Here is a 276,982-nt window from a genome sequence, read left to right as displayed (position 1 = left end):
GAGGAATGTAACTATTGCATAAAAGATGTACAGTTAAAAGTTAGCCAGGGAGAATGTATCTGTGGTGTGTGTGTATGTTTGTGTATAAGTAATCAAGAAGCAACATAAATGGGAAAATGGCTAAAGATAATTTTAAAAAATAAAGAAAGAACGAGGAAGGAACTGATCAGATCCATGGAAGCTGAATTAAGCATTATGAGCTTTTAATGTACCTCTTTCTTCCAAAGTGCTAATTTATGAAATTATTCAATATCTCATGATTTAATTTCTTTTCAGATACAGACTTTGCTCTACTGAATTTCCAGTTAGGAGGCAGATGATGTATGCACCATGGAAATGCATTGGTGTGTCAACCCTGCTGACCTGTCAAAGGAGAAGCCATGTTTCTCCTTTCAGCTGCGTTTGTAAATCTCACCCTGTGCTGCTAGTGTCTTTAAGTTGGATATTTTTACTTAAGCCATTTAGATGCAACATTTTTCACTGGATTCATGTGCAGGTGCCTCATCAGTTAGACTTCTACAGACTACAGTCTACAAAATATGGAAATAATTTGGGAGCAGATAACTCTTGGGTAGAAACAAATCAATCATAAGTTGCATGTGCACAGACATGAACGTGTTAGAAACAACATTAGGAGACAAGAAGTGACTTGCCAGCAACTCACTCCTGTTGCTTCAGGAACAGAACATCTTCATGACATGTATTTCCAGTAGAATGTAGATGAAATGGGTGATTCCCAAATGTGGCCCTATGGAAAGAGGAGGTAAATTCTTTGAGTCTGAATACATTCTCAGACCCAAAGACAAGAACGCTTAGATGTTACTTACAGGCAATCAAAGAGAAAGAACTTGATTCATATCCCTCTGCATGGATGCCAACCAAAGTTTGGGCATTTTTTTTCCCTCCCAATCTGATAAAAATAAACATCCTTTTGATTCAATGATTCATTATAGTCCCAGTTGGAGGGATAATACCTATGGAATGTTAAGATCAACTGTTGTGTGAAGAGACACACAACCTTTCTAAGCTGTAGTTGTCTTAAAAAAGTGGAGATGGATTTCATTGAGTTTTTGGTGCAGATTAAATGAGATGATTTGGCACAGTGCCTGGCATGTAGTTATCACTTAGTACTCAGCAAATCAAATACCCAGATGAGAAATCCAAGAGAAGAGACAACTCTGCAAGTTACAAAAGGGAACAAAGATGTCTTTTCCTGCATTTCTCTTAAACCATATGCCAACCTGGCTTCTTAGTGCTCCATGACAGTGATGAAAGAATTAGAATATTAAGAGTCATGACAAGAGAAAAAGCAGGTGGTGGGAGGATAGGGAAGAGTATAGCTCTTTCCAAGAAGACATTGTCCCCACCGTTCTACCCTTCTCTCCATGGAATAAGGGCTAGACCACCCTAAGGTGGCTTCCCTAATGGTTCAGTTGGTAAAGAATCTGCCTGCAATACAAGAGACCTGGGTTCGATTCCTAGGTCAGGAAGATCCCCTGGAGAAGGAAATAGCAACCCACTCTAGTACTCTTGCCTGGAGAATTCCATGGACAGAGGAGCCAGGCAGGCTACAGTCCATGGGATGGAAAAGAATTGGACACAACTGTGCAACTAACTTTCACTTTTCACCCTAAAGTGAAACTTGACTGAGCCTCTGATTCACATCAAGCTTTTTCCTATTTATTGCTCTTCAATCATTTTCTAAATTTTTCCTGAAGCTTGGAAAGGTTAAGAAGGAGTTAAGGAGGAGTCTACTTAACCAGACTCCTCAGTGTTCTTCAGTGCTTGGCATTATCATCTTCAGCAGTCTCCTTTATTTTCCATAATTTCTTTCATTTCTTCCATAATATCCACTCCTATAATATGTTTGATATATGTCTTTAGAAGTGCAGATGTCCTTATACAGAGTGCCGCTTCATGAGTGTGACTGTTACGCAAACGGTGTCACCTAATAAACTCCTGTCTTTCTGCTTCTCAGGCTCCACACCGCTTTGGAAACCTCACCATGAAACCTCAGCCCTCTGCTTCTGAGGGCTACTGAGTACTCTAGTCTAGAGCATCCCTCGCACTTCACTCTCCCATTCCACTGGCAACAGGGCCACAACACAGCCCATTCCCAGGCACTACAGTGGACTTCTTTGCATGTGCCCTGAGGTCAATATCCAAAACCAGATTCCCAGTTTGGCTCCAGACATACAGAATCAAGGTCTTCTGAGGTGAGGGCCATGTGTAGCAACATTGGAGTCAAGATAAAAGTCCTGCCCTGCTCCAGCACTAAGTTGATATGATTCTGCAGAATTCAAGAATCATAAAGAATCTGAAAGGCTCTGTTGCAGCCCAGAGACTGGCTGTCTTTTGAAAGAAAAACTGAGCTTGCTTCCCCAACCAACTGAGAAGCCACCTGAAGTTTTCCTGATGGTGAAAGTTGTCAGATGTCAGAATGAGTCAATCCCACCTGGCCTTGGCATTTTGTGTCATCTGACCCTCTTGAAAGGCAAAAAGACAAGATAACTTCTCAAAAGCCCCTGGAATGCTAATATTTCTGATTTTCTGCCTTAAAAAAAATATCCCTAGAGATTAAAAAAGGCTTTCCTCCAAAACGTCTGTATGTCTGGAGAGTTCGGGGGTTTTGAGCACAAGCCACCCATTCTCCTTGCTTGGCCCTGCAATAAACTTTTCTCTGCTCCAAAAAAAAAAAATAAGTAAGTAAGTAAATAAATTCCTAGAGAGCTTGTGGATTTGCATAGATGGTTGCCTTCTAATTTTATTTCACATATGGAGTCTAAAGAAAAAGTAACTTACCAGCACAAATTCTACAGATTGTTCAAAGAGTCTCTGAGACTTTCAGATTGTTTGTGACTCTTGAATTCTATAGAATCATATGAACATGAATATAAAACTTAGTTTCTCAGTCTGGGTGGTGAATCACTAAGCAACACTGCCTAATTCATAAGTTAAAGAGTGTTCAGACCACTATGATTTCTCTACCAGTCTCACCCTCATTGGGACACTGGGACCTCATGACCACCACTACTAAAGTATCTTTCAATTTATATACTGGAAAGAATTCTTTTAAAGTAGATAGTCATAGTAAATGGTCAAGCATTTGAAATTTCCAGCTCTTAGCCTTACTAATCTTTTACAAAATAATAATAAGGTGGACTCTCTCCTCAGCAATTCTGTACTGCTGATTACCCTTGCTCCCATTTAGCCTACATTTGCACTGGCAGTAAGGGTGGTGAGGCCTTGGGATGCTAAGATACACTTCCACATACTCTTGCAGTCTTATTCCAGTGTTTCCTCACTGTGCTCAGACCAATGAATTGATGTCCTAAGCTCAGCACCAATCTATCAGAGTCCAAAACACTAATGTGAGAACCATAATAATACTATTTAACATTTTTTAGTATATATTGTGACCAAACAATGAGAGTTTTACATGCATTTGCCTCATTCAATTCTCACAACATTCTCTTATGGGCAAGGTAATGGTTTCCCCAGAAGCTGACACTGAGATGGAGATTTACAGGTGAGTGATTTATTTAGGAAGTGCCCTTAGGTTAGACCAACACTGGAGAGGAAGCAGGAATCTAAGATGCCAAGCAGAGGCCCGGATTCAGACATCCCACTCTCAGCCTGGTACACCCTGCAGTACAAAAAACACCTCAGAGTTGGCTTTCCTATTCCTGCACAGATCAGCTCAGTTCAGTTCAGTCACTCAGTCATGTCCGACTCTTTGCACCCCATGGACGGCAGCACGCCAGGCCTTCCTGACCATCACCAGCTCCCAGAGTTTACTCAAACTCATTTGCATTGAGTTGGTGATACCATCCAACCATCTCATCCTCTGTCGTCTCCTTCTCCTCCTGCCCTCAATCTTTCCCAGCATCAGGGTCTTTTCAAATGAATCAGCTCTTCACATCAGGTGGCCAAAGTAATAGAGTTTCAGCTTCAACATCAGTCCTTTCAATGAACACCCAGGACTGATCTCCTTTAGGATTGACTGGCTGGATCTCCTTGCAGTCCAAGGGACTCTCAAGTCTTCTCCAACACCATAGTTCAAAAGCATCAATTCTTTGGCGCTCAGCTTTCATTGTAGTCCAACTCTCACATCCATACATGACCACTGGAAAAACCATAGCTTTGACTAGACAGACCTTTGTCGGCAAAGTAATGTCTCTGCTTTTTAATATGCTGTCTAGGATGGTCATAATTTTTCTCCCAAGGGAAAGTGTCTTTTAATTTCACAGCTGCAGTCACAATCTGCAGTGATTTTGTAGCCCCCAAAAATAAAGTCTGACACTGCTTCCACTGTTTCCCCATCTATTTGCCATGAAGTGATGGGACCAGATGCCATGATCTGAATGTTGAACTTTAAACCAACTTTTTCACTCTCCTCTTTCACTTTTATCAAGAGGCTTTTTAATTCCTCTTCACTTTCAGCCATAAGGGTGGTGTCATCTGCATATCTGAGGTTATTGATTTTTCTCCCGGCAATCTTGATTCCAGCTTGTGCTTCTTCCAGCCCAGCGTTTCTCATGATGTACTCTGCATATAAGTTAAATAAGCAGGGTGACAATATACAGCCTTGATGTACTCCTTTTCCTATTTGGAACCAGTCTGTTGTTCCATGTCAGTTCTAACTGTTGCTTCCTGACCTGCATACAGATTCCTGCACAGATAGTCAAAAGCTAAGTGCTTGGCAGGGGAGGGAAGGTGATTAGTGTAAACTTTGGGGCATCACAAAATCTATGTTGGCTCCAATAGAATGTAGGAAATCCTCCAAGGGGACATATGGGTGTGAGCTCTTTAAGGTAAGCAGAAGAACACAAAAGTCAGGGAGGAGCACCCAGAAAACTGAAAAGGACCCAAGGGCATCAGGTTAATCTGTCTACTAACCTCTATTATGAAATTCTGAAAAACAAACTGGACTATGTGATTGGGGCACACTGATGGAAGTCTTGTGTGCTGAAGAAACATTGCATCCTCTTTTGCTTCAGTGTCAAAAAGCTTCTGAAATCACTGTGAGGAGCATCAAAAGATAAATTCACCTTGAATTGGCTTTTCAAAATTAGTGAATCTCAAACATAATTATCCTCCGTCAAAACATACAGAAGACCTTATTGGAAAGGGCATCATTGAATTTTCCCTCGATTGTGCAAAACAAATTTAATGACAGTTTACTTGAACCTAAACAAATTTCTGCCACATAGCATTTTCTAGATTTAGAGAAATTTCGGGAAAATGCCCAGGATGGCAATTCTGATTCTCCCTCAACACTCCTACAATTTCCCTACACACACCAAAATCAGTCCAGGAGAAAGGATAAAAACTGAAAGATTTTAACTCTTTCAAATTTTTATTTCAATACCAACTGCTTCATTTCCACAGCATTCACTGCTTAATTTTTACTGAGCTTACCATGACCTAAAGTCAAGTTACTGCTCAGAGCCTAGGCATTGGAATCTAGACCTAACTCTTAGTTTCAGGAAATTAACAGAGCATTCCTCCAACTGCTCAAAGGCTAAGCAGCCCTGCCAGCTGCAGCCACAGGTAGTGCCTTCCCATGGATCGTTTTTCTGGTTTCATTCAGACAATTCTGCGGGGAAGAGGATGGTTTCATCAGTGCACATATCTTCTTACAACTTGCTTCGGCAGGACTGGGGGGAGCAGTGCCTAAATATCTGAGCTCTTCCCAGTGGGGTATCCTTCTGTTTTCAGAGTTTGGGTAGTTTCTGACTGGTGGGTGTATTGGTGACAGAGGTGAGTGATGGCTCTCTGTGTGACGACCACCTTGGCTGAGACTCTTCCCAAACATGGTGTTCCTCTCTCATTTCCAATGCGGAAGTTCTTCTCAACTGTGTATGCCCTAAATCAGAGACGACTGCCTTCATGACCAATTAGGATGTATCTCCCCTAGCTTAAAAGGACTTGGCATGAGTGAGACACTCAGATGAAAACCATGAAAAGATGCTTCTTTTGAGTGTCTTGACCCAAAATCCACCCAGGAAGTCCGGGCCTTCCAGGTTGAATCTCATTCCAGATCTCATTTCTCCGAAACAGACCACCCATTCCCAACAAAATCTGTTAGCAGGGACTCCTTAATCCTCAAGTCTGAAACAATGCATTATAGCTGTCACTTTCCCATTCCACCCTCTCCCTCGCCCCAAGCCTGACCCTGCTTCTAGGTCTGGCCCTGTAGAAATACCATTTGACCAGCATCATACCGAACACATGATACAAATAAAGGTCTGGATACTTTGTGCCAGGATAGGTGAAAAAAGGTCCACTTTTCAAATTATACAGAGCTTCATACAAAATACATTGTAACCCAAAATCTCTGGAATCACAACTGACTTTCTTTTCTTTTATTTGACTGCAAGGTAAGCAGGATCTTAGTTCCTGAACAGAGACCAAAACTCTTTCCCCTGCAGTGGAAGCACACAGTCCTAACCACTGGACTGCCAGGGAAGTCCCAGAACTGACTTTCTCAGTTCAGTTCAGTCACTCAGTCACGTCCGACCCTTTGTGACCCCATGGACTGCAGCACACCAGGCCTCCCTGTCCATCACCAACTCCCAGAGTTTACTCAAACTCACATCCATTGAGCTGGAGATGCCATCTAACAATCTCATCCTCTGTCATCCGTGACTCCTCCTGCCCTCAATCTTTCCCAGCATCAGGGTCTTTTAAATGAGTCAGTTCTTCACATCAAGTGGCCAAAGTATTGGAGTTTCAGTTTCAGCATCAGTCCTTCCAATGAATTATTCAGGACTGATTTCCCTTAGGATTGACTGGTTGCATATCCTTGAAGTCTAAGGAACTCTCAAGAGTCGTCTCCAACATCACAGTTCAAAAGCATCAATTCTTTCGTGCCCAGCTTTCTTTATAGTCCAACTCTCACATACATACATGATCACTGGAAAAACCATAGCTTTGTTGGCAAAGTAATGTCTCTGCTTTTTAATATGCTGTCTGGGATGGTCATAACTTTTCTTCCAAGAGCAAGTGTCTTTTAATTTCATGGCTGCAGTCACCATCTGCAGTTATTTTGGAGCCCCCAAAAATAAAGTCTCTCACTGTTTCCATTATTTCCCCATCTATTTGCCATGAAGTGATGGGACCAGATGCCATCAATCTGAATGTTGAGTTTTAAGCCAACTTTTTCACCCTCCTCTTTCACTTTCATCAAGAGGCTCTTTAGTTCTTCTTTGCTTTCTGCCATAAGGGTGGTGTCATCTGCATATCTGAGGTTATCGATATTTCTCCCAACAATCTTGATTTCAGCTTGTACTTCATCCAGCCTGGCATTCCACATGATGTACTCTATATATAAATTAAATAAGCAGGGTGACAATATACAGCCTTGACGTACTCCTTTCCCAATTTGGAAACAGTCTGTTATTCCATATCCAGTTCTAACTGTTGCTTCTTGACCTGCATACATATTTCTCAGGAGCAGCTAGAGAAATGGTGGTCTGGTATTCCCATGTCTTGAAGAATTCTCCATAGTTTTTTGTGATCCACACGGTCAAAGTCTTTGGCATAGTCAATAAAACAGAAGTAGATGTTTTTCTGGAACTCTGGTGCTTTTTGATGATCCAGTGGATGTTGGCAATTTCATCTCTGGTTCCTCTGCCTTTTCTAAATCCAGCTTGAATATCTGGATGTTCACGGTTCATGTACTGTTGAAACCTGGCTTGGAGAATTTTGAGCATTACTTTACTAGCGTGTGAGATGAGTGCCATTGTGCAGTAGTTTGAACATTCTTTGTCATTGCCCTTCTTTGGGATTGGAATGAAAACAGAACTTTTCCAGCCCTGTGGCCACTGCTGAGTTTTCCAAATTTGCTGGCATATTGAGTGCAGCACGTTCATAGCATCATCTTTTAGGATTTGAAATAGCTCAACTGGAATTCCGTCACCTCCACTAGCTTTGTTTGTAATGATGCTACCTAAGGCCCACTTGACTTTGCATTCCAGGATGTCTGGCTCTAGGTCAGTGATCACACCATCGTGGTTATCTGGGCCACTGAGATCTTTTTTGTATAGTTCTTCTGTGTATTCTTGCCACCTCTTCTTAATATCTTGTGCTTCTGTTAGGTCCATACCATTCCTGTCCTTAATATCTTCAACTAATATGGTGCAAATCATCCACACCATATCTTGGAAAGCCTTGTGATTATATGTTGATTTAGTCCACCTTCTACCTTGCCAGCATACCACGCCTCCTAGGACTGTTGCAGTCAGTGTCACTGGCCCCGCGGAAGTCCACTGTCAACACACACCTCCACCGGAGACTCCCAGACACTGGCAGGAGAAAATGAGCACATGTCCTTCTACTCCACCATCTTGACGGCCTTGTCTGACTCAGTGAAATTATGAGCCATGCTGTGTAGGGCCACCCAAGATGGACTGGTCATGGTGTAGAATTCTGACAAAACGTGGACCACTGGAGAAGGGAAAGGCAAAGCACTTCAGCACTCTTGCCTTGAGAACCCCATGAACAGTATGAAAAGGCAAAAAGATAGGACAGTGAAAGATGAACTCTTAGGTGAGTAGGTGCCCAATATGCTACTGGAGAAGAACAGAGATATAGCTCCAGATAGAATGAAATGGCAGAACCAAAGCAGAAACAACAGCCAGTTATGGATGTGTCTGGTGGTGAAAGTAAAGACCCATGCTGTAAAGAACAATATCACACAGGAACCTGGAATGCAAGGTCCATGAGTGAAGGTAAATTGGAGTGGTTAAACAGGAGATAGCAAAAATGAACACTGATATTTTAGGAATCAGTGAGCTAAAATGGATGGGAATGGGTCAATTTAATTCAGATGACCATTATACCTACTACTATGAGCAAGAATCCCTTAGAAGAAATGGAGTAGCCCTCATAGTCAACAAAAGAGTTGACTCTTTTGTAAAACAAAAGAATACAGAATTCAGTACTTGAGTGTAATCTCAAAAATGACAGAATGATCTCAGTTTGCTTCCAAGGCAAACCACTCAACATCACAGTAATCAAAGGCTATGCCCCAGCCACTAATGCCAAAGAAGCTGAAGTTGAACAGTTTTATGAAGACCTACAAAAACTTCTGGAACTAACACCCCCAAAAGACGTCCTTTTCCTCATAGGGAACTGGAATGCAAAAGTAGGAAGTCAAGAGATCCCTGGAGTAACAGGCAAGTTTGGCCTTGGAGTACAAAATGAAGCAGGGCAAAGGCTAACAGTGTTTTGCCAAGAGAACGCACTGGTCATAGCAAACACCCTCTTCCAACAACACAAGAGATGATTCTGCACATGATATGACCAGATTGTCAATACCTAAACAAGATTGATTATATTCTTCTCAGCCAAAGATGGAGAAGCTCTATAGTCAGTGAAAACAAGACCGGGAGCAGACTGTGGCTCAGATCATGATCTCCTTATTGCCAAATTCAGACTTAAATTGAAGAAAGTAGGGAAAACCACTAGACCATTCAGGTATGACCTAAATCAAATCCCTTATGGTTATACAGTAGAAGTGACAAATAGATTCAAAGGATTATATCTGATAGAGAGAGTGCCTGAAGAACTATGGATAGAGGTTAGTAACATTGTACAGGAGGTGGTAATCAAGACCATCCCCAAGAAAAAGAAATGCAAAAAGGCAAAATGATTGTCTGAGGAGGACTTACAAATAGCTGAGAAAAGAAGAGAACTCAAAGGCAAAGGAGAAAAGGAAAGATATGCTCATCTGAATGCAGAGTTCCAAAGAATAGCAAGGAGAGATAATAAAACATTCCTAAGTGAACAATGCAAAGAAATTGAGAGAAACAATAGAATGGGAAAGACTAAAGATCTCTTCAAGAAAATTAGAGATACCAAGGGAACATTTCATGCAAAGATGAGCATGATAGAGGACAGAAATGGTATGGACCTAATAGAAGCAGAAGATATTAAGAAGAGGTGACAAGAATATGCAGAACTATACAAAAAGATTTCAGTGACCCAGATAAACATAATAGTGTGATCACTCACCTAGAGACAGACATCCTAGAGTGCGAAGTCAAGTGGGCCTAAGGAAGCATCACTATGAACAAAGCTAGTGAAAGTGACAGAATTCCAGCTGAGCTGTTTCAAATCCTAAAAGATGATGCTGTGAAAGTGCTGCATTCAATATGCCAGCAAATTTGTAAAACTCAGCAGTGGCCACAGGACTGGAAAAGGTCAGTTTTCATTACAATCCCAAAGAAGGAAGATGCCAAAGAAGGTTCAAACTACCACACAATTACACTCATTTTACATGCTAGCAAGGTCATGCTCAAAATTCTCCAAGTTAAACTTCAACAGTACATATGCCAAGAACTTCCATATGTACAAGCTGGATTTAGAAAACACAGAGGAACCAGAGATCAAATTTCTAACATCTGTCGGATCATAGAAAAAGCAAGAGAATTCCAGAAGAACATCCACTTCTTCTTCATTGACTATGCTAAAGCCTTTGACAGTGTGGATCACAAAAAACTGTGGAAAATTCTTAAAGAGATGGGAATACCAGACCACCTTAGCTGCCTCCTGAAAAAACTGTATGTAGGTCAAGAAGCAACAGTTAGACTTGGACACTGAACAACAGACTAGGTCAAAATTGAGATAGGAGTACATTAAAGCTGTATATTGTCACCCTGCTTACTTAACTTATACGCAGAGTGCTGTGCTGTGCTTAGTCACTCAGTTGTGTCTGACTCTTTGCAACCCTATGGACTGTAGCCTGCCAGGGTCCATCATGTGAAATGCTGGGCTGGATGAAGCACAAGCTAGAATTAAGATTGCCAGGAGAAATATCAATAACCTCAGATATGCAGATGATATCACCGTTATGGCAGAAAGTGAAGAACTTAAGAACCTCTTGATGAAAGTGAAAGAGGAAAGTGAAAAAGTTGGCTTCAAACTCAAAAAACTAAGTTCAAAAAACTAAGATCATGGCATCCAGTCTCATCACTTCATGGCAAATAGATGGGGAAACAATGGAGACAGTGAGAAACTTTATTTTCTTCGGCTCCAAAATCATTGAAGATGGTGACTGCAGCCATGAAATTAAAAGACACCTGCTCCTTGGAATAAAAGTTATGACCAACCTAGATAGCATATTAAAAAGCAGGCGCATTACTTTGCCAACAAAAATCCATATAGTCAAAAATATGCTTTTTCCAGCAGTCCTGTATGGATGTGAGAGTTGGACCATGAAGAAAGCTGAGCACTGAAGAATTGATGCTTTTGAACTGTGGTGCTGGAGAAGACTCTTGAGAGTCCCTGGGCCTGAAGGGAGATCACATCAGTCCATCCTAAAGGAAATCAGTCCTGAATATTCATTGGAAGGACTGATACTGAGGCTGAATCTCCAATACTTTGGCTACCTGATGCGAAGAGTTGACTCACTGGAAAAGACCCTGATGTTGGGAAAGATTGAAGGCAGGAGAAGAAGGGGATAACAGAGCATACGATGGTTGGATAGCATGACTGACTCAAAGGACATGGGTTTGAGCAAGCTCCAGGAGATGGTGAAAGACAGGGATACCTGGCGTGCTTCAGTCCATGGTATCACAAAGAGTTGGACATGACTGAGTGAACAACAGCTACCTTGCCAAAGCATTGATCTAAAACTTATCACAAATCAAGAACTTTTTGTACTTCTACCATGTACCAAAAATAGTATGAAACTATTAATCTACGACCCAGGGGAGCACCTAGTATCTGGTTGGACACACCCAAATAATAACAACAGTAAGAATAAACATGCCAAAATTTTACTTAGTAAGGCATGATTATGTTGTGAGTTACTCCACAGCATAATCTAGGCTCTAGGGCAAGGAGTGCTGGGATAGCTTAACATATCATGTCTGACATGATTCTGGAAGAATGAACTGGTGGTATAATTGTCAAGTTTTATTCATTTCACAAATAAGTATTGCACAGATATCCAATATGTGGATTTTTCCAAGAACCAATGGAAAAAAGAACCAACTCTCTTTTCCAAGAACCAATGTCTCTATCATTATGGAGTTTACATTCCAATATGGGAGGCATAGAAAATCAACCATATATATTTTTATCAGATAATTGCTATGAAGGAAAAAGAAAGAGAATAGAAAATAATAAAAAAAAAATACCATTTCAAACAAAGGTAGTGAGGGAAGTCCTCTCCAAGGAGGTATTATTGGAGTAGAGAGCCAAATTAAATGAATCAGAAATTCAAAGAGGCTACCACAGAGCAAGCTTATCTCTATTTCCCAATGTTTGGGCCATAACCAAGAATTGGAGGTTCAGTTCAGTTCAGCTCAGTCGCTCAGTCGTGTCCGACTTTTTGTGACCCCATGAATCGCAGCACGCCAGGCCTCCCTGTCCATCACCAACTCCTCATGCCCATCGAGTCGGTGATGCCATTCAGCCATCTCATCCTCTGTGTCCCCTTCTCCTCCTGCCCCCAATCCCTCCCAGCATCAGAGTCTTTTCAAATGAGTCAACTCTTCTCATGAGGTGGCCAAGGTATTGGAGTTTCAGCTTCAGCATCAGTCCTTCCAATGAACACCCAGGACTCATCTCCTTTAGGATGGACTGGTTGGATCTCCTTGCAGTCCAAGGAACTCTCAAGAGTCTTCTCCAACACCACAGTTCAAAAGCATCCATTTTTTGGCGCTCAGCTTTCTTCACAGTCCAACTCTCACATCCATACATGACCACTGGAAAAACCATAGTCTTGACCAGATGGACCTTTGTTGGCAAAGTAATGTCTCTGCTTTTTAATATGCTATCTAGGTTGGTGATAACTTTCCTTCCAAGGAGTAAGTGTCTTTTAATTTCATGGCTGCAATCACCATCTGCAGTGATTTTGGAGCCCCAAAAAATAAAGTCTGACAGTGTTTGCACTGTCTCCCCATCTATTTCCCATGAGGTGATGGGACCAGATGCCATGATCTTAGTTTTTTGAATGTTGAGTTTGAAGCCAACTTTTTCACTCTCCTCTTTCACTTTCATCAAGAGGCTTTTTAGTTCCTCTTCACTTTCTGCCATAAGGGTGGTGTCATCTGCATATCTGAGGTTATTGATATGGCTTGGGGTTGAAATCACCTAAAAGTGTCTATTCTCATGTATTTGGTGGTTAACCCTGGTTCTTGGAGGAGACCTCAGCCATCTGTTGACTACACCTCTATAGGGTCTCTCCATCTGGGCTCTCTGCACAGACCTATTTAAGCTTTCTTACAGAACAGCAGCTGGATTCTAAGACTGAGTGTCCCCAAAGAAAAAAGCAGAAGGACATGGTATACATATATATAGGTTTTTTGCTTTTTGTTTTATTTTTTCTTATTTTTTGTCCATTTCTCATGGCATGTTGGGTTTAGTTCTCTTAACCAGGGATGGAACCCACATCCCTTATACTGGGAGTCTTAACCACTGGACCACCAGGGAAGTCTCCCTGCATGGTATATTTTTTATCTAGTGTCAGGACTCATGTGGTATCACTTCTACTATACTCTATTGTTTGAGGCAGCCAAAAATATCCATACAAGCTCAAGAGGAGAGGACACAGATGCTACCACTCAATGGGAGAAGTGTCAAGGAAACTTGTAAGAAGAACATGAGGAATGCGAAGTACTGTTCTGTCTTCTGCCATGATAGCTTAGAGTTCACTGGTTTTCCAGAGCTGGCTTTTGATTGGAGGAGAGAGAAAACAGAGATGGAGAGACACGAAGGATATACAGAGGGAGAAAAGGACAGCCTTAGGTAAAGTCAGGGCTAAGAGCAAGGAAGAAAAGCTCTGCCACTGCTTGCTTTATTATTTCGCATCTTCTTTTGCTTGAAAAACCAATGCCTGGATCATTCTCTGAACTTTCTACTTAACTCACATTCACATAACCCACAAGAATTCCACTTGCCTCACCCAAGCTTTTGGTCATTCAGATGGTTACCTCCCCCAACATAGAGTTGCCATATGATTCACTAATCCCACTCTTGGGCATATATTCAGACAAAACTATAATTTAAAGAGATACTTGTACCCCTATGTTCATAGCAGCACTATTCACAACAGCCAAGACATGGAAACCACCTAGATGTCTGTCGACAGATGAACAGATAAAGAAACTGTGACATATTCCATTACATATATTGGCGCAAAATCCCATTATACACATATATAATGGAATAATACTCAGCCATAATAAAGAATGAAATAATGCCATTTGCAGCAACATGGATGCAACTAGAGATTATCATACTAAGCAAAGCAAATCAGAAAGACAAATACCATATGCTCTCACTTGTATGTGAAATCTAAAATACAATACAAATCAACACATCTGTGAAACAAAAACAGGCCCACAAATATAGAGAACAGATTTGAGGTTGCCAAAGGGGAGGGTTGGTAGGGGAGGAAAGGACTGGGAGCCCGGGATTAGCAGTTGCAAACCAGATATATAGGGCGTATAAATAATAAGGTCCTACTGTATAGTGCAGGGAACTATATTCAGTATTCTATGCCAAACCATAATGGGAAAGAATATGAAAAAGAATATATATATATTCATATATAAATGACAACCCACTTCTGTATTCTTGCCTGGGAAATCCCAAGGACAGAGGAGCCTGGCAGGCTACAGTCCATGGGGTCACAAAAGAGTTAGACATGACTGTGGCTAAAGAACAAAGTGTGTGTGTGCGTGTGTGCGTGGGTGCGTGCATGCATGAGCGCGTGCATGCGTGCGTGTGTGTGTGTGTGTGTGTGTCTGAGTCACTTTTCTGTACAAAAGAAATGAATACAACATTGTAAACCAACTATACTTCAATAAAACTTAAGGAAAAGAAAAAAAGATGGTTACCTCCCCAAGAGGAGCAGCTACTGTATTTCAGCAGCTTCAGCTGTCCTAGAATTATTGATCAAAAGGAGGCCCAGCTATTTTCCTATTGAATCTCCCAGGAAAGAACCAACCTCTTTGAAGGGCATGTCCTCTCATTATCCTCACACAAACTCTTCAGAAAGGGCCTGAACATCTTGAGCTGTGATCTTTGGTTCAGTAAAAGTTCAAAAAACAAATATTCCTTCATAAACAATAACAGCAACAATGATATTCTTATCAGTGGAGGAACCAAAGAGCCTAAAAGTCAATTCAGGGACTTCCCTGGTGGTCCATTGGTTAAGACTTCGCCTTCCAATGCAGGCAGTACAGGTTCCATCTCTGGTCAGGAAGCTCGGGTCCCACATGCCTGGCAGCCAAAGAACCGAAACATAAGAAACAGAAGCAATATTGTAACAAATTCAATAAAGACTTCAAAAACAGTCCACAACAAATCTAAAAAATAAGTAAGTAAAAGTCAATTCAAACTACCAAAACAACAGTACCAGAATATCTTGTTTTAAAGGCATCCTGGGAATTCTAATGTGCGTGGGGGTTGAGAACCACTATCCATCTGATATGTCCTGACTCCCTTCCTGCCTCTCCTCCCCTTGCCTATTGTGTTTCAGTGTAACATGCCTTCTTCTTTTTTAAAATTAATTTTTATTATAGTTTATTTACAATGTTTTGTTAGTTTTACATGTACATGTATCTACTCTTAACATTCTTTTCCCATATAGGTCATTACAGAGTATGGAGCAGAGTTGACTGTGATATACAGAAGGTTCTTAGTTTTCTGTTTTATATATATAGTCAAATAGGTCTTCTTAAGGAGACTTTACTAGGCTGTGCTCTTGTCCTATGGTCTTTGTACATGCTATCTCCTCAGCCATCAGATGCTCTTTCCCCAGTTACCTGCTCAACTCTTTCCTCAATTCAAGAACCTGCCCTAAAGGACCATAAAGCACCAAGAAGCAGCCCTCTTGCTCCTTTGAAGTCCTACCACATAAACCTCTTTGAGCTCCTATCCATTTGTATAATCATCTTCAAGGAGGCCCAACAGGCTCATTCAATAACTGGAAGCAACCACCTCAGCTTATGGTTGAAAAAGAATTCACCCTGGAAGTTCTGTGATTACACACATCATGGGTGGTCCAGTGGTTAAGACTCTGTGCTTCCACAGGGCACAGGTTTGGTCACTGGTAGGGAAACTAGGATCCTGTATAACACAGAGCAGAGCCAAAAAAAAAAAAAAACCCAAAAAACCCCAACAGGAGTGTTGGGAAAGAAAAATTCCCCCACCTCCTAGGGTAACCTTTCCAGAAACAGACATCCTGTTTTCTTCTATCAAAGTCACTAACTCATCACGTATTCTCGGGCATCTGGCACTATAAAGCTCCAGCTGTTCTGCCCTTGGCTTTCACAAACTTCAACAGGAACTGATGCTCATATCATTCAAGGTGGATGGACACAGAGAAAGGCATTGGGAAGGGTATTCATCCAACAGCTTTCCTGGAGCCACCCAACAACCAGACTTGCAAATACTTTGAGCCCAAGCTCTTCATAATAGTCTTAACTGTTCTTTTCATCACCCCAGGCACAACCATTTTTGTTTCAGCAGTCTTCACAGCCCTCTCCACACTGGGGATGGCCTGGAGCCAAAGTCCCAGAGCCTCTCTGTACCCCTGTGGCTCCTCCCTTACAGAGCAATGGCCAAAAGAATGGCTCTGTCTCTCTCTCCCTGGCCTCAAGGAAGTGCAGGAAGGGCCAGGACTCCGTTCACTGCCCCAACAGAACATCTGGGCCAGAACTTCAAGGGGAAACGGTGGAACCACCATTCGCTCAAGGGCCTTCTTTCTCTGGCAACAATGGATGTTTGAGCAGCTCCCGCCCTCCCTGAAGCCAGCACTCCCCATAGTCCGGGACAAAGCCTTGGGCTTGAGAAGCAGCAGGAAGCCCTGGATTAGTCTCCATTCCAACTTCACCAAGAAACCCTCAAATTCAGGATTATTGCATACTTGATACCATATAGCTAACAAATCATTGCCTTCTAGCTGCTCATTTCTTTTCTCCACTGGTTAGAACCTGCAGACAGGAAGAGATGACTAAATAATCCCCAAGCACACAACTACCTTTCCACCCGCTCCCTCTCCTCCACTGGCTAAGAGCAACAATTGTCCTCACAACAATTTATAGCACTCTGCAGAAACTTTCCTATTTGTTTTACAAATGGGAAAACAGACCAGAGAACTGGAATAATTCACCAAGTTTCCACATTTAGTACCAGAGCAGGAATTTTAACTCACTTCAGTACATCATCTGCACCCTTCATTTGTTCATGTCTGACTCTTTGCGACCCCATAGACTGTAGCCCACCAGACTCCTCTGTCCATGGAATTCTCCAGGCAAGAATACTGGAGTGGGTTGCCAGTCCCTTCTCCAAGGGATCTTCCTGACCCAGGGATCAAACCCAGGTCTTCTGTATTGCAGGCAGATTCTTTACCATCTGAGCCACCAAGGATGCCCCAAGAATCCTGAAGTGGGTAGCCATTTCCTTCTCCAAGGGATCTTCTAAACCCAAGGATCAAAGTCAGGTCTTCCCACATTTCATGCAAATTCTTTACCATGTGAACCACCAGGTAAGCCCACTTATTTACTAGAGCTAGATAAATTTATTCTAAAGTCCTTAGAGACAGGTAACAATAGCCATGTGCTATAGATTGCATGTTTATGTCCCACCCTTAAATTCATATGTTAAAACCTAACCCCTAGTGTGAAGGTACTAAGAAGCAGGGCATTTGGGAGGTGATAAGGTCATAAGGGTGGAACCCTCATGAGTGATATTAGTGCCCTTGTAAAAGGATATTCAGCGAGTTCCCTCCCTCCTTCTGTGAGGACACAGAGAAAAGACACCCACCTATGAACCAGGTAGTGGGCTCTCACCAGACATAGAATCTGCTGATGCCTTAGACTTTCCAGCCTACAGAACTGTGAAAAACAAATTTCTATTGTTTATAAGTCACCCAGTCTATGGCATTTTTCTTATAGCAACCCAAACAACTAAAACACCATGAAAGCTCTAAAAACAAGGAGGAAAAAATAGGAGATGGATAGCCCTATTTATATTAAAATGTCTAAGGGGGCTTTACGATGAACACAGTTAATGCCAACACAAGAACAGACATTAGAATAGAAAATCTAGAAATAAACACACGCAGAGCATATTTATCCTATGATTAAAGCTGTACTTCACAGGACTGGAAATTTTAATACATGGTATTGAGACACCTGGATAGGCACTTGCAAAGAAAAAATAAAAAGCACCCAAACTTCCACATCTTTTAACTTTAGATATCTCAATGTAAAAATAAAACAAATGTAACTAGAGAGAACTAATACAAAACTGTGGGTGGATTTCCTGAGAGTGAGATGACATTTTTGAGTCTGATTCAAATCTTTAGGAAATAAAAGAAACAACGATAGATTCAACTATATAAAATCAAAATTCTATCCATGGAGATCCTGAGAGCCAGACAATATGAGTGTTATAGACCTGGCCACAGCAAGTTAGTGTAAGCTCCTGAGTGCTCCAGGTTCTTTGGTCCCACCCTTGGGGATTTCCATATGCTGTCCACCCTGACTCCCTCCTACTGCTCATAACCCTCCTGTTTTCCACTGGAGGCCACCTCTGCAAATTGCCTTTCACACCTACAAAGCCCTCTTATCACTATGTGCACAGAACCTGGTGTTAGGTTCCAGGGTCCTTAGAATTCAATGTGCATCTCCTTTCCACCTTACTAGCTGGCTAAAGTTTAACCTGTGATGGGATCCTGAAGTCATCCAAAGTTCACCAGAGCTGTTATCTGCGGGTATAGATGGTATAGACAACAGATGAGCCCCAAGTCTGGCACACATGGGCTCTGTGGTTGTATCTTTGTGCTCTGGAGAGGCGGGAGGCCAGCTGACACAGTATTTCTCCAGTAACCTCTGTTTAGGAGACACCTTGTTAGGGGAATTAAGGATGACATTAAAAAAACCTCTTCTCTACCCTCAAGTTTCTTGGCAGAAAATTTGGCAATTAGGAGGATGGAAGGGACCTGTGAGGTCATATAAATGAATCAGTCTTTAAGGAGGCACCACTGTGAACCTAAGAGGCAATCCTAGGTCATCAACTCTGATGTGTAGAGCACAGAACATGCTGGAGATCAGAGAAGGTCCAGATCAGAGGCAGAAGGGCTGAGGTTTTGATGAAGAGATGGATGATTATAAAGAGTTTTACCCAGGTTCTATTCATGAGTTATCCCCACCTGAAGCCCTAAGCCCAAGCCTTCTGCCTGTAAACAGCCTTGCTATTCTAATCCTCCTTGCTCATAGCAGGCTCTGTAGCCTGGGGTTGTCACTTTGGGTTCGGACTCTGAAATGTTTCAGACTCCCCTTTACCACAGTCTCTTCCCACTTACAGCCAGCTTAGTTCTTTTGCTCTATTTTCTTTGCCCATTTCTGAGATCATTTTCTCTTTGGTCAGGCTGGGAAGAAAGAGGAGAGTTCCTCTCTGGAGAATCCCAATATACAAGCTTTACAGCAGGCCTGCAAGGTGCAGAGGAAGACTTGGGGAGAGAGGATGAGGGAGGAGGGCAGGGTTAGCGGAACCAGAGGAAGAGTCAAACCACAGCCAAGTGGTACTGGGTGATGGTCATTGGAAACACATGGTTCATATGGATGGCCAATAGGCACATTAAAAGATGCTCAATAGCTCTAATTATTAGAGAAATGCAAATCAAAACTATGATGAGGTACCATCTCATACCAGTTAGAATGGCTGTCGTTAAAAAGTCTACAAATAACAAATGCTAAAGAGGGTGTGGAGAAAAGGGAACCCTCCTACACTGTTGGTGGGAATGTATACTGATGCAGTCACTATGAAAAACAGCATGAAGCCTCCTCAGAAAACTAAAAATAGAGCTGCCATATGATCCAGCAATTCTGCTCTTGGGCATATATCTGGAGAAAACAATAATTTGTAAATATATAATCACTCCTATGTTCACAGCAGCACTATTTATTATAGCCAGGACTTGGAAGCAATCTAAGTGTCCATCAACAGATGAATAGACAAAAATGACGTGGTACATATACACAATGAAATATTACTCAGCCAGAAAAAGAATGAAATAATACCATTTGAAGCAACATGGATGAAACTAACTTACTTCATACTAAGTGAAGTAAGTCAGACAGAGAAGGACAAATATCATGATATCACTTATATTTGAAGTCTAGAAAAATGATACAAATGAACTGACTTACAGATACATAGGCATAGAAAACAAACATGGTTACCAAAGGAGAAAGAGGTAGGGGAGGAAGGGACAGACTAGGAGTTTAGGACTAGCAGATACACACTATTGCATATAAAACAGGTAAATAACAAGGTTCTACTGTATAGCACAAGGAACTATATTTAATATCTGTAACAAGCCATAATGGAAAGAATATGAAAAATAATATACGCATGTATAATTGAATCTCTGCTGTACAGCAGAAACAAACACAGCACTGTAAATCATCTATACTTCAACTTGAAAAACATCATGATTCAGAAGTATATTTGATGGCTGTTACTCTTCTGAAAAGGCTAGTAAAGGCTCTGCTCTAACTAACTTCCTTCCCAAAGCAATGATGCCTGGTGACTTACATACTTATCTTATGAGAATCATCCAGGGAACTTCAGAAAATTACAGATTTCCAGGCTCCATAACCTATCTACTAAATTGGAATCTCTGGAGGAAAGAGCAGCACCGGATTCTACATTTTTTAAGGCGCTCCATTAAATTCTGATGATTGGCTATTTTGCAGAAGCAGCTAAATTTAAACTGAGATTGAAGGATGATGATCTACGAGGTTAACTATTAGCACACGTGGGAAGGTCTCTCCTGAAATGGTGAGTTTGAAATGGTGAGTCTCTTGAAATTGTGCTGAGAGCCAGGAAAATATTGTGACGTGGGAATGAGGAGGAAGTAAGCCTGCCCCAGAGCTTTGATCTGATCCCCTATGGAAAGGGTGCCTCTTGCAGAAAGCTAGTGACTTCTCCCACAGTGCACTCTGACCACAAGAAGCAGGGGTTCTGAATGACAAAGACAAATGGAAACTTCCTTTCACAGTGTGGTGAAACTGTGTTTCACAGTGTGTTGACCTGCGCCTGTTAATTTCTCAGGAATTCCACAAGCCAGTTGCTAACAAGTTGGTAGCTTCCAATCTGTGAAAGTATTTATATCACAGAAAGTGGAAAATACTATAAATCAGAAACATTCTTTTTTTTCTTCTGGAGAACCTGTGGCTAAACATCTACCCAGGTCTCCTGCATTGCAGGCAGATTCTTTACCAGCTGAGCCACAAGGGAAGCCCAAGAATACTGGAGTGGGTAGTCTATCCCTTCTCCAGCCGATCTTCCCCACCCAGGAATCAAACCGGAGTCTCCTGCATTGCAGGCGATTCTTTACCAACCGAGCTATCAGGGAAGTCCCTGAGAAATATTCTTGTTTTTTTTTTCTGGAGAACCCACGACTAAACTTTTACTAGCACCCTGCTGCCTTCTTCTCCTTTGGGACTATAGTGCATTTGGTATATAAAGCATCTGGCAATCAACGGCATAGGTAGAGTGGAGCTGTGATGGGTGTAAAGGGCCTTCCTCAAGGAACTCACAGGCAGGTGATAGCAACAAGCAGGACGGGGATGTCTCTGGTTGTCCAGTGGCTAAGACTGCATGCTCCCAATGCAGAAGTTCTGGGTTGTATCCCTGGTCAGGGAACTAGATCCCACATAACTAAGAGTTCACAGGCTCCAACTGAAGATCCCAAATGCTGTAACTAAGACCCATGCAGCAAAATAAATAACTATTTCTAAAAAGCAAACCAATTCAAAAAATCATCAGAGGACTGATTTGAACATATGTGAAATACTTGGGAACTCCCAGTAATAACCCAGGAGACTTATATAAGTGGAGGAGACCTTTCAAATATCGTCTTAGAGGCTAATATCACTTTCTTTAAACCCACAAGCAAGGGTTTATAGTAGAAACTCTTTCTCCAGGCTTCCTAACAGATCCATGTGTGGCCTCTCCTTAAATAATTCTGAACACAGGGAGCTCACTGCTGTCTGCATTGGCCCATTCCCTCTTTGGGCAGTTCTGGTTGCTGGAAAGCTCTTTCTCCCACGAAGCTGAAGTTTGCTTCTCTATCATTTCCCCTGTGAGCCCATTTGGTCACTGGGATCTCCCAGAGCTGCTTCCAGTAGAAGTATTTCAGGGATGCTCCCCAATTCCTATGGAGGCAGCACGCTCTCTGTCAGTACAAGAGTGCCTTCATCCCAGTCACTCCTGGGGCTCTTCCTCTCGCCCATCATCTCATCGGGGAGGGGCTCTGCCCAGCTTCGTATGGACTCTTGAATGTTTTGTCTCCAACAAAACAGCACTTTTGCCAAACCATGTTTCTCCCTCCTGCCATTTAGTACAACCTGCATTATTCATGAACTCTTCCAATAGTCCTAATGCCAAAATCTTTGCTGCCAAAGGTGCAGAATTGATTTTGTGGAGTGGTTTGCACACTATACATAATATCTTCTCATTTATTTATGTGAAAGGATCCTACACTGGGCTAAGCATCCAGCTAGGCCAGGAAGGGCAGGGCATTGGGTTTCTGGGCCAAACTGGCTTGGAAATTCTGGGGTTTTGAGATGATGCCCAAGAGGGGCCCATCACAAATGGAGGCCTCTTTCTTAAGGGGCTCCCCCAGTCCTCCCCCATCCTGGGTAATGAGACTCCAAAGGCTACTGCCAAATTTCACTCTGGCCATCTCCCAGCTGTAGAAATATTCAAGTAGCATTTGTAAAAATGGATTCCAGGGAGGACATTAAACCTACTGAAAGAGCACGCCTCACTGGGCTTTATTTACTCTGAATAAAATCACGGCACAGTGGGAAGGGGATGGGCTTTGCAGTCAGACACATAAGTTCAAACATCAGCCCTGCCATCAGAGAAGGGACCCCTCTCTCTCAACTTGTTTCCTCATTTATAAATTGGGTGAGTATACAAATTAAATGCTAAAAAACCACAGAAACACCTATAACAGGGCTTGGCACATATAAATGCCCAATAATGAGAGGGCCCTCTGATTATCAAGAAGTTCTTACCAACCTCACCTCAGTACTGACACAGGTTTTCTTCATATACTTAGGAAACTGCAGCTGAATCTTTTTGGTCCTTGTTGTGGGCAAAATAATACTTCTCTCCCGAAAGATATCCTTGTGCCAATCCCCAGGACCTATGGACAGTATCTTACACGGTAAAAGAGATTTTACAGATGTGATTAAGTTAAGGATTGTGAGATGAAGAGGATGTGATCCTGGATTATCTAGGTGAGCCCAGTGTAATCACCAGGGTCCTTAAAGATGAAAGCAGAAGGCAGGGAAGTGAGAGAGAATGGAGAGGCTAAAACCAAAGCAAAGGAATGACGTGAGCAAGAACTGCAAATGCTAGGCTGCTGGCTTTGAGGCTTGAGGAAGGGGTCATGAGCCAAAGAAACCTCTAAAAGAGGGAAAAGGCAGAGACGAATTCTCTCCTAGAGCCTCCTGAGGGTACTTTGCTGTAAGGATACTTTGATTTTAGCCTGATGAAATTCATTTCAGCCTTCTGACCTCCAGAATTGTAGCATACTAAATTTTGTTTTTTTAAATTGTAAAACACTAGTGGTATTTACCATTTAGTGGTATTACCACTAAGTTGTGGTAATCTATTACAGTAGCAATGAAAAAGGAATACAGCCCCTAATCCCTCTCCACCATGGAAGATCTGTCAATCCCCTTCTCAAATGTTGGAACATCCCTGGAATCCTCCAGCTTTGTCCTGGCCTCAACTCAACTCTACTTGGTGAAGTAGAGAAGAAGTTAAGTCTGACTTTAAACAGAACCACCCCAACAATAGGTAACGTTAATCGAGTGCTTCTAAGTACATGCTGTGTATTAATTCATTTAATTCTCACCACATGTCTATAAGGTAAGTACTTTATATTCCCATTTTATAGATGGGAAGCTGAGACACAAATATGTTAAGTAATATCCAAGGCCCATACCACTGGTAAGTGACAGGATGCAGATCTAACCTCAAGAAGCCTTTCTTCAGAGTCCAATTTCTAAACCACTGCTCTATGCAGCCAAAAGTCCCCACATTTGAGAGTGAGGAGCTGGAAGCAGCATCTCAGGTTCTTCCCTTCCAGAGACTCACCCCATCAGTATGATCTGAGATTTTAAACAGCATTTTCCCCTCCCGCTAGAAGATGTCAAGTGGTTGGGGAGAGGGTGGAAACCAGTCTACCAACCCCATTTCTGGACTGCAGTCACTGGCAGAATCCAGAAAGTTTCTCATGATGCTCAGAAAAGACTAGTTTCAATAGAGCACTCCCTCACATACACACACACATCTCCCCGCTCTCACTGCTCTATGCTCCCTCATACACACACACACACACACACACACACACACACCTCCCCGCTCTCACTGCTCTATGCTCCCTCACACACACACACACACACACACACACACACACCTCCCCACTCTCACTGCTCTGTGCTGAGGCCCAGAGAGCCTCCAGGCAGCCCTGTGCTGGCAAGGCTGTCATGGGGGCTAAACAGGACGGGGCGCCTGCCACCCCCTGGGACACTACGGGGTGGCCCTGATATGGTTATCCAGGTGAGAGAAGAGTACAGTGGTGTGGCTGGTGGGTTCTCAGAAGAGCTAATTATTTGAAATATGTTCAGAATGCTGCCTAGTCCACAGTAAAGCTCTGCAGGAAGGCTATGCAAGCATGTGTTCAATGTATTCAGTTTCTTTCCCTGGACAGAAGGGTGCTGGGGGAGAGTCATGTGAGGCTGTCCATCCTTCTCAAGCTTTAATGTGCACACACATCACCCAGGAAGTTTGCTAAAATGCAGACTCTGATTTAGTAGGTCTGAGACGGAGTCCTTCTGTGTTTATAACAAGGTAACGCAGATCTCGCTGGGCCATGGGCCGAACTTTGAGTATGGACACTGTTACCTGGAAGCCAACTTCACCATGAGAAGAGGCGGTGAGGGCCCAGTGTGTCCCCTGACCACAGCTAGAAGTCTGGCCTTTCAAGCCTTTCTCCCTTTCGGGGCAAGCGACTCTGGGCAGGAGGCATGCCCCAGCCTGGCCAGGGTGATGACAGCCATCCACTTCCACTGAAGACCTGGCCATGCCTCAAGCATGAAGGAGGCACTTAACCAGGAAGTTGAGGAAGGAGTTGACCAGTAGAGAAATAAACCCTCAAAGCTTCTCCATTCCTTACAAGGTAAACACCAAGCTCCCTGAGATTCACACCAATGTCAATGAGATTCAAAACACTAAGCTGCTTTCTACCACACAGCTTCCCAAATACTACTGACCATGACAAGATGGCCTCTCAATCAAATCACTGACTGGGCTCAGTCAGTGAGGTGAAGTGCACCCTCTGGGCCCCTCAGAGGTCCTTGTTTGTCCCCTCTGCCTTCCAAACCCTCACTTCTCAAAGTGTGGATCATGGGCTAGCAGCATAGGTACTACCTGGGAGCTTGTAGACCTGCAGACCCTCGGGCCCCACCCAGACTGACTGGATCAGAAGTTGCGTTTTAACCAGATCCCGGGGGTGGCGGGGTGGCGGGGTGGCAGGGTATGGGGTCAGGGCAGGGCAGGGCGGATTTGCTTCCCTTGAAAGTCAGAGCAGAACTGGCCTAAGTCACTTCTCGTTCTCATGGTTCACACTCAGCCCAGATCTCAACTTCCCTCTCCTGAACAGGTCAGCCTGACCCAGACGCCAAGTGTAAATTTAGCCTTGTCTCTGGCTCACCTTGGTTACCTCTCCTTTCAGAAGCTCCCAGTCCATTCCTCATCTTCCTCTATCAGGGCCAGTTCTCTAGCGCTACCCCTTCCTTAAGGCAGTCCCAGAATGTGTCCACAGTCCTCATTTAAGAATCCTTGCAATAATTTTTTTTTCTTTGTAAATGAATTATTTGTTGGAAGACTTTAATCTCTGGCCAGTATAGCTGCTCTGCACAGGAAGGTGGCTGTGCTGTTCCCAGTCTGGCCCTGAGGCTGCCGGTGCCCCTGGAGAAGGAGGCAGCTTCAGTGGGACAAAGGGAGGTCATCACGTGGGGACAGCCTTGTGTGGAGTTCTTGGCCTTGTAGCACCTTGGATTGCAACAAGGACATAGCAGCTGCTATGTCTCACATGGCACTGAACGGCCAGGCTCACCCAGGTCATCCCGGGGCAGGTGGGGTTATCCTGAGGAATCAGTTTTAGAAATGAAGCAGCAGCGGGCTTGTTTAAGACTCTAGAGGCCTGAGGATAAATTTTGAATTTACTCTTGGAGTGATGAATGATCATGTCCCTCTTTTTATTCCCTGTGAGAACAGCCTCCACAACTTTCCAAGAAGGCTTCTTAGTTTGTGTTTTATTTTTTTTAATCCAGCCCATCAATTTCTCCCAGGACATAAAAATACATGCAGAAAATTTGTAATATAAATGCAGACACTTTTATCAAAGAAAATAAAAACTAGTTCACCAAGCAGAGATGATCAGATATGTGAATCTGTTTCCTTCCTTAGTCCTCTATGTCTAATATATACACATATTTATGTTTTACATCCTTACCTACATATGCACCAAGATATAGAACATCCTTTATAAAACAGTGATACCACAGAGTTTTATATACTGCTTTTTAACTTAACTATGTACTATCTCATGTCAATAAGCTTTCTTTGAAAACATAATTGTTCATATCATGAAATCTGGTCATGTGAGTCTGATCAAAATATATCTATTCACTTCTCTAATATTGAGTATTAATACTACTTTTGGTTTGATTTTTTGCTAATTTTAATTTTTGATACCTTTCCCATATGGTTTAATAAAAAGTGACTTAAACCTTTATTTACCAAATATTTGTTGAGCACCTACTCAATGCCAGATACTCTGCCAAATGGTAAGAATATAAAGATGAATTATTGAGGAACTCACAATCTTGTGAAGAGGCAGACAGAAAAGTAAATGATCAGAGCGCAGTAATACCTGTAATAAAGGGATGTACAGGGTAGGAAATGAGATTCTTAGTCATAAAGAGTAAGATTCTCCAGAGAGTCCTTAATGTGGAGGATAATCTCAGAGAGTACTGAGTAATGAGTCCCCTCCAAGATAAAAATCATTGTTGCTTGTGTATCTTCCACCACCTCTGTGTTTATGGCAGTAATGTATTTTCATGACATTTTCCATTTCTTTCTCATTTTCAATATCAACACAGCTTCCCAAATCTCTGGAGACACCAGAAATCCTCTGCAGTTCCTCACTCCATGTAACCACATTTTTCCCAATAGAAACCAGTGGCAGGATGACAAGGATAGGCTCCATCACCCTGGAGAGCAAGTTCCACAAAGGCTAGGTGGATGACCTGAGTTCCCACATCAAGGGCAGTTTCAAAGAAGTCTCCAGACCCAGCTGCCAGCACGTTCTAACATCTGTTATTGGGATGAATCATGTCCCTTCCAAAAGATCCTGAAGTCCTAACCCCAGTACCTGTGGACATGACCTTATTTGGAAACAGGTTGTTTGCAGATGATCCAGTTAAGATGAGGTCATTAGAGTTAGGCTTACTTCAATATAAATGGAGTTCGTATAAGAAGAGAAAATCTGGACACAGAGACAGACACATATAGAAAGAATGTCGTGTGAAGATGAAAACAGAGATATAGGGATCTACAAGTCAAGGAACATTAAAGATTGCCAGCAAACTACCAGAAGTTAGGAGAGAGGAATGATACATATTCTGCCTCAGAGCTTTCAGAAGAAACCAAACTTTCCCACATACTAATTTCAGACTTCTAGCCTCCAGAAAATAAATTTTGTTTAAGCCACTCCATTTGTAGCACTCTGTTACATACAACAGCCCTAACAAACTGATACATCATCATATAACCCCAAGTTGACATTGATCAACTGGACAATCATATATCAAATCTGCTAGTTAGACTAACTCCAAAGTGCACTTATTTTTGCAAATCACAAATTTTAGAGTCAAGTGTACTGTATATCATATCTTTAATAAGCAAACACATAATGAGAAAGAAGTCCAGGTAATAGCAGTCCCAAATTCTTAATGAGTCATTAGCTTCCATCATCGTTTGGAGATGAACACATGCAGAAAGGAAACGGCAGGGGAAACTTTGCTCCAAATCCTCAATGTTCTATTCTAATAAGCCATATTCATTACCAGAACTTCTTTTGTCCCTGTGGCCTGAGTCAACAAGCTCTGTGAAGGTAAGGACACTTCTTTATTACAACATCCTCAGTGCCTAGTAGGTGTGACTGTCAGTATTTTCTCAAGAAGTAGAATTTGGAATAAATGAAGGAGTGAATGAACAGCCTCTCTATTTGCTTTTAAGTTGACAACATATTCTTAGCCATTTTAGATCACTAGCAACCAAATTTGAGTGTGTACACCTAATACAAGTGTGTTTATTATGAATATACACTGCTCTTCAGGATAAAAGACAGACACATGGAAACATCCAAAAGATGGAGTGAAAAAATTAAACAGAAGTAGAGGTTCTATCACACGCCCCTAAAGCTGTGGCGGTGTTCTTATGCACCCAAAGCATCCTCAACCACCTCCACTTCTGCAGATCTTACCACTTAAAGATGACAAGGGCAAGAGCATGAAGATCCAAGGCAACGAAGTCTTCTTCCTCAGAGCCAGAGAAGCAACCCCCGCTCCTACACCGCCTTCCTATACCGCCCTGGTAGGAAGGGGCAGAATCAGAGAAGGAAAAGGCCTCTTGTTAAAGAGTAGAAGGTCATAGGTACCTCCCCAGTTCATATCCACAAAAAATGTAAATAATATGATCAAGTAATGTGTTAACAAGATTTACTACAGGACCTCCCAGAACTGTTCCTGTGCTAATACTATTGCTTTGGAAAGCCCCCACCCCACGCTCCAAGGAGGCTGGAGCTTGGTTCCCATGGAAAAGATTGAGAACCCTACCAACTGGGAATATGGGATTAAATGATCCAATTTGTCCAAACTATTCAGAAAAAGTATTCTTTTTGCTCACCATCCCCCTTAGTGCCTTCTCCCAACATATTTGACCATGGAACTCTTTTATTTTTTTCCATTTATTTTTATTAGTTGGAGGCTAATTACTTTACATCATTGCAGTAGTTTTTGTCATACATTGAAATGAATTAGCCATGGATTTACATGTATTCCCCATCCCGATCCCTGCTCCTACCTCCCTCTCCACCCGATCCCTCTGGGTCTTCCCAGTGCACCAGGCCCGAGCACTTGTCTCATGCACCCAACCTGGGCTGATGATCTGTTTCACCCTAGATAATATACATGTTTCGATGCTGTTCTCTTGAAACATCCCACCCTCGCCTTCTCCCAGAGTCCACAAGTCTGTTCTATACATCTGAGTCTCTTTTTCTGTTTTGCATATAGGGTTATCGTTACCATCTTTCTAAATTCCATATATATGTGTTAGTATACTGTAATGGTCTTTATCTTTCTGGCTTACTTCGCTCTGTATAATGGGCTCCAGTTTCATCCATCTCATTAGAACTGATTCAAATGAATTCTTTTTAATGGCTGAGTAATATTCCATGGTGTATATGTGCCACAGCTTCCTCATCCATTCGTCTGCTGATGGGCATCTGGGTTGCTTCCATGTCCTGGCTATTATAAACAGTGCTGCGATGAACAGTGGAGTGCACGTGTCTCTTTCAGATCTGGTTTCCTTGGTATGTATGCCCAGAAGTGGGATTGCTGGGTCATATGGCAGTTCTATTTCCAGCTTTTTAAGAAATCTCCACACTGTTTTCCATAGTGGCTGTACTAATTTGCATTCCCACCAACAGTGTAAGAGGGTTCCCTTTTCTCCACACCCTCTCCAGCATTTATTGCTTGTAGACTTTTGGATAGCAGCCATCCTGACTGGCGTATAATGGTACCTCATTGTGGTTTTGATTTGCATTTCTCTGATAATGAGTGATGTTGAGCATCTTTTCATGTGTTTGTTAGCCATCTGTATGTCTTCCTTGGAGAAATGTCTGTTTAGTTCTTTGGCCCATTTTTTGATTGGGTCATTTATTTTTCTGGAGTTGAGCTGGAGGAGTTGCTTGTATATTTTTGAGATTAATCCTTTGTCTGTTGCTTCGTTTGCTATTATTTTCTCCCAATCTGAGGGCTGTCTTTTCACCTTGCTTATAGTTTCCATGGAACTCTTTTCTTCAGTGAATCCTTATTAACATTTGAGAGAAATTAGTTTGAGATTGAGGTAACCAGAGAAAAGAGTTATCTAAAAGGTATTTAAATAAACTTCTTAAAAAACACTTTGTTTTTAATTCAAATATAACTAGAATTTTTTTCACTTAAGTTGGAAGTAAATTACTTTCTTCTAACAAATATTCAGAAACGTAATGGATTTGTCATCAATTAAATTTAGGTTCTCATTTTAAAGCCCTGAACACATAATGGACTTAAGAAAAAATAAATATAAGCAAAAACATTTAGCTCTGCTCATAATTAGAGGAACACACATTAAAAAATGGCCAATTGAATTATTAATAGGAAGGAAAAGAGAAAGATAAAATGCTCATAAGTATAATGAATGTGCTGGTTTGATCCATTGCAGCATTTTATTTCATTGGAACAATCCTTTTGTAAAGTAATTTAACAATACATATTCAGAGCCAAGAAAATGTCCTATACACTTTTACCCATTAATTCCATTTCTTAGAAATAACTGAAAATCTGGAACCAGGACAAGAGATGAAGGAGGGACATTCACTGCATTTTTTTAATGGAAAAAATCTAAATATTCCATCCTAGAGGAAAGAGTGAATTTTGGCACATCTCCTAGATATCACATAACCATTAAAATTTTAAATTAAAATGTGGAATATGTAGCAACATAAGAAAAAAAACTGATTTTATAGTAAGGAAAAAAAGAACATGATACAAAATTGCATAAAAATATGAAAACCATATGTCCACAAAGGATTATAAAAAGATGGGTTCTCGTAGCAGACTGGTAAGATTATAATCAAATTTTTTGTTTGTTTTTCTAAAACTTTGTAATGTTATTGTATTACTTTTACCTTTTAAAAATATTTTTAAGGATATAAAAACGGTTTGCTGCTAGCATACCAATATTTCACGAAAGAAATAACCATATGCATTTTTAAACCCAAATGAATTTCTGATAGGGTACACAGCACATTTTTCAAACATTCTCCTACTCTACTAAATTTTCAATGGTACAAATTATCTTTCCACTTGAAAGTTGTGCTAAGGCCCTTAGATAAATATAACCATTTCTGGTGCCCAACATGATTATTTTAAGTAATTTTACAAAATCTATTCCACTCTTGCTGCACCTGGTAATTAAGTTCAAACATCCTGAAGAAGGCCGCCTCATCTCCCTTAGGCCCAGAAAGAATTTCAATTGCCATTTAAAGCTTCCAATTAGTTCACAACATAAAATTACAATTCACTTTTGATGTTTTTCCCTCTGGGTCTTTTTTCTTTTTTTTTTTTTTTTTTTTTTTACCATTTTTGTAACCCATATTGTAATTATGCCTGCTCAATCTGATGCAAAACATCCCCTCTTTTCATGCTAGGCTTACAAAATACAATCTGGCTAGTTGGTCACTGTAAACATACCTGTTCCTGGGAATTCCCAGTGGTTGGGACTCTGTGCTTTCACTGTCAAAGGTGCTAAGGGCACAGGTTCAATCCCGGGTTGGGGAAAAATATCCCGCAAACTGCCAAAAAGAAAAAAGAAAAAAAACTCTGTTCCTGAAAACAAAATGTTACTCCATGCTTTGGAGAAATTCTCTCCCACTGACTGAAGACCTCTAGACCTAGGCCCCACCATACCTCTTGTCAGCTGACCCTTGAAACCCTATCACTCTCAGGCAGTAGGACTTGCAGGTTTTATCTTTAATATCTGTTACCGCTTCTATAACAAGATTTCCAGAATGGCCCCCATTGCAATTCAGGGGCTAATAGTTGAAACCTACCTTCCCACTAACCAGCTGGGAAGTAAATAGCCATGCCAGTCACTGGCAGGATAATTCATTGAGATAATTTCTGTTTGCTTTTCCTGTCTTCCCCTCTTCCTATTTTAAGCAGACAACCAGACCCTGCACAATCCCTTGCCCCAGGATTATCTCGTCTCCCTCAACACTCACCCAGAGGTCTGAGGTTAGCTGATATTAGTTTTTTTAGAAATACTTAACTCATTAGAGAGATTATACAAACAGTCGTTGAGAGAGAGGAGAAAATAGATTTTGAGAGCAGGGAGAGTGAGGGGGATGATGGCCTCTTGTCTTTCACAGCTCTCCTCACCTCCACCTCCTCCACACCCAATACTGAGGAGAACTATACCTAGGAAACTAAGCCCCAGGAACTCTGGAAAGCAACAGAATGGTGGGCAGTTCTTCCCAGAGACAAGAGGTACCCCTCTCCTGGGCCCCATGATTTAGAGGATCTCACTTAATCACAAACATACATATCATTTTGTTTATATTCATTAAGGAACATGCTAAAAATCCACTCTAGTGAATATCAACTTTTAGGTCCCAGGGAAATAATTCTCCCCATCTCTTTTTTAACAGTTATGCTTTTCATTTTTTTTAATTAATTAATTTTAATTGGAGGCTAATTACTTTACAATATTGTAGTGGTTTTTGCATACATTGACATGAATCAGTGTACATGTGTTCCCCGTCCTGAACCCCCTCCCTCCCATCCCACCCCTCAGGGTCATCCCAGTGCACCAGCCCTGAGCACCCTGTCTCACGCATCGAACCTGGACTGGGGATCTATTTCACACATGATAATATACATGTTTCAGTGCTATTCTCTCACATCACTTGTTCTATTTCCCCAAACCAACTGCATCTGAATGCCATGAAATTTTGTACGTTGTTCCACTGACAATGCCATAGATGGGAACGACTTGGAAGTGTAGAGGCATTTGAGAGGAGGAAGAGTTTAGGAAGAGAAAAGACAAATGAATTCATTTGTCAAATCCTTTCAACTGGCATGAATGCACTAAGTCTTGAAAATGAAATATTAATTCCCACAAATGCCAAAGATTCTTTTTCCTTCCATTCTTCATGTCCCAATTTATCATTACAAACAAGTCAACAGTCAGAGTGGTATTTGCAATATTTGCACAGGGTATCAAAGAAACATTTCATATTAAAAAAATCATTATTCAAGTATTTTACACATGGGTCTATATTATCACACACACAAATTAATCCTGACTTAATTCAGTGGCAACTAGAACACTGAACACTAGAATTGTGAATAGCTTTTTAAAATTTAATAAGATTAAATTAAAATTTCAAAATTAAAACAAGCTATATATCTTTGATTTATAATTTTTAATATAAATTAATATGTATTTTACTTTAATAGATAATGTTAAAATATTAAAAGTCAAATAGCTTTGTGAAGACATACACATATCATTACTTTTAAAAATTTACATTTACCTTAATTCTATATTTTTTTGTGAAAATATATTCAAATTAATTTGTTCAGTCATTACTGTCAAGAATTTTGATAATAAAATGGTGTTCTTTTGGCTGAAGCTTATGGAATAAATACATAATAATTTGTCATATATATGTTTGTGTGTGTGTTTATTTTATTACTTATCTAATCATCCCTGGTCCACTAACAGAATGTCCAATTATGCTCAGTAAAAATTTAATTTGTCTTTGAGTATTTGACAATTTTCAATCCTATAAAACCCATTATCTTACAAGTTTTGATTCTGTCATAATTCAATTCAGTTCAGTTGTTCAGTTGTGTCCGACTCTTTGCGACCCCATGAACTGCAGCACAACAGGCCTCCCTGTCCGTCACCAACTCCTGGAGCTTGCTCAAACTCAAGTCCATCGAGTCAGTGATACCATCCAACCATCTCATCCTCTCTCGTCCCCTTCTCCTCCCGCCTCCAATCTTTCCCAGCATCAGGGCCTTTTCAAATAAGTCAGTTCTTCGCATCAGGTGGCCAAAGTATTGGAGTTTCAGCTTCAGCATCAGTCCTTCTTCAAGACTGATTTCCTTTAGGATGGACTGGTTGGATCTCCTTTCCAAAGGACTCTCAAGAGTCTTCTCCAACACCACAGTTCAAAAGCATCAATTCTTCGGTGCTCAGCTTACTTCATAGTCCAACTCTCACATGCATACATGACTACTGGAAAAACCATAGCTTTGACTAGATGGACCTTTGTTGGTAAAGTAATGTCTCTGCTTTTTAATATGCTGTCTAGGTTGGTCATAACTTTTCTTCCAAGAAGCAAGCATCTTTTAATTTCATGGCTGTAGTCACCAACCTGCAGTGATTTTGGCACCCCAAAAAATAAAGTCTCTCACTGTTTCCATTGTCTTCGCATCTATTTGCCATGAAGTGATGGGACCGGATGCCATGATCTTCATTTTCTGAATGTTGAGTTTTAAGCCATACTTAAATCTGTCATAATTAAGGTCTATTTATCATGCAGGAAGGGCAGAATATCTTGTTAACCAGCTTGGTACCTTGATTTATAACTTCATCAACTTTAGACATGTGACATGACCTTCATCTGTGCCCTTGCCACAGTAGCTTTGCTGTTAGCTCTGCTTCCCAGCCCGCCAGCTTCCAGACAAAAGCCAGAACTGAGTCTCTCTGGCTCTGATTGGGTCACGTGACCCAGAACCCTGAATTGAATGCAAAATGCCACTGACCAGCCTAGAAAGACTTGCCCTTCTAGATTTTGGAATGGACTCAACTCCACTTGAGTATCATAAAGTGAGTGTGATAAGAAGGCAGATCAAGTTTTGTGAGTTCTAATACTTTTCCAATCAGGGGAGGGGGTAAGCTTTTTAAGAAAAAGAAGACAAAATTTAAAATTCAAAATTAGATATTAAAAGAAAATATTTCAAAGAAGGAGAAATTCCAAATTCCCCAAAACAAAGGAATGTCACCATTATCACAAAATCCTCCCTAGAATATCTGTTATTATTTTTTTCTATGAGTTTTGGCTGCATACCCTTCAATCACTTCTTCATACAACAATCACATCACAATACCATTTTTTAAAGGAGGCTGGAAAGATAATTCAGTCCTCTTCTACCATAGTTGAATATTATTTTTTTAATAACTGATAGCTTTAAAATGTACTTGCAACTTCACAATGTATTCATAATTTTCTGTATGTTTTATGGCAAAATATTATTATATTATTATCATTGCCAAATTAAGGACTTTTTTCAAGTTTCGCTTATGAATGAGCTGGATGATTTCAAGATATTTCAATTTTTCTTGACCAAGTTTGACTCATAAATACTCTTCAAATTGATATCACTCATTAACGAGCTTGCTGTCAGTGCCCTCTTGTCATACAAGATCAGTGACCATGGTAGCCAGCAGTGAGTATGGCTGGAAATCAGCAATCACACTAGAATGTCAGCAAGCACCAAACAATAATCAAGTGACTATGAGCCGTATAAATATATCCACTGAAGCACAAACTAAATGTATTCCCAACTCAACTTCCCCTTAGCTGGACTCAAAACTATTCCTTCAGCCCTGCTAATACTTCAAACACAAGGGGAAGTGTGAATGAGGAAGGTCAGGATGGCCAGATACAGTCATAAGTAAATAAGAGACTTAGAGAGTTAGGCTTCAGTAGCTTCATAGTATACCTACCTCTGGTGGTTCCCCAAATAAAATTCTGAAGCTGTTTCCTGAAGAATGGGGAATAGATTTTAGCAGGTCAAAATAGCAACTGTCCATTACTATCATGCTGGCTTTTATTCCATCGCTAAGTCCATTTTTCCCCATGAGTAAATATACATTCTACAAAAGATTTTTGCTGCCCTCAATTAAAATGACACTTTGTTTTTCCTTTTGCTTTTTTTCTCCCTAGAATATCCTATATCCTCTCTTTACTTGACCTAGTCATTCCCATCTTACAAGGCTTAAGGGCGGCTTTTTTTTTTTTAATCTGTGATCTCCCTATCCTAGGGTTTTCAAAATCTGTTCCTTTGAACACTAGCTCTTTGAAATGCTCTGTTTATTTTATTTTATTGTTTTTGAGATGCCCTGTTTAAAAAAAAAAAAAAGTATTCTATGATCAAACAGATTTAGGAAAAGTAGCATGATTTCTCTTTTTTTTTTCTCTCACAATTGAATTTTATTTTTTCTTGTTTTAAAAAAAATTGAAATATGGTTGGCTTACAACGTTGTGTACATCAAAGTGATCCAGGTATATTATATATATATATATATATATATATGTATGTATATATATTCTTTTTCAGATTCTTTTCCCTTACACCTTATTACAAAGTGCTGAGTTCAGTTCCCTCTGCTATAGAGTAGTAGGTCCTTGTTGATTATCTATTTTATATGCAGTAGTGTATATATGTTAATCCCAAACTCCTAACTTATCTCTCCTCCTTCCCATCCCCTTTGGTAACCATGTTTGTTTTCTATCATGTCTGTCAGTCTCTTTCTGCTTTTCTAAAAAGTTCATTTGTGTCATTTTTCTAGGTTCTACCTAAGTGATATTATATGATACTTGTCTTGGCCTGGCTCACTTCACTTAGTGTGATACTCTATGTCCATCCACGTTGCTGCAAAAGGCATTATTTTCTTCTTTTAATGGCTGAGTAATATTTCATTTTATGTATATGCTGTTGTTGTTCAGTTGCTCAGTCATGTCCAACTCTTTGTGACCCCATGGATTGCAGCACGCCAGGCTTCCCTGTCCTTCACCATCTCCCCGAGTTCGCTCAAACTCATGTCTATTGAGTTGGTGATGCTGTCCAACTGTCTCATCCTCTGTCATCCTCTTTTTCCTCCTACCTTCAATCTTTCCTAGCATCAGTATATACCACATCTTTTTTTACCTATTTATCTGTCAATATGCCTATTAGTACTTCCAGAGTTGGGAAGTTCTGCTGTATGAAAATAATCATTATTACACCAGGCTGTTTAATTGCTATATGTATCTTATATTTACCTTTGCTATAAACTTTACAGAATATATTGATTTTACAGATGAGGAAACTCTAGGTTAAATAATTCAATGAACATTTCACTATAGATAAGAGAGAGAGCCCAGTTTTGAGCTCAGACACTCTTACCTATCTAATTTTATTTAAACCAGAGCTTGCTAATATATTCCCAGGCCCAAGCCCCCTTTCTGCAAAACCATTATGAGTTCAGTTCAGTTCAATCGCTCAGTCATGTCCAACTCTTGGGTGACCCCATGGACTGCAGCATGCCAGACCTCCCTGTCCATCACCAACTCCCAGAGTTTACTCAAACTCATGTACATTGAGTCGGTGATGCCATCCAGTCATCTCATCCTCTGTCATCCCCTTCTCCTCCCATCTTCAATCTTTCCCAGCTTTCAAATGAGTCAGCTCTTCACATCAGGTGGCCAGCGTATTAGAGTTTCAGCTTCAGCATCAATCCTTCCAATGAATATTCAGGACTGATTTCCTTTAGGATGGACTGGTTGGATTTCCTTGCAGTCCAAGGGACTCTCAAGAGTTCTCCAACACCATAGCTCAAAAGCATCAATTCTTCGGTGCTCAGCTTTCTTTATAGTCCAACTCTCACATGCATACATGACTACTGGAAAAACCATAGCTTTGACTAGATGGACCTTTGTTGACAAAGTAATGTCTCTGCTTTTTAATATGCTGTCTAGGTTAGTCATAACTTTTCTTCCAAGAGCAAGTGTCTTTTAATTTCACGGCTGCAATCACCATCTGCAGTGATTTTGGAGCCCCAAAATATAAAGTCTCTCACTGTTTCCACTGTTTCCCCATCTATTTGCCATGCAGTGATGAGACCAGATGCCATGATCTTCGTTTTCTGAATGTCGAGTTTTAAGCCAACCTTTTCCCTCTCCTCTTTCACTTTCATCAGAGGCTCTTTAAGTTCTCCGCTTTCTGCCATAACGGTGATGTCATCTGCATAGCTGAGGTTATTGATATTTCTCCCAGCAACTTTGATTCCAGTTTGTGCTTCCTCCAATCCAGCGTTTCTCATGATGTACTCTGCATATAAGTTAAATAAGCAGGGTGACAATATACAGCCTTGATGTACTCCTTTGCCTATTTGGAACCAGTCTATTGTTCCATGTCCAGTTCTAACTGTTGCTTCTTGACCTGCATACAGATTTCTCAGGAGGCAGCTAAGGTGGTCTGGCATGCCCATATCTTGAAGAATTTTCCATAGTTTGTTGTGATCCACACAGTCAAAGGCTTTGGCATAGTCAATAAAACAGAAATAGATGTTTTTCTGGAACTCTCGTGCTGTTTCGATGATCCAGTGGATGTTGGCAATGTGATCTCTGGTTCCTCTGCCTTTTCTAAATCCAGCTTGAACATCTGGAAGTAAGTTCACAGTTCATGAACTGTTGAAGCCTGGCTTGGAGAATTTGGAGCATTACTTTGCTAGCGTGTGAGATGACTGCAATTGTGCAGTAGTTTGAACATTCTTTGTCATTGCATTTCTTTGGGATTGGAATGAAAACTGACCTTTTCCAGTCCTGTGGCCACTGCTGAGTTTTCCAAATTTGCTGGCATATTGAGTGCAGCACGTTCACAGCGTCATCTTTTAGGATTTGAAAGAGTTCCAGTGGAATTCCATCACCTCCACTAGCTTTGTTCATTGTGATGCTTCCTAAGGCCCAGTTGGCTTTGCATTACAGGATGTCTGACTCTAGGTGAGTGATCATACCAAATAATTATCTGGGTCATGAAGATCTTTTTTGTATAGTTCTTTTGTGTATTCTTGCCACCTTCTTCTTAATATCTTCTGCTTCTGTTAGGTTCATACCATTTCTGTCCTTTATTGTGCCCATCTTTGCATAAAAAGTTCCCTTGGTATCTCTGATTTTCTTGAAGAGATCTCTAGTCTTTCCCATTCTATTGTTTTCCTCTATTTCTTTGCATTGATCAAACTCTTATGAAATCACCCATAAAAACAGGCTACAAGCACTTCACCACTCCTGGGTCCTACTCCCTTCTGCCTCCTAGCACAGCCATTTGCGTAGCTCTATAATGTCTTGCAGTAGGTTGTAAACACCTCTAAAGGGACCTTTATCTTAGTCATCTTATCCCCCAAACCTGTCATGGTATCTGACACACAGTAAGTATTCAATACGTATTTGTCGACTTAATACCTATTGACAGCATTTTAAACTTCCCCAACTTGCATTTAGTTTCAAAAAGGAGAAATCAAATCCAATAAATTAAATGCCAGAAAGCGGAAACTAGGAGACTTTATACAACTTTTCCAAATTCTTTCATATTGCTCCACTTCAGCTGTTTACCAAGTGAATAAGGAAATTAAAAAGCAGCTACAAGCTGTTTTAATAGTCAGACTCAAATTCAATTTGGAATCAGGACAGAGATATATTATTTCTGAAGGTCCTTAACTGAAAAAGAATGGAAAATACGTTAAATAAAACTCAGAATCAATTGTAGCCTGATATGTGCAGCTTTGAAAGAGAAAACAAACAACAGCATTCTTAATAATGTCTAATAATTCCCACAGCGTAGGGACATAAAAAATATTCATTCTGATGGACAACATTTCAATTCAGGCTCTTGTCCTTCAACCTGGTAAGCCAAGAGCCCCCTCTGAATGTCCTATTTTTAAGAGTGAACTGTGCAGAAGGGATCTTAATTTCAGAGTATTCAAGTTCAAATCATGAGTCATCTTCTCCATTTCAATCACAATTCTGGTATACTTTTTGTTGGCTAAAATGAATATTTCTTACTGTAGGAAAAAAAAACAATCTAAGCAAATTGGCACACTTACTTTGAAAAACTTAAACCAAACACATTTTGGTACCAACATAAACAGGCCTTACTCAATTTTGCAGTGTCTTTCAAGACAACAAAATGGCTTTTCTTAAAACTTGCTTAACCATATTATGAATATATCACATATCACAAATCCATATACTACATTATTTTGATTGTAAGAAGCCAGTCAAAATATTTAATGTGGATAATTCTGAAGAGCAAAATGCAAAATTCTCTGCAGGGAGCAACAAGATGATCAGAGCTGCCTGCCAGGTAGGATCCCAGCTGTGAAACTAAATCCAATCCCCACATGACCTGCAAAATGTTCTTGCCCCTTTCAGCTTTTAGTTGTTCAGTGGCTCTCTAGTACCTTCAGAAGACAGACAGACCAACAAGCCCTTCCAAGGCCTGAATTCCTCTTTTCTTTCCATATTTATATTTATCTCTATATTTATCTCCATATAGAACTACTTCAAATTTACTGTATATATTTAACTCTATATTTATCTCCATATAGAACTACTTCAAATTTCCTGTATATGCCTTTTTATTTTATATTGGGTTGAGCAAAAAAATTAACTTTTCCTTGTGGAAAATCCTGAACCCAGTATCGCCATGGTTTTGGTCAAAATGCAAAATAGCCTCCCAATTCTCACCCATTCTTTCTCCCTCCTCTGACCCTCCCTGCCTCTTCAAAACAAGGTGTAGTCACACAATTCCACTCCCAAGTATACACACCTGAATGTTTATAGCAGCTTTATTCATAATAGCCAAAAAGTAAAAACAAACCATTTCTACATAGGTTGATAAATAGATCAACTATATGGGAAATGCCCATGCAATGGAATATTCAGTTCAGTTCAGTCACTCAGTCGTGTCTGACTCTTTGCGACCCCATGAATCACAGCACGCCAGGCCTCCCTGTCCATCACCAACTTCCGGAGTTTACTCAAACTCATGTCCATTGAGTCGTTGATGCCATCCAGCCATCTCATCCTCTGTCGTCCCCATCTTCTCCTGCCCCCAATCCCTCCCAGCATCAGGTTCTTTTCCAATGAGTCAGCTCTTCGCATGAGGTGGCCAAAGTACTGGAGTTTCAGCTTCAGCATCAGTCCTTCCAATGAACACCCAGGACTGATCTCCGTTAGGATGGACTTGGTACTAAAAAGGAATGAAATACTAACACATGCTACAAGATGGATGAATCTTGAAAACACTACACAAAGCAAAAGAAGCCAGATACAAATATTATAAGGTTTCATTTACATTAAATAGTCAGAATAGGCAAACCTATAGAGATAGAAAGCATATTAGTGACTACATAGGGATGGAAGAGTTGGGGGAAATGGGAAGTAACTGCTAATATTTACAGAATTAATTTGGGGTAAGGTAACAAAATATTCTAAAATTGATTGCAGTGATGGTTGCATATCTCAATGAGTATACTAAAAGCCATTGAATTGTGTAGTTTTAAATGAGTGAATTGTGTGGTATATAGATTGTCTCTCAATAAAGTTGTTATTGAAACAATGCTCACAGAAGGATAAATTAGGAGTTTGGAATTAACATTACACAGTGCTGTATAAAAAACAGATAATTAGCAAGAACTTACTGTATAGCACAGGGAACTCTACTCAATACTCTGTGATAACTTATATGGGAAAAGAATCTGAAAAAGAATAGATATGTGTATGTTGGTGGTGTTGTGGCTAAGTCATGTCCGACTGCGCCATGGATTGTAGCCCACCAAGCTCCTCTGTCCATGGAATTTTCCAGGCCAGGATACTGGAGTGAGTTGCCATTTTCCTTCTCCAGGGGATCTTCCCAACCCAGGGACGAACCCCTGCATCTCCTGCATTGGCAGGCAGATTCTTTACCACTGAGCCACCAGGAAAGCCCAGGTATATGGAGATGGATAATTAAATCACTTAGCTGTACCCCTGAAAATAACACAACATTGTAAATCAACTATCCACCCATATAAAATAAAACAATGTTCAAGGAAACTCCAACATTACCCTGAACAGTCTGTAACTCCATCCTCTGATTACCTCTATCCCTGGCACATGAATTTTTATCACTAATTTATAACAACTAAGAGCTGTCATTTTGCCAAGCAATTCACAGCCAATATCTTATTTAGTATTTCTAATAAATCCAAGATAAGTATATTATCATATGACTTTGCAATTAGACACATTTTTAAGTGCTATGTCATTCAGTAGAACTGTTTCTTAAAGACGGAAGCTGCACATATGTGTCTCACTATGATCAAGTGGGATTTTTTTTGTTTGGTCCAAAGTCGCAATGTTCTTAAAAAACTTTAAATTAGTTGATGACATTTTAAAAATCTGGGTATTTTATATAAAAATCCATTTTGCTAACCTATCTTCCAGAAATTCATAGAGCCTAATTATGAGATTTGACCAAAGCCTTTAAATCTGGAGACTCTTCTCCAACTTGACACAGTCTTTACCCTTCCTTATTGTCTCATATTTATCTCACTTTAATAATTAATGCTACCTGCATAAGGTATCATAATGAATTTATAAACAACAACTACCACTGGGCACAGACTTTGCATTCCTTCTGTTCATCTTTGCATTCCTGTGGTAACTGAACAGTACCTGATAAGTAGCATGGGCACAATAAATAACCCTGAATTGTTACCTCTCTAACATAAGTGAGTGGTGTTCTAGAGCATGTTTCTGCACCTCCTCCCCTCTTTTTTCTTCATTCTACCAGCTAATAAATTCTCAGAGCACCGCCTTGCATTGGACTCTTGGTTGAAATCAGTTCAACCTAGTTCAAATCCTAGCCTTCCAGGGAAACAAAGGGAAGTAAGATCTTACTCACAAAACCATCAGCAAATGGTACCAAACACCATTAACAAAATGCAAGCATGGTATACAGATTATAGAGATGGATTTCTCTGCCCCCATCCCAAATAGATTCAAGCTGAATACACTTTAGAAAAAGTACATATATATGAACTCTTAAGATCTTACTAACTTTGATTACCCAACGAAGACTGGAATGGTCCAGTCTGAAACTGATATATGAATTTTCTGGGAGGGTGTGTTTTGCCAAGTAGTTTAACAGCGTAAACAAAACTTATAGGAGCTTGTTCAACTTACTTATCAGGAAAGAAAAAAAGTTAAAGGCTTATAACGCTATTATTGCCTATATGCAAATTATACTGACTAAAACAAATCTTCAGTTACTTAAAATACTTCCAATAAGACCCCCCGAAGCATTTTATTAGCACCTAGTACTGACTACAGTGACAGTATACTGAACTCTGAGTCAAGCTTTCACTGGTTCACTGGTGGTGCAGAAAAGTAGCCCACACTTATATACAGAGTTATATTAATCACATACATATATTGAAGTACAATTAGTCATGTATGTATGTACTGTACATAAATATAAGCTAAATCTTTCATCTGCTAATAATGTAATAATGCTTTATTTATCTAATTTTTAAATATTCATACTCACAGAAAATTAGAAGAAAAAGTATTGAATTTTTAATAATGCCAACAACCCAAAGACTAATATTTAATATTTTAGTATCTTTCCTTATAGTCTTATTTTTGTTTATTTTTGCATAATTTTAATCATAAATTACATCACTTTTGCACATTGCTCTGATTCTAAATTATAACTCAAAATTTTTAATGGATGCTTAATACTTCATTGTGTGTATGTATCCAGATTTACAATAACTATTTCCTATTATTGAATGTTTGTTATATCTTATTTTTCAGATTTATTAAGAATGCTGCACTTATCATTCAATAAAAAATGTTTTTTCACATTTCAAGTTATGTCCTGAGACTAAATTCCCCCAAAGTAGAATTACATTGTTAGCGTCTTCATCTGTATTTACCTAAGTTCCATGAAGGTTGGCTTGATTTCTCTTCCTACCAGTTGTGTAGGTTCACCAATCCTTTCTTAGTGGACTATTTTCTTCTGGAGTCTTCTCAACTGTGATGGATAGGGCTGGCTGCAGACAATCTGCAGAAGTCAGAGAAGAATGTCCTTGGTGCCGCATCATTTGCTTTTCACCCCTGTTCATGCAGCCACCTTGATCCATCTCTGTGCCGTTCCCTGTATCCCCTTCCCCTTCAGGCCTATAGTGCCTCTGCTTCTCCACCTGATTTCCTGCTGGACCTGTGTACTCCAGTAGGGAGTTAACTGCTGGAGCCACTTTTTTGTTTTTTAAATCTAGAAGTACATACAAGGGAAGGCATGCTCATCTTAAAGAGGATCTGCACCTGCTACAAGGAGCTACAGGGCTGATGGAAGACCTCTGGGTAGCCAGGAATTTCCCGGGGCCCTTGAATCTGACCTTGCGGAGGCTGCTTGCCTGTTTTGAAAGAATTGTTTTGGAGGAAAAAGAAAGAAAGAAACAACTGCTTTAGTTTCAATGACCTTTATTTATTTGTCCTGGTTGTAAAAGTAATATGTGCTCCCTATTAAAAATCTGAAAAATACTATCTCCAAAAGAATTAAGAAAAAAACCCAAAAAAACAAAATCACCAGGATTGCATCACCAGCTCAGTGCATTTAGTTAGAAGCCTCTGTACCCTCATCTTGAGCCCCCATGGCATCAGCAGCCCAAGGGAGAAGCTAGGTCCTGCCTGTTCCTTTTTGATCAGCTCCCAGAAATTTGTACTTAACCAGGTCTCCAGAATTGGAACCAGAAATGGTGGTTTTATCTCATCTTAGCTCAGAGGGCTTTTGAAAGCCCAGACTAGCAGTTTCTCTCCCTTGTCACTTAGAGGATAGCATGCTTCCTGTCTGTGTTCCAAATCCAGTGGCATTTCCTGGAATTCAATTGCCTTCCTCTCTCTGCAGAGGAAGTGAACAGCTTAGAAACCTAGGCTGTCCAGAAAGGGAACTCAATTATTGGCATAAACATCTTTATACTGCTTCCCATGAGTGTAATTGTCAAATACCTTCCGTTTTGCTTCTTATTTTTAGTACTTCTTGTCAGACATTTGACTCAGGCTAACTTTCTGACCTTTCCTTTTCCTTTAATTTTTACTGGAGTATAGTTGTTTTACAATGTTGTGTTAGTTTCTGCTGTAAGCAAAATGAGTTGGTTACATACATACATGTGTCCACTCTTTTTAAGATTCATTTTCCATGTAGGTCATTGCAGAATACTGAGGAGCAGTCACCGTGCTACACAGTAGGGTCTCAGCAGTTATCCACTTTATATATACATTTTATATACAGCAGTGTGCAGATGTCAGTCTCAACCTTTCTGGCCTTTTCGTTTGTAACTTAGTTTTCCCTGGACTCAGCTTTCAAAGTGATTTGTCCTTGGGAGGCAACATGGTGCAGTGGTTAGTGGTGGGGGTCTAATGACAGCACACTGAGGGCCACCATGGTGAAACAGGCACTTGGTACATAGCTGGTGCGGATGGTAAGGGGTCCAAGCTCCATGGAAGGCATTTTGGCACTAGCTTCAAAGTTAAAAATGCATATAGCCTTCAATTCATTAATCCCACTTCTGGGAATGTATCCCACAGATAGATCTGCACACATGGGAAATTAATATGTGCCCAATCCTTATTGTATCACTTATATTATTATATTATTCATTATAATCATATAGTATAATGGCATATTTTAATTAATGATCATAATAGAATAATGTAAGTATATATTATTATACTCTTTTTATTGATACTATTATTATTATTGATATTTACAATAGTATTTATTTTATTATTTTGTTATAATTATATATGACTATGGTATATTATATTATGGTATGTTATATATAAGTATCTACTGGTATGTTATTATAAGTATAATTTAATTATATTATGATATGTTATATATAAGTATATGTTATTCTAGTCTATATTATTATTATTATTCTTACTATAGCAAAAGATTTAGAAATAACCAAATATCCATTTGTAAAAGACTGGTTAAATAATTACATCAACATAATGGAATATTATATAGATGTTTCACAAGTGAGAAAGTGCTCTATATACTGATATAGTAGATATTTAACATTATACAGAAGATACATAATTCATATTATATGAAAGAGAATGGATTTTTTATAATATGTGATCTATATTATATATTCATAATGCACCATATATAAGTGTTTTATACATACATACATACATACATACATACATATATATATACATACATACATACATATATATACATATACATATATATATATATATGTGGCAGCTTGGAGACAGATTAAGAGCACAGACTCTGGAGCCAGACTACCTAAGTCAGAACCTGTCTCCACCTCTTGCTATCTGTGTGATCTTGGGCAAGTCACTTAGCCTCTCTGTGTCTTGATATAATCATCTATCAGACAAAAATAATAACAGTACTTATCTCATAGAGTTGGTGAGAGTATTAAATGAGTTAATATGCACAAATGCTTAGAACTGGGCCTGGCACACAGCAGAGAAGAAACATATAAGGGTTAGTTACATTTATATTCCATTAAGTGAAAACAGCAAAGTTTGGAGGTGTATAAGATGCTACACTTAGCATATTATAAAGAAGTGAGAGCATATAAGAAGCCCTATTTGCATTTGCTTTTCTTTGCACAGAGCAGCATCAGAAAGATACTTATGGGAGGAAGGGCAGTGGTGTTAGACATAGATAGGGGAAACTTTTTAAGTGCAGATCTTTGAATGTCCTTCTGACTTTTTGAACCTCATGGATTCAATGCCTATTCAAAAAAAAATACAGTTAATTTTTTTTTTTAAAAAGGAGTATGAACCTCAGATTCATGAGAGTCTGAACTCTGGCTCCACCACTCACTAGCTCCAAAGCCTGGAACAAAATTACATAAGTTATGACTTCACCAAGGCTGAGATTTCTTTCTCCATGAGAATCATACCCATCAGTAATTGAGATATACCAGTAACATGTCTGATGTAAGGCAGGCCCATGACATGTTCAGGAAGTGTTAAAGTCCTCTGATTATACTTGCTCTTCACTTCCACTTTCTTCCAGGTGCCCCCAAAGACATTGATTCTTCTCCTCCAGCTGCTGGCATTCCAGAACTAGAGACCCAATTACATGAGGATGGAAGAGGAAGGCCAGACTCGGGGGTGAAATTAGAGCAGGGTTCAAATCCCAGCTAAGCAGATTATTACCAATAGCATGGACTTGAGCAAGTGGCCTCAGTTTCTTCACTTGTAAAACAGAGACCATAACAATGTCTCCATCTTGTAGGGCTGTTGGGAGAACTAAAAATGATATTTGTGAAGCACCCAGCTTAGCACAGAGGAGGCGCTGCATCCATGGGAGTGATTGTGAAGCGGAGGGCTGGAGAGGCTGGGAGAGATGGGGAATGGCTTTTATTCCCAGCTCCGGCTCTTCCAGCGTTGTCAGTGGCTTAACTATTGAAGGTCGTTTACTAAATCTTGCCCTCTTTAGCCTCCTGGGGAACCAAGAGCATCTGGGTTAAGTGGTCATATTATCATTCTCAGTGATGCAAACAAGGCAGATGAGGTCCCAGTTCTCAAAAAGTCTATCCTCTGGTGAACCACAAACAAGCAAGCACAGAGGATTAGGACCGTGTTTCTGGGGTAATGCCAGAGTGAGATGATTACAAAGGTAAATTGGGGAGCTCAGGTCATTGGTTTAGGGTTTGACTATGCTTTTTTCATACTGAAGATATCCTAGTATCCAGTTTTTTGAAAGATTGAGGACTTCAAGCATGATTTTCATCTAAGGAGGGAGAAGGAAGAGGTCAAGTTAGAAGGCCATTTAAATCCTGTCTCCAAAGAGACACATGAAAAGATGTTCAACATTGCTAATTATTACAGAAATGCAAATCAAAACTACAATGAGATATCACCTCACACTAGCCAGAATGGCTATCATCAAAAATTCACAAACAATAAATACTGGAGAGGGTGTGGAGAGAAGGGAACCCTCCTACACTGTTGGTAGGAATGTAAATTGGCGCAACCACCATGGAGAACAGCATGGAGTTTCCTTGAAAAAACTAACAACAGAACTTCCATATTGTGGGAAGTTGTGGGAAGTTCCATATTGCAGTGGGACTCTGCGATCCCACTCCTGGGCAAATATCCAGAGACAAACATGTTCCGAAAGGATACATGCACCCCAGTGCTCACTGCAACACTGTTTATGGTAGCCAAGACATGTAAGTAACCTAAATGCCCATCATCCATCTAAAGAGGAAGGGATAAAGAAGATGTGGTACATATATACAATGGAATGTTATTCAGCCATTAAAAAGAGTGAAATAATGCCACTTACAGCAACATGAATAAACCTAGAGACTGTCACACTAAGTGAAGTAAGACTGAGATGGAGAAATATTGCATGACATCCCTTCTGTGAGGAAATCTAAAAAGACGTGATAAAAATGAACTTACAAAACAGAAAGAGACTCACAGACTTAGAGAACAAACTTATGATTACCAGGGTGGATGGTGGGGGGAGGATGGAGAGAAAAGATAGTTAAGGAATTTAGGATGGACATGTACACAAAGGACCTTCTAAAGGGCACATGAAACTGCTCGATGTTACGTGGCAGCCCTGATGGGAGCGGAGTGTGGGGGAGAATGAATATAGGCATATGTGTGGCTGAGTCCTTTTGGCACTGTTCACCTAAAGCTACCATAACATTGTTTGTTAACAGCTATACCCTAATACAAAATAAAAGCTAATAATAAATAAACCCTGTCTCCACCTTCTGCCTGGGGCTGGTCTCTCAACTGATGGAGTAGCAACCGGGCTGCAAGGTGGCTACTTCCCAAAGTTCTGACACCGGGGTCCCACTGCTCAGTGTAACATTAACCATAACATTGATGTGATGTCACTACACAGTACGATTTTTATGTCTTTGTGAACTTTTTATTTTTTTACTTTTCCTCTTGCTGAGAGCCATGTGCAGCTCCATGTATCATGGAGTCAGGTTTTTACTATCCTCAACGTGAAAGGTCACAATTTTGGCAAGATGTGGATAAGCAAAACCCCATGTGTGTCTATAAAACTAAATAGTAATTCCAAAGTATCTCTTAGCATGAGCCTGGGATGTTTCCCAGGTTTTAAAATATATAATTTAAAATTCATGATCCTTTTGAGAAAAAATGCAGGAAAGTCAAATAAATCTTCTCTTTTATACACACATACCTCAGGGAAAACGGAATTTTATGTAAATAACTGCAGGTGGTGATGTAACAGTATTACAATAGCCCCTATAAATTCTGGAGTTTTCCAACTGTGCTCTGAGAAAGGCTCTGAGTTTCTGCAAATTCTGTTCCTTCTCCCTGGAGTACCCTTTCCCTTCCTCCCTACTTACACCTAATTCACCTGAAAATTTTCTAATTTTCTTTTAGTTATAAGTGAGATAATCCTTTCTCTGGGAAAAGGTCTTTCTGTAATCTCTCTAAGACTGGTTAGTTGCCCCTCCGCTGTGCTCTCTCAGCTACCTGAGTCTTTATGAAATGACTTAAATAATCTTTACCACACTATTTAAAGTTCTTTTATGCCCTTGACTTCATAGGCACAGAAATGGTTGAAAAATAATCCTTGGTTTGTAATGCATTATCATTGCTGGTTTATACTTAACCCTGTTTTATAATCATGTTCTTATTTATTTTATTTTTGGCCACACTGCGTAGTATATGAGATCTTCGCTCTTGGACCAGGGATCTAACTCATGCCCCCTGTAGTGGAAGCCCAGAGTCTCAATACTGGACCACCAGGGAAGTCCAATATGTGTTTTGTTTTATCTCTTTACTTATTTGTAACCATACCACCTAGTATAAATATAATGGAAGATACATATGCAGCTTAAAGTATTCTAGTAGCTCTATTTAAAAAAATATAAAGTAACAACTGAAATTAATTTTAATAACATATTTGTTTAACCTAATATAGCCGAGATTATCACTCCAACAAATAATCAATACAAACATTACTAATGAGATATTTACATTTGTTTTTTTTTCCATATGAAGCCTTCAAACCTTGATTCGTACCTTACATTTAGAGCATATATTAATTGTTTCTAGTCATATTTCAGATGATCAATAGTTATACATGGCCAGTGGCTACCATACTGGACAGCACAGATTTATAATGTAGCCAAATTCCATGCACACATGACCAAAACCAAGAACTAAAATATTGCCAATAACTTATGTCTACCTACAGATGCTTCCCTCATCTTGCCTTTTGTCAACTGCTCTGTTGACCCAGCTAGAGGTTAAGTTCATGGAGGACAGAATATGTACTAATATATTATATAGATATTTATGTTTCATGGTCTTCTCAAGGTGTGATCTCTAGACATGGAATTCCCGAGACACTTTCAGTTCAAAGTGTTTTTATAATAATATTAAGATGTCATTTGCCTTTTTCATAGGCTGATATTTGCACAGATCATGAAAGCAACGGTGTGTAAAACTGCTGGCACCTTAGCATAAATCAACATAGTAGCCCCATATAGTATAGTATTACCATACCATACTGGTAGTCCTTGTAATCATCAATACTGTTGGTTTTTTTAAAAAAAAGAAAAGTTTCACTTTAAATGTCCTTAAGCGTTAAAATGTATCTAATTCCATTAAATCTTGACACTTTAATGCTCATCTTTTTAATATTTTGTGTAAGTGATGATATGCATAAAGCACTTCTGCTGCACATCGACATGTAAGTGCTGTCCCAAAAAAGCATTTGTGCAATTATTTGAGCTGTGAACTGAGCTAGAGGCTTTTTTTTCATGTAACACCATTTTGACTTGAAAGAACAACTGACAAACCATGATCATTCAGAATTGAGACTTCAGTGGACATTTTCTCAAAATAAACAAAGTAAACCTGTCACTTCAGAGAAAACAATGGGCAATATTTATTGCCGTTAATTAAAATTTGAGTTTTCAAATGAAGACTCAGATTTTGGAAAATTTGTATCTACCACTGTGAACTTCACAGCTTCTCAATATCTAAACTTTTTACTCTTCAGAAGAAGTTAGGGGGGATATTAACAAATGTGAAAATTTTTTGGTTGTTATATAAAGAAGTGGCAACATTCAGAAGACAGGTATAGCTCAGGGTGCCAATACTTTACAAATGACCAGCATATTAATGTTAACAAAATCATGCATGGTATATGATAAACCAAAGTATACGATAAACCAGAATTTTAACCTAACAGAGAACAAAATGTTCATTGATGTGGTTTCAGGTCTTATCCCGCAAATACCTTTAAGAAATTATACTCACTGGGTTTTAGTACAGTATCAAAGATTATCCAAAATCAACTGAAAAGGCTACTAAGATACTCCTTCCTTTCCCAATTGTGTACATATGTTTTTCTTTTCCTTCATATACTTTAAGCAAAAAACATACTGTAATAAATTGAATCCATATTGCAAGCAGATATGAAAATTCAGCTGCTGTCTATTAAGCCAGACATTAAAGAGGTTTGCAAAAATGTGTGAGTAACATTCTATTCATTTTTATGCTTGGGAAAATATAGTTATTTTCATAAAATATATATTATTCATGTTTCTGTGTAACGGGTTCATTATTATTATTTTAAAATAATAAGTCATAATAATAATAACAATAATAATAAATGGGGAAAAAAAAGAAAGAGAACTTTATGCTGAGCAAAGTAAAAAAAAATAATAATAATAATAAGTCAATATTTTTAAATTTGTTTTAATTTCACTACAGTAAGTATTGATAGACATAATGGAAATAAACAAAAGCTCTTTGAGACCCTCAATAAATTTTAAGTGTAAACTATTTCTGAGATGAGACCAGAAGTTTAAGAACCACTAGCCTAGTACATTTCTTGTTATATTATACTATACTATATTTTGCTTACATATTATATTTCACTTAGATATTATACTTATATATTATATGTGTTAATATATATTTTATAGTTTTTATATTATGTTTACTATTATCTTAACAAGTGGTCAAAGTTAACACCACCAGTGATGGGACAAATCAACATCATGTGCTTTCCATGTAATGTACTGAGAAAGACACATCATTTCTATGGTATTCTTAACAAAAATGCACATCCTGAATCTAATCATAAAGTAACATCAGAAAAACCCAAACACTGACATTCTACCAAATATTTCACTTGTATTTTTAAAAAAATATGTCAATATAAAAAAACAAAACTAACAAAAACAAAGCAAAACCAAGAAACGGTTTTAGTTAAAATTAAGCTAAAGAGATATGACAACAGAATTCCACCTAAAACTGGGGGTAATATTAATGGCAATTGGAAAAACCTGAACAAAGTCTGTAGATAAGAAAATAATAGTCAATGTTAATTTCTTGATCTAGCTCATTGCAGAGTGATTATGTCAGAGAATGTTCTTGTTTTTAGGAAATACACAGTTAATGGGGGAAAGGTATCATTTCTGTTATTGACTCAGATGGTCCAGAAAACAATATGAGAGGGTATAGAAGAGAAAAGAGCGAATGTGGTAAAATATTAATATTTGGAATTTGGGAAAAGGAAGTTCAGAAATTCCTTGCCTATTTTTGTCATCTGGTGGCTCAGATGGTAAAGAATCTGCCTGCAACGTGGAAGACCCTGGTTCAATCCCTGGGTCAGGAAGATCTCCTAGAGAAGAAACTGGCAACCCACTCCAGTATTCTTGCCTGGAGAATCCCATGGACAGAGGAGCCTGGCGGGCTATATATAGTCCATGGGGTCGTAAAGAGTCAGACACAACTGAGCAACTCACACACACATGGTTGTCGTTCAGTCACTCAGTCGTGTCTGACTCTGCAACCACATGGACTACAGCATGCCAGGCTTCCCTGTCCTTCACCATCTCCAGCAGCTTGCTCAAACTCAAGTCCATTGAGTGGGTGATGCCATCCAACCATCCTCTCTTGGTTGTCCCCTTCTCCTCCTGCCTTCAATCTTTCACAGCATCAGGGTCTTTTCCAATGAGTCAGTTCTTCACATCAGGTGGCCAAAGTATTAGAGTTTCAACATCCTTCCAATGAATATTCAGGACTGATTTCCTTTAGGATTGACTGGTTTGATCTAAGGGACTCTCAAGAGTCTTCTCCAACACCACAGTTCTAAATCATCAGTTCTTTGGTGCTCAGCCTTCTTTATGGTCCAACATTAGTTCAGCTTTTCTATTAGTCCAAAATTATGTCAAAACAAGGAGTTACACGGAAAAGGTTTACTCAACAAATACACGAGTGGATCATTTTCCAGATACTCCACTTTCTTTAGTTTCTGGATTTAGATGTAAGAAGGATTAAATGGAGGAAAAATTAAAAATCTCTTACAGATAAAGAGAACAGTCTTGTGGTTGCCACAGGGGGTGGGAGTTAGGGGAGGGAGGGATTGGGAGTTTGGGATTAGCAGATGCAAACTAGTATATATAGGATGGATAAACAAAAAGGTCATACTGAATAGCATGGGAAACTATATTCAATATCCTGTGATAAACTGTAATGGAAATAATATGAAAATGAATATATATATATGTATATAACTGAGTCATTTTGCTATTTAGCAGAAATTAACACAACTTTGCAAATCGAATACATTCCATAAAAATTTTTAAAAAAACAACAAAAATCAAAAAGTCTGTTAATCATTACTATATCCTTAATTTGCTTTAACAATGTGTGCTAAAAGTACCTCCCAAATTTACCTCCTTTTGTTATTTTTTCTTAAAAGATCCTTTGGACCCCAGAAATTGAGGTTTTTCATTACATGAACTGCAAGTCATTTTGCTCCAACTTTGATGTGGAGGGAAAGAGGACCGTTTGCCAGCCTTTAACACAAAATGAAGAGGAAAGAGTAATTAGAGAATTCCTCTTGGAAGAAATCAGAAAGGCGCTTGAGTCCCATCTTAGCTTCAGCCATCAGGAGTCAGTACAGCTAGGAGGGAAGTGAATCCTCAGCAGCTCTCAGTTTCAGGAGGCTCCGGACAGCAGGGCCAGGGCGTGGGACGAGGGAATCTGTGAATCTTCGTTCCACTCCTCTGGTCTGAAAGTTCATCTCTTGAGGCTTGACTGCTTTGAGAGTGAAAAACGAGCCTAGGCCGTCTAGGATTGGCTGAAACGTGTGTGGTTAAGAGTCTAGCCCAGCAGATAATTAGAAGCAGATTCTGGGAATGAGCAGAGGATTTTTTTCTTTTTAAAACAATACACCCTCCGTCTTTTCTTAATTCAATTCTGCACCGGTTGCCTCGCCCGACTCCCTCTAGTGGCCCTGAGGAGGATAGTCACGGCCGGAGGAGCCTTGGTGTTTATGACCGTGGCTTCCCTGTTCAGGCAAGATTCAGAAGAATTGGTTTCTTGTTTTAAGAACAAGAGCCTTATAAATTAGTTAATCCAACCTGAGTAAAGGATGTTAAAATCTAGAGAGGTTAAAGAAATGTCCTGAGGGCACAGCAAATTAAAGGGGTAACCCAGAACAGGAACATTGGTCAGCTGACTGCAGTCCCTAGCCTGTCCCAGGACAACTTGAACAGGAGCCCCACTGGCTTCCCACATGCATGGAGAATCTCCAAAGCCACAGTTAGAAGAAAATACAGAGCCCTTATCTGCTTATCACCTAGGGCCTGCAGAGTCCTGCACGCCTGGCCCAGCTTCCTCTCTGCCCTTCTCCCAGGTTCCATGGGCTCCCACCAGTTAGCTGCTTTAGTGTAGAGCCAGCAGAACTTCAACATTAGACTGTACATCATAGTCTGTGTTCCGTGGTAGAATGTAACCTCTTCAAAGGCTGCTTTTTCCTTCTTGCTATTTCCCCAACACCAATCACAGGATATGTGTGTTAGATTCCCATGACTGACCTAACAAATCACCACAGCCTAAGGCAACAGAAAATTATTCTTTTACCTTTCTGGAGGCCAGAAGTCTACAATCAATTTCACTGAGGCAAAGTCAAGGTTTTGGCAAAGGCCACACGCCCTTCCAGGGCTGTATGGGAGAATCAGTTCTTTTTCTTGCAGTCTCTGGTGGGCTGGTGGCAGTTCTTAGCTTGCGACTCTATCATCCAGTCTTCAAGGCCATCTTTAAATCTCTCTCTGTCCTTCTCATAAGGATACTTGTGATGATATTCGGGACCCACCCAGATAATCCAGGTTAGGCAGCAAACTGAAGTTCCTGAAGACTTAAGTGATGGCCCTGGTCAGACAAGTAGGAATTGCAGACATAGGTTTGAACCCAGGCAGTCTGACTCCAGGGTCCCTCCACTACCCTATACAGGAGTCTGACGGCATTTGTGCTTTTATAGTTCCTGCTTTACAGTTAAGCCCAATTAACTATCCTAAGTCCTGTTCTAGACTGCGGGGATACAAGGAGATCTAGGGTCGATCTTTATTCCCCAGGATAAATCCATTTATGTGGAAAGAAAAGGCATAAAGTCAGAGAGTGGTTACCCTAGTGTGGCAAAGTGACTAAAAGAGCATTAAAGGGCCTCTGGGAGACTATAATGTCATTTCTTGCCCTGGTGCTGGCTACAATAGTCTGTGAAACAGTTTGGAAAAGTTCATCACTGTACACTTGCAATTTATGCACTTTTGTCAGTGTGTACTATATTTTGAAAAAGACCAAACGAAGGCATAAAGTCAGGGCTCTAGGAAATGTCAAGAGAGGCCATAAGGCAGTCTCTCCCACAGCGCTGGATGTCTAGGCCATTTCTTAGCCTTCTCACTAACTACCTGACTAATAAAGGGCTGTGAGGTATGAGGTAAGCAAGTGAGGATTTTCCAGGGTCTTTCCTATCAAAATTCCCAAGGTCAGCCCACCTCAAATTCAGTTTGGCTGTAAAGCAGACATGAACAGACATTTTAAAGTAGCATTTAAAATGTTGCTAATAAGGATTAACTCCCCTCCCCAAAGAAATCTGTTAATATTATGACATAAACTTTGAAAATCCTAGGCTAAACAAATTTTGATCCCTTTTTTGACTGCAGGACTTATCGGAGCCTTTAATATATTAACATGAAATGTAAGACTATCCCTGGGTCAAGAAGATCTCCTGGAGTAGAAAATGTCAACCCACTTGCCCGGAAAATTCCAGAGGGGTCTGGCAGGCTACAGTTCATGGTGTCACAAAGACTAGGATGTGACTGAGTACACATGCACACGCAAAGTTCAGTCACTCAGTCGTGTCCGACTCTTTATGACCCCATGGACTGCAGCACACCAGGCCTCCCTGTCCATCACCAACTCCCGGAGCTTGCTCTAACTCATGTCCATCATGTCAGTGATGCCATCCAGCCATCTCATCCTCTGTCATCCCCTTCTCCTCCCGTCGTCAATCTTTCCCAGCATCAGTCTTTTCCAATGAGTTAGTTCTTCACCTCAGGTGGCCAAAATGTTGGAGTTTCAGCTTCAGCATCAGTCCTTCCAATGAATATTCAGGATTGATTTCCTTTAGGATGGACTGGTTGGATCTCCTTGCAGTCCAAGGGACTCTCAAGAGTCTTCTCCAACACCACAGTTCAAAAGCATCAATTCTTCGGTGCTCAGCTTTCTTTATAGTTCAACTCTCACATCCATACATGACTACTGTAAAAACCATAGCTTTGACTAGATGGACCTTTGTTGGCAAAGTAATGTCTCTGCTTTTTAATATGCTGTCTAGGCTGGTCATAGCTATTCTTCCAAGGAGCAACTGTCTTTTAATTTCATGACTGCAGTTACCACCTGCAGTGATTTTGGAACCCAAGAAAATAAAGTCTGCCACTATTTCCATTGTTTCCCCATCTATTTGCCATGAAGTGATGGGACCAGATGCCATGATCTTAGTTTTTTGAATATTGAGTTTTAAGCCAAATTTTTCACTCTCCTTTTTCACTTTCATCAAGAGGATCTTTAGTCCCCTCTTTTGCACATACAAGAGGGAGATGTATTTTGCTTTTTTCACAGACTTATTTTACTATGGAATACTTTATATTCTTAACACTTTCATGATTAATGTTCTAAGGGACAAATTTTGGGAAGTGCTATTGTAGAATCCTAATTCATAGATCCAGTTCACCCAAAGATCGTGCAGACTGATGTTTCAAACTATTCCCTGAGGTCTGTCTAGGTTACTTTCACTGTCCCTCCACAAGCCATAAGTGTTGCTTCAATTGACCAAATAAAGTATCCCATAACCTAAATGTCTGGATAAATAATGGGGGGCAGAAGACAGCTAGAGAGCAGAGAAGGATTGGAGTGCAAAGATAAAGAATTACAATGACTTGAGCTCCAGATTATCCTGAAAAGTCATAAGAGTGTTTTGGTTGAACAAAATGATCATTTACTATGAAGATGCAGGGCATTCTCTCATTAAAAAAAAAAAAAAAAAAGAGTGGACTCTGGACTTGAGGACAAGATGGAACTGGACACCTGGATGCCACCAAGGCTTCCTCTCTGTCAGTGGTCCTCAGGATCCCCTTCATCATTCTCTGTCTATAGACTTCTGATTTTACTTCCTGGCTGGCAAGATGGAAAATATGGTGACCAACAGTTACAGGGTTTGTCTGTCACTGTCCAGTCATTAGGAAAGAGAGTCAATTGACTTAATCCCAAATTCCTAAGAAAGGGATATTGGTCAGGCTGCTAGCTACTGGTGAGAACACTTGGTGGGTCACAGAACATGCCAGTCACACCATGATTGTGGGGCATGAGGGTACAGTATGGATGCCCATGTACAGGTGGGGAGCTGGGCAGACCACCTGAAAGATGGCTGTTCAAATACAAGCTATGTTCTGTGTAAAGCTGGTTTTTAAAAGCACTTTCTCGCTTTCTATATAAATAAATAAACAGGATTTTTTTTTTTTAATGATTTTCAGTTCTTCAGAATCATGATCCAAAGCAGTGGCTCTCCTCCCCTGACCTGTAGATGTATCCTATGGAAGGGTTGCTACAGTCTGTGCTAGCCATTTCCGAAAATCATTTCACCCAAGAAACATGAAAGATTGCATTTTTTAAAAAGTGATTTGTTTCTTTCCTGTAAAATCTGAGTCCATGGAGGGAAATTTGGTTAATTAACAATATTTGTTTTGAGAAACTGGTTATTTAAAGCTTCACTGGGCGGAATTTCAGTTGTTTTCAACTATTACATCCTCCATATTTAATGCCATCGTTTCGAAAATGGATTGACTTCAGAAGTACTTTTCTCTTGCTTTGGAGATTTTGCACATTGGCCCAAATGGGTTTTTATTTTCCATTTTAATTTATACAGTATAAATACAATGTTGGACTTCTTTGGAGTTAACAGTTTCACTGTGCAGATGTTTCTTGAAAGCCTTTTCAATTCATAGTGTTGGTTTAAAAAAAATTTTTTTTTATTAGCCTGGCAGGCAGCCAGAAAAAAAGAAAATTCCATTTTGCATAGAACTGTAAGATTTTCTTCCTTGTTCTTTCCCCACCCCCAGCCAGCTACAGGATTATTAGGATTAAAGATGCCATAGTGACATCTTGTGGTCAACTGCCAGAGACACAGCAAAAAGCGGTGGGATGACAGAAGTGATCTAGTTCATTCTCCCACAAGTATTTCTTGATTTGTGTTATTTGCTTTTTATTTACCAGTTGGCTGAAATCACTCCAGGTTTTTTGCTCTACGGGAACTACCCAAATTTACCCCATAGAAAGGATAAACATGCTGTGTTCTGGAAAGGAAAAGAAGGACATAACTCTTACTTTGCCTTTTTGTTGGACTCTCATGCAAACAGTATTGCACAAGCTACTCAGTAATAACTCTGAAAAATACTCAAATCTTTTCCCTAAAAAGAGACAAGAAACAGTGCTTCTAAATGAGCTCTCATTCTTTATAATTCTAAGCTTTTAGCAACTAACAGATTGTTTACTTATATATTTAGATGAAATGTATAAATAATAACCCTCCAAACTTTATTTCTTCACGCAAACTAGTGTCAGTGGAGATTAAAAACCTGCTTGCGTAATTCTCGACTTTTAAAAGATAAATGTAGCAAATAATATGCAACAATAAAAAAAACTTATTGGAAGCTTTGTAAAATACACAAAAAAGATATGATATAGTGTTAAAAAAGCAAAACACCAAATTATATATCAGCTGTGATCCTACATGCACATCAGTGTGACGATCTATACAGTGTAGAAGTCTACACAAGTATGGATGCAAATGTCAATATCAAGGCCCATGTGGAGAAGGGTATAGACACAGAAATAAGCCCAGAAAAAACACATGTATTAATAAGCATTTTCTGTTTCATGATAATATTGTTGTTGTTGTTCAGTCGCTAAGTTGTGTCCAAATCTTTGAGGCCGTATAGACGGCAGCAAGACAGGGTTCTCTGTCCTCCACTAACTCCTGGAGTTTGTTCAAATTCATGTCCATTGAGCTCACATACTGCTGAAGCCTAGCTTGTAGGATTTTGAGCATTATCTTGCCAGCATGTGAAATGAGTACAATTGTACAGTAGTTTGAACATTCTTTGACATTGCCCTTCTCTAGGATTGGAACAAAAACTGACCTTTTCCAGTTCTGTGTGAGAAAAAAACAATTACCAAATTTCTTCCAAACCAGAAACAAAAGGATGTTTTAAAACTGTAGTAATAGTCTTCGTGGGGAGTCGCCACAGCTTCCTGCTTCAACAGTGCTTGAAGCGAACGGGCTGCAGGTCCCCCACCCCTCCGGCCACTCAGAGCCAGCCCTCCTCACCACCCGACAGGGCCGCCCGGGGTCCCCGCCGCCACTCCACGCCGCGCAGCCGCCGCCGGCCACCGCGCTTCTTCTCAGCCACCGCCCTGACGACCGCATCCCCCGCGCAGGTGCGCTGCGACTACCACCAGTGCTTGGAGGCCTCCATCAACCGCCAGATCAGCCTGGAGCTCTACGCCTCCTCTGTCTACCTGCCCACGTCATACTATTTTGACCACGATGACGTGGCTTTGAAGAACTTTGCCAAATACTTTCTTCACCAATCTCATGAGGAGAGGGAACATAACTGAGAAACCGCTGAAGCTGCAGAACCAACGAGGTGGCCAGAATCCTCCTTCAGGATATCAAGAAACGAGACCGCGATGACTGGGAGAATGGGCTGAATGCAATGGAATGTGCGCTATGCTTGGCAAGAAATGTGAATCAGTCACTACTGGAACTGCACAAAGTGGCCACTGAAAAAAATGACCCCTATCTGTGTGATTTCATTGAGACTCATTACCGGAATGAGCACATAGAAGCCATCAAAGAATTGGGTGACCACATGACCACATTGCGCAAGATGGGGGCCCCAGGATCTGGCATAGCAGATACCTCTTTGACAAGCACACCCTGCGACACAGTGAGCCCTAAGCCTCAGGCTGACTTCCCGTAGCCACAGGGGTGACTTTCCTGGGCACCAAGGCGGTGCATGCATATTTGGGTTACCTTCACCTTTTCTATAAGTTGTACCAAACCATCTATTTAAGTTCATTCTTTAGCACCATTCCTTCAAATAAAGTAATTTGGTACCCCAAAAAATAAATAAATAAAAAATAAAACTATAGTAATTAAAAATATATAGTGCTGATATATGAATAGATTGAGAGACCAATGAAAAAGAATAGAAAGTCCAGAAAGAGATCTAAGAACACATGGGAATTTAGTATGTGATAAATTTAATATAGCTTAAAGAACAATATCACAAATCCACAGAGAAAAGATAGGTTACTCAGTTAAAGACTTTAGGACTGCTAGATGGCCATCTAAAAAGAAAGTTGGATCCCATACCTCACACCTTACACCCAGAAAAATTCAAAGTGGTACAAAAATTTAAATATAGCAAAGAATAGTGTATTACAAGTGATGTAAGAAACCATGAGAGAACTATTTAATAATCTCAGAGTGCAGAATATCTTTGCATTTATGACACATATGAAACACAGAGGTCACAACATTGTGCAGAAAAAAAAAATCAAAGGCAAATGACAAAACTGGAAGGAAGAAATATTTGTAGTAGATATCAAGTTAATTTTTCTAAATATATAATGAATTTCTAAAAATCAATAAGGAACAAACCAATGACCCAATTGAAAAATAGGCATTGATTTGCAGCAACATGGAAGGACCTAGAGATTATCATATTAAGTGAAATAAGTCAGAAAGAGAAAGACAAATATCTTATGATGTCACTTATATGTGGAATTTTTTAAGTAATACAAATGAACTGATTTACAAAACAAAAATATACTCACAGACATAGAAAACCAACTTATGGTTACCAAAGGGGAAATGTGGCAAGGGATAAATTAGGAGTTTGTGATGAACAGATACACAATATTACATATAAAATAGAGAAGCAACAAGGACTTACCATATAGCAGAGAAAACTATATTCAATATCTTGTAATAACTTATAATGGAAAAGAATGTGAAAAAGAATGTGTATATATATATACATAACTGAATCACTTTGCTGTACATCAGAAACTAACACAACATTGTAAATCAACTGTACTTAAATAAAATTAATTTTAAAAATAGCCAAATGTACCTAGGGTGAAAGAGATCACCAGCCCAGGTTGGATGCATGAGACAAGTGCTTGGGCCTGGTGCACTGGGAAGACCCAGAGGGTTCGGGTAGAGAGGGAGGTGGGAGGGGGGATCGGAATGGGGAATACATATAAATCCATGGCTAATTCATGTCAATGTATGACAAAAACCACTACAATATTGTAAAGTAATTAGCCTCCAACTAATAAAAATAAATGAAAAAAAATAGACAAATGATATGAACCAACTCTACCCAGCAAAGAAAACCCAAGTAAGTCTTAAAACATGTGAAATGGAATTCAACATCACTCACAATGTCATTTTGCATTTAGCCCATTGGCAGAAATCAAACTTTGATAGGAGACTGTATTGGTGGGATGTGGGGATAAAGACTTTCTCCTACATCGCTGGTGGAAGTGGAAATTAGAACAATCCTTGTGAAGGACAATCTGTGAATGAATATATCCTCTGACATAGCTCTTCCACTCCCAGGAATTTATAGGACAAAAGATGCTCCCGTATGCAAAATGACTTATGTACATGGTTATTCACTGCAGCAATGTTTAAACAAAAAGTTTAAACAGCAATGTTTCAGCAAAGTGCTGAAAACATTAGCAGAATATTGGTTAAGGAAATTATAATACATCCACATAAAAGAATACTGTGCAGCTCTAAAAGAAGAAAAGGGTGACATTCTTTATGGATGGATGCAGATCATCTCTAAGATATATCATTAAAGTGAAATTCAGGGCTTAAAAATGTATGGACTGTGCTATCATTTATCTTACAAATCAAAAAAGAAATACACTGAATATACATATCTGCTGATGTTTACAAAATCTGTCACTTGAAGAAATCCTAACAATGTTTAGCTAAAAATCCAGAAGGAATGACCTCTGAACGTCCAGACTCACTGAGCATGCTGAGACCTTGGTTATGCTCAGGGCTGTATACTCTTCACTGGAAGGTCAGGGGAGACTAACAGCAGAGATGTGAAGGGAACCCTCAGGGATGCCTGAGAGCTGCCTAAAGGTGTCCTCCCAAAAGTGGGCGTTGTTTTCAAACCATGTGAATTCTCATTTTTTTCTTAATCAATTAATATAAATCTGACATTCTCATCAACAACATATTTACATCCGTTTTAAGATTACAATGATTTCTTTTCCCCCAAGGAAGATGCACTGTATTGGGCTGAGGTCTCAGACACCCACAGATACACAGTGGCCTTCATTCACCTTTGGCAGCAAGAGAGATTTACTTAGGATCATACTCACATCTTTAACTATCCAACTTATCATGCTTGATCTTTCCTCCAGAATTCCAAATAACAACAAAAATAACAGATTTGTTGCACACTTGGCATTCTATTTAAATGCTCACAGTAATCCTAGAATGTGAAGATGATTAATATCCTCATTTTAAAAATGCAAAAGCTGAGGCTCGGAGGGTTAAATGCCTTGTCCAGCATCACACAAGCTAAAAAGTAGAAAGGCTAACATTCTGCCACAAATGAATCAGACACCAGCATTATTTCTCTTTCTCTATATCAAGCAATTTCTAATTTCCTCTGCACTCTTCTTCAACACCCTCTTTATTTGGTTCTCTTTCTAGTGCACCTCCTTGATTTATTAAACATTATAATTTCCTCTGGTTTCAGAGTCTACAAATTGTAATGATTCTCAATCCTAGCTGCACATCGGACTCTCTTGAAGGGATTTAAAAATACACCTATGACCAGAGAATTCCTGGCGGTCCAGTGGTTAGGATTCAGCACGTTCACTGCTGTGGCCAGGGTTCTATTCCTGGCTGGGGAACTAAGATCCTGCAAGTCACCCAGTGAGATATATACACACACACACACGTATCTCCATACCTATGACCAGAGCTCACTCCTAGACAGTTTGTTTTCATTAGTCTGGGATGAGATCTAGGAAACAGTGTTTTCAACCACTTATTTCTACTCCTAGTGTCTAGTAGACATTCACTAAATATTTGTTACCTGAATGAACAAATGGATGATGAAAGAATAAATGAATGAATGAACTATTGAGAGTCCCTTGGACTGAAAGGAGATCAAACAAGTCAGTCCTAAAGGAATTGAATATTCATTGGAAAGACTGCTGCTGAAGCTGAAGCTCTAATACTTTGGCCACCTGATGCAAAGAGCTGATTCATTGGAAAAGACCCTGATGCTGGGAAAGACTGAATGCAAAAGAAGAAGCGAGTGGCAGAGGAGGAGATGGTTAGATAGCATTACCAACTTAATGGACATGAATTTGAGCAAACTCCAGGAGATAATGGAGGACAGAGAAGCCTGGCATGCAGCAGTCCATGGGGTCGCAAAGAAAGTGGACACAACTTAGCGATTGAACAACAAGATGCCAAAATTGTTTTTGATGATAAAGCAAGAGCAGTTTTAAAAGCCCTCGGCTAGGTGGTAAACACAGAATTGTTTTGATTTCCTTCTGGGACGCTGGGATAGAAGGAAGCTGCATCCCTGTAACCCATCCCATTTCCACACAAAGGAAAACTATAAATAGCAGCTCTGAATCACATGAGAGTTATGTAATACAAAGTTCACAGAGCAGGCTGCCTTTATCACCCAGGCTTAAGTTGCACTGAAATGGAAACTCAGCTGATGCCCTATGTATTAGTTTCTCCAAATGATGAAAGTCTGCGACACTTGTCCAAGACCATCTATTTCCATCTCCCAGGTTTGAGGCTAGTTGCCAGGACCCTTCTTGCCAAAGAATTTCTCTTGTCTTTCCAGATAACAAGTAGACAGTTTCAGCAGAATTATTTTTATTTGCAAAGATAAGACCAGAATTTCCCCTGATCAAATGAAAAGGCCATGAACATTAGCTCTGCAGACATTTGGGAACACTAGATCACAGCCTCCAGTGAGGAGGTAGATATGACACGCTTTTGATTATGGTTCCAGAGAGGTCACCCCTGCTTGTTTCTGTAGAGATTTACTGATCATCTGAAATCCTTTGATGAAACTCAAATCCACTGTGCACCATTTAGAAGGAGTTTGCCATCCTCTGTGAAACAATAGGGTTACCAGCCTACCCAGGGAAAGGATTCCACTACCTCTGAACACACAATTGACTCTCACTGGCTGATATGGGGGACTTTGGAATAAATGTTTCCATGAGTCAAAGGGCAAGTATTCAGTGGCAGAGATGGGTATGTCTTTTCTTTTTTAATGCCCAACTAGCCCGTATTTCCCAGCCTGGCTTGCAGTTTGCCGTGGCCATGTGACAGTATCCTAGCTGATGGAATATGAGAACTGAGGTGTACTATGTTCAGACCTCTCCAGACACTTTGCTCTGATTTTATCTGCCTTCTGGACAGTTGGTATGGAGATGCCTCCTAGGCAACTCTGGGAGCCATGGGTTGAAGATGCTAGAGCATCACCAGTCTGGAAATGGATAAGCTCAGAATTCTTGTGTGAAATTAGGTGAGGATGTTTGCAAGGGTCACCTGGCTTACCTTTACAAGGATGGGCAATTTTTCCAAATTTCATCTCAAAACACAGACACTATTACAAGCCAAGGCCTGAACTGGAGGAAAGGGATACTTCAAGTAAAAGTCACATCATACTATGGATGGGTCTCCAGAACAGTTGATCAAAATTGGAATTTTTATCAAACTGTAAGTCAAGAAGATAAAAAAGAATCTTTTAAGACCTTTCTGTAATTCAAATCATAATCCACATTCCCAACCTAAGTACTTTTTAAATATCACAGACTAGTAGTTCTTGCAGAATATGGAAAGAAGAAAATATTAATTGAACACTTAGATGAAAATGAAAAATAATCCTCAGCCTAGAAATCGACTATGGTACAGCCGAAAGGATTCCTGGGCAGAGAGCAGGCAGGGTGTTCAATGCATAGACAGTGAGTAAATAAGCAGAACTTGTTGGTGACATTGGTAGAATGCTCTGGAATTCTGTTAAAGAGACAGAATGATCATGATAGATGATGCTTTCTTGGCATCTATTGTCAAATGTATGTCTGGCAACAGAAGACAGGGGAACTCTGTCCACAGTCGATGCCCTCCCAACCCATATCAGGGGCAAGGAGTGAAGGGGGTTGATAAAGCATGGTGCTTTTTTGGGAAAATAAGTGAAAAGTCACTCTGAAGAAGAGCTCCAACATCAAATAAACATAAAAAGAATTCTTCAAGTATGAGGGGAGAAAGTAAGCTCTTAAAACTTAAGATCTTGGCAGGAAGGAAGGGCTTATTGAGCTAAGAAAAAATCTATCCTTCCTTTGTCTGTGTTAGAGAGAATTGGCACAGACTGAAGGACCTTACTCGAATTTTACCACTCACTCTAGAAACCTTGTATGAAGTCTCTCCTCAGCCATCAGGCCAAATCTGAACGCAATGACTTGAAAAAGCTTCCCAAATGAGCCTTTCAGCAGTTTTATATACTATTGAGAAAGGAGAGGGAGAGTAGCTACTATGGCCAGAGAACAAGGAAAACCAAATTCTTGACTGCCCACTCCATAGATAAAACACTATCGAGCATATGTATAGCTATGAATCAATAAAGTATATATGTGCACTACTGCATGTAATACTAACATATTAATGTTTTCTTCCTGCATTCTATATGGGTTGTCTTATATATGTTGGACACCACCACCTTTGATCTTAATACTTGAAGAGTATTAAGAGTGTTAAGTATCTTCATAAGAGTGGCTGTAGTATCAAAAAAAAGATGAAAAACAATTCTTGGCTTGGGCTTTAGCTAAGCGATACTTCTACAGAGCTGTCCCTTAGTCATGTCTAGATTGAAAGTACAGATTGTGTGTTATCTAATAATGCCGCACTCAAGTCTGTTGCCTGAGTAACCAGAAGAATCATGTGGAAATGGAGCTCCTTAAGGGTATAACTTGTGTTTTATTTATCTTGTCCTCCACTAGGGCTAGCAGGGTGCCCTAGGACACCAAGGACATGCTGGGTCCTCAGTGATGCTTGTTGAATTCAAACATGAGTGAGTAAATGATTGAACAATTAAATGAATGCATGACAGTATTTTTAAGCTACAGGAAAAACACAATATTTAAGGGTAACTCTGACTTGTCAGTGAAAAATCTCCATTGCTGGAGGAATGCACATTTTCTGCCTGGCCTACAGTCTGAAAATCCCATGACCGGAATTTAGCTAAAGTTCTTCCCAATTTCTCAACAGGAGCTCTTCTTCAAAGGCCTCTGAGGTCTAGGTAGGTACCACAGAGGCCAGAAGATGACCAAGTAAAGTAACAGGGAGAAGTGGTGGAAACTGGCAAAATGGAGGATGATACATAGGGCCTGATGAGGGTGACCATTTTTGCCTCCACTAGGCCAGCTGTTGTCTTCTCTGGGTGTCTGATGGTTTTGTGACTTGTCTCATCAACTACACTGTAAACCTAAAGAGGTCTGGGAACATGAGGTGTTTCTCCCTTCTTCTGTCCCCACCACGGTCTGGTGAGATAAGAACTAGACTTGGAGTCCAAACTTGCAAGTCTCCTACTCAATTAGCTAGACAGCCTTAGGTAAGAAATGTAACTCCCGTGACCCTCAGTTGCCTTATCCAGCCAATAAGAATAGTACTACCTCACTCAACAGCAGCTGTTCAAAGAGCAGATAAGACTTTTGCCAACTGTAATACTGTACACAAATGTAAGGATTACTATTAATTTTGTCATTAAAGTAGAGAATGAATACTTGTTGAAACCCATTGAACTGAATAGAGAGGTGATGCAATTCTATATACTTGGCAAAAAATCAATATCTGCCTCTACTCAACTCCTTTTGAAAACAACATGTATAGAGGGATAAAAAAATTTATGTAAAGGCAAGCTAATACATATATCAACACATCACATTATTGTTACCAAAAGGTTTGAAATAGTGAACACTTGTGATTTTATGGTAAATAAACAAGTATTGGGCTTCCCTGGTAGGAGTCCATCTTGCAATGCAGGGGATGCAGGTTCAAACCCTAGTCTGGGAAGATCCCATATGCCTTGAAGCAACTAAGCCAGACTGCCACAACTACTGAGCCTGCTCTCTAGAGCCCCAAGCCACAACTATTAAGTCCATGTGCTTCACTACTGAAGCCCGAGGATCTAGAGCCCATGCTCTGCAACAATAGAAGCCACCGCAATGAGAAGTCTGCACACCGCAACTAGAGAGTAGCCCCCGCTTGCTGCGACTAGAGAAAGCCCATGTATAGCAATGAAGACCCAGCACAGCCAAAAATAAAATAATTTTTTTAAGTATTGATAAATGCTTCCCCATTTTACAGTTTAAAATATATGTTAATTGTATATATGCTTTATTGGGACATGTACTATATCCATTATAAAATGTATCCTAAGCACTATAATTGTTATCACTTGAATATTTCTGTGTAGGAGAATTACTGTTAAATTTTATTTTCTTCTTTGTGCTTTTCTCTATTCTGCAAATTTTCTTTAATAAACACATCACACAACTTTTTTTCTGACTCTGAAATATTTAAAAAGAAAAAAATTGCCCAGTTTATTCCTGACTTACTTCTGTCTCGGATTGGTGGGTGACCACAGACTTTTGTAAGTACATTTTTAAACTATGGTAGAGATTAGGAAAAATTTATCAAAATAACAGTCGTTTACAGGAAAGATCTAATGAAATAAAATCTGATTTTAAAATTCTTTATCTAACGTCTCCAAGATCTGTGGTTTAAAAGAAAAATCTGTCTGTATATGCTATTTTTGTATAAAAATGGAGACGTATAAGAGCATATATTCACACCTGATTATTTGTATAAAGAAAACGTTAGTGGGGAGAGGTGGAGACTGGAGTGAAAGGTGGGAATTCGGATGCTAAGAACAAGAAAGAAACAGGACTTTGTGTACTTTTTGTTATATTGTTTGAATTTTTTAAATGTCATGTATCATTGTAAATCAACTATATTCCAATAAGATTAATTTTTAAAAATAAAATTAAAATAATAAAAACATCATGTGCAAGTAATAACAAGTCTAATAAGCAAATATTACAAGTGCTCCTGACCTTTGTTCTAGGGAGTCAGGCCTCACACTGGGTCTGGGCTAGACGCTGCCTTGGCCAGTGGAGAGATGATGTGTAGGCTTATGCGGCCAGGGAAGCACTAGGCCGGTCCTGGGCTCACTCTCCTCAGCCTGCTGTGTCATCCCCCTTAGATTTATCTGCTTCCTCTGGCAGCATGAAACCCTGGCTGCACACTGCCTATGTCCTCTGCTCCAATCCAGGAGGGTTCTTGGTTGCCAGTTGGTCACACTGAACATAAGCTGGTTGTTTCAGGGGCTCTCTGTGTTCAAGAAACTTTATAAACCAGGCTCAGTACAAACTGAAAACAACACATGCCCATTATAGTCTTGTGTTCAGTGGAGTCTGAGATACAGTTGGGAGAGAAAAGCCCAGAAGGTGTCCCCTAGTGCAACCAGGCCCACTCCATGCTCCCAGCTAGGATCTGCATCAAATGGAGCCTCAGACAATCTCTCTTGAGTCAATCCATTTATTCTAATGGAAAATGCTAACATATGGTTCCTTGATTAGCCAACTGCAAGCTGCCTCATGCACATGGTTCTGTGGAAGGGATCTGGGTTGCAGAAGTTTGTCAATACAGGTAGCCTAGTCGCATAACTTGGCTCACAACTGGCCTGATCTGATTAGCAATGTTCCATGTAGCTCAGGGAAATGTTAAAACTTCGTGAGAACTACCTTAAAATGAGAAACTTCAGTCCCTGAGAACATACTATTGAAAAAATGACAACACAAGGAATGGAAGCAGATATTTACCACACAAATAATCAACAAAGAATTAGTATGTATAACATAAGTAACTCCTATAAATCAATAAGAACCAACCAATCAGTAAATAAACAGGCAGCGTGCTCTGCAGTTCTGCAGATCTGTCTCTTCAACAGTATTTGAATTAGGATGGCACAGACCTAGAGACACCCCTTACTCCAACCTCCCACCATTCTCCCTTTTAACAGTTGAAAACTTCAGAATGAGCCACTGAGCTATCCCCAGCCACTGGGACAAGTCAACACCATTTTTTGAGTTAAACTCCTTAATAATGACCAACCATAAGCTCCCAGATCCATCAGAATTATTCCTGAGATGGAGGCTGTCATCAGCTGCCTGGTCAACATGCATCTGTGGGCTTCCTACACCTACCTCTTTCAGGGTGAGTGTATGTGTGTGCATGAGTGTCTATCTCCATTGTGAGGATGTGCCTCTGGAGGGGGTGAGCCACATTTTCCGCAAATGGGACCAGGAGAAGCAGGAAGGCTCCAAGTATCTCTTGAAATGCAAAACCAATGCTGCGGCTGAGCTCCTTTCAGGATGTGCAGAAACCATCTCAAGAATGAGTGGGGTAGGGACTTCCCTGACAGTCCAGTGGTTAAGAATCTGCCTTCCAATGCAGGGGGGCATGAGTTCAAACCCTGGTTTGGGAAACTAAGATCCCACATGCCACAGGACAACTAAGCCCAGTCTGCAACTACTGAGCCCCCTCACCACAACTAGAGAGAACCCCATGTGCCACAGTGAAATTCCTGCACCCCAGAGCTAAGACCTGATGCAACCCAAAATAAATAAATAAATATTTAGGGAGGAAAAAAAAAAGAATGAGTGGGGTAAAACCCAGAACGCTACGGAAGCTGCCATTCTCAAGGAGAACCTGAACCAGGCCTTTCGGATCTGCATGCTCTGGGTTCTGCCCACACAGACCCCCACCTCTGTGACTTCCAGGAGAGTCGCTTCCTAGACAAGCAGGTGAAACTCATCAAGAAGATGAGCAACCCCCAGACCAACCTCCACAGGCTGGCGGGTCCCCAGGCTGGGCTGAGTGAGCGTCTCTTCCAAAGGCTCACATGACCAGGCGCCTCGGCAGCCTGGTGGCCTTGGAGGTGCCCCTCTGGTGTCAGGGCAGACGCCCCTCTCTGCAGCCACCAGGAAGCTTTTTAGTCACCCTGGAATCCTTGCCCAAACCTTGGACCAAATGGAAACAATAAAGCTTTTTGAAGAAAAAATAAATAGGCAAATAATTTTATACCTCTTAGGTAGTTAGAGGTGGTGTTACCAAAACACAAGTCCATGTGCCTGATGCACACTGAGGCCAAACGATACCAAAACATCAGAGTTTGGAGCAGAGAAAGGTTTACTGAGGGCCATGCAAGGAGACAGGTAGCTCCTGCCTTAAAACCCCCAAACTCCCAAAAGCTCTCAGCAAAGCCCTGTTTTAGGAAAGGTGAGGGAGGGATGTGCTTAGTTGTCACAAACTTCTTGGTGTCAGATCCTTTGTTTCCGAGGTCAGGTCACGGGTCCTGTAAACCTCCACCAAAAAAAAAAAAAAAATGTTACTGTCTGTTCTGAGAAGAAACAGCAGGGTCCCGAGGCTCCACTTTCACCCTGCGAGGTCCAGGTCCTGGCTAAGAGGAGGCAGGTCTCAGCTGGAGGCTCCCTCAAGGCCAGGCCCCCAGGCCCTGCCCAGCTGTCATCGCTGAGGGAACCAGGAGCCCAGGGCCCAACTGGCCCTCAGGCTCCTCAGGCCGCCCAAATCGCGGAGGCTGGTTCAGCAAACTGTGTCCCAGGCAGACTGCTGCTGCCTTTGGGTCACAGAGGCAGGGACGGGGGAGAGCTTCACTGCTGCCTCAAGGCCTGGACCTGGCCAGAGGGCAGCCTTGGTGAGGGCTCTGGAACCCTGCAGGACACAGCCCCCAGCCTGCTCCCCTGGCCCCAGCCCAGCTCACCCACTGGCCAGAGGCTGGGTGAGCTGGAGGGTCCCAGGGAGAAAGCTCAGATCTGCCTCTGACCTCACCTCCACCTGAGGACCTCCATCCGCCAAGGGTTGGCCGCCTGACACACCCGCGGTCTCTCACTGACAGCTGGCTGCTTGGGGGAGGGGCCCACTGGAGCGCCAGCCAATGGCACAGCAGGACCACTAACGGTCTGGAGGTAATCTGCCTGGTAACCGGGCTGGAGGGTCACGGAGCGCGGGAACGCATACCAAGGGGTCGCGCAGAGCGGCCGCGTTGGTGTCTTGTGGGTTGAAAGAACTGAGAAGTAAACCGCAGACAGTGAGACAACCAATGACCGGCCGCTTCAGGAGCCCACTCCCCCCTGGTCTATAGAGACAGAAGAGTGAGGCTGTCAGGAGACCGGGAGTCAGTTGAAGGATCTGGGTAGAAGCTAGAACCAGGGCGGACCTGTGAGGTGGGAGTTGGAGGTGCAGAGGCAACATCGTCTGAGTGACAGAGAGATAGGCACTCTGACCTCTCTCTCCCCTCTTTCCTGCCAATGCCTCCCATTGGCTAAGCCCAGAAGCCAGACAGGGAGCGCAAGCATCTGGGAAATGCAACCTGAGATACAGAACAGAGCAGGGGAAGAACACGGACTGGCTCTGTCCCCACCCCCACTGCCCCAAAAAGCCCCTTTGCACGGGAGCAGATGGAGACATACATAACAAAACTATAGCACCACTGTTCAAACAGCAAGATAAGACAAACAGGTGTCAATAGGAAACGTGAATAAATTATAGCAGTCATACAATGGAATATTCTACTATGGTGAGAGCAAATGAACTATAGCTACATTTACCAACATGGATGAGTCTCACAAAGCCAAACAAAATAAATGTTAGAATTTTATATATTTATATAAAGCATAAAAGCATGCAATGATGATGATGATGAAAAGATAGATATAAAAGTACACAGAAAAATTGAAAGAAGTATAAAGGAATACATCTTCTGGAAAAAGAAAGGGAGATGTGAACAGAAAGCATGCCGAGAGCTTCAAATGTAGTAAAAATGATACTGGGTGATGGGTACACAGGACCACTGTATATTGCTATTGATAAGTTTATACAAAATTTTTTCATAGTATGCTAAACTTTACAAAGGAGCTTGAAGGACTGTGAGTCAGAGTGGCTATTCTAAATGTCAGGAAAAGACTCCATTCTTTGCCTAAAAACAGAACTTGATGCCGTCTGGCAAATGCAGACTGACCCAGGAAACCCCTCCCAGCTTCTCCCCCTTGGACCCAGTCCAATTAGGCAAACAACACTTGCTCCATGCAGATGGGTACCATCCCAGTGGCATTCTCCTGACTGTTCTGCAGATATGGTGGGTAGGAGCAATGCACCTGGTCAGTCGTCAATGTTAGTTTCTCAGGCCTCCAAGAGGCACTGGTTCTGTGTCTCTTCATGACAGGGAACACATTTCGAAGCTCTTCAAGGGTCCCTTTGAACCACTTCCCCACTAGACCTGGGTGAGTTAGGTCATAGCATTTCCAAAGCACAGCACAGTTTTCCGAAGATCACAATCCCCCAAATCTCTCTTCTCTAATGTAAGATTTTTTTACATTTATTTTTTTGGCTAAAGGATCTAAGCAGGACTAACTTCATAGGCATGTGGCCTGTCAGACAGGCCCCCACACTTGGAAAGGCCCTGCACCTGATTTAATGCTCTGTTGCTGTTGTCTGGAATTCAATACTTTAACAGAAGGTCCCATATTTTCATTTTGTACTGGGCCCTGGAAATTGTGTAGCTTATACTGGACCTAAGACTTGTGTGACAGGTTCTTAGAGTCATTTCCTTGTAAATCTGCATACCAGGTATGGAATTCTGAGAACTACTCTGACAACTATCTTAATGGCCAAAGTCAAAACAGTAAGAGTCCCTTCCTAATATCGCATTACATTTATTTGTTTGTAACCTGTCTTCCCAACAAGGGGTTGTAAAGTCCACCAAGATAAGATTATTTAGCTGAACACTGTCCTCATGACATAGTATCTGGCTTATAATACCTTTCAATAAATACTCATTGGAAGAACAAACATTTACAGAATCATTAAAACTGTGTTTGTCCAGACTTGTTTTCTAACAACTGTTTATATAGCATATACCATATTTTAGAGGATATGTTCTTAAAGAACATGCATAACTCAATACTGATTTTTCCACAGAATGGGACATGCTTCCTCAAAATCTACATCTATAGTACATTTTAGCTTTCATGCTGCTTTCTATTTTCTCAAGACTAACACTAACATTTTACTCTAACTAGAGATTTGCTCTAAAATGTGTCATGGGCACTGTCTGGCCTTCAAGACATTAAAGCCCATCTAAAGTTCATTTCAAAAATCAAAGTTTCAGTCTGTTTTTCAGCCCTAACATTGCCACCCCCATTTAATAAATGCTCAGATAAGATTGCCTCAGAATGTAAAAATATCTAAAATTATACAATGGTCAATGTGAGGGACCTCCCTGGTGGTCCAGTGGTTAAGAATCTGCCTTCCAATGCAGGGAATGCAGGTTCAATCCCCAGTCTAGGAACTAGGATCCCACTTGCCTTGGGGCAGCTGAGCGAGCCCTCACGCACAACTAAGGTACTGGGCACTGCAACTAAGACCCAATACAGTCAAAAATATAAAATTTTCTTTAAAAAAGACGAAGGAAACAACCTCCAAAAGTCTCATCCATTAACTAGTTATGTACAACTGCACAATCAAAATGCAACTGTATAAGGAAATACTATGCAGCCATTAAAAAACTGACGAGGTATATGTTGATGATATGGAATATATAATTAAGTTTAAAAAATGGTCAAGGTGAAAATAAGGAAAGTCCTCACCATAGGCACGTGCTTGCAGAAGCTCTAACTCAGGGAAGTCACAGCCTGGTTGACGCAACGCTGACAAAGGGCTGCAGGTCTTTGTTTTTCCTACCAAACTGCCCGACAGCAATGCATATACCAGTGCAGCAGTTCACACGGCTTGCCAACCTTAAAACGAATTTTCAAAATCTGGTGGTATTTCCATTACATCCAATTCTACATGTGAGCTTAAACACACTTATATTACCTGACATTTGCATAACTTAACTCCCACAAATGCCACCACTCCATGTGTCACTAGGTCACCTGTGCTTCAGTGCGTCTATAAACACACTGCTTTACACCAAACAGAGTAACTCGTGGACGGTGAAGCAAGAAAGCAATGCTGCAGCACCAGATGACCTGAAGTGGTTCTGGCAGCAAAATCAAACACAGGGATATTTTAATGCAATTTGCTCCACATGGCAAATGAGTGAGGAAGTGAAATATCTGACTAATACCTAATATTTAAATCCTAGACAAAACATTTCTGTGCAAATAGGGAAGTGCTTTATTTACTCTGATCCAAGTCAAAGGTAGCTGGATAATTAGTTTTCTTTAAACAACATTCAGCTTTGCTGACATCTCATTTTCCAAAAGCAGCTGTTAGCCAAATATAGTATTGTTTATTCGCTCCCTGGAAGGCTGTTTTTAAAAAGCACTTCTTCTGGTAAAAATATTGCATCACATAATTGGAGATAACAGGAAAAGTAGGAGTTGCTGTTTGTATTTAAATAAACATTTACTCAAAAGTCCAGTTTTCTGTTTGTGAATAACTCCTTTATTTTGTGCCATTAGGCACACTGAATTATTGCTGTTTATTCCCTGCTTTTCAGCCTTGCTAGGAGATATTCCAAACATGGTAACACACAAAGTATTTCTCTTAAAAAACGATAAGAGATAAGACTGAGTTCTTTGCCTTTTTCCTTTATACATGAGCCAGCTATTCCAGTGACAGACTTGTGAATATATAATATTAACATCAATGTTTATTATCTGATACATACTTAAATTGTAGTTGGATGAAGTTTACTTTTTTGGTTATTTTTCAGAATGTGACTATAAAATACCTGTAGATCTGAGTTAAACTCCCGATTACCCTCTGAGGGGAAGGGAAGAATGAAAATCACCATTGCTCTTCCAAAGAAAACACTCCACACATCTCACAATGTGCTTGGCTTGCATGTGCTGCATGCACTGTTGGCTATTACTGTTTTAATCTCTAGGAACTGAAAACCTATGCAGCATTCTCTGATCTGACTTCTATTTTCTCTTCACTGACCACTTGGGTTCTCTCTCCTATCAACATTTTATAGTTGGAGTAGTTTGCCATTTCCTCCATGGGGCTTCCCAACCCGGGGACAGAACCTGCGTCTCCCATATCTCCTACATTGTTCAGTTCAGTTTACTCGCTCAGTCGTGTCTGACTCTTTGCAACCCCATGGACTGCAGCACATCAGGCTTCCCTGTCCATCACCAACTCCCAGAGTTTACTCAAACTCATGTCCACTGAGTCGGTGATGCCATCCAACCATCTTTTTCTCTGTCGTCCCCTTCTCCTCCTGCCTTCAATCTTTCCCAGCATCAGGGTCTTTTCACGTCTTTGCATCAGGTGGCCAAAGTACTAAAGTTTCAACTTCAGCATCAATCCTTATAATAAATATTCAGGACTGATTTCCTTTAGGATTGACTGGTTTGATCTCCTTGCAATCCCTTGGAGGGACTTCTCCAACACCACAGTTCAAAAGCATCAATTCTTTGGCGTTCAGCTTTCGTTATGGTCCAAATCTTACATGCATACATGACTACTGGAAAAACCAAAACTTCGACTAGATGGACCTTTGTGGGTCATAATGAATGCCAAAATCTAGGATGAGGGAGGTGAGATGTTTGTCCTTTATGGTTATCCAAGCTGCTAGAACTTTCTGTTAGCATGGGTAAGAGCTCCCAACATATAAATAACATTGCATTTGTCATCCAGTCCCTGAGGCTTCAGATTGATGTTGGCTAGTCTAAAAAGTTTTGTGCTCACCTGGGAAATCACAAGCCTTTTATGTTCTGAATCATTTTCCATTAGTGCCTATGCATGAGAAGTAATTCAAACAAGAAGCCAAAAAGCATTTCTAGAACTATGTTCAAATTTTAGCAAGATTTAAGATAGAGCAAATGTTCAGCTTCCCATTTGGATCCTTGAAGCAGTGAACGCAGTTCATGAAGAATAGATTTATATTTTCCTGCACATAAATATGTTTTGTCATGATACCAGAACCATTGAGACAAATGGCTGTGTTCAGTTGGGAAATTTATCTTTTCTATCCTTATTATAAAGTATATATTGTGGTATAATTATTCTTGTGGTTTTATAGTTAAGGGCATTTTTATAGTAGAGGAAGCTTCGATTGAAATAGCATAGGCTACTTAGTTACTACAAAGCTCTTTACAAAAACTAACACTCATTAAGAAATATTATCCCCATTCTGCTTGTTACTCCATCATTTCCTTAACAGAAAATAGCATGGTTTTGAAATTGTATCTCAAGAGAAGAAACAACTGCCTGTGGAAGTTTTCTTTTTTACTTTACTTTACAGTTTACTTTACAGTGAAGTTTACTTTACAGATTTCTCCTCCTAACTGGTAAGAGTAGGTCCATATTCATAAACATTCCTCAAGTTTGTAGGTTCTTTGAAATGACAATACGGATACATTTCTATCAGTATCATTTTACACAACCAAAACTAGAAGCTGCAGTTAAAACAATGATTATGAACAATAGAGCTTTTAAAGGGAAGATATTTAATTATGTAAGGATTTATAACTGTAAGGGTGCTTAAGTTGGAGCTTCCTTTAAAATTAAACAATTGTTATTTTATGGATGGCTTTGACTCTTTGGGGTTGGAATGACAGAACCCCAACTCAAACCAAATTAAGCAAAAACAAACAAAAAACACGCAACTCCTACACCTACAAGGGATACTGAGTAGCTCCAAATGTTAAGGTAGCTCTGCCAGAACCAGGCTTGAGGACCAGAGTCCAGGGACATCAAACCCCCAAGAATCTTTCTCTATTCATCACTTTCTTGGCAGAATGGGGGAGATGCCTCAGGCTCCTAGCCCTGTCGTCCCAGTTAAGCAGTGTCAGCAGAAAGACTTCATTCTCTCAAGGTTTCCATAGCAAAATGGACCCTCATGGGTCTTATTTAGGTCATTTGCCCACCCCTTGAACCAATTACTGCTGCTGGGTTATGGCTTATCACTCTGATCCAATCTGGGTCATCTGTATGAAAAAGGAGCCAGGATTAAGAAGCTGAAGAGGACCACATACAGAGTAGTAAAAGTGGGACAGGAAAATGAACGTTGACTGAAAACTATCTCACCTTGGTCCTTTCAACCTTGAAGTAGAGGTCTCAGGAGCTTTGGGGCTCACAGGGAAGCCTGAGATCTGGGGGGCTGGTTTGGACCCCGAGCTGGGAGGGAACCCCTTGGCACCTGGGCTGCACTCGCTTTACTATTTGCCTGCCTTCTTGAGTTCTTTCTTCTTAAACTTTAGAAACTAAATACATGTTCTATCAGTTTATCTTGGAAACCAATACAATGCCATGAAAACAGAACATTGTGAAGTCAGAAAGTTCCCAAGTCCTTGCTCCTGCTTTTAACTAGCCTTGCAGCAACCTTTGGCAAATTACTTAAGCTCTATGAATCTTAGTTTCACCATCTCTAAGATGAAGATGCCCACTCCAAGACTGCTGGGAAAAACAGGAAGCGTCTGTGAAGCACAGTGGCCGCTCACCAGAGATGTTCAGTTGTTGTTGAACAGAAGGTAACATAACCTATGAGCAACCTTAAAGGCCTGGGATTAGTCTAGCACTTGAGGTTCTAGACAGAGGGCTGTGGGGATGAAAAAACAGGACATGGCCCCAGACCTCAGTAAGGGAGAAAATAAAAGTGCTATGAGTAATGTAAGAAAAAAGTGGGAGACTTCAAAGGAGAAAGGAACTACCATGTACCAGGAACTTTACCCATATTCCCCATCTAGTGTACCTTGTAATGCCATTCAACAGATTTAAGCACCAATTACTGTGACAGAAAAATAGCTAACTGCCCAATTTTTGCAATGTATTGAAGAGAACATGAGAGGATCCTGACAAAGAGACATGCATTATATATGTATGTGTATGTCTCTGTGTGTGTGCATGATGCCTGGCTGCCCTGTCTGCATCCCTCATAACAATTTTACAATCTTACTTATGTATTTATATAAATAAAGAGCATTTATTATCTCCATTGTACAGTTAAGGAAATTGATTCAGAGACTCTGAGTGACTTACCCAAAGCCACAGACAGAATTGGCAGAATTGAGAACCAAGCCCTAACATCTAACATGGCTCTAAAACTGGAATCTTTATATTATGCTGATCCAGATCCTAATTCAAGTTTGAAAACCAGACTTTTCAGTATTCTAAGGAATGCAGGTATTGTGATACCTTTTTCCCTTCTCAACAACCAAGTCTATGACTCTCAATACATTTCTTCTAAAGTTTTTAAGGCATCTTAGAAACTCAATATTCAAACTACAGTATGGGACTGAAAAGGTCTACTCTTGCTTACAATTATATTTAACTTCACTCCCTTCTCCAAAGATCAAATGTCACAATCCTTGTCAGTACCATTACTGTCCCACCTGAACCGTTTCCTAGATGCTCTTTTTAAGTCAGAACTTTCTCCCTCTTCAGGTACTTTCACACTTTATCCCTCCATCCTTTGCTTTCTCTTTAGTCATGCAATACTCTATCCATCTTGCCCCAGACCTAGTCAAACAATGCCCACTACTCTCTTGACTCTACAGCCCACATACATATCTAAATGTCTCTATTCTATCCACAAAATGCAAAATGATCCTCGGGTCCTAGGAATATGGCAACTATTTAAATAGGGATGGGGCTGAAGTTGACCTGTTATTAAGTACAGTTTGCTAGAAGCACTAATGTAGAAGTATATTTTGCCAAGAACTTTCAAGTTTCCTTTTACTAATTAAAAATTATTTTATTGTTAACCAAGTCCCCAAAAGACCTTTTGTTCACTCTAAAACACTATCATTTTTTTCAAACATTTAATTCACACAGGCCATGTCCACATATAAATTAATGATTTTATTATACATTATGTATTCACTTCTTTGCATCATTACTGCCTTTATATTTTATGTTTAAGAACAACAAATCCTTCTCTAAAGCCTACAGACAATAAGATACAGCATTAGTCACAATATATGGAAGTCTCCTATTGGTGATAAAACACACAAACCTCTCCCCTCACCAAAGAACTTTGTACAGCCTAAAACAGAAATAGAACAAGTTAGAGATAATGCAAGATAACAAAGTTTTCAGACAACTAAAACTAGATGTGGGTCCAATGTTGTTAAAGTCACCACCAACTGGTGATAACTGGCTGCATCACAATCATCTTGGGGCACTTTTAACTGTTCAGGGTAGGACGAGAGTTAGTCTCAGGTGTTTCTAGCACAGAACAGATTTAAGAGCTACTGACCCAGAGACAAGATCCACTTTAAAAATCAATCAGAAGCACCACAGCACAAGCCAATTTAAAACTATGCATGAGATGAGGACCCAATTCAGTGGCTTTTCGACTAGTCACTGAAGCCGACATAAACACTTTACTTAGGATTACACAGAGAGCTGGAGCAGAACAGAAAGTATGTCTCATTATAGCAACTGATGGCAGGCTTCTTCCATCTCATTGCTCTGGTCCACCAAGTCGGTTCTAAACTGATGAATTACTGACTTTTCAGACAATTAGACTGCACAGAACAATAGCAATGAGCATGCAGGCTGCTGCTACCAAATCCACAAGGCCCCAAACATTGGTGACACCAATGCATCTACATATTATTGAAACAGAAGGACCAAGAAATAATTATATAAGACACACTGATAGTTTTGTGGGGGCAGAGGGGTAGGGGTATCAGTTATCAATGCTGTCTACACCTCTAAAGGTCTGTAATGCACAATTGAAAAGTAGACCCATTTCAATACTTCATAGACAGTCTGCAGATACTCCATTTCACCATCTCAATTAACTCTTTTGTGTGACCTTTCACTTACCAAATTCCCACCATAAAATCTCTCAACAGTGTGACCTCAAACAACTTCCATCCCCAGTTGCATTCCCTTACTGAAGGCTGGCTTCCACCAAAAGACCTAGAAGAAGGCCACCAAACCTCTCACCTTATGCCCTGTTGCCAAAGAAAGTGACCCATACTTTCTCTTCAAGTGAAAAAACTAGAAGACAACAAGATTAGGTAGATCACCCATTACATACTCAATCAACTGGATCAGCCACACAAGAAGGCTCATTCCAGTCATGGGTAACCACCATGAAAAGCAGCGCATATGGGCAGCCAATGGATAGATGTACACTAAAAATGACAAAAATTATTTTTAGAGACATTTCTCTTGGCTATAACAAACAATCTAATATTAAGCAACTTACAGGTAAAAATCACAATAAGCAGCATTATTAAACAATTCCAAAAGCTAGTGATCTTGGCTAAGTAATTATACATTAGAACCTTCTAAGAAGGCTGCTAATAAACTAAACTATGTCAAAATTTGCAGAGTTTTAGTCCGACTTGAAAGCCAAGATAAGCAACTCCTTTGTATGGTTATTACCTCTGACCAAAGCACAAGAATTCACTCAGACAAATAACTTTCATAACCTACCTAAAAATAGGATAGCTCATAAATTTTCTAAACTGTTCTTTCCTGCTGTGGACAGCCCTTGATCTCTGACTGTAAAACTTAGCAAGCTTTGGCATACACTAATGTTAGTTTTACAAGTTACTAAAAACCTCTATAAATTAAGCATCGCCTCTCAAATCTAGATAGTTCTCTCACTCTGAACGCCTAAACATTTAGGTCACAAATTGAAATACCAGTAGAAAAATATTCATCTTTAGGCAGGTTGTATAGTTACCACATGGCAAGAAATTGACAAGAAAATTTAAACAGAGTATAAAAATACTTCAAAGCAACATGAACTTTGAACTTAGCACAGTTTCCTAAATTTTAGTATTTCCAACAAGAAAAGAAGACTGGGGTAACATTTTAGATGGTTTGAGTTAACTTACAAATTTCCTGATTCCTGACATCAATACTAGATTTATATAGTTTTATTATAGTAACAAACAGCTGTTACAGTGGGATCTACAAACATATACAGAATTATTATATTTAAATTCATATAGAACAATATTTACATTTTTAAGTTACTTTTGAAATCAGAAGATGAAGTACAGATTAACTTTTACAACAAAGAAAAGAAAAATGCACAAGACAGAAAACAGAGATGAACAGTAAAAATACAATTATCTGTTCTTGACACAACACAGGGTAACTGTCAGAAAGCTACATCTTCTTAATTTGACTGTCCAAATCATGAAAGTACGGATGATTCAGTGCCATTTTGCCAGAAATTCGCTTGGCAGGATCATAGATTAACATTTTCTGTGTGAGGAAAAGATTTTTTAAAAGGTTATTTATTTAAGGAAAAGAAAAAAAAATCACCCAAAAGTCTTACTTTTCTACCAATAAGCCACACACTAATAATTTTAAAGAAAAACTACTAAATGAACATTCACATTAGTTTAACACCAAACCACATAAATGTTTTACCTCACCCACTAGCTCTAAAATGATCTATTCTTTAAATCACAAATATCTTGATAACCCTTTTTCTATAAATTACATTTAAGACACAAGTACTCATGGATAACTTTAAAACCAAGGCATAAATTTAAGAATGATTATCTAGTTAATTATATTTACTTTGAGAATTAAAAGGCCCTCTGAGTTATTTAAAACATTCCTGAAATTGTGGTAATTAACTATAGAGGTTTCTAATGTAGCTTTCAGCAAGTTTCTAATAAAAACAAAACCAGCGTGCAATATGCTATAAACATAGCTAAAATGAGTCACTAAATGAACCATGGTCAGAAAACCTAATATTAAAGTTTATTTACACATCAGCAGAAAAGTTTGAATAAAGTTAAAATGTATCTGAAAGAAATCTTAAAACTAAATCAATAAGCAAACCTAGAGATACTTCTACCATCTTGTTACCATTTAAGCTCTTATTCTATAGCTAGCACTCTACTAAGTGCTTTGCTCATTTCATGTTACTTAATCCTGCCAACAAAAGGTATGAATTAGTCCCACTTTACAAATCAGAATACTGAGGCTCAAAGAGGTTAAGGAACTTGCCCAAGTTCATAGAGCTTACGAGTGAGAAAGATGATATTTGAAACCAAGACTAACAGGGTTTACAGCAGTGATTATCAACCTGGTGAGACTGCCCCTAACAGGGTATCTGGCAATGTGTAGATACATTTGGGGTTGTCACAACTAGGATGAAAATGTGTTAAGTCATCTACAGGACACAGAAATGGGATGCTGTTAAGTATCTTAATGATGTACAGGACTGCCTCCAGCAGCAAAACATGATCCAGTCCAAGATGTCAATACTGGCTAGACTAAGGAACCGTGATGACAAGATGATTTTCATTGGTGAACTCAAGCGGCATTTTTTGAAATGTTCAAGAATCCCAGACTGGGCCAGGAATACAGAGGGCCTTTTACACCACATCATCAATACTGACGCACAAAATATCTGAGTGGCAGTAAAGGACCCTGGACTGTACTGGAAGCACTTGGGAAATCTGAGCTGGAGTTGGAGGCATGGTTATAACCCATGAAAGAGGCCCAGAGGGCAATTAGAACATGTGTATGATGATACAGCAACAGATTTTTTTCCTTTGTTTAGTAACCTACCAGAATTTCTTTTTTGGAATTACATTACCTGAGATTCATAAGATTTAGTTCCTTCTAACGCCTCAGTATTTAAATACTGTTCTAAAATAAATTTCCTGAGGCAGGTCTAGGACAATTTATTTTATTCTAACAAATTATTTTTTGTCTTATTTTTAAAGAACACAGCTGTTTAGTTGGAACAGCAACGTAATAGAGGGGAAGGTTTTAAGAACTACATTCATACCTTTGCTAACCTATCTGATGTGGAAATGAAGCACAAGGTGAGAAATGGAAATTCATGCAACAAAGGCTTTAATAACCAACAATATGAAAAAATAAGGAAGACACCTATGTCTAAACTAAAAACCAGTAAATACCAAGACAAAAAAGCTGGAAAGGAGAGCCACTCCAAGTCAGTCACCTACAGCGTTATTATTAACCCTGTCCTCTCCTTCAGAGTATCTATAACTATCAGATCAAAAACAAATCAATAAGGACAACAAAAAAAATGCCAAATTTTCCTCTCAAAACCACTAGTGTTTTTCATATCTAAAATGGAATTAGTAATGTGCTTGCTTCAGTAGCACATATACTAAAATGGAGCTAGTAATATAATAAACATAACAGACATAACAGTTAAATGTCTAGCTCAAGAAATGTTGATTTTATTCCTATTTCCTAGGTAAAGATAGAATTAAGTACATTCAGAATTAATTATCCATGGTGTTAAAACCAATATAAAGGGTATTCCTTACCGAGAGCAGATCCAAGCCATTTTCATCCAAGTTTTTGACATGGGATGCTAAGCTTCCTGGTTTCCACTTGGGAAATGTATTCTTGTAGTCCTGTAAAGATTCTACTTCTGGCCACACTTCATTATTGGGAGTGCCCAAAGCTCTAAAAACCCAGAACAAAACAAAAACTTACAAGTTAAAGTATCAACATAATTCTTGTTATCTACATGTTAATTTTAAAGTTCTTAACAGCTCAAGCGTAAATGAAAAATACCTGAAAATTCTGAAGAGTTGATCAATTTCTGAATCCCCATGAAAAAGTGGTTTCTTAGTTGCTAATTCAGCAAATATGGTACCTATACTCCAAATGTCCACTGGAGTTGAGTAGCGAGCTGACCCCAGCAATACTTCTGGAGATCTATACCAGAGTGTCACTACCTATTACAAAAAAAATACCTTACTTGGAATAAATGTGGCACATTAAATTATCTAAATGTAAACACTTATATTAGGACTGTCCTTTAGAATGCTGCACAACTGTTTCTGATAGTGTTTAAAAGTCAATTAACTACACACAATACTAAATGTTAGATAAATACTTTGTAAGTTATATTCACAAGGAGGAAAAGATAAAAGCATACCAAGTCTTTTCAAATCAGTAAAACGCAAGGATCAAAACACTCAAGACAGCATTCACTTAAAAACAAAAGCACAATGATACTGGATTTAGGTTGACACTATCCTGTACAAGTGTATGCATCACTTACATGCTAAAATCACAACCAAGGCAAACAATAGCTTATTAGTGGTCTAGCACCAATCTTGGAGAAGGCAATGGCAACCCACTCCAGTGTTCTTGCCTGGAGAATCCCAGGGACGGCGGAGACTGGTGGGCTGTGTCTGTGGGGTCGCACAGAGTCGGACACGACTGAAGCGACTTAGCAGCAGCAGCACTACCAATCTACTATTTTAGCATATCTAATTTATCACAATGGAGGGCAACAGCATCTATTTAAAACCAGTGGAAACCAAATAATATACGTTTACAGATCCATGGGAAAAACTATAAAAATGAATGATTAAAAAGGAGCCAAGACATCTGACCAGAGGCACACTGTTACACGTTTTGAGCTAGAGGAAGTCTTTGAGCACAAGGGTAGACAACTCCACAGAAGACAAGGTTTCCCAATAATCCTTAACTGTGACTCAGCATTCTTTTTCCCTCCAGAAACAGCAAACAAAAAGCCAAGTCATCTGGTTATATTTACAAGCTTCTAAAAGCATCTGAAATAGTCATACTTAATCAACAAAATCTTTAACTAGTCTTTTTCAAGACAGGATCCAAACAAGAGACAGAAATCACATGTAATGTGAACAGGGGACGTTTACTAAGCAGGATTAATAACTGTAACAGAAAACTGACTTGGAAGAATAAACGACTCCTTCCTGCAATGCCTCTCTAGCGCCCCCTACTGTCGGAGCGTAACATACCCGCATCTGGCAAAGGAAAGACACAAGTCCCAGACCCATTCTCACACAGCAGACACCGAAGAGTTACTCTGGACTAGAGAGGAATAAACTGATACTGACAAAGCGATGAAATCCTTCTATTTTTTCTTGTCTTAAAGAACACATAAAACAATCCTTCAATCACACATAACAAAAGTACCAAAAAACATACCTCATGCGTATATACTCTAATAGGTATTCCAAAAGCTCTGGCAAGGCCAAAATCTGCCAGTTTAATTGTTCCTTTATCATCAATCAATAGATTTTGAGGTTTCAAGTCTCTGTGGAGAACTCTTCTAGAGTGACAAAACACAATCCCTTGTAGGATTTGGTACAAATAACTCTGGAAGAAGGAAATATAAATTAGAAACTTAACCATATGATGGAATGATTTTCTAAATAATCTTGGTAGGCTTCTTTCAAAGACATAAGAGATTGTAATGCAGAGAAATAAACAATTTACCAAAAAAGTTCTCAGGCCACTTGAGACTAACAGGAAGTATCTGGGGGGTGAGAAGCCCATTTATATCAAGTACTATGTTTGTACAACTAAGATAAAGATATTCACCTTATGGGCACATCTACAGGCACTCATTTCGTTTTCTTTTACTTATTCTGGTCCCTAATTCTTAAGTAATAAGGCAATTTTCTATACATAAAAAGTTTCTTAAACTTTTGTTTTATATACTTATAGCAACTCTAGTTCTGTCCCAAATAAGTTTAGTCTTTTCCATTTCTATCTTTTATCTTTATATATTCATTTCCTCTTTGGAAACACTGGTCACAAACTAAAAAAAGAAAGAAAAACCCAGAACATTATGACTGTATTTAAATAGATATAATTATGGCAAAACACTGTTTAGCAGTTCAGAGAAGTGTTTTGTAAGATACTTGTTGCCAACACAATGTAATTGACATTTGAAGCAACATGGGTATTATGGAAATATAAAATAATAGTATTGACTATAAAGTTCAATATTACAAAATACATAAAACCAATCAGTTGGAACAAATGGCTAGCCATTTGGAAAAAAAATTAAGAACCCTAGTTCCTACATCAAAAGAAACCTTTGATCCATCTAGAATTTAAGACACAACAAGGAATGGTAATCTACTGAAACCACTGGAAAAACACTGTCATGTACTGTTCTAATACATGTGATCTTTGCATGAGGAAGACAAATAAGACATAAAAATCTATAAAATTCATGTACCAATATGTACAAGTATGTTAAATTATAAAAATAACTAATGGTATATACACACCATTAACAAAAGACAAAAAAAAAAAAAGGAATAAAAGAACTATTATCAACACATTACCAATAAGAGGCTCTTAGAAACCAGTGAAAAAAGTATCCTAACAGAATCAACAGTGAAAAATATGTATAGTGTTTATAAAATGGCTAAGAAATGAAAAATGCTAAATGAAAGGCAAAATGATGTTAATGTATTTTTCACAACAGAATCAACAGTGAAAAATATGTATAGTGTTTATTAAATGGCTAAGAAATGAAAAATGTTAAATGAAAGGCAAAATGATGTTAATGTATTTTTCACATAGTATTGTTATCAAAAAGATTAATCAAAACAAGTTTTGACCGTGATGTGCTAAAAAAAATTACATTACACCATGATGTTGGTCTAATTTTTTAGAGGGTTAACTGGCACTATCAAGATTTTAAGTGTAAATAAACATCTTCAACCCACTGATTTCAATAGTGAGACTCCTATAAAGATACACAGGAAGATATGAAGATATTCCCTGCTGCACTGACCATAAGGACATGAGTCACCAAGCTGGAAAACAACTTCAGTGTCCGCCAGTGTGGAGCTGGTTTACGCAATTATATCAGACATCAGAAAGATGGGTTCATATACTAACACTTTACACAGTAAAAGGGAAAGTAACGCATATATACGTATATAAAATCCCATTTTTATTAAAAGTTTATGTATATACAAAGTTGGCATACAAGTATCTCTAAGATTACCAATAAAACAAAGGCTACCTCTGAGGAGTGGTTTGGTAGAGATGGTATAAGGATAATTATTTTAAATTTAAATGAAGTTTAATCTCTACAATAAATTAACCAAAATATATATTCAAATCCAAAATAAAATGAAACTGCCTGCCAGCATCACCCTGTCCCAGGCTTTTATTCTTTTGCTTTACACATATCTGACTGACAAAGAACAGAATATCCTAGTTTCCAACAATCAGGCAGTGCTTTTCACTTTACAACCAGAAACACTGTCTAGTAATAAAATGGGTAATTGTTAACAACCTAAACTATAGACTATGTGAGAAAAAACAAAATATTTTTTAATGAAACATTCTTTTCTTCCTTGTTCTACTTTCTAACACTTTTTCCAAGTATATTCTCATGAAACACAGGCACTTCTAAAGAGGAGACCCTTTACATTCACAGTGGACAAACACTAACAAAATTAGGCAAGATTCTTACCTTAACAAGTGAAGAATCCATGAACTGACCAGGAGGGATAGAATCCAAGTATTTCTTGAGATCCATGGAAAGGAATTCAAAGATGAGATATAACCTGGAATCCTGCATAAGCACATCTTGAAGACTGAAAAATAAAACAATTATAAACCTTAACATTTTTGATCTCTCACAAAATAAAATGGCTTCTATACACTTCATAGTTGCTATTGGAAAAAGCAGGCCACAAGAAATTTCTTCAGTAACAAATACATGCTATACTGTTTTGGGAAAGAGGTGGTACCTTCCCCAGTGAAAACAGTAGTATTAAACTAGAATTTGAGAAAGGAACCTCAGGGCAGCAACTGAAAATTAAATGACGTTACAGGTGCTAACTTGGTAAACAGCCTGTATTCCAGAAGAATATTTCTAGACTGACTGCTTCTTGCTTAGAGCTTGTCTTTCCATTGAGGCAAATTATAGAAATAAACTTTTTGAAGTATTACCTAAACTTACCAGTTGTTCACCATCTCAAGCCCCCCAAATGCAATTAAATCCTAACTTTCACCAGACCTAGCTACCTATCTCAGGTCGCTAATTAAGGAGTCCTTAAAGACCAGAGCTCCGAGTTGGAACAGTGACAAAGTTTTTTGAAAAAAGACTTCTTTGTCTCCCTTGACTAGTTTATCCTGATTTTCCAGCCCCCACTACTAATCTCTATCACCAAGCCCCTCCAACTCTGTTCCTGCTTTAAAAGCCTATGTTTTTCTGTGCCCAGCATTCTCAATGAACAAACTAGTAAGATTCTATTCTACTCAGAAAGGTTCGATCAGAAATTAAGCAACTGTAAAAATTTTCACAATGAAATTCACATGTGAAATAGCATGCGGAAAATGATTCAAATTCAGATATTATACCATACCTGACTATATTTGGATGACGAAGCTCTTTTAATAGAGATATTTCCCGAATTGCAGTGCTAGGAACCCCTTCCTCTTCACTTTCTAGTCTGATTTTCTTCATGGCTACCACTTGACCTGTAGTTTTGTGTCTACCCTTATACACAACTCCATAGGTACCTGAAATAGACAAAGTAAGTGTCTGCTATGTGACAACCTCCACAAACTAAATTTTTAAAAAGATGATTGAATTCCACAAGGTGTCACATGATAGAAACATCTACTGTGGCCACAAAGGAAGCATCTCATTCATAATTATACTCTCATCACTTCTGGAAGAAAAGAGGCTAATTACAACCTAACCTATCTGCAGTTTAGAAAATCCATATAGTCATCACAGGTTCCCCATACAATTCAAATTACCAGTAATTTTCCAGCACATTTTAGAGAAAAAGGATCATTTGCAAATTGGAGTGTATGTCCTGTCAAATATCCTACAGAAGGTAGGCAAAAAATAAATGCAGGAAGCCTCACATCCATTTGGAAGTTGAGAATATGGATTCTGATATATGGGCTTTAGATAATGAACAACAATTCCAATATAAGGGTTCCTGGAGTGGTTGGGTGCACCGAACAGAAAAGGCAATAAGGGAACTGGATTAGTCAGCTAAAAACAAGTTCATATGCATGATATGCTGAATCCCCCAGGTAAGTGATTTTTAAGCTGGGGTTGGACAATTTAAGGGAGGTCTTGACTTCCTTAATTACATGAAAATTTTCTTAAATAGCTTTACTATTTTTTCTATGACATCAGTGTAACTTCAAAAGCAATTAGGAGGGACTTATATCTAGGGAAGTCTATTTTACAGCTTTTTAAGAGTTTCTCCAAAACTAGTAGTATTTCAAAAAAGGCTAAGAACCACTAATAAATAAATGATTTACTTGTTTGATCAGAATATTAAGGATGGTTTGCTCAGTGACAAATTGAGGCTATATAAACTCTGTTCTATTTTTTTTTTAAATAGAGAAATTCTATCCAATTGTCCATGTCATGGTGTCATTTTAAAAACCTAAGTTGACATAAAATCCATTGTATATTATTTTGACTAAATCTGGAGTAATTGTGCTTTGGGTAGCCAGTTGATCTGGGAATCCCCTGGTGGTCTGGTGATCAGGACTCTGCACTTCACTGCTTAGTGCCTGGGTTCAGTCCCTGATTCAAGGAACTAAAATTCGACAAGTCGTGTTGTGAGGTCAAAAAATATAAAGGAGAACTGATATTTGATCTTCACCGCCATCCTTCATGGGTGGGCCTTCTGTACACTTAAAATCTGTACATTTTTCAGATGTAAATTATACTTGCATTAAATACAAAAGTAGGTAAGCCAGTAGCACCCTCACCCAGCACACTGTTAAGACAGACTCAGGAAGATCAGTCATTTGCATAATATAGTCAAATAAGAAGTTAATGACAAATTCAAACTTTTTTTTTTTTTAAGTATTCTTACCTCTCACTCAAGTGTACAACTTTCACCTGGTCCTAAAATTTACTCATAATAGACACTGATTAACTTATAGTGAACACTCAATATATACTGAATTGAGTTTTAGCCATCACAAGTGCTCTTCGTCTCTCCCGACTCTTTTTGAATCATTGCCACTTCTCACTGAACTACTGGAACGGTGCTCTAGTTAAACAGAGCATAGTCATTACACTGGTTGATTACCAAAAATCATTTGTGAGATGCAAAGCATGCACTTTGAAATGAACTAAGCATTATAAAATTTAAAAATCTTCAATATAGGCAAATTATGGAGACTGAACAATAAACAGAAAAATCATTAATCAACAAATGGTTATAGGCTGTCTGCTAAATGCCAACTAAGGTTCCACATCATGCATATAGTTATGTTCTCTATGATCTAAAAAGGCAGAAAGGTGTTCAAATTATTACCTGAGTTCAATGAATTATTTTTGTTAACTCAGAAGAAAACCACAGAACAACTCAGTAATAACTGAAATAAGAGTTGATATATTTAAGAAATGAACTGGGTAGTCAAAAATTCAATGTCAAGGGGGAAAAGACAAGAGAACTATTTTAATCAAAAGACATTATGAAGACATTAACTGCCAAATGAAATACATGACCCTGACTAGAACTTCAGAGAGTATATGCAGACGTACTTAAAACTAAAGCACATAATTTCACTGCCCTAACACTCTCCTCAACACACCTACAAAACAGCAATAGTGTTTTTTAAAAATATATAGATATACTGCTTTAAGTGTTTAGTATTAGAAGAATGTAAGATTATTGGAGGGGTGCTGTTAGGGAGACATGTCAGAATAATTTCAATTCTCTTGAAAGGTTAACTATTTTTTTTTGCTTATGCTATTATGTAGAGAACATATGTATTAATGCACTAATGTACTGTTAGATACTTTAAAAACTGAATTTGAATATTTACATATCTTTGTGTCAAAGATGTCAAATCATTAAATCATTTTTTAAAAATCCTTTTATATTATTAAAACCACTCACCTTCTCCAATTTTCTCTATTTTGGTATAGTCTTCCATACTTAATCAGTGGGAATGGTAGATCCTAAAATGAGAAGAAAAGCTTATTTGATTACATGCCACTAATACAAAGGGTGCTTTTAAGTTATTTTTGAGATATTACAAGTAAAGAATTTCCCATCGTGCCTAGAGCAGTATTAACTTTCCATAATAGGAAAGTCCCTCATGGATAGGAATCCATCTGCCAATGCAGGGAACACAGGTTCAATCCCTGGTCCAGGAAGATTCCACATGCCACAGGGCAACTAAACCCAAGCATCACAACTACTGAAGCCTATGCACCTAGCTGGTGCACTGCGACAGAGAGTAGCCACTTGCCTCAACTAGAGAAAGTCATTTGTGGCAATGAACATCCAGTGCAGCCAAATATAAATAAATTTTTAACAATTTTTCCATAATATTAGCTATTCTATTAAAACAATATTTTCAAGGGGAAGAACTCAAGACTCTCCCACCCTTCTTAGCTTCAGAAACATTGGAAATATTTGTATATCCTATACCTAGATAACTTTAGTGTACTAAGTCGCTTCAGTGTCTGACTCTGTGTGAGCCTATGGAGGCTGCCAGGCTCCTCTGCCATAGGATTCTCCAGCTGAGAATACTGGAGTGGATTGCCATGCCCTCCTCCAAGGTATCTTCCTGACCCAGGGATGGAACCCACTGTCTGTTGTTTTCTGCACTGGCAGGCAGGTTCTTTACCACTAGAGCCACCTAGGAGCTTCTTTCAAAGTTAACCTTCAAAATTCAGACATCAACTTATCTATCCATCCCAAACAAAACCCTGATGTTCTTTACATAAGACTTCTAAGGCTCATCAATGTATGCCAGTTATCCCCAAATATTTCAACAAAGAATGCTACTTGAATTTGTAGCTTCATGATACTTCTATGAAGTTAATAAACAATTTTTAAAGACATGAGTAGGGAGCTAAAATGTGGTCACACTGCTCAACTGTTAGAAAATATTTAAAGCAGCAAAAGTATATTCATTTCAACTTGCTCAAATGACAGTTTTAATCTTTCTCTTGTTGTCAGGAGTCACGTAACACAAACATGACAAAAAATTTTCAAGATACCTTTTATAAAGTAGGAAATATCACTAAGCACTCTAAAAGAAAATGGGCAATTCCACACATAAAGTCTATTTTAATTATACCCCATGCAATGTCAAGAACAAAGAATGTCCATATACTTGAATCACAAAAAAATGGTTAAAAAAAAAAGCTGAAATGACAACCAGATACTCAAGACTTCCTGGTAAGTTTGCCACGGAAACATTAACTTCAGAAGCCCAAACCTTCGTTTTATATCACTGATAAAATCATATATAAAGGTTACTGAACCATAAGTTATATTGACCCTTAAGTTTTATTTCTCACATTCTTTTTCAAAATCATTCCAGACATAAGCAGAGATAAACTTTTTTAAATAAACAAAACTGCACTACACTGGCCATCTTAAAAATGCTGAATTTTACAAATGGCAGTGGATTAGGATTAACTATCTTCTTCAGTATCCAGTTGTAATATGCCCAAGTCACAATGAAACCGTGGAGCTTACTTTAAACCAAATAACTGAAAACTAACTCAATTTCAAAGCTGGGTTCCATTACTCTTCCACCTTTTCCTGGTTGCAACTATTTTAAATTAAAGATGTGGCTTCGTAATGCCTTTTGAATGCCTCCTCTATTCCTAGTGGCAGGAATACCATCCGCCCAGACACCTCCAGGTCTTTAGAGGAAGCAAGACCTGCATGTTAAAACTGATTAAAGGATTTAAAAAGACACGTTTCTAACTCTCGGCGTTTCTTAGATTTCCAGTTTTTGCCAATTCCACTGTATGTAACAACCACCAAGCATAAAATAAAATCCAAAAAATCCAAGTTCTCTCGGGGTCTATGCCCAGGATAAGTGTTCTTAAAAGCTCCAGGTAGGCTAGGTTCATGGGAGCAGAAAAGCAAGCTGAGAAGGCCCATAAATTAGTTCTTCCGGTCGGTTTCCTGGAACCGTCTGGGATTAGAAGCAGGCCCGAGCACCTGGCCGAGTTGCGGTCTTGCTTTCCACTCCCGGAGGCGAGGTTAGGAGCTACAGGGCCGAGCCTGGCACCCCACAAGCGTTTGGCGTCGGCGAACGAAGGCACAAATCTGGCTTCCATAAAGCCCCGAAAGCCTCCTCAGCCGCCCGCGACCCCAGATTGCAATTCAGAAAGCAAAGCAATGCCAGCCCTGCCGAAGCAACCCTGCCCGGGCTGGGCTCCCGCAAGCCTCCCAGTGAAGCCGGGGTTGGCGTCGGTCCACTCGCAGGCTCGGGGCCTCGGGTTAAGGCCGGGCCCGGCGGTACGCAGAACCCCACTGCCCAGAGCCCAGCCTCCCAATTATCACCTGCTTCATTAATACTCCCCCTCCCAGGCCCGCGAGCCGGCCCTTCCCAGTCGACACCCTATAGACAAGACCCTGACCCCACCAACGCTACCCGGCTTATATCCCGCGGCGAAACCTGCGGCGGCAACCTCGTCTGCGACGCTCTCCCCTAACTTCCAAGCGCCAGCTTTGGAGCTGAGTGCGAGCAGTTTCAAACTCACCGCGCTAAAGGGTCCTGGATTCACCAATCAGATAGCCCGTAGACTTTTAAAGGAGCCAATCAGAGCCTAGCTGCCCTTAACTGGGCTTCCCGGGTGGCTAGAGCGCGAAAGGAGGAGGAAACGGCGGCTGGAGAAAAAGCAGAAGGGCGGGCGCCAACTGAGTCTGAGCGCATGCGCGTTCCAACATAGGGTCGTCCTATTGATTCTAGTCATAAGAAATCTATGGTTCTCCCTGGGTTGGTTTTTTTCTCTCCCAATATTGGCACAATAAAAATTTGAGGTATTCAAATAGTTCATCACAAGAGTGGTACTACACGTAATCCAGATCCCAATACTTTCATTTCTGATACTTAAAACTAGTGTATATTTATGCTTTTCTAAATTAATGAATCTCAGTCTGGGCCAAAGGAGCATGATTCTGCATGTCCCAAGGGGAAGATCCCGCAGGCTCAACTTAAGACTCAAGGCAGCCAAAAAACAAAATAAATAAACTTTGTTTTAATAGAAAGAGGTAACAGAAAACTAGGAAAGATGCCCTCAACAGGGTAAAGAAAAAAAAAAAAAAAATATATATATATATATATATAAGTTAGATACATTTTGGTCACATTTCACACACATGTGCTATGTTTTCACCTCACTTTTTAAATTTATGTAGCATTTTAATTAAAAATTAAAAAACAAAATTTTTCTTTTCTTAAATGTTAAAATATTCTAACATCAGAATTTTAAATGTTCGTGAAAGCAGAAAAATTCACACTTCTGTGGGAGAAGAAAAAGATCTAAATTACACTTTAAATAATTCAGTGTCCCCAAACTTTCATTGCCCTCCACCATATCCTAAAGAAATTTCTGCACTTGAACATCATTCTTAAGTCTTCAAGAAAATAAAAAAGTAAAATAGAACTGGGGATAGTAAGAGTCTTTCCACTGACTGTATTGGGATCTGAAACAAATTGATTACCATTCCCTCTACAGCTATGTATTTGATGATCCAGATTAGGATAAGGAATGGAATAAGTTTATCACATGGCCCCCTATATGTGGCACAAACACTCCAAACACAAACAACCTTAGCAATTTTGTGCTCCTGGGTGACAGAATATTTTGAATTCATAGTAGAAATAGGAGATTTGGGAAATCTTGGCCTGAACCTAATAACTTTTAAAACTTATTTTTAAAATCTCAAATTCACATTTTAAATGAAAACTGCCTTAAATTGCCTTAAATAAAATGAAAACTGTGTTCTAGAGAAGACTATTCTCTGCTAGTTTAGGGTACTAATTTTAAAGAATAAATATATATAGCTTTCTCTCTGAGAGGCATAGGCAAAGGATTTAATTTATATCATCTAAAAACAGCTAGTAATTCATTATATACATTTGACATTCAACATAAAGCTTCCACACTTAGATGCTAGATTTTCATTTAAATTCAACTCAGTTATCTTTCTCTATTTTTGCAGCTTGTGTTTGTTTGTTTTTAGCTATCTTTTCAAGTTCCAGGTGGGGTGAAGTGAAGTGAAGTTAAAGTCACTGTCATGTTCGACTCTTCGAGACCCCACGGACTGTATAGTTCATGGAATTCTCCAGGCCAGAATCCTGGAGTGGGTAGCCTTTCCCTTCTCCAGGGAATCTTCCCAACTCAGGGACTGAACCCAGATCTCCTGCACTGAGGGGGAGTCTTCACCAGCTGAGCCACAAGGGTTCAGGGGTTTTTCTAAATTTAGGCTCTCATCATGGCAAATACAATTTACTGTTCATTGGGTCAACTTCTATGCAGTGTGACAAAAATAAGTCAGGTATTTTCCTGCTTTAGATGTTGGGAGTGGGAGAACACAACCATTACTTGTAACTTGCTTCTGGCACTTACGCTGTAACTTATGCTCTAAGATGACATGAGAACATAGAGGAGGAAATTACTAATTCAAACAGAGGATGTGACATTTGAAGAAATATTGGATGTGACATTCTCCAGGAACCCTGGAGAAGGAATAGTGAGGCGGGCCTTCCAAGCAGAAGTTGTATGAGTAAAGTCCTGAAGTCTGCCCATATCAGTCAGGGTGCCTTGATCAGAGGGTAGAGGGCCTCTTAGGTGTTAAGCAGGGAAGGGAATTTGGAGTCAGAATCTAAAAGGGTCCTGAATGCTCTTCTGAGACGCTGCTCGGAAGAGGTTCAGCTTTGCAACAGTATTTTAGAACTAGGGTACTTTCTTGGTGGTTCAGTGGTTGACTCCTTGTTTCCACTGCAAGAGGCTCAGGTTTGATCCCTGGTTAGGGAACTAAGGTCCCACATGCTGCAGGGAGGGACCAAAAAAGTAAAAAATTTTAAATGTATATAAAGTGGCAAGAGAAAAAAAAAACTAAGAGAGGATAAGAAGGCATGTGCTCCCTAAACTTTCACATTCATATTTTGGTGACCTCCATTTAGAAGAGGGGGTATGCAGAGATCCATTGGCATTACACAGAAGTTTTGTTTGGCTTTGTTTCGAGATACAAGTGTTGCTATGGACTGAATTATGTTTCTCCTCACTCCCACCCCCTTCATCTGTGCATTGCAGACCTCTGGTGTTAACACACCTCTAAATATGGTGTTCAGAGAAGGCAATGGCACCCCACTCCAGTACTCTTGCCTGGAAAATCCCATGGACGGAGGAGCCTGGTGGGCTGCAGTCCAAGGGGTCGCGAAGAGTCGGACAAAACTGAGCGACTTCACTTTCATTTTCACTTTCATGCATTGGAGAAGGAAATGGCAACCCACTCCAGTGTTCTTGCCTGGAGAATCCCAGGGACGGCGGAGCCTGGTGGGCTGCCGTCTATGGGTCACATAGAGTCAGACACGACTGAAGTGACTTAGCAGCAAATATGGTGTTATTTAAAATGGGCCCTTGGGAGAGTAATTACATTTAAATAAGATCATGTGAGTGGAGAGCTCGCTGTGGAATGAGCATGCTTATAAGAAGGGACACCAAAGACCTCGATCACTCTGTTTCCTCTGCATGAGGACACAGAACAAAATACCATCTGCAAAGCAGAAAGACAGTTCTCACCAGATCCCACCCTGCCAGCACTGACCCAGCCTCCAGAACGGCGTGGAAGTAAATTCCTGCTGTTTATCCCACCCAGTCTGTGGTATTTTCTTATGGAAGCCCAAGCTAACACAAGTATTTTTTCAGATAAAAACATTTGCTTGCAAATAAATAAAATACTGGAAGGAGATGCAAGAAACTAATGCCAATGTGCCTGTGTGGAGTTGAAGAGTGCCTGGGGCACAGAGATGGGAGGAAGGCTTTGGACCTTTTGAATTTTGCACCATTTGGGTGTGTTACTTAGTCGAAAAATGGATAAATGGTAAATGGATAAATGGATGAATGTATGAAGAAATGCACATATGAGGAAATGAATATTGCCAAGGCCTCTTTTGCTATGGGATAAAATTCAGAGTAGTTTTTTAAAAATGTATCCAAAAGGAAAAGACTGTTCCTTTTCATTAATTCAGAAAGCAAAATAGTAGAAAAAGTAAGACACACAGTTTTGAAATCTTTTTTTTTTTTTTTTTTAATTTCTGGGCCACACTGCACAGCATGTGGGATCTTAATTCCCTGACCAGGGATTGAACCCATGCTCCCTGCACTGGAAGAATGGAGAGTTAACCACCAGGCCAGCAGGAAGTCCCCCACCACCCTTTTTTTTCCCCCCGAGAAAGATCCCAAGACCTTTTTTAATCATGACTGAAAACACTGAACTATCATGACTGTTTCTCAGTTAGGCATTTCTCTGATAACAAAAGTAATGTGCTTTTTTGGAAGTATTAGATACCACTCATCCTACTTGTATCTTCAATTTAGCATCTCCAGAGCTGAATCTCAACTGTGTTCATGGACAGGTCACTGAACAGGTGGGGAGGTGTGACTGACTGGGAATTAAAGTAGGAAAAACTAGCGGCCAGAACAAACTGTGTTTAAAATATCTTGTTATACATTTTACAAAGACAGGACCATGTGAACACCTCTCTCAGAGTCCAGAAGAGGCTGTGCAAACTGACACATAAGTTTCATGAGCTTCATGGAAAATTGAACTCTGAAAGTGGCAAGCATTTTCATACATATCTGGAGCCAGGAGAAACTATCAGGTCTGTAGTTTTAACTGAATATCTGAGATTCTTTTACTAATTTGAATGAATTAGTAATGTCTCTTAAATTTTATCACAATACCGTTAATACCTATTATAGGGCTTTCTGCCAGAGCTAAAAACTTATAGTGAGAAGTAATTCTTTAAATCATTCTTTTTGAAAAGAATAAACCAGGGCAGTGGATTGTAACTATCAGTAACTATCTAATCAGTAAGTTAAGGGATTAATGTAAAAGTCTTTTTTCTAGTGGTATTAACGAAATGAGGTTCTATTTTACCTAAATAAACAGTCATCTGGACTGATACAGACCTGCGATTTCATACCATGAAATATTCTGCTTCAAGCAAAATGTTTACTATAATTGGAAAGTTTCAAAGAGCAAAGTTAGAGTAATATCCTCTTACTGCTAAGATGTTACGAAACAGAATTTACTCTATCCTTCAAAATGAGATAGGCACTTGAGAGCCTTGTAGTGACCGAGGCTTTCCTCTCCACCATGAACATTAGTTGTTTGGTTCTTGACTGTACATCAGTTTATACCAGCGATGTGAGAGTGAAATATGACAACAAATCAAACTATCGGCTCCACTCACCAGATATTTGAGTTTCTTCAGTTTATCTTGCATTATTTGGTGGCAACCAAAGATCCAAAGATGAATTTGATATCTATTCTCATTGAACTTGACAGGAGAAGCCCAGATAAAAAAATGCAGCAAGTGATCATACTTCTTTTGTGCTAATTAATTAAATATCTTCCTTTAGCTGGTACCTGGAGACAAGTACTGAGAAAATACAAGGTAAAGTGATATTATTAATATATTCAGTTAAGACAAAGAGGCTGCACTCAATATGCCAGCAAATTTGCCAGCTTGTGGTCACAGGACTGGAAAAGGTCAGCTTTCATCCCAATCCCAAAGAAAGACAATGCCAAAGATGTTCAAACTACTGCACAATTGCACTCATCTCACACGCTAGCAAAGTAATGCTACAAATTCTCCAAGCCAGGCTTCAACAGTACATGAACCGAGAACTTCCAGATGTTCAAGCTGGATTTAGAAAAGGCAGAGGAACCAGAGATCAAATTGCCAACATCCACTGGAACATCAAGAAAGCAAGAAAGTTCCAGAAGAAAATCTACTTCCACTTTATTGACTACCCCAAAGCCGTTGACTGTGTAGATCACAGCAAAATGTGGAAAATTCTTAAAGAGATGGGAATACCAGAACATCTTACTTGCCTCCTGAGAAATCTGCATTTAGGTCAAGAAGCAACAGCAACCAGGAGACCCAGGTTCACTCCCTGGGTTGGGAAGATCCTCTGGAGAAGGAAATGGCAACCCACTCCAGTACTCTTGCCTGGAAAATCCCATGGACAGAGGAGTGTGGTAGGCTATAGTCCATGGGGTTGCAAAGAGTTGGACACGACTGAGAGACTTCACTGTCTTTCTTTTCTTTACTTATTTAACTTATATGCAGAGTACATCACGCAAAATCCCAGGCTGGATGAAGCACAAGCTGGAATCAAGATTGCTGGGAGAAATATCAATAACTTCAGATATGCAAATGGCACCGCCCTTATGGCAGAAAGTGAAGAAGAACTAAAGAGCCTCTTGATGAAAGTGAAAGAGGAGGTGAAAAAGTTGGCTTAAAACTCAACATTCAGAAAGTGAAAGAGGAGAGTGAAAAAGTTGGCTTAAAACTCAACATTCAAAAAACTAAGATCATGGCATCCAGTCCCATCACTTCATGGCAAATAGATGGGGAAACAGTGACAGACTTTATTTTGGCAGGGAGGCTCCAAAATCACTGCAGTTGGTGACTGCAGCCATGAAATTAAAAGATGCTTGCTCCTTGGAAGAAAAGTTATGACCAACCTAGACAGCATAGGTAAAGCAGAGACACTACTTTGTCAACAAGGTTTCCTCTAGTCAAAGCTATGGTTTTTCTACTAGTCATGTATGGGTATGAGAGTTGGACTGTAAACAAAGCTGAGCACCAAAGACTTGATACATTTGAACTGTGGTGTTGAAGAAGACTCTTGAGAGCCCCTTGGACTGCAAGGAGATCTAGCCAGTCCATCCTAAAGGAAATCAGTCCTGACTATTCATTGGAAGGACTGATGCTGAAGCTGAAACTCCAATACTTTGGCCACTTGATGTGAAGAATTGACTCACTGGAAAAGACCTTGATGCTGGGAAAGATTGAAGGCAGGAGGAGAAGTGGACAATAGAGGGTGAGATTGTTGGATGGCATCACCTACTCGATGGATATGAGTTTGAGCAAGCTCCAGGAGTTGGTGATGGACAGGGAAGCCTGGCATGCTGCAGCCCATGGGGTTGCAAAGAGTCGGACACAACTGAGAGACTGAACTGAACTGAAGACAAAGAGAAAAAGATACCTGCTGTTTCAATAATATTTGATAACTTTATGAAGCCTTTATAATGCCCCAAGCACTAGCTTAAATAATTGGCATACAAGCAAGAATCAAATGCATGCCCCCAAACGTCAGAGTCCAGATGGGGAAACATAAAATGAAAAAGAGGAAAGTAGAGCTTTTCATTCAACAAGAAAAGATAAATACCTTTTCCTACCCCAGAAATCATTTTTTATTTCTTCCCCAACCAACCCCAAACAGCACACTCAAATGAAAAGTAGGAGAAGACACTGTCCTGACAAAAAGCCCCTCTGGAATGGCTAGCTATGGCATCACAGTTAGAGCTCAGGGTCGCAATGTTCATAGCAGCACTATTTACAATAGCCAAGACATGCGAGCAACCTAAAAGTCCATCAATAGAGGAATGAATAAGGAAGATGGATACATATATACAGAGGAACATTACTCAGCCATAAAAAAGAATGAAATAGGGACTTCCCTGGTAGTCAGGTGGTTAAAACTCGGTGCTCCCAACGCAGAGGGCACAGGTTCAATCCCTGGTCAGGGAACTAAGATCCCACATGCCAAAAAAGAATGAAATAATGCCATTTACAGTAACATGGATGAACCTAAAGAGAATCATACTAAGTGAAGTAAGTTAGATGAAGACAAATACCATACTATATCACTTATATGTGGAATCTAAAAAATGATACAAATGAATTTATTTACAAAATAGAAATAGACTCACAGACAGAAAACAAACTTATGGTTACCAACAGGGATAGTAGGAAGGTAGTGGTAGGGGAATTGAGATAAATTCAGAACTGGGGATTAATATATACTCACTCATATACACAAAATAGGCAAATAATAAGGACCTACTGTATAGCCTAGGGAACTGTACTCAATATTTTGTAATAGCCTATAATGGAAAAGAATCTGAAAAAGAAAAAATATGTATGTATATGAATAACTGAATCACTTTGCTATACTTTTGAAACTAACACAACATTTTAAATTAACTATACTTCAATTAAAAAAAAAAAAAAACTTAAGGCCCAAAGATCACCCGGGCTCAAACCCTTGTAAGTCTTGTTTCTTGCCCTTAACTTCGCTGTGGCTTTGGGCAAGTCCCTTCAATTTTCTGCGCCTCATTTACTCAAATGACAATAGTATTAGCAACCAACTGTGTTGCTTTGAGCACGACATGAGGTAATCCATTAAATGTTTACTTAGATCAACGCCTCACCCCTAGTAAACACTTCACATGCAGGATTTTTCCTGATTGTATTGATTGCAAAAATAGTTCTGGTGGTAAATACTGAAACAGAGACTTGGGTGAATTGCTAAGGTCACAGAAGAGAAGCAAAAAAAATTGGGGGAGGCATGTCAGGTTTTATTAAACGACTTGACCCTGCGTTGGGTTGGGAAGGAAACCAATGTCAGTTTAAATGGGAATTGAAGGAGAGACACCTGAGGAGAACAACCAGGCAAAGAGAATAGCATACGTAACAGGTGGCATAGTGTCAGAGATGTATCTGGCTTGCATGAAATTGATGAAGGGAGCTTGATCACACTGAATGAAACTGCGCTTGAGGAACGTCCCTGGGTGGTCCAGTGGCTAAGACTCCACACTCCCAATGTAGGGGGCCCAGGGTCAATTCTTGGTCAGGGAACTAGATCCTACATGCTGCAACTAAGACCCAGAGAAGTCAAATAAATTTAAAAAAAATTTTTTAAAGTAAGTAGTGACATTTGAAAGAAGTCTTGAAATGTGAGCATAATTCTGGCAAATAGAGATGGAAGAAGGAAGTTGGTGGTTGACTCTAGTAGTCATCTCCAAGGTAAGCAGAAAGGGAAAGCATGGGCCAGAAGTGGAGAACATCCAGCAGTGGGATTTGGCTGGAAGGTGGGGTGTGACAGGAGGTAAGGGGGTAGAAGAGCAGAAAAGAGAGTTGGATTCTTATCGTAAAGAGTTTCGGAGGTCACGGTGGGGAAGGTTACCAGCAGCACTTCAGAAAGCCCAAAAGGAAGGACTGGAGGTTTTCTTTCTGTTGAGCAGGGGAGTGATAGGATCACATTTCCCCTTTAAACAGATTAGTCTGGCAGTGCTCCCCAGAAAGAATTAGTGTGGGAAGAGAGAGGAACAAGAAAGAAAGAAAGTGAAAGTGAAGTCATTCAGTTGTGTCCGACTCTTTGCAATCCCATGGACTGCAGCCTTCCAGGTTCCTCCGTCCATGGGGTTTTCCAGGCAAGAATACTGGAGTGGGTTGCCGTTTCCTTCTCCAGGAGATCTTCCCAACCCAGGGATTGAACCCAGATCTCCCGCACTATAGGCAGACACTTTACCTTCAGAGCCACCAGGAAGAAGAATAAGAATGCCAGTTAAAAGATAACTCCCTCCAGGCATTTCTCATATCCAAGGCTGGGGCCAACTCTATAAGACAGAAATTTATAAATCTCTACAGACACACACACACACACTCACACATACACACATGCTCTACACACACACATACAAGCGTGCACCTGTGTGTGTGTGTGTGTGTGTGTGTGTGTGTGTGTGTGTGTTAAATCTGGAGGCAATGCTGTAAGGCTATTATGATTACAGTTCCACTAGAGGGTAGCAGAGACAAATTCGTAAAGTAGATGAAGCTGTTATCATTTCTACTGATTACAAGCCAAGTATTTTTCTTCTTGTCTATATTTTGGAATAGTTGTAAGCTTGATTCAGTTATTCCATGGCTAAGAAAAATATGACAAGTACATTTGGTAGATTGTAGCTTTAGACAAACCTAGACAGCGTATTAAAAAACAGAGACATTACTTTGCCCACAAACGTCCATCTGGTCAAAGCTATGGTTTTTCCAGTAGTCATGTATGGATGTGCAAGTTGGACTATAAAGAAAGCTGAACACTGAAGAATTGATGCTTTTGAACTGTGGTGTTGGAGAAGACTCTTGAGAGTCACTTGGACTACAAGGAGAGCAAACCAGTCAATCCTAAAGGAGATCAGTCCTGAATATTCGTTGGAAGGACTGATGCGGAAGCTGAAACTCCAATACTTTGGCCAACTGATGCAAAGAATTGACTCATTGGAAAAGATCCTGATGCTGGGAAAGATTGAAGACAGGAGGAGAAGGAGACAACAGAGGGTGAGATGGTTCGATGGTTCACCGATGGTCCACTGATTCAGTGGACATGAGTTTGAGCAAGCTCCAGGAGACAGTGAAGGACAGGGAAGCCTGGTGTGCTGTAATTCATGGGGTCACAAAGAGTCAGACATGACTGAGTGACTGATCAACAACATCTTTAGACAAGGGAGTAAACTCAAGGTAACCATTTTTAAAAGGTGATCTAGCTGAGTTTGCAAGCCCAGAAAACTAGTCAGTATTTAGCTTCTTCACAATAACCAATATCTAATTATGGCCTTGAATGGAAAGTCTTTTTTAAAAAAAACTGAACCTAGAATATTACATCCAAGTCTCTTATTGATTATTGTGAAGGAAGAAGGAGAAAAAGAAAATGAAGAAGAAGAAAGAGGTGGTGGAGGAGAGAAGAAGAAAAGAAAAATTAATAAAAGTTAATTTTGGTGTGTTCTCTTGGTTAAATAATTTAAGTGGGAAGAAGTATATTTTTGGTATACTCATTATAGATAATATCCTAAAATACATGTTGCTGTGTTGTATTGTTGTATTTTATACACATACACACACCCTTTTGGAAAGTAATATAGCAGTGAAGAGCTAAAATAACCAGGCTGTTTTTTTGTTTCTGGAAACTTAGTATTTCCTCCAACATTATTTTATCATAAGGAAAAAATTTTACATGAATAAAAGTCATATATTTGGAAAAGCAGATTGCAACATTTTCTATAATAACAAAAAAATTACAAAAACAATTTAGAGCCAATTTAGAAGTCTAATAGGGAAATAGTTTCATCAGTAAATTATGACATCTCCCTTAATCAAATACCACAGACTCAGACACATACACTATGATAGCAAGTTTATAAAAGCATGAATTTATCCTAGAAAGAAATAGACACAGAATTGTTCTCTTAGTGTGATGCAAAGTGGGATCACTTAAAAGTATTTCCATCCAACTAGTTTTGTTGTTTTCACAATGCTGCCGCTGCTGTATAGTCATGTTCATCTCTTCAGCGACCCCATGGACTATATAGCCCACCAGGTTCTTCAGTCCATGGAATTCTCCAGGCAAGAATACTAGAGTGGGCTGCCATGCCCTTCTCAAGGGGATCTTCCCAACCCAAGGATCGAACCCATGTCTCCTGCTTGGCAAGTGGATTCTTTACCACTGAACCACCTGGGCAATGGCCACACTCTAAAAGGGAATGTACTGCTACTAAAATTTACTTGCAGTTTCAAGCTGCTGCCATTTAACTAACACATTCCAAGGCTTCACAGTGCAAAGATCACTATATATGAAAATTCATATCAAAACAACTCTCTTCAATGACCTTGTTTTTTTAATAAGAAAAAAAGAAAGGAAGGAAAGGAAGAAACCAAACTGAGACACCTAGAATGATTATGTCTACAATCAATACGTCTCTAGAGTAAAGTATTGTATTTGAAAAGATTTATAAATACCTTCCTCAGCAGTTTAAGGAAAGGAATGCAAAGAAATCAGAAGAGCAAACAGAAATTTCAAATGAAATATGGCACTAGTTCTGTGGTTCAGTTCAGTTCAGTTCAGTTCAGTCGCTCAGTCGTGTCTGACTCTTTGCGACCCCATGAATCGCAGCACGCCAGGCCTCCCTGTCCATCACCAACTCCCGGAGTTTACTCAAACTCATGCCCATCGAGTCGGTGATGCCATCCAGCCATCTCACCCTCTGTCGTCCCCTTCTCCTCCTGCCCCCAATCCCTCCCAGCATCAGGGTCTTTTCCAATCAGTCAACTTTTCGCATGAGGTGGCCAAGTATTGGAGTTTCAGCTTCAGCATCAGTCCTTCCAATGAACACCCAGGACTGATCTCCTTTAGGATGGACTGGTTGGATCTCCTTGCAGTCCAAGAGACTCTCAAGAGTCTTCTCCAACACCACAGTTCAAAAGCATCAATTTTTCAGCACTCAGTTTTCTTCACAGTCCAACTCTCACATCCATACTGTGGTTACTGAATATCAAAAATACATGTCCTAGGGTAGGAGTAGACTCTTTGTAAACTTGCCCGGTCATGAAAATGTCTGAGTTGACCACCCTCTTTCATCGTTAAAAACATAACTCCAAAACCAAAAATAAGCTTGCTTTCCATTCAATGCCTTCTGAGCATTTGCAAAGGCAACAATCATAGAATTTATAAGACAATAAAATGTTAAAGCTGATGGAGCCTTACAGATCACCTAATGAGAAAAAAAGAGAGTGTTAAGGAACTGAAGTTTTTACATTTCCCCTATTTTCAGAGCTCCTAGGACTTATTTGTATTGTTTAAGTTCCAGACAATAAACAGTGTAACTTTGTCAGTAAGCAAGAAACACATAAACATGTAGTACTACATGTATATGTGCACTGTGTATGCTAAGTCGCTTCAGTTGTGTCCAACTATATGTGACCCCAGGGACTGTAGCCCTCCAGGCTTTTCTGTCCATGGGATTCTCCAGGCAAGCAGGAATACTGGGATGGATGGCATGCCCTCCTCCAGGGGTTCTTCCTGACCCAGGGATTGAAACTGTGTCTCTTACATCTCTTGCACTGGCAGGTAAATTCTTTAACCACTAGTGCCACTTGGAAAGCCCATGTGCGTGTGGAAACACATAAGGCAGTTTAAAAGTTTCAGTATGAAAATATTAGCTACCTTCTTTATAACATTTAGACTTATGCCATGAACTGTGCTAAAAACTTTACATAGTCTTTCTTCAAAAATGCAATAGTTGAGCAGCGTTGGTGGTATAGTGGTGAGCATAGCTGCCTTCCAAAAATGCAATAGTTTTATCAGTACAGATTCAGCTTTAGAGGAGGAGAGTAAGATCTGGAGTGGGTAAATAACTTGCCCACTGTCAGGTAGTTGACAAGAGGTAGAATGGAGCCTTGAACCTAGAGTTTTCTGACTCCAAAGCTCAACTTCTCTACTACCATGCAATCTTCCACGTATGTGTGAAAAAAAGAAATATGACACTATAAGATGATAAATTATTGGAAATGGTGTTGACACTGATTTTGGTCAATAGGAATAATATGTTTAGCCCTCATACTGCATACTGCAAGGATAGTTTCATTCTCGTTGGTGTCTCCTTAAAGAACAGTAGAAGTATACCGTTTTCTTTAAGTAAGAATGTGATTAAACAAGGTTCAATCACTGGGTAATAATAGAGTATTTAAAATAGTTGTTCATTATTCTTGGACCACCACAATGATTAGTTTCAGAGGAAAGGGATAAAAAAATTCAGAGCTCATTCTCAAACAGCGGCAGGTCTGGCTTTTCTCTCCTTACTAGAATTTTCCACTCAAGATAGCTGATTATTCCTTAAAAATGCATTCCAGTATAGAATAGGTGCAGACAAATACTTTTTGACTCCACTTACATGAGATATTTTGAACAGTCAAACAAATAGAGCCGGAAAGTGTTAACACATGGGTGGATGCCAGAGGCTGGGGGTGGGGTGAGGAGGAGGGGGAATGGGGACCTAGTGTTTAATGGGGACAGAGTTGCAGTTTAGGAAAACCTGGAAGATGGATCATGGTGAGACTCGCACAACCACGTGACACTTAGTGCCACTGAAATGTACAGTTAAATGTGGTTAAGATAGTATGTTTTATATTATGTAATTTTTACCTTAATAAAAAGTTTTTAAAAAGATATCTGGTCATTTTCAGTGTTTTTCTGGGAGTGGTAATCCACAAGCAAGTGGATTAATGGTGCATGACACATCTTCATCATTGGTGCCCCTTCAGCCATCTTTATTCATATAATTATTAATTTACAGTAATAATGTAATAAGCACTCATGAAACCATAACCCAGTATCAAAACTGGGATCTTAACAATAGCTTACATGTGTGTGATCCTTTGTGTACCATCCTATTCCAACCTCGAGTGACTGCAATCCTGAGTCATCTTTTCTTGTATTTTTGTGTAGTCTCATCTGTACAATCTTAAAAGAGTGTACATATATGTTTCCCCTCAACTTTTTATTAAAATTTTTAAAATTTGCTTTATCTTAGGGTTTCCCAGGTGGTGCAGAGATTAAAGAATCTGCCTGCCAGCGTGGGAGACACGGATTCGATCCCCGGGGTCAGGAAAATCACTTCGAGGAGGAAATGGCAACCCTGTCCAGTATTCTTCCCTGGAAAATTCCATGGACAGAGCCTGGCAGGCTACACTCCGTGGGTTCACAAAAGAGTTAGACATGGCTGACTGATCGAGCACTTGTATCTTTTCTCTCTCCTTCTCTTCCTCCTTAGACTGTGTAACTGAGCCCAGGAAACGTCAGGGGAGGGTGGGGATGTGCTGGTCAAGAGTCATCCATCTGGGAATTCCCTGACAATCCAGTGGTTAAGACTCCAAGCTTCCCCTATAAGGAGGAAGTATGGGTTGGATCCTGGGTCGAGGAACTAGGATCCTGCTGCTGCTGCTGCTAAGTCGCTTCAGTCGTGTCTGACTCTGTGCGACCCCATAGAGTGCAGCCCACTCGGCTCCCCCGTCCCTGGGATTCTCCAGGCAAGAATACTGGAGTGGGTTGCCATTTCCTTCTCCAAGGATCCTGCATGCCCTGTGACAAAAATAAAATAAAAATAAAAACAAAAACGAAATACCCAGCTCTTCCATGCTGCCCTTTAGTCCAGCACTTTCCATGAGTCTCCTAGTGATTTACATACAGTTGTTTAGTTTAAGATGACAAGAATGCAAACTATGAGGCCCTGAAGACAGAGACAGGCTATCTCTGAATCCACAGGGATGGGACAGGGCTTAGCACATGGGAATGGTCCAGTAAATGGTTCTACAGTGAAACAGAGATAAGGGTAGGGCAAGAATGATATATTCATACTGATGACAAAGACATGTTGGCTATTTAAAAAGATTGAAGATAGAAGGCAAGCCTATAGAAGGAATTTGGCGGTGGCGGGGGGGAGTTCATTAGGTTATTTTACAGAAGTAAAAAGGGTGTGATTCATTATTCATACAGATACAAAAGTCAGACAGGAAATAAATTTGTATGACCTCTATGAGGTGTTCAATATTTTTGGCAATACTTTTTCTTTTGAAACTCTTTTAAAAACTACGTCTTTCAAAAAAATTTTTTTTAATTAAAAAAAGAAAAAGACATATCTTTCTCAATACCACAAGAAAACTCTCTTGTGGTTTTTTTACCACTGGTTTCTGCTTTCCAGTCTCCTTCACTGGCTAATTTCCTTTCTCTCCAGCATGGTTCCCAAGGTTCCACCTGGGCGTTCACTTCTCACTGTATTCTCTTTCCTTGCAGAGACAGTGTCATTGAACTCGAAGGTGACCAAGTGCATATTTCCAATCCTCACCTCTCTTCTGAGCTCCAAGCTCACTTCTACTGGACATTTCCACCTGGATTTCCCACTAGCATCTTAACCTCTAATATCTTTCTCAACCAGATATTGTTTCTCCATTTGACCCACTCTGAAAGTTGTGATGTTCTACTTTCCTCCCCAACCATATCGAATTTGACATGTTCAGTCTACCTTTTCTACCTTTTCTTTTCTTTCCATTCCTATTGCTACTCCCTCAGCTTATGTCCTTATCACTTCTTTTTAGTATTTACTTATTTGGCTCCAGGTCTCAGCTGCGGCATGCAGGATGCTCAATCTTCAGATCTTTAGTTGTGACATGCGAACTCTTAGTTGAAGCATGTGAGATCTAGTTCTTTGTTGTCATTAGTCACTAAGTCATCTCCAACTCTTTGCGACCCCATGTACTGTAGCCTGCCAGGCTCCTCTGTCCATGGGATTCTCCAGGTAAGAATATTGGAGCGGGTTGCCATTTCCTTCTCTGGGGGATCGTGCTGACCCAGGAGTCTAATCCAAGTCTCCTGTATTGCAGGCAGATTCTTTACCACTGAGCCACCTAGGGAATAGTTCTCTGACCAAGGATCCATTCCAGGCTCTCTGCATTCCAGGCTCAGAGCAACTGGACTACCAGGTAAGGCCCCCTGTCCTCACGCTTCTTGGTTATCATTTCAATAACTGCCTGGTTGTCCTCCCTCCAGTGTCCCCTCTATCTATACAGCCATGTTAGCACTTTCTTTAAAATTATTCAGTACCTCTTTGTCACAGAGATAATAGAGCCTAAACTGATTAGCCTGGCATTCTCCTTTCTTTACAATAAAATTCCAGTCTATCTATTATCACATCTTCTGATAGCCCTGATGCTTCATGCTATGCTACATCCCATAGCTTCAAACAACTTGGGATTCTTCAGTCACATCATATTGCAGTCTCTCTTTCTGGAAGGACTATCTGCTTTTAAAAAAAATATATACTTTTAAGATTTATTCATTTCTTTTCTTTTTGGCTGTGCTGAGTCTTCGTTGCTACTTGTGGGCTTTCTCTAGTCGTGGAGAGCAGGAGATACTCTCTTAGTTCTGGTGGGCAGGCTTCTCACAGCAGTGGCTTCTCCTGTTGCAGAGCATAGCTGTGGATGCACGGGCTTCAGGAGTTGCAACGCGTGGGTTTGGTTGCTCTGTGGCATGTGGGATCTTCCCACACCAGGAATCTAATCCATGTCTCCTGCTTCAGCAGATGGATTCTTAACCATTAGACCACCAAGGAAGTCCCTGGAATGACTATCTCTTATACCTATAATTCGTTGAATGAGAAAGGTCTATGATGTTCTGGCTAAGAGGAGGAGAAAGGCCTCAGTTTTAGTCGGTAGTAATGCAAAGAATGAATTCAGTAATTTCTTCTTCTTTTTTCTCTCTTATTTTTTAAAATTATTTTTTAAATTTTTGGCTGCACTGTACAATAGCATCTGAATCTTAGTTTACCAGTCAGGGATCGAATCGGAATCCCCTAGATTGGAAGCAGGAGTCTTAAACCACTGACCATCATGAAAGTTCTGAGCTCAGTCATTTCAAGAGAAACTGAAAGTCAGCCAGAACAGAGAAATAGCAGCCTTAAAAAGTTGAAGGCATGGAGAAGGAAATGGCAACCCACTCCAGTATTCTTGCCTGGAGAATCCCAGGGATGGGGGAGCCTGGTGGGCTGCCGTCTGTGGGGTCGCACAGAGTTGGACACGACTGACGCGACTTAGCAGCAGCAGTGTCTTGATGAGCTAGCCAGGTGGAGCATATTGACTGTGGGGTTGGGAGGCTCAGTAGTTTCTGGGGCCTTTCAGTCTCCTCCTGAGGCTTTTGGAGTTTCTGAGTGTGGTTTTGTTCTGGAGCTCCTAATGGAGTGTGAGGATGGGAGTGAAAGGGCAGCAACTGTTCTGACTCTACAAGTTCCCCCTCCTTCCCACAGCTCCAGGATCCAGAGCGTCTGGTAAGTACTTGGTTGGCTTGTGGAGGGCATGCTTGCCGTTTTCTTCTTTTTGTTTTTTTTCTTGTCTCCTTGGGAAAGAGAGATTCAAAATCTGTGTTCTCCGTCCTATTCTTAGGCCTGTGACAAATCATTGTAGAAGACAGTGTGGTGCTTGGAAGCTCCACCAAGAAGTTTGGTATGGAGAATTCTAGGGAGTCCAGAGGCACTCTGCCAAGTTGGAGTCAGAGGCTGGCTCCCTCAGATGCTCTAAAAAAAACCTCCTTAGATTTTGGAGTCATGATGGTGTTAAATTCATTGGCCCCCTTTTAAGGCCATGACTAAGTATTTAATCAGCAAGTACTGACTGGAGAGAGAGAAATCTGTGCCCCTGCTTTAGAACTTTGAAGGAAGGTGGGATTCAGAGTTCATTTCTGTTCTGTCCACTCTGGAAGGAGCTTGGCAGGCTTCCTGAGGCTCTGCTAGCTTCGCTTTGCACCCACCTTGGCTACTGAGAGCAAGGCCGAGTGATTGGCAGATTAGTATCACCTGAGAGCTCCTTCCACCTGCTCTCACACATCATCCAGGTGGTTATTCTGTCTCCTCAAGTTTGAGAAGCACTGGTATGTATGGTGTTAAGTTGTTTGACTCAGAAATGTAATTCGATCAGTGGCCAAACCTTTCTTCCTGATTTTATTTTGTATTTATACACTTATTAGTCTTAATAAATACTCAGTCCTTTGACATTTTGTTAATTTAAAAAAAAAAGTTGAAGGCAAACCAGTGAAAGGAAATAAAACAACTAGTTAAAGTTTCACTGTCCATTATCAGGTTCTGGTTGACCTTGGTGATAGCATCATGAATTTAGGGTAATTATATCATAATGAGAAAACATAATGAGAAAACATGCAAATAAAGCAGTCATTAGGGATCTTGGCCTAGTTAGCATTCTTTGGAAGAAAGTCAGGGGATAGTTTTGGGAGTGGTCTGTGCTTTAAACAAAGACTGAAGTTATGGAGAAGAAGAAAAGGGTGTATGTATATATAGGATTAACAAGCCCATGCTAGGGAGAGTGTTCTGGCTCCATACACCTGTGTTTTCCCTACTGTTTTTGCTCAGAGTTGCTGAAAACAAATAAAGCATGTGGTTATAAATATCTCTCAGAGTCTGTTCACATGTTTCTGTTTGGAAGGAAATCCTAGTAATCAAGAAGTTAGACTGGAGGAACTTCCCTGGTGGACTAGTGGTAAAGAGTCTGCCCTCCAAATGCAGGGGATCACAGGTTCAATCCCTGGTCAGGAAATAGAACTCACAGGCCACAAGGCATGCTCAAAAAGTAAAAAAAAAAAAAAAAAATATATACACACACACACACACACACACACACACAAAAGAACAGATTGGAAAAAATGGTGGACACATGCTGTCTCCCAGGAATTTGCAACAATCTCGGCAGCTTCCTGTGTTTCCCTGGGGGCTCAGATGGTAAAGAATCTGCCCACAATGCGGGAGACCTGGTTTGATCCCTGGGTCAAGAAGATCCCCTGGAGAAAGGAATGGCTACCCACTCCAATATTCTTGCCTGAAGAATTCCATGGACAGAGGAGCCTGGTGGCCTACAGTCGATGGAGTTACCGAGAATCAGATGCAACTGAGCGATGAACACTTTCCCATCTCTTTCAGGCAGTTTCTTAGATTGGGTTGCTCTTCCTGTCCTGTTATTACTAAGCCAGGAAGGGGTGGAGGGGTGTAGAGGGTAGGGTTAAATTCATCTAACCCTATCCTGGGGGTTAGAGCAGGGAGACAATCTGTGAGGAATGAATGATATCTCCACAAAGTGTAATCCTGAATTTTTTTTTTAAAGAGAAGGCTGAGAGGGAAGGGAAAAGAGAGTCAGTTTCTTATGTACCAAAATGGTATCATCTCCCATATACTGCTATATGAGAAAACAAGATGCAGAACATGAGTATGCAATGCTAGTTTTGGGGTAAGAAGTGGGAAAATAAGAATACATATGGAGCATTTGCTAATATTTGCATAACAATACTAAAAAGTTACATAATAACCTAATCAAAAAGATTTTCTATGATGGGAGAAACTGAGAAACTAGATGGAGACAGAGTGTTAGCAAGGTATCTTAATTATGATTTCTATATGGTTTTGCTATTTGAAATGTGCAAATGTTTTATCTACTGAACAAAGCAAATAAAGTAGTAAAATAAAATTTAACTGTTGATGAGTAATTACTCCCTTCTAGAAATGAATCAGAAAAATTATCAGATGATTATCAGACCATTGGCAGGAAGAGATGTTCATTACAGCATTGATTCTAATAGAACAAAGAAAAATAACTCTGACAGGCAATCAACTAGATACAATGTATGCAATTAAATAATGAATACATGGAACTGTAAAGAGTTAGGGTGTAACTACATAATTATTGAGAGTAATGGGAAAATATTATACCAAATAGTAAGCTTAATATGATCTCTATACAAGGAAATAAAAAACTGTGAAACAATGTGTATTAAAGTGTTCATTTGAGAATATATGTGATTTATGTTTAAATTTTCTTTTCCTTTTTTTTTTTTTTTAGGTAAGAACGGGTTTATTTAGAGAGAAACACACTCCACAGAGAGAATGTGGGTGAGGCCTAATCTTTGTTTTCTAAGTGGTTAAGTAATGAGTCAGTTTTTATGTATTAAAAAGAGGGGAGGAGAGACAAATTAAGAATTTGGAATTAATCCATACATACTACTTTATATAAAATAGATAAACAACAAGCACCTACTGTAATAGCACAGGAAACTATACTCAATATCTTAATCTAAGCTATAGAGGAAAATAATCTGAAAAAGAATTATACATACGTATGTGTAATTGAATCACTTTGCTGTAACTTGAAACTAACACAACATTGCAAATTAATGCATAGTGTTGACAAATTTTTAAAAATTAGTCATTAAATAAACAAAGTTTAAAAAATATCACCTCTCACTATCCCTGTCTCTACTCACTAAGTAGGACATTCTTTCATATTTTGTACTATTCAAGTAGTGGTTATAGAAGCACTGACATTTATTGAATGTTTCCCATGTCTAAGGCATTACTGCTAATTCCTTATTTAAAGCACTTACTATTATGTGCTTTATAAGGATTATAAGTTAATAATCAAAATAACATTATAAGGTTCTGAAATATTATATGAGTTATTAGATTTCCATTCTGCAGGTAAGGATCCTGAGGTTTGGCAAGGGTAAGTCTCTAGCCCAAGTAACCTTGATAATAATCAATGATCAGTAATCAATGGTGAGTGTCTTGAACTTAGTCTGACTCCAGAGCTTATGATCTCATCACTGTGCTGTCATATTATATGTACCTTTGTTGGGGTCTTATCTCACTTTGTTATAACAATCTTGGCACCCCTGGTGCTTTCTTTAGCAGTTTTTCAGTTCCTACAAAATAGTTCAGAGCTTGATTTTCAACACACAGCCAAGTGTTTGTTGGATATATGAATGTATTTTTTCTAAGCCATAGTAGAAGTTGTTCAACTTAACATGTCTCTGGATATCATGGAGTGCAGTGATTCCTTATCATATTGGTTGGTTGCCTTGCAGGAATACCTGTCATTCCAGACACATCTCTGTGAAGTCCATGTTTCTGATAGTCATGCATTCCTGTACTGTGCAGTTAAAGAGTATTTTTTTCATTCTATCACTAAGCCTATGGAGGAAAATTGATAAAATGTGTATTTGGTACTTATCAATAGTATGTAAGAGACTCTGTCCTGAGCACCAGATGTACAAGGCTTATAAAACCATCAGTTGTCAGACAGAGAAAGAAAAACATCATATGATATCACTTATACATGGAATCTAAAAAATGATACAAAAGAACTTATTCATAAAAACAGAATAGACTCACAGGCATAGAGAACAAACTTATTGATTACTAAAGGGGATAGCACCCATCCAGTGTTCTTGCCCGGAGAATCCCAGGGACGGGGGAGCCTGGTGGGCTGCCGTCTATGGGGTTGCACAGAGTCGGACACGACTGAAGCGACTCAGCAGCAGCGGCAGAGGGGATAGCTGGAGGAGGGGGGATAGGTTAGGAGTTCGGTGTTAACCTATACTCACTACAGTACATAAAGCAGGAAAACAGAAAGACATAGTGTACAGCACAGGAATTATACTCAATATCCTATAATAACCTCTTATGGAAAAGAATATATATATATACACATATACATATGTGTGTATGATTCAGTTATATGTACATATACGCTCTACCCTTGAAACTAATACAACATTATAAATCAACGATACTTCAATTTTAAAAAATGTCAGTTGTAAGCAGCTCATAGGCAGAGGCAGAAGGCAGGGGAGGGAGTCTTCCTGGTCATCACTCTTTTACAACAGAGAGAAAAGCACATGTACTCAGAGAGGCAGAGGATAAACACCTCCCTCTGCCTGGGACTGGAGCATCCCGGAAGACTTTCCAGAGTAGGTGGCAGTCACTGACTAAGTTTTCATGGACAAGTAGGAAGGAGGCTAACAGTAAGGGGTAGATGGATAATATTTTTAACAAGAGCTTGATGTCAAGACAAGTCCGTTCACAATTTTGAGAAAAGACTTCTCTGAGAAGAATCTTAATAATATATGTGGATGTGTCAATTAAAATAGAAAAGTGGAGATTTAGAAATTGTGTGCCAGGGAAAATAAAAAGAAATTGTGTGCACAGAGAAGTGTGTGTGTGTGTGTGTGTGTGTGTGCACACGTGCAAAGGTGAGCCTATGTGATTATGCAAGATCAGAGTGAAAAGGAAATTACATTTAGTAGAAAATCAGGTCTTATTGCAGATCACATCCCTTTTCTGACATTTTTAACAGTAATTGCAGTAATTGTGACCAGGCCAGACTCCTGAGCGTTGGCTTGGGCACATGAATTCCTTTCTGTGACTCCTATAGCCTGGTGCAGAGTCAGAGTGATTGCCTCATGATGACTCATTACTCAGTGACCAGGAAAAAATTAACAGGCTTCACAATAGGTCAATGTTTTATCCAGAGAAAAGTTTAACCCTTGTGGATTTATCAGACCAAATAAATATATGACCAAATATATTCATGACATTAGCAAAGAAATTTTGCTTATTAATAAGGCTCATAATTCATGGTCTCTAGAAGCTGAGGCCAAAGCAAAATTTCTCTAGGTGCTTCAGTAGGTAACCAGGTGGGGACCCAGGAAAAAATATCCTGAAAAAAGACTGATTTGGGATTTCCCCTGTGGTCCAGAGGCTTAGACTTCATGCTCCCAGTGCAGAGGGACTGGATTCTATTCCTGGTCAGTGAATTAGATTCCATATGCCGCGACTAAGAGTTCTCATGCTGCAATTAACGATCCCACATGCCTCAACTAAGACAGCTAAATAAATAATTTTTTTTAAGACTGAGCTCATCTAGTCAAATCACCCAATTAAAAAAAGACAACTGCTTTAATTTCAATTTACATACTGAAAACCATACCCCAAATTTCTTTATCTCAACCCCTTTGCTTGTGAAGTGGAGGAAGAAGTAGAAGAATTAATTAGAAGTTAATTAAACTTCAGGCAGTTTTAATTAATGGGTTAAAAAACAATTAATATAAACTTAGAAATGTTACCTAACTAATTAGAAGAGCAATAAAAATTAGCAAAGTCATCCAATAAACCTATATTTTACCTGCAAATTTTTACATCATCACTATCTAACTAAGTGGACAAAAAAATTGGGGGGTGGGGTAGGAAGGAATTATATTTAAGTATGAACAATTCAGGGGAAAGACACCAGAGTTGGGTGAAATCAGATTTTTATTTTTCTGTACCTTTAGTGAACTATATTCAAAACTCTCTTAATTTAACATCTGGTAGCCATGGGTGATTCTAGACAGAAAGTATTAATAGATAGATCTTTATGTTAAATACACAGTGCATCCTTGGAACACATTAAGTGCTAGTCTCTTGGATCTCTCATCACACAAGGTTATAGAGAAGTTCATTACAGGGCTTCTTTTATAATGACTAGCTTTTACCTTTGCTAGTTAAATGATGAGATGGTACTGGTGATTCAGAATCAGTGTAATTCATGTTTGATGTGCAGAGTGGTTGGTTAAATAGTACATTTCCCATCCCAAGGCTATATATACCCTTGTGTACCACTCCTTGCAAGGCTAGAATTGCTGACCTGAAGACAGCCATTGCCCACCCACTGGGAAAGAGCTAGGTGACTGGATTTTAGAGCACTAAGTTCCTTTAGACAGAGAAGATGGGGGCTGTCCATCTGACCTGTTTACTTGACACTACTTTGACTCTAGCCATCAAGTCTTCATCTGGTCAACAACAGCTCACCACTCCCAGTTCTCACAATCACTTATAGTTGGCCTCACTTTGACTTGGTAGAAATACTCTAAGATACAGTTTTGCCGCCTGCAAACATGAGGTTTTCACTAGGGAAGACTGATGCCTAAGATGTGACTGAGGTGGGCACGGTCAGGGCATCCTATCCAAGAGCAGTGTTTCCTGACCTCAGCACTATTGACCTCTGGAGCCAGATAATTTCTTGTGGAGGGCTGTCCTGTGCACTAGAGGTTGGTCAGCAGCATCCCCGGCCTTTCCTCATTACATGCCAACAGGAACCGTACAGCCTGTGACAATTAAAAATGTCTCCAGACATCACCACATATGCCCCGGGGAACAAATAGCCCCTAGTTGAGAATCGGGATCTTCGATCCATGTCCTGTTAGGTGGAAACTCCCAGGACCCTAGTGCTGTGTGTGTTTAGTCGCTCAGTCATGTCCGACTCTTTGCAACCCCATGGACTATAGCCCACCAGGATCCTCTGCCCATGGGGATTCTCCAGACAAGAATAGTGAAATGGCTTGCCATGCCCTCCTCTAGGGGATCTTCCCCACCCAGAGATCGAACCCCGGTCTCCCACATTGCAGGAGGATTGTTGACCATCTGAGCCACCGGGAAGCTCAAGAATACTGGCGTGGGTGGCCTATCCCTTCTCCAGGGGATCTTCCTGAAGAGGAATTGAACCAGGGTCCCCTGCATTGCAGCCAGATTCGTTACCAGCCGAGCTACTAGGGAAGCCCCCCAGGACCTTAGATCCATGTCCTAATAGGTGGAAGCCCCAAAGATCCTAGATCCATGTTCTAATAGGTGGAAGGTGGAATTCCTGCTCCCTGGTAAGTGTGAAGAATCTTAGTATCTTCTCTTGTGATGTAAGAAAAAAAAGGCATCCTCCCCTACTGCACTTCATAGCCCCCATGTAAGCTGAACTCAAGCCAACCTCCAACAGGAAGCTCCTAACTTGTTTTTTCACAAGTTTGATAAATCTCTGCTGATGTCACCCTGCAAGCAGTCAGGTTTTTAAAAATATTTATTTATATGGCTTCACCAGGTCTTAGTTGCAGAATGTGGGATCTAGTTCCCTGAATAGGGATCGAACCAGGACCCCCTGCATTCGTTGTTGCTGTTCAGACACTCAGTTGTGTCCCGACTCTTTTCGACCCCATGGACTGCAGTGTGCCAGGCTTCCCTGTCCTTCACTATCTCCTGGAGTTTGCTCAAACTCATGTCCAATAAGTCAATGATGTCAACCAACCATCTCATCCTCTGCCCACCCCTCTTCTTTTGCCTTCAATCTTTCCCAGAATGAGAGTCTTTTATGAGTCAGTTTTTCCCATCAGGTGGTCAAAGTATTGGAGCTTCAGCATCAGTCCTTCCACTGAAAATTCAGGGTTGTTTTCCTGTAGGATTGACTGGCTCTGATCTCCTTGCTATCCAAGGGACTCTCAAGAATCTTCTCCAGTACCACAGTTCAAAAGCATCAATTCTTTGGCACTGAGCCTTCTTTATGGTCCACTTGGAGTCTTAGCTACTGGACCACAGGGAAGTCCCTCAGTTTCTCTTGTAATGATTTTGCTGCTGGGACTCCATCTTCTTTTCCTTGCTCTTTTGTGAATTTTTTTTCAGGTCTCTAAGTTTACTGGGATGCAAGATTTTTTCCTATATATTCCATGTCTCCCTGTCACGTGGGTTGAAATTATTCTCTTTGCTGTTACCCAAAACCACACAGCCTTGAATCCTTCTGAATTCTCTCCATAGTATTGTCCACATGATTTTATCCTTTGTCGATTGCTTATCCTATGACGATTGCATATCCTATATCCTTGCAGTCATAGTCTAGACCAGAGCTCTCCATCCCAACGCACCCAAGAAGAAAACCCATAGATATAATCATGTCCATGGTCATTCTCAACTTGGGAAGCAAACCTTGATCTTGCCCTTTTCTCCTGCCCATCCACCCTCTTCACCTAGAGAAATCTGGCATTGACTTAAGGAATTGGTTCTCACCCTGGAGCTGACATCATCAGGGGCTGTTGATACAGATTGCTGGGCCCCAGTCTCAGACTTTGGATATGGTCAGGGATGAGGTGCAATGATGTGCAACTGTAGTAAGTTCCAGGTGATCTTGGCTTGAGCCCCAGACACCACACCTTGAGAACCACTGCCCTTAGGTGTGATGGGAGAGGGAAAAGCTCTCCCGGTGAATCTGGTTGGGTGGGGTGCCCAGTTAGTGCAGAATCACTGCTTAATTTTCCCTTTTCCCCCCAAAGATCAATGTTTCTTGACAAGTTCCAGATCACCAGCAATGCCAGCTGAGCTTGTAAGGAACTGTGAGAAAGCTTCCATACCTCAAGGAACAAAGGAAGTAGGCTCAAACAAAAGTACCCAGCATTTATATTTAAAATGGAGAGCCAACAAAGACCTTCTGTATAGCACAGGGAACTCTGCTCAATATTATGTAACAACCTCAATGGGAAAAGAATTTGAAAAAGAATATGTACATGTATATGTAGAACTGAACTACCTTGCTGTATACCCGAAGCTAACATAACAATGTCAATCAACTATAGTCCAATATAAAATAAAATGTTTTTTAAAAAAGGTACAAGCCTTCAGTTGTATAACAAATAAGCGACAAGAATGTAACATACAGCATAAGGAAGATTATGTTCAATAATATTGTAATAACTTTGTATGGGGACAGATGGTTACAGATGATTACTATTATGGTGATCATTTCACAAAGAATGCCAATGTCAAATACTATGTAGTATACCTGAAACTAACATAATACTGTGCATCAAATGTATTTCAATTAAAAATATATATCTAAAAAAATATAGCACTACAATACATATACACTTCAGTTTCTTCACCCACAGGTGGATTTCCAGCTGTGCTGGCTTTTCAAAAGGAGATGCTTTGCCATATTCTTTCCATGAAAGAGATAATATTTGCTAACATTGAAACTTATAGATATTTATTAGGCAATTATTTTTAGAAATAGGGGAGAGAGCAGGAACCTTGGAATGGGAGTACCTGGGCTCTAGTCTGGGTTGCCTCATGGCATTTTACAAATACTCAGTCTTCTCATCTATAAGGTGAGGGACCTACATCTCTTCTCAGAGGGCCCTTGCTAGAAACACTTTCTTAAAAAGGAAGGAAGAAAGGAAGCCTGTAGGATCTTATTGATTCAAACATTCCCAATTTGATGTGCCAAAGGTCTGGTCTTGATGAGCCTAGCTGGTCTCCCTCAAATGAGTCTGCAGCATCACTCAAAAATGAGGCCATTGATGGCACATTTTAACATATTCATTATGGTAGGCTGAATAATGCCCCCCGCCACCGAAATGTCCAGATGCTATTCCTGGAAAATGTGAATTTTATATGGTAATGGGAACTTTGCAGATATGATTAAGTTAAAGAATTCTGAGATGGGGAGATTAGCCTAGATTATCCGAGTGGGCCCTAAATGTAATTACAAGTGTCCTTGTAAGAGGGAAACAGAAATGCGATGACAGAAGAGGAGATGGCCGTGTGGTGGCAGAAGCTGGGGGAGAAAAGGTGACGTGATGTGAGGACGTGAACCAAGGAATCAGGACAGCCTCTAGAAGCTGGCAAAGGCAAGGAACAGATTCTCACCTGGAGCCTCCCCCTGACACTTGATACTTTTACCCTGCTGACACCTTGGTTTTCCTCCCTTAAGACTCATTTCAAACATCTGCCCTCCAGAACTGCAAGAGAAAAAAAAAAGTATGCTGTTTTGAGCCATCAAATGTGTGGTAATTTGTTTCACAGCCGTGAAAACACTAATATCTGTTTATGGAGCGCCTCCTATGGGACAGGTACTTTACACACAGTATCGCTAATTACTGCACTACCAAAGCAGTGTGGATATTATAATATCTTCTAATACATACATATGTTAACTGAGGCTCAGAGAGGCAAACTATTATAACCCAAACCATACACGTAATCAGTGATGGAACCCAGATTCAAGCCGAGGTCTGCCTGATGCCGAAGTCTTTGCCTTTTGTTATATGTTTCTGACCACAAGAAAAATGTACTGCAAGTACTTAGCACCATGTTTGGCATATGGTTAGATCTTGATTAATGTTAGCTTTTGTTATTGTCATTATATGTGTGTGTCTTTGACTACAGCTGCCAGCCCAAGTGTACATGGAGCATGATTAGCCTACAGCCAGGGTGGCCTAGGGCCCGGCAGATGGAAAGGGTCCTTTTGGCCTTCCCATAACGCACGTGCCTGGAGAGCTTCAAAGCCACAGAGATGCTCTTCTATTTCCACATATCCCTCCTTCCACATATCCCACTGTTTCTTTCTTTCTTTCTTTTTTGTTTTTAAGATTTTTTTGATGTGGGCCATTTTTAAAGTCTTTGTTGAATTTGTTTACAATATGGCTTCAGTTTTATGTTTCAGTTTTTTATCTGCAAGGCATGTGGGATTTTAGCTCCTTGAACAGGGATTGAATCTGCACTCCCTGCATTGGAAGGAGAAGTCTTAACCACTGGACCACCAGGGAAGTCCCTCCCACGGTTTCTAGAAATGAGAAAAGAAAAGGAGCTACAGCCTAAAGGAGAATGAGTGGGAAAATGTACAGAGAGAGGACCTCTTAGACTGAGCCTCTTTAAGCTGGTATCCTGCTAAACTGATTCCTTCTCTGCCTGTCTTTAAAGGTCCTCGGATAGACCTCTGTGCCTGCATTGACACTCTCCTGGAAACTCCACATCCTCATTTTCAGCCTCACACATATTGCTGTTTGAGAAGCAGAGGGACTGAAGAGCAGTGGGATACAGGCAGAAAGTGAGAGAACCCTCTCCTAAAAACAAATACCTCTTCTTGTTTTCTTCTTCCATCTCGGTACTGGAATACCTCAACATTAGTTTATATCAATATATCAAAAAGAATATATTTTCATGTGAAGAGACGTAAAATTTGAAGTGTGGCAAAATGTTCTTATCATGGTGTGGGAAAACAGGTCCCTAAGAGATCTGAGCAGATAAAGCAAGTGTGTGACATGCATGGTTCCTTTTCCCCATCGCTGACCTGTGGCAGGCATCACTAGTCGATCACAGCACTCTTCTCTACTGAAACCCAACCAATTAATTAGAGATGACACTATAAAGGCCACTTACTTGGGACTTCCCTGGTGACCCAGTGGTTAAGACTCTGAGCTTCCAGTGCAGGGGGTGCAGGTTTGATTCTTAGTCAGAGAACTAAGACCCCACGTGCCACATAGTGTAGTCCCAAAAAGAAAAAAAGGACACTTATATGGCATGCTTGCAATATGACATAACTTTGAAGATTAGAAACTCTGAAAACTCTTCCTCAGTTGCAATTCACTTATCAATTTTCTGAATTCTTTCTGAATTCTACCCCTCTATTAAAGTCCAGGTCTCCTCCTACCCACTCTGGGGAGCCTCCTCAATCACGCTCACGTTGAGCTTCCCTAAACTCCTCTCCTTAGCTTCTGATATATTCTGGAGAGGATCCAGATTTTGTGGGGACTGAAACTTGACAACAGCACTGTAATATTTTCTATAGAGAAACTGGAAAGACTATATATTATTTTCATTTTTAAGGAGACCTTTGAAGAATGGCACTTTGAGAGTTAAATCATTTCAGCAAGCCTGCTTATCTAAACAATAGAATTTTAGCCACATTAAGTTTGGGCTGTTGCTTTCAAGGGTATTATTCTTTAAGTGGAATGTATCATCATCTTCGGTCATTGAACTAACTGGCCAAACATAGTTGGTGTATATTGTTTTCCTCTGCTTGTGTCCTTGGGGTTATAAGTTAGGGATGTGAATGGAACAACACAAATCAAATACTTCCCTAACCAACTGCCATGATGTGTCTTATGGGAGATAACCTCAGCCAGTTCAGGGAAGTGGTTTAACTGTGAAGAAGAACATGGGATTTTTGTTGACAAGCACTCATTCAGCAGACACTTATAAATACCAATATTTGAGTCTTTACTATATGCCAAACACTACTGAATACTCTGAGGATATAGTGGTGAATAAGACAGAAAGATATTTCTGCTTCTATGGAACTTGTATTCTGGTAGGACGGATAGGCACTAAACAATAGCCTAGAAAATTCCTATAGAAATGAGAGCTATGCAGAGAAGAAAATGGTTGATGATAAGGCATAGACCAGTCAATTCTAAAGGAAATCAACTATGAATATTTTTTGGAAGTGCTGATGCTGAAACTGAAGCTCCAATATTTTGGTCACCTGATGGGAAGAACTGACTCATTGGAAAAGACCCTGATGCTGGGAAAGATTGAAGGCAGGAGAAGGGGATGACCGAGGAGAGGATGGTTGGATGGCATCACCCACTCAATGGACTTGAGTTTGAGCAAGCTCTGGGAGATGGTGAAGGATACGGGAGCCTGGTATGCTGCAGTCCATAGGGTCCCAAATGGCCAGACACAGCTTATTGACTGAACAACAACAACAACAAAAACAACAAAGCATAGATTGGATAATCAAGGAGGATTTCTGGGGGAAAATGATCTTGAGGCTAAGATAAGAAGGAAGCAACTGGGAAGACCTGGAGGAAGGGCAGAGAAAATGCTCCAGGCAGAGGAAGCATTGTATGCAGAGATCATAAGGGCATTAGGATCTGGGCATGTCTCAGAAATAGAACTGAGGCTGTTGAAGCTGGGACCTGCAGGGGAAAAGGGCAGAGATTGAGGTCAGTCAGGCAGGCAGCAGGGGACCATGTCAGGCTTTGCAGGCAGGATAAGAATTTGGTTTTAACTCCAAAGGCAATAGAAGCCACCGGAGGGTTTTAAGCAGGACAGTCATGGGATCTAATTTACATTTTGTTTTTTAAGCTGGGCCACTTGGCTTCTGAGATTTTAGCAGGGATCAAACCTGGGTCCATGGCAGTAGTGAAAGCACAGAGTCCTAACCACTGGGTTGGCAGGGAATTGCCTAGTTTACATTTTTAAAAGAACATTCTTGAGGCAGTGAGAAGAGTGAATTATAGGGAGGAGAGGGGGCAACAAGGAAACCTGGTTAGGATTGAAGGACAGTATTCTGGGTAAGAGACGGTGGCCTCAGAAGAAGGATGGGGCTATTGCACAGACAGACCAGGCTACTTGACACGTGAGCTAGGAGAAGTCACTCAAGTCAACTTCTATATGTGCTAAGTTGCTTCAGTTGTGTCCAACTCTTTACAACCCCATGTACTGCAGTCCACCAGGCTCCTCTGTCCATGGAATTTTCCAGGCAAGAATACTGGAGTGGGTTGCCACGTCCTCCTTCAGGGAATCTTCCCAACCCAGGGATCAAACCTATGTCTTTTAGGTTTCTTGTATTGGCAGGTGTGTTCTTTACCACTTTACCTGGGAAGAAGCTCCAAGTCAACTTGAAAGTGAAAGTGTGCTCAGTTGTGTCTGATTCTTGGTGACCCCTGTGGACTGTAGCCCACCAGGCTCCTCTGTCCATGGGGTTTTCCAGAAAAGAATACTGGAGTGGGTTGCCATTTCCTCCTCCAGGGGATCTTCCCAACCCAGGGACTGGACCTAGGTCTCCTGTGTTGCACACAAATTCTTTATTAACTGAACCACCACGGAAGACCAAGTCAACTTGGTAAAACCTAATTCCCTCAACAATAAAAAGTGGAGAATAATATGCATCTCAAAGATTTGTTTAGGGGTTAAATGAGATAAAACAGAGTGCCCAGTACTACGTGACAGTTCAGAAAACCAAAGGCTAGGGTGCTGGCAGTCTCCATCAGGAGTCAGCAGACTTGGGCTCCTCTGGCCCACCACTTGTTTTATTAACAAGTTTTTTTGAGCATTGCCATGTCCATGTGTTAGGTATGCTTCACGTCATGGAGCAACAGTAAAGTTGGGTAGTTGTAACACAAACCACATGGCCTGTAAAATCTCAAATAAGTATTCTCTGCCCTTTACAGAAAAGTTGATTGACCCCTAGATTAGAATGAAGAGTAAGCAGAATATGAGAGGCATGCTAATCTATACACTTGGCAGGCAGTGCATTTGGAGAAATTTTAGTGTCATGTCATAGATGGTATTTTTCAAGTTCTCTGCAAAAGTGCAAAAGAGAAGGCCCTTGCTGTAAAGAGGTGATTCATAAAGGGATGCAGCTGAAATGAACTTTAAATGTCATTGTTGCATAAATCAACCATGTAACATTTATATAGTGCCCCTGTATTTCCATTCTATTTATCAGTACTTTTATTAAAATAATCCACTCTGGATTTATAAACTTACTGTGAGACAGAATAAGCAATGGAAAAGATACATATCAATAAACTGGAAGAACCATAAACAGAATACTGAGCTCAGCCAGGCGCTCAACAAACACAGCCTTAGCCTTCTTTCCTGAGCACCCTCAACTAGAGTCAATACCATTCATTTCACTGGGAATTCGAGTAAGGGTAATAGGAGAAGTTTGCTTTTCCTTATTACCATGTAGCTGAAAGTCACACATTTATTTTAAATTGCTAACTAGTTTTGCTTCATGTTAGCTTTTTATATGTATTTTTGCAGATTGATATTACTATTATTCACATTGCTGTTGTTCAGTTGCTAAGTCGTATCTGACTCTTTGGGACCTCATGGACTGTATAGCCTGGCAGGCTCCTCTGTCCATGGGTTTCTCCACACAAGAGTACTGGAGTGGGTTGCCATTTCCTTCTCTAGGGGACCTTCCCAGACCCAGGGATTGAACTTGGGTCCCTGCATTGGCAGGTGAATTCCTTATCACTGAGCCAGCAGGGAAGCCGTTATTCATATTACCATCACTTTATGTGTTTTGAAGCCCCAGACCAAAGTAGAAAATAGGAATTAATGCTGCTGCTGCTGCTAAGTCACTTTAGTCTTGTCCAACTCTGTGCGACCCCATAGACGGCAGCCCACCAGGCTCCGCCGTCAGTAGGATTCTCCAGAACACTGGAGAGGGTTGCCATTTCCTTCTCCAATGCACGAAAGTGAAAAGTGAAAGTGAAGTCGCTCAGTCGTGTCTGACTCTTAGCAACTCCATGGACTGCAGCCTACCAGGCTCCTCCAACCATGGGATTTTCCAGGCAAAAGAGTACTGGAGTGGGGTGCCATTTCCTTCTCCGATAGGAATTAATGAAAAGTTGCTAAAATCAAAACGTGGAGGTAGAATAGACTTAACCTTTTAAGTTTTCTTCTGTAACCTTACCATGAAGTTTATTATTATTATAAAGATTATTATGATGATAAAGTTTATTAGGCCCGTGTCATAAACTACTTTGTGATTGGTTTCTTTTCTCTTTTGCAAAGGGGTTTTTCTCTAACTTTTGAATATATAAAGCTGTAGCCCTGTAGATTAATGTGACATGTAGTTTTAAAATATGAAAATTAAATATGACTTTAAAAATATCACTTGTAGAAAAATAAGCCCCAAATAAATTGATACATATAACTAATGATTTCTAATTAGGGTCTATTTTCCCTTAGACATCTAAAATGTTTTTGTTAAAATATAGTTGATGTACAATACTGTGTTAGTTTCAGGTGTAGAGTAAAGTGATTCAGTAATACATACATATATATATTTTCAGATTTTTCATTACAGGTTGTTACAAGATATTGAATATTATCCCTTGTGTTATGTGGTAAACCCTTGTTTCTTATCTATTTTATATATAGCAGTGAATAGCTATTAATCCCTTACTCTTAATTTATCCCTACTCTCCACCCTTTCCCTTTTGGTAACCATAGTTTGTTTTCTCTTTGTTAGTCTGTTTCATAAATAGATTCATTTGCATTATTTTTTAGATTTCACTTATAAGTGATATCCTGTAATATTTATCTGTCTTACTTCACTTAGTATGATGATTTCTAGGTCCATCCATTTTGCTGCAAATGGCGTTATTTCATTCTTTTCGTGGCTAAGTAATATATGTACAATAGAAACTTCTTCTTTATCCATTCATCTGTTGATAGACATTTATGTAGCTTCCTTGTCTTGACTACTGTAAATAGTACCTCTATTAACATTGGGTGTGTGTGTATCTTTTTGAATTAGAGTTTTCATCTTTTCCAAGGAGTAGATACTCGAGAGTGAATCTGTTGGATCATATGGATGATTGGATTTTTAAAATCAATAATTAGTTATCTTAAATATGTTGAGTCAACAATACTTCTCATTTCCTGGGGGAATATCAGAAACATCTCTATTTATTTTTAAACATTTAAGGAATTAAGAAATGGAAATAGATATTAAAATAAATTACTTAACCATATTCTACATGGGATTGCAAAACTTACTCAATAAACATTATACTCTCATTCCAGTTGACTTTGATAAAAATATTGCTAGGCCATAATCTTTATTGTGTATTTAGAAGTATGAGTTTCTACCCAGTTGAGACCACAAATGGAGGAGAGAAAGCCAAAAGCCACAAGAAAGAAAACATTTTGGTTCAACTTTGTGCTTGCTGAGCTGTTTTCCCTCATAAAAATTTACAAATTAAAGGACATATTTCTGCATATGATCACAGTCCCCACGGGCAGGGGTAACCAAATATACAGAGATATTTCTTTTTTATTTGAAAAATGCTTTTCTATTACTTGCTTATTTTATGAAACAAATACACATTTGCTAACCATAATCTCCTGAACTTTAAAAACATTTCTCACAGGCTAAAAATTTCTGTATTAACTCTTGCTTCCTTGTTGATTTGAGATTGCAGGGACACCACGTGAGAAAGCAGCCTCTCTCTCGCTAATGGTCAGGTGGAAAATTCCTCCTGTTTAAACATAGTCATGAGTTAGAGACTAATTATAGTAGGAATAACTCTGGACAGAATAGAGTGTCCAGTTGAAGTTGTGGAGAAATATCATAAGTGTCGAAGCAGAATGAAGAAAAAAGAGGGGAAAGTGTGTATGGTCTTCCTTTAGCTGGTGGTTCTTGAGCTAACAGTAGGTGGCTTAAGGATAAGGCATTAAATAATACCGAATAAGAATTAGTTATTACCTTTTCAGTTCTTTTCCACTCCTTCAGTTAACATTAAAGAGAAAGATCACATCTAGTGGCAATTTTCACATCCACTTAACACTTTCTAAGTCTCTCTCTCTCTCTTTTTTTTTAACAAAAAGAAAGGGTTTCAGCAGAATACAGAATAAAACAAGGAATTAATATTTTGTTTTATTTTGTTTTCATCATATTGTTTATTGCAAGGGAAAGTGATTTTCCATTAGGGTAAGAAGAAAAAGCTTCTTTTAAAAATAAATGGGTTGGGGCTTCCTTGGTGGCTCAGTGGTAAAGAATCTGCCTGCTAATTCAGGGGACATGGGTTCGATCCTTGGTCTGGGGAGACCCCACATGCCAAGGAACAAATAAGTCCGTGCCTCACAACTACTGAACCTGTGCTCTAGAGTCCAGGAGCCATAGCTACTGGGCCACAAGCTATAAATACTGAAGCCCGTGCACCCTAGAGACCATGCTCCACAACAAGAAACACCATTGCAATGAGAAGCCTGTGTACCGCAAATAAAGAGTAGCCTCAACTCTTTGCAACTAGAGAAAAGTTTTTGTAGCAATGAAAACCCAGCCTAAACAAACCAACAAATGTGTTTAGCTAGAAAGTAAGCTAATTTAAATAAAAATATTATGTAATGAAAGTGATGTACAAATATGACCAATGTTGTAAAGTGACAGCATATTACACTTAGAATATACTGTAGGAGTCCTCTAAATAGAGATTAAATCCTTTTCACCCAGACTTCTTCCATTCTTCCTATTTTTATCTTTCCTTCTTTCTCTCTTGCCCACTGTCCTTTTCTACCTTCTATCATTCAACAAGATGTATTGAAATGATGTACAATATAAGATGTATTGTATATGATGTGCCTGAGATTGTGCTGGGCACAACAAATCCAGAAATACAAAGATTAATATGTAGTTATCTTTGCTTTGTTGGAAGCTCAGTCTCACTGGTGACACAGATATGCAAACAGTTATTATACAGTGAGAAATCTGGTGTGTGTGCAGGGTATCCAGAGAAGGTATACAATGTGGGAAGCAAGGAAGGTATCAGGTTTCAACTTTGGGAATCAGTTCTATGAAATACAGTCTAAGTCACAAATATCAGTATATCCTTAATTTATTCAGCAAACCTCTCTAGAACCAGAAATTACATTAGATACTGGGGATTTGGACATGAAAAAAGATACAGGTGAAGCTTCAAGCAGTTTTTGATCAGAATGGGAGAAACACAAGAAAAGCAATGGTCGTATGTGTCTATATCCTCTAACTGAAATCATAAGAGGCTGGGGCAGGTACCCCATAATGGAAACACATTCAATCACTCTAAATGGAATAAAGATAATAAACAGCCTCACATCAATTCAGTGGAGGTTGCTGGCTTTTGTAATGTTTAAGGTTTCTGAACTGCAAAAAATGTAGACCTATTCTTCACAATAGGGCCTCGCTTTTTGCAATTCACAAAGCTTAAACGTTACTATAGTCCATAGGGTCACAAAGAGTCAGATGCAACTGAGCGCACACAGCACACTCTTCGGGATAACTAGAGGTATGTTGCTTTGGAAGAACAAAGAAAGGGCGATGTGCCACATTTTAATATCAGTAGAAGAAGGGTCAGGGAAGGCTTCCTAAAAGATGGAATTTTTTGCCAGGGTCTTGGGGGATGAATAGAAGTTAACCTGACAGAGATGTGGGGGCGGGGGGGCTTCCCAAGTCAGTGGTAAAGAATCTGCCTGCCAATGTCAGAGACAGACAAAGGCTCAACGTCGGAGACAAAGGTTCGATCCCTGGGTCAGGAAGATCTCCTGGAGGAGGAAACAGCAGCCCACTTCAGTATTCTTGCCTGGGAAATCCAATGGACAGAGAAGCCGGGCAGGCTACAGTCCACTGGGTCACAAAGAGTTGGACATGACTGCTCATGCATGCAAGCCCCACAGAGATGATGGAGGAGGCAGAGGGTTGGAGGATGGGGAGAAGGGTTTTCTAGGCGGTAGGGACAGCCTGTAGAAAGACAATGAATGCAAATAATTCAGAATGGCTGTGTGTGTGGTGTGCTGAGACCGAGATGAGGAAGAGCATGGAGATGGAAATGCTGAGATCAGGTGGGGGCAGCAGACAGGGTACCCCTCCTAAATCTAATCTTATCCTGAAGGATAAAGAGAGATTTAAGAGGTTTTCAAATCATGTTTACAGTCATGTGAGCAGATTTGAAATTACAGAACAATCCTAATATTGGATGACAGAACTGATGCTCTATCCAAAACTGAGGCAATTGTTGGTCTAGGTGAGAGATGATGAGAAACTGCAAATCGGCATGGTTTGGCACATAGTAATTGCTCAATAAATCATGGCACTGAGACGGGCGAAGACTGGGCTGTAGTGGGGATGGCTAAGAGGGGACAATTTAGAGATGGTGGGAAGAATTATCTGGAACTCATTATCTGATTGGACTTACAGGGAGCAGGGGTTAGGGCAGGGAGTCTTCTCCCTTCCAAAACCTCCATCTCTCCTCTCTGGCTTCAGGGTCTGTGTTGCTTGGTGTTCCAATTTTTTTTTTTTGCCTCAAGGCATGTGGGATTTTAGTTCCCCAAACAGGGGATCCAACTGGTGCTCTCTGCAGTGGAAGTCTTAACCACTGGACCACCACCAAGGAAGTCCCAAGGTGTTCTATTTTGGAAATGATGAAATATGGGTTTGGGGTTCAGGGAAATTAAGTTGGATTTGGGAGATGTTATGTGAAAGCTGCGAGACTTCCCTGGTGGCTCAGAGGCGAAGAATCTGCCTATGGTGCAGAAAATTCCTAGGTTGAGAAGATCCCCTGGAGAAAGAAATGGCAACCCACTCCAGTATTCTTGCCTGGAGAATCCCATGGACAGAGGAGCCTGGCGGGCTACAGTCTATGGGGTTGCAAGAGTCAGACACGACTTAGCAACTAAACCGTCACCAGCACCATGTGAAAGCTGTAGCCTTCATGTGGGTTGGATTAGAGAGACAGCCCATGGTTTGAGAAGTTAGGAAGACTGAGATCAAAATCCTAGAAAAGACGTAAGGGGAAAGGAAAGGAACTGTCAACTGTGTTAAGTGCCCTCAAAAGATGAACTGAGATAAGAGATGGAAAAATCCTTGATGGACGTGGCAAATAGGAGGTCAACGGTGATCTGAGAAGAGCTGTTTCTGTAGCTGAGGAGGGACAGAGGCTGGTCACTCTGAAGTAGAGGAGTGTGCAGGTGAGGAAGCAGGGACATAGGGCTGGCTGCTGTCCTTTTAAGACCTGGCTGTGAATGGGGGCGGGCACACAGAGAAGGACAAAATTAGAAACAGTCATGGTCTGTATCGAAAGGTTCTGGGGAGGAGAGATGCTGCTCCACTCCCAGCAGTCAGCTTTTTTTGGTAGTGCTGCAGCTGGCTTTTGGAGGAGAGTCTTTAACCTGAACACAAGTATTGCTCGGAAAGAGACGGCCACAGAGGCTGGACTGGACTGGATTTGCAGGAATGTACTGTCTTTCTGGGCTCACGTCCCAGGTGCTGCTGCTTGCGCTAACTTCCTGTAAAGTTTTGCTCCTTCCTCCCTCTATTGTCTACCTGGTTGGCTGCTTGCCACTTGTTTAAGATGGCTCTTAGGACTGTGTGGGTGCCCGGGAGCTGGCTCGTAAATTAGCTGTGTGTGCACATGATTTACCAAGGTGATGCTCTTCCAATGTCGCCACTAATTGTTCTTTAGCTTATACTTTCTGCATCACACATTTGATTTAGTTCTATCAGTTCCAATGAGTGGCTAAGGAGATGAAGGGCTTCCCTGGTGTCTCATTAAAGAATCTGCCTGCAATGTGAGAGACCAGGGTTCGATCCCTGGGTCAGCAAGATCCCCTGGAGAGAGGGAATGGCAACCCACTGCAGTATTCTTGCCTGGAGAATTCCATGGACAGAGAAACCGGGTGAGATACATAGTCCATGGGGTCTCAAAGAGTCAGAGGGGATAAAGCACCAGTCTAGGCACAGTGAAGATGGAAGAAAACAGGGCATTTGCCTCCATGGATCTTATAATCCAAATCATGGCACTATCTTCTAAATAATGGTGACAATGCCTCTTAAAATGTAGATCTTTCTGAAAAATTGATGAACACTATATACCTTGCTTCCATGAAACAGCACAAAGAATTTAACATAAATTTTCAGAGAGTTTGTGGACTTGCTAAATTCCGAAGTGGTTTTTCAAATTCAAGTTAAGCATGCCCGAACTATAGAGTTGTAGGTGCTCCATTATTTCGTGACCTCGGCTAAAATAACATTTCTGAGCCTCTGTTTCCAGATTGTGCTGCCTGTCTTGAGAGGATTTTGTGAGGACTAAATGAGACGTTATGAATATGGGACTTAGCACAGAGCCCACCCACCACAGAGCTGATGGCAATAAATGTTATTTCAGCTTTTAGCGTGTTATGGAGGAAGTGAGCTAGGTGTTCAGCCCCAGGCACAGCTAACTCACGGCTCTCTGGTGCAGGAGTTATTCCAGGATTTCCTGGTCACTAGTTGGTGAAAATGCCAACTAATGAGTTTCCCATAATTCAGTCATTCCCTAACGTCTCTAGAATTCTTGCTTTATCTTGCTACTGCTAAGTCACTTCAATCGTGTCCGACTCTGTGCAACCCCATCCCTGGGATCCTCCAGGCAAGAACACTGGAGTGGGTTGCCTTTTCCTTCTCCAATGCATAAAAGTGAAAAGTGAAAGTGAAGTTGCTCAGTCATGTCCAAGTCTTCGAGACCCCATGGACTGCAGCCTACCAGGCTCTATCCAAATGATTAAAATCTTTATTTATATAGATAAATAATAGATAGTAAGACATATTTTATTATCATTATATAATGTTGTTAAACTTATACATACTTGCTTAAAAAGAAAACTTTGGATCCCAACCATCAATAAAAAACACCTCTGTTATTTGCCATAAACAGAAAGTGACAGTAAACAATGAAACAAAACAATGAACATTTAGTTAGCTACTAGTGCTTACCTAGGGTTTTTAATCTGGGCCCTGATAAATAGGAAGTTTAGCCAGTGTTTGAGAAAGAATACTTTCCTCTAGCAATCAGAAGAGCTGAGGGAGAATTGAAAAATAACTTTCTCTCCAATATGATTGGCTGTCCCTTAATGCCTGGGCCTGCTCCCAGTACCTGACTCTAGAGAGGGGCTCCCCTTTGGGAGGCTTTCCTCCCTCTGCACCCCAGCCTGAATAAGCTCTGTGGGAGCGGCATCCTGCATCCAACTGTCTCCCAGGACAGCAGCTCCGTGAAGCCTTGCCATTTGAGCTCCTAGAAACAAGGGCACTCAGAGGTCCTGCCCCTATTTCCTTGATGGATCAGGCTCAGCGTCTGGCTCACACGCTCACACCCCACTCCAGAGTTTCATATTTTCACTGGACAGGTAGCTGAGGCCACCTAAGTGCCGCTGGGACCTCGGATGGGTGGAAGGAGGCTAGGAACATTGTTTGGAAACTGTCTGCGCCTCAAACGCTATTTCTCCATGGGTTGCAGGCTGTGGATTAATAATAATAAAAAGGCCAAAGTAAAATTAACTACAGATTTTATTCACTTAGCGCTTGAATAAGCAACCCTTGAGCCAATAGAGATTACTGTTACTAGCGGTTTTATTAGTTTGTTTTAATGGGATAATATAATTACTATAAACTATTATTATTTTGTTATTATAATTCAGCAACCCGCAGGAAACAGGACCTGCCCCCCGTCCCTTCCCGGAGCCACCTCCGCCCCCCTCTTCTCAGGTGAGCCCCCACCTCCACCCCAAGCCCCGGGCGCCGCCGCTCCTCCCCGCGCCGCCCGACTGGGCATGCTCCTCGGGGCCAGCGGGGAGCGGGCTCGGCCGCCCCGCGCCTTTACCTGAGCGGGGCCCGCCCCCCGCGCACCGGCTCCGGCGGGCACCTGGCGGGCGCTGGGGACGCGGCGGAGGGGAGGAGACGCCGCACGGGGCGGGCGTTCCGGAGCCGCCGCCGAACTTTTCTCCGAGAAGTCCCACGTTTGGGGGCCGGAGCGGCAGGGCGGGGAGGGGAGAGCGGAGTTCCTGGAAGGAGCCGCTCGGCGCCGCCGCCGCACAACATGGCCTCCTCCGCCTCCTGGTCTGCGGCCGGCGCCGAGGGCACCCCTCCTGCGCAGGTGAGCGCGCGCCGCCCCCTACCTGTGGCTTCCTCCCCGCCCGGGCGCGCGGGGATCGCGGCGCGGGGAGACCGGGGGTGGAGGGGGAGGGTCGCCGCTTGGAGCCTTGCCCTCCTGGGGGTTGCCGGACGGCGACGGCGAGGCGAGGGGAGGGGACCCTGCGGGCGTTCGGGGACCCGGCGGCGCCTCAGGGCGCGGTACTCAAGTTGCCGTTCCGGACAGAGTCCGCAGCTCTCCGTCCGCCCCGGCGTGCGAGCATCCCGGGGGAGGAGGTAGGGCCCCGAGATTTAGGACTGTCTGCTCGGAGACGTTTGTCTGGAAGAAAAGCGCGGCCCAGGGCTCTGGACGCCCTCACCGCGGTCTACCGTCTCCGGGCTTCTGTGTTCTGGGCTCGCCGCTCCAGTGATTCCGTGCCAGGCTGAACCCTTCCCGAGGACACGCGCACGTTGGCGGGGAAGGAAGGAAATCACCTGGTTCTGAAAGTTACCTTCAGAGTATTAGCCTTTTTTTTTTTTTTTTTTCCGCCTCCTTTTCTTTTCTGAAGGTGGGTCGAGACACTACACGTAACCCAGTGAGAATACAAAATCTACTTTAAAGATTGAGACATGTAGAAAGTGCTGGCTAATGCGGATAGGTGGTGCAGTGCCGAGGGTTGGCTAGCGGTGGGTTTACCTTCTGCCCTGGTTTTGAGAGACTTCCATTGGCGTGCAAGTCAGACACCCACAAAGTAAGAACCGGGTGCATGCTGTGCAAATCCGCAGCTTCAGGATAGCTTCTGTTTCCTCCCACCCCACACCCCTCCACAGATTGCCACCCTGAAGCCCAGAGGCGTTTAGTAAATTTGCAGCTGCCACTGTGTGTGTGTGTAATAGAAGATAATTGGTTTAAAACACTCGGGCGTGTTTGCATGTGCTTGGAAGTCTACAGAAGGGGACTTAAACAGAAGCTGTCCTTGGGAAAGGAGCTGGAGGACGGGTGGGAGGCAGACTTAGTTTCACATACCTTTGGGGACTTTTTTTTTTTTTAAACCATGTGCATACCTTATCTGTGCTAGAAAAAGAAATATTACCATTCCAGAAACCGAGGCATCTTTGCATAACTTTGACAGCAGTAGTTTATCTAGTTTTCCAGAAACCGAGGCATCTTTGCATAGCTTTGACAGCAGTAGTTTATCTAGTTTCAAGTTACTCGGAATTGCTCTTGAAACACACGAACCTCCCAGCCCCTATCATATCTTTCCTTCAGTTGTCATCTCTGAAAATCCTGTGGGAATCAAGGAAGTCTTTCAAAGACTCTTTAAGTCTTGACAGAGTCCATTGGCGGGTTTTATTGTTACCTTGAATCTGAATTTTCCTTTTGCTGTTTTGAGAGAATGTGTGGCTTGTTGAATTTTGGAAGAGGCAGCTTTCTGGTAAAAGCAGAGCCAAGAGGTACCCTAGGGGTCTACCAGGACTTATTTCCGGAGGGGAGGCCACCGCCTGTAGGCTCTAGGAGGGAGACAGGCAGTTTCAGAGTGGATAGGAATTGCTGGCAGAGTAGTTCAGGCATTTTTATAATCTGCTGACCTGGGCTCAAATGGATGCATCTTCAAGGAACCAAAATTTCAATATTGAAAGTGAATGTAAAGTTAAAACCACAGTTCTGAAACAAAAACTGGCTGAAACAAGCAATCCATTGAATGTCATCAACCAGCTACTAATACCTAGAGGGCTGATTTCTCTTAGTTCTCAAATCTGTGAAGGATGGATAAATGAGTTGTGAATCTGGACTGTAGTGAGGTGGTTATTTATGATGAACCATTTATGCCAGTTCTCACTGTTCTTTTTGTTAGAGCATAAATAAACATCAGTTTCATAATCTGCACAGCGATGTGTGAGGCTTCATAACAGGGAATGTGGCTTAGTATCCTCCAGACAGTATAAAGACCAGTGGTGTGTTTTGGAATCCAAGGAGACACTGTGGATTCTGAATTTGTTTGCATTTTTGTGGCAGTAGTTACATTAGGGCTGTGGTTTTTCCTTTATTCAGTACTTCAGTTTTCCCCCCTTTTAGAGCATTAATGCATTTAGTCTGCCTAATTCTAGAATAGGATTTTGGTAATTGAAAATACTGTAATTCTTCTGGACTCTCAGTGATTGTTCTTAGGTTGATTTTCAATTAGTAACATTTATATTTAAAAGTTATCCATTTTTTTATGCACAAAATGTGGGTTTGTATATTTTTGTAGGATGTGCTCCTGAAGTTACAGGGAGTCATTATAATCCAAATTGGTGATCATATGAAATTCTAGCTTAGATAAAAGGCATTTTTACTTTTTTGAATAAATACCTGAAATTGATGAGACACGCTACCTGACACTTTTACATAAGAATGGTTCTGAGTTAATGAATTTTAAGTGGAATGTTTGACCTTGTTAAAAATGTCTCCAAACTTCTTAAAGTCTACCCTTCTGAAAAGATCAAGGTTACTAATGATCTAATCAGATCTGAAGTAACCTTTCCTTGACTGTATTGACTGGGCTGTTGTTCATATAACTCTAGCCTTGGGTCTTGTGAATCTAAGTGCCAGCGAGATGTTGACTTAATGCTAATAGAACAGTAGGGACATTTAATCGTGATTTTTCATTTTCATCCCATGTCAACATGTGAAAACAGCTTAAAATTTTTAAATTAATTCATGATATCATTTTAAAAGTTATTTTGATATTGTATGCTTTCTATTTGCCATGTTTTTACGTTCTAGAGGCATAGCTGTGGTTTGGAGAGGGAAATGGCAACCCACTCCAGTGTTCTTGCCTGGAGAACCCTGTGGATGGAGGAGCCTGGTGGGCTGCTGTCTATAGGGTCGCACAGAGTCGGACATGACTGAAGCGACTTAGCATGCATGCATGCCTTGGAGAAGGAAATGGCAACCCACTCCAGTATTCTTGCCTGGAGAATCCCAGGGACAGAGGAGCCTGGTGGGCTGCCATCTATGGGGTCGCACAGAGTTGGACACGACTGAGGCGACTTAGCCACAGCAGCAGCGGTGGTTAGTTAAAGATTCAAAGTTCTGTGTTCTAAGTTATGTACAGTGTGTGTTTGAGTAAATTTTTCCTGATTGGACTATAAAGGATGTAGAAAATCTTCAAAATATGTAGTCATGGTTGAAATACTTAGACACTTGCGCCTTTGTGTTTGATGTTGTGAGCAAACAGTATCTTCCAATGGATTTGTTTGTTCAAAAGGACGTAGGTTTTTCCAGGAACCCATCAGGTTCCTGCTTGACCATGGGGGTGAGATCAATGGCACCAAAGTGTTAATACAACCAATTCTTTCATGTTTTCTGGAAATCACTCCTGAATTTCCTCTCTTGGGACAGTCCAATGTCTCAAGAAGAAAGCGATCACAAGAAGAAAGCTATCACGTATATGTGCAAGTTACATGTTTTCAAAACTGAATAGAAGTGGTATTAATATTTTTTGTAGAAGAAGCTAGTAATAAACATTAAGTGAACTAGTGTTTGGAGTTGGAGCTTTAAAATATGAAATAAATTATTTGGGGATTTCTTTCATCAGATGATGCTTAGTAACTGCCATTTTTTTCAGATAACATTAAGAAAAGGGAAATACTGAAAAATTGCCCCTAACATACATTTTGTTTTCTGGGCAGGGCATGAATATTTGGACCTGGTCTGGTAGCTGAAAGGAGCAGAATGGAAGTTAATTTAAATGCCATTGTAGCCTAAAGAACTGTGTGTGACTGACTTGGAAAGGCTGTTTCCCATGGAGTTTTAAGGATACCTACGGTGATTCAGTGGTGGCTGTGTTGTCCCTCCAGCATGGAACTTCACTGCTGCCCTGCAGCCCCTCTGGGTGATGCCATGACTCAGTGCCAAGGATGCGACAGGTGTGGGGCTTCTCCCGTCCCTCCTTTTCTTTCATGTCATGACATTCTATGTGGAATCTGACAAAAGGCATTTCTGCCACTGCAGCTTTGCTCTTTAACATCAAACACAGGGCCTGACACACCATAGGCCTTCAATTAATGTTTGATGATCAAATAAATGTTGAGACGGATCCAGCATTCAGATTTAGAAGTGGCATTAGCCATATGAACAGTGCTTTGCACTCCTATCATGTGAAAGGCACTCCCAGGTACACAAGAGTCTTTTGAAAGAAAAATGTATTTGTTTCTGGCTGCGCTCTCTGGGTCTTCGCTGCTGCGTGAAGGCTTTGTCTAGTGGCAGCCGTCGGGGCTGCTCTAGTTGCGGTGGCTTCTCTCTAGAGCAAGGGCCTCGTTGGTTGCAGCGCGTGGGCTCCATGGTTGCAGCTCCTGGGCTCTAGAGTGCAGGCTGGGTAGTTGTGGTACATGGGCTTTAGTTGCCCCAAGGCATGTGGAATCTTCCTGGACCAGGGATCGAACCCATGTCCCCTGCATTGGCAGGAGGATTCTTAACCAGTGGACCAGCAGGGAAATCCAGTCTTGGTTTTTACTCTCATAATCCAAGTGACTTTGCATTTACATCAGACAGCACTCATAGATGCCAGCACTAGAAAATTTTCCAGGCATAGCTCTTTGGTATCATTTAATCAGGTGCCTCATATTTAGTGTGGGCCTTAGTGTATAATTAAAAAGGAAAATGTAGATGAAGGCACCTGAGAATTTAAGGAGAGGTGCATCAGGAAACACACTTAGCAGTTTCTCTACTGCACAGTGCCACAGAATGGAAACCTGTACCAAAAGGGATAGAGAACTGTCTGAAAAAGTGATCTAATTTATTCTTGTTTATGGTGACCTAATATTCACAGTGTGGATAGACTGTAATTTATTTCATAATTTCCCTGTTAGCAAGCATTTGCCTTATTTCTAGTTTTTTGGCACCTACAGACAGTGTTGTGAGTAAATATCCCTATATGTTAAAAAAGTTCATGATTTAATTGAATAGAGAAGACATATGCATCTTTAATAATAAAAACTGTGATTTCTTGTACCTCTCTTGGTAGATATATACTTTAAAGCAAATTGTGGAGTAGAAATCATTAGCTCTTCTTGTTTTATTCACAAGGAAACAGCTTCAGGAAGGCCGTGTAACTTATGTTTGGTAAGGGCTGAAACTGGATCGGAGCCCCTGATGCCTTGAGCAATAGACATAGACATGGTGGTAAAATCAGGAGGCCAGGAATGGAGTCCCCATTTCCCAAGTAACTTTAGCACTGCAACCTCAGAATCTTATTATCTCATGGGCTTCTGTTTCTCCACCTGAAAAAGGAGAGAGTTGAAGAAAACTATTCTGAGTGTTTATTCCAGCTGAAATAGTCTGGGATTCAAAAAAGAAAGAAAAGAGTTTTTTTCTTTTTACTCTAAAAGAGAGATAGAGATAATTAGAAATAAAGTGATACAGAAGCATTTTCCCACTCCTGTTTTGACATTCCTGATGTTAGGATAAAACTGTTTGACCTCTGTGGGTCCTTTAGGTTTTCCCTCGATTCTCCTCCTCCTGCCCTCCCCCTCTCTTTCCTCCTTCCCTCCGCCTCTTGTCTTTCCTCTTCGCCCTCCTTCTCCCCTCCATCCCTCCCCCCTCCTTCTTCTTAAATTTGAGTGATCCGTAATATGCTATAGATTATTCTCAGAAAAAAAAGAACAAAACCAAAAAACCCTGATTTACAGCATTTGCCCAATTCTGCAGTGAAAATGCAACTTTTGGTGACGAGTTCCAGTGTGTGTTTGAAGGGTCTAGGGTTTCCCCCACATTAAGCAAGCAGCGCTCTGACGTCAGCAGGTTGTCCTGCTATTCAACTCAATTCCGAGATAGCCTGAGATTCCACAGGGTAAGGGCTTAGCTCCATGAGTCTGCCCCCCACCACCCTGCTCAACTTCAGGTGCAGATCATGAGCCCGGCTTATCACATGTGCTTCTGACCAGCTGGCTATAGATTAGAGGTTTCAATGATCCCTTCCTGGGTTTGAGTAATTTGCTAGAGCAGGTCATAGAAATCAGAGAAGCATTTTACTTACTAGATTACCAGTTTATTATAAAAGAATATAACCCAACAACAGCCAGATGGAAGAGATGCATGGGCAAAGTCTGTGGAAGAGGCTCAGAGCTTCCATGTTTTTCAGAGGATACGACTCTGCCTGTGTCTCCCCAGGAAAGCTGCATCTCCATCCTGGAAGCTTAACCCCCCTCCTTTTGGGTTTTTATAGAGGCCTCATAATTCCACGGACAGAGGGGCCTGGTGGGCTACAGTCCATGGGATCGCAAAGAGTCAGATACGACTGAGCTACTAACACGCACACATTACAGAGGCATGTTTGATTAAATCCTTAGCCTTTGGTGATGGATTCAACATCCAGTCCCTTTTCCCTCCCCTGAGGTCGAGGGAGTGGGATGGATGGGACTTTCAGTCCCAACCCTGTAAGCAGGTGGTTGGTTCTACTGGCTGCTGACCTCCCTTCCTTAGGAGCTTTTCAGAAGTCACCTTAGTAACATAACAAGATACTGCTCTCAAGGGTTTTAGGAGCTCTGTCCCGGCAACAGGGGCTTCCCAGGTAGCAGAGTGGTAAAGAATCCTCCTGGCAAAGCAGGAGACGCAGGAGCTGCAATAGACCCAGGTTCTATCCTGGATTGGAAAGCTCCCCTGGAGGAGGAAATGGCAATCCACTCCAGTATTCCTGCCTGGAAAATTCCATGGACAGAGGAGTCTGGCAGACTGCAGTCCCTGGGGTCACAAGGAGTCGGACATGACTGAGCGACAGAGCAAACACGCAGGTGCCAGGAACAGGTGGAAGACCAAATGTATATTTCTTCTCTTTTAAAATAAACCCCCATTTTATTTATTTTCGGAGGCAGGTGGGCTCATAGTTCCCCAACCAGGGATTGAGCCCATGCCCCCTGCACTAGACATGAGGTGTCTTAACCACTGGACCACCAGGGAAGTCCCTATATTTCTTATTATAAACCGTAGTATCACAAAATACTTTCTTTGTGGCTTATTTCAAGCTGCTGGTGCAAGGTGAGCATGGAGTTGGGAAGAAATGGACAGAGTTGGCTTCCTTGAAAGCTGATATTAGCTAGTTCCAGCATACCACTTACATATTGTGCAAAGCACTGAATTTTTTTTATTTGGACCAATGAAATCTATCCAAAACATATTTGGCACTTAACAGATATTAGGCACACAGCATGGGTAATTAAGAACTAGTTTTTGCTTTCCAGAATCTCATAGTTTAGTAGGCTGTTTAAATGAACTTTCAGTAGAGAAAGGACTCTTGTACTGAGAATGGTTGATCAGGTCTCTTTTTCCACTGGGGACAAAATAAATACCAAGTAGATCCTGAAATATCTGGATTAGAAGTGAGAGAACCGGATGGACTTGAGATTGTTATACCGAGTGAAGTAAGTCAGACAAGGACAAATATCAAAAGCTATTGCTTATATGTGGAATCTAAAAAAAAAAAATGGTACAAATGAACTTATTTGCAAAACAAATGGAGTTACAGATGTAGAAAACAACTTATGGTAAACAAGGGGGAAAGGATGGGGTGGGGGAGGATAAATTGAGAGATTGGTATTGACATATACATATACTATTATCTATTAAATATTATCTATTAAAATAGATAGCTAATGAGAATCTACTGTAGATACACCCATCATTTAAAAGTAGATGTTAAAAAAAAAGTAGATATTTAATTGTATTTCCAAATACATAGGGTTTTTCAAAGTATCTTTGCATGTAATTTCCAAATACATGGGTTTTAAAAAAAGTATCTGTGATATTAATTCCTCATTTAAATACTTTCTTCTTTACAATCACCCTTTTTTTTATTCTTCTAAATTATTTAGGCTTTCAATGACTAAGTCAAAGATCTCTCTTGGTAAGTGTCACATTGCACTTGAAAATATGTGGGTTATTTTCTTTTGATGCTGATTTCTGACTTAATTCTGCAGTGATAAGAGAACAGACTCTGTATGATTTCAATACCTTTAGACCATGAAATTTTTACACCTTGATTTATGTCGCTGGATATGTTCCACTGTCTCCTAGTTTATAGTGTATGGGAACTTGAATAGAATTTGTATTGAACTGTTGTGTGAAAGCAAAAAGAACCTACTGTAGTATATGTAACACAGGGAACTCCAATTAATACTCTGTAATGTCTTAAATGGGAAAAGAACCTAAAAAGACAGCGATGTATGTATACATATAACTGATTCACTTTGCTATACAGCAGAAACTAACAGAATGTTGTAAATCAAGTACAGTCTAATAAAAATTAATTAAAAAAAAGAGAGAACTGAGGCCTGTAACTGGATTATTAGATGTTAGAAGGGTGTAACTGAGACTTTTAAGATTCTGTTTCTTTGGAGGTCAAGTTAAGCATAATAGATTTTTTTTTTCTCTTGTGTATATATTGGTGTGTGGAAGTTTATTAATCACCTTTATTGATGTATAATTTATATATATATGATAAAATCCACCAAATTTAAGTGTACAATTCTCCCACTCTTACAAACATTTTACCTCATCACGACAGACTATTTATTATCCTAAGAAGTTCACTTCTGTTCTTTCCTAGTTAAACTCCCTCCAACCTTCCAGGCAAGCACTGGTTTGATTTCTTTTACCATAGATTTGCTTTACCTACATGTTTTTCTGGATTCTTTCCCTTAGCATAATGTTTTTGATATTTATCCAGGCTCTTGTAGTATTAGTAGATTATTCCTTTTTGTTGCTGAGTAATATTTCATTGTGTTAGTCACACAGTGGTGTCTGACTCTTTCCCTGCCCGGCGCCTCTGTCCAAGGGATTCTCTAGGCAAGAATACTGAGGTGGGTTGTCATGTTCTTCTGCAGGGGGTCTTCCTGACCTAGGGAACAAACTTGGGTCTCCCCCATTGTGGGCAGATTCTTTACTGTCTGAGCTGCCTATGCTTCCCAGGGCATTAGTGGCAAAGAACTAGCCTGCCAATGCAGGAGACGTAGAGATGCAGGTTCGATCCCTGGGTTGGGGAGATCCCCTGGAGGAGGGCTTGGCAACCCACTGCAGTATTCTTGCCTAGAGAATCACTTGGACAGAGGAGCCTGGTTGTCTATGGTCTATAGGGCCTCAAGGAGTTGGAGAGGACTGAAGTGACTTAGCACATAGCACAATATTTTCATTGTACAAATATACCATAGATTGTTCATCCATTTGTCAGACACTTGAATTGTTTTCAGCTTTGGCTGAGTACACCTGGCTATTGTGAATGTAGAAGTTTTTGGATGGGTCGTTTGGTTGACACAGATATTCCCCCAACCACACCTATGTTGTGTGTATAGGAGTTTAAATATCAGGAGTAGGGTTGGAGAATCAAAAGATAGTATATGCTTAACTGTACCAGTAAAAGATATCTCTAGAGAATGGATTATCGCAGATCAAAATTGGGGGGAGGAGATTTCATTCTAATCCCAAAGAAAGGCAATCCCAAAGAATGCACAAACTACTGCACAATTGCACTCATCTCACACGCTAGTAAAGTAATGCTCAAAATTCTCCAAGCCAGGCTTCAGCAATACGTGAACTGTGAACTTCCAGATGTTCAAGCTGGTTTTAGAAAAGGCAGAGGAACCAGAGATCAAATTGCCAATATCTGCTGGATCATCGAAAAAACAAGAGAGTTCCAGAAAAACATCTACTTCTGCTTTCTTGACTATGCCAAAGCCTTTGACTGTGGATCACCACAAACTGTGGAAAGAGTTCTACAAGAGATGGGAATACCAGACCACCTGACCTGCCTCTTGAGAAATCTGTATGCAGGTCAAGAAGCAACAGTTAGAACTGGACATGAAACAACAGACTGGTTCCAAATAGGAAAAGGAGTAGGTCAAGGCTGTATATTGTCACCCTGCCTATTTAACTTATATGCAGAGTAGTACATCATGAGAAACTCTGGGCTGGAAGAAGCACAAGCTGGAGTCAAGATTGCCAGGAGAAATATCAATAATCTCAGATATGCAGATGATACCACCCTTATGGCAGAAAGTGAAGAAGAAGTAAAGAGCCTCTTGATGAAAATGAAAGAGGAGAGTGAAAAAGTTGGCTTAAAGCTTAACATTGAGAAAACTAAGATCATGGCATCTAGTCCCATGACTTCATGATAAATAGATGGGGAAACAATGGAAACAATGACAGACTTTATTTTTTTGGGCTCCGAAATCACTGCAGATGGTGATTGCAGCCATGAAAGTAAAAGACACTTACTCCTTGGAAGAAAAGTTGTGACCAGCCTAGACAGCATATTAAAAAGCAGAGACATTAATTTGCCAACAAATGTCTGTCTAGTCAATGCTATGGTTTTTCTAGTAGTCATGTAGGGATATGAGAGTTGGATTATAAAGAAAGCTGAGCGCCAAAGAAGTGATGCTTTTGAACTGTGGTGTTGGAGAAGACCCTTGAGAGTCCCTTGGACTGCAAGGAGATACAACCAGTCTATCCTAAAGGAAATGAATATTCATTGGAAGGACTGATGCTGAAGCTGAAACTCCAATACTTTGGCCACCTGATGCGAAGAACTGACTCATTTGAAAAGCCCCTGATGCTGGGAAAGATTGAAGGAAGGAGGGAAGGGGATGACAGAGGATGAGAGGATTGGATGGCATCACTGACTGAATGGACATGAGTTTGAGTAACCTCTGGGAGTTGGTGATGGACAGGGAGGCCTGGTGTGCTGCAGTCCATGTGGTCGCCAAGAGTCGGATACAACTGAGCGACTGAACGGAACTGAAAAATACAGTCTTGTGGGATCATCTTGGACCAGGGATCTAACCTATATCTCCTGAATTAGCATTTACCATTGAGCCATGAGGGAAGCCTATATCTTTATAATTTCTGTGGCATTTTTCTCATATCCTTATAACTCCTGTGATAGTCTACCCTCTGCTGAAGGTATCTTTGAACATATCTTTCAAGAGGAAATGAAGTGGTGTGGAAAGAGGAAGCATGGACTTTAGAATAACCTACTGGGGTTTTCTGAGTCTGTTGCCAATTAATTACCATTTAATTACTGTATTGGGTAAATCACTTTGCTGTGTCTGTCTTCTCTTTCCTTACTTGAGGAACTAGTAACATCCACCTTGCAGGATTGTTCTAAGAGTTTCAGGAAATGTACATGATACATTGATACAGTGGGTGGTCAGTAAACAGGAGCTCTTAGGTTGTGAACTCAGAAGCTACCAACTTTGAGGTAATTACATCTTGGAATAAAATTTATGTACAAAATTTAAGACATAGATGGAAAATTTGCTTATGTACTACATGCATATTTGCTCTACAAATTTTTTTAATTTTACTGCTAGTAGATTGCCAGTCCTTAAAATCTTTGATTAGGTAAGTGCATTGTTGTTTAGTCGCTAAGTTCTGTCTGACTCTTTTGCACCCCATTGACTGTAGCCCACCAGTCTCCTCTGTCCGTGGAAATCTCCAGGCAAGAATATTGGAGTGGGTTGCCATTTCCTTCCCCAGGGAATCTTCCCAACCCCAGAGATAGAACCTGCATTTCCTCCATTGCAAGTGGGTTGTTTACTGCTGAACCAACAGGGAAGCCCCAAGTAAATCATACATAAGTAAATAAAGAAGAAAATATATTTTCCTCATTCTGTTTCCATTTCCCTCAATGTTTAGGTATCCAGGGGAAAGTTTTATTTTCCAAGCTTCAGGTTTATTCAATTATCTCCTCTCTTTTGGCAGAGGTGTGTTTAAGTAAATGGGGTGCAAGATGGAAATTTTAGAAATTACCATAAGAACAAAAATTGCAGCAATGTAATTGCTTACATTTGGAGACAACTATTTATATTCCTTAAAGTACTTGTATGTTGTTTCACACATTTGTTCCTCAGAACAACCACATCAGGCAGTTGGAGTAAATAGTCTAAATTTAGTGAAAAGAAAAGCAAGGTTCAGAGGTAGACTTATTCAAGGTCTTTATGAAGCTAATAATGGCAAAGCTGAGGGAGGGAATTGGGCAGTAAACAGGAAACCCTGTGTGTGGATGGTGGGAGCACAGTCTGGGGCAGTGTTTGGAAAGCACTCAGGCATTATTTAAGCAAATTAACTAGGTAGTTGCTCTGTGACCCAGAAATTCCATTTCTACAGTCAGACATTGGAATGTGTCCTCCAGGTCTCCAAAAGAATGTGAGCAAGGTTATTCACTGCTGTATTGTTAGTAAGGGTGCTGGTGGTGGGGAGGTAACTGCGTGACCTTTGCTGGGAGGGTTGGGCTGAGGGGTCCACATCATGGAGTTGTCTGCAACCATTAGCAGCAATGGGTTAGGTAAACAGAAGCACCATGAATGGATATGAAGACTATCGTGCTTGGTAAAATGTAAGAGGGGGAGATATGTTTATCATTCATGTATTTTTAAAATTTATAATGGTTTCCCTGATGGCTCAGATAGTAAAGAATCTGCCTGCAATACGGGAGACACAGGTTTAATCTCTAGGTCAGGACGATATCCTGGAAAAGGGAATGGCTCCCCGCTCCAGTATTCTTGCCTGGAGAATTCCATGGACAGAGGAGCCTGGTGGGCTACAGTCCATGGGGTCGCAAAGAGTCAGACACGACGGAGTGACTAACACACAACGTGAAAACGCACAAGCACAGCACGGTACACTTCTTACAAGAACAGTTCCCTAAAGGACTCACTGAGCATGTTAGAATGGCTGCCTGTGGGGCCCAGTGCATGGGAGTGGGCTAAGGAGATAGACAGAAATAAGGAAAGAAAATAATGATGGTGTGCTCAGTGAGTATGGCTAATTCAGCCCTCTGAATGGTGAAGTTAAAAATAATACTTTACTTAATGTCAGATTGATTATGTTCTTTGCAGCCAAAGTTGGAGAAGCTCTATAGAGTCAGCAAAAACAAGACTGCAAGCTGACTGTGGCTCAAATCATGAACTCCTTATTGCCAAATTCAGACTTAAATTGAAGAAAGTAGGGAAAGCCACTAGACTATTCAGGTATGACCTTAATCAAATCCCTTATGATTATGCAGTGGAAATGAGAAATAGATTCAAGGGATTTGATCTGAAAGACAGAGTGCCTGAAGAACTATGGATAGGGGTTCATGACATTGTACAGGAGACAGGGATCAAGACCATCCCCAAGAAAAAGAAATGCAAAATGGCAAAATGGTTGTCTGAGGAGGCCTTGCAAATAGCTGAGAAAATAAGAGAAGCAAAAGGCAAAGGAGAAAAGGAAAGATATTCCCATTTGAATGCAGAGTTCCAAAGAATAACAAGGAGAGATAAGAAAGCCTTCCTCAGTGATCAATGCAAAGAAATAGAGGACAACAAGAGAATGGGAAAGACTAGAGATCTCTTCAAGAAAAGAGATACTGAGGGGATATTTCATGCAAAGATAGGGACAATAAAGGACAGAAGTGGTATAGACCTAAAAGAAGCAGAAGATATTAAGAAGAGGTGGCAAGAAAACACAGAACTATATAAAAATGATCTTCACGACCCAGATAATCACAATGGTGTGATCACTCACCTTGAGCCAGGCATCCTGGAATGTGAAGTCAAGTGGGCCTTAGGAAGCATCACTATGAACAAAGCTAGTGGGTGTGATGGAATTCCAGTTGAGCTATTTCAAATCCTAAAATGATGATGCTGTGAAAGTGCTGCACTCAATGTGCCAGCAAATATGAAAAGCTCAGCAGTGGCCATAAGACTGGAAAAAGTCAGTTTTCAGTCTAATCCCAAAGAAAGCCAATGCCAAAGAAGGCTCAAACTACCACGCAATTGCACTCATCTCACACACTGATAAAGCAGTGCTAAAAATTCTCGAAGGCAGGCTTCAACATTATGTGAACCGTGAACATCGAACCAGATGTTCAGTCTGGTTTTAGAAAAGGCAGAGGAACTGGAGATCAAATTGCCAACATCCTCTGGGTCATCAAAAAAGCAAGAGAGTTCCAGAAAAACATCTATTTCTGCTTTATTGACTATGCCAAAGCTTTTGACTGTGTGGATCACAATAAACTGTGGAAAATTCTTCAAGAGATGGGAATACCAGACCACCTGGCCTGCCTCTTGAGAAATCTGACACAGGTTTAATCTCTAGGTCAGGACGATATCCTGGAAAAGGGAATGGCTCCCCGCTCCAGTATTCTTGCCTGGAGAATTCCATGGACAGAGGAGCCTGGTGGGCTACAGTCCATGGGGTCACAAAGAGTCGGACACGACTGAGTGACTAAACTGAACTCATGTAGTTTGAATACCTTTTGTATGATGAACTGTGTTACTACTAGGCTTAACTAAAGAGACCTTGTTACCATTATATACAGGGCGAATGTTCCACGTAAAATGAAGTTTGAATCGGTGTCTAAATTTTCAGATGTACTTTTGCTCAGAGAACAGCATCTTTTTCTTTTTAAACATTTACAATACCATACTTCTGAGTTGGTATAATTTAAAAATTAACTTCCTTGTTGATTTTATGTTTTGGATAATAGAGACTGATGTATCATATAGTACTGTTAGTTTTTTACAAAATTCACATGTAGTATAGTACTAAATATTTAATTATGAAATGATACTCAAACTGTCCTTATCATTCTTCATGGGTTCAGAAGGTGTGCAGCATACTATCATATCTAGAAACAGTTGTCTGCATGTGTATTATTATCCTTAAAGAATCTAAATGTGTAGTTTCGTTTTATTTTGCAGCTATATCCTGGTATCTGCCTGCAGTGCAGGAGAACCAGGTTCAATCCCTGGGTCAGAAAAATCCCCTGGAGAAGGGAATGGTTACCCACTCCAGTATTCTTGCCTGGAGAATCCCATGGACAGAGGAGCCTGATGGGCTATGGTCCATGGAGTTGCAACGAGTCAGACATGACTGAGCAATTAACATTTTCACTAAAAAAAATTTGTAATATTTGTTTTCCAAATTAAATTTGAAGTATAGGTCACTTTCTTTTTGCCTTAAAGCAGTGCATATTTATTATGGTGCAGCTCTGGAGGTCTGGGGCTTTCTTGATAGCTCAGCTGTTAAAGAATACACCTGCAATTTAGGAGACCCCAGTTCAGTTTCTGGGTCGGGAAGATTTGCTGGAGAAGGGACAGGCTCCCCACTCCAGTATTTCTGGGCTTCTTTGGTGGCTCAGCTGGTGAAGAATCTACCTGCAGTATGAGGGACCTGGGTTCGATCCTTGGGTTGGGAAGATCACCTGCAGAAGGGAACGGCTACTCACTCCAGTGTTCTGGCCTGGAGAATCCCATGGACTGTATAGTCACTGGGGGCGCAAAGGCTCAGACAGGACTGAGCAACTTTCACTGTCACTTCTGAGGGTCCAAGTCCAAAATGGGTTGACCAGACTTTGTTCCTTTTGTAGTCTCTAGGGCAGACTCCTTATCTTTATCTTTTCCAGCTTCTAGAGCCTGTTTCTTGGCTCCTGGCCCCACATCACTCTGACCTCTGCTTTGACCAACATTTTGAATAGATTGCTTTTTTAAATTTACTTTCCCTTTCGAGTCCCTGTAATCCTTCTGAAATGACAGTTGTGTAAAATGATTATGCTTTTGTCTTGTATGTATTGTACATTTTAATAACAGCAACTATCCGTCCTGTTGAACAAAGTCATAATGGTTAAAAATTCAACTCAAAATGATCAGCCTTTGAAAGTGTTTATCCATTACTATTGTGGAGGTGTCATATTCGTCAAGCAGACTCTGCTGGGGATGAGAAAGTTACCCAGTGATTTTAGTAATAGGTGTAGAAGCTGGAGAGAAATTCATTACACCATCAGTAATCCCAGTGTCTACCTGTTTGTAAGAGGTGCTCAGAGGAGAAGTTCAGGTTTACTCATGCTGTGCAGATGAAGCCTGGCTCCTTCGTAAGGGTTTGATCTGCACTACCATGCAGCAAAATGTTGACAATAAATAAATGGTTTTATTTGTTTATTTTTTAACAGACAGTAAGTCAGCTTCAATATAAATTATTTATTTATATTTATTTATTTATTTATTTAACTGCATCAGCTCTTAGTTGTGGCATGTGATATAGTTCCCAGGGATGGAACCAGGGCTCCCTGCATTGGGAACTCAGGGTCTTAGCCACTAGACCACCAGGAAAGTCCAAGAAATGATTTTAATGTGTTTTATCTCAAGAACTCAAATGAAATATTAAGAAAAGGGAATCATTTCTACCTAATGGAAGGGATATAAACTTAGAGTCAGAAGATATGTGAAAATAAGGTTCATAAGTGTGATTCTGAATTTATCTGCAGTTTAATTTCCTCATCTACAAAATGAGGATAATGATAATGCCTGCTTTATGCATCTCAGAGTTGTAAGGATCAAATTGTGTGATAAGGTAATTTATTCGACTTGTTTAGTACTGTATAAATATATATATATATATTATATATTGTTTTTTAACATTTTTATTTATTTACATTTTTTATTACATTGTATCTTCATTGCTGCATATGGGCTTTGTCTAGTTACAGCATGCATGGATTACTCTGTTCCAGTTAATTTATTTGGCTGCGTTGGGTCTTAGTTGTAGCAGGCATGATCTTTTGTTGGGGTGTAAGGACTCTTTAGTTGTGTTCCGTAGACTTAGTTGCTCTGAGGCATGTGGGATCTTAGTTCCCTGACCTGGGATTGAACCCATGTCCCCTGGATTGCAGGACAGATTTTTAACCACTGAACCACCAGGGAAGTCCTTACATATTGTATTTTAAATGTACTCTTCTTTTTTAGTGTGGTAGCTCTTCCATGGAACTAATTTAGCATCTTGCTAAATACAGGTAGTAGCAAATGATATCTCAGTGGTGATTCAATATTTAAAAGTTGATTTCTTGAGATTTGAGGTTTTTAGCATCTCTTTAAGGTTTTGATAACTTTTAATCATATTAAAGCATTAGGAGTGCCAGGAAACTATGCTACTTTAGTTTGCTGGGTCTAGTAGAGCAGGTGTATAAGCAGTAATTAAAATCTTGTGCTCCATGATGCATTTTGCAAAGTCTGGTTGGGCTGCAAAGCTGTTACCAGGTTTGAAATGGCATGGCTTAGATTGTGTGGATGTCTACCTAAGTCTCCACTGAATCTCTCAGTATGTGGAACTGATCAATCTGGAATTCTCTAGGTGTTTGAAAAATCAGTGCAATGAATTGCTCCCTGAGTTGGAAAATTTCGATTCAGTCTGTTATTCAGAATATACATGAGGTTGGTCAAATCATTACACTTTTACTCAGAGTATCCCCCTAACCTGTAAGATTTCTACCTGCTTAAAAATTGTCTATGCTCCCAAACTGTGGTGAGCTGTCAATCAAAACTAGTACATGGTATTTTCCAGAACCTTCCAGTGAGCTAAATCTAAGCTCAGAAATTGATGAAGACTCTGAAGGGATGAGTAAATACCTAAAACACATTTACACAGAATCCTGAAGAAGCCTTTTATCTATTTGTAATCATTGCTTTAAATTAGAAATCTGAGTCATTAATGAGATTTTTCTTCTCTCATTTAGTGAGGTACAAATACTTGCAATTCTGCCTCCTACGTGACTTAAATCTAATCCTCTCTTCAACTCTGTGCCACTGCTTTGGTTCTGGCTCTCATCATCTTTGACCTAAGCCATTTCAACCAAGCCACAGTTGCCTAAATTGTCTGCTTGCTTCTACATTGTCTTCTATTGCACAGCTGGCTTCCTTACTTATCTTTGCAACACACAAATGTGATGTCTTTCTCCTGTTTAAAAACCCTTTATCATATCCATCATAGATAAAGTAAAGTCCAAAATCTTAGGGTTGCACAAAAGGTCTTTTATCATCTTGTCTGAATGCAACTTACCATTTTTATCCTTCATCTTTTTTCCCCTGAAACATCTGACTTTGTGACCATTCTTATTCTTATTTCTCCAACCTTTCCCCAAATGAACTGTGCCTTTGCATTTGTCCTTGTCTTTGTACAAGTTTTCTTTCTGCTAGTTTGTGCCATTGTCATTTTTTACTTCCTGGAAAAACCCTACAAATCCTTCAATACCTAGCTCAAATGTTGCCTTTTCAGGCACACTTCCTAGACTTCTGCAGATAGTGACGCTCTGTCTTCTGCAGTGCAAAGCATTTCATGTATGTTTAGCAGTCTTGGCATTTATCACGTTTTATTGGAACTATTTATTTATCCCGTCTTCTCTAACTAGCTGAACAGTGGGCACCTAGAGGGCTTATTTACCCTTTCCCCCTCCATTTTTGTGTCTGCCTTCCCCTGTCTAGGATCTAGCATATCTGATGCTCTGTTTATTCCTATTGAACAAAGAGAAATTTGTCAGTTGAACCATCTTTGCTAATGTGATTTCCTATAAGATAGTGTTGAGGTTACTCTGACATTCAAAAACCTTCAAAAGATAATCATATGTAAGTCAGATATAGGTATATGATAAGATTTTAGAAATATGTCAGCAGTCTGGCAGGAGTATGTATATATGATAATATCTAATAATATTTTTGTCCTTTGAAAGGTTTGACCTCACACCCACTTCCTGCTAAATGGCATAGTGTAGTATTTGGATTTTATAGTAACTGTGCTTTGGGCAAGTGAAAGTAACTTCTCAGAGAGCCTCATCTTTTAATGGAGATTCATATCTCACCGGGTTGTTGAGAGAATTAAATGAGATCCTCCATGGAAAGCACATAACATAATGCCTGGCACCTAACAGTAATATTGAGTTTATTGTGTGTGTGTAATATCTATGATAATATATGTTAATAGTATGCATTTCTACAGTTCATTATCCTAGGGCAGGGACTGTTCTCATAAATTTTCATTTGTGAAAGAACATAACATTCTTTTGCATAAGCTTCCTCCTCTTCTATCTTCCTTTTACCATAAAATGGTGGGAATTTGTCCAAATTTTTTCTTTAAAGTGGTTTTTGAAAACAGGGATTATTGACATAATCTGTTGATGCTAAAATAAAGCTAACCTCTGTCCTTCTTGCTTATGATAGGTAGCAGTCTGTGAAGGCTCTAGAGATCTCATGTATAAAGCAAAAAATACCATTATCTGCTTCTTATAACCCCTAATCCAATGCTATATTCTTTGGATTGGTTTGTAAAATTTATAAGTAAGTAATATAGCAAATGAAATCATAATTGAAGTCAGAAGAAAGATTAGGAGAAAATATTTACAGCATTATGATACGATATTATATTCCTGGTCTGCAAAGAACTCTTAGACATTGTGAAGAAAAGGACAAAAGAGCAAAAGGAAAAATGGTCAGCCGTGTGAACAGAAGAAGAAACACAGCTGGCCAGTGAACACTTGAAAGATGTTGTGTTTATCTTCTGGAGGAGATTAAATGACTAATTTCTATTTGATAGCATTTTATCTATTCAGTTCAGTTCAGTCGCTCAGTCGTGTCCGACTCTCTCTGACCCCATGAATCACAACACGCCAGGCCTCCCTATCCATCACCAACTCCGGGAGTCTACCCAAACCCATGCCCATTGAGTCGGTGATGCCATCCAGCCATCTCATCCTCTGTCATCCCCTTTTCTTCCTGCTCCCAATCCCTCCCAGCATCAGGGTCTTTTCCAGTGAGTCAACTCTTCGCATGAGGTAGCCAAAGTACTGGAGTTTCAGCTTCAGCATCAGTCCTTCCAATGAACAGATCAGTCCTTCCAGGACTGATCTCCTTTAGGATGTACTGGTTGGATCTCCTTGCAGTCCCAGGAACTCTCAAGAGTCTTCTCCAACACCACAGTTCAAAAGCATCAATTTTTCGGTGCTCAGCTTTCTTCACAGTCCAACTCTCACATCCATGCATGACCACTGGAAAAACCATAGCCTTGACTAGACGGACCTTTGTTGGCAAAGTAATGTCTCTGCTTTTTAATATGCTATCTAGGTTGGTCATAACTTTCCTTCCAAGGAGTAAGTGTCTTTTAATTTCATGGCTGCAGTCACCATCTGCAGTGATTTTTGAGCCCCCAAAAATAAAGTCTGACACTGTTTCCACTGTCTCCCCATCTATTTGCCATGAGGTGATGGGACCAGATGCCATGATCTTAATTTTCTGAATGTTAAGCTTTAAGCCAACTTTTTCACTCTCCTCTTTCACTTTCATCAAGAGGCTTTTTAGTTCTTCACTTTCTGTCATAAGGGTGGTGTCATCTGCATATCTGAGATTATTGATATTTCTCCTGGCAATCTTGATTCCAGCTTGTGCTTCTTCCAGCCCAGCGTTTCTCATGATGTACTCTGCATATAAGTTAAATAAGCAGGATGACAATGTACAGCCTTGACGTACTCCTTTTCCTATTTGGAACCAGTCTGTTGTTCCATGTCCAGTTCTAACTATTGCTTCCTGACCTGCATACAGGTTTCTCAAGAGGCAGGTCAGGTAGTCTGGTATTCCTATCTCTTTCAGAATTTTCCACAGTTTGTTGTGATCCACATAGTCGAAGGCTTTGGCATAGTCAATAAAGCAGAAATAGATATTTTTCTGGAACTCTCTTGCTTTTTTGATGATCCAGCAGATTTTTGCAATTTAATCTCTGTTTCCTCTGCCTTTTCTAAAACCAGCTTGAACATCTGGAAGTTCACAGTTTACGTATTGCTGAAGCCTGGCTTGGAGAATTTTGAGCATTACTTTACTAGCGTGTGAGATGAGTGCAATTGTGCAGTAGTTTGAGCATTCTTTGGGATTGCCTTACTTAGAGATTGGAATGAAAACTGACCTTTTCCAGTCCTGTGGCCACTGCTGAGTTTTCCAAATTTGCTGGTATATTGCATGCAGCACTTTCACAGCATCATCTTTCAGGATTTGAAATAGCTCAACTGGAATTCTATCACATCCACTAACTTTGGTCATAGTGATGCTTTCTAAGGCCCACTTGTCTTCACATTCCAGGATGTCTGGCTCTAGGTGAGTGATCACACCATTGTGATTATCTGGGTCATGAAGATCTTTTTTGTACAGTTCTTCTGTGTATTCTTGTCACCTCTTCTTAATATCTTCTGCTTCTGTTAGGTCCATGCCATTTCTGTCCTTTATCGAACCTATCTTTGGGTAAAATGTTCCCTTGATATCTCTAATTTTCTTGAAGAGATCTCTAGTCTTTCCCATTCTCTTGTTGTCCTCTATTTCTTTGCATTGATGGCTGAGGAAGGCTTTCTTATCTCTCCTTGTTATTCTTTGGAACTCTGCATTCAAATGGGAATATCTTTCCTTTTCTCCTTTGCTTTTCGCTTCTCTTCTTTTTGCAGCTATTTGTAAGGCCTCCTCAGACAACCATTTTGCCTTTTTGCATTTCTTTTCCATGGGGATGGTCTTGATCCCTGTCTCCTGTACAATGTCATGAACCTCTGTCTGTAATTCATCAGGCTCTCTGTCTATTAGATTGGCAAAAAAAAGAAAAAAAATCTTCTTTCAAGTGTTGAGGATATGGTGTCTTCCAAATGTTGCTGATTTGAGCGTTGACTGTACAACTTTTTTAGGGTGGGGAGCAGGTTGGGCACAGTGTTAAAATAGAACAAAAGCATACTTACTCTACTCCAGCAACCCAGTTTTGGTAATCTCTGCTATAGAAGTTAAAACGTTAGTATATAAGGACATGTTTACAGGGGTATGTATTGTAACAATGTTTGTAAAGCAGAAACACTGGAAACAAACTAAATTTACTGTAACAGGACTAGTTGAATGTATTATGGATTTCTGTTATGTGGAATAAAACTATGATAATTTAATAATGAGTTAGAGCTACACATAGTAAACTGGAAGGATGTACATTTTTTCTCTATGAGTATAGTGCAATCCAGTTTTGTAAACAGAAGGAAATAGAATAGTCATGATATTTGTCAGAGCATAGGTTGTTGATGGATTTGGTTACCTCAGGGATGGAGTTATGGGCGGGGGGAATCATTCGATTTTCTTTTTGCTTGATAAAATGAGCACATATTTTGTAAGAAAAAATTCAATACATAAAATTAAGGAGGGAAGATTTTAAGTTAAAGGAAAAGCAGAAAGTCTTATTCCCTGGACAGTTTACATACATTTTTATACAACCATTTATTGTACTTACAAATGTTTCTTATTCACATAGTCACAGAATTCCACTCTCTAAAATATCTTGGTACCTGTTTTGTGGAAATTTTCTCAAGTCTAATAAAGATTTTTTTTTGTTCCTGTGCATAGGCCTACTGTATAAGACATTATACTTAACACTGAGCTGGAGCTGTATAGAATTTTTGCTTGGATTTTTATAGCATATACATGTTTTTAGAGGGTGGAGTTATGAATGCTTATTTTCCTCTCTGTTTTATGCCCCAAATTGAGGTAACTTTAGCCTCATCCTTTTTATTTCTAGGTAAACAATGTCCTTGCCTCATTGTCTCCTCCCATTTTTAATTATTGCTTTGCCTTTGATTAAGTTTAACTTTTTTAAAACAACTTTTTTTATTATAAAAGCAAATATTGTTCATTTCTGAAAAAATCAGAAACATAGTGAAGTAAATACCAACAAACCCCAACTCCCTTTGTTCCAAAACAGAAAATCTCATTCTTTTGATGTTTGTCTCTCAATTGCTTTGTAACTTTTTTTCAGACTATTCGCTGCAAATATTATCTGTAAAATAGTAATAAAGATGTAGAGTTTTAAGTATCAGATTGTGTTGTAAGGAATAATGATGCTACTTGAAAATGTTTTGGGTTTTTTTGGATGATCAGTTACTCACAGGTGTGGAACGACAGCACAGAGATGTGTATGAAAGTGAAAGAAATGTATCATATTTGCGAGTCCTAGGAGAGTGGGCATGGTGGGACATGCAGAGGGACGAATGGAAGGAGTTTTAAGAGGTCAGGATGGATTATGCAAGCCAGAGGCATGCGGGGATTTCACGGGTGTGTTTGAAAGTCACTGGGTCACAGTCAAGGTTGACAAGAGGGGAACTTGTTGTGGCAGAGACCAGCCTTATCACACTGGTGTGCCTGGCACCTGGGTGGGTTATTCATGCCCTATTTGTGAGGATGATAAGGTGTCAGGAAAATATGAAGTATGAGAAATCTGCAGAATACAGGCTATCTGAATTTCTTTCCCTAGGGTTCATTGACTTGTATCTTAGCTTTCTTATCTGGAAAATAGGCATAATTAGTAGTACCATAGAGTTGTTCTAAGCATTAAATCATAAAACTCCATGCTTGGTTCATAGTTCTTTTTATTGCTATGTTTGTCTCATGTATATTTACTGATGCTGAAGCTCCAATACTTTGCCACCGGACTCATTGGAAAAGACCCTGATGCTGGGAAGGATTGAAGGCAGGAGAAGGGGGTGACAGAAGATGAGATGGTTGGATGGCATCATTGACTCAATGGACATGAGTTTGAGCAAATTCTGGGTGATAGTGAAGGACAGGGAAGACCAGCATGCTGCAGTCCATGGTGTCAGAGTTGGACACGACTTAGCGACTGAAGAACAACCATATTTATTACTATGTTTATTGCAGAAATAATACATGTTCATTATAGAGGCATCAGTCACTATGTTTCTGAACTTTTTTTTATAACATGGCACAGTGGGGTCAAAGGACCAGGATGCTTCCAAACGCAGGTAGCACTGTGTGGCTGTGGCTCTTCTAGGCTCTTTTTCATTTCTTTAAAGACTGAGGGGTCATAACTGTTCATGTCCAGGGCCTACAGAGCCTTATAATGTTGCCCAAAGTGAAACATGTACAAAGAGGGTAGGCATTTTTATGTCCCTTTTCTGTTTGGAGTAGAGCCACATCTTCCTGCAGATGATTCATTATACCAGTTTATGGGCTTCCCCAGTGGTTCAGTGGTAAAGAACCTGCCTGCAGCACCAGAGTTGTAGGAAATGCAGGTTTGACCCATGGGTTGGAAGGATTCCTTGGAGGAGGGTATGGCAACCCACTCCAGTGTTCTTGCTTGGAGAATCCCATGGACAGAGGAGCCTGGTGGGCTACAGTCCATAGCATCCCAAACAGTTGGACATGACTGAAGTGACTTAGCACACACCAGTTTATATCTCAAGGAAGTATTGAAGAGGGCCTACTTCCTGACCTTCCCACATGACAATATTACTCCTTTCTTCTTTACCTTTGCAAGTATGATTGGTGAAAACTAGCCCTACATTGTTTTACTTTGTGATCACTAATTTTTGGTCAATGTAACAGTAAAATGTGAAATGCCAGTTTTTAAGAAAGATACCCAAGGGATAAAGTATGGGAATACTAATACCTGACAGCCTTGTAAATCACTGGCTGGATAAGAAGCTATGGTTGGTCTCTGCTCTTTTATAGTTGTCCTAGGAGCTTAGCCACTCACATTACATTGTTATGTCTTATACTCTGGTCAGGGTTGTATAATCTCTCAACTAAATTATGATTCAACATGGAAATCTTTATTCTGAATTTAAAAAAAAAAAATATTTACTTCTTTATTTGGTTGCACCAGGTCTTAATTGTGTCACATGAATCTTTTTGGTTGTGACACACAGCATCTTTAGTAACAGCGTGCCAACTCTTAGTTGTGGCATGTGGGATCTAGTTCCCCCACCAGCTATTAAACCTGGGCCCCCTGCATTGGGAGTGCAGAGTCTTAGCCACTGGATTACCAGGGAAGTCCTCATTATGAAATTTTTTCCCTTTAGTGTTGGCAAATGTGAAATTCTGAGAGACAGTAGAGAATAATCCATGACTTGAGTGGAAGGTTGAGACTTAACTTTCCTAGGTAGAGACCCACAAAATTGTCCTTACTAAGTTTGAAATTTTTTTCTTAAGTATTTAATCACATAATTTACTTTGGCAATACAAAGTTTGTTCCTTCAAATGCTTGCTCTATTTATGAGAATCTATACTTAAATTGCAGCTTTCACTTTTTTCACACTTTTTTCATTTCCCCTTAAGAGATGGTGAGAAAATTCATAAAGAAGTTAAATTCAATATTTAGAATGTCATTTTCTAACTTTAGGTTTTGGTGTTAAACTTAATGGAACATAGTATTAATTATTGTTGATAAAAATTATTTTCATGGCAGATTCATGTTTTGTAATAGGTGCACCAAAAACTTGAATACATGACTATGTATTATAGGTAACAGTTGTGTGTGATTATTTGGAGAAGAGTATGACATTTCTAACTCACCACCCAAGATAAATTACCTAATGTTGGAGCTAGATTTATTGTAATTTGTACTTAACAAATTACATACAAATTATTCTTGTATTTCTTGTACTAGGGACAGTCTTTTGTTAAGGAATAAAGCCAAGCTAATTTGATCAGCATGGTCCTCAGATTTCATTCTTGTGATCTTCAAATCAGAACCTTAATGTCTTTTGGCCAAAAGCCATTGAAAAGCTTTGGTTTGAAAAGAGAGAGAAACAAAGAAAGAGACATCTTGAAAATGATTATCATAATATCCATGATAGAGCAGAGTTGCAAAAATACAGAACTAGCATTTAAGCGTAAATTTTGTAAGCTGTCAATTTAGCCTTTTAATTGCATATCTAAAATAACTTTTATTCTAGCTTTAGAAAGAACAGAAAGTCCTCAGAATTTATCCTTTTGCCTGTTACCCAAATATACCTACTCCTTGTATCTGTGCTTTTGTTCAAACCATTCTTTGTATGTCTTACCACCCTTATCTGCCTGGGGAAGGTCTCTTGTACTTTATGCCCATCTTTTGAATATCACCTCTAAATTAAGAGACTTTGTTTTCAAAAGCAGTTTTAGGTTTACAGAAAGATTGAGTAGGAATAAATTAAGAGACTTTGTTTTCAAAAGCAGTTTTAGGTTTACAGAAAGATTGAGTAGGAAGTATAGAGACCTCCCATATACCGTCCCCCGACCCCACACAAAGTTTCCTGATGCTGACATCTTGCACTTTGCATGCCGCATTTGTTACCATTGTTGAATACATATTGGTACATTAATATTAATGAAATCCATAGTTTGCAGTAGTGTTCACTTTTTATATTGTATAGTTCTATGGGTTTTGACAATTGTATAATGTCTATTTTGCTAATGGACAATTTTAATTTTAGTATAGGGTCCCTAAGGTGATGGTCTTGTGTGCTATTTTCCTGACCTCTTGGGTTCCTTGAATGTAGCTTTTCCTATCTTCTGTGCTTTCCAAGGAAAGAAGGTGATTATCTAGATATTTAAATTATTGTCCTCAGTTGACAAGGGTGATTTTAAAAAATAGCTCATTGAAATTTATTACATTTCCCTCCTCCTCCCTTTTTAGTTTTGAATGGGAAGACATTTATTGAGAGTCTTCTATGTGCCAACTGTGGCTTTAAGATCATATAATAGTTGTATTAACTCATCTGATTTTTACAGCATTGCTATGAGATAGGTGTAATTACTGATCCCATTTTATGAATGAGGGAACTGATGATTAGAGAGATTAGAGCAATGGATTAAGGTCACAGAGATATTAAGAGACATCTGAATTTCAGTTCCAGACAGTCTGGCTGTGATCTCAGAGCCCATGATTTTTTTTTTTTACTATATCCCTGTGCTACCTTATTTACATAAGGATTCTTTAAAACAACTCACAAATATAAATTAATTTTTTTTTCAGAAAGGAAACATCACTATTGTAATTGAGGATCCTTATGGCTTTTCTGAAATAGAAAATGAACATAAAGAACATAATGAAAATAAAACAGTGTTACAAAATTCTCTGTAGGCTTTGGTCCAAGAACTGCTTTCTGTTTTTTTTTTTTTTTTTAAGGCAAGATTAGCTCTTTGTTGAAGGGCTTCCCTTCAACTTTAGCAGTAAAGAATCTGCCTGCTGATGCAGGAGATGCAAGTTCAATCCCTGGGTCAGGAAGACCACCTGGAGTAGGAAATGGCAACCCCCTCCAGTATTCTTGCCTGGGAAAGCCCATGGACAGAGGAGCCTGGTGGGCTGCAGTCCATGGGGTCGCAAAGGAGTTGGACAAAGTTGGACACGACTTACCAATTGAGCACGAGCGCTTGTTGAAGTGTTAAAGTCTCCAAACTCAACCAAGTTTCTCCTTCATGAAATAAGGATTCAGAGACTATTGTAAAGGGAGTCATTTCATCCCTAAGTGATCCTGTGTATATAAGCTCCTTCCCTTCTGTTTCACTGACTTTGGGGAAACGACTCACCTGTTAAAGTCATACATAACATGCAGCCATGTATTGTTCATTACACTTACGAAGCCTTGAGTACAATGGAGTGGCACATATGCACACAAAGATTGTTTAGTAAACAGCTGTTACAATTACTGTTAAAATTCAGAGATCTTCTTATGCCTAGGGTCTGAATTATAAAAATAATTTTGTTAGGATTTAGTTTCAGATTAACCTACCCCAGGTCTTCATTTTCTTCCTCCCCATTTGGATGTCACTTTCTTCTTCCATATATACAGCATACACATATTTCTACTTTCCCAATCCCTTCCCCCACCCAGGAAAAAAACAACTTTTGTGTTCTTAAATTATTTGGCACTGCTGTTCATCGCTGATTCAGCAGTGCGTGGAATTAATGGGACAAAGGAAGCATATAAGGTTAGATATATTATATAAGGTGTGGACTCTATATGGTAGCTGATCATTTATGTTGCAGATAAGACTCAGTGGTGCTGATGTTTACATTTCTTATTGTTTTGATGATTAAACTAACATATGGAAAGATAGAAATTGGCAAAATAAAAGTGATTCTGTCCCTCAGAAGTGACTGTGTCTAAACGGACCACAGGCTTTCCTGGAGGGGTAATGTGCTCTTACTTTTCCCTCTTTTTCGTGATTCCTTCACTCAACTTCATCCCCGCAGGCTCTCTTCCACCAGGGTTATCTCTTAGTAACTATGCGATTGTGAGCAAATTACTAGGCCAGGAGGAATATCAATAACCTCAGATATGCAGATGACACCACCCTTATGGCAGAAAGTGAAGAACTAAAGAGCTTCTTGATGAGAGTGAAAGAGGAGAGTGAAGAAAGTTGCCTTAAAGCTCAACATTCAGAAAACAAAGATCATGGCATCTGGTCCCATCACTTCATGGCAAATAGATGGGGAAACAGTGGCTGACTTTATTTTTTGGGGCTCCAAAATCACTGCAGATGGTGACTGCAGCCATGAAATTAAAAGACACTCCTTAGAAGGAAAGTTATGACCAACCTACACAGCGTATTAAAAAGCAGAGACATTACTTTGTCAACAAAGGTCCGTCTAGTCAAGGCTATGGTTTTTCCAGTAGTCATGTATGGATGTGAGAGTTGGACTATAAAGAAAGCTGAGTGCGAAGAATTGATGCTTTTGAACTGTGGTGTTGGAGAAGACTCTTGAGAGTCCCTTGGGCTGCAAGGAGATCCAGCCAGTCCATCCTAAAGGAGATCAGTCCTGGGTGTTCATTGGAAGGACTGATGTTGAAGCTGAAACTCCAATACTTTGACCACCTGACGTGAAGAGCTGACTCACTTGAAAAGACCCTGATGCTGGGAAAGATTGAGAGCAGGAGGAGAGGGGGACAACAGAGGATGAGATGGTTGGATTGCATCACCAACTTGATGGACATGGGTTTGGGTGGACTCTGGGAGTTGGTGATGGACAGGGAGGCCTGGCGTGCTGCGGTTCATGGAGTCGCCGAGTCGGACACAACTGAGCGACTGAACTGAACTGAACTACACTGTAGCTTCCTCATCTGTAAAGTGGAGATAACAGTTTGTCTCACATGATTACTATGAGGATTAATTGAGCAGATGCATAGAAAGCATTCAGAATAGTGTTTGCTAAACAACAAAGTCCTACTGTATAGCACAAGGAACTATATTTAATATTCTATGGAAAACCATAATGGAAAAGAATATATAAAATATATATATATTTAAATCATAATGGAAAAGAATATAAATATATATACAAACCAAGGGTCTTCCTAGGTGGCTCAGTGGGTAAAGAATCCACCTGCAACACAGGAGATGTGGCAGACACAGGTTTGATCCCTGGGTTGGGAAGATTCCCGTGAAGGAGGGAATGACTACCCCTCCAGTATTCTTGCGTGGAGAATCCCACAGACAGAGGAGCCTGGCCGGCTACAGCCCAGTGTTGCAGAGAATCAAATACGACTGAGCACACACACATATATAACTAAATCACTGTGCTAAACAGCATAAATTAACACAACGTTGTAAATCCACTCTATTTCAATAAAAATAATATGGTTAAGAGTGTCTGAGACCAAGCAAATTCTAAATCAATGCTGGCTGTCAATAGACTTGTGCTCCCATGAAGAAAGATGGCACTCCTGCCTGGTGGTGAGAGCTCATGCCGTCATTTTTAACTGGAAAGCCCAGCTCTCACACCATCTCTAACTTTCAAAATTCTGCTCATTCTTCGAAGCTTATCTCAGATGCAGTTTCCTCAGTGAGGTTCTGTTTTGGCGGACCCTTCCTATAGGTTGTCTTTTTCCCACCTTAAATGTAACTCTGGCATTTTGAAAACATGAAATGCATTGAATTACAGTCCCCTTTTTTGTTTTGACATAAAAAGGGGGTTTCTGTTTAGGTTGGCTGGATTGTCAGGTGTAGTAGCCGCAAAGGAAGTTCAAAAGTAGGTGGAAGTTAGAATATAGGTTGATGAATTTCTAGACACTGCCAAAGTTAGAGCTAAATATGGTAAAACTTCTGGGATAGAGTTTATGACTGGGAAAGAAAATTCCAATAGCAAAATGTACAAATTCCTAGGGCTTTAAAAACTCATTGTATGCAGAGAAATTATTCTTTTATCTACTTGAATATTTTTGAATTGTCATTTTCAGTTCCATAATCATGTCTAAGTTTATCAGAATTGTGTTTGTTAAGTTTCAGGAAAACTTTCTAAGCTGGCCCAAGTCCAGGATGTCTGCGGTTCTGCCACATCCTACTAATCATTATAGCACTTTTATTCCATAACTTTATTTTATTTTTTAATTAAAAACATGTTTTCTTTTTTGCCACACCATGTAGCATGTGAGATCTTAGCTACTTGACCAGGGATCGAACTCATGTCCTTTGTAGTGGAAATACGAAGTCTTAACCACTAGACCCTCAGGAAAGTCCCAACTCCATGATTTTAGACTTAAGTCTGTTTAGCAAGTTTAGACTTGGGCTTTTTAATTTTTCTTATCTGCCTATACTGTGTATATATTAATTTAGATAAGCAGTGTCTTAAGTCAACTGAAATGTGAAGACCTGGGTTTCAAGGTGAATGGTTAACACACCCTCTTTTAAATGTAGAGTTTCATATTGACTTTTGAGGATTCAGATTTCAAAGATGAAATAATATAATGTAATTTGCTAATAATTTTATTTAGAACCTCAGTAATCTGACATTTGATTTTACATGATCCAAATTATTTATAGTAGTAATTCTGACTAGAACATTAAGGTGTTTTTATTTTGGCAAATGTGTCATTGTATTAAACATTAATTGTGAACTCCTGGAACTTTTAGTGGAGAAACACATATCTGAACACATTTATATATTATATATATGTGATACATATATGAGTGTATATATATGAACACATACATTCACACTCAAGTATATTTGCTGTGGGACTTCCCTGGCAGTCCAGCAGTTAAGACTCTGAACTCCAAATGCAACAGGTTGGATCCCTGGTTGGGGAATTAAGATCCCACATGCTTGGTGAGGTGGCAAAGAAAAGATTTATTGTTATAAATATTGCCTTTGTTTGTGTCTCCTTAGTATCACAACAGTTTTTATTTTCTTTAGTTTCAAACATAGAGTTGAAGTATGTACAAAATATTTTAGTGAGTATCAAGTACAAATGAGTTTACAGACCTGAGTTTATTTACTCTTAGGTATTTATTGTATGTTCTTCAAGGGTTTGACTTGATTTTGTTAATTCAGTCTAATAAACCTGAACAGTTGTCCCCCAGAAACAGTAATTAGTGTGGCAATCTTGAGAACAAACAAGCCCTAGGAAAAATGCGTTTATTATCCATGAACACCTAAAGTTTTAGTAAGCCAGTTATATCCATGTGTGCTTACTTGCTCAGTTGTGTCCGACTCTTGGCAACCCCATGGTCTGTAGCCCACCAGGCTCCTCTGTCCATGGAATTCTCCAGGCAAGAATACTGGAGTGGGTAGCCATTCCTTTCTCCAGGGTATCTTCTTGGCCTAGGACTCGAACCTGGGTCTCCTCCAATGCAGGTGGATTCTTTATGGCTGAGCCACCAGGGTGTATTTTAGAGTGTAGTCTAAAATACAGTGTGAGGGAGAGTGAAGCAGGATTCACACTCCTGCAGAGTCAGAACTTAAGAACCTGTAGTAGAACACAAAAGTGAGAAGGTGCTATCATGGTGCCTCAGGCCAGCGCTTGTGACCGCTCATCCCTGTGATTGATGTGCTTTCATAGGAGCCGCTTGCTGCAGGATACATAGATAACAATGCAAACAGTGAGAGACTTTACTTTCTTGGACTCTCAAATCTCTTTTTGCCGAGCACAGGCTTTCGGTACACAGGCTCAGTGGCTGCGACTCACTGGCCCTAAAGCGTGGCGTCAGTGGTTGGCAGAACCACTGGCTTCGGTAGTTGTCGCACATGGGCTTGATATTGGTACGCACTTGCTCTCGAGAACATGCTCAGTACAGTGTAGACACACGGGCTTAGTTGCTCCGTGACATGTGGGATCTTCCCAGAGTGAGGATGAAACCAGTGCCCCCTGCATTGGCAGTCAGATCCACTGTATCACTAGGGAAGTCCTATATTTTCTCAATGTGGGAATTATTTATATTATATTTTCTACAGTAGATCTTTTGTATTTATATGTAGTCTCTTTAAGTCATTTTAAATGCAATGTGCTTAGGAATCAGAAAGCTGTACACATCAGTCTAGTTAAAGAAGAAGAACAACAATAAAAATAAAAAAACAAAGGCTGGACGAGGCAGTGGGTATGGGAAAGAGAGAGAACTATACAGAAACCTAGGATGTAAATAGTGTCTTCATTTAAGTACATTAATATGAACTTCTAAGCCTGTAGTCTTTCTATCTCCTAAAATAATTTTGAAAAACTATTTGCCTTTTGCACATTTTTTTTTTTAGTTGACATATAACATTCCAATCATAAATGTAAGCTGTTGCAAATGATGTGAGTTCCCGTTTATGGTAACCATTGTCACTGAAAAATGATACATCGTCCTTTTGAATGTAGCCAATGAAATCAAAATAACATAGCAATTTTAAGGCCTCTGGTCATCCATTAAAAGCTATAAACATGATCTTTAATAGCCAAATTTAGCATTATACAGTTTTTTCCTTAATTGTGTAGTCCTTCTCTTTCCTGTACAGAATTGCATTGTAGTGAAATACACCTTTTTGCTAAATTATCTTTTTTTGAAACTGATCATCGTATTATGCTTTTTGGCAATAAAACTGGATATGAATTTAAAATAATTATTTAAGAAGGGAGGGGCCAAGATGGTGGAGTAGGAAGACCCTGAGCTCACCTCTTCTCATGGGCACACCAAAATTACAACTATATACAGAGCAACTGTTGATGTAAAAGATTGGAAGATTAACAGACAAGATCTTGTACAATTAAAGATGGAAAGAAGGAACCCCAAGCGTATGGGTAGGAGGTGCAGAGACACAGTATAGTTAAGATCCATACCCTCAAAGTGGGTGACCCACAAACAGGACCATAATTATTATTGGAGAGGTTCTCCCCAAGAAACAAGTGGTCTGAGCCCACAGTGGGCTCAATAGCCCGGGGGTCCTGCACCAGGAGGATGAGCCCCCAGAATATTTGGTTTTGAAGGCCAGTGGGGCTTACTTGCAGGAGAGCTAGAGCGCTCTGGGAAATAGAGACCCTTACTGCACAGTTACAGTCATCAGAATAGTATGGTACTAGCACAGGAACAGACACATAGATTAGTGGAGCAGGAGCGAGAGCCTTAAAATGAACCTATCCTTATAGGGGCAATTAATGTACAACAAAGAGGGCAGGAAGACACAATAGGGAAGAGATAACCTCTTCAGTAAATTGTATTGGGAAAACTGGACAATTGCAAGTAAAGCTGGACAACTATAGGTAAAAGAATCAAACTAGACTACTGTTTTGCATTATGTGTAAAAGAAATCCATAAAAGATTAAAGGCTTAGATGTAAGACCTGAAATCATGAAACTTCTAGAAGAAAACATAGGCAATGTATCCTTTGACGTCAATCTTATATTTTTCGGATATATCTCTTCAAGGCAAGGGAAATAAAAGCAGAAATAAACAACTGGGACTACATCAAGCTAAAAAACCTTTGCATAGCAAAGGAAAATATAAAAATTAAAAGGCCGTCTTCTGAATCAGAGAAGATATTTGCAAATGGTGTATTTGATAAGGAATTAATATTCAAAATGTACAAAATACTCATATAACTCAACATAACCCAAGAAACAAAATCCAACAAGCAACATGATTAAAAAAATAGGCAGAGAATGTAAATAGACATTTTTCTAAAGAAGATGTACAAATGACCAACAGAGACATGAAAAGATGCTCAACATTACTAATCATCAGGACAATGCTAACAAAAGCCCCAGTGAAATAATAGCCTCATACCTGCCAGAATGACTATTATGAAAAAGACAACAAAAAGTGTTGGTGAGGATACAGAGAAGTGGGAATTCATGTGTACTGTTGGTGGTAATGTAAAAAACTTCCACTATGAAAGTTTCTCAATAAATGAAAAATATAACTACTATATGATTCAGCAATTTCATTTCTATTTATTCAAAAATATAACATTAATTAGAAAAGATCTATGCATTCCTTGTTCATTGCAGCACTAGCCACAATATGGAAGCAACCTAAGTGCTTGATAGCGCTTAAGCCAAGTTTATAGGCTGATTCTTAGTTGGTCGTCACTGAAGTAGCACTCTTGTCATATGTTAAGTTGCTCAGTCATGTCCAAGTGTTTGTGATCCCATGTACTGTAGCCTGCCAGGCTCCTCTGTTCATGGAATCCTCTGAGAGTGGGTAGTCTTTTCCTTCTCCAAGGGATTTTCCCAACCCAGGGCTTGAACCTGAGTCTCCTGCATTGCAGGCAGATTCTTTTACTGTCTGAACCACCAGAGAAGCCCAGTGTGTGAGAGCAAGGAATAAACCTGCTGAGTCCCCGTTCTTGACCATTGTATTATGCTGCCTTGAATTGTTTGAATGAAACTTCATGAAGCAGAGCTTCCAAAGTTGTGTGCCATAGCACAGTGGGTGGGGTATAGACACATAGATCCTCTCAGAGTCGGCAGAAGCTTGCAGGCCAGTTTGCCTATTTCAGTGAGCAACTTTTTCTTCTGACCAGGAGTGCTAGTTTAAATTTTTTTAGTTTTAATTAACTTTTTGACTGCACCACATAGCATGTGGGATCTTAGTTCCCCAACCAGGGATTGAACCTGCACCCTCTGCAGTGGAAATGCTGTCTTAACCACTGGACTGCTAGGGACGTCCCAGGAGTGCTAATTTAAATACTGTTTTCTATATGCATCAAGAAGTTGAAAAGACTGGGAGATCTTTGGGCAGATGCCATAAGTGGACTATACGCCCATAGAAAAATACATAAACAAATTGACTTGTTGAATGAAGTTATCAGTAATGTTTATCTGGATGGTGAAGCAAATCTGTATGATTTAATCCAGGAATTATAAAATAGTGGCCTATGGCTAAATTTATCCTGGAAAACTCTACAAACAACCTTCTGGAGTAACCGAGCACAATTATTTAAACAAAAATAAAATGTGCTTTCCTTTTCATGGGCCAAGAGAACATTCAACAGTCCGTACTGCTCCTGTATACCTAGAAACTTGATACTTTTACATTTTCCTGCCTGGTTTCTGGAGGCTTTTGGGTGTGCAGCTCTTATTAAATCACTGAAAAAGTGGTAGGTCATACATGGTTGGTTGTTGTTGTTCAGTCAATAAGTCGTGTCCAACTCTTCCTGACCCCATGGACTGCAGCACACCAGGCTTCCCTGTCCTTCACTATCTTCTGGAGCTTGCTCCAACTCATGTTCGTTGAGTCGATGATGCCATCTAACCATCTCATCCTCTATCACCCCCTTTTCCTCCTGCTCTCAATTTTTGCTGGAATCAGGGTCTTTCCCAATGAGTTGGCTCATGGTTGGTAGACTGTATTAATTATCTTTTTGTTCTTTTCATCAGAGGTCTGTTGGGGGTGGGGGAGAGTGAGCATCAACACTGGAATTAACCAGTGGACAGATTAAACACTGATCTCAACACCAGCACCAAAACAACAATAAAATCATTCCTCTCTTCCTCCTTTTGAAAAATTGTTTGGAAAAAATTTAGTTCATGTTTCATTTAAAAAAAAATCAAAGTGGTTTTAGGAAACTCCATTGCTTGTATAAATAAGTGCTCAATAGATTGTGTTGTTTTCTGAAATTATTATTGGTAAATTCAGAGCTATTTTGGATTTTCTTATAACAATATTGCAGTGTTTTTTTGTTTTTTTTTTTTTTGTCTGAACTTTGAGAGCCAAGAATACTATAAGTCTTGCACTGGAGAAGTAACTATCTCCCTTGGGAAGGTGGTTTCTGTAAAAGGATATCCAGCCTGTAAAGTGACTTCAAAGTGCGAGTCTGTATAATGTACCTGACTTCATTATTATTGTGGGTTGTGAATATTTATAGCACACTAACCTGTTTTCCTTTAAAAAAGATTTCTTGAAGCTTTTCCAATACATACATTTATAGTGAATATGAAAGTGATCTGTGAGTTCACCAATCAGCTTTATGAGATCTTACTTTCCTCTTGCCTTATTTGCTCCAGATATTTCTTTAAATTATGTAAATATTTTTTATCTTTATTATTTACACTGTTTTCTTTTGATTTCTTTCTCGTTGTGTGCCTAGAAAATGTGCATCTTAAAGTTGGTATTTGCTGTTTTTCATACTATTGTGGCTAGTTTGCATCTGTTAAGAGTATTGTCTCAAACTTCGTATAAAATAGTTTCATGTTCTACATGTAATTCAGCACTTTTTTTCCTCAATATCATGAACTTGAGATGTATTCATGTTGGTACATATGGTTTCAGTTCATTTTTAACTATTTTAAGTGATTTCATTTTATAAATATGCTTTTATATAGTCATTCATTCTCTGTTGATAAATATTTCATTTGTTTCTTTCTCTGCTGATTACCTCAGAAACTGAGAGTCAGCATTGTATAGGGGGCTAAAAGCAGGGAATCTGAAAGTTATTTCTGGTTCAAATACTTGTCACATCATTAACATAATTAACAAACTCACTAACAAGTAAAAGTTGGTCTTGTGTGGATTACAAGGAAGCGCTGTCATGAGCAAAGGATAATGATTAATCCAATGTTGTATACACAGGTCTGAAAATGAAAATAAAAGTAAACAGATGGTAATCATGGAGTTGTAATGAAGATGAAATGTGTTAGTATTTATGAATAAAACAGAATAGTGCCTGGTACATAGTAAGTACTATGTAGATATTTGTTATGTAAAAATATAAAATAAGTCACAGCAATGAAAGGTGTTGAAAAATCTCTCCTTGGGTATTTGAAATTGAGTTTTTCTAGGATATATTATTCAGAGTAGGAAAAATTGCTGTCTGAGGGTAGACAAATCTGTCTTTTTTGAAACTACAGAGGTTTTTTTTTAATCCCCCCTCAAACTTTATTGAAGTATGGTTGGCAGAAAAATAGTATATATTTAAGTTATACCATGTGGTATTTTAATCTTTAACTTTTCAAGCAGTTTGCCAGATTGCTCTCCAAAGTATTGGTACTAATTCAGTTTTCTGTTACCTCCCATCACCCAAGTGTGTATAGAGATGACAGGCATGTCTCCATATTCTTTTACCACTTGAAATGGTGAATTTATAAAAATTTTTGTCAGTTTTTGTTTGTGAAATGGATGCCTTTGTGGTTTAGTTTACTACATTTCCCTGATTTCAAATGAGATTGAACTACTTTTACATATTTAATGGCTATTTTTTCTAGAGTGCCTAATTATTCTCTTGACTCTTTCTCCCTCTTATAAGTTTCTTGGTGTTTTTCTCACTGACTTCTTGGCCATCTATCAAAATTCCCTCTTTTGACATTTTAGTCTTTAATCCGTCAGGAATTGACTTCTAGGGAATTCCCTGATGGTCTAGTGGTTAGGACTCTGTGCTTTTACTGCCAAGGGTGTGGGTTCAATCCCTGATTGGGGAACTAAGATCCTGAAAGCCATGCAGCCTGGCCAAGAATTTAAAAAAAAGGAATTGACTTTTGTTTAGGGAGTATATTTGAGATTCAACTTATGTGTGTGTGTGTGTATTGCTCATACACTCAGTTGTGTCTGACACTTTGCAACCCCATGGAATGTAGCCTGCCAGGCCCCTCTGTTCATGGGATTTTCCAGGCAAGAATACTGGAGTGGGTTGCCATTCCCTTCTCGAGGGGATCTTCCTGACTTAGGGATCCCACCTGCATCTCTTCAGTCTCCTGCATTGGCAGGCAGATTCTTTACCACTGCGCTGCCTGGGAAGCCTATATAATATATATATTTTTACCATTATATATTCTCGTTTGTTCTTTCCTCATTTATTTTAGTTATGCTTTGGTCACAAATTGAATTTCTATGTATGTGTATTTAGGTCTGTTTCTGGGCTTTCCATGTCATTTTAGTGACCCGTTTTCCCTGTTTTAATACCACTTTGCCTTAAATTTCATGATTTTTAAGAATACATTTGATATGTATGACTTGAGCTATTCATGCTCTTTTACAAAATTTTTTATTAGTCAATTTTCATGAAAAATTATAGTTTGATATTATTAAAATTGTTTTTAATTTATAGGTTAATTTCGGGGATAATTTATAATTCTCTTTATTAGAGTGTCTCATCCATGAGAACATTTTTACTTAGGACATTTTTGTTCTACTTATATTAAAATTAATCTGAAGTTTTCTTTGTTTTGCACGTTAACAATCCTGATTACATATTACTTTCCATTTTGATATGTTTGGAGCAGATGTGGTTAATTGGTGGGTTTATGGCTTCACTGGAAGTTCTCTGTTCTTTGTTTACATTTTTTCCTTCACACACCTGATTGGCTTTCAGAGTTCCAACTATCACCTCTGTTTCAGTGAACCTTCAGTCTCTCTTCATAGCTTATCTAATCTTGCTCTTAATTCTGTTGGTCATCATTCTAGGCTTATTTTGCATTCACATTTTCAATTGTGGATAGCATTATTCATTCTGAAATGTATAATCAACGCTTTTTAGACTAGCTGAAGTTTTGCCAGCCTTCTCTTCATTAGTGTGAGTCATTTCTATAATAAACCTATAGTAGATCTTTGAAAGTGTGTTAGTCGCTCAGTTGTGTCCGACTTTATGTGACCCCATGGACTGTAGCCCGCCAGGCTCCTCTGTCCATGGGATTCTCCAGACAAGAATATTGGAGTGGGTAGCCATTTCTTTCCTCCAGGGGATGATCTTCCTGATGCGGGGGTAGAACCTGGCTCTCCCACAATGCAGGCAGATTCTTTACCGTCTGAGATGCTAGGGAATGCTAATAACTTAAGATTAACTATACTTTAAAGCCTCTCAGACTAAAGTTGATACAGTGACAAAGCTTTTTATCAAGGGGAATGCTAGCAACTGGACATCAAATATTGTTGGCCATTTTGCCTTTATGTTGATTTTTGAAAGTGTGTTTAACTCTTGATCACAAACATATGAGACTTTCAGACCCATTTCTGCATTTCTGCATTAAGGAAAAATGCAGACAGTATACGTGAGACTATGATTCTTGTGTCCATTCCTCAAAAATGATAGAACCTCCTCTGTGCTCTTTTTAAGTCAGCTGTGTTTTATGATGGAGCAGCTGCATTTCTCCATAAAAACTTTGAGCAATATTGCCAAGAAAAATATAAATGATTTAAAACACACTCTCAGGCTGCAACGTTAACAAGCGTTTTCTGATAATTGAAGGAGGAGCACTAAAAACATGCCATATCTTTTAACATCTTAGGCCTTTTGTTCTCGCAATACCCTTCAGGAGAATGACAGTATAATAATGAGGAGGACTATTAATCAACATTAAGGGCTATCATATCTGTCAAACTGGTGCCCCTTCGTTTCCAAGAGCACGATCGTTAGTTCTCTATTTAATGTGTTAATACTTTCCTTGCCACCTCCAAGACGGCACATTTATTTTAACCCCATATAGTGACTTGAGGGGTTTCCCAGGTGGCTCAGTGGTAAAGAATTCACCTGCCAATCAGGAGACTCAGGTTCGATCTCTGGGTCAAGAAGATTCCCTGGAGAAGGAAATGGCAACCCATTCCAGTATTCTTGCCTGGGAAATCCCATGGACCAGAAGAGCCTAGCAGGCTGCAGTCCATGGGGTCACAAAAGAGATGGACATGACTTAGCAACTAAAACAGCAACAACAGTAACTTGACAGATAGTTCTGTTGGTTTTGTTTAGTGAAACAAAAATAATTGAAGACACATAACTTAAAGCTATTCTTAGAGAAAGAGTACACTTTTGAAGAGTAAGTTAATCATAAAATATATCATGCCCACTACTCCCTCCCCTTTTCTAATTAAAATAAATGCCTCTGTAAATTGTACAGGCAAGGCACATTGACATGGAAATTGACTGGCCTGTGGTTCCAGCTTGGCTACTTTTAGTCTCTGAATCTTACTTAATTTGTTAATTTGAAAAGTGAGGTGGTTGCTTATGCAACTAAGGGAAGAAATGAGTTTAAAGGAGTTTAGAAAAGTAGAAGTAATTTGGTGATTTTGCCCCCACTCCCCCTTTTTTTGCTGCACTTGTGTCTTGTAGGATCTTAGTTCCCCATCCAGGGATTGAACCTGGGCCCTTGGCAGTAAAAACACTGAGTCCTGACCACTGGACTGTCAGGTAATTCCCTGCTTTGCTCTTTATAAATTCAAAATGGAATTTTCATAGCTTTCTGGGTTTTAAGGTGATGTTGGGAAAAGGCAAGCTCTGTTTCTAAAAGGAAACCCCAGCTGTAAAATTTTTTCAGAGTGAAATTCAAGAACGCTTTCTAGTTCATCCTCTTTGGGAATAAGGGCAGTGTGCTGTACTATGTCACATGGTGAGAGTGATATGGCTGCAATTAGCCTCCCAGTAATTAGCAAGTTCGATGCTGTTGTTTTGGCTCCTCTCATGACCCACCTACTTCTGCCAAAAAGGCCCCTGCTTGGTCAGAGTTGATGACTGTTCCAGATATGGGTGGATTGTTTCAGCACTTACTGAATACTTTCAGAAGACTCCAGATTCTCATCTTTAGAAAATGTTAGCAATGACCTTCCTATGCAGATATGTAATTTCCATTCAACTGTTATAAAAAAGAGAGAGAAACCCATGAAGTGTTGCTTACTTAAAATCCACAAGTATTGGGATTTCCCTGGTGGTCCAGTGGTCGAGAATCTACCTTCCGATGAAGGAGATGAGGGTTTGATCCCTGGTTGTGAGTGAAGTGAAAGTCTCTCAGTCATGTCCAGCTCTTTATGACCCTGTGGACTATATAGTCCATGGAATTCTCCAGGCCAGAATGCTGGAGTGGGCAGCCTTTCCCTTCTCCAGGGAATCTTCCCAACCCAGGGATTGAACCCAGGTCTCCCGCATTGCAGGCAGATTCTTTACCAGCTGAGCCACAAGGGAAGCCCATGAATACTGGAGTGGGTAGCCTTTCCCTTCTCCAGCGGATCTTCCCAACCCAGGAACTGAACCAGGGTCTTGATCCCATGTACTATGGGGCAGCCAAGCCTCTGTGCCACAACTAGAGAAAGCGCACATACCACAATAAAGAGCCTGTGCAGCTCAAAGGAAAAAAAAATATACTACCATGCATGCAAGTGGACGAATCATGATTAGAGGCCAGGATATTTGATGCAGAGTTGCTTATGCTTTCCACTGGAAGACATTGTGTATTGGTCTTAATAATATGGGCTTCTAGAATGCGACACCACAACCTTGACCTTGGGCATGTTATTTAATCTTTCTGAGTCTCTGTTTTCTCATCAAGAACAAGGAGATGCTAATACTTTTTTTTTTTTTTAAGGGCAGTTTCTGGGCTCCTATCCTCCTTTCTCCCTCTTTTCCTCTCTCTGCCATCATCATTACTGAGGTCTTGACATGTCCTCTCCAGTCTGCTCTATCCTGGGACACAGTTTTGGACAAGGCAACCCTTCCTCCTGCCTTCATAGAATTTACAGTTTAGTGGAGGTCTTTATTACATGGTAGTGCAAGCAATTAGGATAGCCTGGGGTGTAGGGCTGCTGGACAGGTAGAGAAGACTTCCTGGTGGCTGAGACTGAAAGATAATGAGGATTTAGCCAGGTGAGGAGGAGGGGAAAGAATGTACCAGGAAAGGAAAACTAGAAGATGTGAGAGCTTGTGGTGTTCTTCCAGGAGCTGAAAGCAGTTCAGCCTGTGCAGGTGTGGGGAGTGGTGAGAGTTGAGAAGGTTCAGTAGCAAGGCCACCCCACGAAGGACCCTGCTCATCATGTTAAGGGTTTGGGACTTGGTTCTGAGAGCTTTGGGAAGCCACTGCAGGAGTTGAAGAAAGCTTCCAGGCGACGCTAGTGGTAAAGAATCCGCCTGCCAATGCAGGAGACATGAAACGTGGTTTTGATCCCTGGGTCAGGAAGATCTCTTGGAGAAGTGCATGGCAACGCACACCAGTATTCTTGCCTGGAGAATCTCATTGATGGAAGAGCCTGGCGGGCTGTAGTCCATAGAGTCGCAAAGAGTTGGACATGACTGAAGCAACTTAGCACTCAGCAAGTACGCCAAATGGTAAGATTCGTATCCTGGTTATTGTCTGGAAAAAATAGATATGGAGAGGTTGAGAATGGAGGCCAGTTTTCAGGCAAGAGATGGTGGGACCCCAGTTGGGAACAAAGGAAGTTGAAATAGGAAGAAAGTATCGGGACCCCTTGATGGTCCAGTGGCTAAGACTTTGCCTTCTGATGAAGGGCGTGCAGGTTTGAGTATTGATTGGAGAGCTGGATCCCCACACGCCTTGCAGCCAAAAATCCAAAACAGAAAATAGAAGCCATATTGTTACAAATTCAAAAAAGCCTTTAAAAACAGTCCACATGAAACTGGAGCCCATTATACACAGCGAAGTAAGCCAGAAAGATAAAGACCATTACAGTATACTAACACATATATATGGAATTTAGAAAGATGGTAACGATAACCCTATATGCAAAACAGAAAAAGAGACTCAGATGTATAGAACAGACTTGTGGACTCTGGGAGAAGGTGAGGGTGGGATGTTTCGAGAGAACAGCATTGAAAGATGTATATTATCTAGGGTGAAACAGATCACCAGCCCAGGTTGGGTGCATGAGACAAGTGCTCGGGCCTGGTGCACTGGGAAGACCCAGAGGGATCGGGTGGAGAGGGAGGTGGGAGGGGGGACCGGGATGGGGAATACATGTAAATCCATGGCTAATTCATTTCAATGTATGACAAAAACTACTGTAATGATGTAAAGTAATTAGCCTCCAACTAATAAAAATAAATGGAAAAAAAAAAACTCAACATTCAGAAAACTAAAAAAATAAAATAAAAAAAAAATCTTAAAAAAAGGAAGAAGTATCTTCCACAGATATTTATGTTGGAGAATGGCAGACTTGGGTGTGGGTTTCCCTGGTAGCTCAGGAATCTGCCTGCAAATATAGGGGACCCAGGTTCAGTCTCTGGGTTGGGAAGATCCCTTGTAGAAGGGAATAGCTACCCACTCAATTGTTCTTGCCTGGAGAATTCCGTGGACAGGGGAGCGTGGCAGGCTACAGTACATGGGGTTGCCAAGAGTTGAGAACGGCTGAGTGACTAACACTTTCAGTTTTTTGTTTTTCTTTTTCAGAGCATCAGGCTTGAGTGTGGGAGGTGGAGAAGCGGGAAAAGTTGAGCATAGTGGTCAGGTTTTTGACTTGGTCAACTGCCGAGTGAGTGGTGGTGCCTTTCCCTGAGTACAGGATGTCAGGACTGGGGAAGAATAGTATTTCTCCGCAGATCCAGCACTCCCTGCATGCTGTGCATGGTTCTAAGCAAGTGTTTTATGTTGACTTGTATCGTCAAATTCTCACCTTGGGTCTAAGAGGTGGACATGTCTATTGATTCCCATTTTATAGATGAGCAAACCAAGGCATGGAGGGGTGAGCAGTCTGCCTCAGAACACAGGGCCAGAAAGTTCTCAGGTCAGAGTTCAAAGCAGGCAGTGAGGCCCAGAATCCACATTCTTAACCACTGCACCATACTTTGTCTTCCCAGTGGGGAGGATAAGTTCATTTTTGGTTGGAGGGACCATCAAGACATAGAGAAACCCAGGGGTTTGGAGTTTAGAAAAAAAATTTAGGCCATGACATAGATATAGGAAATGCCTGGTGTACCTGTAATTGAACTGTGGAAGGAAGCATAGAGTGAAAAGAAAAGAAGGCCTCTGAATTCAGCAGTGTTCTAATTGTTCTCAGAAGACTGAGGTTAGGCACGGCTACAGAGTTAGCAACAAAACCAGGAGAGGATGGGTAGACTGTCACTGACATCTTCATGAGGGTACCTGGTTTTAGCAGGACTCCAGTCCCACCTCTGCACTCCCTCTGTGACGTGGGGCCCCCGAGGCTGTGCTGACACTCACTCCTTTTCCTTGGCCCTCAAGATACCCCGTCTTTTACTGTTGCTTGTTCCTGCTACTCAGGTCCCAGTTACACATTACTGGATTATCTCATCTCCCAGACCAAGTTCTCTGCCTGCCTGTCCATGCATCATTTTGTGTATTTTACTAGTGTGCACGCAGTCTGTGGCACTTTTCAGTCCATTGCTGTCCCTGGTCGTATAATCTGTAGACCTGTGTTTTAACTCTGTGTCAGGCTGGGGACTCTGCATTTCCCTATCCACCATCTGCTTTTTTCTCTTAAATCCTCTCTGAGCTCTGCTCTCCACCCTAGCGTTTCAGTTCCATCTGTGATCAGCCATTCAACTTTTAAAAACCCAGCCTTAGACTCCTCTCATTAACCATCTTCGAAGTCCCAATATCCAGTATTGTGGGGTTTTTTTTTTTGACCGTACTGCATGACACCTTAGTTCCCTGACCAGGGATTGAACCTGTACCCCTGCAGTGGGAGTGCTGAGTGTTAACCAGTGTTCCACCAGAGATGTCTTTCAGTTCCAACATTGAATTAGGCCTGCGGTTGCCTTGCTTTCTTTCTTTTCTTTTTTGGGGCCTCAGAACATTACTGGAGAAAAAAAAATCATATAACTGCAATGATTTAGTCTCCAAAAAAACCCCTTTTGGTATTTCTGAAACTTTGAAGTCTAATCATGTATTTTGTTTTGTCCTAATATTCAGTAATCTTTAAATGAATAATTTACACAAAGACTGAATAAAGCAGAATAAAATAACTCATTTGCTGGTGGTAACCTAATAGCATTATTCATGATTAAAGGGCTTTTGTAGATTTCATTTCATAATATTGAATTCTATTGAATAAGGTATTTTATACATTAAACATTTAAAAATATATATATTTTTTAATTTCAATAAGAAGAAATATATATTCATTGTTTAAGGTAGGTAATAAGATAAATTTTGTGCTTTGCTTAAATATAGACTCTTCTGTATACTTATGCATTGTGGCTTTAAGGCTACCCCAGACGTTCTTATTTTTATTCTTCTGACTCAATGTTTTGAAATTTTGCTCTTTAAATTGTATCTTAAGTAATCATTTGTTTTCCCATTTTTTTTTTTACCATACAAAAACCAATATAACTGTCAGCAAAAGATATCCTGTTATTATTAAGCTGACAATTTAATTCTCACAAAAGCCTTATCCATTTATTTTCTTGTTGGATTCTGCAACCCATTTCCTTAGGTTATTTTTTAAATATTAAAACTAACTCTCAGGACTGTTATTATTTCCTTCATGTTCATGGAGAGTTAGAAAATTATTCTAAAGTTCTGTTTCCTTTTTTTCAACTTGTGTCTTACATCGTTTGTACTCTGTCTAGGAGGGTGAAACCACAAGCTCGCAGATAACTGCCTCATTTCCTTTGCTTCCCTGACTGAGTGTGTGGAAGTACTGTCTGTAAGTAGGGCAGTCTGAGTGGATCTGGGCAGCTGGGGTGGAATTTAGCTTCTGTGACAAAGGACCAGTAGAAGTCTAGCAGAGCCTGGCATTTGGAAAGAGTGTTGTGCATCATGTTCAGATAGTCTGTGTATACTTGTTTCTTTGAAAACTGGAACGATAACTTTGCCACCTTGTAAGCTGCTTGTTTAAGGGAAAACGAAATGAAATATTTAAAATCAGTTAAAAAAATTATCTAACTGTAGCCTCCAAGCCAAAGATTTTCTTTGGAGATTTTAAATGTTTGAATGACATGAGGCGTACTAATATCTTTGGGTAGTAACATGTACTGATTTAAATCTAGAGGTAAAGTGATGTGTTTTTGCTGCCTGCCGTATGACTACAGATAAGTATTTTTCCTCCTTTTCTTGTCTTAGCTCACCTTTCACTTGAATGACTTACTATGTGTCTTATTGTAATGGAGTCAGTCATTTCTTGGGAAGAACAAGATACTTAGAATATTGCTGCTGCTTCTTTAATTTGTCTGAGTATTGCTAATCTGTTTTCTCTGGACTGTAATTTCATTACACTCAAGGGCGCCAGGTCTCAGCCAAGCCTGTGTCTTCAGCCTTGAGCAAGAATCATAGTGGCCTCACTTAGCCCTCAGACACTTTTGAATGGAAGAGGAATCACTGTGCTTACATTCATTCTTTCATCATTGTTAGATGCCTTTCATTGCTTGTACCCTCTCTAGTTTTCCTTTTTCAACATGCAATTATTCTATATTGTCGCTTGAGATGTGGAATTTGTTTATGTAAGTGTTTCGTGATTGTTAAGTATTTTTATTCTAGAAATGGAGATAGATTCTTCAACAAATTGATGACTTACTGGTATGTGTCATGAACACGTTACTGGAAACGTGTGTTCAGTTCAGTCGCTCAGTCGTGTCCGACTCTTTGCGACCCCATGAATCTCAGCACACCAGGCCTCCCTGTCCATCACCAATTCCTAGAGTTTACTCAAACTCATGTCCATCGAGTCGGTGATACCATCCAACCATCTCATCCTCTATCGTCTCCTTCTCCTCCTGCCCCCAACCCCTCCCAGCATCAGGGTCTTTTCCAATGAGTCAACTCTTTGCTTGAGGTGGCCAAAGTATTGGAGTTTCAGCTTCAGCATCAGTCCTTCCAATGAACACCCAGGACTGATCTCCTTTAGGATGGACTGGTTGGATCTCCTTGCAGTCCAAGGGACTCTCAAGAGTCTTCTCCAACACCATAGTTCAAAAGCATCAATTCTTTGGCACTCAGCTTTCTTCACAGTCCAACTCTCACATCCATGCATGACCACTGGAAAAACCATAACCTTGACTAGACGGACCTTTGTTGGCAAAGTAATGTCTCTGCTTTTTAATATGCTATCTAGGTTGGTGATAACTTTCCTTCCAAGGAGTAAGCGTCTTTTAATTTCATGGCTGCAGTCACCATCGGCAGTGATTTTGGAGCCCCCAAGTCTGACACTGTTTCCACTGTTTCCCCATCTATTTCCCATGAAGTGATGGGACCAGATGCCATGATCTTAGTTTTCTGAATGTTGGGAAATGTGTGTAATATATGGTAATTTATAATTTTATTAGCATTTACCTATAATGATATACCTGTAATATATGTTAAAGTGATGGTCTAATGTATATTTGAAAATTTAATAAGCTTATGAACATACATCCTTTTAAGTTAATTTGAATTAGTCTTGTTCCATTTTATCGGTAAAAGGTAAATCTTTTCAAATTACTTGCAAAAGTCATCTGCTATTAGTAATCTAAAGTTTTCATTTAAAAATGACCAACTCTTTTGCTTTGTTATAGCATTTTCATTTATTTTATTGACTTTTATGATGTCCTATATCAAAATTGTGTGGTAGTTATAATTTTTAGAATTTCTAGCATACAGATGAGATGTACAAAAAAGGAATGTTTTGTTGTTGAAGTGAACCTGTGTTTAGATATAAAAACATGCGCAGTTTAATTTTTAGATTACTATAGATTCTGTCTCCCCCCTTTACAAATTGTCTCAATATTTAAGCTTCTTTGTTTGCTATGTTCATGGGGTCAGTGGCCCCAAAGAAGCCAGGAAATCTAAGGGAAGGAAGAATTTATACTGTTTGCTGCACAGATTCAGGAGAGGATAAATTGTGTGCCCTGGAACGTTCTTAGGTACATTGGGTTGAATTCAGCTTAAGACGATTGGGAAGGCAGCTGTAAGAAATAGGTAATGCTAGCTTGACTGCAGAGATTTAGTAATGAGCTCAAAACCTCAGATCCTTGTACCTTCAAAGAGAGATAGCTAAATCCTTTTAGGATGAATGTATAGACTAAAGAAGTGTTTTTCAAATTTGTGTAATGTTAATTACTCCCTTTAAAAGAAAAAAAATAGTTATTGTGACCTGTTAGCATTGACTTACATTTTACACTTGATCTTAGCCAAAAGGCTGAGAAGCAATTTGACTTACATTTTAAAATTTCACATTACTTAAATAGGTAAAAGCACAAAACTTGGCTTGAACACTTTATGCTTGTAACTCTCGTGCAACTGTAAAACCCCAAACTGTTTTACACATCTCAAACACACAAACAGCTCAGAGAATGCTAATGATAACGTTGCTGCAAATAAATTGCCGCTTCCAGTGCAGCTGTGGTCCTGGCCACTAAGCCCTTATGGCCTGGGTTCTTTCGAGTCCAACATGCCCACAGTACTAGAACTTAAACGTATGGCTTGTGCTTTTTTTCTTTTGTCAGCTCACAAATATTTGAAATATTACTACCTGATGGCAGCTCGATTGTGAACATAAAATGGGTATAGTAAACAGTTATAAGACAGTTATCCAGATGATTCAGAAGTTATTTGTATTAAATTTTTAGAGTTTATGTTGGGTATGGTTCAGTTCAGTTCAGTTCAGTTGTTCAGTCGTGTCTGAATCTTTGCGATCCCATGAACCACAGCACGCCAGGCCTCCCTGTCCATCACCAACTCCCAGAGTTTACCCAAATTCATGTCCATTGAGTCGCTGATGCCATCTAACCATCTCATCCTCCCTCATCCCCTTCTCCTCCTGCATTCAGTCTTTCCCAACATCAGGGTCTTTTCAAATGAGTCAGCTCTTTGCATCAGGTGGCCAAAGTATTGGAGTTTCAGCTTCAGCATCAATCCTTCCATTGAATGTTCACGACTGATTTCCTTTAGGATGGACTGGTTGTATCTCCTTGTTCTCCAAGGAACTCCCCAAAGTCTTATCAAACACCACAGTTCAAAAGCATCAATTCTTCGGTCCTCAGCTTTCTTTAGCGTCGAACTCTCATGTCCATACATGACTACTGGAAAAAAATCATAGCTTTGACTAGACGGACCTTTGTTGGCAAAGTAATGTCTCTGCTTTTTAATATGCTGTCTAGGTTGGTCATAACTTTTCTTGAAGTATGCTGTTAAAAAATGTTAAGAAGGACATTCTAGGCTATTGAATAACATTTATAGTGACATATGATTTTGCCTCAAACCCATGTGCTGTTTCATACTGGGTGAACTGAACTTGACCATGCATGAGCAGTGACGACTGAACCCAGAGTAAAGAGACTAAACAGTGTGACTTATGCCACCAAGTCCTTGTGCCAGCTTGATTCCAGCTCAGCCTTCTACTTCTCAAATATTCCTGTGAACATTCCTCCTTCCATCTTTGTACTCACATGGGAGAAAAGAGAGAAAGGAGGGTTACCTGAATGATGCAGAGGGAAATACACTGAGAGAGCAGCTTTCAAAAGGATATTAGAGTTTATTCAATACTTTTGTCTTTATTTGCACAGTGAACACTTTCGGGGAAGGTCAGAATTTGAAAAACTGTTCTGAGGAGAGGTCAACTTTAAAGGCAATCCTGTGAGTTATTTACTGTTTTATGGTTTTTCAGCCTGTTGAGGTGGAAGGATGGGATCTTTTTCTTTGTTTCTTTTTTTTTATTGCCTCGCTGGGTCTTTGTTGCAGTGCATGGGCTGGGTCGTCTAGTTGCAGCACTTGGGGGTTTCTCTAGTTGGGAACCCGGGTTCTAGGATTCATGGGATCAGTACTTGGTACACACAGGCTCTCTAGTTGTGGCATGAGGGTTTAGTTGCCCCACAGCATGTGGGATCCTAGTTCCCTGACCAGGGATTGAACCTGTGTGCCCTGTATTGGAAGGCAAATTCTTACCCACTGGACCCCCAGAGAAGTCCTCCTTTTCTTTTTTATACCTATTAAAAAAAGTTTCTTAGCAAAACATGTGTGCAGCAGCAATTTTTAGATCTTCAGCAATTAATTCATCATCCTATCACGGAACTCTTTCAAGTTTTCCAGGTTTTAGGTAGGTGGGCATTGTCTACATGCAAATGTGATTGTTGCCAAATTTAAATGATAGAAATGTGTATTAGTTGTCTTTGTTGAGTAAAAAGTTACACCAGAACCCAGCAGCTTAAAACAGTAAATATTAATTATTTCACATAGTTTCAGTGGTTAGGGTGTCCAAGAGCATCTTAGACCCCTAAACATGAATTTGAGCAAACTCCAGGAGACAGGAAAGGACAGGGAAGCCTGGCATGCTATAGTCCATGGGGTCACAGAGTCAGACCCGACTGAGTGACTGAACAACAACAGCATCTTAGCTAGACTGTTCTGGTTTGTGATTCCTCATGAGATTACCGCCAAGATGTTAGCTAGGACTGCAGTTTTTCTGCAGACTTGACTGCAGATGGTTCACTCACATGCCTGGCAAGATAGTGTAGGTCATTGGGAGAAGCCTTCCCTTCCTCACCATGCGGACTTGATAGGTGCTTGAGCATCCTCATGATGTGGTCCTCTCCGCTGTACTGCTGGGGTATCCATACAGTGAGGCAGCTGGCTTCCCCCACAGCAAGTGATTCCAGAGAGCGTGAAGCTGGGAACTCCAGTGTCTTTTATGGTTTGACCTCACAAGGCGCATTCTTTCATTTTCACTGTATTCTTGGTTGGACTGACTACTGGGTTATATTGGTGAGTGAGAGGCACATAGATATTACACTCCTGATCTTACAGCTTATAGCCCACCCAGGGGAACATGCACCTCTTTATTTTTTTAAGAATATTTATTTTTAAAATTTTTGTTAATTTATTTGTCTGTGCTGGTTTTTAGTTGCAGCATGTGGGACCTTTAGTTGTGGCATGCGAACTCTTTGTTGTGGCATGTGAGATCTAGTTCCCTGACCAGGGATCAAACTCACCCCCACTGCGCTGGAAAGCAAAGTCCTAACTAGTGGACCACCAGGGAAGTCCCTCCCAGGTGCCTTTGATGCTGTTGGTATGGGGATTGCACTTGGAAGACCAGTGCATATGAGCAGTCCTCTCCCTTGGCCTATTCCAAATGACCCTATTTCACTTCCTAAGAAGAGGGAGAAGAAGGAAGCTCAGGGAACATAAGTGCTCACTTTCCTCCACAGTCCTTGTATATGGACTATATATCTTAAAAAAAAATGCATATATATATTTTGTCAAAGTACAGTTGATTTACAATGTTTGAGGTGCACAGTAAGGTGATTTCAGTTATACACATATATTATTTTTGAAATTATTTTCCATTATAGGTTATTACAAGATATTGAATATAGTTCCCTGTGTAAAAGTGCTAGTAGCTTTGAACCCAGGGTTCAAACCCACGTCTCCTGTATTGCAGGCAGTGTCTTTACCATGTGAGCCGCCACGGAAGCCCATAGTTTCCTGGACTCTACAGTAAACCTTTGTTGCATGTTGCATATTAATTTTTTTCAATTAGAAATCTAGCATTTTATTCATACTACGTCAAACAAGTGGAATCAAAATGTCATAAATTTTTTAGTTTGGCAAAAATTCATGTTTTCTTAAATATGTATTATACATATTATTTATATACATGTATACAAAAGCATGACTTCCCTGGTAGCTCAGATGGTAAAGCGTCTGCCTACAATGCGGGAGACCTGGGTTCAATCCCTGGGTTGGGAAGATCTCCTGGAGAAGGGAATGGCAACCCATTCCAGTATTCTTGCCTGGAAAATCCCATGGATGGAGGAGCCTGGTAGGCTACAGTTCATGGGGTCGCAAAGAGTCGGACACGACTGAGCGACTTCACTTTCACTTTCATACAAAAGTGTTTCTACTATGCTTGATGAAGGCTTGACAAAGAATATCGAAAGAGATGGAGAAATTGGAAATTGTAAACTAAATGAAATAGGAACACTGAGTATGAAATTTAAAAAGTGAAATAAACTAGATAAAAGTAAAAGATCATCATGTGTGGACCATGAAAATTGAAAGTGAAAGTTGCTCAGTCATGTCCTTTGCGACCTCATGGACTATACCATCCATGGAATTCTGCAAGCCAGAATACTGGAGTGGGTAGCCTTCCCCTTCTCCAGGGGATCTTTCCAACCCAGGGATCCCACCCAGGCCTCCTACATTGCAGGCAGATTCTTTACCAGCTGAGCCACCAGGCAGGCCCAGGAATACTGGAGTGGGTAGCCTATCCCTTCTCCAACGGATCTTCCCAACCCAGGAATCGAACTGGGGTCTCCTGCATTGCAGGTGAATTCTTTACCAGCTGAACTACCAGGGAATCATCATCTTTGAAAAACAGAGAGTTCTTCGCCACAGGAAAATTGAAAACCCTCAGTACATCATTGAGAGAGACCGGATGGAGCCCATGAAATGAGTTTAAGCTGCTGCCTGCCAAAAAGCAGTCAAAGAATAGCTTTTGGGACAAAAGGATGGTTTCCACCTTCTTTACTCAGAGTTCTCAAGTGGATATAGTAGTGAGAAAGCTGCTCTGGAAAAGTGCCCTTCTCTGCTTGTAGCACCCAAGTACCAACAGTTCAGCTGGGTATGTTTGTGACAACACCACAGGTCTGATCGTTGAGACCTTTTCTCAAAGCCAGGAAATCATAGGCAAAAAAGTGCAGGCCCTCAGAGCCGCAACTACTTCACTTCTTGTGTCTCAAGAGTCTTTTTTTTTTGTTTTTGTTTTAAATCTTGGACAATGGTTTCTTCTTCTTCTTCTTTTTTATGGCTATGTTTTAAAAATATTCATTTTTCTTTATTTTATTCATTTAGCTGTACTGGGTCTTAGTTGCAGTACATGGGATCTTTGATCTTCCTTGTGGCCTGCAGGATCTTTAGCTGTGGAATGTGGATTAGTTGCGGAATGAGAACTCTTTAGTTGCAGCTTGTGGGATCTATTTCCCCGCCCAGAGATTGAACCCAGGCCCCCCGCATTGGGAGCGTGACGTCTGAGCCATACCAGGGATGTCCCTGGACAAAACTTTCTTGACAGTAACAAGCTAAGCCTGGCTGATATATACTTGCTTGAAACTATTTTTCTGTGAAAGTGAAGTTCGCAGTGTCCTTTCCACATTTCTCCTATCTAGCACAAATGAATAATATGCTGTGATTAAGAAGTTCCTGGCACCTGGTAGCAAGAGCCCACCCCCCCCACCCCCCCTGATGTCAGTGATGTAAAAACAGTCCACCAGATCTTTGTGTCGTAAAGCCGGTATTATTTATATCTGTGAGTCGGCTGCCCTCTGTGGATGTCTGTGTCTCTTAAGTACTATAATCATTGCCACGCTGCAGTGGTCCCCAGACCTATGAATAGTTACTTCCTAAGTCATTCTTACATTTCAGGGGCACCTTCTCCACTCAGAATCTAAATTTTGTCATGAGTAATAGGGAGAGAAGGCAGGCCAGGCTTTAAATCCCCCCTAATCTGATGAGTTATTTCTGGCTTCTCTGGCTTCTCTGCTGTGAGGAAAGTGAGCACTTATGTTCCCTTAGCCTCCTCCTTCTCCCTCTTCTCAGGAAGTGAAATGGGTCATTTGAAAAAGGCCAAGGGACAGGATTGTCATATGCAGTGGTCTTCAAAGTGTGACTCCCCAGACCAAAAGCCTCAAAGCCACCAGGAGAGACTTCCGTGGTGGTCTAGTGGTTAAGACTTTGCCTTCCACTGCCGGGGATGCCAGTTCGATTCTTGGCGGGGGAGCTAAGAGCCCACATGCCTCTTGGCTAAAAAACCAAAACGTAAAACGAAAGCAGCACTGTAACGAAAATTCAATAAAGGCTTAAAAATAAGTGGTCCACATAAAAAACATATTAAAAAATGCCACCTGGGAATTTCCTAGATACGTAATTTTTTTTGTTCCAACCCAAATCTACTGTATTCAAAGAGGATGTGGGGGTGGGGGAGTTGGTTCTTAGCAGCCTGTGGTTTAACAAACTCCCCAGGTGATTCTGTTGCAAGCTGAAGGTTGAGAAGCACTGTCTTAATCAAAAAGAGACTCAGGGGCATTCCGGAATAGGGGAAATTCACATCAGTTACTGGAGACAGGGTTGACTACATTGCATGGCACTACAGGCTCCGAACCTACTCTTGAGGCCCTGAGATGTCCCCAGTATGCCTCTGTGCTCAGTGGAAAGAAAAGAAGGAAGGAGAAGGAGTTGTGGTGAGAACATGAATTGGAGTGGTAGAAATGGAGACAGCTTGAGTAAGACATATTGGGTTATAAGGAGGAAGGGAAAAATGACAGGGTTGTAAAAGTGTACATTGAGACTCCCCTGGTGGCCCAGTGGTCCATGCTCCCAACGCAGGGGACTGGGGTTCAATCCCTGGTCAGAGAACTAGATCCCAGATGCCACAACCAAGAGTCCTGTGTGTGTGTGTGTGTGTGCTGAGTTGCTTTGGTTGTGTCCAACTTTTTGCAGCCCTGTGGACCAGGTAACAGTTCTGGCGTGGGGAGCCAGTCCCTCCTCCAGGGTATCTTCCCGACCCAGGGATCGAACCTGGCATCTCTTACGTCTCCTGCATTGGCACTCGGGTTCTTTACCACTAGAACCACCTGAGAAGCCTGCAACTAAGAGTTAGCATGCTACAACTAACGATCCATGTGCTGCAATGAAGATCCAGTGAAGCCAAGTTTTAAAAATATACATGCATATATATATATGTATAATGCATTAAAGACCTTCCAGAAGAGGGCACACAATCCTATATCTACGACTTGATGTATCTTTAAAGATGAGATATTTAATTTTTATGAAAATTTAAAAAAATCATTTCACTGCTTTGGTTTCCTTTTTAAATACTCAAAAAACAGTAAGAATTGTTCTGTTCAGCAAAATTTGCTTTGAACATGAAAATGTTTTATTTAATTCAACATCTGTAACACATTTTTGCTTTTATTTGTAGTTGAGAGCATTCTTATTTGACTATGAGGAGGAGGCCTTTCTACATCCTCTTAGGAAGAATTGTTTTCTCTCTGTAACATCTAGCTCATCCCTGCAGTGGGCTCTCCTCCCGACTCTCATCTCTGATGAATGATAACCACATGTCTGTCCTATTTCCCTGGGTGTGACTGGATCTGAACCCCATTCCAACTGTGTAAGGACATATAACAAAGGAAGCTGCATCTGCTGCTGCTTTGGCCAGAACGAGGGAAGGGGATAGACTACCTCACAGCATTCTCACTGTGTGTGTTGTGTGCTCGGTAGCTTAATCATGTCTGATGCTTGTGACTCCCTGGACGGTAGCCCGCCAGGCTCCTCTGTCCATGGAACTGTCCCAGCAAGAATACTGGAGTGGGTTGCTATTTCCTTCTCCGGAGGGTCTTCCCAACCCAGGGCTCGAACCTGAGTCTCCCGTAGCTCCTGCACTGGCAGGCAGGTTCTTTACCACTGAGCCACCTGGGACCCTGCCTGTCAGTACAGGACACGTAAGAGACACGGATTTGATCCCTGGGTTGGGAAGACCCCCTGGAGTAGGAAATGGCAACCCACTCCAGTATTGACAGAATAATCTCATGGACAGAGGAGCCTGGCAGGCTATAGTCCATGGGGTTACAAAGAGTTAGACAGGACTGAATGATTCAGCACACAGACACAGATTTTCAAAGTGTAGAGACAAGGGAATTAGATCTATAAAGATCTCAGTAACTTGCCAAAGAAAATATAAATTAAAAAAGTTTAGAAAGTGAACTTTGCTTTTACACCCAGAAATCTAATCCATAGCTAATAGCATAACTGAAAAAATTTAAAGTATGCATAATAATCTTGTTTCCTGGTTAAGGTAACAGGGCATTTGTACATTTTCATGTCTTAGTATGCAAAGTGTTGCTGCCTCATCACTTAGCTGCCTTTGATTTGCTGAGTGTAACTTGTGTTAAGAGCATATGCATCACCTTCCTATACAATACAGATGGTTCAATTTCTTTTTGATCTTTTCCTTATTAAAATTTTTATCCAGAAATAAAATTGAGAAGAAATTGGGGTTTCTTCTTTAGCTGATGCTTTTAGGTTTGCCAGCTTTAGCAAATAAAAATAGAGGGTGCCTAAATTTGAAATCAGATAAATGATAAATAGGGTTTTGTCTTTTTGTTTAAGTGTGTCCCATGCAATATTTGAGACATATTAAACAGTTTCTCTTATCTGAGATTTAAGCTTAACAAGATGTTCTGTATTTTAATGTCAACCCTAAATTCCTAGTAACTCTAGAATTATGTCTAACCGTTACAGTCATTGCAAATTGCTGGAGCTGGTAACACCCCACCCCCCCAAATTATGTGTTTATTTATTTTTAATTTGTGGCCTCATCCTGCAGCATGTGAGATCCTAGTTCCCTGACCAGGGATCGAACCCACACACCCTGTGTTGGTAGCCAGAGTCTTAACTACTGGACCATTGGGGAAGTCCTTGAGCTATTAATTAAAAGTTTCCTGAATTACTTATAGCTTCTGCCACAGTGGCTCAGATGGGAAAGAATTTGCCTTCAATGAAGGAGACCTAGGTTTAGTCCCTGGGTCAGGAAGATCCCTTGGAAAAGGAAATGGCTACCCACTCCAGTATTCTTGCCTGGAGAATCCCATGGACAGAGGCACCTGGAGGTCTGCAGTCCATGGGGTTGCAAAAAGTCAGACATGACTTAGCAACTAACACTTAGATTAGATTGACTGTGGGCGATCTATAGTTTTAAGCACCCACTGTTTTCACTCTTCAAGAAATCAGGTTAGAAAGCAAGGAATGAGAGTGATAGATTATAGGGATCATCCTGAAGACATTCTATATTTTTTATGCAATAATTTTTGAATAGGTAATACATTCACACCTGTTTTTTCCCTCTGTTTTAGCTTTTCTAAGCTTATAATAAGTGACCCATTGGTGTATTTTTTTTTATTGTGATGAAATATACATAACTTAAAATTTGCCATCTTAACTCCTTTAAGTGTACAGTTTAGTGGCATCAAGTACTTTGACATTATTGGGCAACTACCAGCACCATCCTCCTTCAGAACCTTTTCATTATTGCAAAACTGAAACTCCATACCTATTAAACATTAACTCCTCATTCCTCCGCTCTATCCAGACCCTGGCACACACCATTTTATTTTCTGATTGTATGAATTTGACTGCTCTAGGTGCTCCCATCTTTCGGCTATTGTGAATAATGCTATGAACATGGGTGTAGAAGTTCTTTGGGTGTATACCCAGAATGGAAATTGCTGGATCCTATGATAATCCCAGATTTCCTTTTTTTCTGAGGGCACTGCTGTAGTGTTTTCTATGGCAGCTGTGCCATTTTACGAAGTTCTCATCAGCAGTGCACGAGGGTCTAGTTCCTCCACATCCTCAATAACACTTTCATTTTCTGGGTTGTTTTGATTGTAGCTGTCCTAACAATCAGGACAGCTGTGAGGGAGACACCTCTTATTTTGTTCAGTCCTCATCAGACAGGATGATGAGCATATTTTAGGTTCTTGAGATATGCTTTTTGAATAGAAGTGCATTTTGATGTTTTTGTTGTGTCATGCTGTCTCCCATAGTTAAAAAAGAGAGAGCAGTACTACCTCTTTGAGTAGTGTCTTTAAGTAGTGTCTTTAAGTAGTGTCTTTAAGTAGTGCCTTTAAGTAGTCTCTTTAAGTAGTGTCTTTAAGGAGTGTCTTTAAGTAGTGTCTTTATGTAGTGTCTTTAAGTAGTGTCTTTCAGTAGTCTCTTTGCCACCCCATGGACTGTAGTCCACCAGGCCCCTCTCTCCATGGGATTATCCCAGCAAGCCTACTGGAGTGGGTTGCCATACCCTCCTCCAGGGGATCTTCCCAATTCAGGCATTGAATCCGTGCCTCCTGTGTCTCCTGCATTGGCAGGCAGATTCTTTATCACTAGTGCCGCCTGGGAAGCCTTAAATAGTAGTAAACTTAAAACATAAATTCTTGCAGTCCTCGGAGCTTTCTTCCCATTTTGTTGATGAGCCAGAAGCTTGGTGCTGTTTGGTACCTTTGCATAGGGAAAATCTGAGCACCTGATTGAGCTGAGCAAGGAGCTACTGAGTCATTCCAATCCACATTCTTCCCATCTGGAGAGGAAACGCTTTCTGTGTCCCTATTTTATGACAGGTTCCCATAACATTTATCATTGATTCTGTGACTGTCTTAAGGCTTATTCTACATGAATTACATATTAGATACAGAAATAATTCACACTTGTCTTATTTTATTCTTCTTACCTTCTCTTAATCAACCTTTGGCATCTGTGGGCTTAAACATATTTCAATTTAAACTTCCCTGGTGGTCCAGTGGTTAAGACTGTGTGTTTCTACTGTGGGAGACATGGGTTTGGTCCCTGGCTGGGGATATTGCTGTGTGATGTGGCCAAAAAAATGTATTTCAACTTGATTTCAAAATTAATTATTACTCTATTATTAAATTGAGCATTATCATATATATGGCATGTAGCAAATACCTCTACAACATCTTCTGAAAATATTTTATAGGTACCTTATTCAACAAAAGTCATCATTAGAATTTTGAGTTTTTACACTTTTAAATGGCTCCTAGAGTCAGTGATTTTTTAGATTTAAGGTCTTTCTGAATTGTTGAGAGTTCTGTTAACCATTTTGGCCTACAGTGGTTTCTTTTAGACTAATTTATTCTGGTTTCTCTCTGTGCTTTGAGATTTTGAATGGCTAACTTTGCATGAAACAAGCTTACACCCGGATCATCTGGTGTATCAAGGTGACCGATTCTTAACTTATTTGATTAAATGTCTCTTTATCAAATATTCTCTGGTATATGCATATGCACATATTTACCTTCACCTAGATATCTTGGATTGTATCTTGGATTTAAGACAAGGTCATTGCTTCTCAGTTTTCAGCTCCTTGTTTCACAGAATGTGATGACAACAGTCATTTCAGACAAATTATAAAATCATGCCACACTAAAACCTCTTTTGTACTTTGTCCCAACTTGCCAGTATTAGTACAAGAAATGTGACACTAAACTCTGCTTGTTTATGAATCCCAAATACTGAGGTTTGAAATTCTTAGAAGTGCTGGGTTGGATTTTTGGCTGCGTTAGCATCAAGATTTGTGCAGCCTCCTGTGTCCTGTTAGGCCTTCCTCCCTGACAGCGCCTATGGGAAGCTGTGTGGGTGGCTGAACGTTAGTTTGCTTTTCTGTTCTCAGCCCGGCTGTTTGACCTTGGGAACCAGCACAGCACAATGGAGGAAAAGGCAGACGACCCTAGGTGCGTTTGGTTTTGAGTTAGCCCCTTCATCTCTCTTTATCTCCTGATTTTAAATAGTACCATCTGCCCTGTTCTAATTACCTCACTGCTTACTGTTGTAAGGATAAATATTATTTGCAAAGGCTTTTTGTAAATTCAAAAGCCCTATACACAGATAATTTTTATGTCTTAATCTAGAGAAGTGGGTTGATGTACCATCTACTTAGGGCTCCCTTGGTGGCTCCGGAGAATTCATAAAGAATCTTCCTCAGTGTAAGAGACATGGGTTCAGAGGGTTTGATCCCTGGGTCGGGAAGATCCCCTAGAAAGGCAAATGACTCCCTACTCCAGTGTTCTTGCCTGAAATCTCATGGACAGAGGAGCCTGGTGGACTACAGTCCATGGGGTTGCAAAGAGTCAAACATGACTGAGAAACTAAACAAACCACCTATTTAAGATGAGAGAATTAAACTAATTTATATTAAGTAATGTTTTTACAATTTCAAGATGTTTTACATACAGGTCCCATTTGAACATTTTAGCACTATTGTGAAGTAGGAAGGGATGTGATATGACCAGACGTATTCTGGGAATAAGGAAGCTGAGGGTGTTGGCACCCTGGCCGACAGTCATTCCAACATCAGGAGTCTCAGGGTTAAGATCCCAGGGCCTCTCTGCAGCCCTGGGTCACTGTTATCGCCTCTGCTCTCTATTCATGCTCCTGAATAGGTGGAAGAAAACCATCATTTGGTGGTTTTCTTATCTCCTTTCAGCTGAGCCCTTTAACACAGGTGAACATAGAGCTGCTTGGGTTGAAGCAAGAGACAAGGGGCTTAGGGACCTGTAGCTTCAAGCCTGGAGCCTTTGCACTGGACTTTGTCTCTGGCTTCTTTCTATGACCTTTCTATGAGTTTCAGGAGCCAGCAACTTTTCCTCATGTGATGCTTCTAGTAGCTTCTTGAATCGGAAATATACACTTCTGGTGGCCAAGAATACATACCAGGAAGGGCTCAATAGCAGAATCTGTTTGGGGACAGGGGAGGAATGTGGTTATTTGCATAGCAAACATCTTTACATGGATTAGCCATTTATTGGGGGGAGGGGGGGAGTAGTAACATGGTGGAAGGAGTAGGAGGACAGGAAGGCTTGGAATTACTCTGGACTCTTATATTATTTGACTTCTCTTGTTTCCCCAAGTAGATTCTTCTTTAGGACTTCTCAAGGACCTTATGTAAGGCTTATTTATATATCTCACAAGGTCCTACAGGGTGTCCTGCAAATATTTGAGTGACCAAATGAATAAAACATAGAGTGAAGTACTAGAATCGCTTAATAGTTTATCTTTTTTAAAAATTTAATTGTTAATGAAAAATAAAAAATAATAAAAATTTAATTGTTAACTGGAGGATAGTTGGTTTACAACGTTGTGTTAATTTCTTCTGTACAGTGAGGTGAGTCAGTTATGCTTGTATACATATCCACTCTTTTTCAGATTCTTTTCCCATGTAGGTCAATTCAGAGTATTGAGTAGAGTTCCCTGTGCTCTACAGTGGGTTCTTATTAATTATTAATATCAATTTTATGTACAGTAGTATATATGTATCATTTCCAACCTCCCAATTTATCCTTCTCCACTATCCCCTTGGTAACCGTAAATTTGTTTTCTACGTCTGTGACTCTTTCTGTTTTGTAAATAAGCACATCTGTACCATTTTTTTTTAGATTCCATATATAAACATATTTCAGTGTCATATCTTTTTGCCTTTTTATGTTGTTCATGGGCTTCTCAAGGCAAGAATACTGAAGAGGTTTGCCATTGCCTTCTCCAGTGGACCACATTTTGTCAGAACTCTCCACCATGACCCGTCCTTCTTGGGTAGCCATAAACGGCATGGCTGATAGATTGATTGAGTTAGACAAGGCAGTGGTCCATGTGATCGGTTTAATTAGTTTTCTGTGATTGTGGTTTTCATTCTGTCTGCCCTCTGAAGGCTTGTGGAAGCTTCCTGATGGGAGAGACTGACTGTAGGGGAAATTGGGTCTTGTTCTGATGGGTGGGGCCATGCTCACTAAACCTTTAATGCAATTTCCTGTTGATGGGATGGAGCTTCGTGACATTGTACAGGAGGCAGTGATCAAGACCATCCTCAAGAAAAAGAAATGTAAAAAGGCAAAATGGTTGTTTGAGAAGGCCTTGTAAATAGTTGAGAAAATAAGAGAAGCGAAAGGCAAAGGAGAAAAGGAAAGATATACCCATTTGAATGCAGAGTTCCAAAGAATAGCAAGGAGAGATAAGAAAGCCTTCGGAAAACAATAGAATGGGAAAGACTAGAGATCTCTTCAAGAAAATTAGAGATACCAAGGGAACATTTCATACAAATATGGGCTCAGTAAAGGACAGAAATAGTATGGACCTAACAGAAGCAGAAGATATTAAGAAGAGGTGGCAAGAAGACACAGAAAAACTATACAAAAAAGATCTTCATGACCCAGATAACCACGATGGTGTGATCACCCACCTAGAGCCAGACATCCTGGAATACAAAGTCAAGCAGGCCTTAGGAAGCATCACTATGAACAAAGCTAGTGGAGGTGATGGAATTCCAGTTGAGCTATTTCAAATCCTAAAAGATGATGCTGTGAAAGTGCTTCACTCAATATGCCAGAAAATTTGGAAAACTAAGCAGTGGCCACAGGACTGGAAGAGGTCAGTTTTCATTCCAATCCCAAAGAAAGCCAGTGCCAAAGAATGTTCAAACTGCCACACAATTGCAGTTATCTCACAGGCTAGCAAAGTAATGCTCCAAATTCTCCAAGTCAGACTTCAACAGTATATGAACTGTGAACTTCCAGATGTTCAAGCTGGATTTAGAAATGGCAGAGGAACCAGAAATCAAATTGCCAACATCCGTTGGGTCATCGAGAAAGCAAGAGAGTTTCAGAAAAACATCTACTTCCTTTATTGACTGTGCCAAAGCCTTTGACTGTGTGGACCATAACAAACTGGAAAATTCTTCAAGAAATGGGAATACCAGACCACTTTACCTGCCTCCTGAGAAACCTGCAGGTCAAGAAGCACCAGTTTGAACTGGACATGGAGCAACAGACTGGTTCCAAATTGGGAAAGGAGTACGTCAAGGCTGTATATTTTCACACTGCTTATTTAACTTATATGCAAAATATATCATGCAAAATGCTGGGCTAGATGAAGCACAAGCTGGAATCAAGATTGCTGGGAGAAATATCAGTAACCTCAGATATACAGATGACACCACCCTTATGACAAAAAGCAAAGAGGAACTAGAGCCTCTTGATGAAACTGAAAGAGGAGAGTGAAAAAGTTGGCTTAAAATTCAGCATTCAAAAAACTAAGATCATGGTATCTGGTCCCATCACTTCATGGCAAATAGATGGGGAAACCATGGAAATAGTAACAGACTTTATTTTTGGGGGCTTCAAAATCACTGCAGATGGTGACTGCAACCATGAAATTAAAAGACGCTTGCTCCTTGGAAGAATAGCTATGACCAACCTAGACAGCATATTAAAAACCAGTGACATTACTTTACTAATAAAAGTCCATCTAGTCAAAGCTATGGTTTTTCCAGTAGTCATGTATGGATGTGAGAATTGGACTATAAAGAAAGCTGAGCGCTGAAGAATTGATGCTTTTGAATTGTGATGTTGGAGAAGACTCTTTTGAGAGTCCCTTGGATTGCACGGAGATCTAACCAATCCACCCTAATGAAAATTAGTCTTGAATATTCATTGGAAGGACTGATGCTGAAGCTGAAGCTCCAATACTTTGGCCACCTGATGAGAAGAACTGACTCATTGGAAAAGACCCTGATTCTGGGAAAGATTGAAGGCGAGAGGAGAAGGGGGTGACAGAGGATGAGATGGTTGGTTGGCATCACCAACGCGATGGACATTAGCAAACTCTGGGAGTTGGTGAAGGACAGGGAAGCCCAAAATGCTGCAGTATATGGGGTCGCAAAGAGTTCTAGATGACTGAGCAACTGAACTCAGTTGACTGATACATAAGCATATCAGATGAGACTTGTCTTTTTCTTCCTGACTTCATTCAGTATGACAGTCTTAGGTCCATTCCTGTTGCTGTAAATGTGTTATTTTGTTCTTCTGTATGACTGAGTAGTACTGCATGGACATGTGCACCACATCTGCTTTGTTCGTTCATCTCTTGGTGGACATTTAGGCTGTTTCCATGCTCTGGCTATTGTATATATTGCTGCAATATTCGGGTATGTGTATCTTTTAGAATTATGATTTTTCTCTGAATATATGCCTAGGAGTGGAATTGCTGGATCATATGGTACTTCTATTTTTAGTTTTTTAAGGAACCTCCATATTGTTCTCCATAGCGGCTACCAATTTACATTTCCATGAGCAGTGTAGGAGGGTCCCCTTTTCTCCACACCCTCTTAAAAGGCTGGTTTAGTAGTAGAGTTTATTCTAAGTTTTTTGAACACCAGTTATATATTAGACATTGTCTTAGAGACTCAGATAATAGAGTGAGCAAAATAGGTCCCTATACTCTTGGAACTAGCATTTATGTTTTACTTCAGAAAACAGATATAAACATCGGGAAGAAATTAATTGATAAAGATGTTCATTCTAATTTTCTTGAGAAAATTGTTAGTGTATTTTATATATTTGTCTTAATGACTCATGTTAGGTACATGTTATAAAGTGATGACAATAATGAATGTGTATGCAAATATATGTATGTGTATTTACAAGTAAATTAGATTGCTAGGATCTGGTTCTATGGATCATACAGCTTTCAGTTTTTCAGTTTTCTCCAGAATTTTATGGCAGAGAGGTTTATAAAGGATTCCTTGTGTTCTAAGAGCTTCATGTTATCCATTTATTGTTTAAAAATCTTTTAGTGTATAACAAATGTATTCATCAGATATGAGTTAAGCACACACTAAATTGACTTTAAATATCAATATATCAGTGAGACAGTTGAAAACATTTCTGCATTCCCTCTCAGCAGGGCAGTTGCAGAATTAAAATTGGCTAGTATGTCAGTTGTTTTCTTAATCCTTTATTTTTCTTCATTTTTATCAAAATAAAAAAGACCGGTAAAAGGAGGTAAAGAATGTGTTCACACATTTCCTGATTTATTTATAATTCATATCATTTTAGGATATGTTCTAATGGATTTTTCTTAAAAATGTTGCTGGATATTTTTAAGATCACATCTTAAGCCTTTATTCCCACTCCTGACAGCCTGAGTGGTATAGCAGTTTAGAGCTAAGACTGGGATCTGGTTCAAATCCCAGTCTGGCTTTGTTGGGGGATGAAAGTGCACACTGGTGTTAGAGTCAGGTCAAAAATTGAATTTAGAAGAAGTAATAATGCTTTTGTAGCTGGACTGAGCCAGATGGAAGGTGATGGGTGCCAAGGGGCATCTCGTGGGTGGCAGGGCATCATTTGTATAGACATGGTTTGGGGATGCTTTTTCTTAAAGCTACAAATGGAAACAGACTATTGGTCATTCATCTGGGAAATGGCAACTTGGGTCTTTTAAGTCTGTAGCATTGCAAACAGTGAGCAGGTCCTTAGTGTGCTGGGAATTCAGAATCCAAAGTTAAAGAGACAATGGGAATAGATAAGAAGGATAAAAGTTAGTAAAATCTCTCTGGAATGGACTGTTATCCACAGCAAAGGTATAGAATAGACAACTGAAAACAATACAGTTTTTATAGACTTAAAGAAACTAGAAGGGCAAATGAGTAGGGCCTTATAATCTGTATCTCTAGGCATGGTGCTTTTTACAAACTGATTGAGATTCCCTAAAGTATATTATCTTGGTAGAAGGAAAGGAATGCCTAGAAATTATAGTAGTTTTATTTCTAGCTCTTGTTTTCTCATTTTCTGAGTAGCTGTTTCTTATGATTAAGGATTTAGAAGATTAGACATACTATTTCAGTATTATTTACTTATATATTTATGTTGTTTTGACCATTGAACGTAAAACTGTAACCTGGACATTGTAGATAGTCTTTTAGAAAAAATCACCTCCCTTCTTTCTACCCAACTTCCATCATTATTACTTCTCCCGTCATAGTCTTTTACATTGCCACCAGAGTCATCTTTCTGGTTGTTTTACTTTCTTAAAATAGAAACTTTTTTAGTGTTTCCCTGTTTTCTATAAACCTAAGCCTGAACTCCTTGGTGTATTTTCTGACTTGGTTGGTTGGACGTCATTCAGTGGTATGCCTGTGTGCATGTGCGCACATGTGTGTGCTGTTTATAAAACTCTTAAGTGTTTTCTACTGTTCCCTCAATATTTTGAGGCAATACCAACTCCTGATTTCTGAGATAATCCTTAAACACTTATATTGTTCAGCTCACACCATTTTCTTGCCCTCTATAATGCTCTCTGCTCCTCTGTCTAGAATCTTCTGCTTTAAGACATAGCTTAAATGTCACCTCTGCTGTGAAGCCTCCCTAATTTAACCCAAGATGAGAATTAATAAAATGTTCCTTTCTTTATGAATTTTATGCCATAATCCTTAGAAGAACACAACAGAATCCAGAGTAGCTACAATATATTATCTCATTAGATCGGCAAAGAAACAAGAATATTTAACCCTATACCCAGGCAGAATGGAAATGACCCTGCAGACAACTCAGATCTGTGAAAAAAGAAGGAAGAGCACAAGAAATGGTAAATAATGTAGGTAAACACAAAACACTAACCAGTGTTACAAATTTAATTGTAATCAGACAGGTGTTTTAGTTAGTTGTAAGCATGATAGTATTAATCCCTAGACTAGGAGGAGCGATGCTGCTAGCTGATGCATATTTGCATCCTAGAAAAGTGCCACTTATACACATAGATAGGTGGACATTTGATATACTCATATAGATATATGTGTATTCAAGAAGTGTTTTAGTGCCTACATGTGGTAGGAACTTCAGTAGATAAGAGGCAAGTAAAAGAGGATCCCTGCTATGGAGCAGTTCAAAGTTTAATATACAAACAATTATCTTCTAATCAGAAAAGTAGATGCCACAGGAGAGGCACAAATAGAGTCCAGAAGGAGAAATACCACCACCTACATGCTTTACCTGTTTTTCTTTCTTTCTTCTTTTTTTTTTTTTGTGAAGAGTATCAACTTAAATATGTATAGCTCTTTTTTCTTTTTTTTTTCCATTTATTTTTATTAGTTGGAGGCTAATTACTTTACAATATTGTAGTGGTTTTTGCCATACATCGACATGAATCAGCCATGGATTTACATGTATTCCCCATCCCGATCCCCCCTCCCACCTCCCTCTCCACCTGATCCCTCTGGGTCTTCCCAGTGCACCAGCCCCGAGCACTTGTCTCATGTATCCAACCTGGGCTGGTGATCTGTTTCACCCTTGATAATATACATGTTTCGATGCTGTTCTCTCTAAACATCCCACCCTCGCCTTCTCCCACAGAGTCCAAAAGTCTGTTCTGTACATCTGTGTCTCTTTTTCTGTTTTGCTTATAGGGTTATCATTACCATCTTTTTAAATTCCATATATATACATTAGTATACTGTATTGGTCTTTATCTTTCTGGCTTACTTCAGTCTGTATAATGGGCTCCAGTTTCATCCATCTCATTAGAACTGATTCAAATGAATTCTTTTTAATGGCTGAGTAATATTCCATGGTGTATATGTACCACAGCTTCCTTTTCCGTTCATCTGCCGATGGGCATCTAGGTTGCTTCCATGTCCTGGCAATTATAAACAGTGCTGCGATGAACATTGGGGTGCACATGTCTCTTTCAGATCTGGTTTCCTCGGTGTGTATGCCCAGAAGTGGGATTGCTGGGTCATATGGCAGTTCTATTTCCAGTTTTTTAAGAAATCTCCACACTGTTCTCCATAACGGCTGTACTAGTTTGCATTCCCACCAACAGTGTAAGAGGGTTCCCTTTTCTCCACACCCTCTCCAGCATTTATTGCTTGTAGACTTTTGGATAGCAGCCATCCTGACTGGCATGTAATGGTACCTCATTGCGGTTTTGATTTGCATTTCTCTGATAATGAGTGATGTTGAGCATCTTTTCATGTGTTTGTTAGCCATCTTTCTATCCATATAACAAAAGTGATTTCCAATATGACTAAGTTTTAAGAACAGGCAGATCACTGATTAGATTAACAAAGAAGAAACAAATCATAAAATTTAGCAAAAGATTTGAGGATTTTTTTCTTTTATTTGTTGCATATTCTCCCGGACATATATGGACCACGTTATCAGATTCCTTTGGACCCCCATCTCTTTCATAAGCTTTATAGCTCTTAATTTGACTTTGTGTACAGTATATCCAATTGTCCTTTCCTGCTCCTAGTTTTTTGTTCCACTAATTTCATACTTCTGCCTATCTGCCTTAAAGCCAGAGGCGTCCTTTTCCCCATTCACTTTAGTGATTGTCATGTTTTTTATATTTATGATAAACTAATGATATATTTGTACAGTCACTATGGTAATGTTATAAAGGCCAAATAGCCACTGCGTACTTTAGAGTTTTAAACTTGTACAACTGCCAACAGCTTCTAACACAGATGGAGGGATGACATGGTCACCCAAACCATCTTGCAGATGACAGTGATAAGAACAGAGGAAAATAATAATTAAAAAGAAGAAACTACAATTATTTAAAGATTCTGGAATGTATTATAGAGCAGAGAGAAACTGGAGGAAAATTCAGTCTCAGAAAACTGATAGGAGGGTTTCAGAATTGTGAGTTTGTAGCTTTCTGGTGCAGTAGTGCTTTTCTTTGTAATAATTGCAGTGACATATTGCAGCCTCACTAGCTAAAAGGAGCAGAGATCAAAGATCAGGGCTGGAAAAGCATCTGGAAATTTAAAGGGAAATCCTAGCAGCAACAGAATCATAGAAAGTATGTATCTCAATGCGTATACATCTATGGGAGACTCCAGGGAGCCTGGTCAAAAAAATCCTGTGAAAAAAAGTAGAGACTAGAGAGGAAATTACTTACCTCTTAGAAGACAGAGCTATGAGGAGCCACACCTGTGAAGGTCATGCTTGTTTTAACTGAGTGCTTCTAAACAGTGTTGAAGCTTATGGACTTGAAATGTCAGGGAAAGCTGGAAAATTTGAGTAAATGTTTTAAAATCAAGAAAATCACAGCAGTTCAGCCCCATCTTTGCCAGTCTATGCCTTACTGACAAATTGCATAGCATAGGTGCGATGCTCAGAGGTTAATCTAAGAATATTTTTGGTGGAAAGCCACAAGAAGAAAACAAGCTATCAGCAACTGCACTCCGCATACAGAGGCACACACAGGAGGCAAAGTTTGCAGGCGGTATTGGTGTTAGTTAACTGCCTGCTCGAGAAGAAGACCGATAATCCTCAGAGGAACATAACAGAAGCCAGAGTCGTTACAGTATATCATCCCAGTAGACACGCAAAGAAACAAGAGCATTTGACCTCCAAGGACAATTTCAGGTGGAAGGAAAATGACCTCAGAAGCAAATCATATCAACAGGAAAAAAAGTATCAGAAATTATAAATATGTGGGCAAATATAATATAAAAGATAATGATTATTTAAAGCAAAATTATAACTCTGTATTAGTGGGTTTATAATGTATATAAATGTAATATATATGATAATAGCACTAAGGATGGAGGCAGGAGCAGATAAATAGAAATATACTGTTGCATGATTGCTATGTTTATCTGAGTAAATTCAGTATTAAGTGTAGTTAAGGGTATTTTTTAAATGCATATTTTATTTTTTATTTATATATTTGTGAATTTTAAATTATTTTTACTTGAAGTATAGTTGATTTATAGTGTTTCAGGTGTACAGTTTCACACTCATAGTTTCAGTTTTTTTCCATTATTGGTTATTATAATGTTTTCCTTTTCAGATTATTTCCCATTGGAGGTTATTACAAGATATTGAATATAGTTCCTTGTTGGTTATCAATCTTATGTGTAGTAGTATGTATCTGTTAATCTCAAGTTCCTAATTTATCCCACCCCTTCCTCTTTGGTAACTATAAGTTTGTTTCCTATGTCTGTGAATTTATTTCTGTTTTGTAAATAAGTTCCTATCATTTTTTTTTAGATCCCACATATAAATGATACCATATGATATTTGTCTTTGTCTGACTTACTTCACTTACTATAATAATCTGTATGTCTATCCATGTTACTGCAAATGCATTATTTATTTTTTATGGCTAAGTAACATTCCATCTTTATTCATTCATTTGTTGATGGACATTTAGGTTGCTTCCATGTCTTGGCTATCATAAATAGTGCTGCTATGAACATTGAAATGCATGTATATTTTTGAGTTACAGTTTTTGTCTTTTCCATCTCTCTGCCTAGGAGTGGGGTTGCTGGATTACATGGTAACTTTAGTTTTTTAGGGAACTTTCATACTGTTCTTTTTAGAGCTACACCAATTTACATTTCTGCCAAAAGTCTAGGAGGGTTCCTTTTTCTTCACACCTTCTCCAGCATTTATTATTTTTTGATGATGGCCATTCTGATCAGTGTAAGGTGACACTTCATGGTAGTTTTGGTTTGCATTTCTCTAATAATTAGCAATGTTGAGCATCTTTTCATGTGCCTGTTGGCCTTAAAGATGCATATTTAAATTCCTAGAGTAGCTACAAAAATTATGTAGAGATAAAGCTAGAAAGTCTACAGCAAAAATAAAATTGATTTAAAATTTTTTGATTAATAGAAAAGGAAGCAGGAAAGTAGGAAAAAAGGAATCAAACAATGATGGGGCAAATTAACAAACACTAAAAGGCAGGCCTAAATATAATCTTATGAATAATTACATCAAATGTTAGTAGACCAATCAAAAGCCGAAATTCTAAGACTAGCTAAAATAACAAAGGCTAACTAATGCTCTCATGAAAGATGCATTTGTACTAAGAAGGTACAATTATATTAGCAGAAAAGACTGTAAAAAGATACACCATGCAAATAGTAAACAAAAGAAAGTTGGCCTCTTTGCCTAACATGGAGTGCTAACTATAAGGCTGATGTAAAATTAGATCTGCTGGGACCTCCACATGAGGAGGGCCTGTGTAAAAGTCATCTCACACTGAGAAAAGCAGTGCTGAGAGATGAAAAGAAAATGAAAAGTTGGATTGGGTGTAGACTTCAAAACAAGCAGTAATATTAGAGGTAAGGAGGCAAATCTCATAATGACAAAATGGTTGGTATAACAGGAAGATGTAACAATTATAAATGTATATGTATCTAATAATAAAGTTTCAAAATATAAGAAGTCAAAACTGGCAAACCTGAAGCGAGAAATAGATATATCATAGTTGGCACATCTCTCATAACTAACAGAACCAGACCAAAAATATCAGTAAAGATATGGAAGAGCCAACTAACATTCAAAGCCATCTTAATCCAGTTGATACTTGTGGAACACAACATTCAGCTGCAGAATACTTACTATTTTCGAGTGCATATAGTATCTTCCCTGAGATAGACCATATACTGAACTACAAAACATGTTTCAATAGATTTCAAAAGATTGAAAGCTTACGGAATATGTTCTCTGACTGCAGTGGAGTTATATTAAAAATCAACAATAATAAAAACCTAAGAAAGCCCCAAATATTTGGAAATTAAGTACCTTGCTGCAAAATATTCATGAGTCAAGAAATAAAAAGGAAGCCTAGGAATATTTTGAATTAAGTGATAAGACAACATATCAGAAAGAATATTATGACAGGTGCGGTCATAGTAGTCCTTAGAGAGAAATTATAGCTTTAAATGTTTATGTTAGGAAAGAGGAAAAAAAAGCTTAAAATATTGACCTAAGCTCATGCCTTCATGCCTCAGGAGACCATTTAGCAGTCGAAACAGAAGGATAGGCTGTATTGTGGTAACAAAGAGCCCCAAGATCTCAGTAGCTGTATCCACCAAAGTTTGTGTTTTGTTCTCTGGTAGCTCCTACAGTAAAGAATCTTCCTGCAGTGCGGGAGACCCGGGTTCGATCTCTGAGTAGGGAAGATCCCCTGGAGAAGGGAACAGTTACCTGCTCCAGTGTTTTTGCCTGGAGAATCCCATGGACAGAGGAGCCCTGGTGGGCTACAGTTCATGGGGTCACAAAGAGTCAGACACGACTGAGTGACCAACACTTTCATTTTCTGTCCAGTGGGAATTGGATTTCTGCTCATTCTAGACACTCAGGTCCCCAGGCTTATGGGCTCTACCGCTGCACATGTGCTCCCTTGCAGCAAAGGAGTGCAAAAGCGTCAGATCATGAACTGTCCCTCAAAACTTCCACCTGGAGGTGACACATATCATTGGCTGAAATAGGTTCTATGGCCACACCTTAATGCAAAGAGAAAAGGATATGCAATCCTGTTGTGAACCTAGGTTGGCTGATGGTTTAGTTGCTAAGTTGTGTCTGATTCTTTGCGACCCTATGCACTGTAGCCCACCAGCCTCCTCTGTCCTTGGGATTTTCCAGGCAAGAATATTGAAGTGGGTTGCCAGTTCCTTCTCCAGGGGATCTTCCACACCCAGGGATTGAACTTGGGTCTTCTGCATTGCAGGCAGATTCTTTACCAACTGAGCTACCAGGGAAGCCCTCGAATCTAGAAGGAAGAGAAATGGAATGTTTGTGAACTACTCAAGAGATCTTATGAGGGGGATGAGAGATAAACCGTAAAACAACATTAAAATATATGAATGAGAGTTCCTCAGCCTGAAACTTGGATGGGGTGGCTAGAAACCCTTCCCAAAGTCACTTTGAGGGCTCTCTTAAAGCTTCATAGATTATAGCTGTAAAACCTCTACTTTAAAGAAAACCTCTAGCCTAACAACCTGGAGAACTAGTTTTAGGTTTCAAAGATGTATACCCAAAACATATTGAGCTGAATTGATTTCAAATTAGATATTATAATTTTTGAAGCAATTCAGTACTTTGTTGAACTTTTATGTTACTTCTTACACTTGGTATTGTATCTTAAGAGACTTACCCAGGAAGTTATGGAAGAATACTAATTATTATATACTGTATATTACCATTATATCATTATATTAACATATAATATTAATATAGTATTTTTATCTGTGCTTTAGTAAGTTAGGTGATTATTATGGTAAAATAATTATACTGTTACAAGAACCGTAGAGACAGTGAACTTTTTGTTCATTTATTTATGGTTGCGCTGGTCTTCGTTGCTGCACGGGCTTTCTTTAATTGCCGTGAGCCAAGGCTACTCTTGGTTGCGGTGGGAAAGCTTCTCATTGTGGTGGCTTCTCCTGTTGCAGGGCATCGGTTCTAAGTGCACGGGCTTCCGTAGTTGCAGTGCATAGGCTCAACTGCCTGGAAACATGTGGCTTCTTCCGGACCAGGGTTCAAACCTGTGTACCTAACATTGACAGGCAGATTGTTAACCACTGGACCACCAGGGAAATCTGACAATGAACTTTTAAAACTATTTTTTATTTTAATTTTTTGACAGTGCACTTTTTCCCAGCTTTATTGGAGTATATGTATACAAAATGCATGTAACTAATGTATGTAATTTGGTGAGTTTGGACATATGTATACACTTGTGTTACTGTGACTATAATCCAGGTCATAAACATATCTATCACCTTCAAAAGTTTCCTTGTGTCTTTGTTTTGATTTTGTTTTTCTTCTTTCCTTCTTCCCTTCCTTCCTTTCTTTTCTAATAAGAACACCTAACATGAGATCTAAAAATTAACACATTTCTAACTGCACAATTTCTTATTGTCAACTACAGGTTATAGGCAATATGTTGAATAGCAGATCTTTGGAACTTACTCCTTTTGTGTAACTGTAACTTTGCATTTTTTAATCAATATGCTAGGGGTTGGTAGTGATACGGGTGGTATTTGGCGTCTGACAGGGCTCATCAAAGCCCAAATCTTGGCTTGCTGTATGTTTTGCCTTCTTGTGGAGTTCCTGGGATAGCATACACCAGGAAAATTGCAATTTGGGAAGCAGAGTGCTATCTCTTAATAACCACAAGGCTGTGTTGGAGTGGTTTGAATCTATGTCATGGGACCAGTGAGGTTAAGTGCTTCAGCATGTATAATTAGCCCAGAATATCCAATTCCCAACTGAACATAGAGTACCATTACCCTCTCTGATGGATAGAATCAGGAAAAGAGATGTGGAAAGATGTCTTTGAACCCTCTAAAGGTATAGTGACCTAGCCCCTTGGTTATGGTTGCCCTGGGCTTTGGCCAACAAGATTAGCAAATTCTCCTGGGTTGGGGGGAAGTGGGAGCAGGTAGAGCTGGGAAATAGATGGATCAGACAGAGGTGTATGTCAGGTGGGAAGAGGGGTAGAAGTGCTAGTTCCTCCTAACAAGATTTTAAGGAGCTTTTCCCCCAAGGCAAACTATGTCTTTCTTTTAAAGTTTTAAAACTTGTTTTCAGTTGAAAGGAGAAAGTGAAGTGAAACTTGCTCAGTTGTGTCTGACTCCTTGTGACCCCATGGACTATATGGTCCATGGAATTCTCCAGGCCAGAATACTGGAGTGGGTAGCCTTTCCCTTTTCCAAGGGATCTTCCCAACCCAGGGATCGAACCCAGGTCTCCTGCATTGCAGGCAGATTCTTTACCAGCTGAGCCACAAGGGAAGTCCAAGAATAATGGAGTGGGTAGCCTATTCCTTCTCCAGTGGATCTTCCTGACCCAGGAATAGAACTGGGATCTCCTGCATTGTAGGCGGATTCTTTACCAACTGAGCTAAGAGGGAAACCTGAAAGGGGAAAGGTTTTCCTTTATTCTGTGATGTATAATAAGCTTTATATATTTTTACCTTGTAATTTGTTATTTTTAATCATTTATCATTACTCCATAATTTATCATTATTAAAGTATTAAAGACATTAATTATTTAATTAAAGACATTAATTAAAGTATTAAAGACAAATTTTCCTCCCGTTTAAAAGTCTACATAGTATATGCTTTAAAACTTTATCAAAAGGTGGTTTTTTTACTCTTTTTAGACACTATGAATTTGAAAATTTATTAAAATTGACCTTTTTAAAAATAGCATCTAAATATATTATGTCTAAATTTTATATGCCATTTATCAGAGATTTTCTATCCCAATTAACAGTCAATGGTGTTGTCCAATGACATATAAGTAAAAAAAAAACTGTCAAAGAAAATTTGAGGAGCAGCCAGTAGATGGTAGCATGGTATTACATTTGAAATGAAGCTCTGCCAAAGATGTGCAATATTTCAGCTGCAATTTGGCACTATTGGAATGAAATGACTTCATATTTCACTTAGAAAGCTACATTTTAATCAACCAAATAGCTTTTAAGCGAATTCTGAACAAGCAGTTTATTCTTTGCTTATAATCTGTATTTGCATCATTTAGGTATAGTAGCTTTTGCAAAGGAGATAGCCAGCATTCTGCAGTTAGGAATAGCATACTGTAACTTTTCTCTCTTCTTTCCACAATGCTCAGCACAATGGAGGCACATGATTGCTCAAGTACTTGATTAGGAGTGTTTTAGTGCAAAAATAATTCAAATATTTTAGTTATATACTTTCTATTCAAAGTATAGTCCTGTAGATTCCTATATGATCTGTAAAGACACACATACGTGCAACACACACCAACGTAGCTCAGTGGCCATGCTGTGTAATAGAATTTTATATTAGAAACTTTACTATTTGAGCCTTCCATGCTGTGCTTCTACCCCATCTCTTCTCTGCTTTCAGCCAAACTTAATACAAGTGCCAGCTGCCTGCCCTTGTTTGTATTTCTTGCCAACCACTGATTACTGTCCATCCATTTCAGTTTGGCTTTTGCCCTTACTGTGCCATCAAACTGCTTTTGATGAGGTTTCCAGTATCTTCCTGTTGCTAAATCCAGGGACACACTGTAGACCCTGTCTTCCTTGCTCTCAGCAACTTCTCACGCTGGATCCCTGGGCCTACCATGTGAGATTCTGTGTTTTCCTATTTGTTTTTCTTTTTCCACCAGCAGCGGCTCAGCATTCATGAGATTCCTCCTCTTCTCCTGTCTCAGCTAATGTGGAGGTTCTTCAGGTCACAGTCGCCTCTGACAGCTTTCTTTCAAGTCCCCCCCTTCATGCCACCAGCGTATCTCTATCATTGTGGCTTTCGCCACCTGCCAGGAAAGCCCACCTTTGCACCTTGGTCACCCAGTCATCTCTTAACTGTTTCTCTAATGTCCAGAATCCCTTTCTACCAGTCCCTTCTCTGCATCTCTCCAGACAGAGCTTGTCAAAAGCAACCTCACTTCTCTTAGTGAGACCACTCGCAAAGCTCTCCGTTGCCCTGAAGAATTAATCTGAAATCCTTAGCACTGCAGTGTCTGTTCTAGTCCCACCTACATTTTTAGCTCGATCCTGAGCCCTTCTCCTCCATTCAGAGTGCTCCAGCCCCAGTGTCCAGATTTTCCATTTCAGCCTTCTGGTTACGATCATGTATGGCACGGGGCCTTCCCTGGCGGCTCACTGGTAAAGAATCCGCCTGCCAGTGCAGGAGGCACAAGAGATGCAGGCTCAATCCCTGGTTTGGGAAGATCCCATGGAGTCAGAATGCCAACCCACTTCAGTATTCTTGCCTGAAAAATCCCATGGACAGAGGAGCCTACTGGGCTACAGTCCATGAGGTCGCAAGAGCCAGACACGACTGAGCGACTGAGCCATGAACATCCTTGGCTAACTGCCTGCAGACCTTTCAGCAGTTCTCTGCCTGATTCTCCTTCAGGGCCCCCAGCCTCATCTCAATTTAAGTGTCTCTTCCTCAAGAGCTCCTTCCCTGTCACCAAAGACAATCTCAGATCCTCATGTGACAAGTTCTCTCTTCATTTGGCATTTATTTCAGAGCCTTTAACACAATTCCAATTAAATAAGATTTTATATCGTCATGTGTTTCGTCCTAGACTGTAAGCTGCTACTACCTGGTTCTCTGTTGTATCCTCATTCTTAGCAAAATCCCTGAAACGGACTAGGCTGGTATAAACATGTGATAAACTGCATTCAATAAATGCCTCAGGAATCAGAAACATTTTATTCTCAATTTCCAAAGCTTAGCTTTTCATTGTCAAAGATTATATATCAACTTCTCAGACTAATAACTTTGAGAATATTGTTACTGGAAGTTTATTCAGAATTACTCATGTCAAAATGAGCTTTTTACAACCAAGTGTATTTTTTAAGAAGTGGCTTAAAAACTATGCTTATTGAAAGTTGATAGTTTTTATAGAATATGTACCACAATCTTTTCTTTTGGCCTGTTTAGCAGTTGCTGGTAATTATGGATGATACCAGTTAGATGACTAGAAGAGTTTCAAATGCTGGGCATCCAAAGAAAAACCTCATTCAGACATTTTTTTTTAAATGTGAATATATGTAAGAATTATATACAACTTAGCCCACATTTTCAGACATATTCTCAAATTAAATGAAAAAAAAATTAAAATATTTGTATAAAGGTCCCAATTATTTTTAAAGTAAATAAGAGTCCTAGTCAGTTAGTCCTTGTAGATGACAATTACTTCTAAAAATATACCTAACTTTTAACATCTAAATTTGAGCAAAGAAGAGCAGCAATGACTCAACATTTTTCTTTTTTTAAACTGAAACTATCTAGTTCAGCCCTCAATCTGAGAGCATTCTTTTTTTGTAAATCAACATCTTTGGATAGCTTTTCTTTTTGATTTTAGAATGATCTGTCAGCCTAGTAAGTATTGAATACCTCCCTGCTACACTACATACAATTATACTTTTCTGTAAGATACACTGTCTCCTCCATTATCAAAGGTGGGAGAAGAGAAAGGGGATGTGTGAAGAGGATCAGTGTGTGCCTGGAGGGTCATTATTTTCGAGTATAGTGTAACCAGTCCCATAAACCAGGCTGTAATAATTAAGAACTCTATCTGATGGTGATTAGCTTAATCTCTGTGCTATGTTTTTCCACATTAGAGAAATACAGTATTTTCTTTTTTGTTTTTTGACTGTGCCACAAAGCATGCCGGATCTTAGTTCTCTGATTAGGGTTAGAACTCTCACATCCTGCAGTGGAAGCATGGAGTCCTAACCACTGGACCACCAGGAAAGTCCCAGAAATACAGTACTCTTAAAGAGAGTTATTTCTTCATTTGGTTCAGAGGGTAAATGAAACATTCTGTTTCCTACTAGGGATATATTTTTTAATCTAGAAATCCATATAACATGGAGGAAAAAATATTCATGGCATTACAATGACAGTTAAGGAATCTTGTTTCATGCTACATGAAAGCATTTTAACGAATGAACAGAGATATAATTTAAATGCTGAAATAACATTTGGAACAATCTGCCATTTTGTTGTTGTTGTTGTTGTGATTGTTTGTTTCTGTTGTGTACCAGTTCTCTTTGTGTACCAATTCTCTTTATGTTTAATGCTGTTGTATATATCCTAGAGGTGGTTTATTTTTTTCTGGGATCTTCTGTTAAAGATAATGGTCATGATTTATATGACAGGTGCACAGCTAACACCATACTCAATGATGAAAAGCTTAAAGCATTTCCTCTAAGATAAAAAACAAGACAAAGATGCCCACTCTCAGTACTTTTATTCAACATAGTATTGAAGTCCTAGCTCTACCTACCAGACAAGGCAAAGCAATGAAAGGAATCCAAGTTAGAATGGAAGAAGTAAAACTGTCACTTTCTGCAGATGACATTATACTATATATAGGAAACTATAAAGATGCCACCAAAAAGCTATTAGGATAAATAAATTCAGTAAAATTTCAGCATATAAAATTAACATACAGAAGTCTGTCATGTTTCTATACATTAATAAAGAACTATCATAAAGAGAAAATAAGAAAACAACCCATTTACAGCCACATCAAGAAGAAAAAATACCTTGTAATAAATCTAACTAAGGAGATTAAAAAAACCTGTACTTGGAAAATTATATAATATTGATGAAATAAATTAAAGACAACAAAAAAAAATGGTAAGATTCTCTGTGTCCATGGATTAGAAAAATCAATATTGTTAAAATGATCATACTACCCAAGGCAATCTAGAGATTCAATGTAATCCCTATCAGAAACCAATGGCATTTTTCATCAAACTAGAAAAAATAATTCCAAATTTTTTTTTGTGTGTGGAAACACGGAAGACCCTGAATAGCCAAAGCAACCTTGAGAAAGAAGAACAAAGCTAGAGGTATAATGTGTCCTGTTTTCAAACTATGCTACAAAGTTACGGTCATCGAAACAGTATGGTGCTTGCACAAAAATAGACACATAGATCAGTGGAACAGAATATTGAGCCCCAAAGTGAACTCACACTTATATGGTCAATTAATTTACAGCAAGGGAGGTAAGAAAAACAATGGGGAAAAGAAAGCCTCTTCAGTAAAATGGTGCTGAGAAAACTGGATAGCTACATGCAAAAAAATTCAAGTTGGACTACTTTCTCACACCGTATACAAAAATATAGTAAAAATGGATTAAATACTTAAATGTTAGACCTGAAAATTAAATCCCAGAAGAAAGCATAGACATTAGTCTTAGCAGTATTTTTTTGGAAATAACTGTTCAGGCAAAGGAAACAAAAGCAAAAATAAACAAATGGGACTATATCAAACTAGAAAGCTCCTTCACCACAAAGGAAACTATGATAAAAATGAAAACGTCACTTATTGAGTGGGAGAAGATATTTGCAAATGGTGTATCTGATAAGATATGCCAACATCTAACAAACAAGGAGCTCAGGCCATTAGGGGCAGATGAACTGAATAGGCATTTTTCCAAAAAAAAAAAAAAGACATACAAATGACCAATAGGCGTATGCAAATATGTTCAGTATTATTAATTATCCAGAAAATGCAAATCAAAACCACAATGAGTTATCACCTCATGTCTGTCAGAGTGGCTGTTAACAAAAAGACAATAAATAGCAAGTGCTGGCAAGGGTGAAGAGAAAAGGGAATCCTCATACACTGTTTGTAGGACTGTAATTTGGTGTAATCTTTATGGAAAATAATGGAGGTTCCTTGAAAAACTAGAAATAAAACTGTCATATGATCTAGCAATTCCACTTCCATTTTCCAAAGAAGACAAAGACACTAATTCAGGAAGACTTATGCACCCCGATGTTCACTGTAGCATTGTTTACAATAGTCAAGATATGGTACATAAATGGCTAAAGATGTGTGTGTGTGTATGTATGTATGTGCTCACACACACAATGGTTTATTACTCAGCCATACAAAGAATGAAATCTTGCTATTTGCAGCAACATGGATGGACCTAGAGGATATTATGCTAATAGAACTAAGAGAGAAAGACAAATACCGTATGATTTCACCTATATGTGGAACTTTAGAATGAAACAGAAATAGACTCAGAGATACAGAGAACAAACCAGTGGTTGCCAGTGGTCACTAGAGGGGAGATGTGGTGGGGATGAGTGAAAAAGGTGAGAGAGGTTAAGAGGTACAAACTTTTAGTTACAAAATTAAAAGAGTTGCAGTGATGAAATACACAGCATGAGGATATAGTCAGTAATATTGTAATATCTTTGTATTGTGACAGATGGTAACTAGACATTGTGGTGATCATTTTGTAATGTATAGAAACACTGAATCATTATGTTCTATAACTGGGACTAACATGGTGTTTCAGGTCAATTTAACTTCAAAAAGAAAACAGAGAACAAATGCCCATGCCTGATTATCCAGTGCCAGTCAAATGGGCATAAACAAAATCAAGAAAAGAGAAATCATCTTGCATTTGTTATTCCTTTATCAAAAGAAAAATATAGACAGGCAAAACAGAAGTGTTGGATTATTCTTTTGGACTATATTTTATTGTTTTGTGTTAGTCTGGGTTCTTTGGTTTCCTGTGGCAGAGACTGCACTCAAATAAGCTTAGACCAATTTCATTTTTTCCCTGATATTCCTATTGCACATTTACTAGACTGCTTGATCTGGTTCCATGGGCCACTGATGCTCTGTTCATTTTTTCAGTCCTGTCCTATCTGTGCTTTGTTTTGGATGGTTTCCACTTTTGTCTTTCTGTTCATTGATCTTTTCTTCTGCATTGAGTTATTTGCTATCAGTCTCATCTAGCGTATTTTTGACTCTAGAAGTCATCCTAGCCTGTTTTCATCTGTATAAATTTCATCTGGTCTTTATGTGTTTATCCATCTAAATTATCTTTTATGTCCTTGAGAATATTAAATAACATTTATAATAGCTCTGTTAACATTTTTGTCTGCTAATTCCTTCATCTCTGTTATTTCTGGGTCTGTTTCTATTGATTGCTTCCTCCCCCCACCCCTGGTAGTGGGTCATATTTCTTTGCTTCTTTGTGTGCCTGCTAATTTTTGATTAGATACTAGACATCAAGGGTTTCACAGTGTTGGATTTTGTTGTATCCCTTTAAATGTGATTGAGCCATTTATTCTGTATTGCAGCTAAATAACTTGCAGATTAGTTTAATCTTTTGAAGCTGCTGTTAAGCTCTGTTAGGCTGGGTCCGGAATAGCCTTTGTTCTTGGGCTAATTTAGTCCTAGCTACTAAGGTGTGATCCTCCTAAGGACTCTACCCAACACTCCATGTATTACATGGTCTCTCCACTCTGGTTGGTAGAGGCATGAGTTGTTTCCAGCCCAGCCTAAGCTCTAGGAATTTTTTAGTCTATTGGTTCATTTCTCTACCTCACAGAGTTACACCCCATACGTGTACAGCTCTGTAGTCATTAATGATTCAGTGAACCTCTTTGCACATCTCCAGAGCCTTCTGTGCAGCTCCTTCCTCTTTTATACTCCATCTCAAAATCTAGCAGTCTGTTTTCTCCACTTAGTATGTCTACTGTGCTATGCTTGAGGTCTCTCTTCCTGGTCTGTGGCTCAAAACTACCTGCAGAGTGTGTGTTGGAGCAGTCATACTGCTGAACTCACTTTCCCCCTTCACTTGGGGATCATATTTCAGCACTGCTTATTTTCTAATATCTGAAAAACATTTTTTTCACATATTTTGTCCAGTTTATGAGCAGAAAGGAAATTTCTGCTCATAGCAGTTAATCCTTTAAGGGTAGAAGCAGAAATTTAAAAATTATAGAATTGAGTTCATTTTATAAATGAATAATTCATTTAATATTATATCATTAAAAAATTTCCCTCGTGCCATTAGGTGTAATGTCCTTTTCTTCCATCCAGAAGATTATGTGTGACTTACTTAACTCTTACCCTATTTTAGGATATTAAACCTGTTTCTGATTTTCTGCCACTTCAAAGAAGACTATGTTAAACATCCTTGGATATGAATCTTTGTTTTTTTACATCCAGTTATTGCTTTTTTACATCCAGTTATATCTTTTTTTTTTTTTTTTTTTACAAATTGAAAAAACAGTTATCTGACTGTGTTGAGTCTTAGTTACAGCATGCAGGATCTTTTATTGTGTCCCATGGGCTCAATATGGCAGTGCACAGGCATGTAGAATCATAGTTCCCTGACCAGGGATCGAACCAACATTCCCCTGCATTGCAGTGAGGATTCCTAGCCACTGGACTATCAGGGAAGCTCCATCTACTTATATCTTTGTGATATATTTCTTGAGGTGGTGTTATTAGGTTCAAAGATTTGAGAATGTTGCTTTGCTGTACTGTGCTGAGTTGCTTGAGTCGTGTCCGACTCTGTGCGACCCTATGGACTGTAGCCTGCCAGGCTCCTCTGGTCATGGGATTCTCCGGGCAAGAATACTGGTGTGGGTTGCTGTGCCGTCCTCCAGGGGATCTTCCCGATCCAGGGATGGAACCTGTGTCTCTAAAGTCTCCTGCATTGGGAGGAGGCTCTTTTAGGGAGGTTCTTTACCACTGTCGCCACTTGGGAAGCCCTTGAGAATGTTAACACTCTCCAAATGTATTGGTAGGTACTATCTGAAAAGATTGTGCCAGATTTCCATTGGCATTGCATGAGAGCACTCATTTTGCCACATGCTCAACAGCACAGCCTATTTTATTCTTTGAGTGGTATATATTGAATGCAATTACGGTCTGAAGTCTGTTGTCAGGAAGAAAAAGTACAGCCTCTTTCCCTAGAGGGCTCATAAGTAGGTGATGGAGAGAGATGGTAAACCCATCACCAGAATATGATACATTTTGGAAGGAGAGATCAAACTTTGCTTAAGAAAACCTTCATATGTTTTCATCAAATATTTGAGGATAGACTGTTTTTAATAAGGTCACACAGAGAAAAAAATGTCAGAAGGGTTAAGAGGACATTTAAGGTGACTGAAGTGTGAAGTCAGTGTAGCATATTTACTGAATAGTTTTGCTGGTACCATGATTGTGTCAGGAGTAAGAATGTAGAAGGAAATAAAGTAGAATTTGGAGGCAGAAAGCAGATAGTGAAGAGCTCTGTCTTGAGCTAGTCAAACACACACTCCAATCCTGTACATTTCATGGGTGTACTGGAATCCTTCTATGTAGTCATATTTAACTGGTTACCATTGGCTTTGTTTCTCTTGCTCCTCACAGAGGTTGCCAAAATGTTTTCATAACAGGAGTCCTATTTCATCTGACAGTTAACTCCAGCCTCTAAATACCACAGCGACCCTTTTTTGTTATTTGTTTCTTTAGAGGACAGGTTGAGGTCTTGTCAGCTCTTGTCAATTAAATAGGCTTGATTCTTTCTTTTCTCCTACACAGCAAACAAGACATTCTGTGCAGGCATGGAGCTGTCCTGCCTGCCTGTTCTTGAACTGAGCATATGATCCATTCTGTATCCGGTGTTATGTGTTCTCTCTGGGCCAGTTCTTACCAACTCAAGCTCTCTTGGAGTGAAGGTCTCACCATGACTGTCTGCTTCATTAGAATAGAGACAAACCATTGGTATTTTGTCCTGTAAAACAAAGGTACTTTAGGTAAAGTCTAGCCATCTAACAAAAAGGAGGAAGTAGAATACCATCAACAACAGAGTTGCGCTGGGGTTTAGCAGACAGGCCTAGTTGCCAGTCTGCTGAATGGCTAATAGGTTGTATGATCTTGGTTAACACTTGTGTCTTTGGGTCTCTACTTTCTGATTAATGAAAAGACATTTATGTTCTCTACCAGTTCAAACTTTGACTGTATAAACAAAGGTTAAAAAATTTTTTAAGGGTTTTGAAGAAATTAAAACCAAATTTCTTCATCATGGCTATAGAAATGAAATTTGTGTTTTATACTAAAACCAACATTTAACTGTATTCTGTAATGATCTAAGTTTCTAGAGAACCAAAGACCTTTAATGAACACAATTGTAAGTTTTTACTTAATTATTTTCTCACTGTGATGTGTCAACACAATATCTGAACAATGGATTGAGTTACTTCTTGTTTATCTTAGATGCATAGCAGATCTTTAAACAAGATATTTTCCTAGGAATATGAATTTTTCTTAAATGAGTGTCAAATAATTCCTTAAGAGACTTCCAATTAATTACATGGGTTAAAGTCAGAATAGCTGTTTTGGTTGTAAACATCTGTGGCCTCTTTCCATTTCCGCTTCTGCCGTAATTCTAAGGCTTTCACTTGTTTTATAACATGAGGTGAGAAGAAAAGGCTCTCTGTGTATTATAATTTTTGCTTAAAGTACTATTAATTTGTCAATTTGGCTTAAATAGGTTATTTTTGGCTTATGTAGGCTTTTTGCGTGCTATTTTGGGCATAAGCTATAATATTTTTTTAATGACTAAGAACATTTTGAGTCCTATTACAGATTATGTTTGATATTTGGGCAAATGCCTCATCGTAATTTAGAGTCTGTAGAGAGCATGTTTGGAATGTCCAGTGAATTTTGGAGCCATTGTTATGAAATCAGTTATAAACTGATACGGTGTCCAGAAACTTTTGATGAGGTTAGCTACACCAGTCTTTAAAAGAGTGGTCCTAGTTTGTTCTATTTCTAGCTAGCCTATCCACTTTCACAGGTTTTTCTATTAGGTATGTTTGCTGCTCTCAGTGGATTATAACAAGCTGTGGAAAGCTCTTAAAGAGATGGGAATACCAGACCATCTTACCTGTCTCCTGAGAAACCTGTGTGTAGGTCAAGAAGCAATGGCTAGAACCCTATATGGAAAACTGATCAGTTCAGGATTGAGAAGAGTACAACAGGGCTGTCTGTTGTCACCCTGTTTATTTATGTGGAATGCATCCTTTATGTTTATTTATGCTGAACACAACCTTTATGCTGAACACATCATGAGGAATGCTGCTGGAATAGGTGGGAGAAATATCAACAACCTCAGATATGCAGATACCACTCTAATGGCAGAAAGCAAGGAAGAACTAGAGAATCTCTTGATGAGGGTGAAGGAGAAGAGTGAAAAAGTCAGCTTAGGACTAAACATTAAAAAAAAAAAAAACTAAAATCATGGCATCCGGTCCCATTACTTTATGCCAAATAGAAGCAGAAAAGCTGGAGGTAGTGATAGATTTCTTCTTCTTGGGCTCTAAAATCACTGAGGCTGGTGATTGCAGCCATGAAATCCAAAGACAGTTGCTTCTTGGCAGGAAAGCTATGACAAACCTAGACAGTGTTTGGAAAAGCACAGACATCACTACCAACAGAGGTCTGTATAGTCAAGGCTATGGTCTTCCCAGTGGTCACATAATGGTTGTGAGAGTTGGACCATAAAGAAGGCAGAGTGCCAAAAGAATTGATGCCTTCGAACTGTGGTGCTGGAGAAGACTCCTGAGAGTCCCTTGGACAGCAAAGAGATCAAACCAATCAGTCTTAAAGGAAATCAGCCCTGAATACTCATTGGAAGGACTGATGCTGAAGTTGAAGCTCCAGTATTTTGGTCACCTGATGCCAACAGCTGACTCATTGGGAAAGTCCCTGATGCTGGGAAAGATTGAGGGCAGAAGGAGAAGAGGGCATCAGAGGATGAGATGGCTGGATGGCATCACTGATGCAATGGACATGAACTTGGGCAAACTCTGGGAGCTAGTGGGGGACAGGGAAGCCTGGTGTGCAGCAGTCCATGGGGTTACAAAGAGATGTTCACCACTGGGTGTCTGAACAGCAACACAATAATTGCTTTAAAATGTTGTATTAGTTTCTGCTGCAGAACAAAGTGAATCAGCTATATGTATACATATATCCCCTCCCTCTCGAGGCTCCCTCCCACCACCCCGTCACACCATCCCACCCTTCTAGGTCATTACAGAGCACCAAGCTGAGCTCCCTGTGCTACACAGCAGCTTCCCACTAGCTATCTGCTTTACACATGGGAGTGTATATACATCAGTGCTACTTTCACAATTTGTCCCACCCTCCCCTCACTCACGTGTCCACCTGTGTGTTCTCTATGTCTGCATCTCTATTCCTGCTCTGCAAATAGGTTCAGTTGTACCATTTTTCCAGATTACATACATATGCATTAATATATGGTATTTGCTTTCCTCTTTCTGACTGACTTCACTCTGTATGACAGACTCTATCACAGTTTCACTAACTGTTCTCATGTGATTTATGCTGGGACTCCAGTTATTGTAGTTTGTTCATATTATAAGGAAAGCAGGTGTAGAATCTGAGGAAGTCTCTGAAAGACCACCCTACACATAGGTGGACAGTATTTGGGTGTAACCACCATTTTGAGTGATGAGAGGTCTTACTACCAAGTCTGTACCTGGAGATGTGAGATAGAGTGGGGAACTGGGGTAATGTGCCTGATCTGTAGCCCTGGGTTAATGAGGTGTTAGAAATGCCTGAACTCCCAAGATTGTGATAAAACTTCGTTGACTATTCAAATACTCCAGTTTCTTACTAACTGATTTATCTACTCAGGGTATAAATCATAAAGTTGGTTTATGGAAGAATTTTGGAATACATGACTGACAGTCTTGTTCTAGTTCCCTCTTCCTATTGAATTGTCATGTGCCTTCATAAATTTCATTCCAACTAAGCAAAACCCAAACAGAAATAGAGGGTGAAGAACTTCCAAAGTAATTTCAAAGATTCTAAATTGTTCTGTAATTGTAAAGCTTTTTATAGCTTGTTAGACAGAATGAGTGAAAAAACTGTGGCTAACCACTCCCCCATTCAAGTAGTTATAACTGAACTCAGTGCAGATTATAAGTGAGATCTATATCTTTTGTAGGTTCAAGTGCTAGAGTTTATTCAAATTTAATGAGACTCCTGTCCTATTTCTTTGCTCATCTTATGTTAAATTATGTTCTTCTTTGTATTTGACCCTAAGGCAGAAAACATTGGGAAAACTTGTTAGGCAAAAATAATAGTTGACATCCAGTGGAAAGCATAGACATTTCAACTGAAGAGAAAATGAACATTTGAAAGTTAGAAAAAAATAGAATTAGATCTGAGCACTTCAGGTGGTATGGATTTTTAGGATGGTGGCCTGCCAGTGATTCTTTTTACTATGTTGTGTGTTTATAAATATCATCCAGAAAATCAAACATCTTTGCCCATCCCCATCCCAGCTCAACTCCTTTTGCTTCATTCAGTTTCACTGGATGGGCCAGGTAAAATTTAAAGCAACAAGACATGTTTGGAATGACTGCATTGTTTTGCATATCCTTTAAAACTTGATTTAATCTAGGTAGAAATCCCATTTTATTTTTTGTGGTTGTTACTAAACCCAATGTTGAATAACATCAAACTTCCAAACATGATTTTATTAGAATTTTTAAAATTTGGGCCCAGTGTAGAATCCATGAACAGTATTCTGTCTGGAAATATTAGAGATAGTAACCTCAAAATAAACTATTAAAAATTCCCAGAGCTCTGATTTTACATAGTTAAAACTGACTATCAAAGCAACATTGCATAGTCTTAAGCTAAAATTTACTGTGTTGGACGTTATGCTTTTCTAGTTTTTATTTTCCTTTTGTTAATAGTCAAGATTTTTAAAAAGCAAATGTTTTGAACTCTTGGACTCTACTAAACTGTGATATAGAATTTTAAATACTGTATGTAAGTGTTGTTTTATAAATAAACCAGGAAGAATTGAAAACATAATTGAAGGGCTAGCATCTTGCTGGCTAAGGGAACAATTTGGCTTTCATCTAAATGAATGTGTAGTATATGAATTACAAGGTAATACAACACTAACTTTAAATGGTGTTTTTAAAAAGAAAGCTTATCTTATTTGTGCTTAATGTCTAATTTGGCAGATACAGAATTTGTGGTGGATACAGTTGGTGGTGGGGAACTGGTTTTGGGGAAGATGAGCATTGCAAAAGGTTGGCTTGACTCTCCAAGTATCTGCTCCATCTTTATGTCTGGAGTTAGATTCATGACCAATGCTAGACTCTGAAGCATTTGATAATAACTGGGCACCTAGGTGTTATCCCTTAGTTCATTTTAACAGTTTTGAAATGCAAATTTTAGTTTTCTATACTTTACCATAACTAAACACACAAAGATAAAAGAAAGTTAGTCTTGGGACTTCCCTGTAGGTCCAACTGGTTAGGATTCCACACTTCCACTGCAGGGTGCACAGGTGTGATCCCTGGTCCACAAACTAAGATCCCACATGCCTGGCGATGTGGCCAATAAAAGAAATATTAGTCTTATCATAGTTTTATTCTGTCCCCATTCTGTGCTGTTCAGTCCCACTGATCTTGTAATAGAGTGCTGCCCTGTACAGCCCTTAACATGCAGCCCTTGCTATGTGCCATTCCCTCCCCCTCTTCCCCTGTTACCTGGCAACAGGACTATTAGTGGTCCTGCTCAGCCATTGGTCAGTGCTTCAGTGGACTCCTCCCCCAAGCCACCAGCTGTCAATGAGTGACTGTTAGTGGTCCTGCTCAGCCATTGGTTGGTATTGCAGTGGGCCCCTCCCCCAAGCCACCAGCTGTCACTGAGCAACCGTTAGTTAAGTACCTGTTCAGCCAATGGTTGGTGGAATGGTTGTTGTCAGGTGGAGAGTAAGGTAAGAGGTGAAGCCTGGCCTTCTCTCTGGGGCCCTCTAGCTCACCCAACCTTGGATTGGTGGATGAGCTGGGGCTGGGGGGCATGGACCAGGCAGGGGCTGTGTCCTGCAGGGCTCCGGAGCCCTCACCAAGACCACCTGCTGACCAGGCCCAGGCCTGAGGCGGCAGTGAACGTCTCCACCATCCCTGCCTCTGTGACTAATGGCAGTGGCAGTCTTCCTGGGTTGCAGTCTGTGGAACCTGCCTCTCTCCCACCCCATATTTGGGTGGCCTGAGGAGCTGGAGATCTTGTTGGGCCCTGGGCTCCTGGTTCCCTCAGCGATGACAGCTGGGCAGGGCCTGGGGGACCTGGCCCTGAGGGAGCCACCAACTGAGACCTGCCTCCTCTTAGCCAGGACCTGGACCTCACAGGGTGAAAGTGGAGCCTTGACCTTGCCCTTTCTTCTCAGAACAGAGAATAACATTTGTTTGATGGAGGTTTACAGGAACATCATTACCTGACCGTGACCTGACCTCAGGAACAAAGGATCTGACACCAGGAAGTTTGCAAAAACTAAGCACGTCCCTCCCTCCCCTTTCCTAAAAAGAGGGCTTTGCTGAGAGCTTTTGGGAGTTTGGGGTTTTTAAGGCAGGAGCTACCTGACTCCTTGCCTGGCCCTCAGTAAACCTTTCTCTGCTCCAAAATCTGATGTTTTGGTATCATTTGACCTCAGATGGGGCACATGGACTTGTGTTCCAGTAACAATCTCTGTGCTATTTTGTCAACACATTGAATACTTTCTTACTTCAAGGTCTTCTGATGACGATCACCTCTATTCCATAGTTCTTTCCTCCACCTGCTGACTTTCTCGAAGTCTCACTTCTTACTCCCTCTTCCTTCCTTTGGGAGGATCAACTATAAAAAGACTTACATTAGCTCATCTCTTCCCCAAGTATTTCTGATCACTTAGCTCTGATTATTTTCTCTGTGACACTTTCATAATCTTTGGTCATGTTTCTTTACTTCTCGATATTCTGATGTTTTCTGCTAGAACATGAGGTTTATGAATGTAGGGATCTTCCTGTCTGTCTTTCCTTTGCTCTAATACTAACAACTGGCAGCATAGTAAGTGTTAGTCACTCAGTCATGTCCAACTCTTTGCGACCCCGTGGACTGTAGCCCACCAACTCCTCTAAACATGGGATTCTCCAGGCAAAAATACTGGAGTGGGTAGCCAATTTCTTCTCCAGGGGATCTTCTTGACCTGGGGCTCCAACCCAGGTCTTCCACATTACAGGCGGATTCTTTACCATCTGAGCCACCAAGGAAGCCAGTAGCATAGTATGTGCTTAGTAAATAATTGTACCTCAGAATAGTTTGTAATGTGCATAGATTTTTGTATTGCTCTTTATACTTAACTCCAACCTTTTACAATAAAAATATAAACATTTTAATTCTTTTTTCTTTAACTAAGATGATGCATTTAATCTTTTCCCAGAGTGCTCAGGTATATTTACCATATGTTGTAGACAATTTGGTATTGGGGGAGGCAGATAAGAAATTGACACTCAGATTAAGTGATGTTGCAGATTTATTTGCTGGGATATGATAGAATATGAATCATAGAAGCTTTCATGTCCTTTAAATATAACATCCTTTCTGAAAAAAGAGAAGGTTAAGGTTTGGAGATAGGTTTTGATAAAGGTTAAATGATCAAGGTTATGTAGCTGGAACTCTTGAAAACAAGGAACTAGGAAAAGAGTAAAATCTAAAGAAAGTTCTCTGGAGTTGCTTCTTGGGCTCACTTTGCATTATATAGCATGTGAGACTTCTGCAATTGAGAAAATATTTCCATTTTTATTAAAAATTATGATTCTGTGTTTTAAAATACGAATTGCATGTTTTCACATTTAATAGTACATTGATGTGCATCCTTTAAATACCGTAGGCATTAGGGATTTTTTCTCCAGAAAATACTTCAATTATGCCTTTTATATCTTCTAGCTAATGTGTCTCTGCATACTGATATTGTTTGTTAAATATACAAAGGCACCTGTAACATTTGTAATAAATGTTACATGAGCTTTTCAGTTTCTAGACATCATCTCTTTAATTCTCTGTTGCTATGGGTTTTCATTAGTATTCCATGGAGCCTGGGTTGCCATAGAAAATGTGTAGTTGTAGAGGAGTTACCATGACAACAGTCCACCATTATGTATTTTTCAGTATCAGCTAGCTGGAGATGATAGTGAATCTGAGGATATTTGTTTTGGAGTCCAATAATAAAAAAAAAAACACAGAATATTTCAATATCCTAGTTATCTCCAACATATATTTTAAATATGATGCTAGTTATCCTTTATTCAAATAAACAGAAATGAGCATGTTTTAAAAGCTAATTTTTAGCTATTTAGCTTGGTCTCCAGAAATTCTAAAAATTTAAATTGCCTTAAATCTTTGAGAGACATATAAACTCCCATATAATAAAGCTCATCTCAGATAAGCATAAGTTTTTGTTTTAATCATCTCTGGCTCTTTCATGACCTCAAAGAATAGCAGCTCAGGTACATTACTTGAGAAAACAGAGGAAAAAGAGTAGCTTTTATCTCTGAAGTAGAACTCAGAAATAAAGAAAGGAAATCACCTGGTGACTCATTGCTCAATGTAGCTTTTTAAAAAAAAAAAAAGCAAAGAAACTATTTTCAGTAAAATGGCAAATCCCTTGGTTGAAGAGAAGTTTTAAACACACTATTTAAGTTGGAAAGCTTTTGATATATCCAACGCTTGAGCAATCATTTGAAATTCTTTACCTATTAGTGATGTTAGTCATATAATGTCAGTTGTCTTCACTTTACTTTCCTTATTGGTACCCTGATAGAGTGATACACCATTATTTTGTCACAGGGCCAAGTATAAGAAATGTTATAATAACAGTTCAGCAAATTAGATCTATGTATATCAGAGATTTTGAAAAGATGAGCGACCTTCAAGTTTTACAGTTTTACAATCTGGCTTAAAATTTTTGTTGTTGTTGTTCTTAATTGTTTCTGTGATCTGAATGTTTCTGTCCCCTGCAAATTCATATGTTGAGACCAAATGCCCAATGTTATGGTATTAGGACTTGGTGATCTTGGGAGGTGATTAGGTCCCTTATGTAAGAGACCCCAGAAAGCTCTCTTGCCTCGTCTATCTTGTGAGGACATAGTGAAAAGATGGCCATCCATGAACCAGGAATCGAGTCCTCACTAGACACTGAGTCTGCTGGTGTCATGAACTTGACTTTCCAGCATCCAGAAGTATGAGAGATTAGTGTCTGTTGTTTATAAGCCCACCAATCTACAGTATTCTGTCAGAGCAGCTCTGATGAACCAAGACAGTTGCCAAGCCTTTCTTTGAAGCTGTGGGAAGATATGATATTGGGTCTTCTTGTTTTTGTATTCTTTTTAAAAACTTTTTATTTGAATATAGTTGCTTTACAGTTTGGTATTAGTTTCTGCTGTACAGCAGAGTGAATCAGTTATTTGCATACATACATCCCCACCTTTTTGGATTGCCTTCCCATTTAGGTCGCCACAGAGCACTGAGTAGACTTTCCTGCGCAGTACGGTAGGTTCTCGTTGGTTGTCTGTTTCATATGCATGGTAGTGTATGTATGTCGGTCCCACCTCCCCGTTCACTCCACCCTCGGCCCCCATCACCACTGCCACACCCTCATGTCCCCTCTTAGTGTCCATATGTTTATTCTCTATGTCTGTGTCTCTATTTCTGCCTTGCAAATAGGTTCATCTGCATCATTTTTCTAGATCCCGTATATATGTGTTAATATATGATATTATTTTTCTCTTTCTGACTTACTTTACATTGTATGACAGTCCCTGGGTCCATCCACATCTTCTTTTTGTATCCTTGAGGCCATGTAATATTGGAGCTCTCCAACATCCTTCCTTGGAAACTTCCTCATGGGACATGTGAAGATAGCCACTCCTATAGCAGAACAGACGTCCAGCACAGAATCATGGGTGGTAATTCAATATTTCAAAGGATCAGTGAATATATTAATTGTTCCTGGATAAATGTGGGGCAGCCAAGAGAAAAATATAAGACCAAGTAGTGTTTTCATAGAAGAGGTGTGGTTTCATAGAAGAGGTAGATCATTTCATAGAAGGGGTAGGTAGAGTTTGATAGAAAACATTTAAGAAGCTGATCTTCCAATCCATGCTGCTATTATATCAAGGATATAATTTCCCTCATATAGATCAGGGTCTAGAAGTATTCCAAGAACTTCCATTGTCCTCTCCCAGTGGAGTCATGTAGACAGGATTTGTGTCTCCTGTAACACGAAGAACTCACTCAAGCCTTGTTGTTTGGAGTTTTCACTGAGGCTCGTTCACTTAGACTTGGTTGGTCACACAGGCATTATTAGCTTACTCTCCAGTCCCTCCTGAGATCAAGCTGACAGCACATGGACACAGGCACCCCCCATAAATCACATTGTTACTATAGTGTATATGCTTTGGCCCCAACACCAAGGTAAACACCACCACCCTTATCAGATAGGTATTCGAAGGGCTTAGACCAGGTCAAGGGCAAAGCTTAGCCCTCATTTCTGACAAAGTTAATCCTTTACTACAGACTTGCTTTGTCTCTTTCCCTCTCCATCCATTCTAACAAGCTCTTGCCAGAGCATTCTTTCTAATCAGTAGTCTTAAGTCATGCCACTTTCCTGCTGAACAACCTGTGAGGTCTTGTTGTACTTTTGTCCCTCTGCTCTAGATGTTACAGGTGTTTCTGATTATAAATATTCTCTTTTATTGGCCCCATAAACCAGTAAAATATCAAAATTGTCCCAAAGTACTTAATCACCCTATGTGTTCCTAACTGTTCTTTACTCTTGTCTTCTCAAACTCTGATGCCCTTGCCAATTCAAAATCCTTGTGGGCTCATCTTAACTATCATAGAGGCTTAATTGCTTAAAATAGACTTATTTGAATCCTTTATGGGTCCCTTTCCCTGTACCTCTCCATGACATTTGCCTTCCATTGTTGTTATTTTTGTATTTGTCTAATTATTATATAGGATGCTCCTTCAGGGTAAGCATTGTGCCTGTTCCCCCTTATAGTCTCCGTAGAGGCTACGATAATGCTTGGAAACTGGAAGGGACAGAATATGTGCAGAATTTCATTCTTGTCTTTTGGAGAAGATCCAGCAAACAGCCAGTGTCATAAGAACAGACTGCTTAAAATGATGGCTTCTCTGTTGTATTTAAAAGCCAAAAGAACATTATAGATCCTTTTAGGATTCATAGTAGACTGGGGTGGTTAGGGAGCTTCTTCTGTAGATTTAGCTTTATTTTGAAGAACTGAATTCACATGAGCAGATAAACACATGGAACAAGCATTGTGTTTCTTGGTCCATCTGTAGCATTTGGCACCATCAGTGATTTGAGAATCTACCCTAAAGGATCTGATTGAGTCTTGTTGGTTCCAATGTGAAAAATATTCTTATAGAATTCATTTAACCTCAGTTCTAGGCCTTCTTCTCCCTCTCATGTTAAACCCACTCTCTTCCCCCACCAGGATTCCTGTAGACCTTACTCTGAGAGAGACAACTCTTTTAATGTATTTGTTCATATAATGATTTGGCGTGTACTTAATGAACACATATTTATCAGGCCCTTTGTCAGATGTTGAACATACAGTGGTGAACTAGATAGAAATAGCCCTTGTCCTGATTTTCTCCCATAAAAAAGATTTTAAAACTCTAAGGCACATTTCCTGTTGCTTTAGTTAACCTCCAACTCATTAATCTCCTTATGCATGTGAAATGGGAGAGCTCAAAGGATAAGAGCAGCGGATGTTAGTTGGGCGTTTCTACTGTGTGCTAGAAAGCAGTCTAGGGGCTGCCCTGGCGGCTCAGTGGTGGGGAGTCCTCCTGCCAATGCAGGTGACATGGATTTGGTCCCTGGGTCAGGAAGATCCCCTGAAGGAGGAAATGGCAACCCACTCCAGTATTCTTGCCTGGGAAATCACATGGACAGAGGAGCCTGGCAGGCTGCAGTTCATGGGGTTACAAAAGAGTCAGACATGACTTAGCATCTAAATAACAATAAACAGTCTACCACCATTACCTTATTTTAATCTTCCCGACCCTTGGGTAGCAACCCAATTGTCATTAGATTATAGATGTGAAAACTGAGGCTGTGTTTTAGGTCTGACCCTTTTTTTGTTTTTGTTTTTTTATTTTAGTTTGCTTCCATGCATTTATTTATTTTTTTTCCATTTATTTTTATTAGTTGGAGGCTAATTACTTTACAATATTGTAGTGGTTTTTGCCATACATTGACATGAATCAGCCATGGATTTACATGTATTCCCCATCCCAATCCACCCTCCCGCCTCCCTCTCCATCCCATCCCTCTGGGTCTTCCCAGTGCACCAGCCCTGAGCACTTGTCTCATGCATCCAACCAGTGCTGGTGATCTGTTTCACCCGAACAGCATTGAAATAGGTCTGACTCTTTAAACCTTCCCTGGTGGCTCAGCTGATAGAGAATCTGCCTGCAATGCGGGAGACCTGGGTTTTATCCCTGGGTTGGGAAGATCCCCTGGAGAAGAGAAAGGCTACCCACTGCAGTATTCTGGCCTGGAGAATTCCATAGACGGTATAGTCCATGGGTTGCAAAGAGTCAGACACAACTGATAGACTCACTTTCCACTCTTGATCTTGGACTTTCCACCACTGTGGAAAGGCTGAGTAAACCTTCCCACCTTTTTCTATGGTGACTTTGATCTTTCGTTGTTATTCTTACCAAGTGATCAGACAATAGCTCTTGCCTGTGCTAAAATTTACACAGGTGGCCCCTACAGTATCAGCTGAATGAATGGGTCAAACCTGTTCATAGCAACTGGTTTATCTTTGTTATATTACTTATTATATTGCTTGAATATCATCTTGGAAACAAAGGAATAGGTGACATTAGAAATGTTTTTTAACTACTGCAAGTTGCGAACAATACTTGTGCCACTTGGAATTTTATGGTAGTTCATTCCAAATACATTAGTTGGCCTGAGCTCAACAACTTTTATTGACAAGTGAGTTGACATTATGCTTCGCAAACCTCCAACAAATCATCGGACTCCTGAATAGGCTGGAATGGTGGTTTGTCAGTGACAAATTGTTTCACTGCTCTCTGATGCAAGAATATTATGAATGTTCACCATCTCAGTTTATTTACTCAAGTATATTTGAAGTGATGTATTTGGAGATCTGTGTTTTCCAAACTTTATGACGACTTATTTCTCAAAGGAAAGATAAATGTCAAATTCACGACTTAAACCATGTAGAATTTTAATTATCTAAATGAGCAAGGGAAATAGCATTTCTTTTTAGTGTTTCAACCACTATCTCCTCGAAAGGTCTTCGGAGAGTTTCATTCCAGGAGACACTCTGCTTGAACATATTGGGCAGGTGCATTTGTGGATGTAAGTGAACATGTTACATTGTGTTTATTTGCACAGTTGCAGTGGAGAAATATTTGCTCAAATTGCTTTTCTCTCATTTAAACAGTATTATTTCAAAGAATAGATTGAGGGCATGTTAGTAGAATGGCTAAGAGGAAGGCTCTGATGTCAGAATTGGGTTTGAATGTCGCCTTCACTACCAATAAACTGTGTAACTGGGCTATTTAGCCTAAGTGTCAGAATTTTGACCTATAAAGTGGAAACAGTAATAATTAGTACCTCATATTATTTAAAGAATTAATCATGTTTTGTGTTGGACATATATTAAATAGTCACTAGCTCTAGGGCTGAGTGAGTGAGTGAGAGTCACTCAGTCATGTCCAACTCTTGGCGACCCCATAGACTATACAGACCATGGAATTCTCTAGGCCATAATACTGGAGTGGGTAACTGTTCCCTTCTCTGAGGGATCTTCCCAACCCAGGGATCAAACCCAGGTCTCCCGAATTACAGGCGGATTCTTTACCAGCTGAGCCAGCTCGGAAGCCCAAGAACACTGGAGTGGGTAGCTTATCCCTTCTCCAGTGAATCTTCTCAACCCAGGAATTGAACTGGGGTCTCCTGCATTGCAGGCTCATTCTTTACCAGCTGAGTTACCAGGGAAGCCCCAGCTCCAGAAGGCTAGCTGCTTAATTTTTTTTTAAATGTTGCTTTATTTTTTTAAAAAAATAAACTGGTACTTTCTCCAGTAAAAATAAATAAAACAGCAGCCCAAGAAGGCTAGTTATTGTTTCATTTATTTTTATTGGAGAAAGTACCAGTTTCTTTTTTTATTAAAATTTTTTGAATTCATGCTTAATTCTTGGTAGCAAGTGAAAATCTTTTGGAAACTACAGAGTATTGAAGTTCTGTGGACTATGGAGCTAAATTGGAAAAGGAGTATGACAAGGCTATATATTGTCACCCTGCTTACTTAACTTATATGTAGAGTACATCATGTGAATTGCCAGACTGGATGAAGCACAAGGTGGAATCAAGATTTCTAGGAGAATAATCAATAACCTCAGATATGCAGATGACACCACCCTTATGGCAGAAAGTGAAGAGGAGCTAAAGAACCTCTTCATGAAAGCCAAAGAGGAGAGTTAAAAAGCTGGCTTAAAACTCAACATTCAAAAAACTAAGATCATGGCATCTGGTCCCATCACTTCATGGCAAATAGATGGGGAAACAATGAAACAGTGACAGACTTTATATTTTTGGGCTCCAAAATCACTGCAGATGGTGACTGCAGCCATGAAATTAAAAGATGCTTGCTCCTTAGAAGAAAAACTATGAACAACCTAGACAACATAGGTAAAGCAGAGACATTACTTTGCCAACAAAGGTCCATCTAGTCAAAACCACGGTTTTTCCTATAGTCATGTGTGGATGTGAGTGTTGAACTATAAAGAAAGCTGAGCATTGAAGAATTGATGCTTAGAACTGTGGTGTTGGAGAAGACTCTTGAGAGTCCCTTGGACTGCAAGGAGATCCAACCAGTCCATCTTAAAAGAAATCAGTCCTGAATATTCATTGGAGGGACTGATGCTAAAGCTGAAACTCCAATACTTTGGCTATCTGATGTGAAGAACTGACTCATTTGAAAAGACCCTGATGCTGGGAAAGATTGAAGGCAGGAAGAGAAGGGGACAACAGAGGATGAGATGGTTGGATGGCATCACCGACTGAATGGACATGAGTTTCAGCAAGCTCCGGGAGTTGGTGATAGACAGGGAAGCCTGGTGTGCTGCAGTCCATGGGGTTTCAGAGATTCAGACACAAGTGTGTGACTGAACTTCTGATGTAGCTATAGCACTTGAGTTCAAATCTAAGCTTATTTAGTTGCTGTCAATTATTTACTGTAAAAGTTTGGGCAAGTTACTCACTCTCTCTATGTCTCAGTTTCCATGTATATAAAAGGAGGTAATAGAAGTACCTACCTCATTGTGTTAGGTGAGGATCAAATGAGGTAATATTTGTGAACCCTTTAGAACAGTACCTGGCACATAGTAAGCACTATAATAAGAACTAATTAATTATTTTATATTGATGATAAGACAACTAAACTTGATTTCTAACTATAAAGATGGATGTGCATATTGAATCGTGAATGGAATAAATATTTATTATTACAGACATTGACTAAGTGGACATATATATAAGGAACATATCAGATATGGAAAACTCTCAAATTCAAGATCTTTTTGGAAATAGGGTCATTATTTAAAAGAAACCATTCATAAAATTGACATACTTATTGTAATTTATATTGAACCTTTTTTTTTTTTAACCTAACGTTTATACCTGTGTATAACCTCCAATTCTTCTTTTGGGGCTTCCCAGGTGGTGCAGTGGTAAAGAACCTGCCTGTCAAGGCGAGACTCAGGAGATGGGAGTTCAGTCCCTGGGTCGAGGAGATTGCTTTGAGTGGGAAATGGCTACCCACTCCAGTATTCTTGCCTGGGAAATCCCAAGAATAGAAGACCCTGGCTGGTTATAGCCCACGGGATCGCAGAGTCGGACACAACTGAGCATGTGCACACACAATCCTGCTTTTGTAAACTCAGATGTGATTTGACCTGTATTTTCCTGCTTGTTACCTTAAGAGATTATTTAGTCAAGGAAGAAACAACAATGATGTAGAACAGTCTCAAAGTAATTATCACGGACTGCCAAATAGTACCGCTGGAGAGTAGTTGCTATAAAATGAACCATGATGCCTCTAATAGAAATTGTAAAAGTTCACTAATCATGGTTCTAGAGACTGAAGGTCAGTTTCAGGAAACAGAAATGATTTTGGATTCAACAATAAAGTCCCAAGTTCCAGTTCTATTATAGCCACTCATTAAGTGTATAGCTGTGGTTATTTCACTTATTTCTTTGCTCATCACTTTCCTCTTACAAAATAACAGTGATACTGTCTACCTTCCTTTTTCACAGGATTTTTTTATGGGATCAATATAAACTTTGAGAGGCAGCTGTGCTCACAACTATACCACAAGGTGGGAGGGAGGGATACATTAGGAAGTTGGGAGTAACATGCTACACATGCACTACTATATATAAAATAGATAAACAACAAGGACCTACTGTAGTACAGGAAACTATACTCAATATTTCATAATAACCCATACAGGAAGAGAATCTGAAAAAATATATGTATGTAACTGAATTACTTTGCTGTATACCTGAAACTAACACAACATTGTAAAGCAACTATATTTCAATTTAAAAAGTAACTAGAAAAAAAATCATGCAAGTTGAAATAGTTAAATATGTATATATGTAATGTGGAATCCCTGGACACATAATTGTGCTTCTCATTTTTATTAATGTAAAGACAAAGATGAAGAATTGAGCATTTTTGTTTCTCTGTAGAACTGTGGAAACGTGGTTTGGGCTATGAGAAGAGAATAGCAGAGGATATTTTCTATTTACATTCTGTTCTACTTAATTCAATTATAATTAACTTAATTCTTTTTAATTTATTCTAATTCTATGTAAACATATCACTTTCCTAACAGCATATGGTTTTGACCTATATGGCAGAATGAGAACATGGAAAGAGGACCTTGGGTTGGGGGTTGTGTTAGTGGAGGGGAGAAGGCCCTGATGGAAAGCTGAAAAAGGCATGTGTGGATGTGTTTTGTCAAACCTTTTTTATTTTTATTTTATTTTTTTTTCTTTTCATTTATTTTTATTAGCTGGAGGCTAATTACTTCACAGCTTTTCAGTGGGTTTTGTCATACATTAACATGAATCAGCTATGGAGTTACATGTATTCCCCATCCCGATCCCCACTCCCACCTCCCGCTCTACCCGATTCCTCTGGGTCTTCCCAGTGCAGCAGGACCAAGCACTTGTCTCATGCATCTAACCTGGGCTGGTGATCTGTTTCACTATAGATAATATACATGCTGTTCTTTCGAAACATCCCACCCTCGCCTTCTCCCACAGAGTCCAAAAGTCTGTTCTATACATCTGTGTCTCTTTTTCTGTTTTGCATATAGGGTTATCGTTACCATCTTTCTAAATTCCATATATATGTGTTAGTATGCTGTAATGGTCTTTATCTTTCTGGCTTACTTCGCTCTGTATAATGGGCTCCAGTTTCATCCATCTCATTAGAACTGATTCAAGTGAATTCTTTTTAATGGCTGAGTAATATTCCATGGTGTATATGTACCACAGCTTCCTTATCCATTCATCTGCTGATGGGCATCTAGGTTGCTTCCATGTCCTGGCTATTATAAACAGTGCTGTGATGAACATTGGGGTGCACATGTCTCTTTCAGATCTGGTTTCCTCGGTGTGTATGCCCAGAAGCGGGATTGCTGGGTCATATGGCAGTTCTATTTCCAGTTTTTTAAGGAATCTCCACACTGTTCTCCATAGTGGCTATTCTAGTTTGCATTCCTACCAACAGTGTAAGGGGGTTCCCTTTTCTCCACACCCTCTCCAGCATTTATTGCTTGTAGACTTTTGGATAGCCATCCTGACTGGCGTGTGATGGTACCTCATTGTGGTTTTGATTTGCATTTCTCTGATAATGAGTGATGTTGAGCATCTTTTCATGTGTCTGTTAGCCATCTGTATGTCTTCTTTGGAGAAATGTCTGTTTAGTTCTTTGGCCCATTTTTTGATTGGGTCATTTATTTTTCTGGAATTGAGCTGCAGGAGTTGCTTGTATATTTTTGAGATTAATCCTTTGTCTGTTGCTTCATTTGCTATTATCTTCTCCCAATCTGAGGGCTGTATTTTTACCTTGCTTATAGTTTCCTTTGTTGTGCAAAAGCTTTTAAGTTTCATTAGGTCCCATTTGTTTATTTTTGCTTTTATTTCCAATATTCTGGGAGGTGGGTCATAGAGGATCCTGCTGTGATTATGTCGGAGAGTGTTTTGCCTATGTTCTCCTCTAGGAGTTTTATAGTTTCCATGGTCTTACATTTAGATCTTTAATCCATTTTGAGTTTATTTTTGTGTATGGTGTTAGAAAGTGTTCTAGTTTCATTCTTTTACAAGTGGTTGACCAGTTTTGCCAGCACCACTTGTTAAAGAGGTTGTCTTTTTTCCATTGTATATCCTTGCCTCCTTTGTCGAAGATAAGGTGTCCATAGGTTCATGGATTTATCTCTGGGCTTTCTATTCTGTTCCATTGATCTATATTTCTGTCTTTGTGCCAGTACCATACTGTCTTGATGACTGTGGCTTTGTAGTAGAGTCTGAAGTCAGGCAGGTTGATTCCTCCAGTTCCATTCTTCTTTCTCAAGATTACTTTGATAGCCCAGTTTTTTAAACAAGGCTGCTCATTAGAAACATATCTGGAGCTCTGACAAAAAAAAAAAAAGCAATACCTGGACATTTGTATTTTTAAAAAAGTTCTAAGATAATTTTGATATGTATCTTGATTTTAAAAAGTGATAACAGGTTTTTCTATTAAATGGTAGTTTTGGTGATATAGAATTCTATTATTCTTCTATTGACCAATCATGATACAGTGATATTGTGGTGGTGGTGGTTTAGTCGCTAAGTCATGTCCAACTCTTGCGACCCCATGACTGTAGCCCGCTAGGCTCCTCTGTCCATGGGATTTTTCCAGGCAAGCATACTGGAGTGGATTGCCATTTCCTTCTCCAGGGGATCTTCCCGATTCAGGAATTGAGCCCGGGTCTTCTGCTTTGCAGGCAGATTCTTTACCGACTGAGCTATGAGGGAAGCCCATATAATGGGATTAAATGAGTAATAGTTACATAATCACAATAGTGAAAGATATTTATCAGTTTTCATAATCACTAGCCAGACAAAAAATAAAAGATAAGTACAATTGCAAGCCATAATGGGAACATGATTAACCTAACAATATAAAATAATTACATACAATTTGGGGAGTCAAGCAGAGTGATGTGGTAAGTGGAAGTGCATACATGCACGTGTGGTTATCTGTTTTAAATATAGCAATGTGTGCATGTCAATCCCAAATTCCCCATCTATCCTTTCTCCCCACCATTTTCCCCAGTAACCACAAATTTGTTCTTTAAGTCTGTGAGTGTTTTTCTGTTTAGTAGATAAGTTCTTTTGTGTTATATTTTAGATTCCACATCTAAGTGACATCTTATGGTATTTGTCTTTCTCTTTCTGACTTACTTCACTTAGTACGATAATCTCTAGGTCCATCCGTGTAGCTGCAATTGACATTATTTCATTATTTCTTATGACTGAGTAATATTACATTGTATATGTGTATCACGTCTTCTTTATCCATTTCTCTGTCAGTGGATGTTTAGGTTGCTTCCATGTCTTGGCTACTTGTCATTCAGATGATGTCTTAACAAGATTCTCAGGCTTCCTCTGGGGGGGAAAGGGATCAAATGGTAGGAGCAATATGTTTTAGAATACAGATGGGTTTGAGAGGGGCAGCATCTGGGGTTCCTGTTAGGGAGAAGGATATATGGCTGATGAAGGAGCTCTCCCAGGAGGGGGCAGAACTACCCAAAGAGTATGGTCTGGATAATTACCTTCTAGAAAGCACAAGAGTCAAATTTGTTTGAAGTTTTTAAAAGCTGCAACTTTCTTCTATCCATAGTTTTTAGGTCCTGTCAATAGCAATTTTTCAATAATTGCTAGTTAAATTATCCTAGAGCAGCACAGAAAGATATGTATTTATTTGGGATCAGGTCAATAGAAGGAAAACTTGCCTTTCCAAAATGCGGTGAGTCAGAGGGTAGGGAAGAACTTGGATCAGAGCTTGGGTGGAAGCTGTGAGAAGGAAAGCATATGAGCCAAATCTTATTCAAATTTAGCTTTTAGTCAATTGGGCACTTTCAACCATAGTGGGTCTACAAAGGAAAAAGAAAGGTTATATTCTACTTTGGTGTGTTCCTTCTGCTCTCCTTCTTTTATCACCATTTCCATCTCCTCTGCTAACTCCCAACCCTCTTTTTACAAGAGTTTCTATTTTGCTTTAAAGCCCTATCCTTTTTACCTCTAGGGTTTATGCCCTCAGTGGACCAAAGTTATGGAAGCTCTGTTCTCTCTGTTGAACTGATGGCCAGGAAGGCTTCTCAGCCATGTCTCTGTATCTCTTTAAATTCTCTTTCCAATACAAAATCAGTGAGTCTTGAAATATTTATGCAAATAGTAATGGAATGATCTACATTTTTGGAAACAAATCTTTTTTGAAGGTGATAGTGAAAGTGTTGTTGCTTAGTTGTGTCTGACTCTTTGCGACCCCATGAACTGTTTCTCGACAGGCTCCTCTGTTCATCAGATTCTCCAGGCAAGAATACTGGAGTGGGTTGCCGTGCCCTTCTCCAGGGGATCATCCTGATCCATGGATTGAACCTGAGTCTGCTGCATTGCAGGCAGATCCTTTACCATCTGAGCCACCAGGGAAGCCCAATTTTTGAAGACATTTTCAAATATATAAGTATAAAGAACAGTATAATAACCCCCATATGTTCATTCCTGGATTCTACAGGTATCAACATTCTCCCAATCTTTTTTCATCTTCTCCCAACCCTGCTTTTTTTCTAAATTATGTTTTTTTTTTTTTTAAACATAGTTTACAGTATTGTTTTACAACTTCAAAGAAGTGAATCAGCTGTTGTTGCTCAGTGGCACAGTCGCGTCTGACTCTTTGCTACCCTGTGGACCGCAGCAAGCCAGGCTTCCCTGTCCTTCATCATCTCCCGAAACTTGCTTAAACTCATGTCCTTGGTGATGTCATCCAACAATCTTGTCCTCTATTGTCCCCTTCTCCTCCTGCCTTTAATCTTTCACAGCATCAGGGGCTTTTCTAATGAGTCAACTCTTTGCATCATGTGGCCAAAGTGGAGCTTCAGCTTCAGCATCAGTCCTTCCAATGAATATTCAGGACTGCTTTCCTTTAGGATGGACTGGTTGGATCTCCTTGTAGTCCAAGTAGTTCTCAAGAGTCTTCTCCAGCAACACAGTTCAAAAGCATCAATTCTTTGGCGCTCAGCTTTCTTTATAGTCCAACTCTCACATCCATATATAACTACCAGAAAAACCAGTTTTGACTATGTGAACCTTTGTTGGCAAAGTAATGTCTGTGCTCTTTAATATGCTGTCGAGGTTTGTCATAGCTTTTCTTCCAAGGAGCAAGTGTCTTTTAATTTCATGGCTGCAGTCACCGTCTGCAGTGATTTTAGAGCCCAAGAAAATAATCTGTCACTGTTTCCATTGCTTCCCCATTTATTTGCCATGAAGTGATTGGAATCAGCTATATATATACATATATCCCCTCCCTCTTGGACGTCTCCCACCATCCCACCATGTAGGTCACCACGGAGCACGGAGCTGAGCTCCCTGCACTATATATACATCAGGTTCCCACTGTTTTACATGTGGTAGTGTAAAAATGTCAATCTAATCTCCCATTTCATCCCCCCACAGTGTCTACACCTCTGTTCTCTACATCTGTGTCTCTGTTCCTGCTCTGCAAATGGGTTCATCTGTACCACTTTTCTAGATTCCACATATACGTATTAATATATAATATTTGTTTTTCTCTTTCTGACTTACTTCACTCTTTATGACAGTCTTTAGGTCCATCAGCATCTCTACAGATGACCCAATTTTGTTCCTTTTAATGGCTGAGTAAAATTCCATTATTTATATGTACCATATCAGCTGAGAAATTTGCTATCATTTATTGCATTACTTTTTAAAGAGGCTGTTTCATAAGGTCTAAATGAATTTATATGTCTTAAGTTTGGGACTGAAGACATTGCTGAGTTGCAGATTGACTGCATTATGGAGTCATAGAATGATTGCAATGTAAAATGAAAAGGTATTGAAATCAGACAACTTGGATGTACATTCAAGCCCCACTATGACTTTGGGCAACTCATGTTACCTCTTTAAACTTCAGTTTTCTCTGTGGGATGAAGACAAAAATATTCAACCTCAAAAGAATAGGAGGATGTTTCTTCAGTACCATAAGAACTACCTATTTTAATTCCATTGCCAACATCCAACTCATCATATGAGAGCCTATAATTTTAATTAAAAAGCTGAGTGCCTAGAATTTTAATAATGAAGGCTGAGTGCTTTTGTTATTACAAGATTGATGCTTTTGAACTATGGTATTGGAGAAGACTCCTGAGACTCTCTTGGACAGGAAGGAGATCAAACCAGTCAATCCTAAAGAAAATCAGTCCTGAATATTCATCGGAAGGACTGATGCTGAAGCCGAAGAAGCTCCAATACTTTGGCCACCTGATGCGAAGAGCCAACTCATTGGGAAAGACTCTGATGCTGCAAAGATTGAAGGCAAGAGGAGAAGGGGACAACAGAGGATGAGATGGTTGGATGGCATCACCGACTCAATGGATATGAGTTTGAGCAAGCTCTGGGAGATGGTGGACATGGAAACCTGGCTTCTTGTGCTGCAGTCCCTGGAGTCACAAAGAGTTGGACATGACTGAGTGACTGAACAAAGCAAGAATTTAGTATCTTAATCAGTTTTAAAAAAAAGGATATTTGTGCCCATCATGACTTTTAAACATTTTTTGGAAAGTTTTGCTCTTTGTATCATGGTACAGCATGCCAAAGAGAGAGAGTATGAGAATGAATTATGGGAAGAAAAGAGCATCCTAAGAGTAACTGAAATGAGAAGTGGGTTGGGCCTATGTAGAGGAAAAAACAGGTGAAGATAGCAAAGAAAATGTAGAAAAAAAGGTTGGAGATACTTCTCCTATCATATACTATGTGTTATTTCAAGTTTACACTGTGAGACCAAGAAGTGACAGATAAATCAGAGGAAGAGTAATAGCCCTGAATCTGATGTTCATTTACTGACTTATTGAGCACATGTGCTGTGTTACACTGAAGTAAGTGCTTTCTGTAAATTTTCTAGCTTAATCCTTACAACAAAACTGTAAGATAGTCTTTTCTCTTTTTGCTTTTAAGGAAAAATAAGATTCAGGGTAAAAAAACACTTACCCTGAACATTAGAGCTCAAATTGTACCTCAAAGCATCTACTCTCACAGTGAATCTTGTACAAGTGAACTGGGAAGGAATGAGTGATTTTTACTGTGGTGTTGGGGGAAAAGTCTGAGAGAAGGGGTCATCAGAAATCACAGAAGTACTTGCCTCATGCCATACCTACAGTAAATTCTACACAGGTTGAAAAAAAAGGAACCAAGGATAAAAGGTGATAGACAGCAGGGTTGGAGGACAAGTAAAATAAAACATAAGTAGTTATTTCATTGAAATGGAAACTTTGAAAGTGGGGAACTTTCTAAGCATAGAAACCGTGGAAGAAACCACCAAAGAAATGATTGATACGCTTGGTTACATAAAATGTCAATTTCTGTGCATCGAAAACCATTTTAAGTCAAACCTAAATGCAAAAATTGAGCTGGGAAGGCAAATGAAAATGTGTATATAATTGTGATACACAAATGATTAATATCTTTATTGTCTAAGGAGCTCTTACAAATCAATAAGAAAACCACAAATTTCCTAAGTTAAAAATAGTCAAAAGTAATAACTGGAGAACTACCATAAATTTTAAAAATTACTCCGAAGCAGTAATAAGAAAAAATAACTAAAATTAAAAGCAGATATTTGTGCTATGAAATAAAACTTTTATAAAGTGTTAGGGTTTATTTGTGAACATTTTTAGAAATAAGAACTGAGCTGCTCATTGTCCTTTTTGGTGGGCAATCTATAGATTTTTATCTTTTTGGTGAGCAAATTATAGACAAATGTCATGGAAAAAGTTTATGCCTTTTCTTCAGAAATTCTATTTTTTGTGAATTTCACTTGTGAAAATTAGCCAATATAATGTCAAGATTTTTATGCAAGGATATTGTTGCAATATTAGATGTACAAGAAAAAGAAAAACAAGACAATTTAAATAATAAATATTAGAAAATACTTGAACATATTTTGTGAATATGAATATTCAAATGTGCAATCTGTTAAGACTGTGTGTGTGTGTGTGTGTGTGTGTGTGTGTGTTTTGGCCAAGTGGCATGTGGAATCTTAGTTCCTGACCAGGGATCTAACCTGTACCCTGCTGTGTGGGAGCACAAAGTCTTAACTACTGGACCACTAGGGAGGTCCCCAAGATGGTTTTTAAAGACTATTTTATATATATAAAAATGATTCATTGCTAAGGGGAAAAGGTAAGACAAACTGTATATGCAGTATAATCCTAAATCTTGTTTAAATTCCATGTGTGTGACTTTTTATGTTGAAAGGGAGCATCAAGGAACAACAGATGTTAATTAATTAGTTAATTAATTAACAGAAGATGTTAATTTCCTTCTAAATGGTGTAGTCATGATTAGTTTTTATTTTCTGCATTTTGCCTGTTTTCTACAATGAATGTAATATTGCTTTTATATTTATAAAATGTTACTAACATTTTAGAAGTTATAAAGATTAAATTTAAAAATATGGCTGAAAAAATATGGCTGAGGATAACGTTTTAGGAATGTTAATTTTATTTTCCTTAAATGGAACCTCAGATAGAAACTTAAAATTTCAGATTTGATTTTTTATGATTTGATAGTGGATTTTTAAAAGCTGACAGATTAAATAATCTTTGTGACATCAGTTTTTATAGGGTTGAATTAACTAATACAAGTGTCACTAGAGCTAAAGGTCCAAAGCAGAATGTTCCTTTCTTTTCGTTCTACGTATATAAGCTTTGATTTTTGTTAGAATAATTTTCACCTTACACATTACCATATCCTAATAGGAAATAAGCAAAGATCTTTTTTTTTCCCTTTGATGGAATAAAGTTAGCATTTTGTAACAGCAGAAAGTCAATAGAAACCTTCATCTTGGAGTACCTGTATTCATAGTGGATCCTTAGTTTTCTCTTTTGAGTTTGTAATAATATTACAAGAGCCCTGCCATCTTTTGCATAATCCGGCTTTTGGCCTTTGCATGCCTTGTTATTCTGGTTCTTGGTAAACAATATTTGGAGTAATAAAGTTTGAGAGAGAAAATGGGTTTCTCTTAATAGCTGTGAAGGAAAATGGTATGGGAAAATGTTCCACTATGCCAATGTTTTCACATAGAGGAAATTTTTTTGCATTATCTTATTATCACTGTTAAAGTTATGTCTCATAGGCATATTCATTTTAAGTTCAGGGTCATACTTTTTTTGTGCATTTTGCCCAACTTCATCTTTAAAAATTCTTTTTGGATTATTGATGCCATTGATTGGGTACATATACTTTGGAGCTCTTCTTGATTGCACAGTTTGTCTAAGCATTTTCTGCAGACATCTTTCCTGTAATCCATCATATTTCTTCTGTTTTTCTTTGTGTCCCCTTTTAAGGCACTTTCTATGTTTTTAAGTCCATTATTATTATTTTTTTTGGCTATTTAGTCTTTTTTATTTTTATTTTTTTCTTTATGAAACATTTAAAAGTTTAATTGGTTGTAAATATTTTGTAAAGTATTATAAATAATGACATTAATACAAGACATATCAATCCTTTAGAGGTATACAGTAAAATCCAAATGCCACAGCAACTTGATACCGATTGTCACCCACTTAAAAAGGTATAGGAAAAGACTTTTTTTTTTTTTTTTAATTCTGCATAATGTATTTTATTTTGCACTTGGAATATATCTTTTTTTTTTCCATTTATTTTTATTAGTTGGAGGCTAATTACTTTACATCATTGCAGTAGTTTTTGTCATACATTGAAATGAATTAGCCATGGATTTACATGTATTCCCCATCCCGGTCCCCCCTCCCACCTCCCTCTCTACCTGATCCCTCTGGGTCTTCCCAGTGCACCAGGTCCAAGCACTTGTCTCATGCACCCAACCTGGGCTGGTGATCTGTTTCACCATAGATAATATACATGTTGCGATGCTGTTCTCTTGAAACATCCCACCCTCGCCTTCTCCCACAGAGTCCACAAGTCTGTTCTATACATCTGAGTCTCTTTTTCTGTTTTGCATATAGGGTTATCGTTACCATCTTTCTAAATTCCATATATATGTATTAGTATACTGTAATAGTCTTTATCTTTCTGGCTGACTTCGCTCTGTATAATGGGCTCCAGTTTCATCCATCTCATTAGAACTGATTCAAATGAATTCTTTTTAATGGCTGAGTAATATTCCATGGTGTATATGTACCACAGCTTCCTCATCCATTCGTCTGCTGATGGGCATCTAGGTTGCTTCCATGTCCTGGCTATTATAAACAGTGCTGCGATGAACATTGGGGTGCACGTGTCTCTTTCAGATCTGGTTTCCTCGGTGTGTATGCCCAGAAGTGGGATTGCTGGGTCATATGGCAGTTCTATTTCCAGCTTTTTAAGAAATCTCCACACTGTTTTCCATAGTGGCCGTACTAATTTGCATTCCCACCAACAGTGTAAGAGGGTTCCCTTTTCTCCACACCCTCTCCAGCATTTATTGCTTGTAGACTTTTGGATAGCAGCCATCCTGACTGGCGTGTGATGGTACCTCATTGTGGTTTTGATTTGCATTTCTCTGATAATGAGTGATGTTGAGCATCTTTTCATGTGTTTTTGTGCCATCTGTATGTCTTCTTTGGAGAAATGTCTGTTCTTTGGCCCGTTTTTTGATTGGGTCATGTATTTTTCTGGAATTGAGCTGCAGGAGTTGCTTGTATATTTTTGAGATTAATCCTTTGTTGCTTCATTTGCTATTATTTTCTCCCAATCTGAGGGCTGTCTTTTTACCTTGCTTATAGTTTCCTTTGTTGTGCAAAAGCTTTTAAGTTTCATTAGGTCCCATTTGTTTATTTTTGCTTTTATTTCTAAAATTCTGGGATGTGGGTCATAGAGGATCCTGCTGTGATTTATGTCGGAGAGTGTTTTGCCTATGTTCTCCTCTAGGAGTTTTATAGTTTCCGTTCTTACATTTAGATCTTTAATCCATTTTGAGTTTATTTTTGTGTATGGTGTTAGAAAGTGTTCTAGTTTCATTCTTTTACAGGTGGTTGACCAGTTTTCCCAGCACCACTTGTTAAAGAGGTTGTCTTTTTTCCATTGTATATCCTTGCCTCCATTGTTGAAGATAAGATGACCATAGGTTCGTGGATTTATCTCTGGGCTTTCTATTCTGTTCCATTGATCTATATTTCTGTCTTTGTGCCAGTACCATACTGTCTTGATGACTGTGGCTTTGTAGTAGAGTCTGAAGTCAGGCAGGTTGATTCCTCCAGTTCCATTCTTCTTTCTCAAGGTTACTTTGGCTATTCAAGGTTTTTTGTATTTCCATACAAATTGTGAAATTATTTGTTCTAGTTCTGTGAAAGATACAGTTGGTAGTTTGATAGGGATTGCATTGAATCTATAGATTGCTTTGGGTAGTATAGCCATTTTGACAATATTGATTCTTCCAATCCATGAACACGGTATATTTCTTCATCTGTTTGTGTCCTCTTTGATTTCTTTCATCAGTGTTTTATAGTTTTCTATGTATAGGTCTTTTGTTTCTTTAGGTAGATGTACTCCTAAGTATTTTATTCTTTTTGTTGCAATGGTGAATGGTATTGTTTCCTTAATTTCTCTTTCTGTTTTCTCATTGTTAGTGTATAGGAATGCAAGAGATTTCTGTGTGTTAATTTTATATCCTGCAACTTGACTGTATTCATTGATTAGCTCTAGTAATTTTCTGGTAGAGTCTTTAGGGTTTTCTATGTAGAGGATCATGTCATCTGCAAACAGTTTCACTTCTTCTTTTCCTATCTGGATTCCTTTTACTTCTTTTTCTGCCCTGATTGCTGTGGTGTCAGTGCTTTCGCCGTCTACACTGCTCAGGCTCCCGGCTGCTCTATATGGAGCGGGCCCTGCGTTGAGTGCGGTTCCAGTTTTCAGGTACTCCACAAAAGCGCGGATTCGGTTGCGCCTGCGTTTTGTGCCTTCCCCGGCCTGAGCGGTTCAGGCAGCCAGAGGCTTGGGCGCACTCTCCCCGGGTGCGGCGCGCTTTTTCCCTCCGCGGCAAGCGGCACAGGCAGCCAGAGGCTTGGGCGCACTCTCCCCGGATGCAGCGCGCCTTTTCCCTCCGCGTCGAGCGGCCCAGGCAGCCAGAGGCTTGGGCGCGATCTCCCCGGGTATGGCGCGCCTTTTCCCTCCGCGTCGAGCGGCCCAGGCAGCCAGAGGCTTGGGCGCGATCTCCCCGGGTACGGTGCGCTTTTTCCCTCCGCGGCCCCAGCACGCGCCGCCAGTCGGGTCTCAGGAAGTCTTTAGATAGAACCCGGAGGCCTGTTTGCAGTGTGGAAGGGGGTGGCTTCTCAGGGGCTGATTTTGCCCTTTTCCCCTCCCCCCTGCCTCCTACCTCCAGCGGGGATGGGCCGGCTGTTCTCTGGAATTTCTCAGTCCCTTTGTTTTGCGAACCGCCGGCAGTGTGTTCGGGCCAGTTAATTTTGACCCTTGCTATCCCACAGTTTAAAAAAGCTCCCTCCGATTGCTCTCAGGGTCTTCGGGCCGGTCCTTACCCTAAGCAATGCCGCCCGCTCCTCTCCGTTCCGCCCCCGCTTGTTGCTGGCGGGTGCGGGCGTCTGGGGTATTTTTCTGCTGGGAGTTGCTTTTAGGCACGTAATCTGTGGGCCTTGTTTAATTTTTCCTCCCAGTTAGAATGCCGAAAACTTCCCCCAGTCCCGCCAGTGCGAGGGTTTCCTGGTGATTGGAAACTTCCTCTATTAAGACTCCCTTCCCGGGACGGGTCTCCGTCCGTAGCTCTTTTGTCTCCCTTTTTATCTTTTGTATTTTGTCCTACCTCCCTTCGAAGACAATGGGCTGCTTTTCTGGGCGCCTTATGTCCTCTGCTAGCGATCAGAAGTTGTTTTGTGAAATTTGCTCAGCGTTCAAATGTTCTTTCAATGAATTTGTAGGAGAGAAAGTGTTCTCCCCGTCCTATTCCTCCGCCATCTTGGCTCCTCCTCTCTTAAGTCCATTATTAATAAGTATTTGTTAACTACCGTCCTGATAAATACATGAAATTCCTTCATATTTGCTAAATGTTGGTTCCTTTATTTTTAGGGTGACTATGGATCCTACTATTCGCAGAGCTCTACAAAGGTAAACCAAATGAACACTGACTTCAACAGATAAAGTATCTTTGGTTTGCTTTCTTTGTTGTAGTTGTAAACATGAACTCAAATGAATTATTTTATGAGATTCTGCTTTTAACTAGTTTATTGCTTTTTAAAAATTAGAGAATAAATTGAAAGCTTTTATAGTTTTCCTAGTGGGTTGCCTGGACATGTGTTCAGACTCAGATGGAACCTTGAAGGTGTTCCGCGTGCTCCACATCTGGTCCTCAGCTCTGCAGGCTTGAGGTTTGAGTTTATGGCATGTGAGAGCAGTCATGTCCCCTGGAGACTGATACAGTATCAGTTTCTCTGTTTATGGTGCCATGAAAGCCAAATGCTGGGCTTACCTCCTTAATATATTCTCTCTCTCCTGTTTAAAAAGCCTGCATGGGAGTCTAGTTATGGTCAGTCATTGGCTCCTAGATCTGGAATTAGAATGAGGAGAGAGGACAGCCATTTTGAAGACTTAATAGTGAAAGACTTGCTAACCATGATAACCTGATGTGTATGTCTAACCTAGAGGGATGTTCTTCTTAGTGGGCTGTGTGGGTACCTTTTCCCCATACAGTGATGAGTACCGCGCACATTACTTTATTGCACTTCACTTTATTGTGCTTCACAGATGTTGCGTTTTGTTTCTGTTCTGTTTTTTGGTTTTTTACAAATTGAAGATTTGCAGCAAGCATGCCTTGTGCTAGTCTATTGGCGTCATTTTTCCAACAGCGATTGCTTACTTTGTGTCTCTGTGTCACAGTTCAGTAGTTCTTACAACATTTCACATTTTTTCATTACTTTTATTATGGTGATCTGTGTTCACTGATCTTTCATGTTACTATTGCCATTGTTTTGGTGCACCATGAATCTTGCCTGTATAAGATGCTGAACTTAGTATAAATATGTGTTGACTGTTCCACTGGCCAGCCTTCCCCGCTATTTCTCACTTTCCTTGGGCCTCCCTATTCCCTGAGAACAACAGTACTGAAATTAGGCTAATTAATAAGTTTATAATGACCTCTAAGCGTTCAAGTGAGAGGAGGAGTCTACATCTCTCACTTTAAATCAAAAGCTAGAAATGATAAGGCTTAGTGAGGAAGGTGTGTAGAAAGTTGAGATAACCAAAATCAAGGCCTCTTGCTCCAAACAGCTGAGTTGTGAATGTAAAGGAAACATTTTTGGAGGAAATTAAAAGTGCTACTCCAGTGAATACACAAATGATAAGAAAGCAAAACAGCCTTATTGCAGATCTGGAGAAAGTTTTAGTGGTCTGAATAGAAGATGAAACCAACCACTACATTCCCTTCAGCCAAAGCCTAATCTTGAGCAAGGCCCTAACTCTCTTCAGTTCTGTGAAGGTTGAGAGAGGTGAAGAAGCTGTAGAAGGAAAGTTTGAAGCTAGCAGGGGTTGGTTCATGAAGTTTAAGGAAAGAAGTCATCACCATAACATAAAAACTAAGTGAAGCAGCAAGTGTTGATATAGAAGCTGCAGCAGATTATCCAGAAGATCTTGCTAAGATGAGTAAGGCAGTTGCCCACACTGAGAAAAAGACTTTTAATGTAGACAAAACAGCCTTTTATTGAAAGCAAATGCCACCAAGGACTTTCATAGCTAGAGAGGAGAAGTCAATGCTTGTTTCAAAATTTCAAAGGACAGGCTGACTCTCTTGTTAGGGTCTGACGCAGCTTTTGACTTGAGTTGACAACAGAGCTCAGTTACCTTTCCAAAAATGATAGGTCCCTTAAAAAGTTTACTAAATCTAGCCTGCCTCTGCTCCATAAGTGAAACAGTAAAGCCTGGATGACAGGACATCTGTTGGCAATATAGTTTACTGAATATTTTAAGCCTACTGCTGAGATCTACTGCTCAGAAAACAAACAAACAAACAAAAAAACAACAACAAAATTTATTTTAAATTACTACTGTTCATTGACAGAGCACTTGGTCACCCGAAAGCTCTGATGAAGATACAATGAGATTAATGATGTTTTCATGCCCACTTATACAACATCCATTCTATACAACATCCATTTGGCAGTCCATGAATCAAGGAATAATGTTAACTTTCAAGGTTCATTATTTAAAAAATATATTTTATGAGGCTATAGATGCCATAGATAGTGATTCATCTGATGGATCTGGGGAAAGTAAATTGTAGACACTTCTATAAAGGAGTCACCATTCTAGGTGCCATTAAGAATATTCTTGACTCATAGGAAGAGACCAAAGTATCAATGTTAATGGGAGTTTGAAATAAGTTGATTCCAGCCCTAATGGATGACTTGGAGAGATTCATAACTACAATGGAGAAAGTAACTGTAGATGTAGTAGAAACAGCAAGAGAACTAGAAATTGAGTCTGAAGACGTGACTGAATTGCTGCAATCTCGTGATAAAACTTGAATGGATGAGGAGTTACATCTTATCGGTGAACAAAGAAAGAGGTTTCTTGAGATGGAATCTATTCCTGGTGAAGATGCTGTAAAGACTGTTGAAATGACAATAAAGGATTTATAATATTACATAGACTTAGTTGATAAAGCAGTGGCAGGGTTGGGAGAATTGACTCCAATTTTGAGAGGGTTCTGTGGGTAAAATGCTACCAAGCAGCATTGCCTGTTACAGAGAAATTATTCATAAAAGGAAGAGTCCATAAAGGACTTCCCTGGCAGTCCAGTGGTTAAGATTTCATGCTTCTGATGTAGAGGGAAGGCACAGGTTTGGTCTCTGGTTGGGGAACTAAGATCCCGTATGTCACATAATGCAGTCCAAAAAAAAAGCAAGAGGAGTTCATTGATGCAGTAAACTTTATTGTTGTCTTATTTTAAGAAATTGTCATCTTTAGTAACCACTTCCCTGATCCGTCAGCACCATCAGCATCAAGGTAAGACCCTCTACCAGCAAAAAGATTACTGATTCACCAAAGGCAAAGATGATGGAGAGCAATTTTTAGCGATAGAGTATTTTTAAATAAAGGCACGTGCATTGTTTTTTTTAGACATAAAGATATCACACATTTAATAGACTAGAATGTAGTGTAAACATAGCTTTTATATGTGCTGAGAGACCAAAAACTTGGTGTGACTTGCTTTTTTGCAATATTTGCTTTATTGTGATGGTCTGGAACCAAACCCACACTATCTTTGAGGTCTGCCTGTAAAAGCTACGGTTTCCCTCTCAGCTTCCCATCTTTCTCAGTTTCCACCATTGATCTTTCCACATACTCATAATGTCCACTAGTCTTTCTGTTTTTAGTCTGGGAGGTATCATTCTCTCCAACTGTCAAGCAGAGGCAAAAGTCAGAGTTGTATTTGAATGTCAACTCTACTTGGCTCTAGACTCTTGCACAAGGTACTGAATGTTTCATTTCCCTTATTTGAAAACATATTAGTAAGAATCCCTATCTCATAGACTTGTTGTGAGATGAAACATTTAACTCAGTGGTGTAATAAGAGCTCAGTAAATATCAAACAATATAATTCATGTTATCATGGTTTAGTGTTTATTGAAAGGTGAATTCTGCACACATATGTATAGATTTTATTAGGTTGAACTGTGTGAAATTGCCATTTTGGCATGTCAAAACACCAGCTATTTGTATGGCAAAACCCAGTGACAACTTTAATTCTTGTCTACAGAACCTTTAGTTATTTTGCTTAATACATGTTATTACCCTAATTGAATATATAAGTGCACTTGAATTATCTTCTTTAATCCATGTTATTTTGTTGTTGTTCAGTGAAGTGGCAGAATAATACTGATTTTGGGGTCATGAACTAGTCATGATAATGATAATGTTGTCTACTGAGATTTTCCAAGTCATTCTGCTTCTCAAATGGGCTCATCTTTAAAAGAAAATTTGAAGTATAGTTGCTTTACAATGTTGTTTCTACTGTATAGCAAAGTGGACTGGAGGGTTTATATTAGGATATACACATAACTCCCTTCTCTTTTGGATTTCCTTCCTATTTAGGTCACCACAGAGCATTGAGTAGAGTTCCCTGTGCTAAACAGTAGGTTCTCATTAGTTATCTATTTTATACACAATATCAATAATGTATATATGTCAATCCGAATCTCTCAATTCATCCCATCTCCCCATCTGCCTTAACATACATACATTTGTTCTCTGTATCTATGTCTCTATTTCTGCTTTGTAAATAAGATTGTCTGTACCCATTTTTTTTTTCAGATTCCACATATGTGTGTTAATATATGGGCTTTGGTCTTCTCTTTGTGACTTACTTCACTCTGTATGAACGTCACTAGGTCCATCCATGTCTCTACAAATGACCCATTTTCATTCCTTTTTATATATATGCTACATTTTCTTAATCCATTCCTCTGTTGATGGATAGCATTGTTAATAATTGACACCATTTTCAGAATGAGCAAAACGCAAATTTTACCAATACTCTGAGAAAGAACAAAAGTATATGTTGTTATGTTTCAGGAACTTGAAATATTTTTGTTGATCTTAAATCTTTCATGAAAATGAAACAGCTACTCGTGAATGGATTGAAAACTTTCTTGTTCTACTTGCGCTATTCTATTTCTTGCTCTATATAGTACTTATGCATTTGTGCACAGACTGACCTCCTTAATTTAGCCTTTAGCCCTTTAAACAGCTTCTGAAATGAATGTGTGATCATGCTAACCTTCTGTAGCAATCTTTTACACATGGTTGAAATGTTGTCATTACTGAAGTCCTGACTTTCTACCAGGGATGTTATAAACCAAGCCCCGAGGCAGCTATTGGGAATGTCAGGCTGAAATGATTTCTCTAGAGGCTCCAACAGCATCAGGAATTCAGTTAGGTGTGTGCTCAAAACTGACTGGGGCAAGAAGAGGCTCAGAGTTGATGCCTTTTATCCCCGAAGTGAAGGATTTCTTCTGCTTTACATTTTTAGGATCTTGTGAGTTTCTCTTCTGGCCTTTGGTTTTAGTATATATTCAACCATCTTGGTGCTTTGGGACCTACCTGGCCTGTCAGCTGAGTTTCAAAGAACATACCAGGAATCAGAGATCTGAATTCCGAAGATGAGGAGGCCCCTCGTTGCTTGGTACCCACTCCAGCTCCTTCCTTTCCTGCACTTCATGTTCTGCTCGCTCAGCCAGCCAGCAGGGGGCCCCTAGGAGGCAGCATAGGATCCTTGTCATCTTTTTGTTTGTTTGTTTTTTATTGAATCTTCTCACCCAGTTAAAATATCAAAGTCTTCCTGGGATTAGAGAATGAGGAGATATGATTTCATGGTGTATAAATTAAAAAGGTAGCCTGGGTGAGTTCTGAGTTTGCGATAGAAAGAGCTTCAGTAAAAATGAAAGGAAACCCATTTAATTATGTCTGTTATTGGACTCTTTCTTCCTCCTCCCCCACTACTTTGATAATGTATTTTTGTGGAATGTGAATCAAATGGCAGCATTTAAGAATCCAAGGTCACTTTTTAAATCTTGTCCGCCGAAGACTTGCCTAGACAGGCTTTTGATTTAGATGTTTGTAGATGTGACTTGACATCATAGCTAGGTGTGCTGTCAGAAAGTTCGATTTACTTAATAGAAAGGGTAGAGTAAAGCTTGAGCCTCTCTTTTGTCTTTGAACTGAGGAGTATGAGTAATCAGGAACAGTGCTTCCTGGTGGCAGGTGAAGTGTGCATTCTGAGGACGCAATTCTAAGAACTGTCAGAATTGACTCATGCCTACTTTAATGGTATGGGTTACAATGACGCTGACTAAAAATATCAGTGATTTGGTGGTGGTTGGGAGAAAGTGTGTCTTCCTCCTACATTCAGAACAGATCAGAGCTGCCACCATGCAGACGCCCAACTGCCCTGAAGGTCTTTTCAGGGAGAGACTGATTGACATGAGGTTCAGATGTGAAAGCGCTCTGGCTGGTCCTGCTTGTCACTTCCCTTAATTCAGGACTGATCTGAAGGCTCAGACATGTCTTTCCTTTTTGCACCTTCAAGTGGGCCCTTCTTGAAGGTATGTGGTCAGTAGGAAGGAAAGATTGGTTTTCAGTCCCAAAACACTTTTTTGTGACATTCAAGAAAGAAATGTTTGCTTTGATTTGTGTTCTAAAGAGAGTGCTATCGTTGGGCCTTTAAAAAATGTGTTAGGGATACGTGTGTGTGTATGTGTGTGTGTGTGTGTGTGTGAGTGAGAGAGAAAGAATGTGACAGGGAGAGAAATGGAGGGGATGTAGAGAATGAAAGGGGGGATTTGGAAGATTAAAAAATCATATCTCTTATTCAGAATAGTTATAAATATTTATAATTTACCTGTATTAGAAGTCATCTCATAAATGACAAGTCATTAGTTAGTAACTAGTTATCATATACGGGTAACTTATGCAAGTTCAGAATCTAAGAGTTTAGAATCCTGGTACAGCAGATCAGAGTCAATAACCAAAATTTATTAATTTTGTGGTTTCACAAAATGGTCCTCTCTAGGGTCCTTCTACACCATGAGAAAATCCAGTTCTTCAATTGACCCTCAGTTTCCCAGTACCCCACTTCAGAGTTGCTAAAGATTTCAGAAATGATGTGTCTATTTACTCTCCCTTTGAGGTGCAGGGAATAATCTATATTATTTTTTTCCTACAGGTTTATTATGCTTTGCTCAAGTCAGTGGGGAGGCTGTCATATTTGCCTTGTGAAAGGACTTAACATATGATGGTGATACTACTAATTTGGATTGGCTACCAGATTCGAGATTTTGGCCATTGATAAAGTTTCATTTCTAAAAATACAATATTATAAAAGAATCTTTCCACAAAGAGGCCTCATCCTTTTTTTTTTTTTTTTCATGCTTAATAAACATTGTTTCATTTTAGTGAGTGAGTGACTTCTTTTCTGAATTGTCTATCCTTGTCTTTGGGTATTATTGTGTTAGAGTATTAATTTTCTAGTCAATTCATCTGAGCTTTTTATATATTCATATTCTTAGTCATTTCACTCTATTTTGGTGGCCAGTATTTTTCTAGAGTTCCTTTGCCTTCTGTTCTCTTTATATTCTATTTAACTTACTAAGTTTAATTTAAAAATTTAATAAATAAGCTTGTATTTTCCAACAATGGTGTAACTGCTAACTGTAGAGTTTTCAAATATGCTAATTTTTAGAAAATGTTATAGTTTGGGGTCATATTTGATTTGAAAATTAAAAGAAAGGATAGTGAATGTGGCTGAAAAGATATAGTCATGTTCTTGAATTCTCAGCTAAGGAGGTCAATCTGGTGTAGATGTGCTTCACATCAAATTGGATGCAGTTGTAATCATGATATGGGAAGGTATTGAATAGTTAATCTCTTTAAAGCATTGGTGTAAATTCTATCTTATTAGTTCATTCTTTTTTAAAAAAAAAACTCTCATGAATGTCCCTTTGTTACAGACGTTTTTATGGATATCACATCTAAATCCATGATCACATCTGAAATGTGATTAATATGTGGATATTAATCCAATATGTGGGTTTAGTACTAATATGTCAAATTGGTACCATGAATTCTAAGGTGAATTCTTACCCTGCAGGTCTCATCTTTATGATGAAAAGTGTGGTCCTAGCTTGAGTAATGGTTTGGTTCCTAATCACAAACCACCTTCTTCCACGGCACCAAATAATGTTCAAGTCTGGCAGACCAGTTATTAGCTAGAAATTGTGAACAAGTTACTTGACTGCTTATATTCCTCATTTTTCTCATTTCTAAAGGGGGATAATTGGGCTTCTCAGGTGACTCGGTGGTAAAGAATCCGCCTCTCAGTGCAGGAGACACAGGTGACATGGGTTTGACCCCTGGCTTGGGAAATCCTCTGGAGGAGGAAATGGCAACCCACTCCACTGTTCTTGCTTGGATAATCCCATGGACAGGGGAGCCATAGCCCATGGAGGAGGGCTACAGTCCATGGGGGTCACAAAGAGTCAGACACGACTAAGCAACTGAGCATGAGCATGAAAGGGGAATAATAACAGATCCGTACCTTATAGCATTATTATGAAAATAAAATGAAAACATCCTTCTCAAAAAAGTTCTTGGTACATTTTAGTGAAAATCGCTGTCATGTCTGACTCTTTGTGACCCCATGGATTGTATAGTCCATGGAATTCTCCAGGCCGGACTACTAGAGTGGATACCCTTTCCCTTCTCCAGGGGATCTTCCCAACCCAGGGATCAAACCCAGGTCTCCCACATTGCAGGCAGGCTTTTTACCAGCTGAGCCACAAAGGAAGTCCATGGTACATTTTATGTGTTTGCTAAATGTTAAATATCATCACTATTGATGTGTAGATGCTACATCCTCCTTTGTTTTCCTCAATTTATGGCATTCAAAGCCAGTTTTAAGAGAGTGATGGTAATTCCCAGAAAATTATGAGAACTTAACATTTTTAATAGAGTAGTAAGGCAAGGCAAGAAGTTGGTGATGGATCCAGAAAATGGTGCTTTAAAAGTGAAAGTGAAGTTGCTCAGTCATGTCGGACTCTTTAAGACACCATGCCATGGACTGTAGTCCACCAGGCTTCTCGGTCCATGGGATTTTCCAGGCATGAATACTGGAATGGGTCGCCTTTTCCTTTGCCAGGGAATCTTCCTGACCCAGGGATTGAACCTGGGTCTCCCACATTGTAGACAGACACGTTACCATCTGAGCTACCAGGTTGCTTTAAAAGGCAGTTTCAAAGTGATCAAAGTTTCTTCCTGTGGATGTTTCCCTGGCCCACATGTCATACACCTCCATATCCATTTGTGATATTCTAAAAGTTGGATCAAAATAGATGAACAAGATTTGAGAATGTTAATCTCATTTTGGTCTTTATGATAAATGTTTATCAGTCTGTGTATCTATCTATGTACCTGTCAATATATTATGTATGTTATCAGTATATATATATATATATATATATGTAACTATGTAACTATGTAATATATGTATGTATGTTTAGAGATGTTTGTGTGTACATGATGTTTGTATAATGTATATAGTAATGTAAGTTAGAGCTCTAAAGAGCCTTCATGATTCCATATTCTTGCTGAGCCTCTTGATAAGAGTTATTCTCCTAATTCATCCAGAAGGAGGACCTGGGGAGAAGCCTCAATGTGATAAGTACTGTTTACTCCAAGCTACAGTGATGGGTTCCTTTCTTCATGATAGCATGTAATGCATATCATCCACTGCTCAGTCTGTAATTCCAATTCAAAAATGATTCTGTCTCAGGCCAGAAAGAAAGTAGGACACATATGTGTTCTTTTTAAAAAATTCTTTTCCATTATGGTTTATCCCAGGACATTGAATATAGTTTCCTGTGCTACACAGTAGGAACTTGCTGTCCATCCGTTCTATGTGTAATAGTTGGCATTTACTAACTACAAACACCCAGTCCATCCTTCTTTGGTGAATATCCCAGTATATTCATTCTTGTCACAAAAGAGAAAATGGCTTCCTGATGTAGTTGATTGTAGTTTGTCTTTTGCATTTATAAGCATTTGTTGATACTTTATGACTTCAAATGGTGCAGTAAGGGAAAAATAAAGGGACTAATGTGTATTGGGTGGCCATGATGTGCTACATGATATTAACATTTGATTCTCCCACGAATCTGTTAGGCTGGTTTAATTACCCTTGACTTATTGATGACAAGATGAAGCTGTTGGTAATTAGGAGAGCTCTGATCTGATCCCCCAAATCACGCTCTTTCCAGGGCTATGCTGTCTGCTGATGCATTAGATTCTGAATAGGGAGGTCAAGAAAACCGTTCTGTTTCCGGGGTATGACGTTTCAAGTAGTGGCCCTGGCTGGCCACACTCAGAGAAGTTGGTGGGTAGCTGCTTATAGTACAAGCCATGTGGTGTGGGTTCCTCCTCCCCATAACTCCTCCCTCTGTTCCCTCCAGCTGTCCTCAGGTTTGGGAAATACAGCCTTGCTCACCTTGGCTCTCTGGCTTCTAACCTACCTCTTCCCTCCCACCAAAGTTTTAATATTCACTAGACTCCTAACTGGTAAAGCCATACTGGTGAATGCTATTTAAGTGAAGTGAAAGTCGCTCAGTCATGTCCGACTCTTTGTGACCCTTTGGACTATATAGTCCACGGAATTCTCAAGGCAAGAATACTGGAGTGGGTAGCCTTTCCCTTCTCCAGGGGATCTTCCCAACCCAGGGATCAAACCCAGGTCTCCCACATTGCAGGCAGATTCTTTACCAGCTGAGCCACCAGGGAAGCCTATTTACTTCACTTATTTATTTCAACTCTGTGTTTCTAATATCTAGCTATAATCTGAGGCATGTATCACCTCCTGAGAAGAGTCAGCAATTAAGATGTCAGCCTTGTCAGGATTCCTGAGCACTGTGCTGATAGGTACTTGGAAATGGTATAGATAGAACATATGCTGAAACCTTCTGCCATGTAAATATGTTGCTCTTTATCAGAAAGTTTCCAGGATTCAATAAGGAGCCTTTTGCATTGATTTAGGCATTCTGGTTTGTATTCAGCCCTTCTTATTAATATATTTTTTAAATAGAAAGGGAGGATTTGTGTGGTATAGATGTGGTAGGTAAGCTTGAGTCTGATTGATGCAGACTCAAATTTTAGTCCCATCTCTCAGTGCCTGAGTGCCCCCAGATAAGTCACTTGTTTTTCCTTTTGGTGCTCTGATTACCCATCTGTAAATCGAATGTGATACCTACCTTCTGGACCTGTGTATAACACCTAGTACGGGCCCTAATACAGAGCTTTCCTGAGAAAATATTAGTTCTTTGTTTCTTGACCTGGAAGGTAATGCTTTTAAAATTCTTACTTTCAGTGAATGGATATATTTATATGGAGGAAGGGCTGATTCAGTAAGTCTTCCCTCTCCTAAAGACTATTTCCAACAGTTCTGTATCTGTTCCATTTCAAATAGAGGTTTTAAGCTCTCTCATTTCCCCAACACTTCTGCATGAAATAAGAAGTGAACTCAACATACAACAGCTTGTTGGGTGTATTCCATGCATCTGTTCTGTGCAAGTGTTCTTCCTGCCGGATCCAAAGTGCAGGGAGTCGAGAGTCACATTCGCTAGTAGACTTAGCTATTGACGATTCCAGCACGTTTATCATGACGTAGGTGATGCTTTTGAGACTGTGCAGGAAGCTGAAACGAGTACTGTGACAGGGCACGGCTCACAGCTGTAGGAGAAAATGCTTCTCGCTGTGTATTGACTGTTTTCCACCTCAGATTCCTCTTCTCTCTTCTGTGAATTCTGTGCTCCCTGCTAAAGACCAGCCTTTTTCACCTGCTTGCTGTATTAGTAAACTCAACAGTTTCTGCAAACGATGTTAATATGCCCAAACAGTGGTTAACAGTTCAAGAGTATACACCTAGGAAGGTTTCACCTTAAAATAATTAGCTCTTAAATACTCTCCAGTATCCAAAATTAAAATTGACAACTCTCTTTTCACTTTTAATTCAGTATCTCCAAGGCATAATTTTTCATGAAAAAGTAAATATTTTTAGTCACCCAACAAGGGAAGACTTTTCTTTTTACAGAAATATATGTTTAAGAAAGGATGATGTGTACTTTTTCTAAGTCATCTCTTGAGAGCAATTAATTTGACTGATCAGAAGCCTCTAAATTATTTTTAGTTTTGTACTGTTATCAGTGTTTCAAAGAAAAAAGGTTCCTCAGTGCAACTTAAATTTGTGTTTGCTTTTGTACTTATTCAACCATCAAAAATTTAAGTGATGCATCATTTTTTAAAATCAGGAAATAATAGGAAATTGAAGAATGAGAAGAATGATTATCTCTTTTTAGCTTAAAGCTGCATTGTGAATCTTGTGCATCCCTGACCAGGGATTGAACCTGGGCCCTTGGTAGTGAAAATGTGGAGTCTTCATCACTGAACTGCTAGGGAATATCCAAATGATTACTTTTTATTTTTTATGTTCCTTTTCTAGCTTTTAGTATTGCTGCCCATCAATAGCTAACACTGTATTTTCTGCTGGCTTACAGTCAAATGATGAATTTGTATTTTTATTTTTCAAGCACTTCTTTATAGACAGAAGTAAGCTGAATTTCGTTACCATCTACTAATAATTGGATCTCTGGAGATAGTACCAGCATGACATTCCTACAACATAACTTCAGGAAGCAGATGTGTTATATAAAGTGAGAAAGAATATTTAGAAGTTGTATATGCTTCCTGTTACATCATTTTATTGATTTTTTAGACCATCCTTATATGAGATGGGCTTTTTGATATAACTTTATAGACAAATGAAAGCTCAACTTTTATGATTTACACAAACCCTTTAATTGGCCCAGTGCTTGGTTCTGCTGTCACTGACTCATTTATTAAGAGACCATGTGGTCCCATTCACATCACTTTCCTACGAGAAGCAGGCATGCCCTGTTCCTTGGTGACCTGGGCATTAAACATGAATGGGTAGAATCCGTAACTAAAACACTAACACCAGTCTACCAGTGAATAAGAACCGTTCTGTGTCTCTGCTTTTCTCTTCTCTATGAACACCTGGGTCTGTACTCATCACATCTGGAAATGTGTGTCGTTTGTTTTTTCCTCTGTGGGACCAAGATGGAGACAGACATTTAGCTGGTCTGTGCCTAACACTTATGCTGATGTCAGTAAGTTTACTGATTATGTTTATCAGGCTCAAGCTTTTAAGATGAGTCTCTATGGAAATAAATTGCTCATTTTATGGATTGTCTAGTGCTGTGATCAGCCATAATCAAGGATGGTGGAGGATTCTAAGAGAAAGTTATAATAATGTGTTTATTGGAAAATGAAGATAGCAAACTCTAAAATAAATCTTGTTTGGTTGTTCAGTAGCAGTCTCGGGAACGGGGTTGGAGTGTACCGTGAAGAGTGCTTATGGAGTAGAGCTCCACTGTCTGCCTTCTGCCCCTTGAACTCGGTGGTTTTATTTGATGGAGCTTGGTTGTTTTGTTTCAGCGATGGGGAACACTTGCTATGGGTGTTGGGGCTTTCCTTCCCAATGTGGGGGTTGTCCACTTAGAGTATAGGTGTTGAGGAATTACCTTGCTGCTGCTGCTGCTAAGTCACTTCAGTCGTGTCCAACTCTGTGCGACCCCATAGACGGCAGCCCACCAGGCTCCCCCATCCCTGGGACTTTCCAGGCAAGAACACTGGAGTGGGGTGCCGTTGCCTTCTCCAGAGGAAGTACCTGAGAAGGGCTCAGATTATTATTAGAGGACCTCCTTCTAGGTCTTGCTATAGAAACCCCAAGGGCACTTCTTCTGTCTTCCTTTTTTCTTTTGAAAACATGGGTAACCTTGAGAAATACACTGAGTAGTTAGCACTGATTTCCACAGCTCTGGCTTGGAAATTTCTTACAGTCTCAAGCTGCTGCTTCGACTGGTTGCTAAGCAACCAGGAGAAGAGTTCACAAGCTTTGTCGTAAGCCAGCAATCAAATGGGAGACAGTATTTTCTTTTGATTATTATTTTTTTGTCAGCTCTTATTTTTGGTGTTGTGTATTTACATCCTTTGGCGAGTATTATTTCTAGAAACGCCTTTTCCAAAGAAGCTTTATTTGTTAAAAGCATTTTGGTTTGATCCTTTTGGATAAAAAGGTGAGCAGTAGGCATAGAAATTAGGCCTTGAGGCAGATGAAATAGTTTTATGAACCCTGATGGAGTCACATACTGCCGCAGCCACTCCTTTTTTAAGAAAACATACACGAAGCTTTCCATTCTTCTACTTCTGGTTTCAGTTATATGCACTGCTCTGACATAAATCAGTGACTTTGAATCTATGATACCTTCAGCTCTTCCGTCCTTGAAGGTCACCGCTGAATAGAAGATCATTTAATCCTTTGTAAGCAGGATTTATTCTGACAGAATTTTTGGAGCCATTTTTCATGTAATTTCAAAAATATCTGTATCTTTTTTTTTTTTTATTAATGAACTATAATTAACTTACAGTGGGATTCCCTGGTGGCTCAGATGGTAAAGTGTTGGCCTACAGTGCAGGAGACTCGGGTTTGATCCCTGGGTCGGGAAGATCCCCTGGAGAAGGAAATGGCAACCCACTCCAGTACTCTTACCTGGAAAATTCCATGGACAGAGAAGCCTGGTAGTCTATAGTCCATGGAGTCACAAAGAGTCGGATACAACTGAGCGACTTCACTTTCACTTTCCCTGGTGGCTTAGTGGTAAAGAATGTGCCTGCAATGCAGGAGACTCAGGAGATGCAGGTTCGATCCCTGGGTTGGGAAGATACCATGGAGTAGGAAATGGCAACCCACTTACAGTATTCTTGCCAGGAAAATCCCATGAACAGAGAAGACTTGGGGTTTATAGTTCATGGGGTTGCAAAGAGTTGGACATGACTGAGTGACTGAACACTCACTAGCTTACAATGTTATATTAGTTTCAGGTGTACAACAGTGATTTATATATTTATACATTATGAAATGATCAGCATAATATATCTAGTAGCCAATTGTCATCATTCAAAGTTATTATGATATTATTGACTATATTCCCTTTCCTGTACGTTACATCCTTGTGACTTATTTATTTTAAAACTGGAAGTTTGTGCCTCTTAACCCCCTTCACTTATTTTGCCCATTTCCCTACCCTCACCCCCAGTATAAATCCTTGACCCTTATAGATTTTGTCTTTCAAATACTAATGAGCTGTCTTTTAAACAAATGCTTAGGTAAGTGTTTGTAACTGTTGTTTACATTTTTAATTATACATTGATGTTTATTCAGTGAGTCTGAGGAGTGTGCCTCGAAACAATAATCTTACAGTTAATGAAAAGGAGATGGGGAGACTGAGATGATACAGATCTTCTGCCTCAGTCCCAAAGGAGGAAGAGATGGATTGTAGAAACTGCATATCAATGAGCATGATGCTGATATCTGGCCAGATAGTACCTTGGGTTATTGAACTAATACCTTGTGATGACTATGCAGAACTGAAGATAATTAGGAATCTAAATGATATCACTCAGAAAAACTCATGTGAAATTAAACTTGTTTTCTTTCTGATGATTTTAGTATGCTGGTGATTCATGTTAATGTATAGCCACTGGATATTGATTTTAGTAACATGTTTGATTATATGTCTTAAGATAAACAGCATTTCATTAATGCAATCCGTAGCTTTTATGCTTTAAAATAGCACTTAGCAATTTTTTTTTTTCTGCAGATGCTTCTCTAGGTGAATTATTTGAAGAAATGAGATAGGTATTAAAACTGATATAAATGTTTTTGAAATTCATGGATGTAATATTTGCATATAAACATTACTATTTGCATTTCCCCTTGTAATTTGGTCTACTATGGAAAAAGTTCTTAATTTTTTACAATCAGTAATGAGTGTTTTATTGAATGAGGCCATGCTCACATTTTAGGACAGAGTAATTGAAAGCATTTAGGATGAGCTTATCTTTACCACTTGTTCACTCCCAAAGTGGGTGGGATTCTAACTCAGCCTTTGTCACTGTTTTGTGTATGAAGTGTCAGTTTATCAGTGACTATTGGAAAAAGGACTGATGCCTTGTCTTAGTTATATAATGGATATACTTATTAATGCATTAAGTAATAAGGTCTAGCAGAGTTTACTATCAGCTGTATTTTTGAAATCATGATGAATTTAAGAAATACTGTGAGATATCTGCCTAACTATAGTGTGTGATAAAAAGTGATTGTTAATTTCTACTGGTAAAAGTTGCAGGTACTGTTAATACTCTGTGGCTTGTATCATGTCTTTATTTATAATGCATAGAGATGCCAGATTTCAGTTAGAAGTTCATGAAAATACAGATGAACTTTATTCATCTTTTCCCTATTCACGAATCCATAGATCCTTAATGGAGGGGCAGGGTGTCCATATACCCCTATTTAAAAAAAATTCTGTTTACATATTTACCATTAATTGTGTCATAAAAGTAGTCTTAGAAACAAAGTAAAATATAATATTGATGTAAGATTATGGTATATTCTTTCCAGATGGTAAATTCACTGGGATTAAAATCCTTGGGGATATTCCAGTTTATGTATATATCTCAAACTATGTTAAGCATGTATAGGAGCAGAGGCAAATGAATTTCAAACATGTAAATTCTCCATGTGGCCTAATTATCAATAGAAATACAATGGCAGATCTTTACAGAAGATGTCAAATTTCTGGGCCTTTGCCAGTCTTCTGTTGTTTAAGGCACATAAGAAATAAAGCCATAGTTTAAATGGAGAATTCTTCTCTATTGGCTGTTAGAGGCCAAGGGGAAATGCATACCTCATTAGTGCATAATGCCAGTAGTCATACTGAAAATCCTTTGTGTAAATAATAGCACTGATTTCATAGGTATTTGTGAATTAATACATATATAACACTGTAGCTCAGTTGGTAAAGTATCTGCTTGCAATGCAGGAGACCCCAGTTCGATTCTCGGTTTGGGAAGATCCACTGGAGAAGGTTTAGGCTACCCACTCCAGTATTTAGCCTGGAGAATTCCCTGGACAGAGGTGCCTGGCAGTCCTTGGGCTCACAGAGTTAGATATGACTGAGGGACTCTCACACACACACTAACACTTTAGAGTTATTCCTGACACATTAGTACAGTCATTCCTATATTAATGCTTTTATTACTGTTCCAGTATGTTATCACGGCTGAGTTCTACAAATTTATTGTGGACACCATAGAGCTTTATTTATTATTTAAAACAACTGTTTTACATATACAACAGTGATCATTTAGAGTCTTATCAGCCCTTGATCGTGAGATGATATTAGGGACGTATTTAACTTACTTTTGGAATGGATAATACATGAATATAAAATCTTAAAAATATTAAAGTGAATGTGTAGGTAAAAGTAAATCCTTTCCTTTTAAAAATAGTCTAGTTAGTTTTTGGCCATAGTGGATCTTTGTTGCTGTGTGGGCTTTTCTCTAGTTGCGGTGAGCTGGGACTAACCTCCAGGTGTGGTTCGAGGGCCTTTCGTTGCTGTGGCTTCTCTTACTGCGGAGCACGGGCTGTAGGGCACCCAGGCTTCAGCGGTTGTGATTGTGGGCTCAGCACTTGTGACTCCTGGGCTCTGGAGCACCGGCTCAGAAGTTGTGGCCCATGAGTTTAGTCGCTCTATGGCATGTGGGATCTTCCCGGATCAGGAATCAAACCTGTGTCTGCTTCACTGACAGGCAGATTCTTTACCACTGAGACACCAGGGAAACCCCCTTTTTGCTTTCTTTTACTCCAGTTGTCCCATTCCTCTTTTTATATTAATGTGTTATATATATATTATTGGTTCACCTTTGAAAGGAGATTTTATGTATAAAGAGGTTCGTGCACACACACAATCTTTTAAATACAGAAGTGGTTGCATGCAATACACCTGTACTTCACCCTGAGCATATCAATAAATGCTATATCTTTGAGATTGTCCATATAAAGTTACTGTGTCTTTTTTTAAAATTAACTTTTATTGGAATATAGTTGCTTTACAGTGTTGTGTTAGTTTCTATTCTACTGCAGGGTGAATCAGAAATATGGAATGTTTCCTGTATTTGTGGGTCATCTCTGTGCAGGAGCCATGCTAATCTCTGTACTGTTGCCCCAATTTTAGTATGGATGCTACCGAAGCTGAACATTTGAGCTGCCTTGTCTTTGTAAATAACTTTTAATTTTAGAAGAATGTTGCACTAACTGAAAAGTTGCAAAGATAGTACAGAGTTCCTGTATACTCCACAGTAGAGTTCTTTTACCTCAGCATCTTATGGAGCTGGGGGGTACATATGTCAAAACTAAGGAGCTGGTATTGTTCTGTTCAGTTGCTTAGTCGTGTCCAACTCTTTGCAATCCCATGGGCTGCAGCATGCCAGGCTTCCCTGTCCATCACTAACTCCTGGAGCCTGCTTAAACTCATGTCCATTGAGTCAGTGATGCCATCCAACCATCTCATCCTCTGTTGTCCCCTTCTCCTTCCGTCATCAATCTTTCCCAGCATCAGGGCCTTTTCCAGTGAGTCAGTTCTTTGCAGCAGGAGGCCAAAGTATTAGAGCTTCAGCTTGAGCATCAGTCCTTCCAATGAACATTCAGGACTGATTTTCTTTAGGACTGACTGGTTTGATGTCCTTGCAGCCGATGGGACTCTCAAGAGTCTTCTCCAACACCATAGTTCAAAACCATCAAAACTTTAGAACTCAGCTTTTTTTATGGAAAGAAACTGGCATTGTTACTTTATTATTAACTAAATTCTGCACTCTGTTCAGATTTCACTTGTTTTGCCCTAGTGTCCATTTTTCTGTTTCTGGATCCATGTTATATTTAGTCATCATGTCTTTTACAGCCTCTCCTAGCCTGCGATAGCTTCTCAGATTTTCCTTGTTTTTAACAACTTAGACAGTTTTGAGGAATGCTGGTTAGGTAGTTTTTGGAATGCCCTTCTGTTATTGAATTTGTCTTACATTTTTCTCATGGTTAGACTGGAGTTACGGGCTTGAGGGGAACATTACCACAGAGGAGAAGTGCCCTTCTTATCAGCTATTTCCATGGTACATGCTATAGACATGGCTTATCAGTGATGATACCTACCTCAGTCACCTGAACAAGGTAGTGTCTGCCGGGTTATGCACTGTAAAGTTACTTTTTCCTCTCTTTTCATATTTCACTTTTTGGAAACAAGTTACTAAGTGTAACTCACACTTGAGTCAGTCTAAGGCCTAATTTCTTGGGAGGAGGGTGGTGTGTATGTGTGTTTAATGACTCTGTATTAGTCCCTGGGACTTTACTTGGTATGTGAAAGTCCGTTTTTGCCTTTTTCTTCATCCTCTCCAAAACAATAATCAGAACTAGAGTTCTAAAAGCTACCTGTCCAAATCTATCCTCTCCTTACATATTTCTTACTTAGGGATACCTCTCTTTAGTTGCCAAGAGACTGATTATTTTTCTCTGTCATGCTTGTACAGAGAGCTTAATTCAAAATAAACAATGTGCTACATTATTGGTTTTGTTTTTTATTCATAGATGATTATTGCTAAGCTACTTACCTGACAAATTATTTGCTGCAGGTGACCAAATAAGCAGTTCTCCGCAGAGCCACATTTTTGAAATTATTAATATCTAGAGATGTTGCTGTCTTAATCACAAGTTGTGTGCACGCATCCTCAGTCATGTCCAACTCTTTGTAACCTCATGGACCACAGCCCACCAGGCTTCTCTGTCCATGGGACTTTTCAGGCAAGAATGCTGGAGTGGGTTGCCATTTCCTCCTTCATGGGACTTCCCAATCCAGGGACCGAAACTGTGTCTCCCGTGTCTCCTGCATCGTTAGGTGGATTCTTTACCACTCAGCCACCTGGGAAGCCCTATCACAGGTTTTGTGTAGTTTAAAACGTCAATGAAGAGTCGCATATTTTAAGACTCTTATTCAGTTAGCAGACATTTACTGAGCTTCTGCTATGTTTTAGCCATGGTTTGGTGGCTAAAATCAGGGGCTTCCCTGGTGGCTCAGATGGTAAAGAATCCTCCTGCCCTGGGTCAGGAAGAACCCCTGGAAAAGGGAATGGCTACCCACTGCAGTATTGTTGCCTGGAGAAGTCCATGGACAGAGGAGCCTGGCGGGCTACAATCCACATGAGTGCAAAGAATTGGACATGACTGAGCAACTAACACTTTCAACTTTCACTTTACACAAATCAGGTGTCTGATATAAGGCAGATGATGTTTCAAGTAGGAGATATAGACAATAAACACGTTAAAAATTAACAGAAAAGGTCATTTTAGAGAGTGATAAGTGCTTTAAAGAAAATAACCAGAGTGAAGTGCTAGCACATTACATGGTCATGGTGGTTACATAAGGGCCACTTTGATTTTGTGGCCAGTGAAGTCCTCAGGAGAAGGCGGTTAAACTGAAGACAGAGAATAAAAGAGCACCAGACATTTGAAAACCTGGAGTTGGGAGGGGCTTGATGAGGTCTAGAAATAAAAAGAAGGCCAAATTAGTTTAAATGAGAACAGAGTAGAAGAGAAAGGGGTGTAGAAGTAGACAGGGCTTCATAGGCCGAGTTCCATTTTCGAGGAGGTCTCTGGGTGGTTTTAAGCAGAAAGGTGACATGATCTGATATCTGTGGTTTAGAAAAATCTTCTAGTTGCTTTGTGGGAAATGGATTATAGGGGAAAGAAGAGGAAGCAAGAATATACTATGAGTTAGGAGACCACTGTAAGAATCCAAGTGAGAGATGAATTGTGGCTTGGACTAGCAATGAGATGGACAAAAGTAGATAGGTTGGAATAAAGTAGGGGGCGTAGAACTGCCAGAATTTGTAGCTAAATTGAAATAAAATGTTAACAGCAGATGTGAATCAACAGGAAAGATAAGATGATGATGTGATATAAACTGTCTCAAATACAGATCATATTTTCATGCAAGTCTAATACTTTAAAAGAAGAGTGGTATCAAATATGCACATTAGTGAATTGAGCATAAGTTAAGGAGCCAAGTCCATTATAACCTAATTCACACATCAGTAACAAAAGAGGAAACTTGCTTACCACGTTAATGAGCTCTTAATACTTCATCTAATAAATATGTCGTAACTACCAAGCCCAGAACAGTAAAGAGTTTGTCTTTAGGGGTTAATAACAAACCTTCGGGGGACTTAATCATCCCATTTACTTGATCATACTCCTCAGGAAGTTGTAATCTTAGGAATAATATTTTTGATGTAATGGTTACTGTGAATCACTTTTATGTCATAATGATTATAATGTTTGGCAAAGCAGAACACATTTTCAATCATATATTGATTTTAGCTTTGGAATTATGGAGAAAATATTTCATTTTTGTAGCTATTACTTACATGTAAAATGCCTTTTGATAAAGGGTTTTACAGAGCTTTCTTTGGATAAATAACTAAATGTAGTCATAGTTTTGACATTCTGACTTTTATATAAAGTGCAGCAATTCATTTTGTGAGGGCTTGGAATTTAATATTATAAGACTTGGTTTGTTCTAAATTTTCAACAAATTTTATCTTTGTTATATGAAGAAAACATTACTTCATAATGTTTAATAAAAATCATGTAATAAAAACCTCACCAGTTGGCTCAATTTAGTGTTTTGGGGTAAAGTAGGCAAGATAGCAATGATTTATTTTTATATTCCAAAAGTAGGAGTTTGCTAAGAAACTGATGAGGTAAAGAGAAGGAAAATATTTACCTGTTTAATAAACTTTTAAAAATTGAAATATAGTTGATTTACAATAGTTTCAGGTACACAGCAACGTGATTCATATATATATATAATATATATTTTCAGATTATTTTTCATTATAGATTATCACAAGATATGAATATAGTTCCCTATGGTATACAGTAAATCCTTGTTGCTTCTCTATTTTATGTATAGTTAGTTTGTATCTGTTAACCCCATAATGTTGTTCAGTCTGTCTGTTGTGTCTGACTATGCGACCCCATGGACTGCAACATGCCTAGGCTTCCCTGTCCTTCACCATCTCCCAGAGCTTGCTCAAACTCATGTCCATTGAGTTGGTGATGCCATCCAATCATCTCGTCCTCTCTTTTCCCCTTGCTCCTGCCTTCTGTCTTTTTCAGTATTGGAGTTTTTTCCAATGAGTCAGCTTTTCGCATCAGGTGACCAAAGTATTAGAGCTTCAGCTTCAGCATCAGTCCTACCAATGAATATTCAGGATTGATTTCCTTTATGATTGACTGGTTTGATCTTTTTGCAATCCAAGGGACTCTCAAGAGTCTTCTCTAACACCACAGTTCAAAAGCATCAGCTCTTCAGCACTTAACTTTCTTTATGGTCCAACTCTCACATCCATACATGACTACTGGAAAAAATAGCTTTGACTAGACGGACCTTTGTTGGCAAAGTAATATCTCTGCTTTTCAATAGGCTGTCTAGATTGGTCATAGCTTTTCTTCCAAGAAGCAAGCGTCTTTTAATTTCATGGCTGCAGTCACCACCTGCAGTGATTTTGGGACCCAAGAAAATAAAGTCTGTCCCTGTTTCCATTGTTTCCCCTTCTATTTACCATGAAGTGATGAGACCAGATGCCCTGATCTTAGTGTTTTGAATGTTGAGTTTTAAGCCAGCTTTTCGCTCTCCTCTTTCATTTCATCAAGAGGCTCTTCAGTTCTTCTTTGCTTTGTACTGGAAGTGTGGTGTCATCTCCATAACCAAGTGCGGTTATTGGTGTTTCTCCTGGCATTCTTGATTCCAGCTTGTGCTTTATCCAGCCCGGCATTTCGCATGATGTATAAGTTAAATAAGCAGGCTTAGAGAATAGATAATCTGGGAAATTAGTTTTGACATAATATAAAAACAGGAGTTTGTTCAAACGGAGTCCATGGTAAGCTAAGGACTGTGAATGAGTTTAGGTCTGTGTCCACATTTGATGAGAACAAACATGTTTGACAGAAAATATGGCTCTTGTTAATGATCATGACAATGGATTTTGGGCGGCAGATTTTAATTTCATTGTTGGTCTTTCATTACATTGAGTGTTCAGCCATTTCACAGCTTGTTAAAGATCTATTCCAAGCATTTATTTTTCCTTCTGAACAGTTTCCCAGCATCTATTTACTAAGAGGACACGCAGTATATAGAACAAATTCACGTGTTCAAAGCTGACAATCCCTCAAGTGTTATATTCTCATTTGCATTATGGTCTTATTCATGTTGGGTAAAATCCATGTATTTATCTAAGTTTCTCTTCCTTTCCTCACAGAGCCTCTTAGCAGGGATGCAGTACACGATATTACAGGCATGCTGTCAGAAATATTAAAAAGGCTAAGAACATCATGCTGAAAAATTATGTGGAATGAAAAAATTCGGCATGAACTGTCAATCTGTCTTCTCTGGCCTTTTAGGTTCTTTGACTTTTTTGTTGGCAAAATGTGGAGCTCTTTCACTTGCCATTTTTAAAAGCTTGATCTTCCAAGGATTTGTTTGACAGGCTCTATGCTTAATATCAAGGTCTGAACAGTTAATTTCTTTCTCTAGAATGTTCCATTCCCTCGGATATCAGAGCTTTCAGTGAGTCCTTACCTTGATGGAAATAGTCACAATCTAAGGAATGCCATTAAGCCAGAATCAGCCTGCTACTGCTAATGATTACCTAAAAGGAGCGATTACCACTCCCTGTAAGGTGATTGCAAAGAAACCAGAGAGCATGTATTTTTCAGGCAAAATCGAGGAATAACCCTGTAAGCTTCAAAGACTTCATCACAACGAGGCTATTGCTGTGTCATTGTAGTCCAAACAGAAGTATGCCTGGAATAAAAATAGGCTTGCTGTGAATATGAATTTTCTGCAGATAAAATACAGACCACAAAATGGCAAAGATTTGTTAAAAGTTTTCTGTATTTGCCTTTACTTTTATAGATGTGTGTCTATCAGAAGAGGCATATATCCTTATCCTAATAGGCAAAATGCAAAAGGCATGAGAGTGAATAAGTTAATAACATTGTTTTACAAAATGTGGGATAATGAATGACTTTGAAACATAATTTTAAAAGAATGAGGTTAAAACAATGATGGACCCATTGTGATCTATATTTTGGAAGAAGTCAGTAAAGTCTTTAACTGAAAAATGGATTTATTTTTAAAGAAAGCACCAGAAGGACGAAGCAACATACATTGGATTCCTAAATGCTGCTGAGCGTGGTAGAAGTGAAAGCAGGTGTCCAGGAATTAGCTTTAGATTGTACGAGTCTTTCTGTGGCTCTTGCCCCTGCTTTAGCTGTCTTCAGATGCAAAGATTGAGGAGATTTTAGGAAAAGAAACAGAAAGGTAGGTAGAAAGTATTACACAGATAGATGGACAGGAAGAAAGAGAGGGAGAGAGAAGATAAGCAGATTATTTTGATTATTCTCATGTTTCATATAAAAATTAAAATAGATGATTCCTTGACAAACTTGAGTTATATAAATCTCCTCTGTGGATTTTGGTCACTTACCCAATGCCAGGATGTAGGGAAGAAGGCCTCAAAGGGACTATAGCAACATGTGATTTATCCAACTCTGTATATTAGAGTTTGAGGAAAGTAGATATTAGTTCCTGGTCATTTATCTTTAATGTATAATGTAAAGCACTAAGTAAATGCTTTCACTGTAATAGCCTTTGGGTCAAGGGTACAGACATTTCACTTACAGAAACCCATGAAAACACTTGCATTTTTTTCAGTATCTAGATTTTATGCCATCAGAAAAATGAGGATTAAAACTTAAGTGAAGAAAGTCTATAGTTCATGATACTTTCCTTGAGCAAGAGTATTTTTCTTTGCTTTCATCAAAGTTACTTCTAGTGCATATTTAATTTTCTTGTAGTAAACCCACATTTGACCAGCCAGCTTTAAAGGTCCTAAAAGGAATTAATAAACATTGTTCATGTTTGTGGAAATATGGAGAATGGCCAGAAATCCAAAGGAGCCTAAAGAAAAACGGTAAAGCAACTGCCTATGATGCAGGAGACCCAGGTTTGATTCCTGGGTGGGGAAGATCCCCTGGAGAAGGAAATGGCAACCCACTCCAGTACTCTCGCCTGGAAAATCCCATGGACAGAGGAGCCTGGTGGGCTACAGTCCGTGGGGTCTCAAAGAGTCAGACACGACTGAGCGACTTCCCTTTCTTTCTTATATCATTTTCCTTTTCCTTCATTATTGGTTAAAGAATTTTCTTTGTGACATGAAAAAGATTTGGAGCTGTTGTTTGCCTGTTATCTGCATTTTTTACTTCAATTGCACCCTCTAGTACTTGATTCTCTTTACAGTGAGTTCTTAAAGATTAAGACAAGACATCCTCTGAAAAAACCTTGTGAATAGTATTTTGCATAAAGCAATAGTTCATATGTTTTGGTTAGACATGTTTCTTTTTTTCACTTCTTGACTGTAAGATAGGCACAAAATGTTTTAAAAGGGTAGGAAAAAAATTTTCATCAATTCCGTAGATTTGGGGGTACCTGTAATGGTGAGAGTTACTTGACAGGTACATAAAACTCCTCAAGATTAATTGTTGTGTTTACTTAAGTTACACAACTTAAGTAAAGAATTGGCAACTCTAAAGATTTCTATGTGCTGTTGATCTCAGCAAGGACTGAGGGATACATACAGGTTGAGGAACAGAAATGCTAAGTACAGTGGTTTCCAAAGAGAGAGAAACAAAGAGAAAAGATCCCATTTCCTTTCCCTCCCCCAAGCCTTTGGAAAGGTCAGAGGGCATTTTCTCTGGGCTCCTTGTAAAATGCTATCTTCAGCCAGAGCTTCTTAGGTCATTTAGCCAATCAGCCCAGAGTGCCTATCAGAGCTGTTGGAAGGAATGTGTCAGGGGAACACTCTCAAACTCTCATCTGTCTTGAAGTAGTTCAGTCCAGACTTTGAGTAGCTCGGCTACTCAGGTATTCACTGGACTTCCCTGCAGTCCTTCTGTGCATGTTGACTGAATACCATGTGCACTCAAACACCATTATGCACACTCATCTTTGTGCTTAACTCTCTAGTTCATAGCCCTGTCAATTCTATAATCTAAAAGCATTTAGTACCTTGTTCTTGGTTGCAAACAGCAAACTAATTCTGGTGAACTTAAGCAGAAAAAGAATCTACTGAAAGATGTCAGACAGCTTGCAGAATTGAATGAAAGACTGGGCAGCAAGGCTTGGAGTTATGGCAGAAGCCTGGGAATGTGAACAAGCTGAGTGAGACAGCCAGTCATGCCATAGAAAGTGTTCTGGTTAGGACTTTACTAATGGAATTTGAATGATCACTACTGGACATTAAGCCCTCTCATCCCTTCTGTGACTAACCCGTTATGCCCCTATCTGTGGCACCCGTGGGGCTTATGAGGCATCAAGGATGACTGCTGGGTCTTCAGGAACTCTCAGTATGGTGTCATCAATGTCATTAACCACTGTTATATCCTGTACCCTGGGAAGATGGTCAGTGGTCTTGAAGACTGAATGTTGGAGCACAACAAGAGAGTAGAGGTGATTCCAAGGCAAGGCATTGAAGGTGTTACAGCATCCTTAGTAAGTAAGGCAGACTGTTTCTGGTGTTCCTGCTTTTTAGGACTCAGCACTTTCACAGCCAGTGGTTGCCTAGTGGGTTTCAGGGCTGAAAGAGCTTGCTCTGGTTAGCAGACCATGACTGGCACGGCTGACACAAGTCCCTTCACCACCTGCCTAAACCTGAAAATCTGCTGCTGTTGTTCAAGATCCATTTGTTCTCTGCAGCAGTGAGGACTCACAGTTCCTACACCTCTCAGGTCTCTTGTGCTGTTAGAAATCCCTGCCGTTCTTTCAGGGGTGTTGTATTCCTTTGATTACACTTTTGATCACCAGGAAACAAAGTTCACAGGACTTCCACTTGGCTGTTCCTACCAAGATAACCTCTAACTCTTGGTTCAGTGGGTTTTCTTCTTAGGTATATCTCTAATAACAGCTGTATACCTGAGAACCTAAGAAATAACCACAGTGTGGGTTTGAGGTACCACTGGTCTTCATGGGAGGTTAATTGGGTCAAAACTTCACTTATAACTTGACCCCAGAAACCTCTACCCTGACTGTTAGACTGTGGTGTTATATGCTAAGAATTAGTTTTGGCTCAGAGCTCATGCCTAGTACTTCCTAAGGGACCTGAGTGTATTTCCTTCCCTCATGTCCATATCTGCTAAACAGCTGCAAAGTCTTTTGAAGAAGACAGAATGAACTATGTTTATGATATTACTGAAAATATATGAAAGATATGTATCTTTCATTAATGACATTCATCACTTTAAAGTTGACTTTAAAAATAGAGTAAAACAGAACCATTGAAATCTGATATACTCAGTTCCCAGTTATTTGTGTGAATGGACTGGCATTCCCATTTATCTTGGGAATATCTTGGCCAGTCTTCTTTTCAAATAGTTCTTGACATGAGATCTACTTTCATTGTAGTCTAGGAGACTTCTAAAAGTATAGATATAATTCTTACTTCCAAACAGATTGGTGACAATAACCTTCTGGGGGGTCGGGGTCCTGGTGGTACTTTCCATTTCTAACGAGTGAATAAGAAACCAGTAGTAAAGAAGATGGACAACTGCCTCACTGTCCCATGGTTAATTCTTTTGAGTTGCACCCGCACAATGTTGACTTACTGTTTCTTTTGACTTACTTATTATCAGCATACTCACGCCTTTGAGATGCAGTATTTCATGTGGCTAAGGACAGGACTGAACCACCTGGCTTTGGACACCAGTTCTGCTGCTCTCTGGGATTCCCTGGTGTCTCAGATGGTACAAAATCTGCCCACAATGCGGGAGACCTGGTTTGATCCCTGGGTCAAGAAGATTCCCTGGAGAAGGGAATGGTTACCCACTCCGATATTCTTGCCTGAGAAATTCCATGGACAGAGGAGCCTGGTGTGCTACGGTCCATGGGGCCGCAAAGAGTCGGACAGGACTGAGCAACTAACACATACACACAGACACGTGTGTGTCCGCACACACATACACACACACACACACACACACACACACACTCGGCTGCTTGCTAGCTGAGTGACCTTAGACAAGTCATTTAATGTCTGTAACCCTGTTTCTTCATCCGTGGAGGCAGGAGTGCTTGTCTTAAGAGACTTGTTATATGGAGGTAATAAGTAATTATAACATGTAGTGACCATTCAATAATATTAGCCAGTATATTTTTAAAAGCTTATACAATTTGTAATTATAGAAACAAAGACCCAGTAATACCAAATGTAAATGCTTTTAACCTCCATATTGAGTTATCTGTGCTACTCATTTTCATAAGAGTTCATTTATCTGGTGTCTATTTCTTAAATACCCACACGAGCCAGGCTCCATGCTGATTTTTACATCATTGTACCAACTTTGACCTCAGGTTGCTAGTTGACCATTTTTAGAGGGCGCAGAGTAGTGGGAAGCTTTGTTGATAAATTGCTGGAAACATAAAAAGTCATTCCTTTTTTACCCCCTTCCTACCCTGACTTCCAAAACATACTAAGATTTAGCCTATGTAAAATCATCAAACATTATATCAAGATTATTCAGTAGAAGTACATTGTAAACTACAAATGACATATATATATTTAAATTTATGTAAGCCACGAATGTCATATATAATTTTAAATTTTCTAGTAATTGCATACAGAAGTAAAATAAATGAGATGAAATTAACTTCAATAATGTACTTTATTTAGTCTGCCATATCTAGAATAACATGATCTTAACATGTAATAAATAAAAAGAACTGTAAATGAGATATTTGACATTCCTTTTTTCATATGAAATCTTTGGAGCCCAGTGTGTATTTTATGTTTCACATTTATTCACACTCACCACCTTTCAAGTATCTAATCTCTACATGTGGCAGCAAGTGGCTTCTACAGTGGACAGAGTAAGATTAAATTTTACCAGTTTTAAGACTTAGCCATGAATTCTTCAGTAAACAGCTTTGGGTTATTCTCAGATCCTCACCTGGAAGGAAAAATACAGAAAGAGAAAGAATGAATTGAAATCCTATAAAATGAATTTTCAATATGTACTTTTATATAAGTTTATTCATGAGAAACAAAAAAAGAGTTTGTTGATCAAAGATCGTGTCCACTGTTTGCAGAAATGCAAGTAACAGTTAAGAATTGTTAGGGAAGGGGACTTCCCTGGCAGTTCATTGGTTAAGACTCTGTGCTTCAACTGTAATGGGCATGGGTTCTATCCCTGGCTGGGTAACTAAGACCCCACATGCCATGTGGTGCTGCCAAAAAAAAAAAAAAAAAACAACAGAATTGTTAGGGAAGATATAAATGTGGAAACTTAAAGGAAGCTTATATCTTTAGCTATTGGTTAGGAAGAAATCAACAGGTATTTAGTGATGTTGCAATAGTAATTTTTTAAAAAAATGAGTGTGATTATAGTCAGTGAGAAAGTACAATGTTTTTTCTTTTTTGGTTGGGAGTTACCAGTGTCTTTTTTTTTCTTTAAACTAGTTATATGACCTACGACGGCCTAGTTATATGGTCTGTGTTGGAATGAAGTCAGTTGTGTAGGGATTAAGGCACACTCTCCTTCAGTGCCGTCTATTGCCCGAGTGGTTTCATGCTTCATGCCACAGTCATCTGTGACTCGTCTTTCAAATGGTTGATAACCCAAGTCAACGTGCCACCTGAAACTTTAAAAGGCGCCTCTCTCAGTAACTTAATTTGTGTTATAAACACCATGCTTCTGTGTTGACATTACATATAGAGAGCATAAACTATTTATTAGACATTTGCATTTTTGCATCACAAGGATTTATGTGAGATTAATATTTTTATTTTATCTGAATTTTTTATTATAGAAAATTTCATATGTATGCAAAATTAGATGAGAGTGACGAAGCTTGATATAGCCTTTAGTGCCAACTTTAACAATTATTAGCTAATGGCTAATTTCCTTTTCATCCATAGTCCTAAACCCAGTTACCTTGAAGTATAATTCCAGAGTCGTTGGCAAGTCATCAGTAATTTTACCTTCAATATTATATTCGATTGATAGGCCTTCTTCCCTTCTTTTTTCCCATCTTGTAATATCATTGTTGAGAGAATTAACTTGTTCTGTAAGTTTCTCACAGTCTGGATTTGGCTGATTGTATCCCTGTGATATTGCTTATCTTGTGCCTGTATCCCCTGCGTTTTTTTGTAAAATGGTAATTAGATTGAAAGTTTTCGCCAGACTCAGGTTTATTTGTCTGTCTTGGTGAAAATTTCCCTAGATGCTGTTGAGTTCTTTCGTAGGGGAGCACATGATGCTGGCTATCCTGCTTTTCACCATGCTGACACTGATGGGCATGTTTGTGGGTCAATAGCCTGAGCCACCACCCACTAGGAAGTTCTCTACTTTTCAGCAAATAGTTTTAGCAACAGCTCAGGATCATTGCTTTGAGTCATCGTTTCATGAGGGATTGCATAATAATGATGCTCTAATTCTGTCATTTCTTCTTAATTTATTAGCTGGAATATTTCCATATACAGAAACATTCCTTTATCAACAATTTGGTTAATTTGAGGTACAGTTTGTACAGCAAAGACAGGTTTCATATTTGATTCTTTTCCTATATTTAGTAGTTTTCAGAATGAGTTGACCCCTAAGGTATCCTCCAAAGGTAAATAATGTTCTTTTTTAGTATCAGAATTCATGGACTTAAACATATTTGATGTTTTTTAAGCCATTCTATTTATTACTCTTTTTGATGCCCCACTTCTCACCGGTGGAAGCCTCTTGAAGTTGGCTCTGAGTCCTTTGAACCTGACTCCAGTGGACTTTGATAGCTTTTTTGCTTTCTGAAATGCCAAGATATTCTAGGCTCATCTTTCATTTCTCTGTCCCAGATCTTAAATCAGCTATTTCTCCAAGGAGTTCTGGTTTCTTTAAGTGAATAAATGGTATTCAGAGAACATACCTGGGCACCTCAGATTTTAAGCTTAAGAAGTTTTCAGTCTGGAGTCTTTATTAGTTAGGAAAACCCTAATGAAAGTAGCTCCAATCTCAGTGGCCTAGTGCAATCCAGGCTTACCTCTGCCTGGTGCATTGGCAGGCAGTCCTGCAGGCAGTGATTTAGAGACCCAGAATTGTTTTGTCTTGTAACTCCAACAGCCAGTAGTGCCTTAGAAGATGTAAAGAGGAAAATGGAAAGTTTCCTACTTTTTAACCACTTTGACCTGGAAATGATGCACATTTCTGCTCTCCTTCTACTAATGAAAACTAGTCGTGCGGCCCTGTCTCAAAGCAGCATGGCAGTAAAGGCGGTCTCTGACGGGGAGCCTTGCACCGCAGCAGAGCAGCATCCTCAGTGAATGTCAGGCCGGAAACCAAGCCAGAAACCAATCCTTTGCCATGCAAAATCATGGGCTCTCCCCAGCTCTTCTCCAAAAGGACAATCCAAAGTCTCAGTCAGTCACTGCATCCAGCTGAAGTACAAGTGCACCTCATTTTCTTGCACTGTGCTTCATTGCACTTTCCCAGATACTGCATTTTTTTTTTTTAAACAGATTGAACATTTGTGGCAATGCTGCCTCAAGCAAGTCTATTGGTACCATTTTTCCAATAGCATCTCCTCACTTCATGTCTCTATGTCACATTTTGGTAATTCTTGCAGTATTTCAGACTTTTTCATTCTTATATTTATTGTGATGATTTGTGATCAGATGAGTGATCGTTAATATTACTCTGTAATTGTTTTGAGGCACCATGAAGCATGCCCACTAAGGTGGTGAACTTAATCCCTAAGTGTTGTGTGTGTTCAGACTGTTATATCAGCCTCCTGTTCCTTTTCCTCAAGTAACCAAGAAAGGGCTCGTGTGGCTGCAGTGCAGAAAACTAATTAATAACCCTACAGTGGGTTAGTAAGCCCATGTTCAAGTGAAAGGAAGAGACAAGTGATGCCATAAGCTTCATTGTTATCTTTGTTTTTTAGAAGGCTGGTGCTTATTTGTTTATGGCCATGTCGGGTCTTCATTGCTCCACGTGGGCTTTCTCTAGTTGTCGTAAGCTGAGGCTACGCTCTGGTTGTAGTGTGTGGCCTTTCCCTCGTGGTGGCTTCTCTTGTTGTGGAGCAAGGTCTCCAGGGCTCCTGGGCTTAAGTATTTGTGGCTCACAGGCTTAGTTGCCCCACACATGTGGGATCTTAGTTCCTGAACCAGGGATCAAACCCATGTCCCCTGCATTGGCAGGCAGAGTCTTAACCCCTGGACCACCAGGGAAGTCCCTGTTGTCTTGTTTTAAGTAATTGCCACAGCCACCCTGCCCTTCAGCAAA

The 276,982-nt window shown here is 39.6% G+C and overlaps 2 protein-coding genes, 1 non-coding gene and 2 pseudogenes across 4 annotated transcripts; 3 read left to right on the top strand and 2 right to left on the bottom strand.

Moving 5' to 3' along the window:
- The first annotated feature begins 25,669 nt into the window (after positions 1-25,669).
- LOC110143046 (ferritin heavy chain pseudogene) lies at positions 25,670-60,257 on the top strand (annotated as a pseudogene).
- Positions 60,258-65,156: 4,899 nt separating this feature from the next.
- LOC139035891 (ferritin light chain pseudogene) lies at positions 65,157-70,216 on the top strand (annotated as a pseudogene).
- An 8,905-nt stretch (positions 70,217-79,121) lies between these two features.
- Positions 79,122-93,666, bottom strand: CDK1 (cyclin dependent kinase 1). 2 transcript variants are annotated; one of them, XM_020902566.2, is made up of 8 exons: positions 93,562-93,666; positions 90,947-91,008; positions 88,427-88,583; positions 87,529-87,652; positions 85,233-85,403; positions 83,826-83,989; positions 83,573-83,714; positions 79,122-81,515 (listed from the first exon to the last, which is right to left on the bottom strand). In XM_020902566.2, the coding sequence occupies exons 2-8, from the start codon at positions 90,981-90,983 to the stop codon at positions 81,417-81,419; spliced, it is 894 nt and encodes a 297-aa protein (XP_020758225.1). In that variant the 5' UTR covers positions 90,984-91,008; positions 93,562-93,666; the 3' UTR covers positions 79,122-81,416. The 2 variants fall into 2 exon arrangements, with proteins under 2 accessions (XP_020758225.1, XP_020758224.1); XM_020902565.2 differs by lacking the exon at positions 93,562-93,666 and adding an exon at positions 93,453-93,555.
- Positions 93,667-110,441: 16,775 nt separating this feature from the next.
- On the top strand, positions 110,442-251,988 carry LOC110130943 (uncharacterized). The gene is made up of 7 exons (XM_070469836.1): positions 110,442-110,533; positions 110,649-110,708; positions 133,716-134,079; positions 245,167-245,205; positions 248,043-248,097; positions 249,187-249,226; positions 251,816-251,988. Exons 1-7 carry the CDS (start codon positions 110,442-110,444, stop codon positions 251,883-251,885), a joined length of 720 nt encoding a protein of 239 aa, XP_070325937.1. The 3' UTR covers positions 251,886-251,988.
- A 10,722-nt stretch (positions 251,989-262,710) lies between these two features.
- Positions 262,711-262,818, bottom strand: LOC139036104 (U6 spliceosomal RNA). The gene has a single exon (XR_011488847.1). It is a non-coding gene; the product is annotated as a U6 spliceosomal RNA (small nuclear RNA).
- Positions 262,819-276,982: the final 14,164 nt, after the last annotated feature.

Source organism: Odocoileus virginianus, chromosome 7, assembly GCF_023699985.2.
Source record: "Odocoileus virginianus isolate 20LAN1187 ecotype Illinois chromosome 7, Ovbor_1.2, whole genome shotgun sequence".
NCBI classification, from domain to species: Eukaryota; Metazoa; Chordata; class Mammalia; order Artiodactyla; family Cervidae; genus Odocoileus; species Odocoileus virginianus.
This window is presented reverse-complemented; position numbering and strand designations above follow the sequence as displayed.

What these genes read in the sequence shown, in the direction of transcription:
- CDK1 (XM_020902566.2), bottom strand. Translation starts at nt 90,983, where the DNA reads ATGGAAGACTATACCAAAATAGAGAAAATTGGAGAAG. An exon ending in AATAGAGAAAATTGGAGAAG is followed by an intron (nt 88,584 to 90,946) that starts GTGAGTGGTTTT and finishes TGTCTATTTCAG; the next exon opens with GTACCTATGGAGTTGTGTAT. An exon ending in TTAGAGTATATACGCATGAG is followed by an intron (nt 83,990 to 85,232) that starts GTATGTTTTTTG and finishes TTTTTGTAATAG; the next exon opens with GTAGTGACACTCTGGTATAG.
- LOC110130943 (XM_070469836.1), top strand. Translation starts at nt 110,442, where the DNA reads ATGGAGTGTGAGGATGGGAGTGAAAGGGCAGCAACTGTTCTGACTCTA. An exon ending in AGGGCACCCCTCCTGCGCAG is followed by an intron (nt 134,080 to 245,166) that starts GTGAGCGCGCGC and finishes CTTTATTTTTAG; the next exon opens with GGTGACTATGGATCCTACTA. An exon ending in ATTCGCAGAGCTCTACAAAG is followed by an intron (nt 245,206 to 248,042) that starts GTAAACCAAATG and finishes TCTTATTTTAAG; the next exon opens with AAATTGTCATCTTTAGTAAC.